Source organism: Ctenopharyngodon idella, chromosome 7 (genome assembly GCF_019924925.1).
Source record: "Ctenopharyngodon idella isolate HZGC_01 chromosome 7, HZGC01, whole genome shotgun sequence".
NCBI lineage: Eukaryota > Metazoa > Chordata > Actinopteri > Cypriniformes > Xenocyprididae > Ctenopharyngodon > Ctenopharyngodon idella.
In genome coordinates, this window is record NC_067226.1 from 25,609,504 (window position 1) to 25,897,861 (window position 288,358).

Sequence of the window (288,358 nt, forward strand, 5' to 3'; positions counted from 1 at the left end):
GTATATGACTTTCTTCTTTCCGATGAACACAATTGGAGTTATATTAATATCCTGACACATCTAAGCTTTATAATGGCAGTGAACGGGGGCAACGAGTTTGAAGCTCCAGAAAGTGCATCCATCCATCATAAACGTACTCCACATGACTCCGGGGGTTATTAAAGGCCTTCTAAAGCGAAGCGACGCTTTTGAGTAAGAAAAATAGCCATATTTAACAAGTTAAATATCTAGCTTCCACCAGACCGCCTTCTGTATTCAACTTACGAAGAAAGTGTAATGCCTTTTGTCCTACTCCTTTCTTCTCCTTCCGTATTCAACTTGCGAAAAAAACGTAAGTTGAATACGGAAGGCGGTCTGGTGGAAGCTAGATATTTTACTTTATAATTTGTTAAATATGGATAGTTTTCTTACACAAACACATCACTTTGCTTTAGACGGCCTTTATTTAGCTGTGTGGAGTATGTTTATAATGGATGGATGTGAATGGATGCACTTTCTTGAACTTCATACCCATTGGTCCCATTCACTGCCATTATAAAGCTTGGATGTGTCAGGATATTTATCAATATAACTCAGATTGTGTTCATCAGAAAGAAGAAAGTCATATACACCTAGGATGGCTTGAGGGTGAGTAAAGCTTGGGGTAATTTTCATTTTGAAGTGAGCTAATCTTTTAGCAAGCATGTTGATAGTCTTTGGTCTTTGTGTAGATTTGCCTAAAATGTACCCATTTGTGTGAACCCTTAAGATTCTCCACATTGAAGTATTACAGACAATGGTAAAATCTTTAAAAAAAAACATGATTTAACAGGCAAATCAGATTAATTCAGATTGGACTGAAGGTTGCATCTGAGATACAAATTCCTCCAAATATGTGACGGCTTATCGAATACATCTGCTTTCTTCATTTCTTTATCTCTCCATTTGTCACCCCATAACAATTTATTTCCTTTAGTATGGTTTGCTATTAAATTATTGCGACATTGGTAATATTGTTGACTCCTTTGATAAATTATTTTTCCTAATTTGTAAGTCACTTTGGATATAAGATATAATTTCAGGTTCCCCCTTCCGCTCTCTTCCACTCTCATTACCCACAACTGAGGTGCTCCTGAGCAAGGCACCTAACCCCCAATCACTCCCCGGGCGCCGCAGCAAAAATGACTGCCCACTGCTCCAGGTGTGTGTTCAATACTGCTGTTTCTGAGCACAAATTCTGAGTATGGGACACCATACTTGGCTACACGTCACATCACTTTGCTTGTTTGGATCCCCCTTTATGAATGTTTAGTTGCCTTTGGTGGGATTTTTCTCCGTTCTGGTTTATTAAAAAATGTTAGCTAGTTCACAGCTTTTCATCCAATATTGATGTTGTCTGTGTTCATTTAATCGCATGCGTGAACAACTAAAGTAGGCGTATGTAAATAACTATATTATTAATTATATGGTTTGATTGTAATGTAAATGATTATAATTTACAAGTTTTATTAGAATAGAAATTTAAAATCAATTTGAGCTATTTTAACACACAAAAAAATCACATAAATACTGAAATTAAAAATGTCATTAGAACTGCCAATCTATTACAAGTAAGAAATATGAAATAATCAAATAGAAAAACAATAAAAAAAAGACAACTAAAACATAGGCTATTGACTGAGTATGACTCGTGCCGTATGATACAAACATCAAGCACACACCTTCCCTCTGTAATGTGTGTTGGGAAACCCAACTGTTAGATCTGCCCTCTTGACGTCAGAGGGGGAGTTCTGTGACAGAACTTCCTCACACATTTGATTTTGCCCTACTATTGCCTTATAGTGTCTCATCACCGCGGAAGCTTGGGAGGAATGAGGTAAATATCAGTATCGTTTAATCGACGTGTAATTGTTTACATCATTCAGTTGTAAATGTCGGTTTCAGCGCGCAGCCTCACCAAAACTTTCCGTCTTATCTTCAAAGACCAACACAATCATAAAAAATATCAGATGGGGCTTTTGTTGTTGTTGCTGCTAGGATGAAGCATTGCAAAAATAAAATGATAGCTTTGTATTAAACCACTAAAATAATAATAATAAACTTAAATAAAACAAAATGTCAGATTCTGACATCTTCTTGGGGTCGCTGACCCAAAACGTAGTTCAGCGGAATGGAACTCAACGCACGGGACGCGTTGTAAAGCTTCTGTTTACGTAGAAACTTATACAAAATACGTTTTTTTTAAGATTGGTTGCGGTAATTACCAAAACAGATTACGTTATTTCGTGTGTTGATGTCACTCACGAATAAAAGTCGCGATCTTCTGAGGACGTAACCATAGCAACAGTGCATCGCTTGCGCGCGAATCATTGTCGCAATGACATTGACAAGTCCTGCAATTATTTATCACTTTATTATGGATTATTTATTTATGGATTATTTTCTACAGGAAAAACTCTGCACAAGAAAATGCATAGTTTTCAAAGGACTTCTTTTCATACTTGTAAATGTGATCTTTTGCAGGTTTAGCCTCAGTCTCACATACCTCTTTTCATACAACTTGCTTCAGTTCTGTGGGCACACATGGATTTTCGCGAACATGACAGCCAGATTTCTCTCTTTTGGGGAAGGTAAGCAACAGTTAGGAGCTAGCATTTGAAGCGTCTGCTCATGTAAATAATCTGGTATGTTAAACAAACATTTAGTTTATTTACATCTTTCCTGTTTGTACCCAGATGTTGTTAAAGATATAAAGTGGTTGTTAAAGATATAAAGTGGTTGTTAAGAGTTGTGGTACAACCAGGAAAGGGCTCGACTTCCACTCACATCAGCGCTAAATATATTACTTAACATTTTTAATGGATATAATCTACTGAAAATTGCTCAGTGATTGCTGTTTTATTGCATTAAATAATCTCAAACCGCTCCTGAAATCCTGTGTTCTGTTCTTAGATGCCCAGGCTGGCACCTTCTATTTTGTAGGTGTTATGATGGGGGTTTGTCAGCTTCTGTCTTTGTTAGAACTGTTTCACATAGCCGATGGTTTTGAGGAGTGCAGACTTTTCCCTCGCTTTATGCAGGTAAAACATAGTACATTGTTATATGTACTGCTATTGTAAAGTGTTACTAAAAGAGCTCATTTGCATACGTGTTTTTTTTTTTTTTTTGCCATCTCACTTTAAAATCTATTTCCTGTTTTTGTGTGTGTGTGATGTTTTTAAAATATTACTCAAACTGTTGCCACAAATCAAGATTTAAGGAAGTACCTTTTTCGAGAGAACAAAAATGTGTGTCTGTTTCAGAGCTATAGGGCTATTATTTTAAGCTGCATAATTTTTATTTACATGACATATATTATTCTTTAATGCCATTTTCCGTTTACAGGTGATGGAGAGAAATGTCCTTCTGTTTCTCCTCATCAGTCTGGAAGAGTTTCAGAGTAAACCAATCGTGTGTGTGCAGTTTTATCTGTGGAATATACTGGGCCTTCTAAGGTTTGTGTCTTTTATGTTTGCATACAGGCTTCTCTGAATAATTCTGAAGGTCATCTTTATTCAGATACTCTTTATAATAACATTCATAAACACTTAACGGTAAACTCGCTAAGTGTCTTGAAGGCCTAATGTAGGTTTTTGAGCAGCATATACACTCATAGAAGAAGGTCATCGTGATTTTGCCAAGTAAGACATGTTCCTGGATCAACATATTTTGTCATTTAGTCCTAACCCTATCCATAACTTATTCCTAAAATCATATGGACATCATAAGTGAATAACAACAGCCTAAACCTGATATAAACTGTTACAACTTCCTAATTTTGGTCTAGGGTTAGAAGGGGTAACATTGAGATTGTGACCATTGCGTGTGCTGGTGATGGTGGCAAAAGACAAAACGCTACGGAAACTGCCAATAAACGTAATTTATTTCACAATCAGAAAAAAAAGGCGTGAAATAATAATGATAATAATAGAAATAATGAGGAAGAAACGGAATAACAAAAGGAAAAATATATACAATATTTACATAAACAATAGAAAGAAAACAGAAGTAATAAACTAGGGAAAGGACAAAAGAGGCGCCAAAGAAAAGTAAAGAACAAAACAAAACCAATCTAACTCAAGTTCAAAATCTAACCTAACTAATGAAAAGAAAAATAAGAAAAGCAAGTCTTTGGCGTATTGTACACCATAACTTACCTACTCTTTCTAACCAAACAAAACATACAAAAGTGGTGCTCACTTCTAAACTGATGTGTCTGTACATTGAAGTCACTGGGTGTTGCAACATGTACGTCACGTGACATATTACCTGTCCATTTTCCCATAGGGCGAAGAGAATAACATAATCGAAGTAACAAATGAATAGAAAGCAAATAGCAAAAGGAAACAAAATGACAACTCAAAATCTGTACGACATAAGAGTGTCATTAAACAAAACAAAATTAACAAAAGGGCAGATTAAACAAACACAAAAGAACAGGAAAGCAAAGCTGTCTCCGCGTCCGTCATGACTCTCTTTTAACTCCTGGCGCCAGACAGGATTGGCAGCGGAAGACATGCCGTCACGCAAGCTAATGAAGATTGACGGCTTCCCAAAACAATGGCCGTCCCGTGTAGGCGTGCCTAAGAAGCTGACAGGAGGAGGGAGAGAAAGAGAGAGAAAACACACACAGAGGCACAAACTACCGGGACGTAACAACTGTAAACTTGTCCCTCAAATCTGATGGTTGATTGGAATGTTGTTCCAGGATCAGCAAAGATTGTTGACCAGGAACAGTTGCTTATTAGTTTGCATATTACTAGCATGTTGGCTGTTTATTAGTACTTTTAATGCACATATTAATGCCCATATTCTACATCCCTTAACCCTACCCCATACCTAAACATAACCACTACATCAACTACCTACTTACTATCAATAAGCAGTAATTAGGAGTTTATTGAGGGAAAACTCCTAGTTAGTAATGAATATGTGTTCCCTAATCTAAAGTGTTACCGAAGAAAAGGATCTATATTGAGCCTTAAAGGTGTCTGTCAGGTGCTTCATATATAGAACCTTTAGGGTTTCCATCATGGGAACATTTAATGGATTTAGTTTTAAGTAATTAATTTAGTTTTAATTGATTTTTCATTTTAATTACATTTGAATCCCTTCTGCCATGTCTGAGTTTTTCTCACATAACCTCAGTAAAAACTACCTACTGTTTTTTGGCAAACTCTGAGAAATGTAATCCCGTCCGAATGATAATGTCTCATTTCATTTCATTATGAAATTTTTCATTATCATTCATTTCATTCATTTTCATTATCCAGTGAAAAAATAAAATTAATAAATAGAGCCCAATAGCAGAAACTGCAAAGATATTTTTAATATCAGTGTCAGTTAAGATACTTGTCTAGTAGATGACTCTGCTCACTTTTTATTATAAACAGCCACTTCTATAAACTCATGTGAAGTTTATTTATTTAGGGTTTTAATAATAAATTTAAGTTATTCATTAAAAGACATATACATCATATGTGATGCATGCAAGCACAGATGAGCTTCTGTAACACCCACGTCTAGAAAACACACACTCCCACCTCTGTAATAAACACAGAGACTTTAGTCCCGTCCAGGGGTGGACTGGCCATCTGGAGTACTGGGAGTTTTCCCGGTGGGCCGCTGGACTATGTGGGCCGGCCCGTTGCAACATAAATATATATGAAGAATGAGTTATAGTAAATTTACATAGTCTATATCCTTCCGTCAGACCAGACGCATTGTTCGCGCGGGCGCGGCCCACTTGAAGCAAAAACTCTAATAATCCGTTTAGTGTGCTCAGTCTGTCTAAAAGCGCTTATCAATGTCAAAATGTTTGAGATATCCAATCAAACCGAAGGAGGCGGGATTTACTGTCCACAGAAACTGAGCAGCGCGGCACTTTTTAAAGGGTTAGTTCACCCAAAAATTAAAATAATGTAATTTATTACTCACCCTCATGTAGTTTTACACCTGTAAAGACCTTCATTCATCTTTGGAACACAAATTAAGATATTGTTGATGAAATCAAGTCAAGTCATCTTCATATATATAGTGCTTTTCACAACACATATTATTTGACAGTGACAATAGGAAAATTATTATCGAGTTAAAGTTGGTTTTTGATTGAATCACTTCTGTTGTAAAAATTGTTAATTATTACTTTAGGGGCCGCTTAAATTACAGCTTTCCTACTGAAAAAAAAAAAAACCTTTAATGCATTCTTGCCGTTCATTTACATGTTTAGTCTATAGGTTTGCATGTTTGAGTGTGTATGTGCGCAGAAGCTTGGTCTTTTTTTTTTTTTTTTTTTTTTTAAGTGATATTTGCCAAATTACTTGTCTGGTCCGCATAATACAGAAACTTTAGTTGTTTCCGCGGATCTATGCGAACTGGAATAATTTTGATGACGTTTTATCTGTACACAGGGAAAGGAAAGGGAAGGAGGCCTTCGCAGGGGATAGTTTAGTTAAAACGTCAGGGCTGCGTTAGCGTCATGTCTAGGCGCAGGTCCTTCAGCTCATCTGGATACGGCCTGGATCTGGCAGGCTGTGGCAAACCTTGGGATAAACAGAGAGAGACTAATATTAGCGTAGCCATTCTTCTTATGATGTAGCGAGTACATCAGATGTTATGGGAAATGTTCTGAGCCATCGGATTTCATCAAAAATATCTTATTTTGTTTTCCGAAGATGAATGAAGGTCTTAGGGGTGTAGAACGACATGAGGGTGAATATTAAATGACAGAATTTTCATTTTTGGGTGAACTAACCTTTTAATGCTTGAAGAATGCGAGCCGAGGTAAGATAAGCAGCTGAACATGACGAGACAATATACAGTAATATTTGCCTACTGTTTATAAAATGACAAACATTCATTTCCAGGGATGCACTTATGACCTTTTTGGATTTTTTATATTTTAATGCCATTTACGTCATTCGTCAGCATGTCGAATAAGAGTGAATGTTTGTATCCTATCTGTTGTCAGGATTTCTTTAGTAATTTCACAATCATTAGAAAATGATTCATAAAACTCAAAATATCATTTTCAAACTTACACTCTTGCATGGCAAAACCGGCAACTTTCATATTCAAGTAGCCTATGTCCCGTGTTAGGAAAGTGTCTGAAGTAAAATATAATTTGCTAATTAGTTCACATGCATTATTTTACACACTGACGATCAAAAGTTTGAATTAAGACTTCATGTTTTTAAAAGAGGAAGGTGGAATTAATTTGATCGAAAATACACTCAAATAGCTGTTTTCTATGTGAATTTATTGTAAAATGTAATTTATTCCTGTGATCAAAGCTGAATTTTCAGCATCATTACTCCAGTCCTCAGTCATGTGATCCTTCAGAAATCATTTTAATAGGCTGTATTTTTCATAAACAAACACTCTTTTCCACAATTGGACCTCTATTCCATAAAATGACAGTTGTCAAGCTCCTGAAAGGACAAATACTAGAAAGGCACCATAAATCAGTCCACATTCTGCACTACAAGTCTTATAGATCATACCAGAGCACTGTTATATATGGACTTCAATGGTGGGTATTGAACTTTAGTGATATTAAACTTCCCTGTATGGAAAAGAGATTTGAAATTTTTTTCGAAATTATTTACTATTTGCCATGACTGGTTGTGATCGACCGCTTTGTGCCAGAAAGTCCAGGGCCACTTTTTTGCCCCACTCTGCCCCTGGTCCCGTCCGAATCGATACATGAAATCACAGACGGCAGGTGATAAGAACTGTAACTCAAATATCGTTTAGAAAACTAGCCCCGTCTGAATAGTGCTTAAGAGTGTAGTAGATGCTGAAAAGTGGTAGTTCTGTTGGTCATATTTTGTTTTGTTTGTCCTACAGGTATCCACATGAATTATTTTGCCTTTCAGGCACGCCATATTTTAAAATGCTATGGATGCATCAAACTCTGTCAGTTCCAGTGTACTTGCTGTCTGCTGTCACAGAAGGTACAATATCATTATGATTACAATGATATTATTTTAGATACTGTGGCAAAAATGCCATCATTTCCCAATGTTGGATGAGGATCAGATAGCTTTGGAAATATAATTTGTCAAAGCAGAATATGATTTATATATATATATATATATAATTGATTGTTTCCAATAATTATTTTCAAAAATCCTTTGTTAGGGGCATTAGGATTGCATATGTTTTCACCTATCTATAGGACACTATAGATAAATAGGGGAAAAAATAGCAACAGTATTCCTATGAAATATAAAATAGTCAATGCTTTATTATTACAAAAATACATATAATATATAATACAATAATACATAAAAGTTTCTTTTTAGAAGTTGAAATTTTGCATTTGTAACATTTTTTTAAAGATAATGTTTAAAATGAAAATTGACCACAATCTGATTTATTTATTTATTTATTTTTAAATAAAACTTAAAATTTTTTTAGACTTGCCGTCATTTAAAACTTAAGTCGTGATGTCCTCTAGAAATAATTGATGATAATAATTGTAATATCTTAGGTTTCAATCAACATAATTTATGCTTTTTTGATATTCTTGCTCTGTACAAACCAAGTTTGCTGATATTTACATTGCTGTTACATCGTATACATCCCAAATTGTTGCTTAACACAGGAGCACAGTCGTGTCTGGGCCTGCACAAATCATCTTAAGAGCTTCATTTAGAACTGAAAGCTGATTTGAGCCAGCCGGAAATGAGTTAGCACACTTGTCTTAAGGAGAGTATGTTGATGTAGAAAGGCTTTATAGGGGGTTGTCAGGAAACGTGTTGAGTAAGCCTGATCCTGCTGCAGCATGTCCGACTGTGATAAAGAGGCACGGTGCACATCATTTAACAATACAGAAAAATGAACCTCATTAGTGTTAAATATTTTGTATAGCTTTCAATGACTAACCACATTCTCTTTTTGTTCTCTTTTTCTTTAGGAATAAGCATTGTACATATGTTGCCATACTGGTCTGAGTCTGAAGGAACGGATTCAGTTCAACTTAAAGTACCTTCATCACTGTACATTTGTTCCCCATTTATGCTTATGGGTTGGTTACTACTTCTTGTATTAGGTAAAATAATATGATGTGCCTTCTTTGCACAGTGGCCCAGAAAAATACAATTGAGCCACACTTAAAAATGTCTGAATTTCAATGCATATAAAACAAAAAATGTGGCATATCAAACTTTTTTGTAATATCAATTACTTTTACCAAAATGTATAACCACAGACATCCGTCTGTCACATTAACTATGAACTTGTTTAACAACTAGAAAATCCTAAGATTAGAAAGTGCCACATTTTGTCATATTTTGTTATCTAATGCAATGACATTCATACATTTTTAAATGTGGCTTGAGTATCTAAACCAGAGGTGTCCAAACTTGGTCCTAGAGGGCCATTGTCCTGCAGAGTTTAGCTCCATCTTGCCTCAACACACCTGTCTTGAAGTTTCTAGTATGCCTAATCGGCCTTGATTAGCTGGTTCTGGTGTGTTTAATTGGGGTTGGAGCTAAACTCTGCAGGACAGTGGCCCTCCCAGAGCAGGATTGGACACCTCTGATCTAAACACTTTCAGGGCCACTGTATATATATTTTAGATTTGCTCATTTAAATTAGCATGTAGCATAAGTGTGTCAGCTGATTGTCATCTCTGTGTTTTAAAGGATCCAGTTTAACAGTACTACTCTTGCTGAAGGAAAGGCAGGAGATTCTGGCCAGCTGGAATAATAATCTGAAGAAAGACTAACCAAGAGAAGAACAAAATATGAGTACAGGCCATCCCATTCATCAAAGCCAAATATTCTAACCTTAGGAGTATTATGTTGGTGGAGGAGTGCATTGCTGAACTGTGTAATGGCAAAATTTTAAATATTTAAACATGTTATCTGCAGCACAACATTTTTAACTGAAAAAAAAAATAAAATAAATCTCTTTAAGAACATGATACAGAACTGTGAGGAACATACACACAATGCCATTTTTTGATTAATAATATTCTTGTGGTTGAGATAAATCATGGTACTGAAAGACCCTAATAACTCCCCTGACTAGAAAGCATAATAATGCATTTGTATACGAGAATATCGTCACTGTCGGGTGGAAATTTAATCAATTAAAAGTATTAAAAAGAGCTTGTGACTAAACTTCTAACTCCATTGGATCCTCAAACTGTCAGTAAAATGTCATATTTCCGCCCACCTCTATCATAAATGAAGTGTCACATTTTGGACCATCTCTACTTGTTTGCAATGCAAGGGTAAATAAAGAACTAGCTTTTTGAATAAATACAGCGTTTTCTTTATTCAAGAAACATATATATATATATATATATATATATATATGGCGTTTTTTTATTTATTTGAGGAGCGAAGAAGAGTTTCATTAAAGAATTAGTTCACTTTAAAATGAAAATTACCCCAAGATTTACTCACCCTCAAGCCATCCTCAGTGTATATGACTTTCTTCTTTCTGATGAACACAATCAGAGTTATATTAATAAATATCCTGACGCATCTGAGCTTTATAATGGCAGTGAATGGGGGCAACGAGTATGAAGCTCAAGAAAGTGCATCCATCCATTATAAACGTACTCCACACGGCTCTGGCGGGGTTAATAAAGGCCGTCTGAAGCGAAGCGATGCTTTTGTGTAAGAAAAATATAAGTTATGAAGTAAAATATATAGGTTCTGCCAGACCGCCTTCTGTATTCAACTTAAGAAATGTTTTTTCTTTTTTTCGTAATTTGAATACGGAAGGCGTAGGATGTACTGTAAGCGTTTTGAACTGTGAGAATTTTACACTTTCTTCGTAAGTTGAATACAGAAGGCGGTCTGGCAGAAGCTAGATATAATATTATTAGGCATAAAGTTAAAAATATTGTCAATTTGTAAAAAAAAAAATTGAAAAAAAGAAAAAAAAATACAATTCACTGTTACAAAAACTAAATGGTGTCAGGACATCTTCAGTGTAAAATGAAATTTTTTGTCAGCTTTTGATTCAATTATTCTGAATGTCAATTTGTGTTTTGCATTATTCAAACATCTTATAAGTCCTTGATAGAATCCTACAAATTGAGGTGGGAATGTCACCAGACCAGTATTTGACGCACTAATAAAAGTTGCTACATTGTCTCTTACACAGTGAGACTATACCGTACCTCTAATGCTGTTAGCAATGAAAATAATTCCAAAATAAGTTAAATCAGCTATAAAATTGTATAATAATGAATATTAAATAAAATAGTTCAAACATTTATTCATTTATTTTTTACAAATCAGTTTTTGAGACTGTATATGCATTGGAAAAACTCTTACAGGAGTGTTGCTAAGGGATCTGGTACGCATTACACAGGTGAACATATTGGCATGTATTTTATATGAGCTACTGAGCTACTTTGTCTGTAAAACTGTTTCAGGAAAAGCTTATGTCATAGTCAAAGAGTTTGATTTCATCATGATGTTCAGCATTTACAAGCAAAGCAAAGAAAGTAAATGTTTCTGAATGAAGGAAATCCCCGTTCACAGTATCATATCTGCTAACCTTAAAAAAGATTAATAGTTTCCTCTATCGTATCCCTTGTCGACGCAGAGAAAGTTGAGTCTCCGCTCACAGTCTGTGGGTTTCCAAACGTTCTGTGTTCGATCATAAACTCCACAGCGCTGATTCATGGCAGGACACTGGAGCTCTCCATCTGCAGACCAGACCTTATAGTCGAGATCTTCTCCATTTACCCAGAACCAGTGACCAGCTAGAAAGCGCAGTCCGGTCCACACATCATCTGTATTGGCTGCTGTGCTATTAATCTGTGCTTCTTCCATAATGTCATCTGAGTTTATTATGGCCAGGTTGATGTGGTTTTGTCTGCAGTATTCCAAGGCCTCTTCCCATGTGCTTTCCTGCTGCACCAGGATCAGCTCAAAGACCGTCATGCAATAAAATCCTAGATGCTCAGAGCAGTCGCCGTCACACAATTTATATGTGTTTTTATTGACAGCGCCACATTTTTCATGATCATTATTTGGTTCTTTATCGTCCCAAAACGTAATCGTCGCCTCCCCGCCTTCGGACCACCTCCACTTGTTAACGTCTTGACTGTCTCTCTCAAGTCCAATCCAAAAATAATCCTCTTTAATCAGGGGATTGTTAGAGAGCTTCTGTAAATCTTTACTTTTGACAGTGGACAAGTCATAATAGTGCAGTCTGCAATGCGTCTGTGCGTCTTGCCAGGACATAATCTCATTCACGTAAAAGTGAAATCTGTAGACGCTGAGTTTCAGCCTAAAGAGACTCAAAAAGAGCAGCACAGTTACAGAAGCCTTCATGTCTCTATAGGTGATCTCCCAGTGCAGCAGTAGGATTCCTTATTAACATGGGGTTCCACATGTATGTCATTATATTGCTGACTTATTACCACACCTTTCACAAATTTCTGGCATGAACTGACCAATAAAAACCAGGACAGCTGTGACTTTAACAGTGACCTTCACTGCCTTAGGCCCTTCAGGCATTACATTAACAAATTTCTTTACTTAAAACGTGGAAACAGGCCCTTGTAAGGCAAATCAGATGACTCGAAAGGACAAACGCATTTATGCCCGGTTTCACAGACGAGGCTTAAGACTACAAGCAAATATAGTGAAAACACATTCAGATTAGCCACAAGGAACATTATGAACTTTTCTCACCACAAGTAATACAAAATGTAAATATATATATATATATATATATATATATATATATATATATATATATATATATATATATTATATAGGCCTATATATGTTATTTGTAGTGAAAACAGTTGATATTCAGGCACGTGTAATTATACTCACCAGTAGATGGCAGCAAACGAAAACCAAATGTCAAACAGCTCAGTCTCTTTAAATGCTGTCAGATTAAATATTGAATCACAGACTTCTAAATCTTACATCAAAATACTATATACTATCATTCATGTATTTGAAATATCTTACTACTTTTATATAATTTAAAAGTTGTCCTTTGATTTTGATTTGATTTTTATGTTTTTATAAAATTAATGAGTGTGAATCAAAAAGACATTCATATCAGCATGCATATACAGTTGTGGTCAGAATTATTGGCACCCTTGGTAAATATGACCAAAGGTGACGGTAAAAATAAATCTGCATTGTTTATCCTTTTGATCTTTAATTCATAAAATTAGCAAAAATCTAACCTTTCATTGAAGGAAAAGAATTGAAAGTGTGGGGAAAATCACATTATGAAATAAATGATTTTCTCCAAAACAAGTTGGCCACAATTATTGGCACCCCTAGAATTTTTTATGAGTAAAATATCTCTAAAGTATATTCCCATTCATATAAAAAAAAAAAAAATCACACCAGGGTGATCATGAACATGAAATTGTCCAGCCATGACTTCCTGTTCCACAGGAGTATAAACATGAGGAAACACAAAGGCCTTAATCATTCATCACAACGAGTAAAACCAAAGAATATAGTTCTGATGTGCAGCAAAAGATTGTTGAGCTTCACAAAATAGAAAGTGGATGTAAGAAAACAGCTAAAGCATTGAAAATCCCTATTTCCACCATCAGGGCAAAAATTAAGAAGTTCCAATCAACTAAAGATGTTACAAATCTGCGTGGAAGAGGACCTGTGTCTAAATCGTCCTAATGCGCGGTGAGGAGGAGAGTTTAAGTAGACAAAGACTCTCCAAGGATCACAGCTGGAGAACTGCAGAGATTAGTTGAGTCTTGAGTCTCAGAAAGCCTAAAAAATGATCAAACAGCACCTACATCCCCACAAGTTGTTCAGGAGGGTTTCAAGAAAAACATTCAGACATTCAGTTGTCAGACACGACTGGAACTTCAAACGGGACCGGCTTCTATGGTCAGATGAAACTAAAAAAAAAAAAAAAGCTTTTTGGCAGCAAACCCACCAGATGGGTTTGGTGCACACATGATTAAAAAGTAACCCATGCCCACGGTAAAATATACTGCTGGATCTTTAATGGTGTGGGCCTATTTTTCTGCTGGAGGACCTGGACATCTTGTTCAGATACATGGTATCATGGATTCTATCAAATACCAACAGACAAAAAATCAAAACCTGATCGCTTCTGCTAGAAATCCAATAATGGGCCGTGGTTGGATCTTCCATCAGGACAATGATCCAAAACAAACATCAAAACCAACACAAAAATGTGTCACTGAGCACAAAATGAAGCTTCTGCCATGGCCATCTCAGTCCCCTGACCTGAACCCTAAAGAAAGTGGAGTGAACTGAAGAGAAGAAGCATGGAGCTGGGAATCTGAAGGAGCTGTAGAGATTTTGCATGAAGGAATGGTCTCTGATCTCTTGTCAGCTGTTCTCCAAACTCATCAGGCATTACAGAAGAAGAGTCAGAGCTGTTATCTTGGCAAAAGGAGGTCGCAAAAAGTATTGAATAAAAGGGTGCCAATAATTGTGGCCAACGTGTTTTAGAGAAAAACATTTATTTCAAAATGTGGTTTTCCCCCCACTTTCAATTCTTTTCCTTCAATGAAAGGTTAGATTTTTGCTAATTTTATTAATTAAAGATCAAAGGGATAAACAATGCAGATTTATTTTTACAGTCATCTTTGATCATATTTACCTAGGGTGCCAATAATACTGACCATAACTGTATTTTAAAGTGTAATTTATTCCTGTGATGGCAAAGCTGAATTTTCAGCATCACAATTTCTTCAAAAATTATTCTAATATGCTGATTTGGTGATTAAGAAATATTTCTTACAAATATTACAAACAGCTGCTCAATATTTTTGTCGAAAACTGTGATACATTTTTTCAGAATTCTTTGATGAATAGAAAATTCAAAAGAACAGGATTTATTTTTAATACAAATCTTGTGTAATATTCTAAATGTCTTTACACTTTTGATCAATTTAATGCATCCTTGCAGAAGAAAAGTATTATTTTCTTTAAAGGTACACTATGTAATTATTATTTTTTTGGTTAAAAATTTATATAAAAGTTCAATAATGAGCCAATACATTATCAATCCAAATATGTACAAATATTTTAAAATATATATATATTTTTTTTAAACAAATATTTTATTGAATTGCCATATGTAGCTCTCTAACAGAGTTCATTGTAAAGCATTATCTATTGTGAAGGGTCATTTTATTATGGTTGTAGCGCTGTTCTGGAATTTATTTTCAAGGAAGTACCGAGTCTATTAATGGGTAAATCTACAGTAACATCTTCAGCTAGTCAGCTTGAGATCCTTTGGTTATATCTCTTAAGTCTAGTAGTGAATGTTTTATGAGCAGTAGGATAACAATATTCATCCGCACAGTCACGCAGAGCCGAAGAACCAAAACAATGTTCTTCTGCAAAATGCATGGAGTTTTGTTTTTAACCGCTAAACGGGCCAAACGTTACAAAGAGAAAACTCTACTAATTTGTGATATCCTGTATATTTTCTTGTAAACAATGTCCAGAGCCTGAGCCATAAATAATAATTAAAATAAATAATAATTCTACTATGTAGCATGTTAGTCTGTTTAGGGTATTTTAAATGTTGTTCGAGGTCTGTTCTTGTCTAAATGGGCAGTTCTTGGCTGGCTTAAGCTACAATATGGACCAGACTTCTATGCCGACCATCAGGCATCATTTATGCCGAATATTCAGCATCAGCGTGGCTGAAAGAAAGGAGAAAGCTTTCAGGTTAAAGGATGCAAGAGTTAAAAATCAGCTTGATCTGGATTTCAAGTTCTTAGTGAAAGGGAATTTATGCAAAAAGAGTGAGCTTCAATTGAACAGACAAAGATACTTGGAATGGCACAGATACATTTATTTTTATAATATCAATACATTTTACATGCAATGCATGAAAGTGGAAATAAACAAAAGTGGAAAATAATGATGCTTTCTGAGCCCATTTTTATGCACTTCTCTGTTCGTTTTTTTAACAGAAAAAAAAAAAAAAGGAATACTATGGTATTTCAGTCTGTTAAACATGTCAGCTTTCACTCTGGTTGGCAACAGACTGGGATTATCACTAGAGTTTGTGAAATGGTCAAACATGAGCTTTGTTATGTAGATGCTACTCCAAACAGCCAAGTAAACGAATCCCTTGGTGTGTCGGAGCTTTGATAGGATCACCAGCCATACGCTCTGGTCCACACGCCCTTCTTCTTGAACTCCGAGGTGGATCTCAGAGCCATTAATGCCGCTAAGACAAATAAGAGATACAAGTAAGTCAAATGAGAGACTGCACATATACTGTAAATCATATAACAACCTTTGCTTCTTTATATCATGCTATGTAATAAGTAAAACATTTTTAAAACCGATTAAAGAACAATAATTTAGTTTGATCAAAGCATCTCACCTCTGGCTGTAAGCACAGCAGTCTCTGAGAAACTTAGTTTAGGACCTTCAGTAATACTGAAGAGCCAGTCAATGAACTGATGGCATGAAGAAAACAATGGAGTCAGTCATTTTTTTTTCATTCAGCTAGGAAGCATTAAATCGATCAAACGTGACAGTTAAGATTATTTCAAAATATATTTCAAATAAATGCTGTTCTTTTGAACTTTCTATTCATCAGAGAATCCTGAAAAATTGTATCATATTCCACAACAATATTAAGCAGCACAACTGTTTTCAATATTGATAATAATAAGAAATGTTTCTTGAGCATCAAATCATCATATTAGAATGATTTCTGAAGGATCATGTGACACTGAAGACTGGAGTAATGATGCTGAAAATCCAGCTTTGCATCACAGGAATAAATTACATTTTAAACTGTTCATATAGAAAACAGTTATTTTAAACTAATATTTTTCCTAAATATGACTGATCAAATAAATGCAGCATTAGTGAGAAGAAGAGACTTCTATCAAAAACAAACATATAACCGATCCAAACTTTTGAACAGTAGAGTTCATACACAGGAAAATATTTGCTTTATTTTTAATTACTATTGATATTGCACATACTCAAGGTTGAGGACTGGAAGTATTACAATTTGGTGTTCTGTACCATTTGTGGAAATGAACATGAATGACATCTTAAACTGTGCAACTTTTACTTTACTAATCAACCCAAAACATTCACCAGAACTCCACATTTAAACTGTAAAACGAGAGAGAAAACATGCCATACCTTTTGTGACTGGGACTTCCACGGCTCTTTGGTGAGTAGCTGCTTTATGCAGTATGGGATTGCAGATTGGCATGACACGACCGACAGCTCAGTGGTAGCAGGGCTGACATAGAGGGCATGAGTCAGTTCTGTTTTCTGAGAGGACTGTTGCCAGGGAAACCACTGGGCCCTGATGCCAATGAGAAGCGGGGCACAATGGTCAGCCCAAGACGCCACTGCTGCAGCAAACACACCGAGGAGGAATTCTGTGCCCTGCAAAGTGATAGTGTTTATGATAGTGATTATGTTTAAAGTCAAAACGTACAATTCTTATTTTTTTTATATAAAATATTGCAGTATTATAAATGATTTATCCATGCACATCATTATTTTTTTAATTCACGTGCCCTCTTATTCTTTAATCAAAATAAATTCCCCTGCCTCTTGCAACGACATCTCTTTCTTCTCTGATGACACGTTTACTGGCATGAGGGAGGGACAACCTGTCGCTCACATGAGATCCACCAATAGCAAACCACAACCATCCAACGATTCAATCAATTCCCGATAGACAAAATCAAGTCCCGCCCTACATTTTTTCTTGTTCAAGAAACCATTTCACTCAGATATACGTCACAATAGAGCAGAAAAGACTAATCATTTCCATTAACTTCCATTTCATGCAGACTTAAAGGTACAATATGTAAGATTTTTGTATTAAATATCCAAAAACCACTAGAACAATGTTATGTATTTTGTTGACTTTTGTTCTTACATTATCTCAAATGTTTCCAACAATGTTTAAATCCAAAGAAATCAGTAATTTTAACCAATGTAACGGCCCGTGTAATTGTGTCGCCTGTCAATGACATCATATCCGCGTTACCCTTGATTTCCGGTTTTAATATATTGTGTTTTATTAGACAGGTGAGCAACTGTTTGCATACTTTTATTGACAGAAAACTAATCATTGTTATAGTCTTATTGTTTGAATCTCTCGTTTTCTTGATTTACCACAAGTAACACATTTGTTCCCAAAAAGTAGATCAACAACACTATTCAAGTCAAGTGGCTAACATGGCATAATCTGGAAGAGCTTTATTTGTAGTAACAGTAATACAACATTTTCTCCACCATACAATATATTTTAAAATTAAGTGCATGCCATTTAGCAACACAACTCATCCAGTTTTTCTTAATATGATATTCTAATATCGATCTAGTTAGTGTGCTACAAGTGTCTCTTACCAGCCACCGAGCGAACGCACAGAGTAACATTATTTACAACTTTCAACACACAAACGTATTTAGTATGATTATTTTGACAAAGCAAAACAGCGCTGCGTTACCCCACAATTTTAATTCGTCAGGTAAAGTGACCTGTGCAAGTAGTAATTCAGCACTTGCGGCTGTTTTAATAGAATTAAATAAAATAATGTGAATTTAAGTGATCAAATGTAACTGTAACAGTGTTTAAGTTCAGGGAAGGAGGCGGATGTTAAACGTAACTTTAATCGTAAAATAAACAAACATCAAAACAAAAGGAGCAGCACTAGCAGCCGACTGCAGCATATAAGCGTAACAAAAACAGCAATGTAGGCTCACCCTGCTTCATACTACAGTATCATTAATAAAACTTTAATACATTAGCTCGTTCATGAACACGAGTCCCGTCAGATTGCTTTCCAGAGGTGAAGATGACAACTCCCATGATTCGACACTCATTCACAGCATCACCAAGCTTCGGTTTTGTTATTGTTTTCAATACGCGACCTCAAGCAGTGAAACTTACATGCTTGCCTTTAAGTCAGCGAACAGGTAGTATCTTGCTTCCTGCAGCTGGTAATGTGTTTTATAGAGAAAAGAACTGTTTATATCATTAGGCCCACAGCAAGGCAACTGAAAACACTTTCCAGATGGCAGTGACTGCTCTTCTGAGAGACAAATCCACATACGATTGTAAAGCGACCTTAAAGAAACCAGTGCCCAATAAATTAAAGCAAAAATTTTTGCAGCGTAGTCATATTGCAAATACCTCTATAACGTTGACACATTTAGCAGAGGGAGATCCGTATGCAACGTTTCTGATGTGGCCCATTAACTCCAGCAGCCACTCCATTCGTTTAGGGACCCCTGAAAACAAACAAACATTTTAAACAACATAATGATTCAAGTTCATTAAAGAGTGGGTATTTGAAAAGTTTGGGGTCGGAAGGATTTTTTTAATATTTAGTTAAGTTATGCTCACCAAGGCTGCATTTATTTGATCAAAAAATAAAGTAAAAACAGTAATATGGTGAAATTTTATTAAAAAAAACAAAAAAACATTTTTAATCTTAATAAATTTTTAAGGTGTAATTTATTGCTTGAATTTTCAGCATCATTACTCCAGTCTTCAGCGTCACATGATCCTTCAGAAATCATTCTAATATGCTAATTTGCTTATTAGAATTCTTCAATTTTTCTTAATTCATATAAGTTCAAATGAACAGCATAAAACTTACTGATCCCAAACATTTAAACAGTAGTGTACCTTTTTACTTCAGCACTTTACTATTATATACATTAGTATTATTAACCCACCTGTATTGGGACTAGAAGCGAACCGTGATTGGTGGAGGCCCTGCAGAAGAAGCCAGCTTATTCGTTTTATATTCCCCACCTGGAGGATGGTACTGATGACATCATTGAGTCCGAGGAGAGGGACTCTGCCCTTAGATGTCAGGTAGGATAGGATGAAAGCTGTTTTTTCAACATTAGCCTGTAGAGGGAGCACACAAACAGGGGAAAACAGTGTGAGGTTGTACATATGTTGATTTAATGTCTCTAGCCACTGTCAGTGTACCTTTGAACAAGTCATTTAACTTGTAAATTGCATCTGGGATGGTTCTTATATGACATGATAAATTACAAAACAGCAGAAGCTGTCCTATGCACTTGCCATGAATTATGATTATCATTAATTATCATGAAAGAAGAGGAAAACCTTCCATGGATGAAAGCTTAACTATTCATCACTGCAAACATGTACTTTATTGCATGCATTATATCTGTGGAAAAACTCTTGCATAAAATGTGTCTCATTACTAAAATCAACAATAAATAATAAAAAAGGGTATCCTTTTAAGATATGTTGCCTGGAGGCAGCATTGTGCAATAATGGAAATGAATGAATCAAAGCTGATGCCAGAATACTGAAACTAACTGCTACATGGCAGACGCTAATAGAACTATTATATCCACTGCATGATGCATAACGGGGACACAACTTTCAGTCTTTAAAACAAAATATTATGTAAGCCAACAAATATATGTTGACAATAAATAATAACTATAACAGATAATACTGAGCTACTCGTAGTAATATTTATTTTTATTAATATTTATATAATCAAACATATTTATTTCCAAATAAAGGCATCTTCGTGAAGAATGAAGGCATTAAAATAAAATGATAATAAAAGGCAATGAAATGAAATACTGAATTTCTGCTGATATGTCAAGAAAATGTTTATAATAAAACCTAATAGAGTGCAACAATTCCTGCCCACTTCCGGAAGTATTTTCCATTCATTTCTCCCATAGAGATTTTTAAAAAGTCTTTGTTAAAGCGTTTTAAGCCATGAACCAAACCAATCAGCTACAATGTGAATCACAATACTACAAACTTTGATATGAAGCAAAAACGTTTTTAAAAATCAGACAAAAAGACAAAGTTACAATACATGAAGCACTGCGAACAGCAAAACAGAATTAACTATTTATATAAAATATAAAATATAAAACTACAATATATATGCAATATATTTTAAGTTTATATGCATGTACAGTCAAACCAAAAATTATTCAGACATTTTTGATATTTTTAATATTTTTTTACTAGTGGGTGCAGGACACTATAGTTCATTTATGTAAGTGAGGATAGCAAAATAAAGTAAACTGTGACATATTATACCCAAAAATTCTTCATACAGTGGACTACCAGTGAAACTGATAAAAATTTAGAACCAAAAATAATGCAGACACTTTGACCTGACCATGTTTTGCTTAAGTGTTATCTGACATAATTAAGATTAATTTTTTTCTAACCTCAGATCTTGTCACATTTTATTACCATTTTTTTAAACTATAGTGAATAGACTGTATTAATGAATGAAATGTTTAAGGTGTCTGAATAAATTTTGGTCTGACTATATTCAAATATTTAAATATTTTGCTGCATTTTGCTTGTCTCAACTTTGATTAGTGGAATTTTCAGTACAGCATCATAGGTAATGTAGTTTTTCGCCACAAATTCTGCTGAATTTTTCACACGATTACTTAAAAAAAAAAAAAAAATGAAAAAATGCGGGCTGACGGCTTCAACAGAAGCAAATACTATCGATTAACAACCTTGTAGGTTTATAAGTTATTGTTCAATATCAAATTTCCTATAGAGAAAATGAGTGTTTTTACTTCCAGAACCCGACTGTTGCTCTCTATAATTGCTGGCATTAGTTGTACATACTTAAAGTCACTATTTGCATGATAATGAAAAACCAGAGGCACACTTTTTGTGCAAAGACGCTTACAATGACCCTCATGATGTGGTGTGACCAAGAAAAAAGCATTTAATTTGGTTATTTAGTCATCTCTTCAGTCATTATTAAGCATTTTACGTCATTTTCTACGTATCTTGAGCTTGCAAAGTGAAGAAATGTGTTCATTACCCTGAGGCAAGATATTATGACTACATATCATGATGAAACATTTCAACAGAATCAGATTTATAAAGCTATAAATCACGAACATTACAGTTATATTATACCTCAGTGACTTTGATTATGCGGTCTATCTCAGGGTCGCTCAGTTCAGACAGACACGAACACGTCGCTTCATAGAGGTCCACCTCACCAGCCTACAGACCAACACAAAAAACAAAAAATATCACTGTTCAGCAGCAGAACTTGATAATTGTTTAAATGCTTAATCACCATGTTTTGAGTATAACACATCTTCCATTAAGGCCATGACACACCAAGCCAACATAAAAGAACTAGCAGCGACGACAGCTGACTGTGTTGTCACGTCGCGTCGGCTGCGTCTTGGCCAAAAAGCTGACCTTCGGCTTGGTTTGTCACAACCTTTAGATAACTGCCAGGACATACCGGTATATTATCAGGTAAGAGGTTATAGATCTTTTCAGTGGCAGAGCACAGGGCGGTCCAGCAGTTTTGGGGTGGGTTGGGGACTGCCATGGCTTTGGACAGGCCACGCAGGATGGATAGGCACAGGGGCAGGCGCTGAGCACGTGTGTCGGGTTCAAACTGCTGGACTGCCAGACTGTCCACGTACACCTGCAGCTTGTCTTCAGCCACATGCTTCATCCAGGAGCTCAGGCACTCGTACAGATAAGCCCTAGTGCGGAGCTGTGGAGGGTACAGATAGACAACAGACAGTGTGACATTTTGAAGCCAGATAACCATGATGAACTTCTTACAGATGACAACATTGAGAAAATTAGCTACTAATTATTACTTCACTTTTCAGCATCCTTACAAGTTATACTCAACATAACAGTTTATGAATATTACAAAAGGAAAAATGCTTATGCGATGTTCGAAAGAGCCATTCTGTACTGTATTGATAATGTGTCATGCAAAGAAAAGGGATTAATTTAAACTATATTCTCACATAGCCAGATCTATAGTCTATATAGTCTCAAATATACTTTATAATCAAACTATCATAGCAGTGTAACTGTAAGTACCTCATCTTTCGACATGATGCCGGTTAATTGCAGAGCTTGTGCAAACATATCCACATCACTATGATCGGATGCTTTCTTAACTGCTGTTTTCTCATCGTTGTCATTCTGTTTTATATTGTTATTGAGAGGAAAGCGCGCAGCACACGTTTACATATTCATCTAAACATCACTCTCAGCAGTGTGGATGGCGTCTAGATGTTCGTTAACAGTATATCGCTGCAAAGGTGTTTCCAGATTTATTTTTTTACTTCTAAGTGAAGAACGAATAAGAACTGTTGCAACAATAACGATAAGTAAAAGCAGCAGCAACAATAAGTCGCTGGCTGCAGTTCACTTAACGGCCACCGGTGTCACTAATAACAAGGGTTTCTGAATTCTAGCCCTTTTTACAAATGAGTAAAAAACTAAATGTACACATTTTCAAAAGAAAATATGAGCAGAAATATGCACATGTAAAACTCGTCGTCATGTAGGACAGCTTGTTTATGGCAAAAAACATTATTATTTTGCTCAATATTGAGATCACAATTATTTATTACCATTACTCTCAGTAGAAACAAAGCATTTAACAACTTTGGGTTTTTTTTTTAAACTGTATTTATTTATTTTTTAACAGATTTCCTTGAACTTTACATATAACTGAAAAATTGAAAAAAGATGTGATAAGTAATTAAATAATATATAAATATATATACATTTAAATAATATAAAAAAAACGAATGACTTCAAAACCTTTTTGCACATCTAAAACTAGGAGCCATGTAGGGCTTCTCGTTTATGTCAAAAACCATAATGACCATAAGCAACCAAGTTGCTTATTACAATTACTCATTAGAAACATCATGAATTTATTGATTTTATATATATATATATATATATATATATATATACAGTTTAAAAAACAAATTACTTCAAAATCATGTAGTGCACTTTCACAACCCACTGCAAACTACTAAAAATGTTTTCAATATTTAAAACAAGACAAGACAAAAAGCATTATTGCAACAAAGTAATTACTTTATCTTGATTATCTTGTTTTTATAACTGATTAATCACCCATTCTGTGTGGTCACTTCTTACTGGCCCAAGCTCAAATGCTGAAAATATCTTTTGGTGAAAAACCAGCATAATTACATCAAAAAATCAGCATGGAGACACCACAAACATCTATTACACACAGAAAGAAACAAATACTCACACTCAGGCTGTGCACCAGGGGAGGCACAAGCCAGATGCTGAGGAAAAGTGAGGCACTCTGGGAGGATTGGGCCTGACTGGCAGCCAACTCCAAACAGTGATGCTGCACCTCCTCACCTACGGCAGAACACTTCAAAATCATTTATCTTCAATGACACAATAAATACTTGCCACAAGGCCTTTTCTTATAGAACATTAATTAATGATGATGACGAAGAGGAAGCTGACCGAAGCCGAGTCTCATCAGCGGAGAGAGGACGGCACTCCAGTTGACTGGAGGATACTGGAAGCTTCCACCAACCGAGCCTAATGTTGCCAGCACCGTCTTCACTAGGTGTGGGGCAGTGAACTCAGGCCCTGCACAAAGTCAGAGCATTAGTGGGTAACAGAGACACTTTTTTGGTAGACAGCATTAGATAGAGTGTTACCTTTCCTTCCTGCTTCAGTGATGAAGTCTACACTCGCTCGGATCACACTTTTCTCTGGGAGATAACCAAAGTCCTGAGGAACTGTTAAAGGGGGGGATATGTTTTATTGGTCCACTTATACAGTATACATTTTTATGCTTTATTATTTTTTATTATTATTAATATTATTATTTATATTAGTGGTAGTAGTATCATAAAAAAAATAATATGCATATATTTCATGTTTATAAATTATTATTAGTACTACTATTGTTATTATTAACAACAACAATAATTATTATTTTACTATATTGTTTATATTTAAATTTTTATTATTATTTAATTATTAATATCATTATTAATAACAACAACAGTAATACTTTTATTATTTAATAATTTTTAATCCTATTATTTAATTAATAACAACAATATTCATTAAAATATATATTTTTTAATTTTTTGTATCAATATTGTTTTGTTTTTAATAAAAAGACAGAAGACTGAGCACTTTGAATTTTAGATATATTTTATTATTAATGGTAGTAGTAAAAATAAAAAATAATATTTACATATTTCATGTTTTACTACTACTATTGTTATTAGTATTAACAACAATAATTATTATTATTTCATTATATTGTGTATATTTTATATTTTAATTGTATTATTATTTAATTATTATTAATAACAATCATTTTTATTATTTAATCATATTTTTAAATTCTATTATGATATTTAAATATTAAACAACAATATTCATTTAAAAAAATACTTTTACATTTATTTTTTGTATCAATATTGTTTTGTTTTTAATAAAAAGAGAAGTTTGAACATTTTGAATTTTAGATGTTTTATTATTATTATTATTAACAATACATATAATGACATTATTAATAATTATTATTATTTTATATTATTTTTTAAAATATTATTATTATTAGTTAATTATTAATTATTACCATTAATTATTATTACTATAATCAACAACAACAACAACTGTAATAATAGTAATAATTTATAATAAAAAAACGGAAGACTGGGTATTGTGAATGACTGTAGTCTCACCTGCGGTTCGACTGTGGCTGCTGCACATGTGGGCCAGATGCAGGTGTCCCAGCAGACATGCTCCGTTAGACTGCAGACCTATGGTTCCTGAGAAGGTAATGATCTAGTGTGGAGGATGGCATGAGAGCAAGAAAAAATAAAATGACACAACTTCATTCAAACCATTGTTTTACTTCCAGTATATACATTTTCATGTATGTCAAATGCATGAATTATAACCTGTGTAATGGCTCGGATGACCTCGTTCAGTCTGCCCTGCTGTTGTGAGGACTCCTCTGTTTCACTCTTCAACTGATGGAGATAAAAACACACTCTCTGAAGGTCAAAGGCTTCTAGGACACAGTATAAGCCTATGTCACTAGGCCACTAGTCAGGAGTGGCGTTCTCCATCGGGGACCAGTGGCAACAAATAAAACAAAACAGGTCAGTTAAAAGTGTTTTAACATTAAAGCATTTTAACTACACTACTGTTCAAAAGTTTGGGGCCAGTAAGATTTTCTCAAGCACCAATGCACAAAATCAGCATATTTTTTAAGCACCATATCAGCATACAGAGTGCAACAGTGCCCATCCAATTTTTCAGAGGCGCTGCTGGTTCGGGAAGTAATTTTTCCATTCATTTCTCTCATAAGGATTTTTTTTTATTTATTTATTTTTATTTTTTTTAAAGTCTTTGTTAAAACATTATAGGCCTTGAACCAAGCTAAATCAGCTACAAGGTGAACAACATTACAAAGTTTGATTTGAAGCAAAGTAGTATTTAAAAAAATCGACAAAGGTACAAAAATACAAAGGTACAAGGCACCCACCCATATATATAGTTCTTTCCCCTCACTATATACTGTGTATATATATATATATATGTATGTATATATATATATATATATATATATATATATAGCAAAATATGCATATATACACAAATATTTAAATATTTTGAGAGCGTAGGGAGATCAAAACATATGTTTTGATTGTGGCGACTGATTGGTGGAATTTTCTGTACAGCATCATGGGTAATGTAGTTTTTCACCACTAATTCAGCTGTTAAAAACAAATCTATTAAGAAATAAAGTAGGGTCACGGCTTTAGCAGAAGCATATACAACAGATTAACAACCTCGTACCTCACAGTTGGTTTCTCTTTAAAAGTTTATAAGTTATCATTAAAAATCAATGTCCCTAATGAGAGAATTAATGGAGTTTTTACTTTAGGAACCCAACTGATGCACTCTATTAGCATGATTTCTGAAGGATCATTTGACACTGCAGTAATTGCTGCTTTACAATTAGGCTACAATTTTGTGTTTACATTAACGTTTAATGACTATAAAAATACATATTAGGCTGGAATTTAATAATTTCTTTTACTTCAAGTTATAAACCTACTGCTTTTGTTGTCACAAATAGAAACTGAAAGGATTCATGTGTTTTGACATTTAGCGTTCTCATTTTGGATTATTTTAACCCTACAGTGCCCTCATGTGGCCAACTACTGTTACTGCCATATTAGAGCCTACATACCTTTTTTTCATAAGTTTTTCATTCCGAGATCGATCAGCTTATATTTACGTGCACAAAGTTGAGTCGAATAAAAGCAATCAGTTAGTACCACTGGTTTGGGGAGGATTTAAACAAGTTGCGATCTGAAAGGAACAGTGACCAGTTAAACGAACTACATTCAAGATTTTATTCGAGAACGAGTCAACTGATGTGGGAGTTTGAATGCGCTGAAATGTACTTTAAAGTGTTTATTCAGTGACTTAAAGTCGCTTAAAGACACATTAACACAAATCTTTTCATCTGTGGGGCGGCGGAGTAATCCGAGACATTCACAAGGCTCCGATTCACACTGAGAGAAAATCCTTGCAGACCGCTGTCAAGTCCTATCGTTACTATGGCGACACTTCCTGGCTACCTTCCAAGTATGGTGGCATTTGCATTTAAAAAGGCGAGACAGCATTCGCTCTCTCTCTCTCTCTCTCTCTGTGTGTATGTATAAGTGTCTGGAAAGTGGGTGGGCACGGAGGAGTGTAATTTGCCACACAAAGACGAGCCTGGCACAGGTGTGGGTGAAAAAGGGCAGTGCCCAAACGAGACTGGCATTTAACTGGTGCCATTAATGGCACCTCAACATACGATAATGGACTCAATGTAGAGTAATATATGAGAAAGTGATGTCTTGTGATATTTAACATTCATGAGGAAGGAAAAAAGAACATTCAAGCTGTAAGTAGTAAGATTTATTACACTGTCTTGCACTGAAGGTAACAGTAACAGCACATGCCAACACATACATCTTAAACTGTAAGAGTCTCTAGCATCCAGAGCTCCTGCACTCAGATTCAATCAGCTAGGTTAGCTTGTTTGTGGTAATGGTGAAAGGAAAGATTTTTAGAACAGCAGCGAAAACTTAAAAGTAAGCAAAAATAAAAGTGACTGGACTGAAACATATCCGTTTATTGAAACTGCTGTGTGAAACATTTCACTGTGTCGTATCTATGTCCATATGATAATTTGCGCAGCTTTCAGAGAGCGAGACTGTTTGTTTTTAATAAAGAAACATGGATGAATGAGAAAGTAAAGATCGGGATGTGTCTGATATTAAAAAACAAATATTAAAAGCGCAATAAGCCACGAAAGAGAACTGAATGCTTTCTGTGTGCATGCTCCGAGCGAAGCATAGTAGCCTTTGAGTGCGTCTCAATCAGCTCCCTAGATCATTAGTCAGGGCACTGCTCAGGGGGTCGGCCATTTTAAGAACTGTCTCAATCGCAAAATCCTTCCCTACAAAGTCCCACAATGCACTGTGAAAACCAGGGAGCATCGATTGCTCACCACATTCCCTTAAAGGGTTAGTTAACCCAAAAATTAAATTTCTGTCATTTATTACTCACCCTCATGTTGTTCCAAACCCGTAAGACCTTTGTTCATCTTAGGAACACAAATTAAGATATTTTTGATGAAATCCAAGAGGTTTTTTTTTTTTTTATCCCCAGTAGAAAGCAACGTAATTACCACATTCAAGGTCCAGAAAAGTACATCAATGTGACTACAGTGGTTCAACCTTAATGTTATGAAGCGATGAGAATACTTTTTGTGCGCAAAAACAAAACAAAAAATATAGCTGCAGGCAGCGATGACGGGCCCAAACCCTGGTTGCACTGCCACCTTGGAGGCTTTAGGGAGAGTGTGCCACTGACAGCCAATGTGCATTTTAACTGGGTGAATGTAAAAGGATTATGCCAAGATATAAGACGTTTATATAAAAAAGATGTTTCCCTTTTTGTCATTATTTTTAGCCGCTCACCATGGGAGCACCGTTTGAGATATCCAATCTGTTCACAATTTAGCATTTTCAGTGTATTGTCATGCTGTTGACAAAGTTTGGTATGAATCGTATAAACCCCCTAGGAGTAGTAGTTTAAAATTCAGAGCCTGATTTTTCCAAAAATCTACATTCAAACCAAAATAGCTGACTTCCTGTTGGTCGGATTTAATGACTGTAAATTATAAAGTTGTCCGGTTCGATGAGAACAATATATGTACCGACTTTGGTGACTGTAGGTAAAACTAACCCCCCTACTTTTGTCAAAAGGTGGCGCTATACAGCCCCTCCTCCACACCCGTTTCTAAGGCTGTGCCCATGTCTACTGGCCGACAACTCTGATCTATGTGTCGAGTTCAATGCAATTTAAAACATGCTAAGAGCCTCAAAAAACATTCTTGTTATTTAAGATAACAAGAATCCATTTACAGGCCTACATCTGCTGTGTTTTGACATTATACTGACAAAGCAGATCGGGTAAAAATAAGAGGCCGATTTTAAAGCATTTGCATGCGTCGTGGTGTTCACGTGAATAGCTCGGCCAAGGTCTTACGGGTTTGGAATGACATGAGGGTGAGTACTTAATGACAGAAATTTCATTTTTGGGTGAACTAACCCTTTAACCCACTGAAGTGCCTTGAAACGCGCAGCATTATTCAATGTGTTGATGAAACTGGCCAATCAGAGCACTCTGGGCTTTTTGGAAGGAGGGGCTTTGTAGAAATCAGCACCTTTCAGACAGAGATACTGCAATAATGTACATTGTGTGAAAAATAATGTGTTTTTTTAAGATTAGAGCATGTTAACCTACTCTATTACACCCCATAAACAAAATAATGAAATTTAAAACAGCATCAGATGACCCCTTAAAATACCTGAATGAGAGCTGTCTCAGACCCCACTAATGCGATCAGTCCATTGAGGGCGGACAGCCTCTGCATTGTGGGACAACCCTAGAGAATGAAAAATAACAGTTTAGTTTTTCCCTCATGAAAGCTGAGATCTAGTGTTGAAGCCAGAACTTCCTAGACCAAAACTAAGATCTCAGGCAGACAAAGACTTGACCTTAAATTCTGGACTTGTGCCTTAGATCAGACCCTGATATATAGTTCATTTTCTACAGCACAACAACACTGTTTCTCACTAGTCAGGGAGACAAACTACATGTTTCTACACTGAATTTCTTAGTCGACCGTTTCTTTCCACTGACTTTTTTTTTTACCGAAGCAGCTTTGAAATGGATAATAAAGTGGTTGCACCACAAAACATTATAAACAGCAAGCCTTCATACATGCATAACGGCAAAATATGCATAACATGTGGCAATAATAATACATTTTGAGCCCAATATGATTCACTGAACAACAATACATCACCTCTGCCAGCAGTATCTTGGTCCAGGCGGCCAGCAGACGGGGTTGGATGTCCATAGCTTTACCATGACCAAAAGAAGACAGTCCAAACACTGTCAGTCCCAACGCCAAAGCAAAGCCTGGTGTCTTAAAAAAACACAGAATAAATGCCTTAAAGTGTGACTCTAGTTTTTGGTTTTTAATCACTTATGCACAAAAACACATCATAAATGTATTCTTCAATACAAACCCAAACTTTTTTTTATGATCAAAGAAGACAGACAATCCTAAACTGTAAAACAGTATTTTTTTTTTTTTTTTTTTTAAATAGATGTTAATTTAGTGTATGTTTATTCTAGTGCCTTACAAACAGACAATTTCAGTTCTCACCTGTTGGCTTTCCTCCGTCAGGGAACGAAGTGTGTTCATGCTTTCCTCGGCTTTACTGGCCTCAATAATGCCTGAGTTAAATGCTGAAACCCCAACACACGCCACAGAATAGGCCAAAACCTGAAAACGACAGTACAGAAAAAACACACAAGAAATGTTTGGTTGCACAGAACTCCTACTGAAAGTATTCAATGGAAAGTGGTAAAAAAAAAAAGTTTTTATTTGATAAAAGGAAAAATCCTGTCATCACCAACAATGTGTGGCAATTTGTAAACATCGTTCAGCTTAAGCAGCAATTAACAAACTTTCATGGTTCACTGATGTTGGTTAATGGTCACATGACATGCAGGTAAAGAAATATATGGGGTTTTTTTTTAGATGTTAAATAAGCGTTTGATTTTTTTATACAATTTACATTTTTTATACATTTATTATTATTATTATTTTTTTTTTTACAATTTATTTTATTTATATATAAATAATTATTAGCTTTTTTATCAACTCACAAACCCCCTCATCAACCCCAGGTGTTTGTGAACCTCAAAGGATTTTACCTCCTGCAACATGCGGCTCATACTGCTGCTGTCCTGCAGGGTCTGCAGGAGTCTGTCCAGCATCAGAGACACGTGCGCACGGTCCCGCTCAGACTGACTACTGCTACTGAGAGAACTCAGGACCAAACCAACACCTAACACACAACCAGCACTGAGAAAGACAGAGTGCAAACAAAAGTTTAAGAGTGCATTAGTGTACAGGGGGAATGAAGAATATAGATACAAGGACTGCAACGAAGAATGGGTAAATACTCCCCAGTCTAGGTGTGCAAAGCTATTACAGACATATCCAAAAAGATTAATGGCTGTAATTAAAGCAAAAGATGGCTCTACGAAGTATTAAATCAGGGGACTGATGACTTTTCCAAACCTGTTATTCTAGTTTTTCATTTTTTTAATAAATTTTCAGAACTGTTGCTTTTTCTTTCATTAGTTATATATATACAGTATAACACATAAAACCAAACTTTGTATTACAAGTCTAAAATCTATGCAAAACTTTGTTAACACTAAAAACATATTAGACTAACTTGTACTCCAGATTGGGATTGAAGCAACAAACTTCCAGTCGTTCCAGATGTTTCATCAGCAGCTCTGCAACTGACTGCCCAGATATATCACTGCAATAAACAAAGAAAACAAGTAAAAATGTCAGTAAGTATTCATCAAACACTACACGGCTATTAAAAATGTTAATTTATAACTGGGAGTGTCTGGTGAATAGCTCCATTTTTTTGGACATGACATGTTACGGTTTCAACGTGCACATACCTGACTCTCTCATCATGCAGCCATGCTAGAAACATGCCCAGAGCCAGGCCGCTGTGAAACTGAACTGCCTGAGATTCGTCTGCGGTGGGCGAGTCCGGCAGTCCCGCCGCTAGAGTGCCCAGTATAGCAGGAACGCTCTCTCTGCGTGAGGTCACCAACATGGGCACCAGCAACGCCAGACCCAGAGCAGCACAGGAGCGCGCGATCACACTCGCTGTGTTCTCACCGGAGTATGAGCGCTAAAAAGTGTGTGAATGTACAATATTATAGACTTTATAGCATATACTTTAATAAGACAAAATGTTTGATGTTTCAAATTAGGTGCAGTGTATAATTTCTGCACCACTACTGAAAAATAAATGACTTCTTGAACACTTCATCCGAGGGGTTACAACTCACATGAATGAACCATGGGAAGACTTGTCCTTTAGGGTTACTGCTACTGCTAACAATGCTGAGCAGTGTGTCAGTCACCATAGACATCCAGTGAACTGTGGGAAGGGTGTCTGGACCCACCTATAAATGGAAAAGTACAATTTATTTGGAAGTTTTTAAGATTTTTTATCTTTTTGCTACTGTTTTGAAAGGAGAAGCCAGGACTCTTAATAAAGCTGCATCTCACCTCAAATCCACTTTCAGACTGTGTAGGAAGGTTGCTCTCGTATCTGGTTAGGACGACAGCCAGCCCACTTAGTGCTAAAATAGAATTACCCTGAACGACTGGACTATCTCTGTCAATGGAAACCAAAAAACATTTTTAAAGATTTTTAACAGAACTACAGCAGCAATGCTGAATAGGTTCTATTATTGATGCTGAAAATAGGACTGAAAAATTTGGTTGTGAGCAATTATGAGCTTAAATTAAATCAATAAAGCACAGAAAAAAGTTTTTCTAAGAGACTGCAGTAAAGGCAAACTGCAGATTCTGAATATGAAGCACTCTGTTTAACAATAAAAGTCAACAGTTTAGACATTTGCTTGTAAAGTCAATTCACACCGCACAGAGAGACGCCAATAAACACCAACAAACACATTCGTTGGGTTTTGTCAGATCAGTGTGTTACCCGTCAGAGTCTGTCGGAGCTTGTTTTTACCGATTGAACATGCTGGATCGGATTTAGAATGTCTGAGAAGTGACGTGCTGTAATCTGGTGACTGTCGCCGTTGGTCTGCGTCTGTCGGTGCAGTGTGAATTGGCCTTAAAAGAGAAACAAAGAACAAAACAAAAAGAATATCGGCAGCTTTAGTAACTTACTTGGCGGCAGATTTGACCACATCAGTCAGTTGGTCTCTGACCCTGAGGAAAGACAGAATGAAAGAGAGAGATATGATTTAAAGTGCTCCACAGACAGACTGACAAGAAGAGCTTTCATCTCCTCAGGCAATGATTTAAGAGCGTAGGTACCACTCGCATGGCTACATCAGGTCCCAAAAGTCTGAGGCCACAGTGAAAATCTGGGATTCATCCAATTTAAACATGGAAATGCATGCAGATTCTGAAATATTTCAAGCTAAGATACTTTATGGCATAAAATGGATAAGAAATATTTAAGATTCTAGATCCAATTTAAAAAGGTCACATGTTCTTGCTTTCACTGAAGCATAAGATGCTCTTTGAATCCGTCTCAAATCATACAGGATCACATGATCATAAAGTTTTACACAAATTAATAGAGTTCATGAGTGCTCTCGAGTGCTGCTGTCATTAAAGCAAAAAGGACAGAGCAAATACTAAAGACATTTATTTTGAAATAGAAGCATTTTCACTAGTGGTAACCCACTGTAAATACTAAAAAATTTAAATTATGCTACCTACTAGAATAGGTTGTCATGCTTGACTGTTCAAAAAACAAATTATTTTTCACATATTTTCCATAGTTGCAGCACCTCTCTTCCCAGTCTGTCAGTACAGCTCTGTTTAGTTCCTGTCTCTATGAAGCAGCTCCTTCCAAAAAGTGCAAAGTGCTCTGATTGGTCAGCTGGATCTGTGTGCTGTGATTGGTCAACGACTTCAAGCGTGTTTCCCCTTACCATAACCGCAAGTTTAAACACACTACTATATCAACTCAACCAGGCCTTGCTCCTTTATTTCGCATATGCCTTGGGCGAGAATTATTTAAATGAGGAATATAGTGACGTATTCGTTCCTGGAAGAAAACTCAAGACTACAATGGAGGCGTTTCAGGGAGTTCAGAAACAGTGCGCACTGATATAGAGAATAACTCCCTTTAGAGTGACTATGTAAGTTTGCAGACCTTTTTTCATGCTTAAACAGCAACATTACACACTAAAGAAAGTATAAAAGCATAATAGGATCCTTTTAAACATTGATATAACATAAACTATGAGGAAAAATTTTATTAAATTAGAGAAATGCAAAATAGAAGCATTTTCACACTGGGTCTCAGATTTGGACCGCACTGTAAATACTAAAAGAATTAAACATACGCACACGTGACAAAATCAACACATTTACCTCATTTCCTCAAGCTTCAAACATCTTGACTTGACATCTGTCTCTGCGGGGCAAAAAACTGTAACCCTACAATCCCAGTGTTCTCAAACCATCCAACCCTCCCAGCATGCTTCAGGGCACGTGACCACATATGGACCGCCCTGAGCTCCCAGGAGGGGAATAACTATATTACACAAAGGCTGCGGAACTAACTGGAATTCGTGATGCCATGGGGAATGAAGCTTCTGGCTGCCATCTGAACATACTATCCCATCAATCACTCATCGGCTGACAGGCTGTCAAAATGGCGTCCTGGGGGCTAAGTTATGGTGTTCTGCCAGGTTATGCGATAGGGCATATTATGGCAAGAGACTGTGTGAACAATAAGAGCCCATACATGCCAAACGATTTACATTGGAAGATTACATGAATTTGAGTAATGCTGATGTGCATGCATTTGTATGTGACTTTGAAATGTCAGTCTCCATTCAAAGGCTTTTCAAAGCAGCTGAAAAGGCCAGAGCAATCACAATTCAACAGCTCTGGATGGTTTGACACAAACGAGATGTATAAAATAATACCTTCACATTCCTCCCTATGGTGCGAGCTCCAATTAGTTCACTCTTTAGAGGCTTTCATTATAGTGCTGCATTCATCTTGACAGTTTCTGAAAGTGCTAAGCTTTTTGTGCTGAAAACTATGAAATATAACTCACATGGTCATTACAAGAAGTTGTTTAGGGTCAACTTTGATGTTTGTACTTGCTAGGGGTACTATTTAGCGAGAATCTATGTATATACTGAGCTACATCTATAGCTTTATTAGCATCTATAGCTTTATTTTAAGATACATATACTACATATAATATAATGCTTATATGTGCAAAGTGCATTTTTGTTTGTTTGTTTGCAAGCTCCATTGGCTATTGCCATGGCAAAATGACTAAAAACGGCAACATAAGATGTTTAAGATTAACATTTTTAATAAAAACTTTAAAACTAAATCTAAGCTTACTGTGATAAAAACCTTTTCAAAAGTGTGCAAAGTTTGCACACAGTGCACCCTCTCCAAAAGTATTTGAACACTTAAGCCACAAATAAAAATGTATGCATTTATAACTGCATTCATACAATATCAATCAAATGGCATCTGCAAGCAAATCATACTAAAACTTCTCAAATCTATTCTGAGCCATTTTGTAATAAATTTTAACCATAAATGTGTTATGTATACATTGATTGTGAACTGCACTGAAAGAGTGAGCCTCTAGAAAACGTGAAACATGCAGCGCGAGCAATTAAATCATAGCCTTTTGAAATTTAATTACAGCTGTTTTGTGATTCCTGTTTTTCTGTCCCTAAGTTTAAGACCTCTTGAGATAATAATTGAAACTTTGCTTATACAATTTAAGATTTTTTAAGACTTTTGATGGCCTTAAATTTGATACACCTAAATTTAAGATATTTTAAGGCTTTTTATGGACCCAGGGACCCTCGACAGGCAAATGCATCGGGGTGAAAAAGATGACAAAGATGCAAGACATCCCATACTACCCCCCAACCCCATTTGGTACCCAAATAGTTGTTAATGTAAATCCTTGTTAATGTAAATAGTTCAAAGTACATGTTAATTTCAAACCCTGTCATTATGAAATTTCAGAGAACATCTTGTGTGTGTAAAAGCAAACTGTTTAATTACGTCGTGGTTATTACAGTATAATAGAGTTCACTGATCGCGTGACAAGAGTAAGTGACGAGATGACTGACAATTATTTTATTTATACTGTTTTTATTTCTATGTGGAAAGGAGTTTAGTTCAAAGTAGAACTGAAATGACATTCATTACAAGATGATTAGTTAAAACATTTCAAATGCACCTGCAGACTATTTTTCTAGTCATGTATTTCATTATTGAGGATTTCTTAAAAAATACTGTGTAAAAATCTCATCTCATCTCGTTCTCGTGAACTCAAAAGCGTGTCTCGTCTCGTGAGCTAAATGTCTCATCACACCCCTGAAGTATAATATAGTAGAGCTCAACTAAAGTTGTATTCTTTGGCAAAATTGTAATGTTAGTAGCATTATACAAGTTGTATTTGGAACAAAAAGTACATTCAATTCTGTGGAAATAACACTGACAACGTTAAATCAAAACAAGTCAGCCATGTCAGGCTAATTAACAGTCCCAGGCTTAACATATGGATACTTATGCCAATTAAATTAAGGTTATCATAAAGCTACTTTATGAAATTCTTACATTAAGGCATGCAGGCAGACCTAATGCAGATGGGTCTCTTTCTTTGTGTATTCACCCTTTCAGGAGCATTGTACATGCAAAGCCAGGAGGAGGTTTTTTTTTTAACAACTGAGAAGACTTGATTCTCATGATTTCATTTACTGTGCCCCTGACCAAAGAATGTCCTCTCAGACCCACAGATTTTTAAAGTGAATTTTCACTGAAAGGTGAGGAGTTTGCATCTATGCTGGAAGCTTGCATTTAGTCGGTCTGCCTCCATTCATTCAGCCGATGGATAAAACAAAGTCCCTACCCTACATCTTTTTCTTTTTCGATTACCTGTCTCACAATATGGAAGAAACGATCTGCCGCTACTTTTGTTTCATCACGACTTTAACACAAACTCCAGGACCAGGCCAGTCTGCACTGTAGATGTGTCTGGATGTGTGAGTCTTACCAGAGCCAGGCATAGTGTTGTCTGAACTGCAGTTCCTCTGGACTCTCTTTACCCTGTTTCTGTAGCATCTCCAGCTCTGCCTTTCGACCCTGGACAATAATTACATCTAATTTAATCTCATAAATTATGGTCTTAATTATAGATGCTAGTCTTATTCTCATACATCTGATTTGATGGTTTGAAAATGACAAGTTATACAGACACACAAAATTACCTGGAGAACTGCATGATAAGCCCGGCTCATGAAGCCCCGCCAGGCCTGAGGCAAAAGCAGAGAGCGATGCCACTCAGACGGCTGGATGTTCACCTGAGTGGAAAAAAAGAGCAAAAGATTGAATGTATGTGACCAAGATAAACTATTTAAATTGTATGTTTTTAAATGCTAATTATTTAAATGTTCCAAGTATTTATACATTATGGTACGATTTTTTTGCACTTCATTTCATTGCATTGATTTTTGTATTGTATTAACAAATAAATAAATATTTTTTCAAATAGATCAATATTTTACAAAACAAACAAAAATATTAAAATAATTTCTGAAATTAGAATTTAATACAAATCACCAATGGTTAAAAAAAAGAATCACAAACAAACTCAAAAATTAAACATTGGAACACATTATGATAATGAAAATAATAATATAATAAATAAAATAATAATATTATTATACATTATTAATACATATATTATTCTTTTTAAATATAACTTTTTAAATTAAAATATAATTCAGGTTCTTGAGTTTCATTCACCCAAGCAAGTCCATGCTGGAATGTACCTCATGAATAAGGGTGGCTAACATTTGTTGATAACTCCGCCCTCTGCTGACAAGGAAGCGGTTGATTGGACGTCCATCTTTGTCAGTCTGAACAGGAAGGTCATAACAGAGGAGAAGCCCAGCTGAAACCAACCAATCAAAACACAAATATGTTTATTGAATACATTTAACTACAAAAACAGAATTATGAATTGTGCAAAAAATGTTACTTCAATGTGACAAACATGCATTAGCTAGAAGAATTTTAAATGCTCTTTAATTACTCACAATACTGAATTAAACATATCTGTACCTGCTAAGCCAGGTTTAAGACCTGGCTGCTTATTCTTCTCATAGGTTTTCAGCATGAAAGAAGGAATTCCAGATACGGTTTTTCCCTGGTCAGAGCGCAAATTCCCCCTACTCAGTGCTGAATGGTACACACCGCGGGGCATTTGGTTCATCTCCTGCCTCACTAGAGATGTTAGGAAGGTCTCAAGGGCTGCATTAGAAGACAAAATTCATGAATTAAGAAGGTCCTTGATTATTATTTCACTTTTTTAACTTTAGTTAGTGTGTAATGTTGCTGTTTGAGCATAAACAACATCTGCAAAGTTATGACACTCAAAGTTAAATGCAAAGGGAGATATTTTCTTTTACAGAAATCACTGATTAAGGACTACAACAAATGGCTGGTAGAGACTACAATGAGCTTCATCCTGGGTTGGTGACATCACAAACCCCAAAATTTACATAAACCCTGCCCCCAGAAACACGCAACAAAGGGGGTGAGGCCATGTTGTGCTGCTTTAGAGAAGAGGAAGAGTTGTTGTAGTTGAGTGTTGTTACCATGCCGCCATTTTACACTAGACTGCTACACAAACGAGGGTCAGATCAATGCTAGTTTTGCACAAAAGATTAACATGACGGCACATGCTAGTAGTGGATGAGTTGAATCAACTCCACAGCAACTACATACATTTATCCGCTAACCATTCAGAAATGTCCAGTTGCATTCTAAAAGTTGTAACTTCTTCCTGAGTCTCTCCATCAGTGTCCGACTCCGGTTTGAACAATGTAAGGCTGAACACGTTACTGACAATCATCAACTAGATTCTCTAGCTTTGTTGTTGTTGAGCAACTGAAGCATGAGCTGTTAAAGCTCCACCCTCTTCTGGAAAGGGGGCCGGGAGCAGCAGCTTATTTGCATTTAAAGGGACACACACAAAAACGACCTATTTTTGCTCACACCCAAATAGGGGCAAATTTGACAAGCTATAATAAATGATCTGTGGGGTATTTTGAGCTGAAACTTCACAGACACATTCTGGGGACACCAGAGACTTATATTACATCTTGTAAAATGGGCATTATAGGTCCCCTTTAAACAATACATTTAGAACATTTACAGTATATAACAGCAGCAGTTTTTATAATAATAAGTCTGTAATATATAATGAACAAAGGGAAAAAATGACCAGTATGGGAATTCAAAAACTTTCACGGTATAGCGATCATTGCAATGACACAATGGGTGACGACGCTGACCTCCCGAAATATGGACGACAAAATGTTCTCAAACAGGAATCAAAACAACCATCTATTCAATGTGGGTTTTTAAGAAGCAAAAGAAAGGCTGACAAAACTAATATGTTTCTGTATGTAGCATACTGTACAAATAATGCACAAATTGAGTAAAAATGTGCTGCATTAACAAGGACCTATTATGCACTTTCACAAAGTCTTGATTTTGTTTTTGAGCTCTACTAGTATAGGTTTTTATGCTTGAATGTTCGAAAAACACCTTGTTTTTCATGTATTTGACATTGTTGCAGCACCTCTCTTACCAGTCTGTCAGTATCACTCTGTTTAGTTCCTGTCTCCATGAAGCCCCTCCTTTCAAAAAGTGCTCTGATTGATCGGCAGGACAAGTGTTGTGATTGGTCAACTGCTTCAAGTGTGTTTAGGGAATGCCACGGCCCCTACCATAACAGCGTCTCTTGAACATGGCGAAAACACACTACTAATGCAACTCAACCAGGCCTCGGTCCTGTATGTCTTGAGTGGAAATGATTTAAATGAGGAATATTGTGACGTGTTCATTCCTGGGAGAAAACATAAGACTACGATTGAGGCGTTTCAGGGAGTTCAGAAACAGTGCTTATTTAGAAGAACTCCCTTTGGAGTAACTTTGTGCTTTGAAACTTTGCAGAGCTTTTTCATGCTCAAAGAGCAACTTTACACACTAAAGAAGGTTGAAAATGTAAAAAAGCATAAAAGGTCTTCTTTAATTGTGTTACAAAGGCCTCACTTAGATTTTTGCTTCATCAACTGCATTGTGCTCAGAAGAATTGGTTAAAATGCAGGTTCAAACAATTGTAAATGCAAGTCGAACTACATAGTTTAACTACTAACAGTCACCATAATCTTATAATCATACCTGGTAAAACGGATTGTGGTGTGAGACAAACTAGTTTCACATATGATGCTCCTGGCACTGAAATATCTTCGTCCTTCTCGTTCTCATTTTCCTTTCCTTCATCCTCCTCATCAGGCTGCTTTGGTACGGGCCTGGCCTATTAGCAAGATCACGTTACTATGACAGATATACTGTATATATAAAAGGTAGACAGAAATAATGTGAGGACATTTTGTAAGCGTTCTCACCTGTTCTGGTAAGTGTAGGATGGTGTGAGATGGTTCAGGATACTCTGAGAGGGCTTTAAAACCTTGGCTTGCAACCTCTGGGTCCTGATGAAGCCAAAAAAGCTTTGAATATTACTGTTCACTCATCACTGGTACAATATAAAAGCAAATAAATAGTTGCTACATATAGATACATAAAATGGCATGACTTTTTTTATTAGAAACAGTTGTTGGATGACTAGTCAATCATCCTGCCCATCCCTACTGTTCATTACCATTTGAAAATGTCAGCGCTCACCTGACTGAGAGCGTAGCCCCATAAAACACTCACTGCCTCATTTCTGAATTTCTGTAAGGAAAGGACATAAAGCCTGAAGTAATTCATCCCACGAATGAAATGCAGACAGAATGAAATCATGCTTTGAACTATGAGTTCAGATGCTGCTCCAAAATACCACACATCTAGCAATCAGAAACAGTGTTTGGTGGTCTCGTGCCTCATATTCTTCTGTTTTGACATTTAAAGCAGGTACAAGTGCCAGAAGTTCAGCTGTGGCCTTCAGGACCAGGGGTCTGGTGTCACAGCACAGCTTAGGAGAGAGTGCCTTCCACGTGGAGCTGATATCAACTACCTGAACAGAAGACAGGTAAGAAGAATATTCAAATGCAGGGTAAGGGTGGCCATCTGGCCAGTGTAAGAGAATTTATATATTACATTATATGTTCAAAAGTTTGGGGTCTGTGCAATTTTTTTAAAAAGAAATAAAAATTAATTTTCATATGAGCCAGTGTGCACCTCTTCATTGGTACAGAAAGACTGACCTCAGCCCTACAGAGCTCCTGTAAGCCCTGCAGTGCCAGAGCAGCAGGAGTGGCCTGATCCTTCCTGGAGAACTGCAGCAGTGTGTCGCTGATGGCAGCCAGCATGTCTCCTCCATGCTGGTACGGCCTGGAACAATATGTACAACAGAGTGAATGAATGTGACCATACCAGTGCGGCAATGCTCAGGGAACCTGTGAAATGAAACCTTTAAAGGTAACCATTAGTGTTTGTCTGTAAGAGTCCAGTATATCAGGAGTCAGTACAGAGGTGGCTTAGTGTGGAATAAGCAGCACATCAAACTGCTATATGAACTCCAGTTTTCAGGGAATGAATGAAGCAGACCTCTCTTTGCAGATGTCCCTGATGCAAGCTGCTCTGGCCAATATCTGCTCCCACTGCGTATCTTTTCCCATGACCACTGAGGATTTTTCAAGCTGTGACATCAGTCTCTGCAGGTCCGGATACACACGGTCCTATACAAAAAGTCAAAAGTCTCAAAAATATATCCTGGAAATAATAGAACAATGATATACAGTATAGTGGTCCTACAAAGTATTTAGACACATCTGTATGCATGTCACTGCTTTAGATTAATGTCACTCATATCATACATACATTTTAATTATGGTCTAAGTGTCCACAATTATATATTATAGCAGATAATACAGATACAGATATTATAGTAGGACTGGGTATCAAAACAGATTTTGATAATGATTTATTTAAGAATATTTCATTTAAAATGTTCTTTAAAAAAAAAAAAAAAAAAAAAAAAAACTGAAATATTGATGCAAACTGTAACATTACTAATTGACATTACTAAAATAATAAAGCTTAATTAATATAATAATCATTATTATTTCATAAATTACAGGGGTAAAACAACGGAATTATGTGCATAATTTTATTTCACTTAATTTGAGTAAACTAAAATTTTGAATTTTAATTTTTCGTACTCAAATTAAACACTAATAATATATGAAAATATTAATTGTAATGAATTATTTTGTATTAAAACCATTAGACAAAAGAGAAGCCTCTCAGACTTAATAATATATAATTAAACATAATATTTCTTATTTTGTATTAAATTAGTAGAAGAAACAAATGTCTCTCAGACCTAAATACAACTATTTTTTAATAATATATAAATATATTTCAAAGCATAAACAAAATGGCAAGTTTTAAATATATATATTTTAAATAAATATGAAATAATAAAGCTAAATTTACACAAATTCTCTGTAAACTAATGATATAAACTGTAACATTACTAAAATAATAAAGTTTAATTAATATAATAATCATTTTTATTTCATTAATTACAGGGCTCAAACCATTCATTTATGTGCACAATTATATTCACAATTTTTATTCAGTGAAATAAAATTATGATTTTTAAAAATGCTTTCTCTCAAATTACACATGCTAATAATATTATATGAAATTATTAATTGTAATGAATTGTTTGTATTCAATTATTAGACAAAACAGAAGCATCTCAGACTTAAATATAATAAAATATAAATAAATATAATGATATTTTGGTATTTTGTAATAAATTAATAGACAAAACAGGAGTCTCCCAGACTTCAATAAATATAATATTTCATATTTTGTATTAAATTAGTAGACAAAATAGAAGTATCTCAGACCTAAATATATTATATATAATAATAAATATGATATTTCAAAGCATAAAACAAAATGCATACATTTTTTAATAAATATTAATTAATAAAGCTTAATTAATATAATAATGTATGCCTCATTAATAACAGGGCTCAAAACATTATGTTATAAGCATCATTTAATGAAAAATACATAATATTATATGAAAATGTTAACTACTAAAATTTTTAACATTAAATAAGTATGCTAAACATACTTATAAATAAAATATAACAAAATATAAAATATATAACAATATAATGTTATTTCAAAGGCTGATTTTCAACATAAGAATTGAACAGAATCAATGCCTCATGGTCTCAGACATCTGACACAACACACAAGGACAGATCTGAATGATTTTAGCATTAACTGCACCTGTTTTTTCCATAACAGAGCTAAGAGCCGCAGAGCCACAGGCCTCAGTCTGGATGAACTGCCCAGAGTCTGGAGAACATGAAGCACCTGCGGGATACAGAACTACAAGACAAGAGTGTTCAGTCAGGAAAAAACATACACGAGGCAGAGGACACACATCCACATAATGCCAAAACATAATGATGAACAGGACTGGATATATGCAAACTTACCTAATAGCTTAGTTTAGTTAATATATGCAACTTAAAATAGCTAATGCTTTTATGTTTTTAATGCTTTGGCTGTGACCTACAGGCCAGGTTGTGTTCTGCTGTGCTTTTAAAAATCTCACAGATTACAAAAAGCTAAAATTAAGGACTATATTAAAGGGCAAAACACTGCCACCCACATTCAAAGGCTGATAATAAAGTGCCTAAACATTTAAAATAAAGATGAATAACATCAGCAAAAACACCAAACATCTCCCCGCTCATTTATTCATATTTTATAGTAGTGTGCACACATTGTGCAAACTACAGAATGCGTTTTTGTTGATGCAGCATTTTACTAGCAAGCCAAATGTTACAGAAGTACACAGTTGGCATACAAGATTTATGAATATATGTATTGTTAGCAGAATCAAATGAATAACAATGGCACAGACAATGGTCATGTTAATGGCTGGAGTTGCCTACAGTGCAGGTGAGCTGTTGCCATAGCAACAGAGGAAGCAAACGTATCCCAAATACACGCAGACGGACAAGATTCATATTTCTGTAGAACTGAGCTATAATAACCTGCTAATGGTTGTTTATTCTTAATTTTGATTGCCATACATGTTAATGGATCTGTTTAATACAATTTAATAACAGTGAGTAATTAGCTTTCTGTACATTTAATTTAATTTCCAATTATTTTTCTTGATAAAACTTTTAAAATCAAGAAAACACATTTGCTGACCAATAATTATTGATTAAGTTTCAGGTTTAGTTTTCCTTCATCAGGTAAACAGTACATGCTGTGCATATTAATGACTGTACCTTGTGGGTTCCCAGTCTTGGCAGAGTATAGAGAACAGAGAGAGATAAATCCGGATCAGACACTCGGCCCAGTTTAAACATCAGGACAGGAAGTAGACATGGCACCTAGAGGTAAATTGAAAAACAATTAAGCAAACAATGAATAGATATTTGAAGAAGACCTATTATGTCATTTTACAAAGTCTTGATTTTGTTTTTGAGCTCTACTACAATAAGTTTTCATGCTTGAATGTTCAAAAACACCTTATTTTTCCAAATATTTTACATTTTTGCAGCACCTAATGTTCTGTTTAGTTCCTGTCTCTATGAAGCCCCTCCTTCCGAAAAGCGCAGTGTGCTCTGATTGGTCAGCTGGATCAGTGTTGTGATTGGTCAACCGCTTCAAGTAGGTTTCGGAAATATCACATGCCTTACCATAACTGCGAGTTTCAACCAAGCGGCAACCTCCCCCAGTTTTTCTTGAAGCCAATACGGAAGTGACTTAAACTGCGATTCATCGATTGGCCGCTAGGGACAGGCTCCAAAAGAGAGCAGAATCTCATTGAGTCCCATGTTAAAATGGCCAACTTTACAGCAGAAAAAAACATGTTTACTGCCTGGATCAAATTTTGGTTTTGGTCTATACATCCAATTTTGCCCTTCATGACAACTCTGAGGGGGGTGAATTTTTTTATAACTCATCCGTTTAAATTATATTAAGCCTTAAAGTTCTGCATAATTAAGGGCGTGGTCACTTGAGTGACAGGTAGATTGCTGCTGCTGTCTGTGAGACGTCACTTTACTTCAGCTAATTCCAGCCGCTGAATTTGGCATCTCTGCAGTGTTTGTGCTTTTTTTCGGGATTATTTTATACAATTATAAAATAATAATATGTACAGTTATAAAATATTATGGCTTGCTGCGTTAATGGTCGAGACTCGAGACAGATGTGTGTCTGTGTAGATGTGCACGCATGTGGAAGATAAACAGAACACACGTTGCTGGATTGTGGCATTGGCTAAACGTTTTGTTCCTGAGATTTACTACAATGACAATGACAGGAGGATATAAAACTCCGACAGCACTGCTTGGATATTATTTAACTGCTGCATTTTGAAAAATTATACTTTGGACGTGGGCTCATTTGTTTGTGAGATATATACGAACATATACAGTTTTACAACATAAATGCTGCTCAGGTTGCATTATTTCTTGAAGAACGATGATAGAGTGCAGATCATTCAGAAGAAATGTGATGCAAACAATGGATAATATATCAATATTTCATTGATTTAATGCTTTTGTGGACAAAAAGTACTGTTTTTTGTTTTTCAATAGACACACATGGACATTTTACCCAAGTGCAAAGGATTGGATTCATCTCGCGATCGCTATTTCATTATAAAGGTATGAAGTCCTGTTTGATTTTTCATGTTGTTATTTGCACACCCGACACAAATTACAATTACTGGTGCTGGAGCATCTATATTGTAAAAAATACACCGTATATTGACAGTAAACATTTAGAACTTTCAAATGACATAACTTGTTATCTTTATTAAAATTTTAGATAGTATCTAAGATAGATAGATAGCTCCTTAGCCTGATAACATGATCACGTCGAGCTAGGTGGGCGTGGTTTCAGTAACCAGGCGCCTCAGTCCCAACCACGTCCCGCCTCTTTGCCCATTTTCAGTTATCTGGGAGTGACGTGCGGTTACGCGCTGCTAAGATGGCAGCGGCCTCATTTTCGCTTCAAAAATGCTCGTCAGAAATCTACGGGTGACGTCACGGACACTACGTCCATATTTTTTTTTTTTTTTTTTTTACAGTCTTTGGTTTTAACACACTACTAACTCAACTCAACCAGGCCCCGCCCCTTTATTTTGGCCGTGAATGATTTAAATGACGAATATTGTGACGTGTTCATTCCCAGAAGAAAAATTAAGACTACAATGGAGGGGTTTCAATAAACCTTTTTCATGCTCAAAATGCAACCTTACACACTAAAGAAAGTTGAAAATGCAAAAAAAAAGCATTATGGGATCTTTAACTGAAAGAAAACAACTTACAAGAAAACTAACCTACTAAAAACACTTTGATGCACATCAGACAAAATGTAAAAGCAATGCAGTACAAACAGGCCTTTAATCAAGACTGAAAACTGCTTTTAAAATCCAGAGTCTAGTGGCCACACCTGAGAGAACCTGATCTCCCTCAGATCTTAAAAACAAGAGGGGAGCAGAAAGTAGTAATTGGTTTGATGACCTCAGGGAGCTGGAGGTAGGTGAGAGTGGAGGAGATTACTAATATACTGTGGAGCAAGTCCATGCAGGGCCTTAAAAACAAATAGCATTGTAAAATCAATTCAAAAACTTATTAGTAGCCAGTTCAACGAGGCCAGTACAAGAGTGATATGGTCTCTTAGTTGCAAGCAATTAATATCAAAGTTAAGCTGCCACATTTTGAACCGCTGGAGTTGGAAGAATGTGTCAGATATACACTACCGTTCAAAAGATTTTGATTTTTTTTAAAAACCTTTTTCAGCAAGGACACATTAACTTGATCAAAAATAACAGTAAAGACATTTATGTTATGAAATATTCAAATAAATACTGTTCTATTCATCAAAGAATCCTGAAAAATGTATCTCGGTTTCCACAAAAATATTAAGCTGTTTTCAGCATTGATAATAATAAGAAATGATGTTTGAGCAGCAAATCTGAATGATTTCTGAAGGATCATGTGACACTGAAGACGGAGCTGAAAATTCAGCTTTGTGTCAAAGGAATAAATTACATTTTAAAATATATTCAAATAGCAAACATTTTTTACAATATTATTATGAGCATAAGCGACGCCTTTCAAAAACATTTTAAAGGGCACCTATTATGCCCCTTTTTACAAGATGTAATATAAGTCTCTGGTGTATAACTTTAAGTTTCAGCTCAAAATACCCCACAGATCATTTATTATACCATGTTGTACTGTAAATGTCCATTTTTAAGTGGAAAGAAGACATGCTGTTTTCGTGCATGTATCTTTAAATGCAAATGAGCTGCTGCTCCCCACCTCGCTTTCCAGAAGAGGGCGGAGCCTGTACAGCTTCGGATACTCTGCCAAAAACTAAAACATCTGTTTGGTTTTGACTATCGTCTCTATCCTGGTCACACTCACGTGACATTGCAGTTCTTCATCATTATGAAAGCTTATTATCCGCATGCGTTTTAAAGCCAAATCAGTCTAAACTTTATATATATGGTTTTCTGAGCGCACACACCCAAAGCACGCACACAGAAAGCTGGCTGTCAGACAGCACATCCCTTGAGTATTAAACTAAGTTCTCTTTCATGTCTTATTGCGCTTACAAACTGTCAAACAAGGTTATGTAAAAAACACACAAAGTTCACATAAACACAGTCGGTTATGTCTGTGAATGTAAACAGCAGGGAAAGAAACTGCATGTATATTAGATCTGTCTATATTAGATCCGTGTATTAAAGTGAAAGCAGCGTAATGTACAGTAGCTACTGCTGTATAGACTGTTAATATGAATCATACAAAAGAAAAACAAAATCACTCACTGCTCTTGATTAAATAACTTCAGTAGCTTTAATAAGAATACATTTCTTACTTGAATGCTGCTGTTAAATGCTCTGACGAGGAGATAAACATGGAGGATTGTGTACAGTTCACTTAGGGCAGGGTCTATGCTGATAGGGCAGAGTACGTCAGCAGCCATGGGTGGGGCCTAAGTAATGTGACATCACATTGCTAGAGCCTGCAAAAGGCTTATTCTGAGACACTGCTTATGATTTATGGGGATTAAAAGAGGAGTGGGTGGATTTTTACTATTATAGGGTGGTTGTGTACACACTCTGCCAACAAACATTTATTTTCAAACACCACGTAAAAGTGAATTTTGCATAATAGGACCCCTTTAAAAATATACCAATTCCAAACTTTTGAGCAATAAACAGCTGCAAAAATCTAAAGTATAAGTAATGAATGCATGAACAACTGTCTCAAAATCCTTCTGTGAAAGAATAGCAGAAAGATCTGAGCTGAAAAAAAAGTCTCTCTTAATGTTAAAATTCAAAAATGGGGTCGAGACATTGCTGTAATGGGAACTATAGTTGATTATCAGCAGTAGAAGAGCCAAAAATAATCATCTCAGTTTTATTTTCATTAAGCTGACAGAAACTAAATGAATCATCATCAGTCGCTCACAGGGAATTCTAAACATCCCAACCCTTTCAAAAAGCTCTTCAAAGAATTTAATTAAAAATGAAAGCATGTAGAACAAATGCAATGGCAAGACCCTTGAAAACCACAATAGGAAAACGGCAAACAGCAAAAAAAGAGATAAAAGATAGAGAAAAAGGAATATGTCAACAATCAAGCAACACAGAAAATAAACAGAAGTAAAAAAAAAAAAAAAAAAAAAAAAAAAAGAGCAAAAGCAAGAAATTCTTTCATCATTTAAAGTAATCTCAATGACTTTCATTTCTTTAGCAGAACACAATAGAAGGCATTTTGAAGAATGTTTCAACAGTTTTTATTCATATGATAAAGCAAAATTGAACACCAGTGACTTTCACTGAGACATTCTTGAAAATAGATTCCTTCAAGTTCCACAAAAGAAATAAAGTCATACAGGTTTGGAACAACATGAGGGTAAGAAAATGATGACAGAATTTTCCTTTTTGGTTAAACTATGAATTTAAGATGTAGCAATATGAAGTTCATATGTTTAGCTTAAATAGCTTCATTAAGGATTGATCATTCTAATTAGTTGAGAAGGAAATCAAGGCAAGAAAAACAAGACAGAAAAATGAAAAAAGACAAGTCAGATCAGTGGCTTGATGAAGAGGTGTCCATGCACACAGAAGAACGGGCTTCTAAGTTCAGAAAATAAGGAGGCTAAAACAACAGATAATCAGTAAAATCACTCATGACTAGCTACCAAAGAAATGCCGGGGCTCATAACGTAACGAGACATGCTCATCACAGTGAGGGGCTGATGGAGGAGGGGTGGAAGGGCAAATTCTTATTCTTCTCACCCATCTCATTCGAGTTAAACCAAGCAAGACTGTCACAAGTTATCCATCTCATGCAGCGGGCAAAGAACGCCAGAGAGCCCTGGGCTTTGAAGTTCATTCCAACAGTTGCTGCGATCCCTTCCAACCGTCTGACTAACACCCTGTTTCTCTCTCTTTCTTTATTTTCTCAAGCTGTTTTCTGTAGCATAAACACTGCTCGAGAAGCTTCTATAATACTAAAAGACTGGCCCAAGGCCAGTGTTTCCCCAGCTCAAGCAAAATAAAAATGAAAGTTATGCTTGACTTCAGGAGAAACTGAGGGGCTACAGTGAGCAGTGACAAACCGTTGAAAACCTGTGGACCGTGTGAAGGACCAGAAAACGTTCTCTACCTGAATTGAGGATTATGTCCTCAAATCTGAGTACATACACAGGAGCTGCTTTACTAATGCATTTCATGTTTTTGGCATCAAACAAAATGCTTTGCGGTGACTGAAGGGGTGTGCTGGTTTATATCGCAGTCTTGTGCTTCTGGAAAACGCAGCTCACATTCCCATAAGGCCAATGTTATTCATAACGGATTAACCAACAAAACTGTGCCCAAACTCATCCAGGGCTTCTTTTGAAGGACAGCTTTTATTTGAGATCGATGATGATTTCTGGAGGTATCTGTATCAGAGTTGGACTCATGACCACATCCTCCAAGACCTAGACACTTATCAAGGTTAGACCTCCTGAGGGCCAGATCTAGCCTGAGACAAGACCCAGACCAATGCCTGTCGGTTCAAGACACTACACTGGAAAACCTAATTAAAATTGACTGAAAACACTATTTAATCCGAGAGGTTTATTTACCACTTTATTTACAAAATAATATTATCCAAAGCATGTTCACGCAACAATGTCAGCTCTCGCATGAACACAAAACGCATGCGACGTGATGCTCTCGTAAATGCGTGTTGCAGATCAATATTTTCATAAATAAAGTGGTAAATTATGTTTTTTTGCGCAAACAAAGCACTCGCGTCGCTTCATAAAATTGAGGTTAAACCTCAGGAGTCATATGGAGTACTTTAATGATGTTTGATGAAAGTGGTAGTTGCGTTGGATCTCTATGTAGGGACAGAAAGCTCTCAGATTTCATTAAAAAGATCTTGATTTGTGTTCCGAAGATGAACGAAGGTCTTATGGGTTTAAAACGACACGATGGTGAGTAATTAATGACAGAATTTTCAATTTTGTTTGAACTAACCCTTTTAGAGATATAACCAGTTGAGATGGAAAGGATCTCAAGCTGACTAGCTGAAGATGTTACTGTAGCTTTACCCATTAACAGACACAGTGCTTTCTTGAAAATAAGTTCCAGCACAGCTACAGCAACCATAATGAAATGATTCTTCACAATAGATAATGCTTTACATCGAACTCTCTTAGAGAGATACATATGGCAATTTATCTGTTCAATAAAATACCTTACTCAGCAGTTGAGTAATAAAAACATACCATCTCTGCGTTGCTTTTACAACATTTCAAATCCCTCATTTCTTTCCACCTCCGAAAAGCCAAGCCAATGTTGATTCTTGTTTTCTTACAAGCTCTGTCCAGTTCTCTTTTTGCCAGCCTCCTCTGATCTGTGTTCTTTTAAAATGGCTGATTCAAGATATAGCAGCTCCATGTCAACCTTTCTCACTCAATGTGACAACTAACCACAACATACACGCATCAAAGTAGCCAGAGCAACTTCCCTCTATTTACAGATGACGAGACACGCAGGGGCGAGTGACTTATGCATGCAATTTCCCACGAAAGCCATCCCGTCAGGTCTAAAAAATAACACCTATAATAGGCCATAGTGAATCAGGGTAAGACAAAACATGTTTTGGAAGAAGGATTGATGATGTATTGACTCTATTTTAATTTTAATAATTTTGAACCAAAAAAAAAATTACATAGTGTAACTTTAACATCTACTTCTACTATGCAAAAGCTATTTAAACAGTCAACATTTGCTAAAAATATATAAACCAGCAATAAAATGTAAAGCACCCAAAATTCAAAATCACAAAAAATGTAAATAAATTAATTAAAATAAAGGAATAAAATATTGTGAGATATAATGATTCTGAAAAATTAAGTTCACCAGTGGTCTTCACAATGATTAAAAATTTCAGTAAAGTAATTAAAAGCAGGGTTATTATTGTTAACTAAAACTAAAGCCATAAAAAACATTTTCATTACTAGAAATAAAATAAACATGGACTGATATAAAATTAAATAAAAAATATTTTTAGCTATTTGCCAAGGCAACATTTCTCATTTTAGTTTAGTTTAATTTGAAGTCCTGAAATAACTAAAACTAAAAAGACAAAGACACACAAAAAGATCAGGACAAACAAAATGAAAAAAAAAAAAAAAAAAAAAAAAAAAAAAAATGAAAACAAAATATAAAAATAAAAATTCATTCAAAATATACAAACAAACACTGTAATAGAATCTTTCAATAATACCAAAATAACAAGTAGAATTAACTTCAGATATGCAATTAAAATATTATTAAACCACAAATGAACCTCAAAAGTTCAGGCTAAATGTAAAGACAATCACTGTATAAACTTTATTTGGCACAATAGTTCTCAATTTATTAAAAAGTGCACAAAATATAAAGTCACTTGAGAAGAAAGCTGAAGCTAAAATGAACAGGGTACAAGAACACCAATCTTAAACCAAGCAATTACTCACTAACTAAACAACATTAACTAAATATACAGAACAACAAACCTTACTGATTCTAAATAACAACTATTTACACATCTCCATAAGTCTCCATGCTTTTACACGATTTAAAAGCAAAGGCTTATTGATATTCCCCCGAGCTGCAATGCTCAACCGGAGATGTGCAATACGCGTTCAATAGTGCTAAGCCCTAATAGCCTTAATAAGGTTTGATCATGCAATAATTCTCTTGTTGCCAGACAACTGCTATGTTAGTGTGGCCAATGGATCAAAGCATTGCATAAAGGCTTCAAATAAAGTGTTTCTAAGAAGGCTAATAAATGTGAAAAGAGGGAATTTTAAATACATCACGTAAAATATACTCTCTCTCCTAATTTATCTTTAGGATAATTCCCCAGACAAGCCACTCCCTAACAGACCCCCACTAACCGGGAATAGCGGATCTTTTCTTCCCTTGAGAAGATTTTTAACCCTTAGAGAAGGGACACCATGGCAGTTGTTCTAACCTCTAATTGGAGATTAACCCCTCAGCATCCCTTCCCTGAAAGCTGAGAGGGGAGACACCGCCCTCTGAAACCAGCACAACTTCTGACCCCCAGAACAAGCCAATTAACAGGCTTAATGAGTGGAGATAGAAGAAAGAGTGGAAAACTGAGATTGCACAGAGACTGTGTCTGAAGGAGAGAGTAGGACAGTAATAAAAGTTTTTTTTATATTTAATATATTTTTTATATTTTTGAAAGAAGTCTTTTATACTCACCAAGGCTGCATTTATTTTATTAATTAATTTATTTTTTCAAAAATACAGCACAAAAAGCAATATTGTGAAATATTACAGTTTATTTAAAATAACTTTTCTAATTGAATATATTTTAAAATGTAATTCATTCCTGTGATGTTAAAGCTGTATTTTCAGCATCATTACTCCAGTCTTCAGTGTCACATGATCCTTCAGAAATCATTCTATGCTGATCTGATGCTCAAGAAACATTTATTATTATTATCAATGTTGAAAACAGTTATGCTGCTTAATAATTTTGTGGATTTTTTTTTTTTTTTTTAGTTTTTTAGGATGACCAGAAAAAATAAAAGAACAGCATTTCGTTCAAATAGAAATTTTGTAACATGATAAATGTCTTTTCAGTCACGTTTGAACATTTGACAATTTAATCCATACTTGCTGAATAAAAAAATTATTTAAAAAACCTGTATACTGTATATATTATATATATATATATATATATATATAGAAGTCTCTTATGCTCATCAAGCCTGCATTTATTTGATCAAAAATACATTAAAAAAAAAATATATATATATTATTACAATTTAAAAATAATGGTTTTCTGATTTAATATACTTTAAGATATAATTTATTTCTGTGATGCAAAGTCATCAGCCATTACTTCAATCTTTAGTGTCACATAATGAAATCATTGTTTCTTTTGACTTGTACTGTATATATAAATTATTAATAAAAGAAGTACAATTCCAACAAATCTACTTAAAATATTCAAGGTATATTTTCCACAATTTTTACAGAATTATTATTTCTATTTATATGCACAAATATACAACCATAAATAATATTCTATTTTAGTAAAATATTTTGATATATGAAACGTCACATGGGGATTTCATGGACATTTTTGAGTGATGACACAATGAATCAGTTTATTAAAATGGCCAGTTTGAACTGATTGAAATGAATTTCATTCACTGTTTGTTACTGAAATTTAAATAAGAGATACTGTTAAAACATCTGTCTTAACCCTCTCATACTTGCATGTTATGGGACAAGAGAAGGTCGCAAAACTAGTCTAATTCTAATTGTAATCATTTCTATCACCAGCAGAATCACCGTACTGTGAGCATTCAATAAATCCCCAGCCCTAATCGGAAAGCAGTAGAGAGCGAATCTCAGCATCCAGCCAAGGCCTCTAATAAGGGCATATAGCGAGTGACAGATGATGCATATTCCTCTGTGTAGCAGCCTCCTGGAATATCTTCCTGTTAGTGTGATTACAACAGACCTGCAGGGCTGCACATCCTCCCTCAGGTCACATGCTTTCCACTGTCGTGTGGTTACCAGTCTTTCAGGTCTCAATGACTTTGTGTCCATGAGAGCCCTAAGGCGTTCTGTAATGAATGTAAGTGTGGAGTACAGGTCTACTGTACCATGATATACCTTCATTTAGCATTTAGCTAAAGTAATTACTGCTCCAGTTTCTAAGGCTGCGCATGTTGCCTAGTAACACTGACATCTGGATAATGGATAGAAATGAAAGCGCAAGATGAGTGGAAAATTGTTTTTCCAATTGTGTTCTTTTTTTTTTTTTAAAAAAGGAACAATGTGGTGCTCTTAACGTGTAAAGGGAACACATCTGAGGACTGTGGTTTTCATCATTTCAAATAGAGAACTGTTATACAGCCTCTATATGTTTTGTGAAAATCCTTTATGGTCTTAAATGACAAATAGAAGCCAATCAATTGCATTTTAAAAAAGATGAACAGAACAGTTCTGTACAATAGTTTCTGAAGAATCTCTGTAGAGTACAGCTATTTTGTCTAATTTGTTTCCCCATAACTCACGCACTGTTGTTGTAAGTTACACTGGCAATCATCCTGGAGCAAACTATGGTTAAAGGAAAAGAAAATTGTCGTCAATGATGCCCTGATTTCATTCCAAACTCATATGACTTTTTTTCTTCCATGAAGGAAAATCTTCTCCTCCACTGCAACTCTAAAATTTAATACCCAAAAATGAAAATTAACCCATGATTTACTAACCTTCAAGCCATCGTAAGTGTAACCCCTGACTAGAGGTCTGCGCGGGACTGTTTTTTTTGTCCTGCTCCCGCCCGCTCCCGCAAGGTTCTGTTCTGCACGCACCGGCTCCCGCCTAAAATTCACTCTGTGCTCACCCGCTATCCGCATCTTCCCGACCCGACGGGTCCCGCTAAATTTAGATAGTTTCCAGAATCTCGTGTTTAAACTTCCCCTAAACAAAGAGACTGATTGGGGATAACAAATATAAAATGTTGCATAGCATATACAAGATTTTTATGTGTTATTTGTCTTATGATGCTGTCAACACCCTAAAAATATCAGAGAAAAAAATGTCCAAAGAATAATAGGCTAAATATCACAGAGAAAAATAGGCTAAATTAAATAGCCTACAACGCGTCCCTCAAAACTACAGGCTAAGCCAAAAATGCATAAACGAAAACTGAAATATTTTTTAACATCCACGCAAGAAAAGAATGACGCTGACTGATGACCGTTTCAGAACGTCTCTCCTCTAAAATCCGATCACAAAAGTTGAACGTTCTCTGAAGGTGCACTCGCGCAGACCTCTAATGCAAAGAACATATCTTGCCAGTTTTTCCAGGACAGGGAACTGGGGACAGTGTGAACGCCACCACTGCAGAAAGTTTTGTTCACTTCAAGTTCAAGCACAGATGCGCTGATGTAAAAGCATCTCGGGAGTGACCGGGTTATTGTCAGACCGCCCGTTCCCGCCTAATGTACACGATAGTTACCGACCGCAATCCGCTTTTCATTCAAAATTTAATCCCGCGCAGCAAGAAATCTTATCGGGTCCCACGGTTCCCGCAGGGGAAAGCCGCGGGAATGCAGACCTCTACCCCTGACCAGACGCATGATGCAATGATGAACGCGGAAGCGCAGAGGATAAAGCAAAACAAAACTCAGGTCACGAGTTAGAAGTCTAAAACAAGAATTTTTAAAGAGAAATGTCGGAGGATTTCGATATAAGAGAAGAGGAGCTTGAGTTTGTTGCCCAGCCCTAGTTTAAACCGCAAGAGGCGTCTAAGCTTACGCTACTCCAACATCCTGCGTCATACATCGTGTCAGTTGTTACTCTTGAAGCAAAAGTCGACTTGCGCAGTATGCGTACGGTCGTCTGCCGGAAGCTAGTTATTTTAGTTTCTAAAGTTTAAAATATGGATATTTTTCTTACAAAAAAAGCATTGCTTCACTTCAGAAGGCCTTTATTAACCCCCTGGAGCCGAATGGATTATTTTTATGATGGATGGATGCCTTTTTTGGGCTTCAAAATTGCACCGCCCATTTAAAGCTTGGTAGAGTCAGGATATTTTTAAATATATCTCAGATTATGTTCGTCTGAAAGAAGATAGTCATACACACCTAGGATGGCTTGAGGGTGAGTAAATCATGGGCTAATTTTCATTTTTGGGTGAACTATTGCTTTAATCTAAGCCCTGTCTGTGAAACCAGGTCTTAGTGTTTTATTTTTAATTTAATCTATTAAACAGAATAGAATTTATCTATTTAATGGTTATCAGCCTTTATCATTATAATTATTAGATATAATTATTATAATTATTAGATGCAATCCTATTTGATGTCAATGTCAGCATGAACATTTGTCAAAATTTGTCAAGAGAAATAAGAAAGACACAGGTTTAAAACAAACAGGATGAGAATTTTCACTTTTGGGTGAACTATTCCTCTAAGTTGCAGGGACAGAAAAAAATTTGTTAAATGCTTTGCTCATGAACACAATGGTGAGTAAATATGAACCCCTCAACCTTTTGGTTACTAGCCTGGAGATTTAACTACTAGGACCTAGTGTTGTCAAAAATACCGGTACTTCGGTACCAAGTCGTTATTGAAATTTTGAAAATGTGACGATACCAGCATTTCTGTAGTACAGAGTATCCGGGTATATTCGGTACCCACTGATAGGGCTGTGCCAGTATTTACTTGAATATGAGACGAGTGAAGCACAAAGCTTTGTTTACAAAAGAAATAATAGGTTAGCAATTAAATGTGACATCGCACCCATGGAAACATTTTGGTTCATGCCGAATGAGAGAGGTACGTGAGTCCATAAATTTAAGCTTTGTATTCTGTTTTGCGAATCACGATCTGGTCACCTGATTAACAGGGAATTTAACAGTATTCCATTAGTTATTCCACTGAACATGGAATCTCTGTTTCTTTTCCCAAATCTTCACTCACGCAGGGGATTATAAACGTTTCTTCTTTTGGATCGCTTTTAATTAGGCCTGTTATATTCGCATTCTTTACTGTGGTAAAGTAGAAAAAACACTGTAGGACAGAAACCTTTTTGCTTGCACGTCAATTTCTATTTAACGCAGTTTGTGCTTGTTATTAGACTTTATAAGGCGCGTCAAGTTTATTTGTATAGCGCGTTTCACATATGCCGGTGATTTTTAGTTTTGCTTTCTCTGGCAGCGCAAAATCAAACACAGCCTGAATGTCTGAAGATAAAACTCGCTCTTCAGACCTTTTACAACAAGTGTCAGTTCCTTGTAACATCAGGAGATAACATGAAGATATTTTTAAAGAGAAATGGTCTCTTTCCTGCTCGTGTCCCACATCCCTCTCAAAGCGCAGAGCGGCTATATGACGCATCTTCGTGTGGAAATAAAAACGATTGTTTTTTAGAATAATACTTAACTTTCTTATTATTTAGGTTACCATTATTTACTGATATTTATTTCATAGTTTTACAGGCTGTAGTGTGCCGTTTCACTGAAGGAATAGCTAAAATAAACACGCACGTCTGTTTCAAAATGGATGTTTGAGAATTTGTTTATTTTATTTTTTTATATTTCAAAATTTACTTCATTGAGGTATATATACACACAAACATACACACACACGCTCCAAATACTTATATGTATGATTACCATCATATTTAATATGTTTTTAAAAATAGGCTAGTTAAATAAAATAGTAAAATAGTTCCAACAGATTTTCCTGTGGTACCGAAATCGGTACAGAGAACCGTAAAATTTTACTGGTATTGGTACGACTACTGGAATTTTGGTACCGTGACAACACTACTAGGACCTCATACTAAATAATACAGAACTGCAATACAGCAGAATCACACAACTAAACATTGAGATGAAAACTTTACCTTAGAAGGATCGGCCTCGGCAATGGCAGCAGCTGTTTCCAACGCTAACCTGCAGAGATCCCCTTGACTGCTGACGATAACATGGGAGACCAGAAGACAAACAGTATCTGGGACGTGTTCACAGACAGGGAGAGATGACTGCAGGGAGTAAAGCCATTCCACAGAAGACATGGAGTCTAGAGAAATTCGCTGTAGGACGCTGGTGGCCACTTGAAGCTCGATGTACCAAGTGCTGAGAGGAAAACTCAGCTGTGTGGAGTCCTGTAGAGGCAAGCGCAAAGTCCAATATCACACAATACTTTGAAAACTCTCTTCTAAATGGGTGCACAATAATTTGCGCTACCTCTTTCTGATCGGAGGATTCTCTTTGAACCATTTGCAACAGTGAATTGGCCAGTTTTAGGTTCTTCATGTGTGTTTGCGTGTCTGTAAGGGCTTCCATGAGGCTGGAGCAGGACAGCACCTGTAACAAGGGCATAACCAGCAAAGATGCACCCCAGGGAGGTGGCACCTCAGGTGGGACAATCTTCACAGCTAGCAGAGAGAAAAAAGAAGTTATAATTACCAACTCTAACTTAGTGAATACAATAACTCATTTTAAAACAGATTTTTACATTTTGTGAGTGAATGTGACTGGTGCTTGGATGTGTGTAAGCAAGGCCTAAAATTAACACTCGCTAAGGGACAAATGCAAGTGGAAATTGCCATTGGCGAGTATATGAAACTGTGTCATTTACCAGTTGGCCGGTAACATTTTTATGAATTCTAACAATGCAGGAACGTGAACAAACGTGAACGATGCTTGGGACAGTTGACGGCCCAGTGCTGCATCATCATGAAAGTTTAAGCCTTGATAATTTAAATATGCAAGTGCAAGAAAACGCGAAAGGAAGCTCATTTTGTTACTCCCGTGCTGTGTATAAAGTTTTGTGCGTACACAACAGAAGCGCACGTCCGGAAAGTCGCAACATAAAGACAGCTTGCAAATACTAAACTGAGCTCTCTTTCACGTCTTCTTGCACTTGAGCGGGAAAAATCACACAAAATTATGTCAAAAAATAGTGAGTGAACGTAAACAGTAAAATAACGTAAATGCATATGTACAGTATCAGTATATTAGATCTGTGCATTCGCTCTTAAAGTGACAGCAGCCTAATATTCCTGCTACTGTCTGTGTTAACATTTAACAACAAAGAACAGAAAAAAAATCACTCACTGATCGTGACTGAATAACTTTTGTCAGACCTACCTAAAAAGCACTGTTTATTTAATTTATATCTTTGTGATATTGTATTTATTTGTGCTTTTTCTTGTAATTTGATTATTTGTTCTACTACTGACTGTTTACTTGTCTTTAATTTTAAATTTATATGAGTTAAGCTAGTAGTTTTAGCTGTGGTAGCGAAATTGGAATAGAGAATTGTAAATTTTCACTGGTATCTAACATTTTGGTGTCATAACTTGATAACTTGTTTCGTGGCTGGTAAAAAAAAATATTTATGGCCGGTACATATTCTTAAGTCACTGGCCTTTGGCAGTTGTAGCAAAAAGTTAGTTTTAGGCCCTGCATGTAAGCCTTTTGTAGAAGACAATGTTAGGAACCTTTAAAATAGCATAATAGGGGCACTTTAAATGCCTTAGCCCAAGTATGAACCTTAAAAACCACCGCTAAAATTTATTCTGAAATAACAGCTTTTTAGTGAGTCTAAAGCTTCATAATTTTTCTTTCTTGCCGTTTTATTTGTACATGTTGCAATTAACATGAAACTCAGCAAGACAAAGTAACAATGCAATGATTTTTTGCCTGTTGCTGACATCTTCTATGGAAATTAAGCTAGCCGTGTCAATATGATGCGTTCAGATATTGAGAGGGCCTTTACCGAGCTCTAGGAGGGCAGTTTGCTGAGAAGTGGAGGCGCTTAGCAGTAGCAGGGAGATTCCCATGATCACTTGCTCAGACGGGAGTCCCTACAGTTAGATAGAGCACAATCAGACAAACGGTTTGACACAGATGGAGCCTCTGAGGGAAAGCTGAATGCAAATTGTTTCGCTGTGTAAACAAAACCATTATAAAGATGAGAGGAAATTTGTTGAGATCACACTGAGAGTGCAACTGTAGCAACAAAAAATAATAATTTTGCCCATTTCTCCTTTAAAATAATGCATTTTTGAATCTGCATCTGTAAATGAAAGCAATTAGATTTATACAAATTTAAAGAGAGATTACTGTTTCTAATACATCCATAAAAGTAGTATGGCTTGTACAACTTCACTACATCACCAATACAGAATGCATGAAATATGCCAGAAAATATCATAGTAATGTGTGCATTCACCTCTGCATGTGCAGGTATTATCTGGTGGAGTGTGTGAAGGAGAGACATCAGTTCTCCCTTCAGATGAACACTGAGCTGACAGGCACACAGGAGCTGGAGAGCCAGCTGGGTCAGTTCCTTCCTCCAGAAGCCTGGATCAGTGAGCAGAGCCGATGTCAGAGATTCAGCAAATGAGCTGAACTCCACCACTGCTGTTATACTGTCCACCTGATGGGTCACATGATGACGACACTGACTGCATATCGGGTTTAATGTGTAAACTAAGTGTAAAAATGTTTAAAAGGATATTTATACATTTCTTTGATGTATAAAAAGTAAATATTTTGTAGCATTATAATGTTTTTACTCTCACCTTTGATCAGTTTAATGCATCCTTGCTGAATAAAAGTATTTTTTTATCTTATTGACCTGAAAGTTTTGAACAGTAGGCACCCTTAAAGGCACAGTTAGCGATTTCTGAGAAACGCTGTTAAGGTTAAAGTATACTTCACATTTTACGCATACGCGAGGGTCAGCATAAAGTGCTTGTGATGCAGATTTCGTCATCAGAATAGTACGTGCGTACTGAATGCGCACCACCGAATTTTTGTAAAGCAGAAAGTATAGTTCGGTTTTTTATGCGTATGCTAGTGTGCATGCACGGTTGAACGCACAGCCTTGCAAAGTATACTTCATTAGTACGCACACAGGCATTCGACGTGTGCTCAGTTTTGAGCAATCTCTCACCATGAGTTATAACCCATGTAAACATCTTTGTATTCTGTCATGCTAGCGTTGTACAAATGAGGATACTTTCTAACCTCTTCGCACAATCTCTCGTTTATGTAGGCCTCCATTGTCGCTGTAGCTTGCATGCGTTCTGGTCTTGTTCTGTTTATGCACTTTTTCTTCGACTACCTTGTGAATCGACGCCCCAAGGGCACGGTTGCCACTTTGTGGATAAACTAATTACTGTAAAAAGTGAAGTATACTTGGGCCTTAACTGCCTGAACTTTGTACGCGCAGGTTGCAAATGCGCATTTAATTATTTTTGCAGTAATTACTTTATCCACAAGGTGGCCACCGTGGCCTGGAGGCATCGATTCACAAGGTAGTCGAAGAAAAACTGCATAAACAGAACAAGACCGGAACGCATGCAAGCTACAGAGACAATGGAGTCCTACACAGACGAGAGATTGTGTGAAGAGTTTAGAAAGTATCCTCATTTGTACAACTCTAGCATGACAGAATACAAAGATGTTTATATGGGTTGTAACTAACCCTAAAATTTACATAAACCCTGCCCCTGAGAACACGCAACAAAGGGGGTGAGGCCATTTTATTGCAATACAGTACGTAACACAAATGCAATAGCATGTCATAAAAGCAAGATGACAACATGACAAATAACCGTAATTAAACTAAACTATACCTGTTCTAGCTTCATGCAGCATATATTCTCTGGCTCTGTAGGCATCTTACAACAGCTCCCACGCAAACAATTTATAGATTATCATGACAGAATATGCTAATCAATGACTTTAAGATATCCCACATCAGCTACATAAATTAAGCAACTAACCATTCAGAAACTTCCTGTTGCATTCTTATCATTCATGTTAAACATCGTATAGATTTTAAAATCTTGCTAATTACTTACAAAGCACTAAATGGTTTAGCTCCCCAGTACCTAAGCAAGCTCTTAACTCATAATAGTCCTTCACGTCTATTGCGATCTCAGAATTCAGGCCAGCTGATAATACCTAGAATATCAAAATCAACTGCAGGCGGTAGATCCTTCTCCTATTTGGCACCTAAACTCTGGAACAATCTTCCTAGCATTGTTCGGGAAGCAGACACACTCTGTCAGTTTAAATCTAGACTAAAAACGCATCTCTTTAACCTGGCATACACATAACACATTATCAATTTATTTTTTCAAATCCGTTAAAGGATTATTAGGCTGCATAAATTAGGTCAGCCGGAACCGGGAACACTTCCTATAACACCAGATGTACTCGTTACATCAGAAGAAGAATGGCATCTACGCTAATATTAGTCTTTCTGTTTATCCCGAGGTTTACCGTAGTCAACCGGATCCAGGCCGTATCCAGGTGAGATTGAGGACCTACGCCTTGACACGACCACAACGCACCCCTGAAGTGTCAGCAGAGATTGAGTCAACTAGATCATCCATTGTGAAGGCCTCATCGACATGACAGCCAGTGGCACAGCTCCTCAACAAACCGTCCATACCGGCGTGATGAATACGATGGATTGAACTGGAATAAATACTTTGAATGTTGCGATCCTATTGGGCTTATGATAGCTACCTGAATCGTAACAAAGCACTGTTTGCCAGAGGAGAACTGGCCCCCCGACTAAGCCTGGTTTCTCCCAAGGTTTTTTTCTCCATTTTAACACCTATTTGCCACCTGTTTGCCACCTGATGTCACCTGTTGGAGTTTGGGTTCCTTGCCGCTGTCGCCTTTGGCTTGCTTAGTTGGGGACACTTGACATTAGATATTCAACAGTGCTTTGCATCTGCATACATTGACAGCATTTTGTTTAAGAGCTGCTGTGCAGCCAAAATTATATACCATTTATCACTGTAAAGCTGCTTTGACACAATCTGCATTGTAAAAAGCGCTATATAAATAAAGGTGACTTGACTTGACTTGACATTCTACATGTTGTCACTTCTCTCCATCATCGTCCAACTTCGGTTTGAACATAAAAGGCTGAGCAGTTTCTGACATTTTCAGTGAGTCTTCATAAGGTAATCGGCAATGCTAACACTATGTGCCAACACTATGTGCTAACACAAGCTCTTGAAACCCCTTCCTCTGCTTAGGAGCAGCAGCTCATTTGCATTTAAAGGGACAAAAACGGAGTGTTTTTGCTCACCCTCAAAAAGTGACAAATTTAACATGCTATAAAAAATTATCTGTGGGGTATTTTGAGCTGAAACTTCACATACACACTCTGGAGACATCAGAGACTTATTTTACATCTGGTAAAAATAGCATAATACCACCCCTTTAATATTTGCAATCGACACCCAAACAAACACACCCTTCTTTTCATTGCTCCACCCCAAAAATAACAAACATGCTATGCAACACATGCAATGACTAACAGCTGAACTAAAAGCTGAACCAATTTTACTCACATATCGAGCAGAACAAACCAACCTCTGCATCCGTTTTCAGGCCTTCCCCATCTCTAATGTCTCTCCAACACTGGAAATCTTTTCCAATATTTACACGTGTCCTAAAGCTCTTGCCTGAACGTAACCCTTCTTGCAATTATATTCATCTGATCTTTTCCTCTTTGGCATTATCTCAGCCATCTCTCTTTCTACAGTCTTTCTACAAATTTCCGCTTGCTCACTCTCTCTCTTTTCCCTTTTTTTCAGCACACACAGAACAGACATCTAGCAAATATTGCATGTTGATTTAAATTTTCAACAACGTTTCTAAGAAATCGCTTACTGCATCTTTAAGGCTTTTGTTAAATCATAAATTAGAGCTAGGCACCATGTGAAATTCACAAAGATGGGTAATGTAAACCTTCTGTTGAAACATTTCATGGATCTAAGCCACATAGTGCTGTGGAGTTACTTCAGCTCAGCACATCAGAAATCATCCTCCAGCTTACCAGCATGTACGGAAGCAGGTCAAAGAGACTGCGGATCAGCTCCCGGACCACCCTAGTGCCGGACGCCCCCTTTTCCTGCAGGCTGTCAGGCTCAGGAGCACCTCGTGGCAGGAGCAGGACCCTGAGGAGGCTGTGTCTGAGCAGAGCATTTTCTGGCAACCTCTGGGGCTCGCAGTACAGGTAACGAAGGAACGGTACCAGCATTTCCACATATACAGGCTCATCTCTGAAGAAAAACACACCATAAATACACTTGCAACTGTTTAAAAAATAAATCTGTCATGTTATTACAGACTTTAGGCAACATGAAGAAGAACAACAAGTGAAAACAACAAGAGATTGCACATGGTCTACTTCACTGACATTTTATACGGTACTTGGTTGAGTTCTATGGTGGTTGATAATGGACTTGAATCTCATTTCATACTTTCTTTAACACATTTGAGTGTTTTTGCTTTTTCACAGAACAAACGGAACAACAACAATGAAAAAAATGACAAAACAATAGAACATTTGAGGAACAAACGTATACAAAGACAGGATATAATTAAAGGGGTCATGACATGTATTTTTTATTATTTTAATGTTCCTTGGGGTTCGCTTATAATGTAAATAAATGTTAATAAATGTTTTTTTGCACACCCACACACACACAAAAAATATTCTGACACTGTCTGAAATTATCCATCTTAAGGGGCGGCTCCTTTAAGGCTTGTCAGTGAACGGCAACTGTTATGATTGGCTAACGTCACTGCATAGGAAACAATATCAACACCCACTCGCTATTGCACGTGAGTTTGTGTTTTGAAAACATTATCCATATAAAACCTCATTTACGAAAACATAATGCTCCAAACAAACATATAATTCTGCGAAGCGATCTGGGACGCCATTAAAATAAACCATCCACTTGCTTCGCCTTCTGAAGTCTGTACAGAGACACAAATGAGCTGTTTAAATGGGACGCGTCAAAGCGAAAGTTCTTTTACTCTTCCATTTGTCTTGTTGTCGACAGACTCAAGTGCGTGGAGTATGTCAGAAACTGAATGAGCATCTGTATACTGTATCCAGTGTAGACAGCGTCAGTGATTATAATGGGTTCTATTTGCTTTTGATGACAGTGTAGGCAAATGTCAGCCGTTAAGCGAATGAACGTCAGTGGGCGGGGCCTATGGTGCGCTGATGTCAAACTATTTGTCGATGTCTTACACTGGAGGCAGTCATTTGCAAATGCATTTGCCTGTAATACATCAAAATCCCACAATATCCAAACGAACAGTTTTTAGACCTTGATTAAACAAATGCTTTGTTTATAATGAGGAGGATGCTTTAAGTTCTGAAACTTGCAGGATGTTTTAATTGTACAAAGACCTCTTATTTGTCAAAATATCAAGGCAAATTTGATTTCTCATGTCAGGACCCCTTTAGGATGTTCTAAAATTTTCCCCAGATTTCATCAAATACTCCAGATTTGACATTGTTAGCTGTTTTCATACTTGTCCGTAGCCAGCTGAAGAAAGTCATCAATTTCCTGGAGCAGAGCGGGCCAGCAGTCGGGACGGTTTTCCAGCACTGTGATGTAGGGGTGAGGAAAGCTCCTAAGATCAAACACATATTTAAACGTCAAAACGTTTAAAAAAATAAATAAAATAAAAAAATAAAAAAACTTTTAATAACTTTTTTTTTTACTTTTAATAAGGCAATACATACAAAACATCTGCAAATCATCCTCTATCGTTAAAGCATCAGTCACCCTTTGCAATTCTTGGATGTCTACGCTATGCTGGTGATTAATGTCTACCCTTAATGCTAACACACAAATAAAGGCACTTATATTAACAAACACGCATGCTCTTTTATCCTAAGATTAATGAACTCATCCAATTGCCTGATCATGTTGTTTGTGTGTGCCTTTGGCACTGGGTCAGGCAGGAACATAGTATTTTATTAAGTTACCTTGAAAATCATCTACATGGTAAATAGTCTCTCAGCACTTGAATTTATGGTCTGGGTCACCTCCAGACAGATGTTAGGGCTGCACCAAAGCTCTCCTCTCCCTCCACAGACATCCAACAGTTCAAACATTTGCTCATCTATCTCTTGTTGTTCCCTGGCCAACTGGTGCGGCCATCACATTATCAGGGTTCATCCATCAGGGGCGGTTTTCGGCAGACAGCCACAACATTAACTGCCAGACAAAGGCTGGCTGACACATTGACCTCCATCGCACTTATTTGAAATGAAAGTTTAGAGCGAGACTGCTTAACCAGAAGAGACGTTTAAAACTTTAGCAGTAGAGGAGAATTTAGAGGTTGGAGCCTGCAGAAGTTGGACTGAATATACAGCACTCATAGTGATTGAAATGCATTTTATTTTATTTACTATATTTCCCAAGTTGTGAGTTTGCAAATAAATGCTGTTTTATTGATCAAAGAATCCTGAAAAAAATGTATCACAGTTTCCAAAAAATATTATGCACTTATTATATTATGCATTAACTGTTCTTAACATTGATAATAATAATAGATGTTTATTGAGAACCAAATTAACATATTGGAATGATTTCTGAAGGGTCATTTGACACTGAAGACTGGAGTAATGATGCTGAAAATTCAGCTTTGCCATCACAGGAATAAATTACATTTTAAAATATATTGAAATAAAAAACAGTTATTTTAAACTATAATAATATTTCATAACAATGTTTTTACTGTTCTTCTGATCAAATAAATACAGCCTCGGTGAGCATAAGAGACATATGTTCCAAAACAGCATAGTTTTGTTTAGTATGCAGTTAAGATAAATAAATAAGATTAACAGTTTGAACTTTTAATCTGTCTTTTTTCTGTGGAAAGAGTTGATTTATTCTTCTACAATCCCAACACAACCCCACCTTAACCCTCTCTGCTTCTGTTGGATATCTACAGTAAGTGGCTTTGTGACCCCAGAGCAGATTGCAGAGGATCCACCGAGCAGACGGACACAATGAGCACCAGTGGGCATCTTCCATTAATCCTCAAGCCCACCCTCTGTGCCCACCCGTGCTAAAGGCCAAGCACCAATCCCAGGCCAGCACAGAGCCCTCGACCCATTCATCTTCTCACCGGGGAGAAACTCGACAGAGGAGGAGAAATACACGGTCATTTGATTCATTATTAAATAACTTATTATAAGAGGTCATATAGTCCAGTTCACTTAAATAACCAAACAAACAAAAAACATGCTTGATGAAAGTTGATATTTGAGCTGTAGAGGGCCATGACACACCAAGCCGACGGTTGGCCATCGGTGAGCGTCTGTTTGGTTAGTTTTTGTGGTGTGTTCCACATGTCAGCTGTAGTCGGGCTCACGTTGTCGGCAGATCGCCCGATTCAGCATGTTGAATCAGTGTTGGGACCGTGAGTGAGAGAGATCGATCTGACTGGCTGTTTAGTTCAGCGAACATGTCAGCGCATGATGAAAGTCAAGACGGCACAGACAGAAAGCTGCTCTAATTTTACATCATCTTACCTGAGCATTAGGTAGGATCATCAGGATCTTACCCAAAATTTTGAATGGTATTTCGACATAAGAAGTCTTTATTTTGTTGCAGTTGAAAGTGGATTGGACCGAGCACCACAACACACTTGTAGCCAATCAGGAGACCAATCAGGGGAGACAGTGAACAGGATGGAGATTTGAAGGAAGCCTAATTTGTGCGCATCAGGGAGCTCGCGTTTTACTTTCTCTTTCGAACTTGCAATCGCACATACTCTGTGTATAGGGAGCAGCAGCGCTGACTGCACATTCTACAAGATAAGACATTTATCAGATGCTTAGGCTCTGTCACGCAACAAATTCTCCGCCATGGTCTTGTCAGTCATCTCACCTTACTCTCGTCACGTGATCAGTGAACTATGATTCCTGCTGCACTGTGTGCGACTCTGCAGCTTGTGCTGGATGAGCAGAGCAGACATTTACAATAGTTTACAATTGAAGCGACCGTTATCCAACTGAATTAAATGGTTTTTATTTCTGTAAAAAAAGAAAAATGACAATAGATGCGGTGCCGAGGTGGGCACCAAAATGTAATGTAAACGTAGCTGCGGCATACTCTATGCTAATTTCTCCGTCATGGCGATATCACGAGATAGCTTTTAACTCAACAGGAAATCTTGTCACATTTTAACATCGCAAGATCTCGTCACACAAAAGGTCAGAGGAATATCACTAGAAAAAGAAGGGTTATGATCAGGCAAGAGCTTTAGGACCCGTGTTAATATTAAAAAAATGTTTTCCACCACTGAGATCTAAGTGGGAAGACCTGAAAACGGACGCAGAGGTTGTGTTATTTCTGCTCCATAACACTGGTTTTACTATGTTTCACAGAACCAAGATATGCTGTTGTTGTAATGTTAGCTATAGTAACAGGACAGTTTGAGTGTCAATAGGCCTCATTCATGAAACTTTCGTAAATATATGAGTAAAAACGTGTGTATGTTAATGAATTCCAATCATTCGTAAATAGGGCGCGCGTCTACGTTCATTCACAATTAGCATAATCCCCGCCCATGAATTACAACTACATAAATTAAGTGTCCAGGAACGCTGTGGAATCTTCTGGACCACATTCTCATGATTGGCTCCAGTATATTGCATAAATGCAAAAGAGACTAATAGGCCATATGACAAACAATAAAAATGCAGTTAACGTGTGACCACCAAAGCATTTTTAGCCAGCTGAAAAAATGCCTGGTGCTCTTCTGAAAACGGCCAGATGGTGACGCTTGAGAGCGCTTTGGAGGCGCAGCATTTTTTTTCAGCTGAGATGCTATGATTGGGAATATCCATGGCAGTAACATGTTACTAGTATCTCATTTTGAAGAATATTACTGAATATAAAAATGCAGTCACCAGCAATATGAACTTCTCTATTGCTGTTCAGTCGTTGTACAATTAGGAGGATTGGTCGGTGTAGTATTTGTCCCGCCCCTCCTCCACTCTGATTGGACGGTTGGGTAAAACGTGACAGTGACAAGCGCTCTGTTTTACCCAAAATGTACTTCTTTTGTACCAACTAATATTTTGAAAATACAAACATTTTCATGAAATGGCTTTACGAAAGATTTACACAAAAATTAGTTCTGCACATGTTTCATGAATGAGACCCATTGTTTGTCTGGCAACTAATAACGAACTCTTACTTCTATATGCTCTTGTGTACTGTATGTTGATTTTTTTGTTATTGTCATTCATTTGTCATCTTCACTTTATTTTTATGAAGCATTACTTGCATGTTTAAAATCTTCTGGGCAGAGTAAAAAAAAAAAAAAAAAAAAAAAACTAAATTGTGACTTTGCTGGGTTTAGAACAAGTGGCAGCAGCTGTTGCTCTTGGAAAAGGCACTCACCTAATTGAATATGGACAGGTGAAGCTTGCTCCGTTATCCCGCTGACTTGCCTGGATCTGCAGCAGCCTCCCAACCACTTTGATCAGCCCTTGAACATTCCTGCCCAGGCAAGAAACAAAACAGTCAACATCAGCAGATACTATCCAAGAAAAACCATGGACCCATAATCCATCTGTGAAGCCCGTATCATTTGTGAAAACCAAATAAAGCTGCTCAATTTTGAAACACAAACAATAATTGCAAATATGCAACCTAAACAAAGTAAGTAAAATCCAGTTTAACAAATGTATTCATTTTCATATAGCATGACATCTAATTAAAGAAAGACAGAAGTAGAAGGGCTGTTCTTGAGTATGTGGTATGATGTACTACTGAATACTGTGCAGTGAAAGAGAGCATATATACATGATCCAAACAGTAGTATGCAACATTGTTTTTGCTTGAGGGCATGTAACCAGTTACTTCGCATTTTAACCCAATATTGCATAAAAATCTTATATCTTGGCAATCTAAACAAATAACAAAGAATGTTAAAGTTACTTTTTGATATTACTTCCAGTTTTCTTATCAAACTGGAAACATACATACTACAGAGAACTATGGTAGTGTACTATTCCGAATGTAGCCAATGACATATTGGGATGCAAGATACAAAGCTCCCTTTCCTTAACGAGAATACAGGGGGAGTGTTTCTCATACATTATAAATCATCTCTGCGTGACAACATGTGCCATGTTTTCTTTCATCCCTCCTTCTCGACTCTCTCAAGTCTGACTGTACATTTCTCGGTTCCTATGGGTTTGATTACTGTATATTTTACCAGGAGGGAAAACATAACTCCACAGTGAAAGGAAATTCATCTTACCGGCTTTCATCTAGGCTCTTTCGTAAGTCTGGTGTGCACTGTGCATAGCAAAGCCATAACATGCCCAGTTTTCAGCGTTTCAATCAGCATATGTACCAAATATCTGCTTAATGCTGAATTTTTTGGGACTATGTGCATGCAAAAATAAATGTACTATTTAGCACTTAATAAGTTCCAAATAAAGTCTACAAAATGTTGAAATTAGTGCTGTCAAATCGATTAATCACATCTAACATAAAAGTTTGTGATTACATTATATATATGTGTGTGTGTGTGTGCGCGTATTTTTGTGATTTATGAGGACACAAATTTGTATAATGACATGGGTATTACACTGGTATTACGACATAAACATGAAATATGAGGACATTTCACGAGTCCTCATATTTAAAATAGCTTTAAAAACATACTAAACAATGTTTTATTAAAAATGTAAAAATGCAGAATGTTTTCTGTGATGGGTAGGTTTAGGAGTAGGGGTAGTGTAGGAGGATAGAATCAGTGTTGCCAAGTCCACGGTTTTCCCGTGGAATTGGGCTACTTTTACACTGTTGACGTGGGTTGTTTTTCATGTCCGTGGGTTGAAGCGACCCCAAATAACACAATATTTAGCCCCTTGAATGTGAATTTTACCAGAGGAACCCTGCCAAAAATGTGGATTTTACCCCCCGGAACGCGATTTTTACCGTAGTACCCCCCAGGAAACGCAATTGGGCTAGTTTTGGGCTAGTTTTGAGTAGTAATTGGGCGGGTTTTGTTACGAAAACCTGGCAACCCTGAATAGAATGTACAGTTTGTACAGTATAAAAACCATTACACCTATGGAATGTCCTTGCTAAGATAGCAAAACAAACCTGTGTGTGTGTGGGTGTATATATATATATATATATATATACATACATACATATGTTTGTGTATGTATATGTACACTGCGTTTTAAATTATGCTGCAAGTGACGTATCAGTGGGATTTTAGTACAATAAACATTCAGATTTTAGTTTTTCAAAGAAAGTGTTTGTTTTATTTCTCTGTATCTTTTTAGATAAATGGTATCAATCTCAGACAGCTTTGTTAAATAGTTTGCCAGGTTTACTTAGGTAAATGGAAACCCTACTTAAAGAGGTTGTTCCACATTATTAAGCAAGTCACAGTTCTCATGCAATATGGGGAGGAAGAAAGATCTTTCTGAAGATGAAAAGCACGAAATGGTGCAATGTTGTGCAAAAGGCATGAAAACTAATACTGCGTGAAAAGTGAATGGAGATTATGGAACTATCATAAGATTTGTGAGTGATTTAGAGCACAGCAGAACTCTGTCAGACAAAGGCTTAAAGTTTCTGTCAAACAAGTTAATTGTATTAAAAGGACAGCTGTAAAGAAAAGCCACTGTTGAGCAGCAGGTATTCAACTGGTGTCTTTGGAGTCTCAAGAACCTCTCCATACAGGCTGACAGTTATGTGTAAAATTGCATTTCAGCCACCCCTAACCAAACCTCACAAAGAGAAACATTTACAGTGGGTGTAAATGTTTCAAATGTTGTAAATACATTGTCAAACAGTTTTATTGCTGTGGTGTTTTTTGCAGCATGGGATAGTGCATAGTGCACTGTATTTCAGAAGGCACTATCCTTCTTTTTATACCAAAGCTGAAAATGGCCAGTTATAAACTCCACATATCTTGCAGAAGTCACCCTCAGAGACCCTAAAGGGACCTTCCATCTCACTTCCCAATATTCCAGCCCAAATCATCACCCGCCAGCTCCCTGCTGACGTTGCAGTCTTGCTGGAACGTGGTGGCCACTCACCAACCATCCAGAAATCCATCCATCCAGACCATCCATTGTAGTACGGCATTCGTCAGTGAATAAAACTATTTAAAAATGAGTCTTCATTTATTTCTACACCCACTGTAAATGTTTCTCTTTGTGAGGTTTGGTTAGAGGTGGCTGAAATGCAACTTTATGCACAACTGCCATCCAGCATGGAGAGCTTCTCGAGACTCCAGAGACACCAGCAGCTTCAAATACCTGTTTGCTGCTCAACACTGGCTTTTTTTTTTTTTTTTTTTACAGCTGCCCTTTAAATACAACAATTTTTTTTGACAGAACTTTCCTTAAAAGTTCTGCTGTGCTCTAAGTCACTCACAAATCTTATGATAGTTTGATAATTTACATACTTTTCACACAATATTAGTTGTTTTCATGCCTTTTACGTAACATTGCACCATTTCGTGCTTTTCATCTTCAGTAAGATCTTTCTTCCTCCCCATATTGCATGAGAACTGTGACTTGCTTAATAATGTGGAACAACCTCTAAGTAGGGTTTCCATTTACCTAAGTAGACCTGGCAAACTATTTTGTCTGAGATTGATAACAGTTATCTAAAAAGATATGGAGAAGTAAAACAAACAAACAATTTGTTTGAAAAACTAAAATCTGAATGTTTATTCTAGTGAAATTCTCCGGATATGTCACTTGCATAACAATTTGGAACACAGTGTATATATATATATATACACACACACACATATATATATATATATATATATATATATATATATATATATATATATATATATATAGTAAAATAACAATATATATACACACATATATTATGTAAACAAAAACTTTTACGTTAGATTCGATTAATTGATTTGACAGCCCTAGTTGAAATAACAAAAGTTATTGTCAAAGCTGCCAGTTCTCAGAATATTTCATGTCTTTTTTATACTCTCCTAAATCAGCAAAAAATAATAAAAAAAATGCTGAGATTATTGACATAAGAAGCCCTTAATTGGTCCCTTTTGTAGTATTGGTAAAAATGTAGTAAAAGGTAAAAATGACCATAAACACCATAAACATGGCTTTAACAGCACAAAGAAAGTCTCCATACCTAAATAAATAAATAAATCAATAAGTAAATAAATAAAAGTATATAAAACATACCCTCTCATTTTTCATGTGCTTAACTTTAAAGAAAGTTTACCCAAAAATGAAAATTCTGTCATTATTTACTCAATCTCATGTTGTTATTTTTTCCGTGGAACACAAAAGAAGTTATTTTAATCGTTACACAACCTCTGCCATACAGCAGCATTTCATAGTGATGAATTGCTGGCAATCTTCAAAAAGCACCAAAAAAGCAGCACAGAAGTTGTCCATAAGACATATAGCGCATGGCTTCAGAAGATCTTGTATAGTCATATTGACTATTTTTATGCTGCTTTATGGTGTGTTTTTTCTTGACAGTCTCTGGTCACTATGAACTGCTGTCGTAAGGCATAGCAATTTATCAAAAATATCTGCTTCTGTGTTCAGCATACAGAAAACAGCAAAACAGCATACAGGTTTGGAATGACATGGGGGTGGGTAAATAATGACAGAATGTTTATTTTTGGGTGAACTATTCCTTTAAAATTCAGGGATGTATGATGAAAGGGTACATTGTGTGGGTAGCTGCTCCATGTGATGGTGATGACAGCAGCAACCGTGAGGGTGTGCAGTGTGTGTGTGTGTGTGTTGGAGACACATGAGCTGACTGATGGAGTAGGCTGCATTTTTTCTGAATATGCAGATGTGCACCCTCAGTCTGCTGCTTATCTTCATCCGAGAGTCCAACTCAAATGGAAAAGGAAGCATGTGGGCAGATAACTGAGGTAATCCTCTAAAAACGCAATACACTAACCCCATTACAGCAGCAATAAGATCATCTGTTTGTTTGTGCTTTAGGGTTAGAGTTAAATTTATCATGATTTACAAGCATCAGATGGATGTGGTCTGTTAGATCAAAAAAAAGTTATAATTAATCAATTAATAAGCCAATCTAACAAAGCAACTTATTCCTAGAGCCATTTGATTGACTCAGAAGGTAAAGTAATCATTTATGTTTCACATGGATGAATTCGGGGAATTTGGCTGTTAAAAATATAACATATAATGCCACTAAATGACTTATATATATATATATATATGGATTACATAATCAGATTCCAAAAATTAGATTACGTTACGCTTTAAAATACTCGCAATCAGACTACAATTTATTGATTACATGATTACATGTTATTCTCAAAATGGAAGTAAATTATTTACAAATCATTGATTCTCCCTACTACTTTTTTATCTTTTAATTTTTCCTTTCTATAAAAGTCTACTGCTTATATACGTTCAGAAGGTCTCCCAGACTTGTGGAATTGCACACACAGACCAGCCACTAGTCATCAGCTCCTGAAGAACACATTAATTATTATTTGAATTATCACTCAGTGAGTCATTCAACCATGTATTAGTGTCTTTAGAAGGCTTTTGTCTTTCAAACACTTTAAAATATACAAATACACGTCATTTCATATTAACATGCAATGCAGGGATTGCCCAACTTTTTTGTCTGCTGCACACAGGCGGGTACCTGCGGGTGAACCGCTAATATTTGATGTAAAGGGTGGAATAATATTTACATTGTCATTTGCAGTGCGGGTCGGGAATCAATAGGCACAAGTTGAAAACAATGTGTACGATATTTTTTTCAGGATTCTTTGATGAATAGAAAGTTCAAAGAACAGCATTTATCTAAAATGGAAAGCTTTTGTAACATTATACACTACCATCCAAAGGTTTGGGGTCGATAAGAATTTTTTTTTTAAAGAAATTAATACTTTTATTCAGCAAGGCTGCATTAAATTAATCAAAGGTGACAGTAAAGACATTCATAATGTTTCTTTTGAACTTTCTATTCATCAAAGAATCCTGAAAAAAATTGTACATGGCTGTTTTCAACATTAATCTTGACTATAATGTTTATTTTTAAAAATGGTAATTTGCATCACATCTACAAAACCAATGGAGTCGATAATTTGCCCACCTCCATGTGATCAGCACAATAATCACCTACCATTAAGCACTTTTAGGACTGTAAGTACATGTCAGTGTGATGTTGGAAAACCTCATGGTAATGATAGCAAAATTACAGAATTTTCAAGAGCTTGAATGCATAAACACTTTAAAACAGTAAAACCAAAAATATGCTAATTTTCCAGCATGATAACTATTATTTTTATCAAAAAGACATGGACAAACGCACTGCGTGAGTGTGCAGTCAGATCTCATATATATTTAACTATTATTTTTATGCCTGTGCTGTTCTTGTTTTAGTAAATAAATTAATAAAGATTGTTGTTTCCACATTTGCTAGTTAGTTTTACAGTAGTTATAAATACAGATCTCGGTACCACTTCAATTTAGGGTCCAATTCTCACTATGAGCTAGTTTCTTATTAGCATGCATATTACTAGGATACTAATATCCTTATAAAGATACTTATAAAGCACATATCTTATTCTGCATGACCATATTCTACATCCCTTAATCCTACCCAATACCTTAACCTAACAACTACCTTACTAACTATTAATAAGAAGTAATTAGGAGTTTATTGAGGGAAATGTCGTAGTTAATAGTTACTAATCTAAAGTGTGACCAGATCTCTAACCTATAAATGTACTGCTTTAATGTACAGAGCCGCAGGGTTAAAAGTCTATAAATACATTATAAAATTATAATTATAAAAAAAAAAAACATTATACAACATATAGTTGTATTTGCTTACTGAACTGGGTGAAAATAGAGTATTTTAACATCAAAATTACTCATGACTTTTAATCTGATGCTCTGATGTGTAATTGGTCTCTGTTTAAATGTATAAAAATCTTTCAAAGACTAATTCCAGAGTTAAGAGAAGGGAGAGGTCAATGCCTGAGGATGAAGATCCCCTCTGGGCTTGACAGGGTGGGGAGGATGAACCATTTACAATTGCATCTGGAGCCACCTTTGACACTAAAATATGGGCTTAAAAATGTGTCAAAGGTCCTGTTTACACCTAGTACAAACATGCATTTGGTCGATCGGATCACAGGTAGATGGCTGACACACATTCCTGTTCACACATGGTGTTTTAATCCGTCTCTTTTGTCCACTTTCAACCACTTCTGTCCTGATTTCTTTCTTCGATCTAATGGATGAAATAAACTCACACAATTTACATATGAACGCGAAAGGAGGCCCTGGTAGGTTTTTCGTCTTCAAACCAAACTTAGGTCTTCAGCCGACAAATTTAAATCCCGTCTGGCTAGTGCACTTCCTATAATGTTTACCCATCAGGTCAGTAGGCGGAGAGAAGGTGGTCTTTTGTAGTTGTTCAGACGCATTCGACTACATTAGCGTTTACACTGGGAAAGCAATTCGGTCAAATGCGTTTTCAACTACCTCTGGAAGTGGTCGAAAGTGGACAAGCTCAAAACATTTTAGAACCCATTTACACCTGTATTTAACGTCGTCTACTTGTGATCAGATCGATGAAAACGTTTCTTAATACCAGGTGGAAACAAGGTCAAAGAAACTGCATTAAGTCAGTATATCAGCCTATGTAGTTCACATGGAGCTTTTTTAAATTGTGGATGCCAAGGGATGACAATCTGCATTAGTTTGTGAAAGCAAGATGCATGTCTAACAGCAGTGGACATTTGCATACCGTGCCGAGGGCAGGAGGTTAAGGGTGGTGTTGAGCACATATGGCAGATCTGCATGTCCCTGTTCCACGAGTAGCACCAAAGCATTACAACAGGCCGAGCGGACGACAGTGCTATCACTGCTGCACTGCTCCCACAGAGACTCCAGCGCTGGCCCCTGTTGGTATGGAAAACAAGTTCAACATGCAAACCATTCTACACAAACACAAAATATAAGAGAGTATGTTAGTGATGTTATCATAAACTGTCCGGAAAAACTAGAAGGCAGATATTTCCTTTAAATGGGTCATTTCATGACAAAGATGGCCGACAGTGAAAATGATTGCTTTTATCAGCCAATACCAATTATTGACCGATACATCGGTGTAAAACTACTATAATTGTAGTACAATTATAGCATAAAATGAGTAGAATCATAATTATATCAGTAAAAAGATTATATAAAACTGCCTAATATACAATTTAAATGTTTATATGCAGCTCATTATTTATTAGACTGTTGATTATTAAATTAATGTGATGATAAATGGTTAGATTATTAAGCATGGCGTTATTGCTCCTTGGCAGCCTGTCTAAAAGCACTATCCTTAAGAAGCATCTACATACACAAACCACCTGTTTAGTCATTGAGTGACTGGACAAAGCACTATTACTCATTGTACATGTCAAGAGGGCATTGACATAGAAGTCTTAAAGGTGCAGCAGCAAAAATATTGAACAATGTGTTTAATTTGAACAACGTGTCCTAAGAATGATGTGATATGACCCCTAAAGTACATGCAAGAATAATTACTTACTTTAGTGGATGTCTGACAAATCCTTTCATTTTGGCCTTTCTCTTTCAACACTGCAGTGACCAGTGTCCTCACAGCCTAGAATTAAAAAGCCAAAAGGAAATAAATCTGGTTCTTCACATGCCTTGGATTTCTACAGGCCAGACATGTTTGGCAGGACAGATAAGCATTTTAGTGAAATTACTGTGGAACGTGAACCTCTAAATACTTATATCATCTGTCTTTTTTGAGTGCTTTACCTGAGCTTGAATGAGGGAGCTGGGGAACTCAAACCTTGTCTTCAAAGTTTCAGTCATCTCCAGAAATCATGAATGATGCCCCATACTAAAAACAAACATCATATGGAAAATGCAATTTAGTCACCATAAAAAAGCATTCATAGCCCATTTTACCTGCAAAATGAGACATTTTTGAGTGAAACAGGACATTCAATGACAAAAAAATATATCTAATTGGATTTGATTGGCTAGTGGAACAATTGTCTGATGGCAGGTGAATGGAGAGGAGGTGTTGAAAAAGTAAAAGGGACCAAAGTTGAAAAGAAAGCAAATTATCACATTAATAAAAAATTAGGAAGCGAAACATTTCTTCACAATAATCATTTCATTTCTGATGAATGGTGCACAAGTTCAGCAATGTGCATTGACATTATAACACAACACAAAATTTTGGGGTTGGTAAGACTTTTTTAATGTTTTTGAAAGACATTTCGGTAACACTTTATAATAAGGTCTCATTTGTTAACATTAATGTATTAACTAACATGAACTAACAATGAGCAATACATTTGTTACAGTATTTATTAATCTTTGTTAATAAAAATCCAGCTGTTTAAAGGGTTAGTTCACCCAAAAATGAAATTTCTGTCATTAATTACTCACCCTCATGTCATTCCACACCCGTAAGACCTTTGTTTGTCTTCAGAACACAAATTGAGATATTTTGAATGAAATCCGAGGGTATATGATCCACACATAGGCAGCCACGACACTGCACCGCTTGAGGTCCAGAAAGATACTAAAAGACCGTCGACGTGACTACAGTGGTTCAACCTTAATATTAGGAAGGGACGAGAATACTTTTTGTGTGCAAAAATAAAACAAAAATAACGACTTTACGTTCGAACGGCAGCTCAGTATTGGCCAGCTCTGGTCACGTGAGCAGCACAACGTATGCGTGAGCCTGCTTTCAGACATAAACACTGAAGCTCTGGCAACGAAAAAAGTGTAGCAGTAAGACAGGGGATAGATGAATTTGTTGAATAACGTCATTATTTTTGTTTTGTTTTTGCGCACAAAAGGTATTCTCGTCGCTTCATAATATTAAGGTTGAACCACTGTAGTAGTTTAGTACCTTTCTCAAAAGGTGCAACGTTGTTGCTGCCTATGTGTGGATCAGACAGCCACGGACTTCATCAAAAATATCTTAATTTGTGTTCCGAAGACATACAAAAGTCTTACAGGTTTGGGACGACATGAGGGTGAGTAATAAATGACAGAAATTTCATTTTTGGGTGAACTAACCCTTTAATATTTGTTCAAGTAAGCTCACAGTGCATTAGCTAATGTTAACAAATACAACATTTGATTTTAATAATGTATTAGTAAATGTTGAAATTAACATTAACTAAGATTAATAAGTGCTATAGAAGTATTAATTCTTAGTTCATGTTAACTAATCTTAACTAATAAAACCTTATTGTAAAGTGTTACCGAAATTTCTTATGCTCAACAGCTCAACAAATAAAGTAAAACAGTAATATTGTGAAATATTGCTACAATTTAAAAATAACGGTTTTCTATTTTTATATATTCTAAAATGCAATTTATTCCAGTGATGCAAAGCTGAATTTTCAGCATCATTACTCCAGTCTTCAGTGTCACATGATCCTTCAGAAATCATTCTAATATGCTGATTTGATGCTTAAGGAACATTTCTTATTAATGTCAATGTTGAAAACAGTTGTGCTGCTTAATATTTTTGTGGAAACCATGGTACATTTTTTTCATGATTCTTTGATGAATAGAAAGTTCAAAAGAACAGAAATCTTTTTTAACATTATAAATGTATTTACTGTAAATTTGGACAAATTAATGCATTCTTTCTGAATAATAATATTCATTTCTTTCCAAATAAAAATAATCTTAATGACCCCAAACCTTTGAATGGTAACTTCTTATTGAATTTCAGATTCTAAATTAGAAGGAACAGAATTTCTTAAATGTGTATGCCGCAAATCAAGTCATAAGATGAGAAAATTAAGTCATAAAAACTTACATATTCACATATTTAGGATCAATCCTCATTTCCTGAAATGAAGAAAATGACATACAAACTGACATAATCTAAAAAAAAAAAAAAAAAAAGAACAGCTGTGCATCCACTTCATCTTAACACCTTATCACTCAGATCACAGGTGTCAAGAGATCAACCACGCCAAACAGGTGCAATGGGACAAAAACCGCCTTCAGGGCGATACTATTAGACTGAAGTTAGAATAACCCTACACCACTTCAAACTAATGTAATCTAAGGTGAAATTAAATAAAGGCCTGAGACATATAGTCTGCTTGCATCTAAACTCAGAAGATACAACCATCTGACAGATGGCACTGGCAACCACATCAATGGGATGCATTATTCACAAGTGACTTCTGCCAAAGCTTCAATGTCCGTCCAGTTGCGGACCGCCGACTTTGGCGTCTCATATGTTGTCTCATATGGACTCCCGGCGTAGGGTAATGGGATTACCAGCCGTTCGTTTGACTGACACTGGCTGATGGCCACTGGAGATTCAGGTTTATAGCATGGCACATGGGAGAAAGACAGACAATGCAAGCCCTAAAATGCTGCCCCTCCCCTCATGGGACTGATATCTGACAAGCGCTGCGTGTGCGTGATGAAATACCTGCTGTGTTTCCATACAGCGTGACAGTTTTACTACAGCAGCTCTACTGACAGCAAAGAGTGGCTTGGGCAAATCAGGTAAGATTCGAAATTCATTGACTTGCGTCCATTTAGTATACAAGTTCAAGTGCTACTTTATTACTATAAATGTGGATTTTATGTTGTTGTAGATTGTAACTGGGTGATAATTTGGAGACAAAATCAAAATATCTTCAGAACAAACCAATAATGATTAGTTTAAGCTTCTTAGTTTGAGAATGTTTGGCATTCAGTAATGGCAGATGATAAAAAATGCATTGAGAAAATGAAAAAAGATGTTATAAAACAATGTTTAGTCATGTTTGACTCTTAAAATTGTCATCCTTTTTATAGGTAGAGGTTGTCGACAAACTAGTTGTTTGTTTTATCATATCATTATTTCACACAAGCTTTTGTCAGCAAAGCAGAGAATTAAAAATATTCCAGGGATTTCCAGCCTGTGGTTACTTGTCCAATTGCACAAAAGCTTCAGCTCTGGACTGCTTGCTCTGCACTGCTTGTGTGTCCACAATAATGCGTCATTGTTTAAGTGATGCTGTGTTTAAGTCACTGACTAGACTACAATATGTCAGTTTTCAAATGATACCATGGTACTACCACAATGGACATGTATCACGGTAATACCACCACGTATTTTTCGAACAGCCTTGTAAACACCATTTTACATGAATAAAGCAATCATTCAATACCATGGTATTACCATCTAACACCATAGTACCACCACAAGGTTAGCTAGCTGCAGATATTAATTTAGCTGCAAATTTGTGAGATGGAATATTGTTATTCAATTCCAAATATGTATTTAGCAATAGAAGAAACGTTGCTGTTTGTATATTGCTGTAATACAGGAAAGCCGCTAACGAGCAGCTGTCAGTTTCACTGAATCATACTATAACTAAGTTAATAATGCTGGCGTCACATAAACATGCAGGCTGATGTGACATACATGATATTCTTACCCAGAGAACTCCTATATTCCTCTGAGGTTAAGATGCACTTTGCTAACTTTTTCGTGAAACCCTCCAAGCAGCAACATGCTTCTACGGTGCGCGTGGAGGACCAAACATCGAAAAAGCGTTACGTTAATGTCACTGTAATTATTTCTTAACATGTAACTGCAAAATCATGACATTTAGTTTAGTTACATTATGGCACTCACAGTTTTACCTTTAGAAGTACTAATACTTAATTGTTAATTGAGGTCTTTCTTTAAAATACAAAAATAAAAACAAAAATAAATCAGATTTATCAAATGCCAGTGAATTTTGTACATTACATCTCTTACATGCAGGTGTTAATGCATACTGACTAAATGTGGCTGTATTATTTACTATATTATGTTATTAATTAAATTAATTTATTTTTTAACAACTATATACATTTTCTCCCTACATTACAACAATTTTTTTTTACTAAAAATCATTTTAACCATAGGCTTTTTTAACCGTAAAACTACGTATGTCTTTTAATTTATAATATAATTTTGACTGAATGTTGTGAAATGACAGTTAATAAATGAAAAGGTGTTTAAGTAGCATTTTTTTTAAATGCACACAGTGTGAAACAAGAACATTGTAAACCAACAGGAATTATATTATATTATATTAGTTTATATATAGTCAGTGACTCACATTTTATTGAAAAATTAACTGGGTATTAGTAGTTAAACAGTCGAAGAGCATAATATATGAGCATAACCTGCTACGCAATATAGAAAATATAGGCTACGCAAACAGGAGATAAATCTAACATGTTTAGTACAGTGCAAGTAATAAATAACTGTGTTGTTGAGCACTGAAAGCGCGGTTTTACACGGGTTAATAGTGGCACTTCACTCGCTCGCGCTGCCATTGGCTCGTCTCGTGCAGCGCACCGACTGCGACTCGAGTGCACGCGCTGACACTCACGCGCATGCGTCTCACTTTACTCCTCAGCCTTTGAAAACTCAGAGAGCTCAATTAAAAGACCATGTCCGCCATCGGGCGTCTACAGTCCTCGGTGTCCTTATTTAAACCAAATTCTCCATGAAATAGCATTATCCCGTGGCCTCAACAATGGCCAGTTCGGTGAGTAGGGCTTTACCTGTTATATCGGTGCGATGTTTTGGATCTCCAGTGCCTCTGTTCGTTTTCGTCTGGTTTGGAAAGACGCATATAGGCTTTTCCAGCCATATTTCCATCGGAATACTGGAGTACAGAAGAACTAGTGGAGTCGTGCGTTTCCAGTGTATTAGTGCATGTCTGCAAAAGTGATGCGCTTGAAAGATTTCAAACAAAAGGAGGGCATTCAATAACAAATATTCAGAAATCTGACAGAATGCTCTGTTTCTGTCATTTATTCTGGTATGTTAAGGTTAAATAACATACCAGAAACTTATGATTCGACATTAATAATTATTTTGCTTTACATTTGTGCGGCTATAGATTGGTTTTAACACGCACACACTCAGATCACACTGTTTTTTTATACTTAATAATTGGCGACATCATCATAAAGTGAACATTTGGGTGTTTTAGGGTGCCGTTCAGGTGAAGCTGGAACTCGGTCATCGTGCCCAGGTCCGAAAGAAACCCACCGTGGAAGGTTTTACGCACGACTGGATGGTGTTTGTCCGCGGACCGGAGCACAGCAACATTCAGCATTTTGTGGAGAAAGTCGTGTTTCATCTACACGAAAGTTTCCCGAGACCAAAAAGAGGTATGTGAAGCGATTTATTATAATTGTGGATTCTTTTGATTATAAAAGCTGGGATGATGTGTGATCCAGACTGAATGCACCTTGATGCTTGCAGACCTTGTCTGATGGTCTACTGTAGCGCTGCAGGGACAAAAAGTGCTAGATGTCAGCGATGCATAAATAAGTATTTTAGCAATAAATATTTTGCATTCACGTGTGTTTACTTGAATAAATGTGGATAACTTGTTTGTCTCTTTCTGTTACCATTGACAACGCGCGGTAATGAGCGCGCGACAACTTATAAAAAGTTTCCAGAATAATGCGCTAGAATAATAACTCAGTTTTATCCTTTGGTTAGTGGACTTGTATATTGTGTTCTTATGGAAATTTAAGGATTTTCTAATCTCTGACAGTGTATGTATCATGGTTGAACATGTGAGTTCAAATGAAACTGAATAAAACGCTTTATTGTCGCGTCGTAATGAAAATGAGACCGGAGTTTTAAAAACATATATTTTTATTTACATTTTTTGCGTTGTTTGTCTCATAATTTGAAATAATACTCACATTTTTATTCCCTAGTTCTCAATTAAAACGGTATACAGGTAATAGGCTACGTAAAAATGTATCCCTATACACTCTCCCATATTGTGCTGTTTTTGTGGGTCCAGTAAGTACATGGAAAGTGTTACAACCCTCCCCGTCTGGTTAGACATGGTATTTATTTCTTGATTTTCAAACATGTAGATCTGTGGCTGTTATATGTCAAACATGAGAACCTACTGATTCAGATAATACCAGTTATGTCATTTAAGTTTATTAAACAGTTACCTCCAAATTGTTTTCTGTTTTTACAGTCTTCTACAATCACCTCAGAAGGTTGTTGGTCATGTATGAAAGTGATTTCAACCCCTGTAACTCATTCTCATGGTGTTACAATGTTTCCCCTAGTTATTATAGTTCACATATACTATTATTAGACAACACCAACAACAGGACAGTGTGTGTGTGTGTGTGTGTGTGTGTGTGTGTGTGTGAGAGAGAGAGAGCGAGGGAATGAAAGCGTCTGGTGGTCTGAAAAGAGGAATGTAGGAGTAGCGGTTGATGAAAGCCTTGGAAGGAATTAATTAAAATATTTGCTGGTTTCCTCCCCTCGCCTGAAGTGTTTAAGCTAAGTTTGCTGTGACGTGCAGGGCGAAATGCTGGAGAAAGTCACTGTCATTACACACCATTTGAAGCGAGCATTTGCACTTTATTGAGAACAGTTGTTAGATCTTCTTTGTTCCAGCCAACTATTGCATGGGGTGTTTTTAGCGCAAATTGTGCATATACGTCACGAAGATAAGTGGATTTTTAATCATGCAAGTCACAGAAATGTACAGTCGCATACATCCTCGCATGACAGAACTGTACTGTAGCTAAATTGTTTTGATTTAACATTTTGAAGCTTTCTAAGACTGTGTTTTATTGCTGCGGTGAGAAGTCAAGCCACACAGATTGGAAAACTGCACAGAGGGACTTAAGTTTATTTTGCTTCTGTGGACAGCTCAAGATGCATGGCTTCAAACGTATGCTAATATTTCCCTCATTCCTTTGCGTTATAGGGTTCGTACTATGTCCGCCGCCGCAGGTTTGATTTATGCCACAGAGTCGTTATGTTTACGTAAGATCTGAAAGGGATGTGTGCTTCAGATCAGCTCTCAGGCTGTATGCGTGTGGTGGTGACAGTGTGGTGAAAATCTCCCCTGCTATATTTATTTTCTCAAAACATTAAAACAGGCTGTAAATCTAGGGCCGGACCTAATTTGGAAAACACTCGAAACATGCTCCTGAAGCTCTTCGATGACAAGACGCACACTAAATGTGGGTTTGCTTGAACTTCGAGCCCCTCTCCCCTTTTCTTTGGAAAATGTCTTCCAGGGGCTGCTGAAAAAAAAAAATGCAAAAGCAGCAGGGGGATACTTAACCTCTAATAAATCCTGCCTTATGACACCAGCTTTTAGAGATCCTACCAAACACCGCCTTCGAAGTATATATACCTAAAATGTTTTTGCGTTTTGACGAATTAGTAGTCTAAGTACTTGCTGAGGTCTGCAGCTTTGTTTATAATGGATCCAAAGTGTTTGCTTCAGAATGAACTCAGGGAAGAGGGTTTAAATCACTTAAGTTAATGTAGATAGATGTACATACTTTATGTTAATGACACCTGGAACAGGATTTCCCTTGAAATTTGTACGTCAAATGACTACTTTTGTGAAATTTCAGTCCTCATTAGATCCAGAATAAGTCAAAACGGTGATGAATAAACACTTTGAATATTTACATGTTCTTGAATGCCGTGAAAAATAGACGTCAGTATCAAACACCCCATGTGGCCTTCTGCGTACTCAGAAGATAATTCACAACAGGACTCTCCGTGGAGGGGATGGATACAGAAACCTGCTTTCTTAGACTTAGAATTTATGGTGCGCTTGTAAGGTAAACAGTCAGGCTTATTATTTGGGGTCTCGGGAGGCTACGCCACCCCCCCTCTCCCCCACCTCTCCCTCCTCAGGGCTTTGATCAGTGTTAGCCGGTGTCGAGACGAGCCGAGGGGAAGTTAGAGGGAAACCTTGCGCACAGACGGGCTTGTGTTTGACAGTTTAATACCAACAGTCTCACCATACTGCCTTGAAAGGAACAGCTGCTCACACACTCACTGAGTTCTCCAAAACTCTTTACTCTAGTAGGGTGTGTTCTGTGGCAGCAAGTCCCTTTTCTCTCTCTCCTTGTTTTGTGTTTGAAGCCTTGGTAGTATTCGATGTTACCCCTTTCACAGCTGTTGTAGATTACACATGTTGCCTCCCTGTCTCTCACAGGGTTATGTGCTTCCTTGTGCCTTTCTCACAGTAATGCAGAATGTAATTTAAAAAAAAAAAAAGTATCCACCTTCCTAGATGTTGCTGGACAAAAAGCCTTATCTTAGTTCACCAAAAAAAATTGTCATCATTTAATCACCTTGTCTTTCCAAACCGTTCTTTATTCTATAAAACACACAAAAAAGATAATTTGAAAGGCGAACAACATTGGACGTAACTGACTTTCTTTCTTCACACAAAAGAAGATACAATGAAAGTCTTACTGGTTTGGAGTGACTTGAGGGTGAGTAAGTGATGACAGAATTAAAATTTTTGGGTCAACCGTCTTTTGATTGGTGCTTTTGTGGATGTTTCCCAATTTCAGTAATCATAGCTACCTGGACATTTAAACAAAGGTGAAAAGTGTTTTTTTTTTTTTTTTTTTTTTTTTTGGGCTAGGATAAAGGGAGCGAACAGCCATGATTAGCAGGCATGCTGTGTAGCCTTGGAAACCTGATATTTTGTGCTAGTGCAGGAATAGGGGGGCAACAAACCCAAATAAATGGAGTGGAACATGGACGTTCATTTCACCTGCACTCATCTATGCCAGTTATACCCTCAAAAACATGGTTCGTGACAAGTCGCCATCTTCTACTTTGCTGTGGAAAACGTTGGTGTTTCTAGTCTTTCAGCCAGGGACACAAACATTTGGCTGACAATCTTGCGTCAATTAGGCATCCCATTCAGATACTAAGGTAAACAGCTGCCCACACTAGGTGATGAGGGTGTGCAGAATGTGTGTGATGTATTTTTGTATTTACTGAATTTATCTAGCCTTTTTATTGGTGAGGGTATAAAGAGGAAATGATAAAACAAGATTGTATCATCATTACATCAGTGGACCATGTCAGTATGTCTCTGAATTTGCTAGATTTGACAGTACACTTGAGCCCAATTGCTGGAAGAGCTTAAAATAACATCATCCTTCTTCTGTTTTTACTGCAGCTTCATCTATGCTCTCTGGTGTTATATGGAGAAAGCAGTCCTTTTAGTCTCTGTAATATAAACTCTGAGGTGGCATTCTTGCGGGAACATTCATTGTTGTAAAGGATGCTCCTATATGTTAATTGAGATATATTAGAAACAAACAAGTGAGTAGTGCTTTCTTGTGGAAAAACTAGCTGCTGTGAGTCAAGGGTTGGACTGAAATCCTTCCCAGTATTTGTCTTCATCTATTGCTAAGGTGTTTTTTCACGGTGTTGCTAGGGTGTTACCTACTGGTAGGAGACTGCAAAACAGAGACAGTCCACTCATAACAGAGACAGTCCACTCATAAATATATGAATGAGAGAAATGTAACACTCAACAGTTCTGGTCTTCTTTTTCAGCTGCCTTGTAGGATGACCACCTGTGTCCCATTTTGCAGGACAGTCCCGAAATAGGGAGCTTTTTGTAATAGTTAAAAATGCGTTTGGTGTTTAAAAATCCATTTGCGCAGCTGTCATGTTCTAGCTAGAGTGGGAAAATGATGAACCAATGCTTTCGTAGAGAGGGTTTTTTCTCTGCTGATGACAGCTACGTGGACTGTCAAAGGAACCAGTGTGGACCTCATCAAAGTCGTTAAATACAGCTACACCAGCCAGGACTTCTTCTAGACACGTACTGGATAACCGCCTGATTAAACCTGCCAGATCCAACTTACCACTTTTATCAGGATAAGCTTGTGCTTGCTACTAAGCTTGTGTATATTTCTGTTAAAGCTGTTAAGTTATCAAGCAATATCTCATGCAAGTTTTTCCTTTGTGTTTTATATAATGACCAATAGGAGGTGCTCTAGGCATGTTGCTTTGACTGGTTTTCCCATAGACCCTAAAAAAAGATGGACAGCGCATCTCTGCTTCCTTCCACTGTAGAAAAATGAACTAAAACCAAACTTATTCGGAAAACAAACACTTGAACATAGCTCTGCGTGAAGAGTTAAACTACCTAACTACCTAAAATGACAGAAACCATCTTTGGAAAAAAATTATTTGAAATGTAATTGGATTTTTTAGTTTGGCTCACGTCCCATTTGATTACATGGAGAGGGTGGGGTTTAAGACCTATACTGCAGCCAGCCACCAGGGGGCAATCGAAATGCTTTGGCTTCACTTTTCAGGACTTGTGCGGCACACTTGGGTTTTCCCTGAAGAGATAGACATTGCTGTTAAAAACAAAAGTTTAAGAGTGATGCATGTTTTTACCTTGAAATGAGAGTTCTGTATCTTCATTAAAATCAACAAATACAAGTTAAAGATGCACTGAATCCGGTAAAACTCATTTATTGTTTGCACAATCTAATAATAAAGAAAAATAAACTAGCTACTTAAAGGGTTAGTTCACCCAAAAATGAAAAATTATATCATTAATTACTCATCCTCATGTCGTTCCACACCTGTAAGACCTTCGAAGCTTTACGAATCATAGGTTTTGAATCAGTGATTCGGAGCGTGTATCAAACTGCCAAAGTCACGTGAACTATTGCAGTTTAAAAACACTTATGACGTAATGAAGCCTCATTTACTGAAATCATGTGATTTGTGGCGCTCTGAACCACTGATTCGAAACAATTGATTCGTAAAGATTCGAAGCTTCCTGAAGCAGTGTTTTGAAATCGCCCTTCGCTGGATATTGTGGAATAAAGTTGCTATTTTGTTATTTTTGGTGCACAAAAAGTATTCTCGTCACTTTATAATATTAAGATTGAAACTGTAGTGACAAACTGTTTAATATATTTTTAGTAGCTTTCTGGGCATTGAAAAAGAGAGTGTTATTGCTGTCTATGGAGGCCTCACTGAACCATTGGATTTGATCAAAAATATCTTAATTTGTGTCCTGGGTGAACTAACCCTTTAAGGAAATTTATTTTAGTGTAAATTTTTTTTTTTTTTTTAAACCTACTAGCCTGTTATTCAGTTCATTATGTTTTAGTAGCCTGAATATGTCCCATAGAGTAGCCTAAATTACATTGTATCACTCGAACCTGGGCAAATTGAGTGATAGTCACAGAGCCAGTCACAATTAACAAAGCTTATTTGGCGATTTAAAACATTAACATGACGTCATGGCAAATAGGCTTTCCAACTAATGTAAAAAAATCACACACATGTCCCACATTGTCCCACAAATATACTGTCTTGCAACAGAGCAATAACCTGCTCTGTTCACCTTTGCTGCCTTAGTTTCCCAAAGTATTTTTCCCAGTCTTTTTTCCCATTGGGATTTTTAAAAAGGTCTAAAGAGTTATAAGCCATGAACCAAACCAACCAGCTATGAGATGAATCACAACATTATAATCTTGATTTGAAGCAAAACAGTATTAGAACATTGGACAGAAAGAGAAAAGCGAAATGAGGGACAATGGGGAAAGAACTACAGTCCTAAAGCATTGCAAATGACTTTCGAAATAAAAACAATGTGTGTGTGTGTGTGTGTGTGTGTGTATATAAACTATTTATTTAAAGATATTAATTAGAGAGAAAGAAACAATATATTTTAAAGTTATTGCAAAATATGCATATCTATATATATATATATATATATATATATATATATATATATATATATATATATATAATTATATATATATATAATATATATATATAAATATATATAAATATACAATTTTTTAAATAGTGTGAGGTAAGGAAACATTCCCAGTGCTTCATAGGATTGAGTAGCCGCTAAAGAGTTTTTCTGGCATGATTTGCTTGTTTCTGTTCTCTGGTGAAGATTTCTTTACAGGTTCATGGGTAACATTTTTCACATTGAATTCCGCATTGAATTTAAAAATAAGTTGAAATACTGCAGATTGACGACTTAAACAAAAGCATATATCATTGATTAACAACCTTGAATGGGGTTTTTACTTCCAGAACCCAACTGTTTAAAAACTGTCCTGCCTTTCAGTTAAAAGAGCCAATCACCGGCTTGTTTACTTTATTTTCAGATTTTATTCCTGATTTGAAATATGTTATTGTCCATGTCAAAATTAAAATTCCATAGTTGACTCAACCTTTTGTCATTCCAAACCTGTATCACTGACTTCCATGAGAACACAAAACAACAATGTACTGGTTGTTTATTTCCACGCAGTTACAGAGATTGATGACTGGAGGCTTCATAAAGGACTCACAAAGTACTATAGAATATCCTTCATGTGAGGAACAACATCTAAAAAATGTAAGTCATTATTCACTGAAAATCTTCATGTCAAAGGGCTTTTTACAACTGCAATTTGAGATCCAGATTTGATTTTTAAACGATTTTGCGACATTGGCTCTGTCAACCAGATTAATGATCAAAAAGAACGATTCATTCACAAATTGGGCATTGTTAGTTCTCTCATTAACATGCCAAGGTAAGCTAGAGCAGATGTCAACATTTTCAGGGATTGAGTCGTACAGACCACTTTTATGATGCTTTGTTTCCTTTTTAAACCCCGGATGCTCTAGTGCCTATTTATTGTAAGTACATGAAAAAAAAAAAAAAAAAATCAGCCAGTTCGTGCATTTCTCCTGTGTTTCGTGAAAGGCAAAGTCACATGGGTTTTGAATAACCAGAATGAGGGTGAGTAAAAGATGAGATAAATTTAAATTTTGAGTGAAGTACTACTATAAATGACCAAAAATGGAATGAAATCATCCTTTAGACGCATTACAAACATCATTGACAATATTTAGTGCTATTCGATCTCTTTAATGTTTTTGACGCTAATAGGTCATTCATCAGTGCCACTCAGCTCTCCCTTCTTGTGGTCCCATAATGATCAGGTCAACATGTTTGCCTGTAGGCCTCTTTTCCTGAGACTTCTGTAAGCCTTTTAACTTTGCGTCCGAGCAGGAGTTGGGGTTGTGTTAGTGTCTTATCTTGCATATGCACAGAAAACCACAGAGTTTAAGCCCTCCTCAGGCAAGGTATGGCTTAGATGTCAGTGGGGGCTGCCTTCCTTTCCGCCCCTATTCTTCTGTGCGCTTGCCAGACCTCTTTCCCCTTGACGGGAAGCGATCCATCCTTGGGATGGATATGAACTGACTCCCTGCAGAGTAGAATTGAGGAGCGTAGGAATTTTATTCTGACAGAAAGTATGATTTATGAAATTGTAGACGTGGGGGCAAAATTGGTGCCTTTTTGTTTTGGAGAGCCAGAGCGCTACTGTCCCTAAAGTCTATACGTTTAACTTGTGAAATGCTCGATGATTTGCGATATATGTGTTGGTGATTAACTTGTGACAGCAAAATTAATAAAGCAACTTGTATACACATGGATAAGTATTTCTGATTGGTGGGTTCTGTCCCAAAGCATCGTCTTTTTATCTTGAAGTTAATTGCTGAAATTATGAAACTGTCCATTTTGTTTCTCAGCGAATTGCTTGGCTGTCTGCTTCAATTTGTTGGATAAAAATGTAAGTTTTGGAAGCACTACTGCCTCTTTGTGCACTACATTTTTAACAGGTTTCCAACAAGCCTTTCTGAGTATCTCTCCGTGCATGGTTGCACTCTTATAATGTAATCTTTTGAAATGATTGTACATTTTATGAGCAGTCATTAACTATGATTTCATTACTGGCATAGTGAGCTGTGAGCATCTTGCAATCGTGTCATTTTCTTGTTCGACAGCGCACATACACACACACACACACACCGAGCTAAAATAATTGGGTCTCTTTCTGGCTGTATTGCATGATATGTCTCCCCCTACATGTGGAATAAATTCTGCCAATTGGGAGTGTGAGTGTCACACATTTCTATTTCCCATCATGCCTGACTGTCAAATCTCTTCCCAGCGAAGGAACTCGCAGTGATCTTTTAACCATGCACATATCATTAAACTGTGAAGGCATGGCTGCTGCCAGCTCACACTTTGACCCGTTTAACATGTCACATGTTTGTGGCTTGTAAAAATTCACCTTTTTGAATATCTTGCATGCACAGTATGGCACATTTTGAATGTGTTGGACCTTATTTATAATAGCGTTAACCTCCAGTTATTGCACTGCGATCAGGATTTTGTGTGTGTGTGTGTGTGTGTGTGTGTGTGTGTGTGTGTGTGTGTGTGTGTAGCCTAAAGCTACCTCAAAATTGAATTTGAAGTTATTGCACCGAATAACTTGAACCGAATGTATTATTTCCTATTTCATTGAGTTTTTTCCGGTTTATTACTGTAAAGCAGCTTTAACAATATCTGTAACTTTATATTATATTATATAATATAATATTGTATTGTATTATATTATACAGTATTATATTAATAATAGTATTATATTATTATTATTATATGTATATATATTATTATTATAAATAATATACAGTCAAACCAAAAATTATTCAGACACTATATATATTTTTTTATTTTTTACTAGTGGGTGCAGGACACTATAGTTCATTTATGTAAGTGAGGATAGCAAAATAAAGTAAACTGTGACATATTATACCCAAAAATTCTTCATACAGTAGACTACCAGTAAAATTGATAAAAATTTGGGACCAAAAATTATTCAGACACTTTGACCTGACCATGTTTTGCTTAAGTGTTATTTGACATAATTAAGATTAATTTTTTTTCTCACACAGTTTAACTCTGAGATCTTGTCATATTTTATTACCATTTTTTAAAACTGTAATAATGAATGAAATGTTCAAGGTGTCTGAATACATTTTGGTTTGACTGTGTGTGTGTGTGTGTATATATAATATATATATATATATATATAATATATATATATATATATATATATATATAATATTGGAATTGTATTGGAACTTTTTTTACATTTAGATTTCACCAAATACTCACTAAAAGTTAATTTTTACTAATTGTAATGATTGACTAACAGTATTAAATGTAATCTTTAGCAAATCTTAAAATGAATATCCATTTTTTCGAACAGTACATTAAAATATTGTGATCCCTGTTCACCTGTAACATTTAAAACTATTGATTTTAGTTGTCACAATTTATATTGGGTGCGTCTCAATCAGCTCCCAGTCCCTAGTTCATTAGTCAGGGCACTGATCAGGGAGTCAGCCATTTTAAGGGCTGTCTCAATTGCAGAATCCTTCCAGGGCACTGAAACTTTCCCTAAAAAGTCCCACAATGCATAGTGAAAACCAGGGAGCATCGATGCTCACTATGCTCCCTTAATGGAACTTCTGAAGTGCGAAACTTAAATCACTTGAGCCAACTCCCTACACCTAACGGAGATGTTTTTTTTTGTTTTTTTTTAAAATACAAACCATTATTTTATTATATTTCAGCATAAACATACATCGCTAGATAGGTAATGAACATAATCCAGCTAACATTTATAATTTATTTACAGCTGAAATGTTGCACGTATATGTAACAAGCAAAGTATTTACCATAATGTACTTTGAATAACATTACAAGTAATGTCAGAATGATATCAGCTCTGCTTTTTTATTCATAAAAACCAGTAGTGATGTTGTACAATGAGGACGTTGTCACGTCACCGGAAATGGAGTCATAAGTGTCCCAATGTGTAGTGAGTCAGCGTCCGTTACTATCCTTACCAGTGCCCAAATTTGTGTACACGATATACTGATTCACGAGCTAGGGAGCTGATTGAGACGCACCCTTTGACAAAATTTAATATTGGCCATTTCTCTATTATGATCCAGGGATGCGTTTCCAAAAAGCATCGTTAGCCAACTATGGTCGCAAGTTCCGTGGAATTGTGTAGGGAACGACACAACTTGTGACCATAGTTGGCTTCGGGAAACACACCCCAGAACTGTAATATTGCTGCATCCATACTAGTGTTGCCAAAAGTACAGACTTTGGTACCAAGTCGGTACTGAAATTTAAAAAATGTGACGATACCAGCATTTCCTCCTAGCATTTTGAGCGCTGTTGAGCGGATTCTTAAACACCACTGATTGGCCATTGTGTTCACATGCTCATCAGATATGTCTGTGATCGGCTACAATGATCAACGCTTCAAAAACACGTTGTAAATAGACATCAATGACATTGATGGATACACGGATACACACGGGAACCTTTGAAAGCAGGCATTAGAAGCCTGCTTTCAAATGTTCCCGCTTTCAAACACTTCCGTGCGCTGATCATTGTAGCCAATCTCCGACATATCTGTTTAGTGCGTGAACACAATGGCTAATCAGAGGTGTTTACTATAATCATCTGTGTACTTGTAAGAATCATTTATAGATTCGTGTATTCAGTGAATCAGTGCAAAGGGGAAAATGTAGTTCCAATCATAGTGTGTGTGCCATATAATGGATAGCCTTCCCAATTATTCCTTAAAATACGACCTTTGACAACAGCAGTGCTTTCAGTACAGTTTTAAAACACTCATTCAAGAAACACAAGGCAGACGGTAGTTTGTAACTAGCATGAACGGCCCTGTAATTGTTTTACGACTCTGCAGAAATTATACCACCTTGTATAGGTGATGCACAAAGGGCTCTGTAGCCATGAAACTCCAGACTGCCTCCTATGCTGGCATGAAAGGAGCGGAAGAGGGAGGGAGAGACAGAATGAAGGGAGAGGGAGGGGGGGAGGCTTGTGAGCAGCAGTCCAAAACAGGAACTGGGCCATAAATGCTGATTTTCCCCCGGTTTGGTGAGTCAAAGGGGGTGAGGGGGAGACGGGGAGGAGGAAGTGGTTTATTGAAGCATGGTTTATAAGGGCTGTCTGTTGGCAATTCTTTCACTCCTTTGCTTTGTATGTGTGCATGCCATAAAGCATTTGGCTCTGTCTTTTCTTTTTTCTTTTCAATCCTGGAAGCTGGAGTTTACGTTTGCATTTATGTTTCTGGCAGAATGCAAACAAGAAAGCACACGTAATGCATTAGTCATGTTTGCCTAATCAGGTGTCATAAGGATGCAAGTCATTTGGCAGAACCTGATGTGCCAATAAGAACACTAATGCAATCGCAAACAGGGCTAATAGTGTTTCAAATGACAAGCAAAATTGAAAATGATTGAAATCACGAATGAACCAGGTCGGAATGAATCTTCTGTGCTGGTATTGAAGATTTATTTATTCAAAATGACTCCATGAACATTTGGCAAGGCTAGTTTTGATTTATTCACTGTGGCTGATTTGCATGCGAACATATAAACATGGCTGAATAAAAAGATTGATTTTCACTTTCCATTCTGCCATCATCTCCACAATCGCTATGATTTACGCAAATTCTTTGTGTGCCTTAAATATCAATTGTTGTACAGCATTTTATAGGCACAGTTAGGAAGCACAAAAATGTTTTGTCAGTTTTTCAAGCACAAGGAGACTTTAATTTGTAACAGTGTTGCTGGCAGGGATGTGAGACTGAAATCTGACCCACAATTCTGTGCTCTCACTGAGGGGGAATCCTGCTGTGGTCATTGTCCACATGGCAGAACGCAAGAAGTGTAAGCTGACCCAAAAACATGGCTGGGAAAACCGTACACTGCCTGAATTGTCATAAATTCCACAGTTTAGCATAACAAAAATCTCTACACTCGATCACTGTAGTTTTCATAGGATGAGTTCCATTATAATTTTAAGGCTCGACTACCTACATTTTTTCATGCTTTTTTCAGTCAATAAGAAGATCCTGTAGTGCATCTGCATGCTGAGTTGCATTATCTTTGAATTGTTGAAAAAATCTGTGGTCTTAAAAATATAGTAAAATTTGATAAATGGAGCTAAGAGTGTCGCTTATGGCCATCTTTAAGCATAATACAAATGGCCGTAATATTTAATAAACAAGCACACATGGTGCTGGCAATGTGTAATACATGTTGCAATTCTGTGGAAATATTTAGAGTTCCATGAACCTGACTATCAGGCTCATTTTTCATTTTTAACTCTTTCCCCACCAGGTGTTTATTATTATTATTTATTTATTTATTTATTTATTTTTTATAGAGTTGCCAGCCAGCGCCAGCATTTGATAATTTTCACAACTTTCATGGCCCACTGAACATTTTGTTTTATGAATATCTGAACATGCAATATCAAAAGAAAGACCAGAGCCTCTGCTTTTACGCAACAAAATATCTATTTTATTTCTAGCTTCATGCATTCTTTTTTTTTTTTTTTTATCGACACTTGAATGTGGGTAAGTTTCATAAAAAAGCTAGCCTACATTTTGAACAAAAGGCTGTCAAAGACTTCTTCAGAACGATGATCATAACAGATTGAGTCCATCAGCACCCCCAAAGCTTGCACAGTCCTGTACCTCTTCATGGCTCGACATTTCATTTGGTAATGTCAGGCAGTTTTGATTTATATGCTGTTTAATGTTTATAATCGTGTAAGCAATACTTCTGTCGCATGTTTCTGCTTCTTCTTCGCCTGTGTTTTGATCCAGAGATTCTGTACTCTTTCAGAGGATGTGTAATAGCGCCCCCTACCGTATAACAGTGAAAATGTGGATTGCCGAAAAATTGTTAATGGCGGGGAAAGAGTTACGTAAATCCAGAGTAACATCCAAGCTTCTTCCCTTTTTTTTTTAATCATTATACTTTTCCCTCAAGAAAACATCAAAACGTTTTTTTTTTTTTTCTCAAATCATTAGTACCCCTCTCCTTTTTTGTTAAGCCTCTATGTTGGTTGCTGAAGCAAAACCAGTTGAGAACCACTGTATTAAACCTCCAGTCTGTTCTTTATCATCATTAGATGACCAATGCCTTTTCTAACTGGGAATGTTGCATGTGCACTAAAATCAATGTAGGGTAAGCGGGCTGAATGATTTCATCATCTATCTGTGCCCACCCTCCTTTGCAGTCATGCCTTAGGGGAGAACCTTTGATCCACAAAGAGAAACTTAAAACAATCTAAGAGAGTATCAAGCATACTCTGTCTCAAAGGATCCGCTGCACAAAAGTGGAACTTGCGTTTGCTGCTGAGAGTCTACTGAGGTACAAAGTAACACTATCCCCATTTATCTCAGTGAAGTGTAATTTATTCTTCCACCTGAAAAGACTTGAACTGCTGAAGGGAATTGATCTTTCATTTAGACGAACGCAAGAACAGTCTGAATGGTGTCCACATCTTTCCCTATCTGTCTCTCTTAAAGTCCGAACAAAAGTGAAAAAGCTTTAATGGCATGACTGGAACAGATTACAATTTTACCAATCATGTAGAATAGTGGCAATGCGTAGAAACGGCCAATAAGTAAGACAAGGTAGAGTGAAAAAAGGAAACAGTACAAAATAGGGTTTGGAATGACGAGTGTGTGTTTTTTTTATATATTATTTTTATTTATTTATTTATTTAAAGTTCTGTGACATTTTAAATTTGCCTTTTCAGCAGTTTTAGTAATACCCCCCCTTCCTATATCTCTTCCTTTCTTTCTCATTCTATTCACCCACCTTCTCCTTCATCTAGTCTTGGATGTATATGGGGATAATGTATATTTTGCAGGCTAAGTGAGGTTAAATGAATGTCTGTCTGTATTAGCTATGCAAAATGCGTGGGCCTTTCATAGTTGCCCACAGTGAATCAACAATGTTGATGGTGGATGGTGATGATTCACTGCTTTATTATTATTCATTGGTGAAATGAAACTGTATCGATTTCTCCATAATGAATTTTAAGTTATAGGTAAGACCACTGGCTAGAATGTTAATTCTCAGTAAAAAAAAAGATGTAGGCTGACTGACAATGGTAAAGTTTGTAGGCTAGGCCACCAGAATTAATCTTTTTACATGAGAGAAAAGCAATAAGGAGGAGCATAAAGGCAAAATAATGAGAAAACTATAAACAGAGGGTAGATTTGGCCATAATGGTTCCAGTATTTCACCTTTACTTGCTATTTTAACGTTATGACATCACTGTTTGTGGGCGGAGCCTTTTCTCATGTGGTGCAGTAAGATTTTTCTTCTGTTCGGTGTCTCTGAAACCGTTTTATTTGTAAGCGACTGTCTACTCATAGAAATTCCTGTGTCTGGGATCTATTTTCCTTAATTTAAACAGGATCCCTATATGCATTTGTTCAGATTACTAAGTGATTTTTGAGACTAGAAAGCTAAAGGAACATAATATCAAGAAAAAGAGCCCTTTCTTGCTGATGACGGGTTGACGACAGCTCAGCTGGTGGTCTAAAATATAGTCTACCTTTGGGAAACTAAACCTTGACAAGCTGCATAGCTTTCTGCGGTGAGGTGAAAAAAGCATCTTGCCGGAAATAGAATTGTCAGAGCTTTTTCACATGGCATTTTAATGTACCGTAGTATGGTGCCTATTAACGGAAGTGAACACACTAGTTTGGTTCTTGTTAATGCTGCCCAGTTAATGCCTTCAGGGCTACTAGAAATGGTTAAAAAAAGGGGGTAGGTGTTGCTATTTCGCAACCCCTAATGGTCAATTACTGGGATTTAGACCTTGATTCCAAGGTTTGGCTGTGGTTGTATAGTTAAAGTCAAACGGGAATGCTGTGTCCTTTAGTCAAGGGTAGAAATGTTTTATTGTTATTTACTCTGTCTGGCTGCTAAGGTTTTATTGTCATGGTGGAATACTACTCATACCACAATGCATTTTATTGACTCATTATGTCTGCAAGTAAAATTATACCCTGAACACACATTATAGATAGAGCAGGAAATTGCATTTGTTAAGGGTTTGTGAATTTCTGTGAGGGCTAGTTTCAATTTTGATGCATTCACATTTTGCAGATATAGGGTTTGGGTGCCTTAGAGTCTGTGCATATTTAGTTTTATCCCCAGTCTTTGTGCTTCAAGGAGTATTATGTAGCCATTTAGTTTGGAAAGATGCCTTTTAATGCTTGTTCTCTCAGGGTTTTTCCTGGGTCAAAAAGGTCTTCGGTGGTGGCGGATGAACACGGCCAACCACACACACAGTACAAAATTCCCTATCCATGTGAACTGGGAGCCCATTATTACTGACAATAAATCCAAAATAAATGCAGAGAAACAGTTTGTAATATTAACTTATCCTATGTATTCATGAAATAATTAAGCACTGTCTGCACGGATCATAAGTCAAAGTACAATTTTATATTTAAAAATCTGTAAATTTATATGTAAAAAGTCACTGATTTGAAAGGTTAATAATAAAATTAACAACAAAGTAACACATTACACAGAAAAAGTTTTTTAAATTTAAATACGGTTGTAAATCCAGAAACTTTGCTAAGTATAGTTGGCAGCATGAAAAAATATTACATACAGAAAGCGAGCAAAGATCGCTGCTATAACCATTGAAGCTGTCAAATACAACGCAAGGTACACAAAGCTGCACTTTTGCAAAAACACCTGCTATAATCAATGAAGCTGTGTAATGAATCTCTTGTGTTTATACTTTGTTGGTTTTAATTAAAGGATTCACAAGCAGGCAGAACTCGCGCTAAACAAAAACTGTCATTTTGTGCAGTGTTGAGCGGATTCTTAGTAACTTGTTTAGTAACTTAAACAACTCTGATTGGCCAATGCATTCACACACTCAACAGTTCAAAAGCTCAAAACTGCAAAAACTGCATAAATAGAAACCTTTGAGGCTCTTCACAGAGCGCAAACACGAACACTCTTGGAAGCAGTTTAAAGTGGCCCTCTATGCAGGTACCGGTACTGCAGCATGGAACATATCGTCACATTTAAATGATCAAATAAATATTTAGTGGGACAAAGATACATTTTGGTGGCCGCCAAAATATTTTCAATGCAGGAAAAACCATGACTCTGTTGTTGTAAATTCTGCACTGCTGCTTGGTGAGTCCCATTCAAATCTTGCAATGTAAGTTGATTTCAGCATGCAGGTTTGTCTTATTGTCACTGCTTTCTTCCATTTATTTGATGACTTGCTTGTTTTGTAATCATCCTGTGAAGCTGATAACCACAATCAATGCAATGCTATTTAGAGTCTTGGAATTAATTTAGATGCTGCTGAAGTCAACCTAAAGACATTAAAAACCTTCCTGCTTCACAAACAGTGTTGACTCATATGTGGTCTCAGCACTTAACTTTTGTCTGTACTTTAACACTTTAGCTTGTTTTCTTTCTCATTAAGAAAATAGTTTTATGTTTTTCTTTATGCAGTTTTTTTTTTCTAGTAGGAGTAGTGAAACCCAAATCTTTTAGTCATGCAAGCACCCAAGATAGAATGCATGTTAAGTATACTGCACACTTGCAGTGCATTGTCAAAGCATTCATGTTTTTGTTTGTGTACTTGGATAGAGTATGTTTGTGACCATTGTATCAAATGTATTTTTTGTTTGTTTTTTATTTGATTTCGGTGTCAGTAGCACTTTACAATAAAGTTTGTGAACATACAGTAAAATGTGTGAACACTGGTTATTGCATCAGGTATCATGAACTAACAATGATAAACATTTTTAAAGCATTTAGTAGGGGTGTAACGGTACACAACTCACTGTTCGGTACGTACCTCGGTTTTGAAGTCACGGTTCGGTACGGTTTTCGGTACGGCAGGTGGGGAGAAAACTAAACATTAAATTGCTATTTTTTTTATTAAACAGTGGTTTACTGGACAAATTGTGTTTTTGTCTTTAAATATATTAAATTAAATTATAACTAAAAGTTTAAGGATAAAAAAAAAGATCTTTGCTAATGCTATAAACTATGTAGGGAGCCCTTACTTGAACATTATGCTACTATAATATTAAAGGTTAACAACTGAGCCTAAACTATTAGCCTAAATTCAACTGCTTTTTATTTTTAGATAAAATAATCAACACTCAAATAACAAATTGTATGCAAACATGTAAGATTTATATAAACATACATTAGATAATAAAGACATCACTAAAAGGTTAAGTAAAATATAATGAATATATAGGCTAATACAGTGCATATATTAAGCGAAAGAGTTCATTTCTCTAGCGAACTAACAAGCTGTGGAGGACACTGAATGGCTTCTCTGAGGTAAATGCTATATTGTTTACAAGCCGTTTTATTGATGTCTTTCCGCCGTTGAAACTGATTGAGTGATTACAAGAGATATGACCGTTTCAGTAAGTTGTACTGTATCTTTTAACATACCTTCAGATGTTCTTTCATGTTTTTTCTGTAACTAGCATTAAAGAGGAAGAGATGATCGCGTTCGCGCTGCCGGCTGAACTGAGGCGCCTGTACAGTGATCTGTCACGCCACATCAAAGAGCGTCAAAACAGCATTTTCTGTTTGAATTTCGTGATTTCGTGGACAGAATTTGAAGGATGACACAATAAACTTTCTTATTGAAAGTAACAAAACGCAGAGCTTATTGCGATTATTGGTGATTAGGCTATGTTGCAATGTAATGCTTCGGTACACACGTGCACAATACCGAAAGCCCTGTACCGAAACGGTTTGGTACGAATACGTGTACCGTTACACCCCTAGCATTTAGTAATGTTTTAGTAGTAATGTTCAACATTGATAATAAGAAGAAATGTTTCTTGAGCATCAAATCAGCATATTAGAATGATTTCTGAGGGATCATGTGACAATTCAGCTTTGCCATCACGGGAATAAATTATATTTTAAAATATATTTACATAGAAAACAGTTATTTTAAATTGTAATAATATTTCACAATATTACTGTTTTTACTGTATTTTTTTGATGATAAAAAAATGCAGTATTGGTGGTCATAAGAGACTTACTGACCACAAATGTTTGAACAGTGTAGTGTTTTTTTTTTTTTTTTTTTTTTTAAATGTTAAATATCTAATGTAGAAGTTGATGCTGTTGTTCATTGATAGATCTTTATAACGAACTTATTTGCAATACTGTTTAATTAATTTGCTTTAGTTGAGTTCTACCTTTTTGTGTCTGCTTGTCTAAATAGAAGTGTCCTTTTTCCCGGATATTCAGTCATTAACATAAAATTGTCACAACATATAGTTATTGATGGTGGCTGTTGACTAGTTTCTCATCACGTTTCTCATCACTTCACCCATTCGTCTGCAGTGAATGTTGAACAGACCCGCACACAGAACTAAGTACAAACGGCACTAGTGTCAAGGCTCACACTCAAGTGAGGGCCTCAAGCAGCTGTAATTGCAAGCAGAGCTGCTCTTGACTATGTACCAGGACGATTTTCACTGAGCGGGACGTGGCTCGTTGGAATTCAACAGAGTGGACAGTTTGTTGAAAAGCGCCGATGAGAGGGTCATCGCTCGTTGTTTCAAGTTGGCATCTGGGGAATTTTTACCGAAGCCCCCTAAGCTGGACTTTTTCTGTGACCCATATTGCCTTGGCACTGCTGAAATGCATTTGAAAACATGCCTTGAAAGTGAGCAAAGATCCAGGGTCAGTTTTTCCCCCTGTTTTGAATTGCGAGTTTGAGAAAGCACAGCTGGGAAATGGCAGGCTGAAGTGTTGCTCCATGGGGGCAGGGTACTTGAGAAGCAGATGTTAATGCGCTGGTTTTGGATGATGGGGGTCTGAAGAGAGCTTTTCTTGATGCTGAATCTCTTGTTTTTGCAGGATGACATGTTCAGGAAAACAGGCTACAGTGTATTTTAGCATGTGCTGTGAAAATGATGAATGAGAGTGAACCACCATGTCCAAAACAACCTGAGAACTTGGTGGTTCTTTGACATTCAGTGGTTCCCATGCAGTAGGTGTCAATTTACACCTTTGTGTGTGAACACAGTGGTCCCATATGGCAAGCTCTGCGACGGTACCACCTTTTTTCATGTCTAACCTTTTCTATTAATCTTTTACTTTAGTTTAAATAATTTAAATATGTAATTTATTTAGGGATGAAAAATATATTGGTACTATTTCAGTTATTGGCTGATATTAAAGATTTTAAATTTATCTACATTGGCCGATTTATGATATTTAATTGTGATGCTCATTTCTGCTATTTTTACATCTAGATTACTGGTGCCATTACTTAACATTCACCTAAAGTTAATATTTAATAAAAACATAATTTAATAACACTGTTAAATGTAACAAATCTCAAAATCAATATCCATTTTTCATACTGAACATTATATTGTTGTAATGCCTAAATTTACTTGTAGCTTTGATTTTAGTTTTTAATTTATTTATTTAGACAAAATTTGTTTAGAATTTTAATATCTGCCATTTATCAGTTATTGACCATAACATGAAAATAATTATTGGCTTATTGGCCAGAATTTTAATATGCACTGTAAAAAATAATTTTCCTGATTTATCACATTTTTATTTTTGTCAAATTTAATGTAGCTCAGATAACATAATATTTTGAGTTTCTGTTGATAATACAATAAAGGCTATTGGTTTTAACTCAAATTTTTAATTTCAATGAACTGGCAACCAGGTAACTTACTTTTTTAAGTTAAACCAGCAATTCTTTTTTACAGTGTGGGTACATCCCAAAGTCTGCAGTGCCTTTTGACAGTGTATTTGTCAGTATAACCTCCTTCCTCAGTGGCTATGTTTCCATTTAAAGTTGCAAATTTAACACACAAAATTAGAATATCGCATAAAACAATGAAGCAGCCTTTCCATCCCATGTGTTTAAAAGAATAAAATGGTCACTTCTTGGGAAATTGGCACAAAATATCTGTAATAAAAATTGAAGTTGCTGCAATTGGGGAAGAAACTGTGGCTCTTTTTTTCCTACATAAATGACTCGTTTCTCAGAGCGTGCAGACGAAACACAATAAACACTGTCATGTTATCTTGCGTTCAGACGCTGGTGTTTGTGAACGCAATCATGTGAGACGCTTCTGGGAGGAAATCAAACCAAATCATTCTGATGACATGAATGATTTCAGAATGTTTAAAGCAACATTTGAGATGCTGTGCGATTGTGGTTGGTCCACTGGTTAGTCCAGTTATCCAATCACATTCACTGTTGAGTCACATGAATTTTTTTGCTGCGAATCAAGGATTTAATTCAGCAAATGTGTTTCCATCATAGTTTATCCGCATATCTAAAACATGTATCTGCCTCAATTGAGCACATACGTTTTTTTTTTTTGTTGTTGTTGTTTTTTAATGCGCATTTTTAGAATTTATGTGCATGTTGGGGTTTCAATCCAGGTTTTTTTTTTTTTGTAATATCCCAAAATGTGCATAAAAATGGATAATGAGGAAACATAGCTAATGACAGCAGGACAGGCATCACTTATACAGCTTCAGTTGCATTTTTTTAGGTTTACTCACAACCTATTTGTCTTTTTTTTTTTTAAATATTTCAGTGCTATTGTTTTGTCTCAAGATGCACACCAGTAATGTTTGTTCCTAAGGCAAGTTTATAAAAGCTATTTAAATGTCTTAACTTAAATAAGGCCTAATCCTGGCTTAATCTAAACCCTGTCTGTGAAACCGTGAAAGCTCTGTGTTGAACTGCTAAAGACTCACCACCTCAAATGCTTTTGTTGTTTCATTCATTGCACTAATTCTCTAGTTTCCAAACGTTCTTAATGAGGTTTAACCTCCCTTTTAAACCAGCCGTGCCCTGCCAAATCTTTTTCAGTCCCCCATTCTCATGGCACCTGCTAAAACCTAATATATTTGATTGGACAAAGCCTCTAACAATACTCAAATGCTGGCTAATGATATTAGAGATTTCCTGTAGAAATAAAGAGGCAAGGTTTCCACTCAAGCCCTGGCAGTCACTGTGGGTCACCATTACTTTAAGAGTAGTGGTAGGGTCTTACCAAGAGTTTGGCTGCTGTCAATATGGTGCTTGAGTCTGGGACCAATTATGGACCAACCTATTGCACATCACAAATGATTTGTTATTCCAGGTCAGCCAGCACTCAAATGAAAATGAATGGGAGGGTTTTATGAGTCTTGAGTCACAGCAAGGGCACTGCAATTGCAATCTACCATCTACTCTTTAATGAGGCTGCGGCCACCTCAATGGTTCTAGTCTTTCTTGTTGGGCAATTTATACAGAAATACAACCGTTAGCTGTTGTGACAACTTAATGCTACATTAGTTGTACTTAAGCTACTGGGTTGATTAGCTCTGAATGCAGCAACAGCTTCCTCAATAGTCCAGCAATCTATGAAGCATGGTGACCTTCTGACATAGGCAGGTGATTATCTAAACTGTGGAACATATTTTGCAGGTCCTCATTAAGCTTGCCCTCATGTTTTTTTGTTTTTTAACCATTGGTTTGCTGTCTGCAAACCAATAGTAATACATTACTTGGACACAGTCGCCTCTGATAACAGATCACTCTAATTGTAATGTCGACACATGCATTTTCTGTAAAGCTGCTTTGAAACTATATGTATTGTTAAAGCGCTATACAAATAAATGTGAATGTTGAATTGAATTTGGAATTTTTCTTCATGGAAGCATAATTTTAAAATATTTTTCTAAAATATTATTTGTGCTACAGCTGTTGGACATTGCTCTCTACATGTGGCTCTATGTAAGACACCGCAGATGTGTTCTGGGTAATGCATTCAGTGCATGCATTAGTAACACAACTTCTTTTGTGTCTGGCTGCATTGATTTGATTTTCAACAGTAAATCCCTGTTAATAATTTCTGGGTTACGTTTATATTTTATCAGCATGAAAGGGGATTTATGGCTTGAGCACTGTGGTTTTGGCCTTGGTTGAACCCTGTGCAGGTGGTCCTCTGTAAAGCGGGATTGTTTATGCTGCAGGTATATCGTTCTGTGGAATCTTCTGGTCAGATATAAGATTGTAATCTGAAACAAAGTGAAATTCTCCTCTCACAAACCCTTAGTGTTACTATGCCTGGATATTGTGGAGAAATGTACTACGAATCAGTAGCATTTGATTGTATGCATTAAAGGAGTAGTTCAACCAAAAATGCAAAAAAATGTCATTAATTACTCTCTCTCATGTCATTCCAAACCCGTAAGACTTTCGTTCATCTTCAAAACACAAAGGAAGATATTTTAAATAAAATCTAAGAGATTTCTGTCCCTCCATTGACTGTCCACGCAACTACCACTCTGACAAGAGATCATAAAACTAATGCAAATTAATTGAGTGGTTTAGTGGTTTTCCAGAGAGACTTGATCACTTTATATGATGAACATATAAACACAGTAAAGCCTGTGTTTATGCTATTAAGGAAATGTAATTTAGCCAAAGAAGACTTTTATTTTGAATAAATGTTAATTTATAAGCAGCCTACTTCAGTGTGATATGTTACCATATCATCATGGTTAACTGAGAATTTGAATAATTGTAATGTGATCATCAGGTGCAGATATCTAAATCAGAGAATATCAGCGGGCGGTTGGCGGGTGGATGATTTATTTTTAACAGTGGATTCAGGTGCAAGTTTTACGATCACTTGTCAAAGTGGTAGTTGCGTTGACTGTCAATGGATGGACAGAAATCTCTCAGATTTCATTAAAATTTCTTCAATTGTGTTTCGAAGATGAACAAAAGTCTTATGGGTTTGGAACAACATGAGGGTGAGTAAATGATGACAATTTCATTTTTGGGTGAACTATCCCTTTAAGGATTCTTAAAGCAAGGTTAAATACAGATTAAATCTGTTAGTTTAGGCAGACTAAATATGCTGTGGTTTGGAGTGTCTGTTGTTTGTTGTTGTTGTTGTTGTTGCAAGATTCTTCTTCTTTTTTTTTTTTTTTTCTTATAATTTGGCTCAGTGTCTTCCGGCTGGCCCTCGTTATGACCCAGTCTCAGGGAAAGGGCAAATGCATTCTGACTGGCATTGTTTTATAATTGGCATGCTGTGTGTGTGTGTGTGTGTGTGTGTGTGTGTGTGTGTGTGTGTGTGTGTGTGTGTGTGTGTGTGTGTGTGTGTGCGCAAAGGGGGAGGGGAAAAAAAACTCTTCTTGGCCTTTTTCAATAAAAGTGTGCAGTTCATTCTCTGTTCTGGTTCTGCTGTAGCTGTTGGCAGAGTTCCTCTTGGAGGTCAATGAGTGTATTGTGCACTTCACTCGTACAGTCTGTCTACACCCCCCCCCAGCCCGTGTAAAATGACCTTTTCATCTTAAGCAAAAGATCTAGAGCTGAGATAACAACCAGACAGTTTTCAAGTTCAGTTCTGTTTTCTCTTCAGTTAAGGTGGATCTACTTTAACCTACATAATCGCTTATTTTTTTCTAACCTATCCTAACCTTTTTCTATCTTGCAAGTTATTCGGCAGGTAGTGTGTGAAGTTTCCTAAGGGTAAGATAAGGGGTTTCCATGAGATTTGAAGTTTTACTGATTTCCAGATTGGAAAAAGTGGGAAGTTGACACACAACATGTCCATAGATTTATTTTTATCAACATCAAGATTTTAGCTTAGATTTTTTATGAATGGAAAACGTAAAGCGTATATCTTGGGTCCTGTCTCGATTTGGAACTAGTCACGATTTTCTTTAGCTTAAGTTTTTCAGCAACCCTGCCGTGTAATGTAACACTGATTGAACTGGTAATACTTTATAAGCTTAATTTTGTCAACTTTTGTCAAATTTGTTAATTTTGGATTGTTTAATGCATTAGGTATCATGAACTAACAATTTTTTTTATTTTATTTTTTGTATACAGCATTTATTAATCTAGATTAATTTAATTATATATTATATATATCAAAAAGATTTCCATTTCAAATAAATGCTGTTCTATTCACTAAAGTCATAAAGAATTCCGAAAAAATACATCTCAGTTGTTCTTTGTGGTAATATTTCACAATATCACTGTATTTTTGATACAAATAAATGCAGCCTTGGCGAGCATATGCATATATATATATTTTTTTTATATAATATATATAATAAATATATATATTTTTTTTTTTTTTTTAATTATATATAAAAAAATCTTAATGACCCCAAACTTTTGAACAGTAGTGTTTATATATAAATATTTATTTTAAATATATTTATTTTATATATTCTTATACTGAAATCTATAGAACGGTTTCTCTAGTGATGCTCAATCTTATCAAGTCAAGATGAATCTAGTCACTGTAGCAGGAAACACACTTGACTCCTATAATGTTGCTTGAATGATGCTTGATTTGAGTATGTAACCTCCCACTGCTTGATAAAGAAATGAAACTAAAGTAATGATAAAGTGTCTGTTAGCTACTGCTTATCTAATTAAAATACTTAAAGGAAAAAATATTGGCGATCAAGTAAAACTCATTATAATATCCAAGCTCTAAAAATACTCTAAAAATGTTGTTCATTGTTATTCATGATACCTAATGCATTGAAATATTTACAAAAAGTTCAGTTTGTTAATATTAAAGTTGTTTTTTTTGTTTGTTTTTTGTTTTTTAAACAACAAATATGTAGATTTGTCATAAAAGCTTGTTATGCTACAGGCATAATGATTATAAATGAATTAGTAAAACTTTCCACAGGAAGACAGCAAATTGTATAAAACCATAAAATGTTCCTGGGTAATTTACATTCAGTTTATTGTGGAGTTCATAGTTAGCATCTCTGTGTTATGCCTGAGTAAGAGCGTCTGGCTGTGTGCATGTGATTTAGCCCATGACATGCAGTTTTGCACTAAATTTTTTTTCCTGAAATTTTTGAGCCAATCACCTTAATCCCATGTGGCATGCCAAACTCACGCCATTGGTTGAGCCAGAAGTTGATTGCAGGGATGACGTGTTTTTGTAAGCCACCCCAGAGTTAGCATCACCCTTGTTCCCTCAACAAAAACCCATTAGGATTTTTCAATTGGCTATAGGATTATTGCAGAAAATAAGGTCTGTGACTAACAAAAGCTTATGTTTTGTTCATCGTAATAATCTTAAGAAATAAACACAACTTTATGAATTTGATTAAAGCATAAAAACAATCGGCAGAAGACAAAAGCGAAACGGCTATAAACAAACTACACCACGATCACATGACTTCAGTGTCACCATCACTAAGCTTCCAACAGCTATTTCAGAATTTATTTAAAAACATATTCCCTGAAAGTTCGAGTTATAGTAGTTTGCAAGAGCGCAGTGCTGTAAAAGCGAACTGGTAGGTAGACGAGTTTACCTGTTCAGCTGATGTTTAATGTCCTCGACAACCTCTGAAGTCCCATTTAGCCGCTTGTTAGCAACCACCTTTTTCAAGACAAGTTAAAGCTTTAAAAAAATACACACAAGGGTATTACTGATGTATTTTATATCATAGATTTTCTAAAAAATGTGAAATTATCGTAAGCTTGTGTTCACCACAGACCTTATTTCAAGCATTTAATCAAAAACCCATTAAAAAAACCATTGATTTCAGGTTCATGGAACCAGAAATGCTAAAATGCAAACTCATTCTGTGTTTTGACCTACAAAAATACTCAGAGGCAGTGTTTGGAAAGCACAACATGGCCACAGTGTATTTTTGCATTGACTTTCAGAGGTGACACTAAATGAATACGAAATGGTTCACTTGTTCTAAGTAAGAGTTACATGCTAAATCTCCAAAATACAGTAACTGTGACTGCACCAAGTAAAAAACAGAAGCCTCCAGCAAGAGCAAAAACCACTTGGGTTTGGAGAGTTATGCTTGTTAAAGTGTTAAAAAATCACACACAGGAGTGAAAGCATCTTACTAGTAGAACATCCCATAATAGTTTTCTCACTCTTCTCACTGCCAGTGGCTTCATGGGACTGAATGAATGCACCATACTAAAGAGATCCTTTCAAGGGACGGTAACTAATCGTGACCCGGCACGGCAATCAATCTCTGTAATATTTGTTTAGCGGATGCTGTTTTGGGATCCGGCGACCTTAGGCTCGAGGTCAGTCATCGTCTAGCCATTAAAGTCGTCACATAGCCTGAGGGGGGGAAGGGGCTCGGTTGCTATGTAACCTTAGCATGCCGATTGTTATTGAGCATTGTCAGTAGGGCCGTGTTTCCATCGAGAGCAACGCAAAGAAATTAACAAGAGCATCTTGAGTTTGAGTTCCATGTTGGTTCATCGAAAAAGGCTATCTATGTGTACTACCACTCAACATTTTTGACATCTTTTGAACTTTCCATTAAAAATGTATCGGTGCTGCCTAAAATGTTTGTGAAAACTGTTTTCATCATTTTTTTGAGAACCAAATCATCAACATATTTGAGAGTTTGAGGTTAATTGTCAAACAGAAATGTATTTTTGGGGCAGTTTATTGTAATAATGGCTTAATTTGACATAATAATGAGTGCATTTCATTATACTAGGGAAGAACTAGTTCCTCTTTTTATTTCACGTTATCTGCAGGTGTCCTTGTATCCATTAACGCTCAACAGTACATGTTGACTAATTGGTGATGCTGTTAAGAAGCTCTTTTGGGATTTGGAGAGTGAGACAAACAAGTGTTCCCATGGGGCGTCACCTGACCTAAACTACTGGGTGTTTATCCTGAAATGTCTAATTGGGGACCAAGCCTGATGTTTTGTCTTTTGTACCTTGAAGAGTGTGTGTGTGTGTGTGTGTGTGTGTGTGTGTGTGTGTGTGTGGAAGAGAGAGATAAAAAGGCTGAGATGTGTTTGTGGATGAATAGCAAGGCATCGCTGTAAAACAAAAGTGTCGACGCAGATACTTTATTCACTGTGGAGGTTTAGTGTTTTGAGAGATGATGATGAATGATTTGTGTAAGCAAAACTAAATGTGCTTTGGAGCAGTTTGTTTTTATAAGTAGCGTCTCTTGATGAAGGCCATAAATTAAAATAACAAGATTAAAGCGCATTGCTTTTATGTTGCACAAAGGATTTGGCCATAAAGACATATAAATAATGCAGTTAATCAGGGAAGATGTCACACGTTCCAGGTCATTTAGACTGCAAGAATTAAACTGCATTTAAACTGCAAACACTAATAAGTTCCCATGAGAGGCTATGAACCTTTTTAGAAGAGCCTCCCTGAGACATGGTGGAGATGTGAGGTTCATTGCAACTTTTCACCATGTATTTTTACTTGCAATGAAGGTTCTTGTTCAAAAAGGATTCATTTGTATGACGACAATTGGTTTAAATTTGCTTTATGTATTTTTATTTCTGAAGGATTGTGTCACATTGAAGACTGGATTAATGGCAGCTCAAAATTTAGCAACAATATTACTGTTTTTTTTTTTACTGTATTTTAGATATAATAAATGCAGCCTTGATGAGCTTGAGACTTCTGTAAAAATGTTTGTGTATACCTGTAATACGCTATCACCTCACCAGGTCATGATGAATATAATCCCATTTTGCTCTAGCAGGAAACACATGCCTAATATGCATATTTGATTCCTATAATATTGCTTGAATAATAATGATGCTTGATTTGAGTACACAAACCTTCAACATACTCATTATACAGACAAATGAATGTTAAAATTTGAGTGGAGAAAATAAAACAACAGAGATGGGGGCACCTTGATGCATTTCAAAAATATAACCCTATGACAACAAACTCACAAAAATCTTATTAGAGACTACTTACAACTATCATGAACAAATCTAATACGTTTTGGTAAATTATTCTTAGAAATATCAACAAATCAGCATCTCGTCTATATGAAAATTGAGGATGAACATTTAAAATACCTAATAATATTTTCATTACGTCGTACGTACCGTTGTACATCGTCCATTATTCTTTGAATTTTCGGTCTACATCATTGTCTTGTGTATCAGAATAATTTGTCATTGTGCTCATGATCAGACTTATCATGGATTATATATTATATATTTAATTTGAAGAAGACATGATGAATTAAAGCTGCAAGCAGCGATGAAAGGGCCCTCGCACCCGGGGCCACTGCCACCTGGAGGCCTTAGGAAAACAGTGAACAGTGGGCGACATGCATTTAAGCATGTAAATATGGGGAAAATATGGCAAAGTCATTTTGACCTTCTATACTTCCTGCTGCCAGCAGGTGGTGCTTTGACTATAACTGAATATTGCCATGTTGTAATTGCAATTTAACATCGCTAAGGCCTTAAGATTGGACTGACCAAATATGATATTGATCTGGTTAAATCTCTACAAGGAGTTAATCACAGAGTAAAACATGTCATTTCCTGTTGCCCACAGGTGGCGCTATGATTGTAATTGAATATTGCCATGTAGATGTCTTGAGGCCAAGACTCTAATAAAACGTCATGTTTGGGGCAGATCGGACATTGTATGCCCCTATTTTCATGGCGAAACATTGAATTTTGTCAGGCCGTCACGGACACGCCCTTCAGCGAAAACTCTAGATCTTCGCAATTTAACGCCGCAAAGGCCTTCAGATTAGACTGACCAAATATGATGTTGATCTGATTAAAGCTCTAGGAGGAGTTCGTTAAAGTACAATGACTGGAAATGGCAAAAACTGCAAAAAGTTTGCAGAGAAAATTCAAAATATCTCACTTCCCGTTGGGTTTTCAGATTTTGCACCCAGGGACTTTTTTGTAGGTATTGAGCTGTTAAATGTGTGTACCGATTTTCATACTTGTCTGTGAAACATAGCGCGAAGGGCGCTTAAATTAAATTTTGTAGGTGGCGCTATTGATCCATTTTGCCACACCTAATTCTGAAACCCATATCAGATGAAAATTTTCACCACTTCTAATGCGTGTAAAAAGTTTCATGAGTTTTCGAGCATGTTTAGGCCCTCAAAAATGTGATTCATTCTAGAGAAGAAGAATAATTGACCGAGCAATTCCAATAGGGTCCTCACACCATCGGTGCTTTGGCCCTAAATATGTGCGCATACACGTTGCTGGTTCATGTTTGGAGCAGGAGATTATATGAAATATGTCCATAAAAACTTGAAACACGCTTGCTCCGATCCGGATATGAACTGTGGTCCGCACTGCGAGTATTGTTAAACTCATTGCGCCGTTCCGTGCAGAAACCAGTCGTGTGCTCCACGTGTTGTTACGTTATAGAAAATATGACTGTAACAATATTTAATTTGCTAGTCAAACTCCAGCTCTGACTGCATTGTGGGGAAAATGCAAACAACACTTTTGCGTTACTGTGCTGAGGAAACATACACTTAAGATATGTGTCTGATGGACAACAACGCAAACCTGAACAGGTAGAGGTGAATGAACAGCGCTGAAAGTCTTGTGATATTCAAAATTTCCGCTGTAATGAGATGCATAATACAGCGCAGTGATTGGATTTATTCTCATGAATAATGCAGAGAAAATCTCATAAACTGATGATGTAGCACGTACACTTCAGGCACGGCAGCCAATCACCACTCCGAATTAATGCATATACCTCACTTTTCTTGACGTTCGTTCAAACTTGCTTTTTAAACCAGGAGAATGAAATGGCACAATGTACATTTATGTAATACCCACTTTACCAAAGGCACTATATTGTGAGTCAAGTTGAGTCTAGCGGTGTTGCATGTTGTACCAAATACCCTATACACACCTATTTGTCCCTTATTGCTTAAAGTACTGGTGATTTTTCATGCTAAAATTAAACTAACAGTCTCTCTCTCTCTTGCAGTGTGCAAGGATCCACCATATAAAGTTGAAGAGTCTGGATACGCTGGATTTATCTTGCCTATTGAAGTTTACTTTAAAAATAAGGTACTGTCTTTTGTGCAAACCTGTAATTGTTATTATCCGTGTAAACAAGTGTCTTTGATCTGTTACATAAAATTAAACCAATCCAAACAGCATTGTGACTGTGTACATTGGGTAAATGTAATGTTCTTGTCACTTTTCACCAGGAAGAACCAAAAAAAGTGCGCTTTGACTACGATTTGTTCCTGCACTTGGAGGGCCACCCACCTGTCAATCATCTCCGCTGTGAAAAGCTCACATTCAATAACCCTACTGAAGAGTTCCGCAGGAAGCTGCTCAAGGCTGGAGGGGTACGTGGCTAACCTCTGGGAACAAGATGGACGGGCCATTTATTTTTTTTGTATGATTGGAGGCATGTGACTTCCATTGAGCTAATGTACATCTTTGTTAAAGACAGTTTAGAAAATATTTGTATTTTGTAACCACTCGCTATTAGCCTCATTAGTTGGAGTCTTTTAAATCTCAAAGGTGTTCATGCAGGGGAAATGACTAGTTAGCCCCATGTGGTTTTAAAATACGTGCACTCTGTTCACAAGTGAAAAATGCAAGGATATACCTTGCTGCTTGTCTGTGCTAGTCCTAGCAAACAGTCTTCCAGAGATGAAGGCCAATGTCAGGCAATTGGTCCTAATGGAATTACTGTTCTCATCAACCAAGACAATAAGTAACTTTACTAGATTTGATTGGGCTAGTCTTGACACGACCATCTATCACCACAGGAAACTTGAGTTGTCTTTGGTCCGTTCCAAAGGGATCCACATGCTTTTTATGGATCAACTGGCTTATATTTATTCATTTTGTTGATCTTGGACACATTTTGAAGTTCCACCAGCACTTGAAAACAAGTTAGCATGGATCAGCCATGAACTGGGACGCTTTTACCCTTAAGGCATATTTAAAGAAATGATTCTTGAGAGGGCCCTCTTTGTAGTTTTAGTTCACCCTTTCTTGCCTCATTCCAGTAATTCAAATGTTTTACTGCTGGGGGTATGACAACATCTCCGCTGGTGCTTGTCTGGCTTACAGATGAGGCATGGCAAGAATCGAAACAGTTTATTGGCAAACGGCAGTTGCGCGGGAAGTTGTTTTAATTAAGAGAGCAATATCAATTTAGCGAGGTGGTGACTGAGAAAGGTCCTTTGCAATTTACCTGATTGTTTTGGCTGTTGAAAGGCATTTCGTCATTATATCAGGCTAGGAGTAAGCAGAGTGCTTTTTGCCAAAATGTGTGTTAGAGTGTGGTGGTGGTTTGTGTTGATTCATAGACCTTTTTTTTTTTTTTTTTTTTTTACTGTAAATATTTGTACTTTGTCCTTTACAGCAACGGGATCCTAACAAAAGATCTTCAGAGGACTCTAAAGTAAGGACAAACTCCATTTTCAATGTGTTTAACATAGGGCTGCGCGATATGGACAAAAAAAAAAAAAAAAATTATATCTCTCTATTTTTTGACTGAATGGCGATATCCGATATACATCTCGGTATTTTCTACTTTTTTCTGTTTGGATAAGAAAAAAGCCCTATTTCCAAAATTTAAAAAAAAAAAAAAAAAAAAATTCACTTTCTGCCCAATGTTGTCCTACAAACTGCGTTCCAATTCACCTACTTATACTATGCCCTAAAAGTATTTACTGTTTTTGTGAAAAAAGTGCGTACTTTTGAGTGTGTAGGCAAGCTTTCGGACATACTACTTCATCATAATTGCGTCTTTAACGGAAAGCTCTGTCGCTTAGTTACGTACATCCTATCTCCGTTTTAAACTGCCCTGTCAATCATCTTGTCACAGTTAAAATCAATTTAATTTAATTCAATTTCCTTCCATTTCAGAGAGAAATGTAGTAGCATGTTGATCTGCCAGTCATGGGTCTCTCATGCAGAAAACTCTCCTCATGTGTTTACAATTTGCATAATGATACATTTAAAAGTTAATGATCAATCGTATCATTACAAAAATTCACAGTGCTGTCGCAGATGAAATATAATGTGGATAACATTGAATAAATATCATTTCGTCAGGTTAGACACTGATTATTAATTTCTCAAACCCTTTTATCTAAACCGCTCTACTTAACCGTCGGACTCACACGTCCGCCATGTTTGTGGGGTTTTTTAACACTTCTTATACATGTTTGTAGTAGATTAGATAGTTGTATTAGAGTGTGCACGGATCTGCACTTCGGATTCTAAAAGGAAAAAGTAGACCATCCGGGTGTCTTTGGAATACTCAACATACGATTTGGGACAGACTCATTCTAATTTCGAATACTATTTAGGAGGGATAGTATGCAAATTGGGACGCAGTGAATGTTCATATTGAAGGATATGAAAACAAATATAGTGAATATAACCAAGACTATGTGCTATGTTAAATGTTGTTAAACTATGTTAAAGCAGAATTAAAAACTACATATGGCACATTTAATGTCCAACAGCAAACATTTTAGCAAAATGTACATTTTAGTCAGAATTATTGCGCTCCTGTATTCTATTGCACTCCATCTTTAAATATAACTGCAATAACTACTTTTTTATATATATTTTAAATTTTTAGCATCATTACTCTGGTCTTCAGTGTCACATGATCCTTCAGAAATCATTCTAACATGCTGATTTGATGCTTAAGAAACATTTTTTATTATCATCAATGTTAAACAGTTGTGCTGCTTAATATTTTTGTGGAAATCGTGATCCATTATTTTCTTGAGTAGAAAGTTCAAAAGAACAGCATTTATTTGAAATAGAAATCTTGTGTAGAAATCTATTAAATTAGTCCTCTTTTACTGTCACTTTTGATCAATTTAATTGATCCTTGCTGAATAAAAGTATTAATTTCTTTCATTGTTTTTCATCTCTTAGGTAATGGTAATGCAGGAAGGCTCCACTTCTCTGTTCGGGCAGCATCTAAAGCTGCCCACATTACCCAGCAGCTCATTAACATTGACCTTCTCTGATGTGAAAAAGAGCAAGTCTTTCCCAGGGTCAAAGGTGAGTGTGGATCTCAAAGTTTAAGAGTCTGGACTTCGCATGACTTTGATTGGCATTTGAAAAATTCCATGTTCCTCCAAGGAATCCTGCCTAATCCTGCATATTTGGCAAGTTGAAAGACGTTAGGGGCTATTTAACTCCAAGGATTTTAGAGATGTGAAACTTGGCTTAGATCGAGCATTTCTTGGCTGCTTTGAAAGCACATGCTAACGTTCCGATGACGTAAATAAACTCACCAGGTGTCCCTTTACAATGGCGTTCTGCATGTGCGAAAGTGTTCTTAGATAACGCTTTATTTTACAGTGTCCTTGTTACACGTTACACATGCAAGTAATAACTATAAATTATGCATAATTACATGCAACTAACGCCAAGCTAAACCTAATGCTACCCTAACCCTATAGTAAGTACATGTAGTTAATTAATATTATTCAGCATTACACTGTAACAAGGACACCCTAAAATACAGTGTAACCGATTCTCATCTACACAAAACACGTTTAGTTATCGACACATTCTTATTAATCAGTCTGAAATGGCATTTTAATTAAGGAAAACAGTCTCTTTTTTTTTTTTTTTTTTTTTAGAAACTAATAGAAAACCTTAGACGCTGCAGCTTTTTATCTGCGCATCTATTAAACCACATTAGCCGTAATGCTAGTAAATCTTGCTTGACTACACACTGCCACGTTTCTTTGATTTAGGTTTATTTTTAGTCTCCAGTGCAATATCACTTAGCCGCTAAGCAGCTTGTATTGTACGCTAGCTCTTACAGTGAAGTTACGAGAGTCCCTATTGCACATGGAAACAGTTTCCAATCCAAACAGGTCCTTGCGTGTGATGGATTACTGACAGATCAGGGGTCGTTCGCAGCCAACCTCCCCTGCACTACTACACCGGTTGCATTAGCAAAAACAAAAATGACAATCTGTGCTTTGTTGTCCTTCTCCACTTCCTCCACTTAATTTGATGTTATGGTTGAAGATTTTTTTGCAGGTTGATTGATCGCCAACCATAATGGTTGCCTGGAAAGTCTGTTTTGACATTGAGAAATGCAAAACTAGAGTTGTCTTGGAGAAGTATTTTAAGTGTTTTGGCTCTAAGCTCTAATAGCACTTAGCATTATGATCGTGGCAGTTCAGATATTAAATTTAAAGAACAGAGGTTTCTACTCATTTGTTTGCTGCCAAAATGTACTGTAGCATGTCCATTGTAACTGATTGAAGTCTAAATACATTTGACATTAACTTTGCTGTCTTCAAGACCATTTAAAAGGACTTTTAAAGCCAATTAAATCAGTTTTAATGTGTTTACAACACCGTTTCAAATAGGGGGAAATGTTTTGGCCATTTCTTTTAAAAGCTATAGCAGATATAACAAAATAAAAGATGTTTTAAAGGTAGCCTAGGCAGGTTAGACCTTTTCTGTCTACACTGCTTTACGACTTAACTGCATCAATGACTTATTGACAGGAGCTAGTTAGCTTGACCTGAAGATAGGATAACCCTGTCATTAAAGTCATCGAAAGGCTTGTTGCTTCATCTCCAGGTTGTCTCACAGATAGCTCTGAGTTTGCCCTTCCCCCAGTGGTATTATTTTCCAGATCATTCTGAAAAATTGTTTATGGAAATGTTTCACATATGGGTTTGGTTGTTTGCTTGAGCACACATTATTTGTCGATTTTAATGGTTGGAAACTTCAATATTTGAATGTCTATAGCAGATGTTAATGTATTGTTCTTCATTTCACTAACAAAAAGTACATTGATTTTTTTTTTTTTTTTTTTTTTTCAAACCATGTGAATACCATGGCACATTAATAAGGGATTATTTTATACACTACTGTTCAAAATTTGTGGTTTTTAATGCTTTTGAAAGAAGTCTCTCATGCTCACCAAGGCTGCATTTATTCGACAAAAATACAGTAAAAACAATACTATTGTGAAATATTATTACAATTTAAAATACTTTCTATTTGAATTATTTTTTTTAAAAATGTAATCTATTCCTGTGGTGCAGCTGAATTTTCAGCATCATTACTGATTTGCTGCTGAAGAAACATTGCTTATTATTATCAATGTTGAAAACAGTTGTGCTGATTAATATTTTTGTGAAACCATGATCATTTTTTTGAGGATTTGTTAATAAATAGAAAGTCAAGTCACCTTTATTTACAGAATTTAGCGCTTTTACAATAGAGATTGTTTCAAAGCTGCTTTACAGAGATGAACAGGAAAATAATGAATCGATACAAACAGAATCATTTTCAAAAGAACAGCTTTTGTTTGAAATAGTAAAGACGTTTTTTAATCTTGCAAAAGATTTCTGTCATTTTTGACCAATTTAATGTGTACTTGCTTAATAAAAGTTGTAAAAAATCATACTGACCCCAAACTTCTGAATGGTAGTGCATATTAAAGGATTAGTTCACTTTGAAATGAAAATTAGCCCAAGCTTTACTCACCCTCAAGCCGTCCTGGGTGTATATGACTTTCTTCTTTCTGATGAACACAGTCACAGCAATATTAATAAATATCCTGATGCATCCGACCTTTATAATGGCAGTGATAGGGATCAATAAGTATGAGCTGAAGAAAGTACTGGCGGAAGCTACGTATTTTACTTCATAACTTGTTTAAATATGGATATTTTCTTTCACAAATGCATCGCTTTGCTTCAGAAGGCCTTTATTAACCCCCCGGAGCCGTGTGGAGCACATGTTCATGATGGATGGAAGCACTTTCTTCAGCTCATACTCACTGATCCCTATCACTGTCATTATAAAACTAGGCTGCGTCAGGATATTTATTAATATTTCTGCGATTATGTTCATCAGAAAGAAGAAAGTCATATACACCTAGGATGGCTTGAGGGTGAGTAAAGCTTGGGCTAATTTTCATTTCAAAGTGAACTAATCCTTTAAAATACTATTATACCATCACTGTAAAATGGTACCACCATAGTAGTTTTAGTAGTTTTTTTGTTATGGTTGTCCTTTTGGACACAATGCTAAACTAATTAATTCATATTAGACTTCTAATAATATTGTCATATTCTCATTATAGGACGGGTCCAAAAGCACCAGTGCTCTTACAACCACAAACAATATTAGCAGCAGCTCCCTCAAGCTCCACAAACCGTCTAAGGACCATAAGGACCATAAAGACAAGCCTTCCAAAGACTCAAAGGAGTCCAAAAGTGCCTTCAGAGATTTCAGCAAGGACTCTGGAAAACTCTCTAAAGATTCCAAAAAACCCAAAGAGAATCAACCAATTCAGGAAGATCGCACCGTTCCTCAAATGGGATTTAAGGAGCCCAAGACCACGTCGAAGGAGCAGCGAACATCTGAGATTAGCTTCTCAAGCTTGGGACAAAGTAAACGGCGGCCTGTTTTGGACAGTGAAGGCCATGTTACCAAAAAACGAAAAAGCAGTCTTTCGGAGAGCTCGCAAAAGCAGCAAGCGTGTCCTACCTTGCTACAGCACCACCATTCGGATAAAAAAGTTTTGAAAGACAAGCCGCAAATCCGGCATAGTAGGTTACAAAACAGTGAACTTTCAGAGAAGAGAAAACCGCCAGCGTTACCGCCCTTCCAGGATGTGTTGGACCCGAACGACTCGGACATGGACGACAATATGTTCACAAGATCAGACGTAAGTGAATTTCCAATTATAATACTTGAACTTAACAATATGAAAATTAGTCCCTCATTTTCCCTAGTTGGTTAGCTGTTAGTCAAATGGGTTTTGTAGTGTCTGTATGCATTTGGTGAGCTTTATAATGACCTTTACGGAAATACAGTTTGCTAAAAACAAAATAACCAAATTGAGGGCTTCATAACAATTGTTAAATGTAGGCATATTCAATGTATTGGTATCATTTACGCGAGTAATATTGGCTATTTATTGAAAATAATTATTACATTCCGCATCTATAGCTCAATGCACATGACCATTTACAGAAATTTATCATGCCAATCATATGGGAAAGTGTAATAAATTTCAGAGCCTAGTCTTTGGTATGAGTTTTAGTGTTCCAACAGTGTAGTTGACTATTAGTAGAGACCTTTTCTGGGATGTGGGGTTCTCTGTAAACATCAAACAAAGAGGTTGAGACAGGCTCTTAGCGGGCTGTGATAATGGAGGTCTGGTGCGAGAGGGGATCTAATAAACTTGGTGGGTGTCCAGGAGCTGAGGGACCATTTGTCTGGTTGGGTGCAGGAAATCAGTGCCGTCCATTGCTAGACCTCTCAGCTTTTCAGGACAGGAAATCTGGTAGTTGTTCAAAGGATACTTATTTAGGTTGTTAGGGTTTTGTTCAAAACAAAATGGCTGATGTAGTACCAATTTAATTTTGTCATATTAAGGATATTACGTTTCAGATTGAATCGCTACCAGACATAAGGAGGGGCAGGATGCAAAATTGTGCTGGCAATTTCCTAGTCAGTGAATTTAGTCTTGATTTCATTCGTCACTTTTCCTGGACCGGAAAAATGTAGTAGTTCATATAGATCTATGTTAGAATGTTTTAAGCTTCGGCAGTGTCACCAGTGGCAAGGTTCATTTACCTTCAGCAAGAGAGCAGCTCATAAAACGGGGGCTGTTTTATTGGCTAAAAGGCAAGTGCTGAGATGAGATTTATGGTTTTATGACACCCGAGGAGAATGGGGAAAGGACACCATGAATAGCTAAGAGTTTTCCATTAAACTCGCTCCTTAAAAAGAGGGAAGGAAAGAAACTTCAGTGTTTATGACAACTGACGAATACCAGGTGCTGCTTTCTTTGGGTCACCAGGTCTGTAAGGCCCTGGTGGCCCTGTTCTGATCTACGTTACCACTAACGTTCACACAGTATATTTCTGTCTTTAGAATGGCAGTAAAGCCAGTGATTTGCAAGAGGAAGTTGTAATTGCCTTTTGATTTTTTTTTTTTTTTTTTTTTTTTTTTGAGACCCTTTTCTAGCCCTGAACTGTAACAAGCATTAGTTGAATAATGATCAAGAAACTGATTTGCTAAATGGACAGTTTGGTGGATAATTTACCTCATTTTTGCTGTCAGTGCGTCTCATTAGTTCTATATCATTTTACCTACTAAGTTTCCCATTTAGCATCTAATCCTAAAAATACCTGATTTTCCTATTTTCATAAAATCCTTATCAAACTTTATCATGAGTTTTTTCCCCCAGAGTTAAATAGTATAGTAAATATGGTAGTTTTTCATAAATGTTAGAGGAAGTGAGGGAATATACTTCACTTATACTATACAAATGCCATTTAGTTGTTATAGTAGTTAGAGTAACAATGGTAATAATTCATCTGTGGTTTTAACCGCTTTTAGACCCTAACTAACAAGCGTTAGTGGATAATGACCATTAGGATGTTAACTCTAAAGCATCTACTTTTTTATTTTAGGATTAGGTTGATTAAATGGACAGGTGATGAATAATACACTTAATGTTGCTGTTAGTTTTCTAATGTGCATGTAAACGTACTGACTAATGGTTACCTCATGTATGTTTATCTCATAACATTTCAAACTATTTTTTCCCTCCTTTTGTACCTGACTATCAAAACTACTTAACTAGTGTTTTTATTGCTGTACTACTAAAATTGTTGTGTGTGTATAATAGGTAGGTCCTTTACATACAACCTGCAAGCAATCACATCATTACTGTATTGCATTGCACAAGCTGATTGGCCTCTGCTGATCCTGCAGCCAATGAGATTACTTGCACGACATTTAAATAGTTTGGTTCATTGTTTGCTGCAGCGTCCTAGTCCTGCAGAGTTTCTCTGAAACCCTCCACCTCGCCCAGCTCCACCTGCCTAGATCTGCTGCAGCAGCAGCGTAGACCAAATACAATTAACGCTGCTGTATTCAATAACATTCTGAAGCCCCGTTTACACTAGTGCATTTTTGTTTTAAAATGCATAAGTTTTGCTACAATTACGCCTGTCGTTTACACTACGCCGGCGTTTTCAATCCTCGAAAATGGAGACTTTCGAAAACACTGCAGAGCCTGTTTCAGTTTGAAAACGCCGGAGTTGCATTTCAGTGTAAATGTACCAAAACAGAGACTTTTGAAAACGATGGCGTGGCTGCCCACGTTCGCTCTGCGTATCCTTGACGGCCGTGTAAACATTAACATGGAGACTGAACTGCAATCTTTGCTGGCTTTGTTGTCATTTTTAGCAGCCATTGTGCAGTTAAACTCAGCGTATTTTTTAATACTGCAGCTGCCTACATGCGCAAGAGGCAACTGTTTACACTTGTACACGCATGCCCAGTGTGCTTGAACAGTCATGTGACATGCGTTTTTCGGCCGTGTAGTGTAGACGGAGATCGTTTCTGAAACGCCATTTTAAAATGCCGTTTTAAAACAAAAACGCACTGGTGTAAACGGGGCTTAAAACTGTTCTGAGTAGGGGTGTAACGGTACACAGAAGTCACTGTTCAGTATGTACCTCAGTTTTGGGGTCACGGTTCGATACGAGTTCAGTACAACAGGAAAAAGCAACAAATCCCCAATGCTAGGTTTCTTTTCATTTATTTTGAACAGACTAGCAAGCTCTTGCTTGCCATCTGAACTCTTGTTTTGGGTTTGTGCATAGATCATCTCTTCTACTTCTGCTCTTTTTCCTGTTGTGGCGGTTAGCAAACAGCGTTGCATTACCGTGCGCCCCCTTCTGGATTGGAGTGTGGATCGCCTGTGACTGACTGTATTCGTCGTCTGACTGCATGTACCGAACCCTAATTGTTCGGGACAAATACATGTACCGTTACACCCTTAATTCTGAGAGTTGCCATGTTTGAAATACTTATAAGTTGAAAAACATAATCTTAAAAAACCTATCTAACTGAAATAAATAAATTAAAGCTAAATTGAAATGTTGAAAACTAATATTTCTTAACACAAGAAAAATTTAAGTACAGGTTAAAGGAAATTAAGTGTCGCCGCCATTGGCCAAATCACATTGTTGTCATGTAGCGGCAATACCGAAGCTACTCGAGTAAAAGACTGATGGGGGTGGCTGAAACCCAATCCTAAAATCTGTTTATATGACGTCCTCCATAAGTGAAGAGCTTCACAAGTTTGAAGGGAATGGGACAATAGTCTTAAAGCAGAGCAGTTGCCAGTTTCAGAGCCACTGCTAGATTTATGGCACCATAGCAGAGGCGATGGTCGTAAAGCCACAGACCAGCTGTGTGGTGCTGCTATGACCACCTGCTTTGTGTGCTAAACTCGTGAAGCTTGTGTGTCTTTCGTTTTTTTTGTTTATTGCCAAGTGTTCGAGTGTAAATACAGACTTATGAAGAATTATGAGTCGTTATGAGCATCTTGACATTTATTTAACTGGTTAAAAAGGAGATTATTTTGACGATCATAATTCAGGAAAATGTTTGACGACAACTATATATCATGTGCTGAGTCTGACATGTGTCTGTTAACGGCATGTCGCTTAAGCAGCACATTTGGTCTTGTAGCAGCAATTTAACAGACATTTCCTTGTTTAATAATTTAGTTGTGTGTGTTTGGAGCTTGACTGGTTTAGTGCATCGGTTTAGTTTGGTGGTCTGCATGTCACCGCAAACTGCAAACCGCGTCCATGTTGATGGAAGTTGCTTTTTCATTAGCTCTGAAAAAAAGTAATGTAGCATTTTACTGCATAGCCACAGCTCTGCCGTTACTCAAGTTTGGGTGACAGCAAGGCTGTCTCTTTCTCTCCATGTTCTCGGGAGTCTGAACCTAAACACTCCAGATGATCTTCATACTTAAAGATCTACAAACCTTTCCTCAATGAGTGATGACATCAGTTTTATTGTCTGAGGGGTGCAGGGCTTCTTCGTGGAGCTTTTACAAGCGTCTAGTTTGGGAAAAGGGGTGCGGCCCGTAGGATAAAGGCAGCTTGATTTACAGCGCAGGACCCTGACCATGCGTTTGATGTCAGCTAGGCTCCCAGACGGACAAACAGGCAGTAAAATGCAGACTGAAGAAAAAAGAAAGAAGGGAAAAACAGTGAGAACGTAGGGAAAGGAACTTCAAAGAAACAACTTTGCTCTTCTACAGACTCGGCGAGGGGTAGAAGTTAAGTGTCTTTACCACCCTGATTGCAGGACTTTTGGCAGCCCCTATTGTCAACTTGCTTCACGGGAGATTTTTAGCACCTGCCCCCTGCCAGCAACTCTCACTAGCACCACTGTCACCCCCAGTCGAGTGAGTGAGCCATAACAGTTTTAAAGCGTGCAGTTATATCCAACCTTTGATTCGTTGCAGCGTTTTTGTAGGTTTAAGGCACCGCGAGTATGCCCGTGGTGAATAGATTTAGCTGAGTGCCGTGTGAGAAGATGGTGGATGCGGGTTTGAATTGGGTATTTGGAAAGGGCAGGATGGAAATTAGAGATTGTAAATTAGAATAGATATTGAGCAGTAACTGTATTTGTGAATTAAGGCCATAGTGAACAGGTAAAACCATAGATAGTCCTCTTTTTTTTTCTAAAGATGTGTGTGTTGTTTGTCCATACAGATTTCACTGCCATGATGCTAAGGTGTTGTGAGTGGTTGCTTGGGAGTTATAGGTATTTTTGCATCTCTAGATATGGCTCACATCTCCTATTGCATTGTCTGTGGGATTTTAAAAACACATTATCATTCAAAAGTTTGGGGTCTGTAAGATTTTTGTTAATATTGTTGCTTACCAGGGCTGCATTTTTTTGATCAAAAGTGCAGTAAAAACAGTGATATTGTAAAATATTATTTTATTTTAAAATAACAGTTTATTATATTTTAAAATGTAAATTTATTTCTATGATGCAAAGCTGATTTTCATGCTGATATTATTATCAATGTTGTAAACAGTTGTGCTGCTGTTGTGTAATACATTTTTTAAGGATTCTTTGATGAAGTGGTCAAAAGACAACTTAAAGGGATAGTTCACCCAAAAAGGAAAATTATCCCATGATGTTCTTACCCTCAAGCCATCCTAGGTGTATGACTATCTTCTTTCAGACGAACACATTAAAAAATATCCCGCCTCTTCCAAGCTTGACAATGGTAGTGAATGGGGGGCTGTATTTTGAAGCACAAGAAAGTGCATCCATCCATCATAAAAGTAATCCATACGGCTCCAGGGGGTTAATAAAGGCCTTCTGAAGCGAAGCAATGGGTTTTTATAAGAAAAATATCCATATTTAACTTCCAGCAAACGGCCATACGCATCGATTTACAGTGAAAGAGTAAACCCTGACCTGATGCATGATGTATTGACGAACCTACAGGTCATGAATTAGAAGTCTAAAATGATAATTTTTAAAAAGAAATGTCTGAGGATTTCGATATAAGAGAAGAGGAGCTTGAGTTTGTTGCCCAGCCCTATTTGTTTGAACCACAAGAGGCGTCTAAGCTTACGCTCCTACATCCTATGTCGCATCAGAGGTTACTCTTTTGGCGTAAATCAAAGCGTATGGCCGTCTGCCGGAAGCTAGTTATTATAGTTTATAAAGTTTTAAATATGGATTTTTTTATTAACCCCCTGGAGCCGTATGGATTACTTTTATGATGGATGGATGCACTTTTTTGGGCTTCAAAATACAGACCCTATTCACTACCACTATAAATCTCGGAAGTGCCAGGATATATTTTAATATAACTGCGATTGTGTTTGTCTGAAAGAAGATAGTCATATACGGTACACCAAGGATGGCTGGAGGGTGAGTAAATCATGGGAAATTTTCATTTTTGGGTGAACTATTCCTTTAATATATACACTCAAAGTCCATTAACCTTCTGAGATGAGCACACACATGAGGGTTGACTGTTGTTCCTCTTCTCTGAGACCTTTCCACTTGTTTTGCCTCTATGCTTGTTGCATCATTCTTGGCTCCAGTAAGTGTTGTCATTCCAACAAAACATCTGCACAGAAATACAAGCAGAAGCTTTAGAATAATGTTCAGAATTTAATGAAACTAGCTCAATAAAATAAAAGTATTAATGAAGTAGTGTTAACATACAATATACGCATTTAAATTTACCAGAAATTAAACTAAGTAACATTTTTCGCAAATAAAATTATTCAAGTCAAGCATGTTACCTTTGAAAAAAATTCAAGTGTGCGAAAGATGCCTGCTCCCGGGACACCAGACTGAAGTTGTAATAAGACTGCAAATCCAGCCACAAAGTTGAGGTATGAATTCACAGTCACCTGACCCTTGAATAGTCAATATCCACTGGGTTCACCTGAAATAAATAAAAATAAGCAATAATGTAACCTACAATAGAACAGTAAATGAATTACAGTTGACATGGAAATATACTGTTAACAACTGTAAAACATTATTTGACCCATAATTCATTGCGAACTGCAGCTACATCTTGTAAAATGTTTAAACAGTAATATTCTGTAAAATATTGCTGTAAAAACTACAGCAGTTTGTTACAGTGCATTGATTCTGTTCTTTTCTGGTTAATTACTGTAAAGCTCCTTTGAAACAATCTGTATTTTATATCACACTATATAATTAAATGTGACTTGACTAGTATAGTAAAGATTGCAAGGAAGAAGAGTCTCATCTAATTTGCATTCTCCCGATCCGTTTTGACTGAATAGACAACAGTAGCCAACGTTTCCCAGGAGTATTCTAAAACCTTTCTTACCCATTAGCCATAATCACCGTGCTTGCCCTATTATAAATCCCACACTCACTTCTTCCATTCGCTGAGGAGTTGAATGGCTTCTGCTTGTACATTTTGTTCAAGACACCCGATTCAGTTTCACCAAGTGCTCATCAGAGAAGAATGTAAACAAATTAATTCAGATTAACTTTAATAGCTTCTTTAGATTTCCTCTTGGGCTGTTCTCCAAGAGGAATTAGGTTAATAGTTTCGCATTGAACTTCCTTGCTGGTTTCTCTACCTCATGCAATTTCGGAAAGCTTGTAAAATGCATATCCAGCTAGAGCACAAATTTGAAACTTAACGTGAGTACAGCGTAGAAAAACAGCGGACTTTAATGTAACTTTAAACCTCAAAACTTCAGCCAAGTGGAGAGTCAGGAAGGCAATTGTAACAGAGCGCCTTTCTTACTCTTTTATCCTCAGCCCCATTTGCCACAATAAGCCTGATTTGTATTATACCTCCATTTGGTCGGGAAGTCTTTGTGGATTGCAGTTAATCAGTCCAATTCGCTCCACTTACAGCTCACATCTCTGTTGTACTGAATGTAATTTTAAAAGAACATCATTACATTCATTTTGCTTTTGTTAGAACAGGCCGTTTTCAGAACAGCCTCTCTATGGAAGAGTTTTCTTAGCAAGGACCACGTTAAGTCTCTTTTGTTGATGCTACATGAATAATTTTTCTTTTTTGTTTTTAAATTGGGAAGCCACATGGATGTGCATTTGGATGTGTTCTCGTCATAGTTACAGATGAACACCTTTAATTGCAGACATTAACAACTATGTTGAGAAGTATACATAACAGACTGTCTCATTAGCTATGTTTCCATCCTAAGCTGCAATTAACTTATGCACAAAATTGGACACATAAAACATTTGCAAATAAAGCAGCATTTCCATCCCGTGTTCAAGAGAACAAAATCGTCACTTCTTGGGAAATTTGTGCAGAATATCTGTAATAAAAATGGAAGTTGCTGCAATCGGGGAAGATTGCAGCAACTTCTCTTTTTTTTTCCTTCTCTTTTTTTTTTTCCTTTTTTCCTACATCATAAATGACTTGCGTCTCAGAGAACGCAGACGAAACACAATAAATGCTGTCATGTTATCTTGCGTTCTGATGCTGGTGTTTGTGAACACAATTATGTGAGACGCTTCTGGGAGGGAATTAAACCAAAACATTCTGATGACAGACTTTGGCTCAGGCATTTCAGAATGATCAAACCAATATTTGAGATGCGATTGTTCCACTGGTTAGTCCAGTTATCCAGTCACATCCACCGTTGAGGCAAAGTCCCACAAGTTTTTTGTTGCGCATCAAGGGATTTATTCAATAAATGTGTTTCCAATGTAGTTTATGCACATGTCATCTTAACAGATATAAAATTTATCCACCTCAATTGAGTGCATATGTTTTTAATGCACATTATTAGAATTTATGCTCATCTTTCCATCCAGCATTTTTATGCAATATCCCAAAATGCACATAAAAATAGGTGGATAGAAACATAGCTATTGTGAGAAGATGGGTCTCAAAAGTATATAGTTACTGTTGAAAAGACTTTAAATATGCAGAAGATGCTAGAAAACCAAAGTGTGGAACTTGGAGAACAGTGTTCAGGACAAACAAGGGACTCATGAACAACTGTCACAAAACCCCAAAACAGTTGTTGATCATCCAGGTAACTATTTGCGATATTAAAGGGATAGTTCACCCAAAAATGAAAATTGTCATAATTTACGAGTTGTTCCAAACCTGTATACATTTCTTGTTTTCTGCTGTACACAAAGGAAGATATTTGGAAGAATGTTTGTAACCAAGCAGATCTCGTCCCCCATTGACTTCCATAGTAGGGAAAAAAAAATACTATGGCAGTCAATGGGGGGCGAGATCTGCTTGGTAAACTTTTGAACTGGTTCATTTGTGTAAATTCCTTTACTATTTTGTCTTATTGACTATATGTAAAACAGCTTATTCAGGACTAAATAAAAAATAACATGCAATTTTTTTTTTTATTAATTGTTAATATTATTAACATCTTGCATATTCTGCAAGGGATGTGTAAACTTATGAACTGTACTTCCTGAAAATCCTGTTTTGCTCTTAAAAAAATATTATGAAGCTAATTACTTGCAAATTCAATTTTCATTTAATTCAATTAAATGAAAAATGTCAGTCTAAAATAATTACATTAATGCATCACATTTAGTATTAAATGTAGTTTAATGCAACATTAATTTTGTGATTCAGCATAAATGAGTACACCCCCTTTGAAAAGTAACATTTTAAACAATATCTCAATGAACACAAAAACAATTTCCAAAATATTGACAAGACTAAGTTTAATATAACATATGTTTAACTTATAACATGAAAGTAAGGATAATAATATAACTTAGATTACACGTTTTTCAGTTTTACTCGAATTAGGGTGATGCAAAAATGAGTACACCCCACAACAAAAACTACTACATCTAGTACTTTGTATGGCCTCCATGATTTTTAATGACAGCAAGTGTTCTAGGCATGGAATGAACAAGTTGGCGACATTTTGCAACATCTATCTTTTTCCATTCTTCAAGAATGACCTCTTTTAGAGACTGGATGCTGGATGGAGAGTGATGCTCAACTTGTCTCTTCAGAATTCCCCATAGGTGTTCGATTGGGTTCAGATCAGGAGCCACTGAATCACTTTCACCTTGTTCTTCTTCAGAAATCCAACAGTGGCCTTAGATGTGCATTTAGGATCATTGTCATGTTGGAAAAGTACACGACGACCAATGGACCGATGGTAGCATCTTCTCTTTCAGTATAGAGCAGTACATCTGTGATATACAGTTTTGAAGCCATCAGTTCCAAAAACATTTATCTTGGTCTCATCACTCCAGAGTATAGAGTCCCAGTAGTCTTCATCATTGTCAACATGGGCCGTGGCAAACTCTAGGCAGGCTTTTTTGTGCCTGGGCTTTAGGAGAGGCTTCTTTCGTGGACGGCACCCATGCATGCCATTCCTATGCAGTGTACGCCGTATTGTGTCACAGGTTGGCTTTCTACTTCTTTAGATAACTGCAGTGAAATTGAATGCTGATTGTCTTCAACTCTTCTCATCAGAAGACGCTCCTGTCGAGGTGTTAACTTCCGTGGACGAACTGGACGTCTCTGTGAGATGGTTGCAGTTCCATCTTTTTTTAAATTTTTGTACCACTTTTGCTACAGTATTCTGGCTTTGCTGATCTTCTCGTAGCCTTCACCTTTCTGGTGTAAAGAAATTATTTTCTTTCTCAGGTCTTGTGACATTTCTCTTCCATGTGGTGCCATTGCTGACAGCATGAAATGGGAAGGGGTTTTAACACCCTTTTATAGTCAACTGTCTGCTGGACACCTGTGTAATGAATAATTAGACTCACCTGTGGTTGAATTCTTGTTAAATTAGACATTTGTAGTCTAAAATTTAGCTTTGCTCCAGAGACTTTCAGTGGGGTGTACTCATTTTTGCATCACCCTAATTTGAGTAAAACTGAAAATTTTGTTCTCCAAGTTATATTATTAACCTTACTTTCATGTTATAAGTTAAACAGATGTTATATAAAACTTAGTCTTGTCAACATTTTGGAAATTGTTTTTGTGTTCATTGAGATATGGTTTAAAATGTTACTTTTCAAAGGGGGTGTACTCATTTACGCTGAGCACTGTATATCCGAGTGAAATGTCTTCTGGAATAGGGAAAAAAATGTAGGGCGGGACTTGATTTCGTCTTTTGGGAATTGATTGGATTGTAGGAAGTTGAGCATTGCTAATTGAATGGAGACAGATCTGAATGTCAGTTGTGGAGGATATTTAGTCCCACCTTCCACCAAGACACGTCATGAAGAGAACAGATGTCGTTTGGAGGGGAGGTTAATGTTCTTGATTTAAAGATTACAAGGGCACATGAATTTAAAAAAATAAATAAATAATGATGTGCACAGATAAATTATTTTTACTAAGTACTGCAACATTCTTTAGAAATATAAGAATTGATGATTTCTATTTCTTGGTAACTTTAAACAAATGTCTTTTAACAGGGATTACAGCACAAGATGTGCTTGGTTACATTTGAATGGTATTTTCAGTAAACATGGCACATGTGTTTCTAAAAGCAAATAGGAGCTCTTTAACAATACGTCTGCTCTTTTACCGCCAAAGGATCCAATCAATCACAGTCCCATTGTTCTGAGAGGCTTCGGTCTGTAGTGAGATATTGCCCCGCGAGTTCAAAGGTGCCTCATAAATTGTGGGATTCTCAACAATTAATCTACACATGCAACGGTTCAAAGAGACCTCCACTAAATCTAGTTTAACTTCAGCCTGATGCACTTACTCTCTAAATAAGTGTCTCATTCCCTTTCACGGCAAAGATCTTTTTTTTCAGATAGCTAAAATCTTTGTTTTGGGGTTCTTGTAGTACAATTTGAGCAACATTATTTGGATTGATAATGGCTTTTGTGTAAGTATTTAACTTTTATATAGCTGTTCCTGCCCTCAGAGTGAAGAGGCATGTGCGAGTAGGAAGTTTTAGTGTGAATGTTGCCCCAAAGGGATCTGTGTGATCATAAATCAGCCTTCATTAGGTCGGGTGAAGGGGGAACCCACTGATTTACAGTGAAGAAGTGATACTAAGCCCCATCAAAGCCTCTAGTGTGGAACAGAACATGGTGGAAATGGCCTCACTAGTTCGTACATTTGATTCTTTTTCAGTGTCAGGTTTACTGACAGTGTTAGTAGGTGTCATGCTGTATTTGAGTAACTAAAAGTAATGTTACGTGAAGCGTCTGTGTGACAGCTGTATTCAAAAAAGTGTTTTTCTCAGGAACAAGCTGTCTTCTACAGTATGTCATATCATACAGTATGTAGCATCTGAAAGTCCATAATGATGTGTTCCATCCATCCATCCATCCATCCATCCGCAAACCCAATTTTGTGTCATGAGAAAAAGCAATACTGTGCAAGCCAAGGCTTAGTCTTTTCGATGTTGTTATTGTGATGTGATTCAAATAAGGACAGAGTCTGTAAGATATCAAAAAGCAGAAAGTCTTGTTTTGCTGATTTCCCACATAATCTCACGGTCAAACTTCTTGAGCACACAAATTCCAAAATGCTTTGATATTGGTATTATTATAAGTATTGAGTTGGTACTTTTTCTCTCCTAGTCGGATCAGCCCAGCCCGGCCAGCTCCAGCTCCAGTTCCAGTTCCGGCTTTGGACGTGCACACAAGCGACAAGGTAATCTTTCAAATATTGGTCAAATCCTGTTGATTGGTGAAAGTCTGGACCTTGTGAAGCCTCTTTTGTTACCCACAGAGTACATTTTACTACCAATATATTAGTTTATTTTACTAATATTAATGAAATATGAATGAGGATGTGTATGCGATGGATCTTTTGACATTAGACTAAAGAAAGAAAAGCTTCTATAGACATTTGCCTTCCTTATTCACCTGTAGTGCTGGGTCCTTTGAGGTCGGTGATCCCAGATTTGCACTCAGATGAAAACGAAGAGGATTCTGAAGAGGAGGATGATAATGACATGGACTCAGACTTAGAGCGACCGTTACACACGCAAATGACACATCGTCATCGCAGGTAAATATCTATGGAAAAATTACCACGTAACCCTGGATGCAGACAAAAAAAAAAAATCTACTTTATATATTATGTCCATTTCTGCATATCATGCTGTGTAGCTGACATGAGGATACTCAGAGGGGGATAATGAATGGTGAATATCTGTCACGTATTTCGCAGGGTGAGTTTAAGTGACGGCAGTGACAGTGAAAATAGCTCTGCCTCTTCACCACTGCCCCATAATGACCCCCCACCTCTACTGAAATCTACCAATAACCAGGTGAGCTGGAATCACTTCCTCTGGCATTCTATTCCTGTAGCTGTGATTTGACTTGTCCATATCAACTCTTGTGCTTATCAAGAGCAATGAGGTAAAAAATGATATGTGGAGGAAAAGGAAGTTGAGCTGTCAATAGACTATAGAACTGCTTGAGTGAGTGTGCTGTATGTTGTTAAAACTGGAAATTCCTTCCATGTACATCTTGTTTTCTATGTACATGTGGTATGTTATAATAAAAATATTTATAATATATATTTACACTATCATGCAAAAGTTTGGGGTCAGTAAGTATGCTTTTATTTAGCAAGGGTGCATTAAATTGATTAAAAGTGACAGTAAAGACATTTATAATGTCTATTTAAGAGCAATGCTGTTCATCTGAACTTTCTATTCAACAAAGAATGTATAAGTTTTATTCAGCAAGGATTAAAATTAGTAAAAAAAAAAAATATTAAGTGACTTTTACATTGTTACAAATGGAGATAAATGTTGTGATGTTATTTCCATCAAGAGGTGCATCAATTTTTGGTCAAGATCTTGTATTGACAATGCAAGAGGTGAGCACTCTGTAAAGTCTTCTCCAGCACATCCCAAAAACTTTGGATGAGGTTAAGGTCTGGACTCAGAGGTGCCAATTCATGTGTGAAAATAATTCTTCATTGTCTCTGAACCATTCTTTCACAATTTTAACCCTGATGAATCTTGACATTGTCATACTGGAATATGGCTATGATGCGTCTTCCAATATGGTTGTTTAAGGGATGAAAATCGACCCCAAACTTTTTGAATGGTAATGTGTATATATATTATAATATTAATTTCTGATCAATTTTTCAGATACTCGAAGTGAAGAGTCCTATGAAACAAGCAAAGATGGACAAAAATAAAAACATTGACTGTGACAAGGTAGGCAGCCATTTTTTAATGCATTTGTGCTACATTTCATTAAAAAAGTTGGTAACACTTTACAAAAAGGTTCATTAGTTAACATGAGTTAATAATGTACTGCACTTACACAGCGTTTATTAATCTTGGTTAATGTTAATTTCAACATTTACTAATACATTATTATAATCTTGTTAACATTAGTTAATGCACTGTGAACTAACATGATCAAACAATGAGCAACTGTATTTTTATTAACTAATGTTAATGAAGATTAGTAAATACAGTAACAAATGTACAAACCCGATTCCAAAAAAGTTGGGACACTGTACAAATTGTGAATAAAAAAGGAATGCAATGATGTGGAAGTTTCAAATTTCAATATTTTATTCAGAATACAACATTGATGACATATCAAACGTTTAAACTGAGAAAATGTATAATTTTAAGGGAAAAATAAGTTGATTTTAAATTTCATGGCATCAACACATCTCAAAAAAGTTGGGACAAGGCCATGTTTACCACTGTGTGGCATCCCCTCTTCTTTTTATAACAGTCTGCAAACGTCTGGGGACTGAGGAGATAAGTTGCTCAAGTTTAGGAATAGGAATGTTGTCCCATTCTTGTCTAATACAGGCTTCTAGTTGCTCAACTGTCTTAGGTCTTCTTTGTCGCATCTTCCTCTTTACGATGCGCCAAATGTTTTCTATGGGTGAAAGATCTGGACTGCAGGCTGGCCATTTCAGTACCCGGATCCTTCTTCTACGCAGCCATGATGTTGTAATTGATGCAGTATGTGGTCTGGCATTGTCATGTTGGAAAATGCAAGGTCTTCCCTGAAAGAGACGACGTCTGGATGGGAGCATATGTTGTTCTAGAACTTGGATATACCTTTCAGCATTGATGGTGCCTTCCCAGATGTGTAAGCTGCCCATGCCACACGCACTCATGCAACCCCATACCATCAGAGATGCAGGCTTCTGAACTGAGCGCTGATAACAACTTGGGTTGTCCTTGTCCTCTTGAGTCCGGATGTCATGGCGTCCCAGTTTTCCAAAAAGAACTTCAAATTTTGATTCGTCTGACCACAGAACAGTTTTCCACTTTGCCACAGTCCATTTTAAATGAGCCTTGGCCCAGAGAAAACGCCTGCGCTTCTGGATCATGTTTAGATATGGCTTCTTTTTTGACCTATAGAGTTTTAGCCGGCAACGGCGAATGGCACGGTGGATTGTGTTCACCGACAATGTTTTCTGGAAGTATTCCTGAGACCATGTTGTGATTTCCATTACAGTAGCATTCCTGTATGTGATGCAGTGCCGTCTAAGGGCCCGAAGATCACGGGCATCCAGTATGGTTTTCCGGCCTTGACCCTTACGCACAGAGATTGTTCCAGATTCTCTGAATCTTTGGATGATATTATTCACTGTAGATGATGATAACTTCAAACTCTTTGCAATTTTTCTCTGAGAAACTCCTTTCTGATATTGCTCCACTATTTTTCGCCGCAGCATTGGGGGAATTGGTGATCCGCTGCCCATCTTGACTTCTGAGAGACACTGCCACTCTGAGAGGCTCTTTTTATACCCAATCATGTTGCCAATTGACCTAATAAGTTGCAAATTGGTCCTCCAGCTGTTCCTTATATGTACATTTAACTTTTCCGGCCTCTTATTGCTACCTGTCCCAACTTTTTTGGAATGTGTAGCTCTCATAAAATCCAAAATGAGCCAATATTTGGCATGACATTTCAAAATGTCTCACTTTCAACATTTAATGTTATCTATATTCTATTGTGAATAAAATATAAGTTTGAGATTTGTAAATTATTGCATTCCTTTTTTATTCACAATTTGTACAGTGTCCCAACTTTTTTGGAATCGGGTTTGTATTTCTCATGGTTAGTTCATGTTAGTTAATATATTAACTAATGTTTAACTAATAAACCTTATTGTTACCAAAAAGTCATATAGCATATATTTGGCCCGTCGTTGTAATATTAATACACTGTTTTTTATAAGTTTTTAATTGTAGGAACGTTTTTGTGTGCAGCTGTGTGCTAAACAGTTTTGATACTGTTTTAGTTTGCCACTTGATGTCCAAAAAAGCAATAACAGTGAAAAGCCACTGTAGTTCAGGGCACCACAGCACATGCCACATTTTAGACATGTCATATTTGTTAAAGGCGTGATTGATCAATCTGAAACGTATCTCCTTTTTTATTGATTAATCTAACATCTCGTTCCGCAGGCGTACTTGGATGAGCTGGTTGAGCTTCACAGAAGACTAATGGCACTAAGGGAAAGGCACATATTACAGCAGGTAATAAATGTGGAGCATGTACTGTCAGAAGTCAGCCTTCCTAAATCACTCACTCCTGCACAGAGCGTTGCACCTGAAACACAGTGCTATATTCCTTTAGCGTGGAATGACCTTTATGAGGGAACATGAGAAGGGACACTTAAAAATTCCCTCTCAGTGTTCAAGGATCACTGAGATCTTTACCTGAAAGTTTAGAAACCTGTAAAGTTTAAAGTTATTACCCTCAGCATTAACATGTCAATGAATATCTGGCTGTAATAAATCATACTGGTAACAGTAGGTTTTCTCTTCCTTCAAGTGCTTGCCAAGTAAACTCTTTGTGGACCATAATTCCTGTTCTTTGAGGCCTATTTGCTTTGACACAATAGAGAGTAATACTCCTCTCTTTCCAAGGATTTGCTGTGCCCTTCTGTTGCAAAGCCTGTGGTGGTTTAAGTCTGGAAGACGTCCCAAATGAGGTCCAAACGGTGCAAACATACATCTTAATCAAGCTAATCCTGCAGAGTTTTGTGAAATAATCATCCTCCTCCGCAACAAGATATGGCATTGATTAAGTTCCATGATTATCCCTTAACGAAAACTGGAAAATTCGTTGATGTCATTGGCAAGCTTTATTCTTTGTTATCCTGCCACTTTATATATACATGTGTATGTATATATATTTTTAAAAAATATTTTACACATCCATTAAAATATATAAATGTATACATTTATTTTAAATTTTATGTTTTATACTTTTTTTTGTAAAAAATATTTTACACATATTAAAATATATGTATTTTAAATACATATGTGTGTGTATATATTTTTTAAATATTTTATATATTTTATACATTATATTTTTTGTAAAAAATATTTTACATTTATTAAAATATATAAATTTATAAATGTATTTTATATTTTATATATTTTATACATTATATTTTTTGTAAAAAATATTTTATACATATATTAAAATGTATGTATTTTAAATACATACGTGTGTATATATTTTTTAAATATTTTACAAATTTATTAAAAAAAAATGGATAAATTTATTTTACATTTTATAAATTATTTAAATAAAAAATATATTTTACACATATATAAGTTTATAAATTTATTGTGTATATATATATTAAATATTTTACACATTTATTATAAATTATATATAGCAGCACATCTACGGTTCTTTTGTCCAAGCTACGGGCGTACGAACAGCTGACTTCTATCTTCAGTGTCATAACAGGCCTCTAGGTCTCTGTGCTCCTGGCCCGCGTTCAGGAGAAATGGAAGAAATTCCTTCCATATGCGGCTTTTGCTTTGTAGTGTGAAACGGATCAGGTTTGGGTCCCATTAGGGCCCAGTTTAATCCATGTGGCCACTCTGCAGCCCCCCCTCTCTTTGTAATCACCAATTCAATCCCCCTTCTGAACCAGCGAGGACTGGAACCAATAACAGGCTGGTTTGATAAAGCATCTTCTTCATTACAGTCAGACACAAGACATTATGCAAAGGGAGGCTCCTCGATGTCAATGGAGCTTTGTATAAGATTCAAAGAACAGGGACGGCCACGTATTATTGAGAAATGCAGCTTCTGAATCACTCATTTTGGTGCTAATTCTGCAAAGCAACAACATTAAACTAGATTTTTGTGTTTTCTAAAGAAAATGTGAGTGGTGTTTGCCTGTATCAAACTAAATATGAGCAATAGTGATGCTTTGTACAGTTTTATATTTGATGCTTAGCCCTCTGGTAATCTGTTTTTCTCTCTTTTTCTTGCAGATTGTAAACCTCATTGAAGAAACGGGGCACTTTCACATCACAAACACAACCTTTGACTTTGACCTCTGCTCTCTGGACAAAACCACAGTTCGGAAGCTGCAAAGCTACCTGGAGACTTCCGGATCGTCTTGAAGACTTGTGCAGCTGGCTGCCATGAGGAGAAAAATCACACCTCCCTTTTTGTCCTACTTTTGTTTTTCCCTCCTAAATAGGAACTTGTAAGGCAATGGAAAGGATCCGCTTTCATTTCAGAGCTCGTCTCTCGAAACGCCTCAGAAATTGACAACATTATTACATGAGTCTGGAGATTCTTACAGTCTTCACCCAAAAAGCCTTGATAATCTGACATTGCCAAAAAAAAAAAAAAATGTTCTTGCTCCAAAACGAAATACATTTGTGTATATTGTTACTTGCGTATGAATGTTTGATAGGTTCTTTGTGACGAATGCATGTTTCAACACTGCCTTACCACATTGTCTATTTATTGAGTATGAGTTTCAAGTGTGTGTGTGTGTAAGTGCAAATGATATTAAACTTGTGCAAGCACTTGGGAACATCATCATCTCATTGGCAATGAAACATTTCTTAACGCTAAACATGAAAAGGATTTTCGTTCACTGTTTTTATGGATTATAAGCATTGTTTTTCATGCTGTACATCATGTAAAACTCAGATTATGCTGGATGGAGAAGACTTTTAGCCCTAATATTCAATGAATTCCACATTGTCTGCAAATTATTGCTGAACAGTAAAATGTTGCCCTGGTAAATAGTTAATAATATTATAATGTTTTTCAATGTTTCATTTGAAAGAAGGCAGGATCCAGTGACCTCTATCCAAAATATTTCTTAATGTTGTTTCAGGAGGAAAGTGTATTGTTAAATCTTCTAATGTTATTTATTGTTTTTGGGGAGCACAGTTCCCAAGGCTGTTCATTGGTTGTCCCAGTGCTTTGTTAAACTGAGGAAATCAAGAAGTAATCAAAGTTTACTTTTCAGTTCCATTGTATGACTTCTTTTCTTTTTTTTTTAGTTTCAAATTAGATTATTTGATAGAGCCAGCCATAAATATAGATAATTTGGGAGACATGTTGGGGGTTGAGAAGGTTCAGACTGAATAATTGGCACTGTGTGAAGTGTATGAATTTATCAGAGGAATTTTTTTTTTTTTTTTTTTTTTTTGATTGTTTTTGCTGAATGAAAATCATGCCTTGTACACTTTGTTTCCCAGATTCATTTTCTCAGCCCAAAGACCTTTTAGTTTAGTTATCATTATATAATGTTTATATGTGTATATAAACTTTATATGTGATAAAAAGTGATTATCTTTCCTTTCTTGGAAGGCACTGACCTGCTTCCAGTTGAAAGTTCTTGATCATAATATAAATTCAAAACAGAGCCGTTGTGGATGTGTAGTTACTGACCAGGGAACATTTTATCAGTAATGTTAAAATGACAAGTTTTTTTAAGCTGGTGAATACAGCTACTATCATCTGAATTTACTTGAAATATTAGTCCAGTGGTTCGCAAACTTCCACCTACAATCACCCACATAAAGATGCTCTCAGACATAACCTTGCTTGCAAAATTCTATAGGATTTATTTGAAACATTGTAATTAATACAGTACTACAACTTCTCAACTTCAACAGACTTCTCTTTGTGTTCATGATGTGCAGACTCTTAAGTGGCATCTTGTTCGGCTTCATACTGTTAGTCTATAAAAAAAAGGGTCCTTTTTGGCATTAAAATTAAATGGAAGAGCAGTGAGTTTCTCCCCACTTATTTTGATGTGTGTATCCAGACCCAGAGATCCTGGTCCGTCCATCAGGGAAAACCAAAGAGGGCAGTGAGACATTTGACTGTCCACAAACACTTCTACCACCATGGTCCCATATCATTTGTACCACTTCTGGGGCCAGCTGTTCAAAAAGTTTAATCTGGATCAGAATGATCTGGATTTGGAAATCTCATGTTTTGATATCCAGGATCAGGCAATCTATCTTACTTTTGTGCTGGTTTTTCAGAGCAAAATTGGATTGAATCACCCTGATCCAGATATACAATTTTTCAGATTATTAAATCTGGATAACTAGTGCTCTATGGAGACCATTTTTCAATGTTTTTTCGTTGTCTCAGAAGTTTTGCATAGCGTTCACCCAAGAAACTTTGCGTTCGCTCGCAAAAAACTTTTGACTGGTTCATCTCTTATGATTGTGCCAATATAGTTTACAAACAGTGATTAAAAAAAACAGTTTGAATGAAATATATTTTTGTTTGATATATTTGTTTGATAATAGAGCTGTTTTGGGATTCTTTTATAGAACCAAAATCTCTTTTTTTACTTTACTGTAGGCCACTGAAAGGCTCAATATTTAGCCTGGGGCCAGTTGTTCAAAAAGTTTAAGGGGGAATATTTCAATGCTTTTGTATTTTTTTTTCTTCGATATTTACTGTTTGGGGATTATTTTATGATGCCAAAATCTCTTTTTTACTTTACTGTAGGCTACCAAAAGGCTTAATAGGTATAATGTCCACTTTTAATTTATTACTTTAACAGTTAAAACTAATCAAGAGTGAAATAAAAAAAATGTGTGTGTATATTATGATACAAATGTTGTAATTTTTTTTTACCATTTTTAAAGTTTTATTACATTTTTGCTCCTGAAATACACCCTTCTGCTGGGATCAGTACAATCCTAATTTTTTGGATAAAAAATTTTATTAAAAAGTTTTGAACAACACAAACTGATGATTTGATCCATATCAAAACCAAGATTGGATTTTGTGATCTAATCTGATTTCAAAATCCTTTTTTTCTTTTGAACAACCCATTTTCAAGATTTGATCCAACCCGATCAGAATACTTTTGAACAACTGGCCCCTGATGATTAATATAAAAAACATGGTCACCCTGTTGCCTGTGTACCAAAACATGTTTTCCCCTGAGAACAGTTTGGAAATGAGGAAGGGTAAGAAACACCGCTGTCAACTCTAGGACATTGATGTGCGCAGAGCCCCTCCCCAAGTGCCTTTCACTCCCCTTTCAGCCAGACCCCCAGGGTGGAGGTCCCAATGGTACTCCTCTGAGAAACTCCTGTGACCAATGCGAGCCCTAGGCTTGCAACAATGTGTGACTCTGATTTTTGTGCATCGGTCTCATATTGGATACAAACATTTTTGAATGAGCCATCATTGGAATGGTCTGAGCCACAACAGTCCCAGTGGCACTACTGTTGATCCTGCTGTGAGCTTCCCCAAGAGTCTCAGGAGAGCAAAGTGGTGCTGAGTGTGGCCAACCTGAAAATGCCTTACAGCCCTTAGAATTGACCTTATTCTCTCTGGAGTTGGAACAGCCAACATTGTGACAGAGCAAGACCTATGAAATTGGTCAACTGCATTGGGACAAGCTTGCATTTGTCCCAATTCACAGTAATTCCTAAATCCACAATATGGTCCAACAGATGACACACTTGATCCACTGCTTGCTGAGGTGATGCTGCACAGACAAGCCAGTCGTCCAGGTATGGCAACACTTTCATGCCAGACCTTTGAAGTGGCTCCAACACTGCCTGGACAAACTTAGAAAAAACTCTTGAAAACATTACTGATGTGCATCTTGAGACAAAACAATGGCACTGACATACACTATATTGCCAAAAGTTTTGGGACACCTGCCTTTATGTGCACATGAACTTTAATGACATGCCATTCTTAATCTGTAGGGTTTTATATGGAGTTGGCCCACCCTTTGCAGCTATAACAGCCTCAACTCTTCTGGGAAGGCTTTCCACAAGGTTTAGGAGTGTGTTTATGGGAATTTTTGACCATTCTTCTAGAGGCGCATTCGTGAGGTCAGGCAGTGATGTTGGCGAGAAGGCCTGGCTCACAGTCTCCGCTAATTCATTCCAAAGGTATTCTATCGGGTTGAGGTCAGGACTCTGTGCAGGCCAGTCAAGTTCCTCCACACCAAACTCGCTCATCCATGTCTTTATGGACCTTGCTTTGTGCACTGGTGCGCAGTCATGTTGGAACAGGAAGGGGCCATCCCCAAACTGTTCCCACAAAGTTGGGAGCATGAAATTGTCCAAAATGTCTTGGTATGCTGAAGCATTAAGAGTTCCTTTCAGTGGAACTAAGGGGCCAAGCCAAACCCCTGAAAAACAACCCCACACCATAATCCCCCCTCCACCAAACTTTACACTTGGCACAGTGCAGTCAGGCAAGTGCCGTTCTCCTGGCAACCACCAAACCCAGATTCGTCCATCAGATTGCCAGACAGAGAAGCGTGATTCGTCACTCCAGAGAACACGTCTCCACTGCTCTAGAGTCCAGTGGCAGCGTGCTTTACACCACTGCATTCAACGCTTTGCATTGCACTTGTTGATGTAATGCTTGGATGCATGAATGGATTCCATGAAGCTCCCTATGCACTGTTCCTGAGATAATCTTAAGGCCACATGAAGTTTGGAGGTCTGTAGCTATTGACTCTGCAGAAAGTTGGCGACTTCTGCGCACTGTGCGCCTCAGCATGCGCTGACCCCGCTCTGTGATTTTACGTGGCCTACCACTTCGTGGTTGAGTTGCTGTTGTTCCCAATTGCTTCCACTTTGTTATGATACCACTAACAGTTGACCGTGGAATATTTAGTAGTGAGGAAATTTCACGAATGGACTTATTGCACAGGTGGCAACCTATCACGGTACCACACTTGAATTCACTGAGCTCCTGAGAGCGACCCATTCTTTCACAAATGTTTGTAGAAGCAGTCTGCATGCCTAGGTGCTTGATTTTATACACCTGTGGTCATGGAAGTGATTGGAACACCTGAATTCAATGATTTGGAGGGGTGTCCCAATACTTTTGACGACATAGTGTATCTTAAGATATGTCAGTGCAAGTTTCCTCAGTTAAAACAGCTCAAACATACATTTAGCGTAGGACTAGGCTTAAACATTGTCTGTGAAACCAGGGGTAAGACTTATTTGAGGAGTTCAGGCGCTCCAGTGTATGATTATTCAGGAGGAAGTGATTGGAGCTAATCGTAATTGCTTCAAATGACTGTACTGCTAAACTCGGCTGTTTGGTTTCAGACTCGGGCTCTACAAAGCCTCTGTTGTTCACTGATTCACAGAGGCTGAGGGACGGGAAGTGTGAGCACATCTCTAACGGGCTTACGGCTAAGCCACTTCACTTAACACCATTCCACACAATTCATGGGAGAGCAGCTGGCTCTGGATCCAACATCCTGCAGTGAATGCCAACCAAACTACAGTTGTTCCAAAAGCTTATTGGTTTGAGATGTGAGCAAATGTCTAATGTTTATCTTGTCGTATTCTAAGTAATGAATGAATGTTGTTTGGACGTTTTTAGAGTACAAGTCATCTCAATTGTGTGGTCAGTTTTTGTTGTGAGCACATGCGGTCTCTCCAATATAGGACATGTGTGGAAAGTATGCAGTTCTCAACTGAAGAACATGATTCACACCAGTAATAGAGTAATTCACCAAGGAGCATGTAAGCATGTAGGCACATAGCTTGGTGTAAGAAATTTAACATTTTTGGTGGCATCATTTATTTTATTCCATAGTTTTGAGATTGGGCTAATATAGTGCAAGCAATATTTTTAAATTATTCTTTTTATTCTTTAATATAATTTAATCTAATCTGATATCTTTGATGCATTCAACATAATTTTAGTGGTTATTCTGTATTTTAATGGCCCAGAATTACCTGTAAAACCTGGTTCTGAATCTGTGAAAAGTATAAATGACATTAGAATTCAATACAATACCCTGATGTTGCATGACAAATTGGATTATTTGTTGGATCTACAAATATAGAGTGGGAAACTGCCCATGAGAACTACAGAAGAATTAAAGACGTGTGTGAGAGAGATCGGGTGGGGGGTTTTTATAATCCATGTCATGCTGTCCCTCCCACCCAACACCTGTTCATTACTTCATAAATCTGAGGCATGAGCCAATTAAAAGAACCACAGCAAGTTAGATACCAGAGCTTTGATGGGTTTGGGCACAAAAAGTATGAGGGGAAAAAAATGTCCCAAGCGACATTTTGAGACAGACAGCTTTTCTTTTGGCACCATCTGTTAACACACAGCAAAGTTATTCACTCTTTGAAAGCCTTTTTAGGTCAAAATCATTTTCCTGTTGAATAAAATTAGTTCACCTAATTCTATTATAATTTATGTACATTACATTATGATCTCAGATAGTTTTCATTTGATATAAGTTTTTTTGTTTGTTTTTTTTCAACGGGCATCATCAAGTCCACCTCATCAAACGCTGGACATAAACACTGTTCACATTTACGAAGGACACACTTGGAGATAGTCTCACACAGCAGGTAGTCTGTCTGTGTTTGAGACACACCAGAAGGAAATCATTGTGTCCCCCTCTTCTTTTCCTGAAGCCTTCTAAATGATGAAGAACAAGGGAGTGGAAAAAAAAAAACTGCACTACTTTCAGGATCTTGGATTAACTTAAGCCATTTCACAGTGTTGGGTGGGGGTTCACAGTCAGGACGAGCAGCGGGACATCCTGTTTGAGCTTCTAAATACCATTTCCTCCTATAAAAAAAAAGAAAAAAAAGAGGAGAGACCTTAGAAACCAGCTCCCACAGAAGACAGAGAAGTACATTTGTCATCTTCCTGGCACAAGGCCGAGGACCAGAGAAAAGATGCAGCAGAGCTTTTGAAGGGCAGTTAAAACAGCATAAACTATGTCATTAAAGGGAAGGTTGGTGAGAAGTCCTAAAAATCAGGATTTTCTACAAAAGTCAGATATTGAATCAAGCACCAGTGTTGCTATTCACATTTGAATTCCTCAACTTAATAGGAATTTGAATTACAGTAGCAAACATTTGGTGCTTTATTCAATTTCTGTTACTTTGCATATATATATATATATATATATATATATATATATATATATATATATATTAATCGCGATTAATCGCATCTAACAAAAGTTTATAATATATGTGGGTGTGGGTGTGTTTATGTATATACACACAGACATGCACACACACACACGCACACATACATACATATAATATATATAAATATAATAATATACACATGCATATTATGTAAACCCAAACTTATGTTAGATGCGATTATTCGCGATTAATCGATTTGACAGCACTAATATATATAAAGTAACAAACAAAATCCAATCCAGAATATGTTCAATTTGAATTAAAAAAAATTATAATTATGGACCATGGAGGGTCTTAACTTTATTCATTTCAATTTAATTTCCATATATTTTTTTGAAAAAAAAAAAAAAAAAATGAAAACACTTTAGAGAAATATGTACAAAAAAAAATCTTTTCAGGGCATAAATATTCAAAATTTGTGATTATGTCCTGACTAAAGAAATTTCTTCTTTTGTGTTTCTCTGAAATGCAATTCAGTAAATTCCCATTCTTATCATTCAAATTCCAATGGAATAGACTGATTCAAATTACAATACATGAATTAAAAGTGAGACAATTGTTAAATTCTGAATTTAGCATTAAAATGTTGTTGTTTATCTCTCTGCTTTGGAGAAACTCCCTGTGAAATTTTTAACTGAAGCCACATTCAAGCTTCACAATTACACTGGAACGAAACCAGAGCAAATATTTGTCTGTCTGTGTAATCTGTCTGCTTGCTCTACATGGTCGTCATGTTTGGGAGTAAGTGGTTTAGGTGGGAAAATAATCAAGAGAGAAAACCAAAAAAAGCCCCACCCCCAACTTCCTATTCTCTGAGTGATTTTGTCCGGCAAGCCTCTAATCCTCCATTGTGCGCAAATGTGCACACAGAGACAATAATTCAAAGTTCTCTTATCATATGTTTTAGCTTAGTCATACCTGGGCCTCTTTTTCAGACGTCTGTTTGATTTGACCTCTCTGCCACCTCCTTGTGAAGAATTCTGGGTGGCAGCTATGTCACTGGAAAGGCATACAAATTAGCTTTTTCAAAAAAAATCAGATCGAGTTATGTAAAGAACAAAAGCAAGCAGACTTCAAAGTGACGGAGAAAAAGGGACTGATGTGAGAAGGGGGTGTATCTTCAGGCTTCATGAGAGGAACTGATTATGGGCACGTTGAGCGTTCCCACATGACCAGGTTTCCAGACGGCTGAGGATCTGATTATTATTTGATTATTTATTTCTTTACGTATTTCAGCCCCTGGTAAGCCCCCGATGTGGGCCGGGACCCTTGGACTTGAGCCCAGTCCCAACCTGCTCTTTCATTGGACCGGTGGAGGCTTTGTTCTCCTTGATGGAAGTTGGGCGGGCCAGTGACCCGTGACCCTCAGCCGGCCCACCCGGCTGTGAGAGTGCGCAGACACTCTCCCTCGCACACTCACAAAGCTGCGCTTGCTAAATCCTCCTCGAGGGAGGGGACGGGGGCCCTGAGAGAATGACCAAAAAAGCACTTGTTCATAGACACAATCTGGTTAAGTCTGGAAGTAGACAGCTTTCTTCAAAAACACTTCACGGATCTTGCGCATGTCTGCAGTCTTATTTGCTTTGCTTTACACGGCCACAACAAATACCGACATAAAAACGTTCTTTGACACTAACTGTGAACTGAAAGCAATTCAATGTTACTCCACCAGTTCTGGGCATTTAGAACTAAATTTAGAATGCTTTTCTAATTACATTTCAAATCCTGAACTTGAACTGAGGTGGCATTCATCTATCCATCATATAAATCTGGCTTGGTGTGATACGCTGTCATTCTGTTCATCAAAACTGTCTTTTTACACTTGCTTCTTGTTTATAATCCCATAATATTGATCACATTTAATAAATTCAAAGAACCAATAGTTCTTTCCCATGCAGTTCAGTGACTTTGTATAGGCATAATGTGATTTGGAAGTAATTAAGCTCAAACCTGCACCACAGATGTTGCATATTGGCAGAATGTTAGTGTATTACAGCAGAGTAATTTCATTATTCATTTGGAGCCCCAATCAAATGCAGAAAAGTGTTAATTGCTCAATTTGCTTCTTTGCAATATTCAGGAAGCAGAAAAAGCAAGGTTCCTTTTTCATTCCAGGGATCCAGAAGGAACAATCTCTTCTTCCTGGATCCCATTCAAAGCTTTTCCCAGCAAGCTGACAAACGGGAGATCTCAAGCTCGCTCTCTCATCTTATCCCCTCCTGCACAGAACAACAGATTTGACAGGAAAATGCCAACCACTGCCAGTTACTCTATTGGGCGGACTCGCTTCCTAATGAATTGAGGACATCTGTGCTTCTAGCCAGCGATGCATCAGATGAAAGTAGGAGGCTTGCCACCAAATGGAAGCAATCATTTCTACTGGAATCCGCTGGAAGGTAGAATAATGTAGATGTGATGCACTCTGTCTGTTGTAGGAGTCATATTTCCAAAGCATGAAAGGCTGACTAGGGCAAAACTGACGGAGGATGTTTCAGTTAAGCCGGTTTGACGCGCGCCATCAATCACTACAAGCACAACCGTGGCCTCGCCCTCGCTGGTGTAAACGTCTAGTTCAGTCTTATCTTCACCCCAACTGTGCTGATATATTTCATTACAAAGTCAAGCTAGAGCAAAGATTAAAGGAGGAATACGGTGGGATTCAATCATGCCAGAGGTTGCAACCTCTTTCTTGTCCTATCAGATCCACACGGCTACTAGAGTTAAAATGGTTTGCCTTTAAATCAACAGTAAACTAGTGCAATCATGATATCATTTCAAGAAGATTTTATCTTGAGTACATAAAGCAAGCATCTGTAAAGTCCCTTTACATAAAACAAGTAAATATTCAAATGAAATGAGAAAATGAAATTGTTGTTGTCAGTAAATGTCCATTTGAGAGAATGAGTTCGGGGATTTGCATAGCCTATTATGCATCCCGTCCTTCGGATGAGACGTTAAAGGGGTAGTTCACCCAAAAATGAAAATTCTGTCATTAATTACTCACCCTCATGTCGTTCCACACCCGTAAGACCTTTGTTCATCTTAGGAACACAAATTAAGATCTTTTTGATGAAATCCAAGAGCTCTCCGACTCCTCCATAGACAGCAATTTAACCACCACTGTCAAGGCCCAGAAAGGTACTAAAGACATTGTTAAAATAGTCCACACGACTACAGTGATTCAACCTTAATTTTATGAAGCGACGAGAATACTTTTTGTGCAGAAAAAAAAAAAAAAAAAAAGCGACTTTATTCAACAATTTCTTCTCTCCAATGTCAGTCTCCTATGCAGTTGACGTAGTGAACGCAGTGCAGCGCTTCCATGTTACGCTCCTGCGTCAGCATCACACACATGCATCATGCTGCTGAGAGTTCTCAGATTTCATTGTCTCAGATTTCATTCTCTCATTGTCCATCTTAAGTAAATTCAGTATTGATTCATTCGGTTGTAAGAATCAATAGTTATTAATGTAGTTAATTTATCTATATCAGCACTGGAGTGAACAGTGATGTCATCATCCAGCTCAGTTCAGTTCGCATACAATGGTGTCAATGCAGGCAGATTGGACGGTTTGTTGAGGAGCTGTGCCACTGGCTGTCGTGTCGATGAGGCCTTCACAGTGGATGATCTAGTTGACTCAATCTCTGCCGACACTTCAGGGCTGCGTTGTGGTCGTGTCAAGGCGCAGGTCCTCGATCTCACCTGGATACGGCCCGGATCCGGCTGACTACGGTAAACCTCGGGATAAACAGAGAGACTAGCGTAGATGCCATTCTTCTTCTGATGTAACGAGTACATCTGGTGTTATAGGAAGTGTTCCTGGTTCCGGCTGACCTAATTTATGCAGCCTAACAATCCTTTAATGGATTTGAAAATATAAATTGGTAATGTGTTATGTGTATGCCAGGTTAAAGAGATGCGTTTTTAGTCTAGATTTAAACTGACAGAGTGTGTCTGCTTCCCGAACAATGCTAGGAAGATTGTTCCAGAGTTTAGGTGCCAAATAGGAGAAGGATCTACCACCTGCAGTTGATTTTGATATTCTAGGTATTATCAACTGGCCTGAATTTTGAGATCGCAATAGACGTGAAGGACTATTATGAGTTAAGAGCTCGCTCAGGTACTGGGAAGCTAAACCATTTAGTGCTTTGTAAGTAATTAGCAAGATTTTAAAATCTATACGATGTTTAACAGGAAGCCAATGCAGTGTTGACAGAACTGGGCTAATATGGTCATACTTTCTAGTTCTAGTAAGAACTTTAGCTGATGCATTTTGGACCAGCTGGAGTTTATTTATCAAGTGAGCAGGGCAACGACCCAGGAGAGCGTTACAGTAATCTAGCCTTGAGGTCATGAACGCATGAACTAACTGTTCTGCATTTGTCATTGAGAGCATATGTCGTAGTTTAGAGATATTTATAAGATGGAAGAACGCGGTTTTACAGATGCTAGAAACGTGGCTTTCAAATGAAAGATTGGTTTCAAAGAGCACACCCAGGTTCCTAACTGACGACGAAGACTTAACAGAGCAGCCATCAAGTGTTAGACAGTATTCTAGGTTATTACGTGAAGAAGTTTTTGGTCCAAAAATTAGAATCTCTGTTTTTTCTGAATTTAGTATTAGGAAATTACTGGTCGTCCAATTTTTTATATCAGCTATGCATTCCATTAATTTTGTGAATTGGTAAGTTTCGTCAGGGCGTGAAGAAATATAGAGCTGAGTATCATCAGCGTAAGTCTACACCTGTTATGTTAATTCTTATTTTATATCTCTAATTTCAGTCTGTGTCTTTGACTGTGAGGTTGTCCTAAGCCGATATGCTGAGTTCCACCACATCCTAAAGCTGGCCATTTGAGTATAGTGAACTCATTGTCATGTTCAAGAAACCAGTTTGAGATGCTTTGAGCTTTGTGACATGGTGCGTTATCCATTTGGAGGAAGCCATCAGAAGATGGGTATAGGTACTACATTTGGTTTGAAACTTACTTTGTGACTGCTAAAAAAGTATGTTCTATATAGTATGAATGAAATTCGGACAGCCTACGTGAAAATTGTTGCTGACACATCGTTCCCTTTATGACCCAGTATGCGATTTCGGACATAGCGCATGTCTACATGCCTAAATTTATTAAGTTGCTGCCATGTGATTGGCTGATTAGATATTTGCATCAATGAGCAGTTGAACAGGTGTACTTAATAAGGTGGCCCGTGAGTGGGTGTATATAAAGTGAATTCAGGGTGACTGGGACACTTTCTGCCATTGTATATAGTCATCTCAAAAGGCTGAATTCAGTATTACTTCCATATGCTGGGGACTTTTTGCAGCATTATGCTCTCACAATCAATAAGCTGACCGTCAAAATATATATTTATTAGTCAGCATATTGATTGTGAGAGTATAATGCTGCTAAAGTTCCCCAGCATATGGAAGTAATGCTGAGCTGGACAGATATTTTGAGCGCTGTGACTTGGCAAAAAATTATATTGATCTATTGTGTCTCAAGACTGTGTCCTAAAATAAACGTTGTCCCCAACTGTCCAGTCACCTCCTGCTGTCTCTCTGAAAAGCCACGATCTAATCAATAAGAATTGTTTTAAGTTTGTCCAGCTATAAGTTCCCAATCACACACGTCTGTTTTGATATACACATATTTGTCTTTTTTTTTTTTTTTTTTGAGAACAAGAACAAGAGAATTACAGCTGTAATTTACCTGATTGAGATGGAGTATTGATTTATAATTGTTATATTATTTTATGAGGCAACTAAATAACAATAATCAATGTGTGTAAGAGCAGATAATTAGTCTTGATCTCAGGCTCCTTGGGTCTTAATCTGTGTTCTTCTTAGAAAAGTGCTGAGTCATAGAAGAGATGTCACTTTACTCTAGCTTAGGTTAGCAGTTTACAGGGAGAGAGGAGGAAGCATATTCGTATTTCATCCATCATTTGCTGAATAGCTTAGGAGGATTGGCGTCAAAAATTACTGAAAAAACTGTGGTTTCTGTACCTCACTTCTGGGGTTTTAAATAAAAATAAACCAATAAAATTTGAAAAACAATACCTCTATGCTACAAATAACCAATGAAGAATGTTTACAGTGCATGAAAAAAGTGTTTAGACACTCAAGACGTGCAGTCAAACCAAAAATTATTCAGACATTTTTGATATTTTTGATTTATTTTTACTAGTGGGTGCAGGACACTATAGATAATTTAGGTAAGTGAGGATACCAAAATAAAGTAAACTGTGACATACAGTGATGGTCAGAATTATTAGCACCCTTGGTAAATATGATCAAAGATGACTATAAAAATAAATCTGCATTGTTTATCCTTTTGATCTTTAATTCATAAAATTAGCAAAAAATCTAACCTTTCATTGAAGGAAAAGAATTGAAAGTGCTTCAGAAAACAGACATTTAAGAGTCTGGTAATCAAATGAATGTCAGTGAATGGTTATTGGGCAAGGAAGTATGTTCTCAATCAAGTTTAGCTAAAGTCTAATTGGGTCCAGTAGATGAGTCTGAGAGCTCTGTGCCACCAGGGCTTTTTTAAACCTGTTTGTTTGCTTATTTATTTAAAATTAGTTTTGGACTATTAGATTATCTAATAGCACCTTAAAACTTGTTTTTATAAAAGGTGTCCGATCTAATCTATAAATGCAGGCTTTTACAGTAATGTTAAATGTTAATACCTCGCTGTAGCTTGCTAACTTGCACTATGCCACATTACATTTCTCCAACAAATGTTTTGACACGAATGACTTTTGTCTTCTCTAAAGGAGTTATGGCTATTTCTATTTGCTGAGATAATGTAAAGCAAACAGTCAATTGTTTATTCTCTCAACGTCTGTGACAAGGGATTTGTGGGGGCAACTGCAAGCCCCCAAATAAGATCTGCAAACACTTTTGACCTTAAACAATTTAATTCCTTTATAATGACAGTCTCCCACAAAACAAATGTTCTAGACAAAGAAGACTGGAAGAGGAAAGTCAGAAGTCCTCAAGCTGTAGCCTCTATCCTCCACACCTGCACTACAATCTCATTCCTAATGCAGCCCAACCTGCACTGAGCCAATGTCCTTTCACAGGAAAAGAGCCAATGTGCCCAACGACTGCAGAACTTTCTGTCCTGCTGAGTGAGTTACATAAAGTCTTGTTGCTGACTGTGGCAAATTCAGTATAAGCACCTCTGAAAAAAGAGATCATAGACTGCGGTAATAAAGTGACGTGTTAGTTGGAGAAATTATGCAAATTTCTGCATAGCTATGCTCAGTATATGCTGTATATATACACTCAACGGCTACTGTTCAACTGCCAAAAGGATTACTAACATGCTTAAATCAGACACCCTTCATAAAAACAATGACCCCCTACATATATATCATATATATTATATATATATATATACACACACACACACACACACACACACACACACAGAGGTTGAATTGTAAAAAAAATTCAAGGGGGATTGTGTGGTCATCAGTGAGGGGGTGGGGTTGGGGCTACTGTACCTTAAACATTTTTATTTATTGGTTTAAAGAGTAGTAAAATAGGCATTATTCATTAAATTATTTATATCATTGTAGTATTGGAGTGACCTACAGACTCATTCTCTCTCTCTCACACACACACACACACACACACACACACACACACACACACACACAATCTATCCCTTTACATAGGCTACCTAAAATGGTGTCTTTGGAGGGCACTGAAGTGTTTAATCATTATCAACATATATTTTTAATAAAAATAACTCTATAAATGAGTTCCAAATGACACTTCCCATATAGCAACTTTGTGCCGGCCCAAATCCGGCCCACATCTGCCACACGTGGTATGATGATCTGGGCCACATGTGGCATGGAATGATGGCATTTGGGTGGACTGCTCCTGTTTGCCAGATCTGAGCCACAAGCAGGCCATAGCAATGCCACATGTCAGCCAAGAGCAAAGAAATAAACCAGAACTGGATCTTATCTGAGTCACAAAATCTTTATATATTATTTATAGAATCATCTTGGCATTAACAAGTCTGTTAACAAGCAGACTCACTGAAGGAAAGGAGAGAACAGAATAAAGAGACAAACAAAGACACAAGAGCTACAACTGACTTCAGCCACAGCCTTAGATGAAATCAACTGAAGATAAAAGAAGAAATCTCTCCAGATCTCAGCAGAGGAGGATTAAACAACTCCACAAACAGCATTACAGCTTCACATATTACTAACCAGATTGACTATATTTTTGTCATTCATCTACAAAAGTTCTTATTGAGAATTAACAGAAGTTTAACACTAATGTTTGTTTCATTTGAAGTCGTGCTTCTATAGCTGAAACTTGGCATCCACAAACATGCCACGAAAGTGGAGTATTGAGAAAGAAGATTACTCATATTCCTTTTTTTTCTATTATTGTGTTTTTCACTGTTAAGCAGAACGTGTGACATGAGAGCCTGCTGACAATGTTGACTGTCCTCCATTTGTTTTTCTTCTCAAGTCACGTTTGATCTCGTGAGTCTCCGTGAGATCTCGTCACTGTGAAAACATGTTTGATATTTACGATTTGAGATCGGGGACGCTCCGTCTCGATTGGGAGCAGTTAAATAATCGTAATGACACCACATAATAAAGGATTTTTTGGACATAAAATAATTTGCGATAAAGCCTCGAATCGGGCCACAACTCACCCTACTGATCATGTTGATGTAATGCAGTTAATTTCAACTTAATAATAGTCTGTCATAGAATGCATTGCAGCATGAAGCATGTCAACATTGTTGAGATTTATATTTCTATGTAAGAGGGTCTATGGTTAGAAAGGTGCTTGAGAAGCCCTGCAGCGGTCAATCTGAAGCTTTCACCTGCACACCCACTGAAGCTAAGCAGGTTTGAGCCCAGCATATATCTGAATGGGATACCACTGGGTAGCTGTGGGAAGAGGTTTTGGAGAGGGGGTCTGATCAACCTGTGGCCTGAGTGGGTCCTAACGCCTCGGTACAGTTGCCATAAACTGTATTGAATAAAGTAATAATAAACTATATAAAGTAAAATAAACCCCAGAAAATAAGGGGTGTAACCCTGGGGCAAAAATAATCCCTAAATTACATTGGTTACTAACAGTTAGTTAGTTTCACATCACAAATTATAAAATACTTCATTTAGTTCTTACAACTTACCTGGAAGCACTCTATTTTTTTTTCCATTACTATTTTTAATGTTTTTGAAAGAAGTCTCATATGCTCATCAAGCCTGCATTTATTTGATCAAAAATACAGAAAAACAGTAATATTCTGAAATATTATTACAGTTTAAAATAATGGTTTTCTGTTTTAATATACTTTAAAATATTATGTATTTCTGTGAAGCAAAGCTGAATTTTAATCAGCCATTACTCCAGTCTTCTGTGTCACATGATCCTTCAGAAATCATTCTAATATGCTGATTTATTATCAGTGTTGGAAACAGTTGTGCTGCTTAATACTTTTTGGAACCTGTGTTATTTTTTTCAGGATTCATTGATAAGAATTCATTGACATATCACTTACTATCACTTCTAATCAGTTTAGCACATCCTTACTGAATAAAATGATTAATTTTGCTTTCAAAAAAGAAAGAAAAAAATGATTGACCCCAAACTTTTGAACAGTAGTGTATATTCTTACAAAATGTTTCTACTTTGGAAAGATTATATATTGTTACAAAATATTTCTAACTGCAGAAAGATTTCAATACACACCATGTTTTAAATGTATGTCTGTAACCTGTGCAGTCTGAACTGCTCCAAGTGGGACTCGAACCCAGGTCGCTGGCATGGGAGGCAGGCCCACTAACAAGAACACCAAAGACAACAGATTCGAGTGCAATTTTACCTGCACAGTTCTCACTAGCTGGTCTCAGTTACAAGTTCACCAACTAACTCTACAGTTTTATTAATTTGTCGGAAAAAACATCACATTGAGCATTATGACTGGTCAGATCGCCTGTCAATCCAACTGCCAGCAAAGGGTGAATTGTCCGTATCAACCGTAACTGAGATCTCACAACTGAACAAAACCGACCGTCATTGAGATCTTGCAATTGAACAGAACCAACCATCATTGAAACAAAACAAATGACAGACAAACAAAACTGTCAGCCACTGAGATCCCGTAAAGGAATAAAACTTACTTTCATTGAGATATAGTAAAGGACCAAAATCAACCATCATTGAAATTTCGTAAAGAAAAGCTATTGAGATCTCCTAAAGGAACAAAGTGACCGTCATTGAAATCTTGTAGCAAAATGAAACCGATTGAGATCTCACAACTAAGCAAAACTGACAGTCACTGAAATGTTAATTGGGGTACAGAACAGTAAAACGGGGATTGTAATGCAAATGTATGGCACAACACAATTATTGCATTCAAATTACATCAGTAATTCATGCTATTTCACAATGATTATAAAATCATCATCTTTTTATTTATTTGTTACCACAAACGTGTTTGACAAACACACTGTCAAAGCATTCGGAGAAGACAAACATATTATAAGAGTTAAGAGCCCAACTAATGGAAACACCAATCACCATTACAGTGACTTCAAATAAAACAAACATTAGTGTTAAACTTCTGTTAATTCTCAATAAGAACTTCTGTAGATGAATGACAAAAATAAAGTCAATCTGGTTAGTAATATGTGAAGCTGTAATGCTGTTTGTGGAGTTGTTTAATCCTCCTCTGCTGAGATCTGGAGAGATTTAATGTCTTCTTTTATCTTCAGTTGATTTCATCTAAGGCTGTGGCTGAAGTCAGTTGTAGCTCTTGTGTCTTTTTTTTTATGTTCTCTTCTTTCCTTCAGTGATTCTGCTTGTTAACAGACTAATGTGCTAAGATGCTAAGATGCTTATAAATAATATATAAAGATTTTGTGGCTCAGATAAGGTCCAGTTCTAGGTTTATTTCTTTGCTCATCTTGGCTGACATGTGGCATTGCTATGGCCTGCTTGTGGCTCAGATCTGGCAAACAGGAGCAGTCCGCCCAAGTGCCATCATTCCACGCCACATGTGGCCCAGATCATCATACCACGCGTGGCAGATGTAAGCCGAATTTGGCCTGGCGCAAAGTTGCTTTCTAGGGTTATTTTTCAGCCCCACACAGAGTTATTTCTGAATTAAATGCAACTCTTGAGTTCTTATATCGAACAATTACTTGTACATTCTTTGTTATCTGTGTCTTGAATGGATGGTTCATGCAGTTTTAAACAGTGGAGCATGAACAGAGCCCATTGTTTTTATTAAATAAAATAAATAAACACACGTACGTGTAGCTAACATAGCCTATATGCATGTGTGCATTATCACCTCGGTGATGACATTCACTGTCAATAATTCACCTTGACAACGATCCCTTACGGCATCAATGCACTTTAGCTATGTTCGTTATTCGTTCTAATGTGTCAGGGAAATGTGCTTAAAACACTAATCAAAGTAATATCATACCTTCTGTTCTCCTCTTTTAAAAGAACCGTTCTCCTGATCCTTTTGAACAAGCGCGAAAAATGGTGAAAGCTTGCTTGAATCAGAGCTCTAGCGTGACTGCGCAGCGCGTTACAATACTGAGTTCTGGTTGGTCAATCGCTGTTATTTATAGATTGTTAGTTGTCGTACAGAGAATGTATATTTTTTATATATATACCCATCGAGGCATGGACTCCACTAGACCCCTGAAGGTGTGCTGTGGTATCTGGCACCAAGATGTTAGCAGCAGATCCTTTAAGTCCTGTAAGTTGCGAGGTGGGGCCTCCATGGATCGGGCTTGTTTGTTCAGCACATCCCACAGATGCTCGATTGGATTGAGATCTGGGGAATTTGGAGGCCAAGCAAACACCTCAAACTCATTGTTGTGCTCCTCAAACCATTCCTGAACCATTTTTGCTTTGTGGCAGGGCATTATCCTGCTGAAAGAGGCCACAGCCACTAGGGAATACCGTTTCCATGAAAGGGTGTACATAGTCTACAACAATGCTTAGGTAGGTGGTACGTCTCAAACTATCATCCACATGGATGGTAGGACCCAAGGTTTCCCAGCAGAACATTGCCCAAAGCATCACACTGCCTCCGCCGGCTTGCCTTCTTCCCATAGTGCATCCTGGTGCCATGTGTTCCCCAGGTAAGCGACGCACATGCACCCAGCCATCCACGTGATGTAAAAGAAAACATGATTCATTAGACCAGGCCACCTTCTTCCATTGCTCCGTGGTCCAGTTCTGATGCTCATGTGCCCACTGTTAGCGCTTTCAGCAGTGGACAGGGGTCAGCAGCCCCATACGCAACAAACTGTGATGCTCTGTGTATTCTGACACCTTTCTATCAGAACCAGCATTAACTTCTTGAGAAATTTGAGCTACAGTAGCTCGTCTGTTGGATCGGACCACACAGGCCAGCCTTCGCTCCCCATGTGCATCAGTGAGCCTTGGCCGCCCATGACCCTGTCGCCGGTTCACCACTGTTCCTTCCTTGGACCAGTTTTGATAGATACTGACCACTGCAGACCGGGAACACCCCACAAGAGCTGCAGTTTTGGAGTTGCTCTGACCTAGTCATTTAGCCATCACAATAATTTGGCCCTTGTCAAACTCGCTCAAATCCTTACGCTTGCCCATTTTTCCTGCTTCTAACACGTCAACTTTGAGGACAAAATGTTCACTTGCTGCCTAATATATCCCACCCACTAACAGGTGCCGTGATGAAGAGATAATCAGTGTTATTCACTTCACCTGTCAGTCGTCATAATATATATATATATATATATATATATATATATAGACACACACACACACACACACAAATAGTGAGTTCTTAATTCATTGTCACTGTAATTAAAACAATTATTATTGTTTAATCAGGTCATGGTAAAGGAATTGTTAATTATTTATTAGGAGTAAATAGCTTACTTAATACTAATGCAATTAATGTCTAATAAAGGTTGGTTTAAAGCACTTAATTAATGACATTTTCCATTACCTAATCTAAAACTATTTACAGTTAATAAGTTGTTAACAAAGCATAAAAAAACAACATCTAACTCTTTACATATAAGCTAATATAGCCTAACAATATAGACTACAATATATTAACAAAGAATTAACTATGAACTAATAGTTTGCTAAGAAATTTGCAAGTACTTTATTACTGTACACTTATTATAAAGTTTCAATATTGAAAACAGCTGTGCTGCCTAATATGTTAATAATTTTACTTGAATAATTTTATTTAGCAAAGATTCATAATGTTAAAGCTGAAAACAGTTATTTTAGTTTTTACAGTATTTTTGATCAAGCTCAAATTTGAGCCTTGGTGAGCATATGAAAATTATTTAAAAAAAAAAAACATTAAAAAAAATTCTAAACTTTTGACTACACAGTGCACAGCATAAATGAGAACAGCCCCTCTGACATGGAGTGTACAAGGCATGGAGTGTACAAGTTCATGACAAATTGTCACATCTGTCTTGTTTAACTCCTGGATGATGAGCTCCTTAAATGCCCTGATCTTTAATGGAGAGTGTTGCTCAACTCGTCTCTACAGAATCTCCCACAGGTGCTCAAGAGTGTTAAGACTGAGTGCAATACATGTCCACAGAAGGTTTTTCACCTTGGGAGAATGCATATCCTTACTGTCATATTGAAAAAATGCCCAAAAATGCAGTGAATGAGGAAAGGGTAACATCTTCTGTTTCAAGTTTGTGTATTAAATTACACAGTGGTGTGGGAATTCATGACAGCATTGATAAAGCACAACTCCCTCACACCTTCAGCACTCATACATCCCTATATAAGAGCTTTACTACCACTGAACTTTACTGTGGGAACCGAGGCACTTCTCACTGTACTCCTCCTCTAGCAACACCAGAACATTTTTCTATATATCCTAATTATTGTTAATATGTAATTGATTATTTCCAGGAGCTCATTGCTTCTACCTTCAATTAAACTGCTAACAGTGATTGTAAATTAAATTGCCTAAATTATTACATTATTAGCTAACTGCATTCTCTAAATTGTAATGTTGACATGCATTCTCTGTAAAGCTGCTTTGAAACAATATGTATCATGAAAAGCGCTATACAAATAAATGTGAATTGAATTGAATTGAACATTTTGGATGCTGTTAGATCCAAAATGATTGATTTGGTCTCATGAGACCAGAGTATTGATTCCTAGAATCTATATTTTGTAAATATGGGCTTTGGAAATGGCTAACTGACTTTATTGTGCTTTGGCTACAGTATGTAGTTCCAGTGAGAACAACAACCATGCATGCCATTTCTGCAGGCTGCATCTTACTCTGTGAGATAAACAGTCACTCTTTTCATCAGCTTTTGCTGGCTCTGAGACACTCGCTTGGTATTTCTCCTGCTCTTTGTCTAGCAAAAAAAATCCCTCATTACTAAAAGAAAGCTTAAAATGAAGGCCTGATTATTTCAGGGGCCTTGTCACAAGTCCATTGTTTTTGAATTTCTCTGTTACTTTTGCTATATTTTCACACTTAAAACAATGATTTGGTAATCCTCTTATACCACTGTCCTCTTTTGTGCTAAGAAACGAGTCTCCTGACAGTTCTCTCCCAAGTGGTTCCATTGTTGTCAGCATTAAGTCTGAGAATGATTCAGTGGGCTATGTAACACTTTTAATTGTCAAGAAATTACTTCTCTTTAAATGTTTTGGTTCAACATACTTACCTGTTGATCCAACACTGCCTTAAACTTTTACCAGAAAATTTTTATTTTGTTTTATTTAGTAACTTTTAGGAGGGCGTACTCATTTTTGCTACACAACATTTTATCACCTTGATAAGGAAATCTTATTTTCCTGAATAATTTTGACATGCTTCTTTGGTAGTTGATTAAGCAGACTTGCTGGAACATTATATCTCTAAAGAACCCTAACATGTCTTCTAAGTAATTGAGTAATTGCTGACTTTCAGAGGTTTCAGAGGGGGTGTACTCATTTATGCTGTGCGCTGTATATAAGTGATTGCTATTTATCAAAAGTGACTTACAGGGTGCTGATGGCAGGATCCATCCAATGAGAACAACCTGGGGTTAAATGTCATGCTGAAGGCCACAAAACAATAAATAAATAAAATAAAAAGTACATTCCAGCATTTTATGATTCACAATTTAAAGATATTCATAAACTGACAGTGTTTATAATATTCAGAATATTTGCAGCAGTATATTACAGTAATACACAATTTTTTGGGGAAAATTGATGACCAAGGTACACCAATATTGCAGTCATTCAGTACCATAACTTTACAGTTGTAAACTACAGGGAAACAATCAAGGCATTTTAAGGAATGTAAAATCCTTAACACTGACTGCCCTCTAGTGGTAAAGTGGGTACGCTACTGGTAACGTCTGTCCACTGATAATGTCCACAAATGTTGCCTGTTTAAAACTAACAGACTGCTAACAAATGTAAACAGTAAATGCATATGTGTTTGATATAATCTTATCATTTGATCAAGTTGCTATAGATATTGTGCGTGCAGCTTTAATGAATAGTGTTACATTAATTAAAAATATGATTTAAGTAACTAAATGTGCAGCTCGCAAAATATGGTATTCATTCATATTATTTATATGACTAAGAGCCCAGCCATATAACATACTGATTTAAATGAATAAAAAAGAAGCAGATATGTAACAAAAGAATACAATTTTGCCAATATTTTTAATGCTAAATAAATAAATAAAAAGGCCATAAACTATTGTAATGATGCCATATGCAGTCAGTTGAAAGATTTAATTAGGACTAATAAAATAACTTTTAATTATTAACAGAATTCAGCAGATTGATTAAGATTAATTGACTGATCTAGACTAGTTAAAGTTACCCATGAATGATTCTAACATTTCAGTCTGACATGCCTCCAGATTGTTCCTTAAAGGGGCTATAAAAATTGTCATGTATTAATCTTTTTTTTTTTATTTCCAATGTGTGGACAGCTTAAAACGAAACTTGGACAACCCATGAACATGGGGAAGGTCTTATGAAAGCATGTGAATGACTTGGGACGTTTTTGCCGGGAAAATCAAAGCATCACGTGACGTTTACGCTTGTTCACAACCTATCTTCCGTTCAATGACACACGAAACAAATGCTTACGTTCATGATAATACCGAAAGATCTATTTTGTACTGTAATGTTGTATCATGAAGAGCAAAAGGATTAAATCAAACTATCATCTCACACAATGCCAGATCTATAGTCTCAAATATATAGGCCTAATCAAACAATCATAACAGTGTAATTTTAAGCAGGCTACCCAATCTGTCGATATGATGCAGTTAAATTGCTGAGCTTGTGCAAACATATCCACATCACTATGAATTGATGCTTTCTTACCTTCTGTTTTCTCGCCGCTTTCATTTTTGTCGTCTTTATCTTGTTGTTATTGAGGAAAGCGCGCAGCATTCGAAATGTCACTCTCAGCAGCGTGGGCGGCGTCGGGATGTTCGTTAAAATATATGCCTGCAAACTTGGTATATTTTCAACTTCTTTTTACTTCTAAGCAAAGAACGAAAAAGAACTTCGCTGTGAGTATATCGGCACATTAATCTCGTTCAGTCTCTTGTACATTAGCAAATAAATTGCTGGCTGCAGTTCAGTTTAACGGCCACCGGTGTCGCTAATAACAAGGGTTTCTGAATTCTAGGCCTATAAACCCTTTAATGCACTGTAAAACCCAAGGTAATTGAAACAATTTAAAGGGATAGTTCACCTAAAAATGAAAATTCTGTCATCACTTACTCTCCCTCAAGTTGTTCCAAACCTGTATGAATTTCTTTCTTCTGCTGAACACAAAAGAAAATACTTGGGTAACCAAACAGTTGATGGGTCCTATATTGAATTCAATAGTATGGAAAAACAATTACTATGGAAGTCATTAGGACCCCATCAACAGCAACATATACCCCATACCCCATTCCATTTTAGTCCACTTTTTATGCCCTTCCCTCAGATGTACGTCATTGCTTACGTGGCACAAGTTTCCACTACTGGCAGAACCCTTGCAATGTATTTAAATGGAAGGCCCAAGCCAGGGGTGTCCAAACTCGGTCCTGGTGGTCCACTGTCCTGTAGAGTTTAGCTCCAACTTACCACAACACACCTGCCTGGAAGTTTCCTGTATGCCTAAAAACCTTGATTAGCTGGTTCAGGTGTGTTTAATTGGGGTTGGAGCTAAACTCTGCAGGACAGTGGCCCTCCAGAAACAGGATTGGACACCCCTGCCCTAAGCCCTTGATCACCTGTAGGTAAATTAAGTTTGAGCACTGTGAGTTGCTGTTGTGTCATCACAATCGTGTTGCATTGTGGTCTATGGACCTGCCTGAAGTGTACAGCCCTGTACCAAATGGTACCCTTAGCCCTCGAATCACCACTTTCGTGACATCAAACTTAAAATGTCAAATGAGACACTATACGGTCTTGTGGACCTAACAGATATGCGCACGTGGTGGTCTATGTAAGTCCGCAAGTGCACATGAAGTGTGCAATTTGGGACAGGGCCTACATATGAGTAGACTTGCTCCCTCTGTCAAAATTGAGGGATTGAGGTTCTGTCCAAATAAACTTCGCTTGTCCACTTGATGAAGGTAAACGTGAATTTGTGAGCATGTGTCAGAATAAACACGAAATACCTGATCATTGTTTTGTTGTTTTCGACAAATGTTTGACAAACTTTCTAACCTGAATGCATTGCATTTGTCAAACACTGTTCAGTATGTGCAAAACTATATTAAAGGGTTAGTTCACCCAAAAATGAAATTTCTGTCATTAATTACTCACCCCCATGTCGTTCCAAACTCGTAAGACCTTCGTTCATCTTCAGAACACAAATTAAGATATTTTGTCGTCCTTGGTGTGAAGGGTAAGTACATCCTTGTGTAAGTGTGGTCATTTTGCCAACATTTTGGGGACCACAAGGATAAAACACAAATTCACATACATTTTGGGACAAGCCCGCAAGGAAAACAACTTATTAAACATACTAAATAATGTCTTAATGAAAATGTCGAAAGGTTTATGTGAGGGTCAGTGTATGCGTGTGTGTGAATAATCTGAGAATCAGAGCTGAAGCATTCCTGCCATCACGTTGTGTTTTGATGACAGCTCACTGTATCTTTCCGTCTCTCTGTAAGAACACCCACAGGTCTAGCGTGCCTAAACAGAACAGACACTCAGCAACGTCATATCTATTTTCGTTTTGAAGAAGATTATCATCAATGTGCTTTTTAATGCTACAGATTTAAAAGGCTAATGCTTAAGGCAACAACAATTGACACTGTAAAAGTGCTAGCTGTTTATGTAGGAGCTAAAAGTGCCTTCCAGGCATTTATATGACACCTGATTTATGCATTTGATCTAAAGGCTGAAAGATTAGACTGACACTTTTTGATTGATCATTATCCAGTTAACCCTATAAATTTGTTTTAAAGACCTCCAGATATTCATACAGTGGACGCCCTGTCTCGCAGCTACTAAAAAGTTGTGAAATGTGACACTGAAAACTAGACCAGTCTGACTTTACAATCGCAGACACATTCAGTGGCAGAAAGCATTCGCTCTATATGGATACTCATAGAATAGAGTTTCTGTGCAAACAAAGTCTCGGTTGCAAGCCGGACTTAATATAGTTCTCCAGACAACCACTGCATTCTGGCAGGAAGGCTAATGTGCCATGAGTCGACTGCTTAAAACTTGCATAGTTATGAAGGGGTCCACTGACAGACGGGGCAATAGGGTGGGACAAATTTAAACTGAGTCGTTAGGGTGACTGCTGACCACTGCTAATAAATCGAATAATTTGGCAGTCAACTGCAAACATTAGATACTTTGGTTTCTATGGAAAAACAAAATACTGTTTGTTTGTTTATTAATTGATTGATTGCAAGTTATATTTTGCAAAATAATAGGTAACAGATTATTTTCCGATGGTCCACTACTATAAGAAACTTTGCAACTACATGTCAATTAGTAGTCATTAGAGTATTAGTAGACTGTCTGCTTAATTTTTGCTAACACTTTATTTTAATGATCCCATAACAGACATTCTACTGACTAAAAGTAACTTTGCAAGTAACTACATGTCAATTTATTCTACTAACCCCAACCTTAACATCTAACCCTAAGTCTACTAACAGTCTGCTACAGTCTACTAATACTTTAATGAGAGTTAGCTGACATGTATTTGCAAAGTTACTTATAGTCATTACAAAGTCTAAAGTGGACGATTGAAATAAAGTGTAACCAAATAATATAATCTTTAAAAAAGTGTTACTTCATAGTCACTTCAAATTCAGCCAAACAGCTCTTTAGGGGGGCATGGCAGTTTCATTACTCTTCTTATACTCTGCCCGGCTAAAAAAAAAAAAAAAAAAAAAAAGAGTTACTGTTTGGATTTAAATAGGCAAATCCTTAAGAGTCTATTGGATCATTATTACTGTGATTATTATGATTCTAGCTTGTTATATGTTTGGGAACAGCTTTTTTAACCCTAACTGATGGAATGTGTAGATTTCATTTCTTAAACAACCATGTAGGAAGACACATCATGGCCATATTCCAGGATGACAATGTCAAGATTCATCAGGGTTAAAATTGTGGAAGAATGGTTCAGAGAGCATGAAGAATCATTTTCACACATGAATTTGCACCTCTGAGTCCAGACCTTAAATTCATTGAAAGTCTTTGGGATGTGCTGGAGAAGACTTTACAGAGTGCTCACCTCTTGCATTGTCAATACAAGATCTTGACCAAAAATTGATGCACCTCTTGATGGAAATAACATCACAACATTTATAAGAGATAAAGAGATAAAGATAATTAAATATCACTACATTATTTACCAAACATTCACATCATTTGCAATACACATTTACTGTAAAAAGTGGATATGGTTAGTTAAGATATTTCTAACTGATCTGATTTTTTAAAGTTCATTTCATTCAGTCAACAAAATTTAGTCAGGTTAATTTAGTAATGTTATATATATATATCAGGGGCGTTTCCTCCGAGGAGGCAAAAAAAGAGGATGAGAAAATAATCCATATTACATATAAAACAACACAAATATTACAAATTATGACATTAAAAATAGCACAAGTCACTCGTATTTCTAAAGGAACACTGCCCAACAGCGACACCCACAGGTAAAGTTACAGCAGGAGTCATGCCTCCCTTTCCACTCATAGAAAACCATCAGACCCCCTATAGCGTGCGGTGGGTTTTGTGGGGGGTAATTGAGAATGAATGGGGGAAAGTCACGTGAGAGGAGGCAATGTCTCCATCGCGCTATGATTGGATGTAATTGGTTATGATTGGATATGATTGGTTTGTGTGATAAATCCTCCCTCTTTTTGACGTGCACGTTCCGCACGTCAGTTTGAATGAACAAAAGTAAACAGATCACCCAGTTAGATATCACCGCTTTGTCACGTCAAAATGAACTTGAAATAGACTGAAAGCATGATGACTGCGGGGGCTTTTTAGTGCAATCAGCTTGGTGAAATTAAAAATACATCTTCGTGTCTGTGACAGACGGTGTTTACGGAGCATGACTGATGATCCAAAATAGCCTAAGTTGACAGTTAAAAAGAAAAACATCAATACACAAATAAAATATATTGTTTAAATTATTATTGCCTTTAGTTATTATTTTGGAATGAATGTAGAAATGCTTAAAACACTAACTTGATGAGATTGACTTGGTTTTGATAAATAGAACATTTGTTACAATACATTGTTAATGTAAAATTACAAAATAGAATTGTATTTGGTTTCTTTTTTTCTTTTTTGATGTAATGTAAAGTAATGTTCATTTAACAAGGAAGATGTCAACATTAAGAGTAATGCACATGAATTTACATTGATTCATAAATAAATAAAAAATGTGCCTCCTTATTTCAGAACACCGCTGCACTGACATATATATAAAATATAATATAGATATCACTAATTTAACTCAGTGTGTTTATGCTTATTTAGTAATGTTAAATAAATAAAATATTATAATATAAATCATTAATTTTTCTTCAGTGTATTCAGGTTGATTTATTCATGTTATATATAAACAGTATATAAAATATTATAATATAAATATCATTAATTTAACTCAGTGTATTTAAGCTGTGTATTTTAATAATGTTAAATAAATAAAATATTTTAAATATAATTAATTTAACTCAATATATTCAGGATGATTGAGTAATCATAAATATATTTAAAAATATAATATAAATATCATTTAATTTAACTCCGTGTATTCAGGCCAACTGAATAATTTTTAATATATAAAATATTATAAATATCAAACTAGTCAGGTTCATTTAGTAATGATAAAATAAATATCATTAATTTAACTCAATGTATTCAAGCTGATTTAGTAATGTAAAAAAAATAAAAATATATAAATATCATTAGTTTAACTCAGTGTATTTAAGCTGTGTATTTTAATAATGTTAAATAAATAAAATATTTTAAATATAATTAATTTAACTCAGTGTATTCAAGCTGATTTAGTCATGTAAAATATATTTTAAAAATATAATATAAATATCATTTAACTCCGTGTATTCAGGCCAATTGAATAATTTTAAATATATAAAATATTATAAATATCAAACTAGTCAGGTTCATTTAGTAATGATAAATAAATAAAATATTATTATATGAAAGTCAAGCTGAATTTGTTTGAATGAATGAATGAATGACTTTTTTTACAGTATAAATTTGTGGCGATCCTAACAAGGGCTGCAAGAAAGGCTAATGATATTCATGTCAGTTGCATTGACTAAAGTTCATCTGACCCGCAGAGAAGCCCTGACTCACCTTAAACACTATTTCTCACAATCATTGACATCAATTTACAGGACAAGCTGGAAAGCCCCTGCTCTGACCAAGACTTCGGGTGAATGATGAATGACTTTGTGCAGATGGTCAAACACTCAGGATGAGTTTCAGAGTTATCAGTGAGATACTGTATCTAAGATCACGGGGTGCTGAACTCTGCTCACTCCACCTGATAAATCCTTAACACTGCTGCTGTGACTGGATGGTGTAAACAAGATGTTTTAAGGATTTATAGGCAATTGTGGCCTAATGGTTAGAGAGGCAGGCTTGTAACCTGAAGGTTGCAGGTTCGATTCTCAATACTGGCAGGAAAATGTAGGTGGAGGGAGTGAATGAACAGTGCTTTTTTCCACCCTCAATACCCATGACTGAGGAGCAAGACACCTATCCTCCAATCGCTCCCCAGGCACCGCAGTGATTAGCTGCCCACTGCTTCAGGTGTGTGTGTCCACGGTTTGCAGTGTGTGTGTTCACTACTCACAACTCCTAATGTGTGTGCACTAACTTGGATGGGTTAAAGGCAGAGGACAAATTACGAGTATGGGTTACCATACTTGGTCTTGATGTCACTTCATTTCACTTCGCTTATATTGTATGTTTACAGAAACGCTGAAAAGGAGTGTCAGGAACGACCATGAAGAAGCTCTCTGACTACTTTTGATTAAGACACAGCAATCCAATCATGAGAACTTACAGCGCACTTATATTAATCAAGAAAAATTGGCTGCGAATATAAGCTGTATATTCGGGTGTGTGTAACTAATCAGCTCTAAACTGTGTGAACTGCCATTTGATGATTAATAGATGACATGATTTAACACCTGGTGGATTAATATGGCCACTGAATGTAACTGTATCTGAACACACTTGAGCAGACAGGAGCCATTTAAATAGCGCACTAAAATTACCCTGTTTGTGGCAGCCTGGTGTACACATGTATGCATTTGTGTGTGTGTGCGTGCATTTATTCTCATGTAACAAAAAAAAAAATCACAACATGGAAAATGGTAGATAGAATGTGTAACATATATAATATCAATAACTCAAATATTCCTTCATAACACCATACTAAATAAAATATCACATCTTGGCGGCTGGTGTTGAATTGGTAATGAAGGGTCTTTAGTACTTTAAACTAGGTCAGATCTCAGACTAACACTGTCTTTATGGTGGTCTTCTCATTCAGCCTACAGTTGCTGAAGGAATGCAACATGATATATCAGTCTAAAACATTTGCCAGTCTTTACGGGTCTCCTGCAGGCCTTGTTCTACTGCATGTACTGCATAAACAGCAAAAAATCCTTACAATGGTTGGTTCAACCGTTAAAATAGAGCAACATGCGTTTGGAGAAGATATAAAAGGTTTATATTAAGTATTATTTGTTTTGAGGTGCAGCTTTTAAGGTTATAGTATCAAATATTAAAAAAAAAAAAAAAAATACAGTACTGTGCAAAAGTCTTAGGCATGTTATAGTATTGTCATACACACACACACACACACACACACACAAATGGTTTTAAGCCAGTTATTTATATCTTTTGCTGTAGTGTGTCAGTTGGAATATCAGTTTACATTTCCAAACATTCCTTTTGCCATTATTTTCAAGACGCTTAAAGAAACCTACCTGCAAAGCTACAGTACTGTGAAAAGTTTCAAGTGTAAAGTGAGGATGCTTTCAAAAATAATGTCACAAATAGATATTATTTATCAATTAACTTTTATTAATGGGGACCTATAATTACATCTTTCACAAGATGTAATAGAAGTCTCTGGTGTCCCCAGAATGTGTCTGTGAAGTTTCAGCTCAAAATACCCCACAGATCATTTATTATAGCTTGTCAAATTTGCCCCTATTTGGGTGTGAGCAAAAACACGCCGTTTTTGTGTGTCCCTTTAAATGCAAATGAGCTGCTGCTCCCGGGCCCCTTTCCAGAAGAGGGCGGAGCTTTAACAGCTCGCGCTTCGGTTGCTCAACAACAACAAAGCTGGAGAATCTCACGCAGCCAACATGACAATTGTCAGTAAGTAACGGTGTTCAGCCTTGCATTGTTCAAACCGGTGTCGGACACTGATGGAGAGACTCAGAAAGAAGTTACAACTTATAGAATTAATCTGGACATTTCTGAATGGTTAGCGGATACATTTATGTAGCTGCTGTGGAGTTGATTAAACTCATTGACTAGCATGTGCCGTCATGTTAATCTTTTGTGCAAAACTAGCATTGATCTGACCCTCGTTTGTGTAGCAGTCTAGTGTAAAATGGCGGCATGGTAACAACACTCAACTACAACAACTCTTCCTCTTCTCTAAAGCAGCCCAACATGGCCTCACCCCCTTTGTTGCATGTTCCCGGGGGCAGGGTTTCTGTAAATTTTAAGGTTAGTGATGTCACTAGTTCCTACCAGCTGTTGCATTCCATACATTAAAGAAAAGAGCTCCCTTTGCATTGAACTTTGAGCGTTGTAACTTTGCAGATTATGCTCAAACAGCAACATTACACACTAACTAAAGTTAAAAAAGTGAAATCATAATCAAGGACCCCTTTAACTAAATCAAATCAATATGTGGTGTGACCACCCTTTGCGTTTAAAACAGCTTTTGTCCAGGTACACTTGCACATAGTTTTTCAAGTAGTTTTGCAGAAAGGTTCTGTCTTGAAGACGTTGCTGCAGTTCTTCTGGATTTAGTCTGTCTCAGATTTTTCACAGATAGACTTGATGATGGTGAGATCAGACCTCTGTGTGGAGCATACCGGCTGTTGTTTGTGCATACAAAACTGTCACTGGATTATTAGAAATAATGGTAAAAGGAATGTTTGGAAATGTAAACTGATATTTCTGACACACAACAGCAATATTTATTTATTTATTTTTTTTGGTGTGACAATACAATGTGCCTAAGACTTTTGCACAGTACTGTATATATTATATATTTAATTTAAAATTAACTTTACAATAAATATTTACATTTTAATCTGTCATAAGCAATAGTGAATTGTAAAACAAATGTTATTGTCTTTAGAATAGTTTGCAGCACATACAGTATCTATAAATATTATATATAGCCTATAAATATGTAAATATTCAAGATATGCTTCTGTTGTAAAACCTTTGCTCAGATACTAGATTAAGTAAATATGTTTATATATGGATTTTTGGCTATTTGTGTGAAAGATCAATGCGAATAAGGTTCTTAGAGAGAAGAAACACTGACTTTGTTTTTTTTTTTTTTTTTTTTTTTACACAAAACAGCATATGTCACGCTAAACCCTTTTAGCCTTTAACCACTATAATAACAACTACAGTAGCTACCTTCCTTATTCCTTCCTTATTCGTTTCCCAGGCCTACTTAAATAAATATGCATGTAAGACCACGCCCCCTCAGACGCAATGGGCGGATAGGTAACTTTATTTAATCGACAAAAGTTTGTTCAAACAGAGAGAAGAAATGATTTAAACAGCACGTTATTTGGTGAAATAAAAAATTAAAAACGTACATTTTACATTAATAACTAATTCGTTTTAGAGTGCATCCTACTTCTGAGGAATGAACAAATGACGTATTGTCTAATGCAAAGGAGCTGTCCACCGCTGTGGTGCTGACCTCGCTCCAAAAAGTGTGTTTTAAGCATTAAAATGAGACATTCCTGGGAATGATGATGGAAAAATGAAATTGTTTTATAAGAAGTTAGGCGACTGTAACTAAACTATATTTAGCCTATACATAAACTACGCAGCACTTCATCAATTCTTCCACTATTTATGTTGGCAGCGCACTATATATTCAACTGCATTCATCATAGCTTCATCACTGACTGTGAATCCTTCTCATATTCGTCATGATGTAACTCCATCATGAGCGTCAACCTTTCCATCACATGACTGAGAGTGATTATATGGCAGTGACATATTTCTTTTGTTGGGTTAAGGCATTGACACGTCAAAAGCGCGCATTGTCGAGCGAGAAGCTTAAGGAGGATTCATTTTTAGCGCAAATGTTGTGTCGGGGGAGTCAGCCTTGTCTGCAGTATGTAACAAAACACGCTGAACATAACATCCTCGCTCTAAAATAGCCGTTTTCGCATTTCGTCATCTGCTCTAAATTTGCAGTCAACTGCATTTTAAGTGACAGCGCGCAACACAACAGGCTGTGTCATGAAAGTAGGGCTCTGTTTGTCGCCTCCCATCGCATATTTACGTGAATATTCATGACATATTCTAGGAGAAAGTACAGTAGGGCTAGAGTAGTGTCGTTTCCCTCACTGAAAGGAGGTCGCGTGAACGTCTGGCGCGCGTGTGAAATGACGTTCTCGAGTGCCGCTCTCACAACTGTGGGTGAGGAAGGCAGCTCAGAGCCACAACTACACTAGGATTGGACAACGGGCAGTGCAGTGGGGATTCCTGGGGACTGGTGTCTCTCCTAAAAGACAACTACGGCTTCATCACCAACAAAGCCAATGGCAGCATCGGAGAAAACGCTCATTTACCGCGAAGACACCGATTCGTTTAAGAACTTGCTTTCCAAACGGGACATGCGCCTGATAGCAGCACAAGAAGAGTCAAACTATGTGGATCTGAACGACCTGCTGGAACTGAAATTGGATGATACAAAAACAGTGAAAGTAACATTTACTGGAGACTCGAGTCAACTGGCAATTATTAAAAGTATTAGTGGCATGAGCGATTCAGAAGGACAGCATAAACCTTCCACTGGAAAAATAAACGAATCTACTAAAAATAAATGCGCGGAAAAGTCGAGCTCTTTTGAAACAGCAACTTCGGAAATACCTCAAGCCGATAAAACGAACTGTACCGAGAAGAAAAGCCCCAAATCCCCAAATTTGGAGACACAAAGCCTAGGAAACGATAACAGTGAAGAATACAATGAAGTTTATCTGAGCAGCAAAAGTGAATCGGACGATGAGGTGACTCTGGTGCTTTCGGATCACGACACGCCCGAAGACCGCGAAGATGAGTCCCACTATATCACAACCCACGAAATCCAGCTTTTGGAGTTGGACCATGATGTGGATTACGACTTTGAGACCGGATCGAGCTGGGATCTCGAGGACGATCTCCAGGTCTACTCTTTTGTCGATTATGCCTCTTTTGACAGTGATGAAACGATGGGGGCAAAAGAGGCGAGTATGAAAAGCAACCAGGTTAATACGAGCGGAGCAGTGGTCAGCAGTAAGCCTGAAAGCAATCTCTGTGACACAGACAAATGTGCCAGCTCAGATGAGGGCCTGTCAAAAAAGCAAAATACAACCGGGCAGATTCACCTGTCAATCAAAGCCACTTCCCGCGCTGTGAATGAGCCAAACAACATCCAAGACCACGAAAAAGACACAAGTCGCTATGTTTTGAGAGGAGTGGATGCAAAGGGAGACAAAGTGTGTGACAACGCAAAGTGTTTCATAGCTGTGCCAGGGCGCTTGCACTTCGGCAGCAAACGAGTAAATGAGTATTCCAGCGGTGCGTCCAGCGCGGTGAGCGAGCTGGATGACGCCGATAAGGAAGTGCGTAATCTCACTGCCAGGGCTTTCAAAAGTTTGGCGTATCCATATTTCGATGCCATCAACTTTAGTACTTCTAGTGAGTCTTCTGCTTCGGAGCATGGGCTGGGAATCAACAGGTGGTCGACGTTTGTTGACCTAAAGTATGGCAAGGGGCGAGATAAAAACTTAGTAGCACATAAAGGCTCCACACCCAATTTCCATTTCGCCAAAAAGAGGGACGGTAAGGGGATAACAGGCTTGACGTTGACCAGCATGCGAGCGCCACCCGTTGAGATATTCGCTCTGAACGGCAATTTAGCTGGCCACAAAAACGCATCGTCCACCACAAAAAAGATTGAGCTCATGGGGAAGTTCTCACAGGGGCAAAGTGGCCTCATAAGACTGACCGAAACGCTCAATTTTCGATGCAATGTCAAATCCGGGCAGCCTGTAAACGAAAGCGCTGAAGGATCACGTTCCACAGATGAAGTTACACACACCTTGCCAAGCGCTCAAGGGAGTGAGGCCAGCAAGAGACCCTGCAATGCAGGTGAAACCATGGACGACACACACAAGAAAGCCATATTCGCTTCGAGTCTCCTCAAAAATGTTATTTCTAAGAAAATGCAGTTCGAGCAAGAGCGCAAAATGGAGAGGGGCGAGATATGCGAGGCGCACCACGCGCCCTCTCCGTGCTTCACGACGCAAGAAGCACAGAGAGAGAAAGCGGCCAAGAAAAATTCCAAAGGGCTGCAAAGGCAAAGCTCAAAATTCTCAGAAGCCGACTCCGACTTCACTATCGTCTGCGTGGACGATCTGGGCGACATAGTAGACGGTAATTCAAGCGATTCCAAAGACGACGCGCGCAAAGAAGAGACTTTGACGAGTGCATCAGAAACTAATTTAGAGTCGGCGAATGATACTAAAAAAGGAGCATTCGAAGCCTCCAAAAGCACGCTGCTTCGAAGCCAAAATAGCGCGTTCAGATCGTGGAGGGACGGAGAGCTAGAGTTTCAAAAGGAACATAAAAACGACAAAACTCCTGAAGGGAAGCCGCTGCGCGAGTGTCCAGAGGAAACCAACGATTCAGCAAGCGGCAAGCACACTAAAATGTCGCATTTATTTGTGCCAAGCATACAGCTTCCGTCCTCGGAGAGGGACCTCAGGAAACCCCCGCCGAATGTGAATTATTCCACGCGCGATCAAGGAGAAAGCGGAGCTTTAAAGTGGCGCTCGAACACACTTTATGTGTCAGACGCCACGCGCAGCGCTGTGACATCGAAGTCCCCCGAAATCAAAATAAGCCTGCGGAGCGTACGGGACAACAAAAGCGACCCGTTCAATATCGCGAAGCTGCTGACTCCCAATTTAGGCTGCAAGACAGCTGAGGACACCAGATGCCAAGCGCTCGCCGCGGCTTTCAAGGGTGAGTCCTCTGACAAAGTGCCTCACTTTATAGTCAGAGACATTAGAGATAGTAAGGGCAAGCTACAGACCCCCATTCACCAGGTTAGAGACGTGCGTAAATTGGTTAAGAGCTCGTATCACTTTGTGTCTTTAGATAACAACGACAACAAATCTAGTGATGGTGAGCAGAAGACATTAAAGCAGAGTCCTTATCTGAACTCAGCCTCTCTTTCACCCATAGTGATTAAATGCCAGTCTGTGAATACAAATAGCAATGTGAAGCAATCCGGAAATTTAATAGACCCCCCCAAGAGACGATTTCCAGAGGATATAGTTGAGACTGACAGGTCCTCTCCTCAGGTTGCCGTAGCTAACAGGCTGCCAAAGCAAGAGGTTCCAACTGGATTAAGAATCGAGACGAGCGCAAAAAAACAAGATAAAACAAGCGACGCCAGTGAGAAAAAAACCGAACCCAAGATGGCCAACCAAGCCGCTTTGGAAAAACTGCAAGCCGCTGTCAAAACAATGGAGCAACTGTATGTTTTTGACAAGAATGAGTGGAAGAGAAAAACAGAACCGCGGCCGATAACGGACAGCCACGTGCTCTCGCTCATCTCCAGCGAGAAGCACACTGTGGAGGAACAGGAAAGCAGTGCTCCTACGGATAGTTTGCTGAGACGAGATTCAAACTCAAACCTGATGGAGACGCCCCCTAAAAAAGACGACAAGTCATCAGCCACTCCGATTACGCGGGAAGTGCGAAACGGCCCTAAAGCGCTCATGCATTTCACAGGAACGCCATGCAAGAATATAACCAAGAAGCCAGTAGCCACAAAGACACCGCAAACGCACGTTGCATCACCAGCATCCCTGAGCACGAAGGCCGTGACACCCAAATCTCCGAAACTACCCATTTCCTTCAAGATATCTCAGCCAAAGCGTGTGCTAGAAGAGCGGGAGAGGCCGAACGGCAGTGAGACTGAGTTTGCCCCTCTGCAGTTCACTTCCACAGCTGATTCGGAGAACTACCTAACCATACCCGTGAAGCCTCACGCCACGTCCGCCAAAAAGCCGACCGCAGCCGGTCTGGGCAAAACGGCTGTTTATACAGTCCCACCCGGAGGAGGTAAAACCCAAACGGCCAGTCCGCCTTCTTACCTGACTCACAGTGACAACAGAAGCCATCCGTCACCAAAACGTTCATCGTTTGTCATGGAGACACGGTCCCCGGATACCCCTACCGCCACTATTTACCACACACCCCTGCCTGTCACAATGCAAGCTGCTCAGCCTCAAGTTATCTGCTTCTCCCCTTCAGTTCAACCCTCCCCCATCCCGACAGAGCACTTCCAGACAACCCAAAGGAAGATGCTGCTGGATCCCACCACAGGAAGCTACTACTTGGTGGACACTCCGGTGCAGCCAGCCACCAGACGTCTGTTCGACCCAGAAACCGGACAGTATGTGGACGTCCCCATGCCGCAGCAGCCTCCCATGACCCCCGTCCCACTTCCGATATCCCCTCTCGCTCTCGGCCCGGGAGCTTATGGCCACACCTACATGTTTTACCCAGGATACATGCCAACCACGATGATTCCCACACGCACTATTCAGTCCCAGCTCTCTATGCAGTCAGAAGCAGATGATGGGGAGAAATCCCATTCGCACATGGGACAGCAGGAGGATGGGGCTTATATGGAGAGCCCTTACTATATGCCATCTGGGAAGTCGTCGCAAACAACCTCTGTGGCTCAACATGTTACCACCAGCAGGCTGGCCAACAGCAAGCAGCCTGTCATCAGCATCACCTCCCAGCAAGGGCCAAGGATCATCGCTCCCCCCTCCTTTGACGGCACCACCATGAGCTTTGTGGTGGAGCATAGGTAAAGTCCCGCCCACCTGCAGCGTAAGTGCAAATTTTTTGTTTCTTCATCATATTTGCATGCATTGAATGTTTTTCATAATGTTAAGGGCTTTTAAAAATGATTGACTATATTTGAACTAAAAAAAAAACATTTTTAAAGGATTAGTTCACTTTAAAATGAAAGTTTAACCCATGATTTACTCACCCTCAAGCCTTCCTAGGTGTATATGACTTTCTTCTTTCAGACTAATACAATCGGAGTTATATTAATAATCACCCTGATGCTCCAAAGCTTTATAGCACACAGAAAAAACCTTTTTGAAGCTTGAAAAAAAGTGCATCCATCCATCATAAATCTACTCCACACGGCTCCAGGGTTTAATAAAGTCCTTCTGAAGCGAAGCGATGCGTTTGTGTAAGAAAAGTATCCATATCCAAAAATATCCATATTTAACATGTTTTAAAATAAAATAACTAGCTTCCGCCGACCGCCTTCCATATTCTTAAAGTGAACTAATCCTTTAAGATTTTGCTTGAACTGAAAATGCTAAATAATCATACAACAATACAAAATACAAGAATGGCAATGTATTTATCTTCTAGCTACACAACATGTCTTTTTCCAAGATCTTTAAGACATTTTCAGTTTGATTACTTAATGTCATCTCACATACCTGTTTAAAACATTGTTTTGTTACAGTTCAGGTGCACAGACATTGTTTGATTTTGTTTTTTAGTATTGTGGAATACTATTTTGTAAGTTAATACTTAGATATTCAAAGGGTTAGTTCACCCAAAAATGAAAATTCGGTCATTAATTACTCACCCTCATGTTGTTCTACACCCGTAAGACCTTCGTTCATCTTCGGAACACAAATTAAGATATTTTTGATAAAATCTGAGAGGTATCTGACTCCTCAATAGACAGCAATTTAATCACCACTTTCAAGTTCCAGAAAGGTACTAAAGACATCGTTAAAACCGTCGATGTGACGGTACAGTGGTTCAACCAACCTTAAAGGGGGGGTATCACACACAGTTTCTTCCAATCTCATGTTAATCTTGAGTACCTATAGAGTAGTAATGCATCCTTCATATGTCCAAAAAGTCTTTAGTTTTATCATATTTATAAAAGATAGATAAGCTGTACCAAGTCTTTCCGAAAACAGCCGAGCGCCTGGAGGCGTGCCGTGTGAGCGGAGCTAAAGAGTGACGAGCACGCGCAGCTTTTGCGTAGCGATCATCTGCAAGCTATCAATGGTCAGCTAAACAACTGTATTTAAACACACACAATACACCATCGCATTATCCCTGGATAACTTTTGAATCACTATAATGAATATAGCGTATAGTGAATGATGAATAATGAATTTATGAATTCACTACATTCGTGTTGTTTACATTATATGCACTTAGTTTGCTGAGATGAGATTCCAACAAAACAGACATTTGAAGCAGTTTTACTCACCACCTGTAGTTCCGACTCATGATCATCATCATTACCGCTGTGACCACTCAAACGGTCTGTAAATCCAGCGTAGAACTGGGCTTTGTTTATGAAACCATGAGCGCCGATCCCGATGGCTCAAGCAGCCACGGAAAAACACGGGATATTCTGCATTCATTTTAACCAATAAAAAAGTGATTGCAACTATCAGTTTCTATGGTTATTTTAATAACAAATATCAAGGGCGCATCAATGTAATGCGCGAGCACAAAACTCTCAGCTCCACTTAACGCTGGGTTCTTTGGGAAGCAAGGTTATCTTTCCCTCACAACCAAAAACACACTTCTTTGGTGACATTGTTGATTTCGTGAAGTCCTGTGACCTGTGCAGCACTGCCGACGATTTCCGTAAAGCCAAATGTGCGTTGATGGGCGTGCTCTTGCTCTTTCACTCTGGTCGACGTGTGCGCGCGTGCTCTTCTGGGAGAAGTGCCCGTACAAGGAATTCCGACCTTTCTGATGTCACACAGGCACATACTCGAAAAAAGACCGCGAAATTTATGAGGATTTGGAATTTTGGATTTTTGGCACAGAAATACTCTGTCATACGTCCAACTCGTGTTTTGAAACTTTGGCCATGTTTAGCATGAGAATCCAACTCTTTAACAGTGTAAATAAGTCAGAATACATGAAATAGCATTATACCCCCCCTTTAATGTTATGAAGCGACGAGAATACTTTTTGTGCGCAAAAACAAAACCAAAATAACGACTTTATTCAACAATATCTTCTCTTCTGTGTCATTCTTTTATGCTTTTTACGTTCAGCGCTTCCAGGTTCTATGTCAGAACGCCGGCTCAGTATTAGCAGAAGCTGTTCACATGAGCAGCACGAGGCACGTGTGTGACGCTGACACAGGAGCCGGCCAATAATGAGCCGGCGTTCTGACGTTCTGAAGATGAACGAAGGTCTTACGGGTTTGGAACGACATAAGGGTGAGTATTCATGACAGAATTTTCATTTTTGGGTGAACTAACCCTTTAAGATTTACAGTACATACTCAGTATAGTATAAACTCAGGAAGTATTATATTGTATAGATTAACACAACAATGTAAACAACAACAAAAAAGATTCAATACATTTGATACAATTTTTCAGATTTAGCTTGAACTGAAAATGCCAAATAGCTTTTCAAACCTTTAATAGCTCTTGAGCATCATTTTAGATAAATAATGTCTAAAGACTGCTTGAATTATTTAAGTATATACTGTAAATCAGTGATGGTGATTATATACTATCATTTTAAGGGACTGTTCACCCAAAAATGAAAATGTATCTTTCATTATTTATTCATGTTGTTTGAAACCTGTATGAAAAGAAAAAAAATTACCTTAAAAAAAATTGCTTACAGCTGTTTTGTAAGCTGTACAATGTTGTAAGCTTACAATTGCTTACAACATTGGGCCCCATTGACTTAATATACAGAAAAACATGGACTTTTTTTGAAATATCTTCTTTTGTGTTTTGCAGAAGAAAAAAAGAGTCATACAACTTTGGAATGACATAACGGTGAGTAAATGATGACAGAACTGTAATTTTTGGGTGAACAATCATTTTAGATTCTCATAAGCTAAAGAATTATAAATCTGATATTTCCTCTAAATAAAAGTAAGGTTTGAATCAGACCTGTAGACATATTTGTGAAGTGAAGTGAAGGCCAAGTACCATAAACCAAACTCGGAATTTGTCTCTGCATTTAACCATCCAAGTTATTGCACAAACATTAGGAACAGTGAGTACTGAACACACACTGCAAACCATGACACACACACCTGGAGCAATGGGCAGCCATTTTCTGCTGAACACGCAACCTTCGGGTTACCAGTCTGACTCTCTAACCATTCGGCCACAACTGCCCCTTAAAGGCAATGCGTTGGCTGGGAATATATCATTGCCATTATATTGATTAATTTGAATTACTTAAAAGAAATTGAAAGAAATTGAGGCTTTGATTATAAAGAAAATTTGTCTTTTTTGGTTGTTTATGGGTTATTTATACTTGTTGGAAGTTGAAAGTCACCTGTTTTTTTAGAGTGTTGTGTTTGCATTTACATTTTGCAGACGCTTCTATCCAAACTAACAGTAAAAGTTTACAGACTTACAGTGCATCCAGGATATAAATATCTTATCAGTTTGTGTGTTAGAATCGAACCCTCAACATTGGTATTGCAGATGCCATGCTCTGTCGTTAACACTACAGGGTTTAGAGTCTTGCAAAATGATTCACAACACTTTACACTCTTAGAAGAAAAGCTTCTATACAGAACCTTAAAGAGTTAAGGGTTCCCATCATGGGATCATTTTGTGGATTTAGTTTTAATTAATTTATTTTGTTTTAATTCATTTTTATTTTGATTAAATTATGAATTAAACAACTCGTAAACACACTTTTTCACTAGAAACATTGAAATAATCTGTTAAACATGAAAGTATTATGCAATCATTTAAGACATTTCTCCTTATATAGAACCTTTTATCATAAAGGCTTCTTTACAATTGATTCAAGAACCCTAGGCTTCTATATAGAACATTTTTTCTAAGACTGTACAGTGTATAGAATTTGGATCCACATTGCTGCAATATTATGTCACTTTTTCACTTTTTGCCCTATTTCACAATATTATTCCACTATTTTGTCAATTTTTTCTGTTTATGAATAAAAATGTTTGATGCCATTTGTATCTCATTAATTCAGTGATGGACAAAGTACACAAATCAAGTATTTGAGTAAAAGTACAGATACTGTACTGTTTATTTGTATACTTTATATGTACTTTTACTGTACTTAAAATATTACAATAATAATAAATAATACACGGACAATGGACATACGTAATCAAATTTTATGACAAGAGTCCGATCTACCATGACACATAAGGAAATATATGTGACGCAGATATTATAAAACCATTCAAACACAACACAAATTCTTTATTTATTATATCAGTAGTTAAGGGTAAAAGACTTTTTAAAATATTAACGAGTCTTTTGTGTCGAGTCGAGTCAAGTCTGAAGTCATTTCAGGTTGAGTCCGAGTCTAATAAAGTCTATTAAAATGCGACTCAAGTGCGACTCGAGTCCGAGTCACTAAGTCGAGTACCCATCTCTGGACTGTACACTATTTTGTTTATATGAGTATAAATAAAAATTATTTTATCTTAACACCTCCTGCTCAAGTCATAAAACAGTACCACCAAAATACATGACTACTGTTCTATTTCCTCAAAAGCTACTGTATGGCTATGGTATGGATGGTAAAAAGATAAGACCTATAAAGAGCTTGTTTGGCGTGGCGTCTGCTCTGCCCACGGGCAGAAGGGAAGAGGCGTGGCATTGTTGGCATAGCAGTGGGAGGAGAGAAAGGTCAGCCAGTTTGAGGCATGTGTTTGTGCTGATACAGTGTTGTGCCAGCTGCTGCTGGATATCAAGACTCATCGTCCTGAGATGCTTGGGGCGCGGGCAGGTCACCTTTTTATAGGACAGCCTTATGTTAAAGGGAAAGACCCAGAGGCGGGCCAGAAGATTTTGCTGAGGGATATTATACAAACAAATCAGCCAGCGTGCGTTCAGGCGGCGCAGGGGAGTAATGTAAGACGCCTGCTATTAATCCAGCTATTAGCAAGCAGTGGATGGTTTTAGAGACACTTGAAGATCATGCTCGATTTTAAATACGGCTTAAATAACTAACCTGTTAACTGATAACTTTGTTCGCATTGCTGACTGAAAAACCACGTTGTGAAATTCAGTTTTTAATATAATTCTTGTTTTGTTTCACACAGGAGCCCCGTGACATCACCTTTTCTCTGAGTTGATGTCTCTTCCATTTTTTGCTGAATTTATTCACTGTATTTTGGAATCTCCTTCATCATGAAATCGCCCCACTCTTCTCCCTTTATTATTTGTGGCCTGCTTGTTTATCCTGATCATCCCACTTGCTTCATTCTGTGTTATAACATTTTTTCTATCTGCTTCTCTAATCTTTATGAAAGTGGATGGATTTTTCTGCATTGGATTTTTTTTAATGGGTAGTTGAATTCATGTGCATTTACTGTATAGGTTATTATAAAATATCACTTTAAGCACCTTCGGAATGATGTCAGTTAAATAAGTTAAAGAGAACTTGGTTACACTTTACTTACAGCCTTTATATATATATATATATATATATATATATATATTGCATTATAAAAGTATTTTTTTTGCAATGTAGTGTTGTCAAAACTGAAATACATCTAAAATGCTTCCAATACTCATTTTCCACAGAAAAGATGTACACGATACCAGCCGCGCTTTCTCGCTCTCGCTCTCATCTCTCATCTCTCTGACAGCGAGTTGACACACACACCCGCCTCCCCTCACTCACTTGTTTCATTTGCTCTGGATGAATATTGTTGCTGTTACAGGGCTTGAATTTCTGCATTCGATTGCACATATTTCACATAATTTTACTCATTCTCATTTGCTCAAACCGTCAAATGGCACAAAATAATGTCAAAATGCCAGTCTTATTCACATAAACACACAGTCAGTTATGTTTTAAGTGAATGTAAACAGTTGAGAAAGAAAACACATGTGTAACAGTATAATGGATCCGTGTGTCAGGTCTTAAAGTGACAGTAGCCTAATATACCTGCTGCCAAATTATAAGATAATATTAAAAATATCTATATGGCAGTTTTTCCCCTTGGTATCAATGTCTAAATTGTGGCCAGTGAAAATGCTGAGTGGCTAGCAACTTTGGAAAACCACTAGCCACAGTGGCTGGTGAGCAAAAAAGTTTATGTCAAGCCCTGCTCATGAATAATTGTAACCATAGTTATAATACATTATGATACTTATCTATTCATTGTTACACTTTTAGAAAGTATAATGCTTTAAAACACATGACAAACAAACAATTTCAGATGTAACAAAGAATCTGCCAATATTATAATGCATTTTAACTTTGGTTACAATGGTAACACTTTACAATAATTTTACATTAGATAATGTTAGTTAATGCATTAACTAATATTAACTAACAATGAGCAATATATTAACAGATACAACCTTTGATGCATTAGTATGTTGATATTAATAAATGTTGATATCAGATTAATAAATGCAGTAGAAGTATTGCTTATTCTTAGTTCAAGTTATGTTCATGTTAAAGTGTTACCGTTACAATTATTTATGAAAAGATATCATTAATTATAACGTACATTATGAATACCATTATAATGCATTATACATAAAGGCTTTAAGTAAAGTGTTACCGAGAACTTTTTAAATGTTGACTGCTAAGGAAGCACTGATATTAAAATTCTGACAATAATTATTTTCATGTTATGGCTGCTAACCAATAAGTAGCCAATATTAGAACTCTACTATACTATTTTTGTCTAAATAATTTAAAAATAAAACACTGAAAAATAAAACCTATTATTTTAAATGCTACGAATTTTGGCATCATAATGTAACAGTATGAAATATCGACATTCATGTTGAGACAGTATTCAGTATTAATAAATTATTAGTGTTTTTCAAGACTAACTATGACCATTAGAAGGCAACCTAATTGTAAAAATAGGCCAATATTTGTGCACAATTATATATCCAGTATTGACTGATTAATGAAAATGAAGCACTTAAATTCACACTGTTGATAAGGCTGTTAACAGGTTCTCTATATAAAACACACAAAATTTCTCCTGATTTCCATCATTCCTTGACTGAAGTTCTTCTCCTGACCTTGATTCTCAACACTCTTCCTTGAGAGGTGTTCTGTGAGCTTAACGAATTACAATTTTATATTGTATATTTTTGTGTTGTTTTTTCTGCTGGTATTGAATAGACCACCACATTGAACACACACAAATGTGTGGTGATGTGGTGAATGGAGTGTTTTAGGGGATGGTATTTCCTCTATTATCTCACAGTACCAGTATAGTATGAGTGTTTGAGTGAATGTGTTTACCAAGTCATTTTGATTTGGTATTGCAGTTTCATCACTTTTGGCTGCAGTGATAATGGATCAAGGTCAGGTGAATTGATTTCAGGTGAAGAAATGAAAGATATTAGAAGGGATTTCTTGTATTTTGAATGCAGAAACTGTTATACAAAACACAGTTTACAAGATGTAGCTTTACACCGTGTCTACACCGGACGCGACAGTTGTCAACAGCTTGAGTCTGTCTACACTGGACGTGACAAAGCGACCGTTGCAAATCCATTTGTTCCCCGTATCAGAAGTAGGCTAGTGCGAGTGCTTGAAGTGCATCAGAAATAGAACGGAGCATCAGTTTACTGTCAGAGATTTGTTGTGTCGCACCACATCCAGTGTAGACAGCATCGCTCATTATAACGGGTTCTATATAGTGCATCAGTGCCCGCCTACTTTTTAAAATTTTTTCAATAAAGTCATTGTTAAAGCGTTATAAGCCATAAACAAAATGAACCCGCTACAAGGTGAATCATAGCACTACAAACATTGATTTGAAGCAAAAAAAGTATTTGAAAATTGGACAAAAATACAAAGGTACAAACCTGTATACTTAATGGCTTTAGTGAGGGAAGGAACTACAATCCCATGAAGCATTGCGAACAGCGTAATCAAATTAAAAATGATGGAAAAATATAAAACTACTCATTTAAAGAGGTTGAGAATATATATATATATATATATATCATTGGAGTGGGTGGGGCTTACTAAATATTTTGCCGTTTTGCTTGTTTCAACTCTGATTGGTGGAATTTTCTGGGTAATGTATGGGTAATGTAGTTTTTCACCACAAATTCTGCTGTTAAACACGATTATTTTAAAACTAAGCTGAAATAAAGTGGGCTGAAGGCTTTAACAGAAGCAAATACCATCAATTAGCAACCTCGTAGCTCACAGTAAGGCTGTCTGTAAAGTTTTATAAGTTATCGTCAAAAATCAATTTCCCTATGAGAGTTTTTACTTCTTGAACCCGGCTGTTGCACTCTATTGTCTTTTGTCGCATCACGCCGCTCGCGTCAGGTGTAGAAACGCTATTAGACAACATTTAGCATCATTACAAATCATCAGAGGTTTTCCATGGGAAATCTGACTGAACCTCAAATTCAAAAGAGTAGCCTGATCTATACATGCTGAAGAGTATTGTAAACTGTTTGAACAGTTTGTTTATTTTTCTTGTTTATTTTCAAGATTTTGCCATTTTTCTTTCACTGTGTCTACATCGACCATGCCACAACAGCCAGAAGCTGTCAACACTGGAATGCGACAAAGCGACAGTTGCCAATCCATTTATCCTTCGTATCAAAAGTAAAGCGAGCGCTTTAAGTACGTCAGAAATAGAACGGTGGATCAGTTTACTGCTTGGAATCTGTCATGACTAGCCACATCCAGTGTAGACAGCATCGCTTATTATAATGGGTTTTATTATTTTTTTCACGTCTTTATAACTGACATTATTTTGAACATTTTAATAACAGAGGCCATACATTTGGATCTTCTGTTATATCTGTTTTTTTGTTTTGTTTTTGTTTTTTTGATGCACATAGCTAATTTTTAATAACTCATGTTATAGTATTGTGAATTCATTCATTATTTCAGCTGTTGGAGCTGCTGGCCAGTCCGTTAAGCTGTCTTTGACAAAGTTTGGTGTGGCGCTGTCATCAAAATAATAATAATATCATTTCAGAGTGTTTAAATTCAGTGACAAAATTAAGTTTACTTAAAGATATTTTTTAAAAGAATAAATATGTGAATTACATAAATGCGTAAATATGTAAAAATGTTTCTGTTTGGTATGTGCAATATGTTGGTTTTGTTTGTAATCAGAAGTCACCTGATGTCATAAGACGACATTGAATGTTCCTGTAATGGCCATTGTTTAATTATAAGCAATCACTGTTTTAAGAGCTACACTTGATAAATGATATTTGAATGAGACTGACATGATGACAAAGTTATGTTACAATGGTTAGAAGTATGTGCGAAGATGGATGGGCGACGTATTGGATGAGAATACGCATTATAGCGTCTTAGAAAGAATAAAGACTGAGATTCAAAACAAAGGGATGCAAAAAGGGAGAAATGCTCTCTGATTTGAAGTTACAGGAAAAATAAAAATTGTACTTGATACCATCATTTTGTTGTTTTTTCCTTTTCTCTGTTTCCTTCTTCTTTGAAAATGCTACTTGTCCAATAAACATGTACTTTTCCAAAGACTGCACCAATAAATTAAAGTAGTAGTAAGTAATTTGCTAATGTTCCAATGAGTGCTTCAGATGGGCGTTGTTTACTAGAGCCCATATCAGTTATTGTTACTAAGCACAATGGCATTGAAAGAATGACTCCAGCAAACCTCTCCTGACTGTTTGCCAACAACTATCTGTCAGCTGTACAAAGTATTTTTACCATCTCAGAAGCATATTAAGAGCTCATTGACAGCAATCTATCTGAAAGTCTATGTAAAGTGCCTATGATCAGGAGCATGAATATATGGGAAGCAACAAATCCATATGCTAATATGTGTTGCAAAGCGCTAATGTGAAAGGTGATAGTCTAGTAGTTAAAAGGCTGTCACACATTCCTATACAGCAATAGGAATGTAAACTTCCATATTAGCTGTAACTCTACTCAGGTGACATGCCCTCGCAGCAGTGCTCTGAATTAAGACTAACATCTGTTTTATCATTTTAATTCAGTGAACTTATAATATTAGTTTCTATCAATGCAATTTCATGAATTATAAATAAAAATATAAAAATATATAAATAATGTTTTTGTGCTAACGTTTTGAGAACATTATTAAAGACCAGTTATGAACAAAACATTTGATTAATGTTACTGGAAGAACGTTTGTTCATAACTTTGAGAGAACCTTGCCAGAACATTTGCCAATGTTCTAAGAATATATGCAAAGTTCATGGTCAGTTTCGTTGTAGATGTGCATCTTTTTTCTGTCAGTGCTACATTAAAAGCACAGTTACCATGTAGCAATGTGTATGCTATGAGGATGGCAGAATATTTCAGTTGACCACCTGTGCATGAAACATAATATGGTGTGACATTATATGTTGGGAGGGTATTTTGCAAGCCATGCTGTCAGACATACCATATCATATAGAGTGTGTTTAAATAACAGAATAGAAAACAATATTTGCTTTACTAATAATTATCGTTACCTTATAAATTATGGTTTCAACACCAACCCTTTTTTGTAATAACTCATTATCCTTAGAATTGTAAAGGGTTGTTTTTAGGCCTATAAAGCATTTGCCTTTGAAAATGTATAGGTTTAGTTTAACAATATACAGTGCATATCTCATGGTTAAAGTTAAGTTTAAGTGTACATTTATATAGAATATATATGATATATGACGATTCACACCATATGGCAGGTTCATACAAATCCAGAAAAACATGAAAAGGATTACAGAGATTTTTTTTCTTTTTTTTTTTAATAAGCATATACAAGTAAATACACATGTAAACTCACAACAATTGTTATCAATGTTATCAAAAACACCAAATATATATATATATATATATATATATAAAAAGAAAAAAAACATTGAGACTGGGGTAATAGATAATTTATAACAAAAAAAGACTCATCTACCACTCCACAAAAGGCGCAGTGAATCCTTTTTTATTATTATTTAATATAATTTAATATTAATTTAATATAAAGATTGACAGGGTAAAATCGATGTAGAAATTTAAAAGATAGCATACCTCTTTTAACCTTATTAGTGATTAGATATTTCTGGGTTAAATGTCCTTACTTGCCCTCACCAACATGGCGAACTGTGGACGTTCTTACGCTGAACGAGTCGCTTTTAAATGACGCAGCATATTATAGCACATGAGATGACAGACCTACTGCAAAGGCAGCAGTTTAGAGGTAGTTTTCTCTTTCATATTTGTAATTCTGCTCTTTTTGAAGTAAATTATGACTCTTTTATGGGCCGTTTTATAACATACGTCGGTATGCTCGTTTATGGTGTTTTGCATATTTTGATAGTCAGACTCTGAATCCAGCTGTTGTTTGTGAACTTATTAAGACGTAGATATCGTAAGTTAACCTGTATTGCATGTTAAATAATATGGAAGTAATACCTTTATACAATAAAATAACTGTCAGAGCTAATGATACCACAGGCAAAAATGACATAAAGGTTGTTAGTTGCCATCTTTGGTAGAAAGCTATTCTAGCCATCATAGTCGCGGTTAAACGCTCATACGGTAACCACAAATTGTGTCTAAATTTTAACGGGTTTTGTTACATCGGTTGTGTAGGTGTTATTTAAATTGTACGAGTTCTTCTCTGGATGGCGATTCATCTCAGTGACTCGAATCTTTTGAATCAGTTCACTTAAAAGATTCGCCCACGGTTTCGACCAGTGGCCCTATATAAATAAGTAATTTGACTATTCACTTAAGCAGTTCTTTAATTGTTTATTACAATATGTATACATAAGGCTCCAGAAAGGTTTTACGCAACATGTCATTTTAACGTTTATCAATTGTTGAGCATCCTTTTTCAAGCCCAAATAAATTATGAATTTCAAACACATTGTTGTATAATTTTAACTGAATGTTCTGTCATTTTTACACAACAGTAGTGGAGATATCCAAATCTGTTGAGTTAAAAACTGTCTCTCAATATTATTTGCTACTCCAGGATCTTCAGATTAAATGGCCACAGATATGGCCAGTGCACCTGCAGTGCAGGAGAGAAGCCATGAATGTGCAAACAATGAAAATGAGTCTGCAAAGGATGAAAATGAGTCTGCAAAGGATGAAAATGAGACCGTACAGACTGGAGAAACTGAAACACTGTCTAAAAGACAAAGGAAGAGACTTCTTAAGAATCAACAATGGGAAGAACAGAGAGAACTTCGCAAGTAAGCTGTGTTGTTTTTGTATTATTTATACATATACATATTATAGACACTTATTAGTATTAGTATTATTAGTATTATATAGGTTTTTCATCTAATACTTAAATTTTATTTCAGTTATTGATTTGTAATAGTTTTAGTTAATCAAAAAGAACAACACTACAAGTAACCATTCAAAATGTTTGCTCTAATAATACATGGTTAAGTGGCTCATGCTGATATTATTTTTATATGAAGAGTCATTCTATAATTTAGGGTACATTTCACATCAGCAAAAAGAGAAAAAACAGTATGCTTTCTAAATAAAACAATAACAGTAACATAGTTGACGCATGTAACATAGTAAGTTGACAGGTAACATAGTTGACAATTTCACCAATTTGCTTCATAATTTCAATGGCAGGCCTTTTCTGGCCAACCAAATGTTATTTTCTCGATATGGTTAACCTCACATTTGAATATCTATTTGAATTAAAATCATAAAAACATTGCAAACCATAACAATGTGCCCAACGTAGTTGATGAGCAGTTAATATACTCCTTGACAATAGGTCATTGGAAATAAAGAAAAAAATAATATGATATATACCATAATGTATTCAAAATATCTGCCGCAGAAGAAAATGACATCACATGATGCTGGTCACATGGTTTTGGGATAAACCATTTTTTTAGTTTTCAGAGGGTGTTTGGTTAGTAACATAATTGACAGACATAAATAAAATGAAATATTTTCTTATTGGAAAGGAAATTAAATTTAAACCCAATCTATGTTTCTAAGGTATTTATAAATTTAATATAGATAATCTTGACTTTAACATTTTTTATTCATTATTATTTTGAACTCAAAACTAACTTAAAAAAGTCGACATTGAAAAAACTGTAATTTTAGGGACATAAAGGCAATTTCAAGCAAACTGAAAAACGGGGTGCATAAAATATTGGTGTGAGATTATAATGATATTTTTGAAGAAAATGGTTAGAAATATAATTATCATCAATGGACATGAAATTTACCCTAAATTATAGAGTGTCCCTTGTCATAGTGCTGTTGGGGTTTAATGTATTTTTTCCCCCTGGATGTACAGACAGAAGCGGAAAGAGAGAAAACAGCAGAGGAAACTGGAGAGACAAGCGCAGGCTGACGACGGAGTGGAGTGGACAGGAAAGAAGCGTTTGCGCAGGTCGGCAGAGCCCAGCTCTCTCAGACTGGTCATAGACTGCAGCTTTGATAACCTCATGGTGCTCAAGGTGAGCTCTGCCCCTTCACAACATCTGTAGTAGCAACAACTTCAGTAAAAGGCTTCTTACAACTCTCTTTGCTCACTTTCATAATGCAATCTAGCTGTTGCACTGAAAAATCTTGTTGAAAGGTATTTTAAAGAACTAAATGTAATAAAGCTTGCATATTTATTTCTTATTGAGTAGGATGTAAAGAAACTTCACAAGCAGATTCAGAGGTGTTATGCTGAGAACAGACGCACCCTACATCCTGTACAGGCAAATGTTTCCTTCATATACATATATATATTTATTGAAAATGTGATTTTTAAAATCAAACATAAAGCCTTAACAGCCTTTTCATATTTACAGTTTTACCTCACAAATCATGGCGGTCAGTTAAAGCAAATCATGGATGAAATTAACAAAGGCTGGGTCAACTGGAAGGTAAGATGTGAAATGACACTACTAATAATAAATATTACAAATATTTATTTTGTTCACACTTTTGTAAAGTCATCTGACAGTAAATGTCAATTGCTGTCGCAAAACTGTTGTTTGCTGCAGACATCTTAGCAACACAAAAATGTGAAAACTAGTTCCGCCTGAATAAGGGTTTTTTCAATGCTCAAAACTGTTTTGTGGTCTTGTTAATAATCTTTTGTATATTTTTAAACCAACTGTCACCCACACAAGAAGAAAACGCATTAATTCTGCACAAATCATGATTCTTAATGCAAATTTTACCTGAATTGGGTTGAGCTATATGAGAACATTTGATGTATGAAAGTTGGATAATGGAAAGCGATGCCTTTAACACATGTCATTTCAATGTGGTGTAGGATGTCCATGTCAAGCCTGAAGCGTTTCATGAAATCATGAACAAGGACGACCTCGTCTACCTCACGTCTGATTCACCCAATGTGCTGCAAGAGCTGGATGAAGCCAAAGCCTATGTGATTGGAGGTCTGGTGGACCACAACCACCATAAGGTGAGTGGCTTGTTGCAGGAAGGAAATTTACCATAAGTCAGTGTAATTTACCTGAAAGTCACATAAAGTAATTTCACTGGCCCTGCTTGCAAGGAGATTTTATTCTGAGCTGAATATAGGGTGGCACTTGTCATAAGTTTTTATTTTTACACTGAAGTCATTACAAGCTCTTGGTTTTGGTGAATTCAAATGCTTTATTACAGGGAATCACATTTGGTCGAGCCCAAGAGCTTGGCATTGCTCATGCTCAGCTTCCTCTGGGCAGCTTCGTCAAGATGAATAGTCGCAAGGTGCTGGCTGTCAATCATGGTGAGATGCCCTTTTTTTACATTCTCTCTAAGCCCCGTTTACACCTGGTATTATGTGTTTTGGTTGATCGGATCACAAGTGGACGAGGGAGACACATTCCCGTTTACACCTGGTGTTTTAATCTGTCTCTTTTTTCCACTTTCAACCACTTCTGTCCTGATTTCTTAGGGGGGAGGGCCTATAGATGGGTAAATGTATGAGCTTTTTTTTTTTTTTTTTTTTTTAAGATCTTTCGATCTACTGGACGAAATAAGCATATGCTTATATTATTTACATATTACACATTTATAGCATACCAAATGGGTCTTCAGCCAACAAAGTTTAAATTCCATCTAGCTAGCGTGCTTCCCATAATGTTTACGCATTAGGTCGGTAGGCAGAGAGTAGGTGGTCTTTTGTGGCTGTTCGTATGCATTTGACAACATGAGTGTCTACACTACAAAAGCAGTCCAGTCAAAACGTTTTTGACCACCTCTGGAACTGGTCGAAAGTGGATGAGCTCAAAACATTTTAGACCTGTATTTTAGACCCCCCTTTTACACCTGTATTTAGTGTCATCCACTTGATGAAATCGCTTCTTAATGTCAGGTGTAAACAGATATCCATTCAAATGACACTTCTTCTGTACTGTATGGAGGTTTCTACCATGGAATGAAAAATAAAAAGTGGTAATTGTCTTTATATCTCACAATTCTGAGAAAAAAATATAAACTTGGATATAAACTTGCAATTCTGACTTTTTTTTTCTCTCAGAATTGTGAGATATAAACTTAAAAATTGCAAGTTATAAAGTCAGAATTGTGAGCTGACTTTTTTTCTTAGGACTTAACCATTTATATCCCAATTCTAATTGTGAGACATAAACTCACAATTGTGAGGGGGAAAAAAAAGTCAGAATTGTGAGATAAATAAGTCACCATTTTTTTTAGTTAAATTTAGTTAAATAGTTCCATTTTTTTTATTCTATGGTGGAAACAAGTTTCCATAGTAATATACTACTTTTAAGTTTCCCGCTAGAAATTAACAAATCATTTTCTGTCCTGCTGCAGTTTTTGAGATCATCCTAGCATTCCTGGAGAAACGAGACTGGCAGGAAGCTTTCTTTACGGTTCTGCCACAGAGGAAGGGAGCTGTGCCAGTGGGCCAAGAGAACAAGCTTGGAGAGGAAGACTCTGATGAAGACTCAGACACAGAACTTCCAACCTCAGAAAAGGGAACGGACTCAAAGAACCAGTCAGATAGCAAACAAGAAGAGCACAAACCTTTACTAAACCAATCAGATTCCAGCGAGCGAAACACAGCATAGAGAGACGTAACAAAGAGATGTAACAACTTTATGCCGTTTCATCTTTTTTTGAAAATTTTTAATTGGTTGTTTTCTGATATTTTTCCTTTTAGTTTAATAATATCTCAGTATGAATTTTGAGATGGTTTATGCAAAAGCTTGGACTTGAAGGTGTTTTTGTTTAAATATTTTATGAGAAAAACTAAAAAATTGAGAAATTACCTTTTTTTTTTTTTTTTTTTTTTTTCAACCTTTTCCATTAAAAACCAATAAAGTGTAAATCTTGTGAAAAGAAAATAAATGAACAATTCCAGTATTAATTGTTTTAGAACAATGAGGCTTTTGTTCATTGTAAACATTTGATGACTTTGACCAGCTGATGTAGAGAATATTTTTATCCTATAAATTCATACTGTTGACTAACGTGTAGATTTGTTATGTTGTCTTAAATCGCATTCCTGTAATTGAAAGGATAAAAATGAAACCAAACTGAAACAGAATCTGCATATTTGTTTTTGCTGTTCTGCCACAGTGAGATTTCTACATGTGGGCCAAGAGAACAAGCTCGGACACGGCAAGACTCAGATGTAAGCCACCCAATCTCAGAAAAGAAAAAAAGACCAATCAGACAGCAAAAGATGGTACACAAAACTCTGTTAAAACAGTCCGATTCCAGTAAAAGGAATATAACAAGTGGGGTGAAACTTGATATTCAGTCTTTTTTTCGTTTTGCAATTGTTTTTCTTTCATATGTTTGTTCAGTTTAAGTTTAATGAAATCTCGCATGCATTTGAGATGCTTATGCATTTGGATGTTTTTGTTGAAGCAAATTTGATACAGAATGTTGCTTTTTCAGTCTCAGACATTTAAAAGGAAATTGTTTAGTTTAATTCTTAATACATATAAATATAGTATTACATTACATATTATAGTATTGCATACATACTACAGTATATTCTATATGTTGTGAGTTGGGGAAAGTTACTTTTGAAAGTAATGAGTTACTTTTTAGGGAGTAACCCAATATTGTAACTAATTGTGTTAGTTACTTTTCATGGAAAGTAATCTGTTACATTTGTGTTACTTTTCTCACATGGACTAGGCTTGTTTGTTTTTTAATAACACAAAATTGGCAAATATAATGGCCCTTTCACACCAAAAGGGAAATAAATAAGCCTCAGGCTGGAAGAAATGCAAATTCACGTCTGTACAGTAGAGGGCGCAGCTCAAACAAACCTTTTTTAGTTGTGCTGCCATTCTGGATTGCAGAACTGATTCATTGAAGAAATTGGTTAATAAAATGAGATTAAATACATAAAGTAGGTCCATATTTGTAATATTTAACATATATAATTATTTGCAGGTTTTCTTAATATTCTGAGTTTGCATTTCATTGTTTTTATTTATTTTGAGGAACACTGAATCTGTCTTTGTGCAAATGAGATGAGAAAATGCATGTTCACATTTAGTCTAGAACTACAATAACCATTTTCTGCACCTCACTCCTAATTTCTGTCAACATATGGGGACAGGAGAGGTGTCTGTCAATAAGACTTGCATAATATGTTACTCTACTAGTTACTTGAAAAAGTAATCTGATCACGTAACTCACATTACTTGTAATGCGTTACTTCCAAAACTGCAGCTAATAGATCTAAATGTAGTTGAATGATAAAAATATTTATTATTGTGGATCACTCTATAGTGCATAACTGTGCAGACATGCTTGTGTTGTTGAAGCAATAAGTTTTGCATTATATTTGAAAACTACTCTAATTGTCCCCTAGATGTCACTATATACCTATACTTGATTTCATCAAATAAACTTGAATTATTAGTTTGATTCAAACGATTCCCCCCCCCCCCCCCCCCCCCCCCCCCTTGATATTTTTGTTTTTCATAGTTCTTAATTGGTATGACTGTTTCACAATATTGCCAGAGCATCACAGATAGCAATTTTTTTTTCTTCTGTTAATATTAATGTGTCCGTCCCATTTTAATTAATTAAAATTAAATTAAAGAGACAACATAAATGACATTTGTGGACATTTAGAGAACATAAACGTATATATTCGTATACATATATGATGTATTTCTTTTATGAGGGCTTTCTTTATCGTGAATAACTGTCTTTTTCAGCTCAAACCCTCATTTGGAACACTATTCCGTTGAACAGAGTAAAACTGCCCGGGGCTTTAACTGTTTTCAGGAGGAGGAACAGGTTTATAGTTTTGGTGCTCCCTTTCCACTAGGGCAGGAATGCAACCAGATACATGACAGTTCAGGTTAGATTCAAGATAAATAGCCATTTAGCCACTTGCAAAAATTAATCAGATATGTTGTCTAGTAGTTGGATCTTATTTGATGCATAAAACCTTATTGGATACTAGGAATCATTAGAATAATGATTTGCTGCTGAACAGATAAATCGGCAGATAAATTCATTTTAAGGTAAAACTATAAATTATATGTTCTGAAAGATCTTGCACCCATAAAACCATTTTCATTGGGATCATTATTTGTTACCTAAGTCCCTGGTCTTTTTCAGACTAAACTTGTTTTTCACAAAACATTATGGCAATAATCTCCAGATTTTTCAGATGAGCTCGACCATTAAAGATCTCAAACGATTAAGCAATTACAAAATTTTAAACCAGTAGCTAGATTGAATCATTCGATTGGAAGAAACACCCGGATTAAAAACTGGAAAGTTGAGTTCAGCAGTGCGCGTAAGAACATGTGCACGACTGCGCAATGCAGAACTGCCTTTTCCAACAGGTGCCTTTGAGAGATTCCTCTCTCAGAGCTATTTAACGCATTCTCAAACCGAACGTCAGAAGAATGATGGAAATACTTTTTCTCAACATGTCATAGATCATAAAATAATACGAAAACACCTTAAACTGGAGTAAAACTTTTGTGCGCTCCCCTGAGGATTTACGCATGGAGAAACGTTCACTTTTTTGGATATAATCCATACACATTCTATTAACTGATATCGTTTCCTTTTTTTTTTTTTTTTGTAGGCTACTTCAAATGAATTAATCGATACTGATTCTAAACAGAGTGATTTTGTTTTCCTGCACTGGATCTCCCCAACGTGATCTTACCTCCTCTTCTCCAACATCTGTGATCGATTGGATTGATTGGGAATACAACTAGCTCTTGACAGGGACACTGTTTTGCTCTATTAATAATGACCATCACATTGAGTTCGCCAAACTGATAACTTGGGCTCAGGTGAAAGTCTGAACTGGAGGACGATGAAGACAGTTTCATATATTCTTGCTGCGTTGATCTTCTGGAACTCAGGTGAGCCATTTCATATAGCCTAGGCTATAATAAATACATTGCTGGTGCAATTTTAAAACGTGTTGCAGGATTTTGAGTTAAAAGTTTTGGAAAAGAACTTAACAACACGTTACGGTTGCCTGATATTACTGGAAGAACTGGTTTTTATGACAAACTGAGTGTGATTCAGTGTGACAGACAGGCGCTCCCTGCTCGCGCGCACGCACAAACACACATACTGTGTGTTATACGCAGAGTCTTAAGGAGTGTTTCTGGGTTGATGAAGTTGTGAGAATAAGGGTGTGATGAATCTGAGGGTGTTGTCAACGTAACTTACATTTTTGAGTGTTTTCCCGGTGTAGGAGCTATTCACAGCTGTACGTGTGTTGATTCAGGGTCATGGGTCTAAGCATGTGATACAACCAGATTAATAGATTTAACACCGTGTCAACACCAGACGCGAAAGGCGTGACAAAAGCAGATAGAACCCATTAAAATAAAGCTGTGGGTGCTGCATGACTCGACGCGACACATTTCCGATAGTGAACTGATGCCAGGTTCTATTTCTGACGTACTCCAAGCGCGAGCGCTACTTCTTGTATGGAGGACAAATGAATTTGCAATGGTCGCGTCCAGTGTGGACATTCCCACATCACCATCCTTTGCTGGTCCAAGAACAACATTCCTACAGTCATGAGTTAGGCCTATTGCCTTCTGATGTTAGAGTTTAGGGTCAGAACCTTGAACAACATTCCAGTCAACCAATTATTTTGAGATTTGAGACCAATATTGTTTTTTATGATAATTTTGGTCATTATTTTCTGATATTCAGAACTAGGCAGAATCCGTTTTTAATTATTGTAAGGTGCTTAACAATCGGTTTCTCCTGGCAGACAGTCCTATTAAAGGGTTAGTTCACCCAAAAATGAAAATTATGTCCTTAATTACTCACCCTCGTGCCGTTTTACACCCGTAAGATCTTCGTTGATCTTCGGAACACAAATTAAGATATTTTTGTTTAAATCCGATGGCTCCGTGAGGCCTACATAGGGAGCTATGACATTTCCTCTCTCAAGATCCATAAAGGTACTAAAAACATATTTAAATCAGTTCATGTGAGTACAGTGGTTCAATATTAATATTATAAAGCGACGAGAATATTTTTGGTGCGCCAAAAAAAACCAAAATAACGACTTATTTAGTGATGGCCGATTTCAAAACACTGCTTCAGGAAGATTCGGAGCGTAATGAATCAGCGTGTCGAATCATGATTCGGATCGCATGTCAAACCGCCAAACTGCTGAAATCATGTGACTTTGGCGCTCCGAACTGCGGATTCGACACGCTGATTCATTACGCTTCGAATCTTCCTGAAGCAGTGTTTTGATATCGGCCATCACTATATAAGTCGTTATTTTGTTTTTTTGGCGCACCAAAAATATTCTCGTCGCTTTATAATATTAATATTGAACCACTGTACTCACATGAACTGATTTAAATATGTTTTTAGTACCTTTATGGATCTTGAGAGAGGAAATGTCATTGCTCCCTATGTAGGCCTCACGGAGCCATCGGATTTAAACAAAAATATCTCAATTTGCGTTCCGAAGATTAACTAAGGTCTTACGGGTCTGGAACGGCATGAGGGTGAGTAATAAATGACAGAATTTTCATTTTTGGGTGAACTAACCCTTTAAAGTTAAGAGATTATGACTCATTTCTCAACGCTTGGTAGATATTGAATTGTAAATAACAATAGGCTAAACATAATATATTTCTTATTCATACATAGACTAAAATTATTTTATGATCATTTTGGTCATTATTGTCTGACATTCACAACCAGACAGAATCAGTTTTTAATTATTATTAATTATTTCTGCTTTTTTGATACAATAAATGATCATTATAGCCTTCAACAATACAAAAAAAAAAGGGTGTTGTTGTTGTTAATGCCATTATACTGTACATATGTAGTATGCTAAATTATTTTGTCATCTAGATGATTGCTAGAGAATAATTGGCTGTTAATAAAATAATAATAATACAAAAATACATTACCAGTGAATACCATTTTTATTTGTTATTCTTCAGAAATCCATCAGATGAATATATCAGTTGACCTAATATTTAATAACCGATTACAGACTAATGAAGTTCTTGTATTAGTAAAAATATCTGTAACACTTTAGATAAGTGAACACATATTCACTATTAAGTAGTTGCTTATTAGCATGCATATTACTAACATATTGGCTGTTTATTAGTATTTATAAAGCACATATTAACGCCTTATTCAGCATGACCATATTCTACATCCCTTAACCCTACCCCATACCTAAACATAAACAATACAACAACTACTTACTTACTATCAATAAGCAGTAATCAGGAGTTTATTGAGGGAAAACTCCTAGTTAATAATGAATATGTGTTCTAAACTGTTACTAATATCAGTCAAATTAATTAGATCTATCTCTGTAATTAATGTCCCCTTATTTATGGCTAGTATTAGGCAACAAATGACAACCACTATAAGGATGTTGACTCAGGAACATGTCATACTGGGGTAAATCATGCTGTGTGACAGAGGATCTATGTCAACAAGGATATGTCTGGGAGGCTTGTCATTACTCTTCATTGATGTAATGCTCTAGTTTTCGCAAACTGGACAACTGACAGTTGTGACCTCATGGTCAAGGATCTGGGCTACTGACACAAAGTTCAATCCAGAGTTAGAGTGACTCAGAAACTAATTAAAGGGATTACAGCCAAATCACTGCCCTGAACTGAGAAGCTATTAGAGTTAATAGATTATTACCATTTTTTTTTTAACCCTGAGTAGATATTGAACTGCAAATAACAGTAAACAATGCATTTTTTTTTATTCATACATGGGGCCCAGTCAACATGATGTACGCATGACATCCTTGTTTGTACTATATATTTATTTTATTTTTAATATATTATTTGAATGGTTTTGTATTTAAATGCAAAACAAGCTTGTAAGTTCAGCTTATTCACTCAGCTTTGGATATGTGTTGAATTGAGTGTTTGCTTATGCTTGTCTGCCACCCAAAATTAATTAGCCCTGAGACACATAACAAGTTGAGCAGCATATCTACCTCTCCTTCACATACGCTTTTCCAGACATCTGTTTGTCTCTCACCCCTCTTCCTTTTTCTTATTTTGTTATCCAAATCTATGCCCATGTCTGCTTCACCTCTCTGTTCTCTGTGCCAGTTCAATAGAGTGTTAAACGGTTCATGTTACCACCGTATTGAAGGTAACAGATGACCTCAGCCCATGTGGCCCAACTTTCCTTTTACTGCAGGTATATTTCATGCAGGTATATATCTCTTAAAGGTGTTACTTCTATTCTTTTTAAAGCCCTGCTTGAATCACCTTAAGCTTTATGATATGTGGCATAGTATTTTTTTGGTCTGGTCCTTTAACTTGTGGTCTCATCTTGCTGTTCAGTGCTACAAGGAACTTGCTGTGGTGGATTTTTCTTAACATTGAGAGCAAAACATTGTAAAATACAATATGCAATAACATAAAAAGTCATTTAAATACATAGTTTTACAGCTGAACGTCTAATTCAGGGATGTTGTCTTACAAAACTACCAGGGGGAGGAACTAAACTTCAAAAAGTATAATATTCAACAGATTCAACAAGGTGCTGGAAACATTCCTTAGAGATTTTGGTCCATACTGACTTGATAGCATCATGCTCTTGCTGCAGATTTGTCGGCTACACATCCATGATGTGAATCTCCCGTTCCACCACATCCCAAAGGTGCTCTATTGGATTGAGATCTGGTGACTGCAGAGGCCATTTGAGTATAGTGAACTCAATGTCATGTTCAAGAATCCAGTTTGAGATGATTTGAGCCTTGTGACAGTATATTATCCTGCTGGAAGATTCTATCAAGATGGGTACATTGTAGTCATAAAGGGAAGGACATGGTCAGCAACAATACTCAGGAAGTGGTGTTTAAACAATGCTCAATTGGTACTAAGGGGCCCAAAGTGTGCCAAAAAATATCCCACACACCATTACACCACCAGCAGCCTGAACTGTTGATACAAGGCAGGATGGATCCATGCTTTCATGTTGAATGTTGCAGCAGAAATCGAGACTCATAAGACCAGGCAACATTTTTCCAATCTGTATTGTCCGATTTTGGTGAGACTGGTGAATTGCTCTTAGCTGACAGGAGTGGCAATGGTGTGATCTTCTGCTGCTGTAGTTCATCTGCTTCAAGATTTGACATGTTGTGTGTTCAGAGATGCTCTTTGCAGACCTCGGTTGTAACAAGTGGTTATTTGAGTTACTGTTGCCTTTCTGTTAGCTGGAAAAAGTCTGGCCATTCTCTTCTGACCTCTGGCATCAACAAGGCATTTTCCCCCCACAGAACTGTCACTCACTGGATATTTTCTCTTTTTCGGACCATTCCCTGTAAACCCTAGAGATGGTTGTGTGTGAAAATCCCAGTAGATCAGCAGTTTCTGAAATACTCAGACCAGCTCGTTTGGCACCAACAACCATGTCACGTTCAAAGTCACTTAAATCACCTTTCTTCCCAGTTCTGTCATGAAACTCTAGATGGTGCAGACTGATGGTTCTAATGCAAGCTGATGATAATTACAGCGTTAACTACGTGGCACAAGCTGATTGGTTCATGTTGCATCTTCAGCCAATGAGCTTGTTGCTCAACACCTTTAAATGGCTGGTTACATTCACTAATAGCAGTCTGCAGCACACTTCAGAGTTCCTCTAAAACCCTTCATCTTCCCCAGCTCCACCTGTATAGATCTGCTATGGGGTTATTGATATATGCTATTAGTGCTGCAGCAGCATAGCAGATCTATTCCACCAAGACCAAATACATTAGCATGTTCATATCTCTTACCATCAGGGCTTGACATTAACTTTTTTGCTCACCAGCTAGTGGTTTTCCAAAGTTAGCCACTCAGCATTTTCACTGGCCACAATTTTGCTGTTGAGAAATTACATTTTATATGATTAAAGTTGACTTTGGCATGCTTAAATTACTTGATTTTGAGTCATTTTACTTGATTTCAAATGCAGATTGACCACCCAAATCAAGACTACATTTTATATCAGCTGGTATGTACAGGTGGGCAAGGGGTGGGCAATATGAGCATTGGCTAATATGATAAATTTTATAAGTTATTTTTGTTAGGCTATATAAAAGAACAAAGAAGAACAAAAGAGAACAAAGAACAAAGGAGAACAAAATCAATAGCAAATTAAAAAAAAAAAGTTTTTTCAGATACAGTAGGTTTATTTAACATGTATACATTTATTTAACATTTTTTGTTGTTTGATTAACATTAATGACAGACAGGTATTTAATTGGGCTGCTGAATGCATGGACGTAATATACTGACATATCCAGTTATTACCCACCTGTTTACGTCCACTTAAGCCATAACCGACTGTATTCACGCGAGATACTCCACACGACGGGCATTTTAACATCTGTGTGTGCGTGTATTTGACTATTCAGGCGCAAGGAGAACTGATTGCGCGTGCGACAGAGAGACAGAGAGAGAGCGCTTCTGTTGTGTGTCATTCAGCGCGATTTCGCCTATCCCTCCTTTACTAACAGCAAGTTAATCGATAAAGAATTGTAATTGAATTGTAATTTTGTGATACGACGATCTTCAACGATCATTTGGCTCTAAGCTGAAATTAAATTCAACCCGCCAAAGTGGCTAGTGGGAGTGGCTGTCTTACCCGCCACAGCTGAAATCTACCCGCATTTGCCGGGTTGGCGGGTGTTAAAGTCAAGCCCTGCTTACCATGCTAAAAAAACTTCATGCTAATTATATATATATAATCACTGCTCTTCCACCAATTCTTCCACTGTTTATGGTTACAACATTAATTCAAATGATGTGCTTTCCAACCAAAGTATAATTATAATATGTTTATCAAACAACTTCCAGCATGGATCATTTAATTGAATTTGTTTCTTTTATTAAATTGCTGTTGCCAGAATGTTGTTAAAGCATCTGCTACTTTGTCTTTCTCTCTTTTAGCAGCCTGTGTAAGTGGAGAACAAGAACCATTTCTAGAGCCCTCTAAGTCCCCCTGGGATCTGCAGTCTTTGGCAGAGGAGGAAACGCGTTTACCCTGTCGATTCAATGTATCAAACCATGAGATTAAGGTGGTGCAGGTGTTGTGGGTTCGAGAGAACTCAAATGGAGATGAAGAACAGATTATCACCGCTCATTTCAGTGAAGGACAGACAGGTAAAACAAACTCTTTTTTGTCTTTTATATCACAGATGTCAAAACTTAAATTGTTGCACATTTTTGTATCATAAATAATACACTTTTTTTTTTTTTACCGATATCGTTATCTCCAAAGAAAAAAACCCTTTGGAAACTTTTACAAGTGTAACTATAACAGTCTCCTCTCTTTGCTAGATAGTATTACAGTTTTATCTCAGGATTTTTATCAGCTCTGCTCTGGTTAATCTGATTGTTGGCTCATCCTTGAATCTAGTAATATAACTATACCTGTACTGTACAATTCAGTTCAGTTCCTACTTTCATTTCTGTACTCATCTTGCATTCATTTACATTGAATCATTAAGAATATGTTTTTTCCAAAGTGACTTCCAATTCACTTTTGTAAAGAAACATGCAATTTTGTGTGTGCAAATTTTTTTTGTCATATGTGTCACAAAACTGAAACATACAAAAAAAATACTGTCATATGGTGGATGTAACAAACACATTTTATTCTCTTTCTATTTCTCTCTCACAGAAAGCCCAGCATATTCAGGGCGTGTGCGATTCCAGACCAGTGACCCAATAGCAGACTCTGCTCTGATTATTATGCACACAAGTTCTGCAGATGAGGGCAAATACATCTGCAAAGTCGCCACCTTCCCCTCTGGAAACTTTGAGGCAGAGATTTCGCTCACAGTGTGGAGTAAGTACATTTAATCAGTGCTATGGGCAAACAAAAGACAACAAACTTTTGTCATACAAAACTCTTACTTTTCATATTTAATATACTGGTAAGTGTTGGGAAAGTTACTCTAAAAAACATCTTTGTTGATCCTGGAACAACATTCCAATCAACCACTCAAATTTGAGAGACAAGTTTACAGTTTATGTCAAATTTAGGCTCACAACCAGGGTTAGGTGCTTCTACATTAGTGTTATTCACCTGTCATTTCCCTCTGATTTTTTATGGGTAGGGTTGGGTTTAGAAATGTTGTTCCAGGATCAACAAAATATGTTGATCCAGGAACATGTCTTTCTTGGCAAAATCACAGCGACCTACAATATTTAAGAAGTAACTGTAATTAGATTACAGGGGGGGAAAAATCACAGTAATCCCTTAGTTTACTTTTTTAAGGGAAAAGTAATTAAATTATAAATTACTTAGTAATGCATTACACCCAAAACTGATACTGGTACGTTGGAAGATTACTTTAACCCAACGTTTGATTTTCTGCATATACTCTGGTCCACATTGTATCTTTTCTGGTCAAGAACCGCCCACTTAGACAGGAAAAGTTTGTCTGACTAAAATAAACCAGTGTGACACCATCAATCTCTCACAGCGTCTTCTTCAAGAAATTAATAATAAAGCTTTTCATTTCATTTAGATTAGATTTGATCAAGGGTGTCCAGACTCGATCCTGGAGGGCCACTGTCCTGCAGAGTTTAGCTCCATCTTACCTCAACACACCTGACTGGAAGTTTCTAGAATGTCTAGTAAGACACTGATTTCAAGTGTGTTTAATTGGGGTTGAGCTGAACTCTTCAGGACAGTGGCCCTGCAGGAGCAGGATTGGACACCCCTGAATTAGATTTAGATTTAGATTTGAGTCTTATGTATATGCAACAACCCTGCAGCAGTTAGCGATTAAAGATTTAGCCCCCAGGACAAGGAATGAGTAAACCTTTGATTTTTTTTAACATAACTCATGTAATTTCATTCCCTTTCATATACCTAGACAACCCGTTAACCGCAAGGCTAGCGCTGCTTTGATGAATACATTGTTCTCAGAATAACACACTAGTCAAAGGGAGTGATGATGGAGGTGTCAACATGACAATGTTCGTTGTTGCTGCGATTGTATGATCGTACAATAGCTGCTGCTTTCTCCTTCGGAGGTATTGTTTATGATTGTGTTCAAGTACACTGTTAGAAACAGGTAAGCAAACAGGGATATTTTATAGTTTTTAAAAATCATGGTGAAATATCTGCTATAATATATATCAGGGATAGGCAATGTCGGTCCTGCAGAGTTTAGCTCTAACCCTAATCAAACACACCTGAACAAGCTAATGTCAATCAATCAATCAATCAATCAATCAGTCAGTCAGTCAGTCAGTCAGTCTGTCAGGACTAAATAATTCATTTGAACTGGATCATGCTAACTATATTTAAACATTTACCCCTTGGGCATGACAAACCAGGATGAATGCTGAAGATATAGACAGTATTTTCTGAATTTGCTATTAAGCTAATTTGTTCTGTGAGTACTTAATTGTATAGTTTAAATTGTATTTATCATGTTTTTTATTTGTAATTTCTTATTTATTTGTCATTTCATTTCACAGCTAAACCCATAACCTCCTTGAATCCATTCATCCTGATTGAGGGCCAGTCATACCGTCCGGCTGCTACATGTCGTTCGGTGGCTAAGCCAATGGCAGCCCTCTCCTGGGACACAGAGCTTGCGGGTCAGAGTCAGAACCGGAGCTTGGATGATATGGTGGCCTCAATTCAGTTTTCCCTCCACCCTCTCCGTAGCATGAACGGACAGAAGCTGGACTGTCTGGTCTGGCATCCATCTCAAAACGGCCCCCAGAGGATCTCCAATAAACTTGTAGTACACTGTGAGTCTTAATCTCTTACATTTTTATGAAAATGTTTACTAGTGTAAATACAGAAACTACTGTATATTGGGTAAATCTCTCAAAGAAATGCTTAGGTCAAAATTATGTCCCAGAATCAAAAATGCATAAAGAATGCAAAAGAAAAATGCTTAAAAATGTCATAGCATGTACATTGTAGCCTATTTAAATGGCATTCTTTCCCCCTTGAATTCTTATTACTGTAATAAAAAACATCTTATTCTCATTCCTGTAAGACAATAATGAAAATCATACTGTACAAAAACAATACATTTAATTAAAATCAGCATAAATTAAATGAATTCAGTACTAACTACCATGTATACTTAATAGTACTTTACAAATGTATGTTTATAAATTTACTTTTATACTCAATTTTAGAATATTTTAATATCAATTTTAATTTAAATAATTTCCCCCCATAATAGTAATAGGAATGTTTAAATTTACCTTTTTTTCTACTAAGAATTGGTATCACTTATTACTTTATTTAAAATAAAATTTCTTATTTCTTACCCCCAGTTTCACAGACAAGTCTTAAAGGGTTAGTTTACCCAAAAATGAAAATTCAGTCATTAATTACTCACCCTCATGTCGTTCCACACCTGTAAGACCTTCGTACATCTTCAGAACACAAATTAAGATATTTTTGATAAAATCTGATGGCTCAGTGAGGCCTCTATTGCCAACAAGACAATTAACACATTCAAAAGCCCAGAAAGGTACTAAAAACATATTTAAAACAGTTCATGTGACTACAGTGGTTCAACTTTAATATTATAAAGCGACGAGAATACTTTTTGTGCGCCAAAAAAAACAAAATAACGACTTTTCAACAATTTCTAGTGATGGGTGATTTCAAAACACTGCTTCATGAAGCTTCGAAACTTTACAAATTTTTTGTTTCGAATCAGTGGTTCGGAGCATGTATCAAACTGCTAAAGTCATGTGAACTATTGAAATTTCGAAACACTTATGATGTAACGAAGCCTTGTTTACTGAAATCACGTGACTTTGTTGTTCCGAACCACTGATTCGAAACAAAAGATTCGTAAAGTTTCGAAGCTTCATGAAGCAGTGTTTTGATATCGCCCATCACTAGATATTGTTGAATAAATTCATTATTTTGGTTTTTTGGTGCACAAAAGGAATTCTTGTCACTTTATAATATTAAAGTTGAACCACTGTAGTCACATAAACTGTTTTAAATATGTCTTTAGTGGCTTTCTGGGCATCTGAAAGTGTTAATTATCTTGCTGGCAATAGAGGCCTCACTGAGCCATCGGATTTCATCAAAAATATCTTAATTTGTGTTACGAAGATGCATGAAGGTCTTACGGGTGTGGAACAACATGAGGATGAGTAATAAATGACATAATTTTCATTTTTGGGTAAACTAACCCTTTAAGCTAGTCCCAGACTAAAATGCATGTTTGAGCTGTTTGAACTGAAAGCAACTTGTACTGACAGATCTGAAAATATGTTAGAGCCATTGTTTTGTCTCAAAATGCACACTAGTAATGTTTTTTTCTAGGGTACTTTTATAAAAGATACTTAAATGCCCTAATTGAACTAAGGCTTAATCCTGGCTTAGTCTAAGCCCTGTCTGTGAAACCAGGCCTTAGTGTCCTAATTTAACTTTTTACCTGCCAGTGCAAACCACTCGTCAGGTTATACACATAAGCTGCCAAAGAACATTCACTTCAAAATAATTGTAATGTTGTCCTTACTGCAGTATGATTGATATACTGTTGCGCCACAAGTCTTATTAGAGCCACATCAAAATGTATTACATCGCTGTCTGTGTATGACTCAGAAGGATTGTGAATTTTAAAATGTAAACCTAAAACTCTTTTCCTGTTTACTGCTCTTGTGAAATTTAAATATGATGAAACATCATTTCACCTCTTTATGTCTACGTATGTAGCTTCCTTCATATGTGTTTTGACCTGTGGACATCTGTTTATTGTCTTAATCGATACTATGACTACATTGTTATTCTCTGATTCATCACGACTTGAGCTACAGTCATAAAAACATTTTTGCTTTGGGAAAACTTAGTAGCAATAGTTCACTCAGAATGAAAATTCTGCAATCATTTACTCACCTTCATGTCTTTAGAAACCCCTTTGTTGTTCTTACTTCTGCGGAACTAAAAAGGAGAAATTCTTAAGAATATCCTGGTTGTTGGTTTGTTTGTTTTCTTTTCCACTTCAGTTATAATGAATAGGAATTGATTCTGAACTTTTCAATGAATCTATCATTCAGTTCACAAAACCAATCTGAATGATTCATTCACAAATTGGACTGATGCAGTTCTCGATTCAACTTACTGACTCAATGATCTGGTTACATCTCACTAGAATAGAAGATTATAAGTTAAATTTGTCTGGACCTCCCCTAAAGATTTCATCTGACTTATATATAATTTAATGTGCACCATTTTATGATATTTTATTGGTGCTTTTACATCCTTTTTAAAGTCGGCATAAAATGGAAGTCGCAGTTGTCTTTTCTTCCCTATTGTTACGTTTACTGCTTCTTGAATGAGGAAAAAACTTTAGGGCGGGACTTGATTATGTCCATGAGGAATTGATTGGATGGTAGTGGTTTGCTATTGGTCGATCTCACGTGACTGACAGGTTGTCCCGCCCTCGCGCCAGTAAACATTTCATTAGTGAAGAGATGTCGCTACAAGAGGGAGGGGAAGTTACTCTAATTAAAGATTACGAGGGCACATTAATTAAAAAAAAAAAGTGATGTGCATGGATAAATCATTTATAATAAGCTTGAAAGCTGCAGTCCTCATTCTTTAATTGTATAATTGCCTGGAGAAAAACAACCAGTACATCAAAATGTCTCCTGTTGTGTTCCACAGAAGTAATATGTCATGTGGGTTTAGAACCCATTGCTTTAATTTAATTGCACAAAATTGTGATAATTCAAACATATGCATGTTTCATAACATCAGTATTAGAGTTTGTACTGTGTCAACAACAGAAAGAGTCAGGCGAACTTATTGGTCAAACAGGAAGTTCATCACAAGTTCAAACAAGAGGCTGAAAAGTGAATTAGACACACCTAATTGGGAGATCTTTTTAAAATGCATTGTTTTGTATATGTGTTTATGTGTGCGTACAGACCCTCCGAATGCACTGATATCTGGCTACGAGGACAGCTGGCATGCTGGAATGCAAGATGCCATGCTACAGTGCAATGGCGAAGGAAATCCAAAACCTCACCGATTCAACTGGACGAGGTAAACCTACATGTTTTTCACCTGTATCTATCAATCTGTTTGTTTGTCTTCCTGACAGCCTGTCTTGTCAGTTTAGTTGTGTTTCGGTTGGCTTCTCTATCAGCATGCCAGAGTAATCTGTAGGTGTGGACGAGTAGGTTGTGGCCTAAATTCATGAGCGAATCTATAATCTAGTTGATCAAATCTAGTTGAGATTGTTAGGAAGTAACACTGACACTGAGAGGTCATTGAAATACACAGCAGTTGTTTTCGCATTCATGAACAAGTCTGAGGTAATTAGTCACAATCACACACCTATTTTCTGGCATTTTTCGGGACGAGTGACTAAGGGGGTGTAGACACGGACGTATAGATGATCACGCAATTCCTGAGACAAACATTCTCTGGTTTTCTCCTCCTCTCCACCTCTCAAGTGGGGAAACCTGTTTTCTGGCTGCTCGGTGTGAATGCAAAGTAAATGAAGTAACTGTGGCCTGGTGTCGTGTTGCAACTTGCGCAGCAAACAGACATAGTGAATTTTCACACGGAGAGAAAGAGCGAGGGGTGAGAAAAGGCTGATGAGTTGGAGAATGACGATGGTGTCAGGAAAATTTGCCTGTGTGTCATGGGATGAGTATCACTACTGTCCTCATGCAAAACACACTGTGCTATAAAAAACATACTGTAACATATAGTTCCTGGTATAAACTCTGGACAAAGTTCTCATTGTCTACAGAAACACTGTGTGGGTCTATTTGTGATTACAGCAAAATAAAGGCTTATCAACTTATAAAAAGGTGGAAAAATGTGTCCCATATATCAAACTAATAAAGCGGATACCAACATGCTTGACAAGCTACACTGAAAAAACTGATGTAGAATACATTTTTTACTTTGCTAATTGCTAATACATTTCAAAAATAATTACAAAGAAATGGCAAGTAAGATTTAATTTAACATGAAATTTTGAGAAAGACTAACACTTTATTTCGATGGTCCACTTTAGACATTCTGCTAGCTATAAGTAACTTTGCAACTACATGTCAACTAGCAGTCTTTAGAGTATTAGTAGACTGTCTGCTTAATATCTGCTAACTCTTTATTTTGATGTTTCTCCAACAGACTATGAGTAACTTTGCAAGTACATGTCAACCACTAACCCGAACCCTAACCTAACAGTCTACTAATACTCTAATGAGAGTTAGTTGACATATACTGTAGCTGCAAATGAATGAGAGTTAATTGACATGTAGTTGCAAAGTTACTTATACTTAGTAGGATGTCTAAAGTGGACTATTGAAATAAAGTGTATTCTTAGTATGTTCTTGTAAAACATACTCCAAAAATCGTGGTTTTATTTACAACTTCGAAAAACTTTTTACAGTGTATTTTGAAAACATCATCAACAACAACAACAACAAAAAAAACCCAGACTACATTAAATTCAGAGTTTCGCATCTTGTCACGCCATCACTTAAAGGGATAGTTCACCCAAAAATTAAAATTCTGTCATTTATTACTCACCCTCATGTCATTCCTCACCCGTAAGACCTTCGTTCATCTTCAGAACACAAATTAAGATATTTTTGATTAAATCCGAGAGCTCTCTGACTCCTCAATAGACAGCAATTTAACCACCAATTTCAAGGTCCAGAAAGGTACTAAAGACATCCTTAAAATAGTCGACGTGACTGCAGTGTTTCAACCTTTATGTTATGAAGCGATGACAATGCTTTCTGTATGCAAAAACTAAACAAAAATAACGACTTTACTCAACAATATCTTCTCTTCTGTGTCATTCTCTTACGCTGTTTATGTCCAGCGCTTCCAGGTTCTGTGTCAGAACACTGAATCATTATTGGCCGGCTCCTGCGTCAGCATCACACGCATGTGTCGTGCTGCTCATGTGAACAGCGTCGGCCAATAATGAGCCGGCATTCTGACGTAGAACCTGGAAGTGCTGAACGTAAACAGCGTATGATGACACAGAAGAGAAGATATTGTTGAATAAAGTCGTAATTTTTGTTTCGTTTTTGCGCACAAAAAGTATTCTCGTCGCTTCATAAATTTAAAATTGAATCTCTGCAGTCACATCGACTATTTTAAGGATGTCTTTAGTATCTTTCTGGAACTTGAAAATGGTGGTTAAATTGCTGTCTATTGAGGAGTCAGAGAGCTCTCGGATTTAATCAAAAAGATCTTAGTTTGTGTTCTGAAGATGAACGAAGGTCGTACAGGTGTGGAACGACATGAAGGTCAGTAATTAATGACATTATTTTCATTTTTGGGCGAACTAACCCTTTAATGTCCAATGTAAAAAAACTGGATCCTGAAGAAAAACCAGTTGTAATCACTGCGTGCCTAACACATTTGTTGTTGTGTTTGTGTTTAACTGAATACATGATGTTAACTAACCACATGACACATATTACAGCTGTATATTACTTTCAAATCAACATGATATTAACACTCATCTCTGACTGATAACAGAATTCTTCCTTATCGTATATTAAAACAAGCATTTTCTGTAAAGCTGCTTTGAAACAATATATATTGTGAAAAGCGCTATATAAAAATTTTAATTGACAAATTTAAATCTAATTAAACTACTGCTTTATAGCACTATATGAATTAATTTGATTTTTTTTTTAGTCACCATGAAATCAAATTTGACAATTCTTATTTTTTTATAGAATATTAACCTATGCTATTCAAAGACAATATGATTTTCAGTGACAATATGATGGACAAACATTTTACAGAAAAAAATTGCTGATGAGCTGAAAGTGATACAAGGACATTTTAAGTTAATTCATGAAATAATTAAGCATTAATCATTTGTTATGCACTGAATCCTTCAGTTTAGGTGACCAAAGCATTCTGTTGTTTTCAAAGTGTTTTTTTATTTGGGGGTTGAATTGTATTTCTTTGTTTATACAGGAAAGGTGAAGCTCTACCAGAGGGTGTGACGGTGGACGGCGGCACTCTGCGCTTTTCTAGGCCCCTCCTCTTGACAGATCAAGGAGATTACGTCTGCACTACCACCAATCTGGTGGGATCTGGAAGAGCTGAGATTTCAATAAGTATATCAGGTGTGTATCCCACTGAAAACCCTTCGCTCATGTTGAAGTGAACCCTCACTCATTGCTGTCATCTAGTGAAAATATTATGCAACTGCGTGTCTCATAACCTATAAAATTAAAGCAATATAGTTAAGCTGAGCTCATAAAATAAAAGTCATGCTCTGTAAGGACAAATAAATAAATAAAGGCACCATAAAGAAGCCTGATGCATACACTAAATTGAATACAATTGTAATTGAATGTACTGTCCAAAAAGTATAAGTAGCTTTTGTTGCATATTTCTTCCAGAGTCGCTTCATGAGCACACAACAGTGAACTACATGCTGATTATTATTATTGCCGGTGTTGCTGCAGTGGTTGTTCTCACTCTTATCATAGTAATAATTTCAGTAAACCGCCACTATAAACGAAAGAATCAACAACTGGCCATAGAGCTGAATGAAAAAAAGTAAGAAGTTTTGTCTTTCTTTCTGAACACAGAATAATTTACATGACTGGTCTGAATCCCTGTACTTCAATCTGACTGTGTCTCACTCTCTTTTTAAGGGAGGAAATCAGCACTCTGTCAAGACAAGCCTCAATTAGGAGAGTCAACTCAGGCAGCACAGACAACAGATACTCGGTAAAAAATCCATATACACACACTTTAAAACATGTTTATTGATGATTTGATTTGGGATAAGATTTCTTATGTTCACCAAGGCTGCATTTATTTGACAAAAAATCCAGTAAAAACAGCAATATTGTGAAATATAATTAGCTGTTTCTATTTTAATATATTTTAAAATGTAATTAATGTAATGTATCATTACTCCAGTCTTCAGTGTGTATTTTTATGTGAATATATATATACTGTTTTATCATTTCAAACTTGCCATAATCTATAAAATATTTTAATATGAACTGGAACTACTTATACTCTCTTGCTTTAAAATAAATGCCTCCTTATTTGCCTTTTTTTTTTTTGGCTTAAGTATCTAATTACCTTTTGGGTCAAATGTATATATGTAAACAAGGATGTATATTATTGTCTATTATTTCTCCCTCCCTCTCATTTCGCTGTCTCTGTCTTCTTTTAAAAAGGACGACAATCATCCTTTAAGAGTCGAAGGGACGATACGCACAAGTCTCTCCTCACTGGTTCGTCTCTCTTGTCATGTTTTCATGCATTGACCAGTCACACTCTGCAATTGTTTTATGTTAATAAAAGAATAATCCAGTTTTAATTGTCTTCACAAGTATATTGCTTGTGTTTTGTTTTCCTCTCACAAAACACATAAAAACCTTAAACGTTTACTTTCACAGGATCGTCCTCGCTCTAGGGATAGTCGTTCCACACTAGGAGGGGTGGACTCACTCGGTCGCCCTGCAATTTATAACACATCCAGAAGAGGTCGAGACAAACTGACAGAGAGATCTGATAGAGACTCCACTCGAATGATGATGATGGAGTCTTATGAACAGGACAGTAACATGTCACAGGTATGAATGAGATACATTTCATGAGTCTGCATGTGTGGTTGACAGTAGCGGCCTTTGCTGTGTTTCACCCATTTCACTTGAAACGGGCCTCGTAACAGAAAGGACCTCCGCTTGTGCTCAAAAAAGACCCCCGCCATCATGCTGTGCTCTATAGGGTGGAAATTAACGGGCTTGGGGCAAAAATGCAGCCAAAAATTTATAAAAATGCCCCCAAAATCTATGGTGCAAAAAATGTCTCTGTATAAGTTAAAATAGATCATAGTATATTATAAAGTAGAAAAGGGTCATTTTAAATTGTAATAATAATTTACAATATTATTGTATTTTTTATCAAATACATGCAGCCTGCCAGTTTGTTTCTTCTGTTGCACATAAAAGAAGATATTTTGAAGGATGTTGGTAACCAGACAGTTGACGGTAGCCATTAGTCTCACGTAGCCTAGTCTCAGCCTCAGACATCACGCCCACAGACCGGTGGCTGAACGTCTGATACATATGGCACACTTAACTGGAAACACTTCAGGAGTTTCGAAGTCGTCATCTGGTTGGTTGAATTCTACAGGATGTCTGGGAGACGTGTGTGTCACGCTCTTTAATGGTCCACCTGGAAACAAATGCCGTGACGCTAAACGTTCTAAGTGTTTCCAGTTAAGTGTGCCAGATGGATCAGACGTTCAGCCAACGGTCCGTGGGCGTGAACAGAAGAAAGAAACTCATACAGGTTTGGAACAACTTGAGGTTGAGTAAATGATGACAATTTTCATTTTGGGTGAACTATCCATTTAATGCTTTAGTATTTCCGAACTGTTTAGTAATACTAACACAGTGAACATATGTTTATCAAATAAATGTGCATGAAAAGCTGCACATAATCACCATTTACAATTTTGCTATACAGGAAACCCAACTTCTTCCTCCTCTCCACCCCTCTTCTTATACAATGGACCAGCCCGTTGAAATTGGTCGATCTCGGAACGGCAATGCCATTCTCCCAGCAGAGGGGAGGCCGCAATCAGGAGGAAGTAGCAGAGGGGGCAGCAGAGGGCATCACTCACCTTTAGTGCCTACATACCCGACTCTCACAGACGAAGAGGAAGAAGATTCTGTTAGCCCTACGGATTCAGGAGTCCACAGAGGTTTAATGGAGCCTGATGGTTTTGAAAACGGCGGCAGCGAGACGACGAGTTCTCAGATATCTGAGGCGCTATCCAATCACTTTGAGCGCACTAATGGCACGCTACGGCCCAAGTCGAAACCCAACAACATCCTGCTCCCGGCCAACGCAACACATTTCCTCCCACAGCATAGCCCAACTATCCACAAAGCTCAGATCGTTTAGTGTTTGTTTGGAAACGTCTTGCATTAGAAGAGTCTTAAATTTATCGCCATTTAAACTCAGTTGATATTACAGGAGAAGGATTTGCTCTTCTGTAAATTCACTCTTCCAAGTGCTGTCTTGACAATAACTTACCTAAAAATGGATCTATTATATAAACTTTTATATGAGTACATTCCCAAGATGGCAAAAACATGAACAGAACTATCAGGCCATCATCTAACCAAACTCAAACCTGAAAAACAATACCAGCATTACTCAAATAGTCCCTCAAATAGTTGCATAATCCAGTATGTATTCTGGAACTGGGACGCTTGAGCATTATGGAGCACAACATGTGTTTCAGGTACAGATTAACCAGACCACCAAAGCTGAGCTCCTCTGTGTGACCTGGGAATGGAATTTAAGATCTTTTTTTTATTATTATTGCAACATAAGGCTTCACTTGAATTGCCATTGAGGGAGAAAACACTACATGAACAGTTTTCTGGTCAGTTAATCCTTCACTGTGACTTTATGACCTTAATGTCTATAATCCAAAAAGATGTAAAATGGTGTTTTGAAATGTTTTTTTTTTATGTGTCTTTTCTGTGTTTTTACTGGAAACTACCCAGTGCATGAATAGTATTATGAAGTATTGCATTACCATATTTTGAGAATGACTCCTGCATGTTCACAAAATGTCATTGCAGGAGTGACATTGTCTTTGTTTACAACATTTAAACTTCATTATGTACTAAAGCTTTAAATGTATCTAGTTTTAATAAGCAGGTAGTGTTACTGCAAGCTTCTGAGATACTCCTGTGACCTTTCTATCTAACAAAATATAAAGCCTTAAATGGGTCCTGATGGTAAGTAATTTTGGTGTTTTCAGTTCACTACATTGTATGGGGGTGGCGTTAATGACCAGTTATTAAATCAACACTAATTATACTGCATGTATCCATGTTAGATTAATTTCAGAAAACACAATGTTGAATCAGGACATCATTGTTTGGTACTTTTCAGCCTAAATCTTAACGGCACAATCTGAGGTGTGGTGATTCACCTAGAAATGTGCGCCATATTAACTATAATTTCCACCAAAATAATACATTAAAACAGTGCATACTTCGGGATTAGACACCACCATTTTATAAAATGAGAAAAAAAAGAATGGAACCTAATAAAAATTTAGTATATTTCCCAATATTAACAATAACAATTGTATCAAGTATGCAGGGCTACCAACTTTTGAGTTCAGCTTGGAGTGGGAATTGAGGGGAAGAGGGGTGGTATTGTCACAAATTTCAAAATGTTCCTCTATATACTACATTTTCTCGTTAACTATACAGTTTATGGACATTGAATGGCTTTTCTGAAGTAAATGTAACATTATGTTCAGGGGTGCACATAACTTTTTTGGACTGGTTCACAAGGGAGCATCTGGAGATGGTACTCAAACTTTACGCAACACTCTTTAAGCCCCGTTCACAGCGACAAAGCAACAGGATCCCATTAATTTCAATGGAGCGCTGGCTACTTCAGGTGACACGAGTGACAGTGGCCGTTGGCGACAGAACATAGGCGTGTCAAGCGACGGGAGACACGTGACAAAAGTTCCGAAATGTCAACTTTATGCAAATTTGAAGCGAATTTTGCGAGCGACAACCAATAGGAGTGAAGGCTCTCTGGAGCTCACGTCTCCGTCTCGAGTGCAGGCAAGACAGACAGGACATAGTTCCGGAGCGATTTCGCTGTTTTATATGATTTGACTGTAACCACATACATATAATAAAATGATGCGTGGAAAAGAAGCGGTTGGCAGTCTTGTGAGTTTGATTCATACATTGATAGTTTGTGTTGTTAATTATATGATGCTGTGAGCAGATTAGCACTGCTGTAGTTTATATTACAGTTTCCCCATGCATTTTGTTGGATTATTAGGGACAAGAAAATTGATTACTTGTCAAATTCGAATGACGTTTTAGTAATTTTTGAGTGAGTTTAATTAGTTGAATGATCGACAGTTAATCTAGTTAATGATTTAATGCGCTGAGCACTACAGTCACAACACTCTACAACAGCAGAATGTTACTTTTAATTCTTTTAAGCCTAATTTCTCCTAGTCAAATTAGAAGGATTTCTTAGTTTTATATATCATTTGTGATTGAATTTTCTATAGATATGGCCAGACGTGCAGTCTACCAATTACATTACAGTGACATCACAAGGAACGCCCACAAGCGACTTCACAGTACAGAGACTAGCGACAAGCAGCGAAAAAGTCACTGGCGGTGTGAACGGGGCTTTATCCTACAAGTTGTCATGATCACTTTCCTCCTGACTGCTCTCCACACTATCTTCTTTGCTCTCGAACATGGTAGATGATGATGATGATGTTTTTTTTTTGTTTTGTTTTTTTAACACTAATGACACAGACAACAGGAGGAATATTAGGCTGCTGTCACTTTAAGACCGAATATCCGCTTGTTAAGTCGTGACGTAAGCGACACCGTTTCCGGGTCCAAGCCTCGACTCGTTTCACTTGAGAATGCCATCTCGATGGCCGTTTATGAGCGCTATTTATTCATATTAAACATTTAACATTTTAAAAAGTTAAACATTTAAAATACTTAGTCTAATATTTTAATGATTTATAAAAGATGAATCACTGTCTGGCCATCTGGGATTTTGGTATGGAGATAAAGGTTATGATTATAATTTTTGGTAGTATTACACCACATCGTGTGTGTATATGAGCACCGTTTGTTGTTTTGGGTATGAACGTGACGTCACCGTCGACCGTTATGACTGCGGTGGCAAAAGACTGAGTGGCAGCATTGGTTTTCAGCGTGAATGCCACGAAAAACACACAAAACACATCCAAAATGGGAAAGAGCTTTGCGACTGACTGTACAAATAGCTTTGACACAAAATCTGAGGTATATTTTTACAGACTGCTGAAAGCTACAGAAAAAAGAAGCAAATAGGTTGCTGCAATTAACAGAAACAGCTGGACTCCAGGCAGAGAAACATGTTTTTCAGTTATCATTTTGTGTCAAAATGTTGGATTCTGGGGTAAAATCATACCCTATATATTGTATTGTTATATATTGTGTTGACAACTCATCAATTAAATGTTTACCATCTTATATTCTGCATAATTGGGTGTTTTTAAATAAACACGACAAAAACTATACAAGTTTTAGGGCTGGACGATATGACGAAATATATAACATTTATATAAGTGATCACTCCGATTTAGACCTACCTATATTGTATTTATATAAAGCGTTCACAGGCCGATTTGCTTTATGTATTTCCCCGGCGTCGAAATCAGGCACATATAAATGTCAGGAAACACGATTCCTGGCTGCATGTAAATATCCATGGATTAGGTTTCTTTGACATGTCATAAGGAACACTTTCGAGCCCAACATTTAGTGTAATCGTTTTACTCGCGTTTTCGCAGTTTCCCCTATTAAATCAAGTCATGCAGCAGGTTCTTTTGCCACTCAGTCCAGCTGAGGGAGCGCGTTCCGGCGGGAAAGTGACGTCTATTACTCTCTATACTGACACACATCCGGTTTCTTTCTCAACCATTCATTATGGCATAACCAAGAGAATGCTTGCCGAGACGGGTATTTTGACAAAATGTGTGTATGTGTCCGTTCAAGCGCAAGTAAACGTGAAAGAATAATTAATTTGGTGGGCTGTCTGAAAGCCTCTCTCTCTGCGTGCGCGCGAATCCCGATTTTCGACTCTTCTTCCGCGTTTAAAATCGTTTGAATGTGTAAATTGGCAAGACAAAACACGTCCAAATGATAAACTTTAACATTATGATGGTTAAACTTAGCAGTTAATCCGCGAATCACATGCATGCCGAACCGCGGGGCCTGGTCCGTATACGATCACGGATCAACTGCGATCCGTTGCACACCTAATAATTAATGAACACAATTATCATTATGATTGCTATCTTACCAGAGATGGAAAAAAATCCTACTCCTGTAAGTAAACGTGTCCCTGTCCCCAAAAATGTTGGTACTTAAAGCGCTTCCCTCCACGTTTTCTAATACGCATCATTTATTTTTACCACGCATGCGCACCTGCGCACCAATTATGTGCACCCTTGGTTATGTTACATATACTAAGTTGTTTTATCCACGGTTGAAACACTATTGATTGAGCGATTACATTAAACGTTTCAGTAAGCTGTACTGTACCCCAGCAGCCAACCATTGAACAAGTGTATATGATTTTCACCTGATCTCTGATCTGTTTTATACATCTGTAGATATTTTAATGATACAGTTAGTATAATTAAAAGGAATAACAGTAGCTAATAGCCTCTTATTGGCTTGTTTAGCTGAGCCATCCATGGAACAAACAAAACAAGCCCTGAAAATTGATAAAAGAACACATATTATACATACACTTGATATTTAATCTCATTAGATGATTAGTTAATTGCATTTCATAGATTTTACTTTCAATAAAACATTTACAATGGGTTTGTAAAAGGTGTTTTTATGCAAGTTTTTATCCCCACCCCATTAGACGTCCAGAGAGGTGGAGCTGGACTTTTGACATTTGACTCTGCAGTGAGTACCACTTGCCTGAGTATGGTATTTTCCATCACGATGCTTGGCTGTTAGTGCATGAAACTTAGGACTTTTATTTTGAATTTAGATCTGACTTTCAATCACATGGTATTAAAATTCATTTTACGCCACTGTCATTCTGCATAGCACTACATTGCAATTTAAGTGATCCCTCATATTTACCAAAACTTCCTTTAAAAGTGGAAGAAGATGGAATAAAAAGTTTACGCCTTGGAAATGATTTATTTAATTAGTATGAATATACTTTTTTGCCTACAGTTTCCCGTCACACACACAAAAAAAATAGTGTTTATGAAGTGGAGAACATATAGACATAGGCATTGATTAACCCTATTCTAGTGCGTTGTTCATTAGGTTATCTTAAATGGTCACAAAGCGCTCAGAAGGGGACTTTTATTTCGTCAAAAAGGCGTATCAACGTCCATTTTGTTGACTGCTCACCATGGCGAGTTTCACACATCGTTGCTTTTAATTCTAGGCACATTCGCTAAGGAATTTACCACCCATCATCTTTTCTCCTTCACCGGTGTCGACGTTCTTCCTGATTTATATTAACTTCCTGAACTGTACAGTATTCTTTTCAGCTTTGTTTATATTTTGAAAACATATAGTTGTGCATTTATTTTCCCTAATAATATGGATTAATTTGTCGATGCCTTCAAAAATTGACTGGGTATATTTGTTCCACCTGATCATGCAGAATATCCCGGCGATAACAACACACTCAAAGGATTAGTGTAGTTTATATAGAGCACTGCATTTATATAGATAATATTTTTCTACCCGGAATAGCTTTAATAATTTTGGCAGGGTTTTTTTTTTTTTTTTTTATAAGAAAGGGAAAAGGGAAGAACATAAAGAAGAAGGAAACCCCCAAACAGAGGTACGAATGAATGCAACCAGCTCATATGTCATTAGCCCATTTTTGTGGTTACATTTGTGTGTTTTGTCACCCGCATTTGTGCGTTCACGGCCCCTTGATTTAATGTAACAGCCCCATAACACATCTCCTGGGCAAAAAAAAAAAAAGGCCAAGCCAAAAATGGCAAAATATTTGGTGGTCTTTCAATGGTCTTTTACTGTACATAAAGTAACTTATCAAGAAATAGCCTTCCCCTTTGTTTTTTTGTAAATGTTTAAGCCTTGTGGGTAAACTTGCAGACCGCTTTTAACAGGAAGAAGTTTTCCACTCAATATTAATGGCTTCAAACAGTTCATGAGGTGTTGAAAGATGTCTCCCAGTTCGTTAACGTGAAACCAAGTATTCTTTTTTTTTTTCTTCTTCTTCCTGATGGACTTGTTCTCAAGCCACTGCAATATCCTATACTCCAAAACATTAAATGACTTTTCACAGACCATTTTAACATTCCTGCATTAATAATAATAATAAGAATAAGAATAATAAAAATTTAAAACAATAGCTTATTTATTTAAAGACATAATAAAGATTATGTGAAACTACTTATACAACTTTAATGAGACTTTTGAATATTGGGAAAAGATGCACAGGAATGTCCCATGAAAACTCATTCCTGGAAAGCAACCTTTAGACCACAGTTCACATGTCAGAGCTTTAGGATTTACAAAGTTGTAAGCCATTTATAGTGAGATGTTTACGGGTAGTTTTACTTTTTGGCATGTCTCAATTGATTCTATTTTTTCACAGTAAAGGCAAAAAGTGTTTCAGGAGGGTTAATTTGTCCAAATATTTAGTCAATATATCTCATTAGAATGTGAATGTGTAATGTAAGGTAACCGAACATCAGACCTTAAATGTTGATAGTTTGTGGTTTGTGACTTGAGCTGTGTCATTTTCATCCCCACACAGTCACAGACACGTGAGAGCTGCAGGCTTCTAGAGTTGCATTGGACAGGAGGAGCTCTCACTTTTACCTCAATACTTAAGCGTATCTGACCTAATAACCTAAAGGTCAACAGAACTGAAAAAGTAGATATCACATTTTATGTGATAGATTATATTAATTGGTAACAATTTTGAGATTATGTCCAAATACAGACCAGGGTATTTATATATATATATATATATCTATATCCAAATCCAAACCAAAATTGTGGTTGGTATTACGGTGTTATCTTCTTTGCTGTTACATGGATTTTTCATCATATTTTTACTACTTAAATTTTGTTTAAAATCCTATAAGGCTAGTTTGCGAACATATGTTCGATGAACATCTTTTTTTTGTCAGACAATAATTATGTAATTTTCAATAGCTTTTTTTTTTTTTTTTTTTTTGTAAAAACTTTGAAGTATGTTCCTAAACTGGAATTTCTGAACTATACAGAAACAGAACAACAAATGTGAATATAAAGTGTGACCATTAGTCCCAGTCTCCTTACATATCAGCATTATATCCCATTAGCCTCTCTGGTCTTTAGACATCAGTTTCAGCATAGAAAAAATGGTATTATATTGTTTTTTTTAATGAATTAATTCAGTGCTAACCCTATATTGCACATGAGTTTGTGTTTTGAAAACATTATCCGTATAAAACCGGCATTTACAGACCAGCATTGTCAGATCTAATACAGCTGACTGCTTCATCTTTCGGCATTAAAATAAACCATGCATGTTTCTGATGCTGGGATCCTTCTGAAGTCTGTACAGACAAACGAGCTGTGTAAACAAGCGAATGTTCTTTCACTCTTCCATTTGTCCTGTTGTCAAGTGAGTGGAGTATGTCAAAAACTGAATACACATCTGTATACTATCAAGTGTAGACAGCGTCAGTAATTATAATGGATTATAGTTGCTTTTGTCGCGACGCAACGCTCACATCCAGAGAAAGCAAATGTTAGCCGTTAAGCGATTGAACGCCAATGGGCGGGGCCTGTGGTGCGCTGTTGTAGAACTATTTGTCAATGTCTTACTCTGGAGGAAGGCATATGCAAATGTATTTGCCTGTGTGACGTCACAGTTCCCGCAGTATCAAAACAATCCGTTTTTGGCGCTTGATTGAATAAATGATTTGTTTTTAATGAGGAGGATGTTTTAATCTCTGAAACTTGCAAGATGTTTTAATGGTACCAAGACCTCTTATATGTCAAAAGATCAAGGCAAATTTGATTCCCCTTTAAGATTAAAGTTTACTTAATCGACTTATTGATGTCATTCCAGTATTATTTGCATATTGAAATGTGATCGGTCTTTTTCCTGCATTTAATTGCAGTGGTTCGTTTGCTTTCCATTATGTTAATTTTTACTTATGTTATGATTTGTTAACAATTTATTTGTGCTTCATGTAATGTTCATATAAAACTATTCCATGATTGGTTTATTCAATTAATGATATCTACTAACTGTGTTTTCCACTATTCTGCCCACAGTCATGTCCTTCAGGAGAGGTGTTGTCAGGCAGAGTAAGTTCAGGCATGTGTTCGCCCAGGCTTGGAAGGCTGAGCATTGCCTTGATGATGTCAGAGTATCACGCGTGACATGGGACGGTCCGCTGTGTGCTGCCAATCCGAAGTTCATTGCTGTTGTCATTGAGGCTGGAGGAGGCGGAGCCTTTCTTGTGTTTCCGCTCGCCAAGGTTGGCATGCACTGTCTCTGCGATATGCAAATTAATGCCTTTAATGTGCCTTGAGGATTTACAGCTGGCTATTTCTCTTACCACTAGAGTGGTAGAGTGGACCAGAACACCCCGACTGTGTGCGGACACGCCGCTCCAGTGCTGGATGTGCAGTGGTGCCCACATGATGACAACGTTATTGCCAGTGCCTCAGAGGACTGCACTGTCAAGGTTTGCTTTATTCCCTTCAACAAAACCTACACCTCATTTATGAATGGTGAATAAGGTGTCTTATGAATATTCATTGCATGAAGACATGAAGATAACATCCCTGGGGCTTCACATACACATACGTAAATATTGTCATTTTGTTGAATAAAAAGTGTTGGGTATGTTTTTCAATATTTATTTAATTATATTTCAGCCTTTTCTATATAACTTGAAATGGTGTTTTTGAACCAAACAGTTATTAATATATGTATATTACCAATCAAAAGTTTGGAATAATTCATTTTTTTATGTATTGTGTCCCCAGAATGTGTCTGTGAAGTTTCAGCTCAAAATACCCCACAGATCATTTATTATAGCTTGTCAAAATTGCCCCTATGTGGTTGTGAGCAAAAACACACCATTTTTGTGTGTGTCCCTTTAAATTCAAATGAGCTGCTGCTCCCGGCCCCCTTTCCTGAAGAGGGTGGAGCTTTAACAGCTCATGATTTGGATACTTAACAACAACAAAACTGGAGAATCTCACACAGCCAAAATGACGATGGTCAGTAGCAGTGTTCAGCCTTACATTGTTCAAACCGGAGTTGGACACTGATGGAGAGACTCAGGAAGAAGTTACAACTTTTAGAATGCAACTGGACATTTCTGAATAGTTAGTGGATAAATGTATGTAGTTGTTGTAGTTAAGTGGATTCAACTCATTGACTAGCATGAACAGTCAGGTTAATCTTTTGTCCAAATCCAGCGTTGAACTGACCCTCGTTTGTGAAGCCATCCTGCATAAAATGATTTGAGCAAATATATAACACTTTACTGACTTCCTTCGGCACATTTACTTCATAAATGAAGTTCAATCACGGTTTCCTCAGTGGCTCAGATGCCGGCAGTCTACAGAAACTCTTATATTCTTTGGTACATGCAATAACAGAACATTTGTAATGTTTTTTGGTGCAGACATTGTCATCTCCAGCTGCTACAGTGAAGAAATGAAATGGCAGACTGCTGCGGCTCTCTCAGGGCGCTATCTATGCTTATAGGGCAGATCATCAACAGTCATGGGCGAGGCTTTCCCTACTCTTATGTAAATCTAGAACCACGCGTTTGAAAAGACTGTTTATGATTTATTTTATTTTATTTTTTTTACCATTATAGGCTGGTTGTTTACACACACTGTGGACACACATCTGTGTTCAAACACCTTCTTAAAGTGAATTTTGCACAATAGGTCCCTTTAAAATGTAATTTATTCCTGTAATGTTAAAGCTGAATTTTCAGCATCATTACTACAGTCTTTAGTGTCACATGAGCCTTCAGAAAGCCTAACTCCAAAATGGTTCTTATTATTATCAATGTTGGAAATGTTTTTGCTGCTTAATATTTTTAAGAAATCGTGATACATTTTTTTCAGGATTCTTTAATTTAATTGATTTGAGTATTTTTAATGCAATATAATATAGTATATTTATTTATAATATATTTATATTATATTATTATTTCTTTTTATTTTATTCCTGTGATGCAAAACTGATTTTTCAGCAGCCATTATTCCAGTCTTGAGGGTCACATGATGCTTCAGAAATCATTCTAATATGCTTATTTGGATTTTAATTAAAATTTTATTTAATAATAAAAAGTTTAAAAGAACAGCACATATTTAAAATAGAAATCTTTCTTAACAATATTAGTGTCTTTTTGATCAATTTAATATGCCATTGCTGAATAAATGTATTATTTTCTCTTCTTTTAGTCTTAATTACCCCAAAATTTGGAATGGTAGTGTATCACAGTTTCCACAAAAATATTAAGCAGCACATCTGTTTTCAACATTGATAATAATAAGAAATGTTTCTTGAGCAGCAAATCAGCATATTAGAATGACTTCTGAAGGATTATGTGACACTGAAGATTAACTTGTGTATCTAAAAAGAGATGCACTGTGTTTTTGCATAACAGATTTGGCAAATTCCTGACGGAGGTCTTACATCTCCCTTGTCTGAAGCTGTTGTGACTCTCGAGGGCCACAGTAAAAGAGTGGGCATCCTAGCTTGGCACCCTTCTGCTCTCAATATCCTGTTGACTGCAGGTAAGCTCTTCCTTTGTCTATATATACTTTGCAGCTCACAGTGCTTGGATTAAGTCTGTTCTGGCACACTCTATTTCTGACATGTGCTCTAATTCTGGTGTCTTAAACCTGCATCATATCTTTCATCATGCCCTAATTTTGGATGTTGGAGTTGTTTGATGGTTTTGTGCACCTTCAAAGTATTGAAAAGACAATAGAGCTGTCAATCGATTAAAAATGAATTGCATGATAGGCTGATTCTGTAAATAAATCTTAATTTATTGCATATGTAAATATTTGTTGAGAAAAGCCACCAAATGAAGATAATAGAAGACATTACACTATTGAGGCAGATAAATGAATAGGGATTGCAAAAAGTGGTTTTAGAAGTCAATATATTGTTTTTAAGAAATAACTGATATACAGTATGTATACACATCTACACTTGTACAAGTAACATAAATAAATCTCTGATTTAAAACTGAACTGCTTCATGCACAGATTGATTTAAAGACTTGACAAAGGAAGGCGCTTTGATTTGCATTAACATGTAAATATCTGAGATGCAAAGCTTAGCTTTTAAACTGGTAAGATGTTTTTTTTGCTGACCTTCTGGCCATCTTTGATTGGTAACACTTTATTTTGGTGGTCCATTTTAGACAGTCTACTAACTATAAGTAACTTTGCAACTACATGTCAACTACCAGTTGGAGTATTAGTAGACTGTCTGCTTAATATCTCCTACCATTTTATCTTGATGATCCCATAACAGACATTATATTATCTTTAAGTAACTTTGCAACTACATGTCTGCTAACCTGAACCCTAACACCTAAACCTAACCAGTCTACTACAGTCTACTAATACTCTGATGAGAGTTAGTTGACATGTCTCAGTACCAATTTCCATACCAGAGCAAAAACTGTTGAATTAAGTACTTTAAAAAATGTTGTCCTGTTTTGTCTCGTCCGTTGTTTATCACTGTCAGTCATCACAGTTTCCTATTCAACGACTCATTTAATATTGTTGCCAATCCAGGAACTTTGCAGTGTACTGAGCAGCATGAAAAACTAAACTTTTATTCAGATTCTCACGAAAACTCCCATTATAATAAAAAAAAAAGCTTTCTTGATTGTACAGTGAATCTCTTATTTACATTGTATTCACACTTTGTTGGTTATACTGAAAAGATTCGCGAGCATACGGCTCGCATTGAACTAAACAAACCTCATGCATTTTCAGCTGTGTTATATGGAATCTACTGATTAGCACCTCTGATTGGCCACTGCGTTCACGCGCTCAACAGATATGATTGTGATTTGCTGCAATGCTCAATGCTTGTAAAAACACGCTGCAAATAGAAACCTTTGATGCTCAGAGTGCTCAAGCAAACACAAACAAGAGCGAAAGCAGCTTCTATTAGTGGGTACCGAATATACCTGCCGGTACTCTGTACTACCGGTATTGCAGAAATGCTGGTACTATCCACTTTTTTTTTTTTTTTTAGCGGTACTGGTACGTTTGACAACCCTAGTGAGTCGAATGTCTAAAGTGGACCATTGAATTAAAGTGTAACCCTTTGATCTTGTTTGTCCATGTTCTAGGATGTGATAATGTCATCTGTGTGTGGGATGTGGGCACCGGGGAGCTGATTTACCAGCTGAGTGATGCCCATCCAGACCTGATATACAGCGTGAGCTGGAACCGAGAGGGCAACATCCTGTGCACCACCTGTAAAGACAAAGCCTTACGAGTCATTGATCCCCGGCGTGGAACTGTCCTTAAGGTCAGTCCGTTTGTTCCTGCATCCTCAAATTCCTGCATCAGGGTTTCCCAACCGGGATTTTGTTAAGGAATGTGGCACAGATAGATTCAAAAGTTTGGGGTCGGTAAGATTGTTTGGAAAGAAGTCTCGTCTGCTCACCAAGGCTGCATTTATTTGATCAAAAATACAATAACAACATTAATGTAGTGAAATATTATTACAATTTAATATAACTGTTTTCTATTGTAATATATTTTAAAATGCAAAGCTGATATTTTAGCAGTTTCCAGTGATCCTTCAGAATTATTCTCATATACTGATTTGCTGCTCAAGGAACATTTTTTATTATTATCAATGTTGTGCTGATTAATATTTTTGTGGAAATCTTTTTTAACATTATAAATGTGTTTACTGTCACCTTTGATCAATTTTAATGCATCCTTGCTGAATAATTTATTTCAAAAACAATGTTACTGACCCCAAAACTTTTGAACGGTAGTGAAGATACAGGTGATTTCAATGTGATAGAATATAGAGTGGCGCAGGTATGATGCATTTTTGTAGGCCAAAACGTGGAAACAAGTTAGCATTTTAACACTTCCGGTTCCATCGTCCCAGAGTCAATGGGTTTTTATCTTGATTGACAAAACGTGTAAGTATCATAAACTTTTGTTGATCACAGAGCTTATTTTTTTGTGATAATCCAAAAGCCAATGGGGTTTTTGTCGAAGGAACCAGTGTGATGCTAACTGCCGGTTGGCCTACAAAGTGACGTCATACCTGCACCACTCAATTCCTATTAGGTCAGGTGTACATTGTAAACATGGACATTAAGTGCACCTGAGGACTAATAGGATTATTCTAAGAATGTTTATTGAGCAGCTGCTCTTTATTCTGGATGTTTCTGCTGTTAGCGATCTCAGGCGTCTACATGAGGGCAGCAGCTGTTGTGTGCTGGATGGGACATGTCCACGATGATCTTTTAGAACGTGTGATGTTCCTGTGGATGTACAGTGATTCAGCTGATGTGAAATCTAATAAAATAGAACATTTGCATGATCTTTTTAATTAATTGTTTTAATAATGTGAAAACAACATTCATATTCATTGGAAGATTAGCATTACATAACCACTGGTCTGTCACTGCAGTTCTGAGATATGACAGACTTGTTAGTGATGTTGAATTATGTATGAATAGAATATTAATGAATTAACATTTTAAAAAGTCAATAAAAAGAGAAGAAGAAGAAAAACAGTTTTGTGGCTGCCTCTAAACTTGAAAGTTAGCTTAGGCTTTGCCCTGAAGCTGTCCTTGTATTCTGCATCAGGTCACTTAGGAATGTGTCAGTGTTTTCATTTCAGTGTTTTTGCACAGATATGTGATTTTTGTTGTCATTTTACGATGTCACAGGTGCGGGAGAAGGCTCACGAGGGCACTAGGCCAATGAGGGCTGTCTTTCTGGCTGATGGGAAAATCCTGACAACCGGCTTCAGTCGCATGAGTGAGAGACAGCTTGCCCTCTGGGACACAGTAAGAGCATTTTGTAGTGGAAAAACATTGGCTCATTGGTCAGCAAGAACCATCTGTTGTATCCTTCATTGCCTGGGAACTGAAGGACGCATTTCAAGGCTGCATTTAAAGGAGTCTTCAAATTGGGACAGCCTTTGCCGTGCCGCTGTGATGCAGTAGGCCTTCGAATGCGCCCTTCGAAAGATGCGGCCTCTGAATTGGGATGCAGCTACAGCCTTAAAGGCACAATATGTAATTTTCGCCACTAGAGGTCGCTTATTCAAAACGTAGCTTGATGACGCCTTGATTTCACGGAATCATGGGAGGTGTTGTCTTCACGTCTACAGCTGGTGGAGAAGAATCTGACAGGGCTCGGGCAGAAATCATATTAATGGATGAGCTAATGTATAAAAGATTTATTAACATTACTGTAGTATGAAGCAGGATGCGGCTGAAAGCCTTTGAAGCAGATCGAGGCCGCTGGAGTGATTAGTAATGAGAGACAAGTACACACAGCTTGAGAGCAGTGGAGCTTTTATTATGCCACAGACGACCGCTTCCGCTTCTTCCGGTCAAGCGTATGTGGGGTAACACAGCGCTGTTTTATCATATTAGATACGTTTGTGTGTTGAAAGTTGTTATAATGCTACTCTGTGCATTCACTCGGCGGCTACTATGAGACACTTGTTGCACACTGCAGTAAGCTAGATCGATATTAGGCATGGTAAAACATGGTACTCGCGGTAAATCAATAAAATGAGATTTAAACAATAAGACTTACTGTGTTGAGCTAAATCCAAACAGTTGCTCACCTGTCTAATAAAACACATAATATATTAAAGTGTAAATAAAATCGAGGTTAACGTGGGTACGATGTCATTGATAGGCGACGCATGGACACGGCCTGTGTCCTGGTTAAAATTGCTTATTTCTCTGGATTTCTCTTGGAAACATTTGGGATAATGTAAGTACACAAGTCAACAAAATATATAATATTGTCCTAGTGGTTTATGGATATTTTAATCTAAATATCTTACATATTGTGCCTTTAACTTAGCAGCTATGTTTATGCATCTGGCTCCAGGACACATGCATCAATAATAAATAATCTTGAGACATGACATCATCTATATAGAGAATCAATCAGATTGATCGTTCTAATATTTCTGTCTTAGTTCAGATGTTGCCTGTTTGGTTCAATTATTGATATGTTTTGATAACCTGTTCTGTCTGTCTGTGCATTACAGAAAGATCTCTCTGAGCCAATGGTTACACAGGAAATGGACACCAGTAACGGAGTTCTGCTTCCATTCTATGACCCGGACACCAACATGGTTTACTTGTGCGGCAAGGTAGGATTACGCAGCTTTACCCTATCAACTTTAACTGCTGCATAACAGGTTTCACTAGCTGCTTTAACATAGATATATGCTGTGCTGTTTACAGAAAATGTGTCCAATCACTGCCTGGGGTATTTTTCTTTACATACAGTAAACATATATAATATGCTACCATTCAAAAGTTTGGAGTCTAAGGTTTTTGAAAGAAATCCCTAATGCTCCCAGAGGCTTATTTGATCAAAGAATACAGAAAAACAGTAATACTGTGAAATATTATTACAATTTCAAATAACTGTTTCCTATTTGAATGTATTTTAAAGTGTAATTTATTCCTGTGTTGTCAAAGCTGAATTTTCAGCATCATTACTCCAGCCTTCAGTGTCTTCATAAATCATTCTAACATGCTGATTTGCTGAAACCGTGATACATTTTTTTTCATGATTCTTTGATAAATAGAATTTGTCACACTGTAAATCTTCACTGGCACTTCTGATAAATTTGAATGCACAAAAGTATTTATTTCTTTCAGAAAAAACAAAACAAAAAACAAATCTTACTAACACCAAACTTTTGAACGGTAGTTCATTCTGTAAGCAAAGGTGGTGGTAAATGGTACAGTGATGGTATCAGATGTTAAAGGGTTAGTTCACCCAAAAATGAAAATAATGTCATTTATTACTCGCCCTCATGCCGTTCCACACCCGTAAGACCTTCGTTCATCTTCGGAACACAAATTAAGATATTTTTCTTGAAATCCGATGGCTCAGTGAGGCCTGCATAGCCAGCAAAGCCAGACATTTCCTCTCTCAAGATCCATAAAGGTACTAAATATTTAAATACTACATATTTAAATCAGTTCATGTGAGTACAGTGGTTCAATATTAATATTATAAAGCGACGAGAATATTTTTGGTGCGCCAAAAAAAACTAAATAACGACTTATATAGTGATGGCCAATTTAAAAAAACTGCTTCATGAAGCTTCGGAGCGTTATGAATCAGCGTATTGAATCATGATTCGGATCGCGTGTCAAACCGCCAAACTGCTGAAATCACATGACTTTGGCGCTCCGAACCGCTGATTCAACACGCTGATTCAACACGCTGATTCAACACGCTGATTCGACACGCTGATTCGACACGCTGATTTGACACGCTGATTTGACACGCTGATTCATTATGCTCCAAAGCTTCCTGAAACAGTGTTTTGAAATTGGCCATCACTATATACTATATATAAGTCGTTATTTTGTTTTTTTGGCACACCAAAAATATTCTCGTCGCTTTATAATAATAATATTGAACCACTGTACTCACATGAACTGATTTAAATATGTTTTTAGTACATTAATGGATCTTGAGAGAGGAAATGTCATTGCTGGCTATGGAGGCCTCACTGAGCCATCGGATTTCAACAAAAATATCTTAATTTGCGTTCCGAAGATGAACGAAGGTCTTACGGGTGTAGAACGGCATGAGGGTGAGTAATAAATGACATTATTTTCATTTTTGGGTGAACTAACCCTTTAATACTTTGGTACTTTGATGCATACCATGGTACATGAGACCCATGTAATAAAAGTAGAACTGGTAATTGACCACTGCCAAATTTTCTATATATTGTGATCATCATGATCACAACTTGTAATAAATGCTTCAATGAGATCATTGTTTCTGCCTAAATGAATACATGATATTTGTATTATCTTAGAACTGTACATGTGACATATGGACATTATGTGGACACAGTCACCTCTGATCACAGATTACTCTAAACTGTAATGTAGAAACATGGATTTTCTGTAAAGCTGATTTGAAATGATATGTATTGTGAAAACCACTATACAAATAAATGTGAATTGAATTGAAATCCAATGTAGTCAATAAGCTCTAGTTCAGCTGTCTATGACTGTCTCTCTCTCACAGGGCGACTGTACCATTCGTTACTTTGAGGTGACAGATGAGTCACCCTTTGTTCATTTCCTGAGTCTGTACAGCAGTAAGGAGCCACAGAGAGGTGCTGGTTTCCTAAGCAAACGAGGAGTAGATGTCAACAAGTGTGAAATAGCAAGGTATGAACTGAACTACTGTGTGACTTTAAGACACTGTCATTCTTCGATTTTCTGGTTCTTTCAATTTAATCCCATTTGGGTATGTATTTGATTGCATTTCATTTGCCTTAATGAATCTCTGAAAACATTTGAGTGGCAACTCCAACTCCAACTTTAGTGTTTTGCCAAAGCTGTTTGACTGGTTATTTGTCTGGGGTGTTTGACCAAGAAGTATAAAACTGAGCAAATGGGAATCAAAAGAATGAAAATGAAAATGATTTTTCACGCTCATGTGATTCCATTCTTTCTTCCAAGGAACACGGAAAGAAATTTGAATAATATTTACGCTGCAACATACACTGGAACTAAAAAAATTGGGGTTGATAAGTTTATAAAAATATATTTGAGTCTCTTGTGCTCACCAAGACTGCATTTAATTGATTAAAAATACAGTAAAAACATTAATATTGTGAAATCGTTACAATTTAAAATAAGTTTTAATGTAATATATGCTGTATATATTTTCAAATGTAATTTATTCCTGTGATGCAAAGCTGAATTTTCAGCATCATTATTCCAGTCTTCAGTGTCACATGATCCTTCAGAAGTCATTCTAATATGCTCATTTGCTGCTCAAGAAAAATGTATTATTATTATCAATATTGAAAACAGTTGTGCTGCTTAATGTTTTTGAGGAAACCATGATACATATTTTTTTCAGGATTCTTTAATGAATAGAAAATTCAAAAGAACAGCATTTATTTGAAATCTTTTTCTTCTTAAAATATAAATGTCTTTACTGTCACTTTTATAATAAATTAATGTGCCCTTACTGAATAGAAGTATTCTTTCCAAAAAACAAACAAACAAAAAAAAACCTCATACTCACCCCAAACTTAAGAACGGTAGTGTATACTTCATGCAAATATTGTCTTCCATATAACATAAGTATAGTGATAAGTGGCTTTCAAGCTTCAAAAATGACAAAAAGAACCATAAGAGAATTTTAACACTCATGCAATATAATTCTAAATGTTTTGAAACTGTACAGTAACTTTGTGTGAGTAACAAACTGTAAAAATTTAGTATTTGCTAAAAATCTTTCTCTTTCATTTTCATTTGACTGAGAAGCACTGATCAGTTCACACCTGCACCGATTCTGATACAGCATCTCTCTCAGGTGCTTGCATTTATCTCCATTTTCTTCATCTTATTCCAACAGGTTCTATAAACTTCATGAGAGAAAGGTTGAGCCCATATCTATGACTGTGCCACGGAAGGTAGGTTCAGTCTGCATGTTAAGAGTGACCACGCGTTCAGTTTTGAATCTGTGTTTACAGCGAGACGGAAAGGAAAGTTACTAAGTAACTTCTGACCACTATTTGCTAGTTATTCCATTTTGTCGTCTACAAGAGCTTTGAGTAGAACTTTGTTCTGATAGAAGTGTTGAATTTCTGTTTGAAATGCTTTGAAAGCTTGGAAAGTTTAGAGTGTGACAGGAAGTTCTCTGAAAAATACAATTTTGTAAATACTCTCTTGCCTTGTGTGTAGGTGAATAACTGCACAGTGATGCTTGGGTTTCTCCTCATTGTAAGGCAGCTATCAGCCATATTGACTGCAATTTGTTACAAAAAAACAAAGTATGTTTAAATGATAATGATATGCTCATTTAGACTTATATTGAGGCAAAATACTCTGTTTTAAAGCAAAGCACCAGGCAGACCCAAATATGCTGGCTGGTGTTTAAAAAATGTATTTTTTTTAAGTAATACAGTTTTTTTTCCCTTCAGTTACACCATTACTTCAAACACTAATCTATCATAATACTTCAGAGTAGAAATCTCATTTGATTTTTTTTTTTTTTTTTTTTTAAATTACAAATTTTGACAAAACTGAACAAAGTAAATGTGTAAAATATGTGTAATATTTATTTGTGTCACTCATTAATAAAAATAGACATTAGACAATTTAGAGCTTAATAATTATTTAAAGGGTTTTTATGGGTACTAAGGAAATTTACAAATGCTGTCAGTTACTGCAGAAAATGAATTTGCTCAGTTTGTAAAAATAAACAAGTGTCACACTTCCCATACTTTACTGTATTTTAAGAGATACTTCACCCAAAAATAAAAATTATATCATAATTTTCTCAACCTCATGTCATTCAATACCTGTTTGACTTACTTTATTATTTGGAACATAAAAGGAGAAATTTTGAGAAATGACTCATTAGCTGCATCTCATTTCGGAGGCTGCTTCCTCCGGAGGTCGCATTTGAAGGTAGGTACTTTATTGAATTTATTGTAGGCTGCATACATCATTAAGGATGTCTTATTTAAGAAAAGTAATTGTAATAAAATTGACTGTTATTCCTCGTGAGGTGTAAAATACTTAATTTCTTAAAAACATTTAGTAAAATACTTGTGATTTCTTTCTTACTTTGCAATGTAACGGTTACTTTTCTTAAATGAGACCTCCGGAGGATGCAGCCTCTGAAATAAGACGCAGCTAATATGTTTTTTTGTTTGTTTTTTTTGTCAACAATGAGTTACCAGTTACAACCCGAATTCTGGAAATGTTGGGATTTTTTTTTTAAATTTGAATAAAATGAAAACTAAAAGACTTTCAAATCACATGAGCCAATATTTTATTCACAATAGAACATAGATAACATAACAAATGTTTAAACTGAGAAATGTAAAAATTTTATGCATAAAATTAGCTTGTTTCAAATTTGAAGCCTGAGAGGGGTCTCAAAATAGTTGGGACGGGGGCATGTTTACCATGGTGTAGCATCTCCTCTTCTTTTCAAAACAGTGTGAAGATGTCTGGGCATCGAGGTTATGAGTTTCTGGAGTTTTGGTGTTGGAATTTGATCCCATTCTTGCCTGATATAGGTTTCCAGCTGCTGAAGAGTTTGTGGTCATCTTTGTCATATTTTTCATTTAATTATGCGCCAAAAGTTCTCTATAGGTGAAAGATCTGGACTGCAGGCAGGCCAGTTCAGCACCCAGACTCTTCTACGATGAACCCATGCTGTTGTAATAGCTGCAGTATGTGGTTTTGCATTGTCCTGCTGAAATACACAAAATAGATGTCGTCCAAAACATGCCATCTGCCCATACCGTATGCACTTATGCACCCCCATATCATCAGAGATGCTGGCTTTTGAACTGAACGCTGATGACACGCTGGAAGGTCTCCCTCCTCTTTAGCCCGGAGGACATGGCGTCCGTGATTTCCAACAAGAATGTCAAATTTGGACTCATCTGACCATAGAACACTTTTCTACTTTGAAACAGTCAATTTTAAATGAGCCTTGGCCCACAGGACACGACGGTGCTTCTGGACCATGTTCACATATGGCTTCCTTTTTGCATGATAGAGCTTTAGTTGGCATCTGCAGATGGCACGGCGGATTGTGTTTACCGACAGTGGTTTCTGGAAGTATTCCTGGGCCCATTTAGTAATGTCATGAACACAATCATGCCGATGAGTGATGCAGTGTCGTCTGAGGGCCCGAAGACCACGGGCATCCAATAAAGGTCTTCGGCCTTGTCCCTTGCGCACAGAGATTTCTCCAGTTTCTATGAATCTTTTGATGATGTTATGCACTGTAGATGACGAGATTGGCAAAGCCTTTGCAATTTGACGTTGAGGAACATTGTTTTTAAAGTCTTACACAATCTTTTTATGTACTCTTTCACAGATTGGAGAGAGTCTGTCCATCTTTACCTCTGAGAGACTCTGCCTTTCTAAGACATCCCTTTTATAGCTAACCATGTTACAGACCTGATATCAATTAACTTAATTAGTTGCTAGATGTTCTCCCAGCTGAATCTTTTCAAAATTTCTTGCTTTTTCAGCCATTTGTTGCCCCCGTGCCAACTTTTTTGAGACCTGTAGCAGGCATCAAATTTGAAATGAGCTCATTTAGTGGGTAAAAGTGTAAAATTTCTCTGTTTGTTATGTTATCTGTTCTATTGTGAATAAAATATTGGCTCATGTGATTTGAAAGACTTTCAGTTTTCATTTTATTCAAATTTAAAAAACATCCCAACATTTCTGGGAATTCGTGTCGTAACTGAAAGTTAACCAAAAAATTTTGGTTCCCAACATTCTTCAAAATATTCTCTTTTGTGTTCTTCAGAAGAAAGAACAACAAGAGGGTGAATAAATTTACCATTATTAGCATTTTGTGGTATTTTATAAATTCTTGGTAATGCCCCACTGCTGTATTTTTGGAGTCTTTGTGTCTCTGTGAAAGAGGAAGTAAGAAAAAACATTTTAACTGCCCATTTGCAAACTATTCATTTGACATATTTCTCAAACTGCATCTCTCTAAATTAAACTCCTTTTTTTCCCCCACCCACAATCAGTCTGACCTGTTTCAAGGGGATCTGTACCCAGATACAGCGGGATTAGAACCTGCTCTATTGGCGGAAGATTGGATAGCAGGACAAGATGCCCCTCCAATCCTTGTTTCTCTCAGCGGAGGCTACACGGCCCCTCCATCCAAATGCGGCACACTGCGGGGTCGACCCAAACTGCTCTCTCAGACCAACACTAGTCCCACCAGCACTACTGCGCCTGCAAACCCTATGGCGGTTGAGATGGAAAGTGAGGGGTTGGGCCACGGACGAGGAGGAAGGGATGTAGATGGGATAGAGAGAGTAAAGAAAGAGGTGATTGACAGTTTGACATTTTATAATACACACACACACATATATATATATATATATATATATATATATATATATATTACGTATATATATATGTATATGTGTGTGTGTGTGTGTGTAAGGAATAATCCATGGCTAGATGTGTATTACACAATTTTAAAGGGGTTCTATTATGCTCTTACATTTTCAACTTTACTGTGTAATGTTGCTGTTTGAGCATGAAAAAAGTTACCAAGCACAAAGTCACTCCAAAGGGAGTTACTCTCTATGTCTGTGCGCACTGTTTCTGAACTCCCTGAAATGCCTCCATTGTAGTCTTGAGTTTTTTTTCTGGAAACGAACAAGTCACAATACTCATTTAAATCATTCCCGCCCAAGGCATGTGCAAACTAAAGGGGACAAGGCCTGCTTGAGTTGAGTTAGTAGTGTGTTAAAACTCGCGGTTATGGTAAGGAGTATGACATTTCCAAACACACTCAAAGCGGTTGACCAATCGCAACACACTAGACCAGCTGACCAGTCAGAGCACATTGCACCATTGGAAGGAGGATCTTCATCAGTGTTGCCAAGTCCGTGGTTTTCCCACGGAATTGGGCTACTTTTTTTTTTTTTTTTTTGCCGTGGGTAAACATTTTTTTCTGCGGGTTGATTTCCCCCCCCGTACCTACAATTTCAGTGCTCCAACACCCCCACAACACCCCCGAGACGTACAAATTCAGTGGAGAATTTGCCCACCCGAAAATCGCATTGGGCTATTTTTGGCCTACTTTTGAATGGCCATTGGGCTACTTTCGTTGCACAGACCTGGCAACCCTGATCTTCATAGAGACAGAGACTAAACAGAGTGATACTGACAGACTGGGAAGAGAGGTGCTGCAACAATGTCAAATATTTGAACAATTATGTGTTTTTTTAACATTCAAGCATGAAAACCTATTCTAGTAGACCCCAAAGGGACATAAAGGCAAAAAAATGCCGAACTCAGGGCAGCAGAGAGAATGGCGCAAATCAAATGATTTCGCTGACCTCAGTATGTATCGGCCTTTGCTCTCCTCGTTCTCAGCCAAGGATCACTTTCTGCCAAAACTTCCTTTTTCCACAGTAAGATCAACAGCGCTTCAGACACACGCAAACTCTTAAACATTCAATTCTCTTCTGCCCCCCTCCACCACCTCTTTAACAGCTGACGATTTTGCTAATTACTTCACAAACAAAACAACTACTATGTCAGCAGTTAGTTCTCAGTTTCACACATCCAGGAACTCATAACAAACAGACACAGAGGAAGAAGTCTCTAAACTTCTTCTCTCCGGCCACCCTACCCCTGCCCTCTCGACCCCATCCAGTGATTAAACTGACTGGAACTACCTGTGCATTACACGATTTGAACGCACACCATCCAGCCAATCAGAATCAAGTTCTAAGATTTACACCATGGTCTGTCAGAATACTCGATTGTGATTTCTTCATCTTCAAATAGTGATTGCATCATTGTTTTTGAAGTACCGGTAATTAAACTCAGAGCTTCATTGTTAGTAGAGAGATACGCTACATAGATACAGTCATCCACACACACATCTCTCTCTCTCTTTCTCTCTCTTTCAATCTCAATAATTCAGCCAGATAAATGTAATCTTACCACACTACTCTGTGCCTGATTTAAGGCATTCAGTTCCAACTTACCAGTTTGTTAAAGTGCCCCTGTTGTGCTGAATTTCGACCCTCTGCCAAATTATTACCCCCCTCATTGAAGTCGCTACCTGATTGCTTAACTGTGTGTTCAGACCGCTACCAGCAAGAGCGTCAAAGTAACCGGAAGTCATTCATTTTCAATGGGAGTCTGTGGCGCGTCTTGGACGGTGTGGGCATTGAGGAAAGTTGAAGTCAGGTCAACTTTATGGAAATGAGCTATGACGCGGTTCGGCGGCAACCAATAGAGTACCTCAGGGATGACATGTTTTTGTAGGCAAAACCCAGAAGCGAGTTAGTATTTTAGGACTTCCGGTTCCATCGCCCCAAAGTCAATGGGTTTTTTGAATGGGTTTTTGCTAAATCGCCTGAAATAAGGTCTGTGGTTAACAAAGCCTCTAAATATTTTCACGTTTTGATCTATGACATCAACCACACCGGTTAAAACCCGCTTGTGAACTTTATTGTGTCTTAAAAACGGCGGTTGCTAACAAATTGCTAAAAGGGACTACTTCCTTTGGCGGGGACTTTAGATGTCATCATGAGACAGGACATTTGGACAGCATTTCTCATGAAAAAGTGGATAAGTATTCATACACAGCGCAGATCATAATCAGCGAGCATGTTTTTAAATAAAGTTGTTTTCTAAATAAAGTTTGAGGAAGCTTGGTGGTGGTGACGTTGATCCACGACCATGGTGTGCTGTAGTCCGTTTACTGTTAGCTTTTTATATCTAACAACTTTATTTAGGCTTCAAAATGTATAAATGTTGTGGTAACTTGTAAAGATTATCTTGATAGACAAAACGTGTAAGTGTCATAACTTATTTTGAGCTTATTTTTTGTGATTTTCCAAAAGTTTATGGGAAAAATGCATTGGCTTTTGATCGAGGGAACCCGTGTGCCGCTAACTTCCGGGTTGGCCTACAAAAACACGTCATCCCTGAGGTACTCTATTGGAATGTATAGGTCCCCCGCTTGAGAGGATTCCAGAGAACGCAGTCGTGTAAACTTTGGTTCCGACCAAACAAAATGGTGGACAGATTGATAATTGCTGTGGCGGGTTTCCCAATAATATTCAATGTGTCCCTGTTTGCGTACAGGGGCATAAATAAGAGCAACACAAATGGCTTTTAAAAATTCAGCACAACACCCCTATTACACTGTTTTAAAGGTTCCTAATTTGGTTTGGAGCTCTTCTACAATATTTTTAGTGTCTGAAATGGTTTCAATCAAGGATTCAGTCTCTCTTCAGTTACTCTGCTCTGATTTGGTCAGATGGTCCAATGTGTTGTGATTGGTGTACCACTTATAGCGCCTGTCAGAAACGAAACGGCCATTACCATATCTGAATTTCAGCTCCAGATCTTCCTCAGCGCTTGATACACAGTGATATGTACAATAACGATGGCGTCGGTTTTGCCATATCAATTCGAGCCCTAGTCCTCATCCTTTTGAAGTCCATGCAAAGTGGATTTGCTTTCTAGCACAGAAAACAGACATGTCAACAACACGAACCAAACTCTTCCAGGCTTCAGCTACAACTACAGCGTTTGAGGGTCAAAGTAGACGTTGTTCCCATTTTTGTTTTTTTGTTTTTCTTGCACAGGAGGACCAACTTTCTGATATTCTGACGGAGGTGCGGGCTTTGCGTGCTCTGGTGCTGGCTCAGGGTCACAGGATCGATGTACTGGAAAGACAACTCGCCCGAATTGAGGATGGAGAAGTGTAAAGGAAACTACAAACATATCACAACACATAGCCTTACCCACATTAAAAAAGCTTCACTGAAGGGTTATGGGAAATGTAGTTCCATTACTGTGACATAGTGATACAAAGAATTAATTGAGCTTGAGCTTTATTGGTACACTTTGGTTATTGATGCACTGATATATAATATCCTAAATGCTGCTCATGTTCTGCTTTTAATAGGGCTGTTACATCAGGTACTTACTGCTAACTACAGACTTTGAAGTCAGAATTTGGTTGGGTCAATATTTGCATAAACATGCAAACTTTAAATGAAAAGCAGACTTGATAATCTCTTGTAGCATGCATTAAGACAGCTTTTATGAATGCTTCTACTTTTTGAAGCATGAAACATGTAATAATCCAACATGCTGAATTAATTCCTTTCTTCCGCTAAACTTTGATGGTGCTTATACTTTGACCAGCACTGTTCTTGAGTTTCTTTCTTCCATTATATGTCTTAACACTTGTAGCATTGATTTTGGACGTTGTTAGAGTTTCATGTGTGTAGCTTGTGATAGAAACTGTACTTGGTGTTGAAGGAATTTGTAAGCTATCAGTATAATGAAGAAACATTTGCTTGTAGAACAAAAGTTTCAGACATGAAAATACAGATGCAGATCTTCTAGGATGAAAGTTGTCCTGGTCACATTTCACCCCCAAATCAAAAGCATAATAAGAAATTATTTTTTGATGTTTTCAACATTTATTTTTTAAGCACATGTTCTGCATATTGTAATTTTACAACTGATTTTCATTATATTCCCATTACTGTAACACAGTAATCATTTTACCATATTACACTAAAAACATGCTGTGAAACTTTTTTTTTTTTTTTTTAACATTTAAATCAGAATAAATTTAAGACACTACATCAAATACTACTTTTTTTTTTTTTTTTTTTTGCATTATTATAATGCAAAATGTGCTTAATTGTCATGAAAATTATTTATAAACATTTAAAAAAATTGATTTGATTTGGAGTGACCTGGACAAGTTCTTGGCAGGATTGTTAAGATTCATCCTGCACCTCTTGAGGAATAATTGTGCTTCATTCCTGTTTGATTGAATATGAAAAATAATAGTAGAATGTGACATTGATTTAGAGGTTTAGATGGTGGTGTTTTTGTATGTTTTATTTTTAGTTTGTAATCATTGGCACTACAATCAGGGATGACTCAAACCGAGGGTCGACTCATCCTCCTCTGTGAATGATTTAATGTCTAGCTTTATCTGTTGTATATGTTGTACATGATCTAAGTACCCATTTACTTAAAACTTAAGTGCTAACTTAATCTGTTCTTTTTAATAAATTACATTCAGCCATATCTACTGTGTATCATTTGGTTTTTATTTTTCATCGCATTACAATCACTTACAGATTGTACCAGCTGGCATGTGATTGAGGTTAAAACAAACTTTTTGGTGCTAATTTTAGATATGAAAGTGACTAGCTTAGCAGTGCCAGACAGTGATTCTTTTCTGTATAAGAGCGCACATATCCTGACTATTTTGGAAATTAGGAAGTAGTCAAGGCTAATAAAAATTGAATTGAAACTGAAAAGGCATGTGCAGTGACATAAAAAAAAGCTGATTTAAGGAATATTTGACCAGCTATACTTGAGGAAAATGTCTTGTGTATTTGATCTAGATTTTGACTGTGGCCCTTCTTAATTGTAAGAACTGAGAACGTTCATATTTATTTTTTTAAATGTGATCGTTACACAGATTTTGTGATGTTGTATAAAGATCACACTGACATAATAGGCATCAAGCCTTTTGCTACATTCTCTGCACTGCACAAGAGGTGAAGCGTTCGTGTTTTCACGGTTCATAGCATCTTAAAGCTCGACATTTACAACAGGATGTGGTCTGAGAGAGAGAGACTTGTGCTTCATCTCACAATCTCTAGCTAAAGGAAACTGTGTTCCACACTGAGCTCTTCCTGTGCCGACTCCTTATACAAGTTAGTTTTGCACATGCTTTCTTTTGCATTTTTTTCCCATACTATAAAATGCGCATATTTTCAACTTACCAAGGTATCAGGAGCAAAAAAGAGGGAAAAAAGCCACATTTATTATTTTTGAATTATTATGCATATTTCTTTATTACGTTTACCTCAACATTGCCCACTAATAACAATGTGCATCCCATAAATAAATATGTAAATAAATTAAAAACAAACATCAAAACCAAGACTCTCATCATGACCTTACTGTCAAAATGACACCCTTTTTAATCATGTGTGACAGTGCGCTCGCTCTCTCTCTCTCTCCTCCTCCTCTCCCCGCCCCTCTTTCCTGCCTATATGACCAAGACAAATTTGAATGTTCTATTTTATGCGTGGCTATGGGTTTAAGGACAGTTGAATAAAGGTGAGTTATTTTAATTTAGCGGATTTTTGATGTTTTTTATTTTTTATTTTTGTTGGCATGTGCTGAATTTGATTTGTTTTGACAATACGAACAGCACTTATGTTATATCCAAAAATGTATTTTTACACTATATATTATTTATATACTAGTAATACTATATATATAGACATGCTCAAATTACAATCTGACAGTTATGAATTCATATTATGTATTCTTATGCGATCTGTATTGTAAGAAATAACATATTATGCTTGAGATTTAGAAAACATGTAATGTAGGTTGTTTCATACACAACAATTGGCATTTGATCTAATTTGGCACACAGACACATTAAACATTTGGCCGTGTAAGAAAATTGCTGTCATCCACTGGGGCCGTGTTTGAGAGCAGCACAGCTGCATTCGTAAAACTTGTGAATTGCTGTTAAGTGCTATTAAGTGGTTGAAACTCATTTATTTAGACATGGGAATTAATAATCATTGTTAGGGTGTGTAAGGGTGTCACAGAGGAGTACGTTTTCATTTGCAGAGCAGTGACGAAAAGCTAAAGTGATTTCCTGCCAATTTTTCAAAAATAATGCAAGCATGCTTACTTCCGTGCACTTCAGAGGTTTTAATATGAAACTGTGCATGGCGGGAGAATGGTGTCTGTGTGGGCAAAAAAGCCACAGCTTGTCATGGTCTCTATAAAACATGTTGCAAGTTGCTGAATAACCAGCTAAAGCTTTTTAAAAAAAATAATAATAATTATTTGAATAAATAATAGGTTATTTGGAATTTTATGAAAGTATAATTTACACTTTCAGTCACAATCATTTTAATTTCTTTGAAAGAAATCTCTTATATGCTCACCAAGGCTGCATTTATTTGATGAAAAATACACTAAAAACAGTAAGATTGTGGAAATATCATTGCCATTTAAAATGACTGTTTTAATACATTTTATGTATGTCATTTATTCATGTGATGGAAATGCTGAATTTTTTGCAGCCTTTACTCCAGTCTTCAGTGTCAAATGATCCACTAGGAATTATTCTAATATATGCTAATTTTGTGTTAAATTATTATCAATTATTAGTGGTGCTCGGTTACTAATACTGCTTCTTATTATTATCAATGTTGTAAACAGTTTTACAACATGACTGCTTAATATATTTGTGAAAATCATGATAAATTCAGGAATAGAAAGTTGAAAAGAACAGCATTTATTTGAAATATAAATTGTTTGATACATTATAAATGTCTTTACTGTCACTTTTTGATCAATTTAATGCATTCTTGCTGATTTTTTTTGTTTTTTCTTAGAAAATCGTACTTAGCCCAAACTTCAGGACTGGAGTTATGGTGCTGAAAATTCAGCTTTTCCATCACAGGAATAAATTGCATTTGAAAATATATTCAAATATAAAGCAGTTCTTTTAAATTGTAATAATATTTCACAATATTACTGATTTTACTGTATTTTTCATCAAATAAATGCAGCCTTGGTGAGTATTTCACCATTAAAAACATTAAAACTCTTTATTATTTCAAACTTTTGACCTGCAGTGTAATTAAATGATACATTTGATTGATTTATTTCATTATTTCTCCCTGTTTTTTCTCCACTCTTTTTAGTCATGACACAAGCAGATAATATGAGTGGCAGCACTTCAACTGTCCTTGTCCTCCTCTTCTTATTAATCATACTTGCTCTGGCTCTGGTGTATTTTTATAAAAAGCTTAATGCGGACACAAATGGACAGTACACCGTCCAGCGCATAGTCTTCGCCCCCGGCGGCCTACGGGATCGATTGAGACAAGGAGTTGGGGTTGTGGAAAACAGATTTGGTGTCCACATTTGGCCTCAACCCCGTGATGACGAGGAGAACATAGGAGGTAATGATGAAGGGGACGAAGAGGGCAAAGGTCATGACAAACAAAATGACAGTTACGCAGAGGAGGGAGAACAGCAGGAAAATGTTAACAGCGGGGACGATTCTTCGAGTGACTATTCCAGCGTTGACCTGAGGGAGAGGGCAAGGATGCAGAGGGAGGAAAAGAAAAGTGACAAGGACGAAGCTGCGGAAGAGAAGGAGAAACAGGAGGAGCAGGAGGGAGGAGCAGCAGCAGGAGAGGAGGAGAAAAGTGAAGAAGTGAAGAACGAAGAGAAAGTGGGATTACTCGTAGATCTAACGCCATTTAGAGGTAGCGCAATTTGGTCTGAGGAGGACAAAGATGGAAATGAGGAAAATGACTTGACTGCTTTATGAAAAGCACAGACACATGGCTTTCGAATTTAATAGGCGGGGAATCAGGTGTTGTGGCCCAGTGGGCAGCACAAAACATTTTTTTATATATGTAATTAAGAGTCAGTTGAACCCTGTAAAGCCTGACATAAAAATCTAAAAAAGTTTATTGAACCTTAAGACAAAATGTTTAAAACAAATCGATTTTGTGGAGCATCATGTTTGATACTCATATTTTAACATGATTTTTGTAAAGCAGTTATGTTTGGATAAGTAAACCTAAATTGCTTCAGAATCTTGAAATTTTACCTGAAGGGAAACTTTTTTAGAATTATATTAAAAGGCCTTTTACTTGGGGAAAAAAAGAGGAAAAAATGTATAAAGCATCATTTCGACAAAGGAAGGCATATTTGAATGTATACTACCGGTTTTTCAAGTTTTGATCATGTTGATAAATTAGAGGGCTTATAAGTTTCTGTAGGCTATCAAATATACAGTAGGTTTTAACTTTAAAAGTCAGTAAAACAGTTCCACACCCTTTCTGTAAACTGTTCTATCCACTTCCTGTTGTTTTTCTGCCAATGCTGATTGTGTGCAAAAATACATTGTCAAACTTGTTAACATTTTTATTAGATGTATATATTTTTTCATTACAGAATATTTTTCATGACAATAAAGTGATTTTCAGAATTGTCTAGTATTTTAATATGATCTCACTGTTGCCACTAAAGTGAAAATCTCACAAAACCTGTCAAGAACGTGTTTAGAATATATTTAACCTCAAAATATTGGCATGAAACAAACTTGCCATAGTCATAGTCTATATCCAAATGAGATTAGGGTGGGACTTGATTTTGTCCAAGGGGAATTGATTGGATTGTTGTGGATTGCTATTGGTCGATCTCATGTGAGTGACAGGTTGTCCCGCCCTCGCGCTAGTAAACACATCATCAGAGATGTCGCTGCAAGAGGGAGGGAAGGTAATTTTAATTCAAGATTACATGGGCGCATTCAGTTTTTTTTTTTTTTTTTTAAATGTTGTGCACATATTAAACATTTATAATAAACACTGCAATATTCCATAAAAATAATAATTCTCTAATCTGATTTCATAGTGACTTTATGTGCATTATGACAATTGTGGACTGGACAAAACATTCGTCCTGATGTAGCATAATAGAGCGTCAAACCACCAACCATTTTGGGGCTGCAACCATGAAAACCACATCTCTCTTATCGTAGTCGGTCATTTTGAGCAAGGTTTATGGCTTGAGGCAAGATGATGATAAGGAATGTGTGCTAATATTGTAAATAAGACAATGAATTTTTAAAGTTAAAATAAATATAGATACTGAATTGTTCCATTTAACTAAAATACAATCACAGGCCCGCAGTCCTGGAATATAACATTATAATTACTAATTAATATAATAATAATAAATTAGTATAATGCACTTAATTTCCTATAGGCTACATTAGAGATGCTCGATGTTGCGTCCAGCAAAGTTTAGTTTCATGTCCAAACAGACAGGCCTGAAGCAGATAGTCAACATTTTTCGGTTTAAATTGCTAGAACCGGGTTAGAACAAAACCACAGAAACATAAAGAATTCGTTTATTTGAACAATTATTTGAAAAAATATCAGTAGGTAAGTTCAGTTTTACAACTATAGCCTCGATTTCAAGGTGGCTGATACAGACGGGGATGTAGCTCAGTGGTAGAGCGCATGCTTCGCATGTATGAGGTCCCGGGTTCAATCCCCGGCATCTCCACTTCTTTTTTTTTTCTTTCAAGAAAACAATAGTGGACACGTGAAGTACTAATACAAAATTACTTTAACTTAAGTCTATGCGACGACAGTCACTGAATTTACTGATTTTATATCTGTAGAAAAACATCGAATGCACGTACGTTTGTGAAGATTTGAGGAGGAGACACTTGAGTCGGAAGTTGCACTCCTGCGCAAACCATTGGCGGGTTAAACGTCAGTGGGCGTCGTAATCGCCACGCCATTGGTCAGTTTAGCCTACAGTGGGCGTGGTCACAGGCAGACGCACGCAAACAATCGAAGAATCCTGCACATTCCTTACTAGAATAAGAATAACATTTAAATGTCTTTACATGGCAGTAGGTAAAATGAGCCATGTCGTTTAAGAGACCTTTAACTGCGTTTTGCGTCGACTGTGTATTTTAAATCAAAATAATACAATAATTCTATTTGCCTTTTTCTCTGTGAAAAAAAAAAAATCTGGGACTATTGTTATATCGCATGGATACTTTTTCCTCAAGTTAAGATGGATTCGCCCAAGGAATATTACCTCCTTCTTCAATGATTTGAATGCAAACGAGTGAACACGAACGATCTCTTATTGGTGAGTGTTTGCATGCTTTAATTCGTCGCATTTGGGAGAAAACGGGCCTTTTGCTTTCCCGTGTGCTTGCACATTCAGTTAGAAAATCGGGGTTGTGAACATGTTGTAATTGACAGATAAAACAAGTAACTGAGCCACCATGACAAAATGAACCGCTACCATTTTATATTTAAAGAGAATTAATATTACGATGACAAACAGAATTAAACACCTGCCTTGCAGGTTTATTTCTCGGAGAATGGACATTTTAAGGATGCAATGGAAGAAATGCGTTACTAAAATGTCTTGCATGTAACACAACATGTGTGGCAAGCGGTTTTAACATTTATTGTCTATAACATTTACATGGTCTATTTTATGTTACTGATACTTGATTTTTATTACTAGTAAGTAGCTACTTCAGTCTTCTGTTTGTGCTTCAGTTATTTTTATTCAGTATCACTAGTACTGTTATAGTAGGCTACCATTTGATGTTGGTCGCTTTCCTTAAAGTGACAAGTCATTGTTTAATAGTAACACATTTCAGATTTTTGCTATTAACTTCATAGTATATATGATTCAGATATTAATAATTTACAGTTTACTGACTAATTCTTGTACAGTTGTTGCTTGGATCTATTACATATTTTCTTGTTCAGTTCAAATATAATAACCTAGTTATTAGACACTAAATTATGTGTATAACAATTGTTACTAATAACATTATAAACTTAATAGTAAGATATACATATGACCATTAAAAGCAATTGTGACTACTGAGATGGAAATATATTTCTATTTTCAGTTGAGATAGATAAAACAGTCACTTAAATGGGTACCAGTGTTGAATAAATGCATGCAAGTAATGCTGGAATGATTACTAGTAATGATACTGACAAGTAGCCGATAAGTAAGGAGTATACATATTATTAGTGAAATTGAAAGAGGTACTAGTCACTTTTAGGTTACTCACAAGTAACGTGCACTAGAAAGTAGATACTAGTTATAAATGCTAAAATGGCTTGCCACAGCATGCTGCATAACATTCCCTTTGTGGTCAAATGCATCGCTTGCTTATAAACGCACCTGTGCTGTGCACGGGAATTAATCGCTGCAAAATAATGAACTAAGTCAAGACACTATCATATATCATTATTGTGGACGTGACTTTATTTTTCTTCGCGTAGGTATGAGATGTTGTTAGCCTCGGCCGTGGTCGTCTGGGAATGGCTGAACGAGCACGGGCGCTGGCGACCCTACAGCCCGGCGGTGTCCCATCATATCGAGGCGGTGATCCGCAGCGACCCTCGCGGCGCCGGGAGCGTGGTGCTGGGCCAGGTCGACTCGCGTCTATCGCCGTACATCATTGACCTGCAGTCTATGCACCAGTTTCGGCAAGATACCGGTGAGAGAGAACGACATCCTACATGATTTTATCATGCAGCTTCTTGCTCATCTATTGTATTTTATTAATATGATGCCTTAGCTCTTAGATCAATCAAATGCGCTAATGATCTCAGCTCTGTATTGTGATGACTTAAAGGCAAACGTCTGCAGATGTTTTGAAAGATCACTGTGGGATGAAAAAGGTTGGGCAGGGCCTCAAAACCTTCATTTCAGCAACAACCTCTTCATTTTTCTCAAGTCAGATCACTGATAGAGTTTTAAGCTTCATGTTTGTAATTCACACTTGTATGTCTCATGCAATGTGGAGTTCAAGTGGCTCTGCCATGAACTCTTAATGATTTTTGTAAATGCACATGAGTGCTTTGCTGGCGAGAATGAAGGAATGATTTGAACCTATAACAAGGGGCAACGTGAAGCCGAAACAAAGGGGTGGATTGTTGGCTGTCAGAATTTTGGGAGTCTCTATCACCCATGCTGACAAAGGCCATTGTGCAAGGCTGACTAGACTTCATGGGAAGATGGAGGAATGGAGAGAATAGGGTCGGCGAAGGGTAGCGGCCCATCGCTCCAAAAACAAGAGGGAGGAGGAGATGGAAAAATGAATGGTAGTAGAGTGAGGTCATGAAAGGGGGTCGGATGGATAACCTTTGTGTTATAGTTTATGGACTGTCAAATTCCTGAGACTAATTGTACTGTAGTACTAACGCATAGTTTTGCTGCAAACTGAAAATGAAGTAATTACATTTGGGTAGTTGGTTAATTGGATAAATTAAACCAGTCGTAGTAAAGTTTTTCGGCAACCAGACACCACAAATTTTACATATTGCTTCTCTAGCATTGTTTTTTTCAAGCATAAACACTACTGATATTTACCTGTTGTAGCTTTTCCTCATTGTGTGCACAAAATAGACACTGAAGCAGTCAAAACACATAATTGGAGAAGCACTAATTAAACGTCATAAACTATTTTGTCTGATTTTTTTTCTTGCTCTTTTGATTGAATATTTTCAGTTGCTGAAATTTCAGTGCATCCCAGGTGGATCAATTAATATGGATGACTCATCTTTTACACGTGTATACAATTTATTTTGTCCAATAATACGCTCTTATAATTGAGAAAGCCCCTTTCCCTTTAAATTATAAATAACATGTACCTCTAGAAGACCGTAAAAACAATCATGAGTCATCAGTGTATGATGTGCTATATTTGTGTTATTTTTTATGTACTACATAAACTAATTGTAATTCAGTAATATAATAATTTAAATATTTTAAATAATGATGTAATTATTAATTAATAAAATTATTATAACTTTAATAACATTTTAATAATGGGCCATTGGCTAAATAAAAGTATAATTATTTAAAAATAAAAATTCTGTCATCATGTTATCACCTTTATGTCATTGCAAAGCTTTAAATCTTCAGAACACAAACAAAGATATTTTTGATATTCAATTTTTATTATTTGTCCATTAATAAAATTATTTTATAATTTATCTATTTTTGTCTAGCCATCGTAAATCCACACAACCAAAAAAGACAAAAAGACATCGTAAAAGTAATGAATCAAGCGGTTTAGTAGCTTTATATTATGAACAGATTTAATTCTGGCTATTTATATATAAACACCGATCGACGCACATACATGGAGCTCATAATTAAAATATAAAAATGTAATTATCCTATTAGCTCATAATAAAATATCTTCATTTGTGTTCTGAAGATGAACAATAGTCTTATGGGTTCCTGTTTCTTCCCATTCAAATCAACAAACACATCAACACATGACTGAAAACTGTGCTTGTCAAACATTTTTAAAGTAGTTTTGCTAAACTATCCCCTCTGCTCTTCCTTACAGGGACACTAAGACCCGTGCGGCGAAGTTTCTATGACCCGCGGTCGGCTCCGGGGCAGGGTTGGGTGTGGGAATGGGAGAATGACTCGGGCTCATGGACGGCGTACGACACAGAGGTCAGCATCGCCATCCAGGCGGCTCGGGACCGGCAGCAGCCCTGGCTGGACTTAACGCCATTGGGCTTCTGCTACCTTATAGACCTGCAGAGTATGACGCAGATCAATGGACAGACGCAACGGCGCCGGCGCATCCAGAGGCGCTCAGACCTGGCCTACCCGCTCGTCTCTGGCCCACTACCTAAGCCACACGCGTGGTCGTCCGCCGGAAGTGGTGGACTCTTGGGGGTGGGAGTTTCAGGGGTTAGTGGAGGGAATGGCAGTGCCTATCCCAGTGGAGCTCTCCCAGCTTCTGCTATTACTTCACTGGGTCAACCATGTTCCTGCCAGCAGTGTATGCTAGTCTTGGGCGTCAAGACCCCTAGCATGGCACAAACTCTCGGGCGGAAACCACCACCAATACCCAAGCCGCCGAGCCCAAAGGCGCCATCAAGGGGACACTCTTACTCTCTTACCCTGCCTCACCCTCCTTCCCTTTCCAGAGTCCTCTCGCCACATAGGAACTCCACCTCGGGTGCTAGCGGAGGCTTTGGACACTCCCTCTCTCTGCTGGGTTCAGCCACTGCCGCCCTGTCGATATCCTCTAACCGTCCTCCTCCACCTGCTGTACCGCCACCCCCGCCTCCTTCTACCATACCCCACACGACCTCTGTGTCCAACCCTACAGCACCTACACCCTCCAACGCCCTTATATCTACAGCGACCACCTGCGCTCCCACGCCCTCTGCTCGTGTTCTGGGTCCTGTGTCCACGGCATCAGCAGCTTGTGCTGCCCCGGTGCCACCTCGCAGTAGTCTGGCAGGCCTTAGCCGCCCCGCCCTGCAGAGAATCGCCATGGCACAGTCACGGGCACTCATTGCATCAGGGTAAGTTGTCACAACTGGAGCCACCTGTGATTGTAAATTAAAGTCTCCCTGTGGTGAAAATCAAGTTTTTAATGTTGTTTATATGTCTGTGTGGTGTTTTTAATATGCTTTAAGACAAACCATGTGCAAATTTATAAGTCAACACCATTGCAGAGTATTTTCTCCTTAAAACTGCAGTGAACCAAAGACGCGGTTTGAAATCGCTGGCTTTTCTCATGTCACAAACTCAAATTACCTTGTAACCAATCACATCAACGTGTGATAGTCAATTAGTGGATCTCTGAACTGGTGTGAGTGAGTGGAGGTGGGGCTAATTTGCATATTCATAGAATCGCATATACTAAATGAGGCAAGGGAGATGTAAAGCTATTTTAAGGCACGAAGAAATTTTTTTTCAAGGATAAAATATTTAAATATGTCATTTTGGTGATCAAAGATGAGTTTTAAGGGATAACGGGGACTTTAAGTGAAAATAACGGTTCTAAAAGGGGGTTTTCACAGCAGTGCCATAAAAGAACAATTTTTTTGGGTTTTCCAAATAACCTTTCACTAAACAGTTCTTAAAAGAATTATGTTTTCCTTTGTGTTAAGGATTTTTTTTAATAATCTAAAGAACCCTTTTCTACTATAAAGAAACATTTGTACATTTGTAAAGTTTCATGGATATTAAATGTTCCATATGGAACCATAAATGCAAAAACCTTTATTTTAAAGAGTGTAGCATTCAAAAGTCTGCGGTCAGTAAGTTTTTGCTGTTTTGAATTCATCAAAGAGACCTGAAAAAAAAAAATCACGGTTTCCACAAAAATATTAAAGAGTTAGTTCACCCCAAAATAAAAATTCTGTCATTAATTACTCACCCTCATGTCATTTCAAACCAATAAGACTTTCGTTCATCTTTGGAACAAATTAAGATTTGATGAAATCTGAGAGATTTGTCCCTCTATTGACTGCCTTTGCAACTTGATCATGGTTCAAAAAGAGATTGGAAAGCTAATCCATATGAATCGAGCGGTTTATTCCAAACTTTCTGAAAGAGACTTGATTGCTTTTTATGATGAACAGATTAAATTTAGGCTTTTATTCACATATAAACATTGATCAGCGAACACAAACAGAAGCTCAACCGAAACGGCTTGACGCGTGAGAACAAACATCTTGCGGAAGCTCAAACGTGGTGTGTAACACGAGAATGAACCTCATTGGTTCCTGCAGAAGCTCAAATGTGCTGCGTAACATGAGAATGAACCTCATTGGTTCTTGCATGTCAAGCAAACATGTTTGAGCTTCCATTTACACAACTGATGTGTGAGTTGATTAATGTTTATATGTGAATAAAAGCCTAAATTCAATCTGTTCATCATATAAAGCGATCGAGTCTCTTCAGAAAATTTGGACTAAACCACTAAATTCATATGGATTAGTTTTACGATCTCTTTATGAACTTTTCGAGGCGTCAAATTGTCAGTTGCGTAGCTGTCTATAGAGGGCCAGAAATCTCTCAGTTTTCATCAAAAAGAACTTCATTTGTGTTCCGAAGATGAACGAAAGTCTTACGGGTTTGGAACAACATGAGGGTGAGTAATTAATGACAGAATTTAATTTTTGGGTGAACTATCCCTTTAAAATGTTTAAAAACATATTAACATTGAAAACAGTTATTTAAAATTGTAATATATTTCATAATACTACTGTTTTTACTATAATTTTCATCAAATAAACGCAGCCTTGGTGAGCGTAAGAAAATTATAAAAAACATTAAAATCTTAGCTAAACTTTTAAATAACAGTGTATGAGAACCAAGTTAGTTGGCTACTGAATACAGCTGACTAAAGGTGGAGTCACATTTACTGTTGCACTGTGAAATTTCATGGGTGAAATCCAGTCATTTTAATAGAAATCCATGTGATCTGGAGTTTTGGGTGAGGTCGAAAAAGTTACCCATGCAGATTTTGCTTGTGTTCTCTTTAGTCACGTAAATTCCCAGCATTGAGCAACAGAAAGCTGCTTGGTTTGAAAGTGATTTCTAAAGTGTGCTTCATGCATTTACTTGCTACACTATTGACAATGGACCTTTGGACCTTTTTTTGCTTTTTTGCTTTAATGAAATTTGGCCCAAATTTCACTAATGTGACCACACCTTAACTTTCAAAATGCTTGCAAAGACCAAATTTTGTACTTGCATCTCTATGTGTATAAAGTATGAGATTGTTAAATGATTTAGCTTGAATTCAATCTCTGCTGCCTCAAATGTCAAAACCTTGACTATTTACAGAAAGTCTGTCACTCTGGGATGTGTACACAGAGATAGTTAGCTCAGATTTATTGCTGTTTTCAGAACGCATTTCACTTTTGGGAACCGACTAAAATACTGTAATATAAACATGACAATTTACAGAACTTAAATCCAATACATCAACTTTCTTGTTATAAAGGGTTACATTACTAGTTCATTTGTTATGTTTGTGTGTAGGCTTGTGCTGTGATGTGAAACGGTTTCACTTCTGTAATAGTTTATTTTTGAAGAAAAGAAACTTGTGTTTTAAGAATACTTGAAAGATTGACACATTTAGGCCTGTTAAAAGTAAGAAAGTTTTATTTAGCACTGCTGGCCTGTAGTGTTTTTAACGCTTGGTCCAAACCTGAATTTCATTCTATCCTGCTTCTACTCTCGTTTCACATTTTACTTTTGGATCCGGACCTCAGTAATCAGTACACCAGAATTCTCTCACTACCTACTTGAAGATAATCACTGGAACAGCAACTGGGGTCGAACATAAAACCTTGAACATCAGAATGGATCGATCCCATCAACCTCAACTTTTTTCGTCATTTGACATTTTCCAAGAAGGTGACGTTTAAAGCAGTGTTTTATTGGTTATTTTCAAGTGGAACTGGGAGAATTTGGTGTTACGGGTTGTATCATGAGAAAGTAGCATGAGTGGCACTTTGTGGTCAGAGATGGAAAATTTAAAGTTGAGTATTTGTAGCACGTGTCAAATAATAGCACTTGTTACTAATATTTACCATAAGCTACATCCGACAGTGTTAATTTTCTCAGCTGTTTTTTTAAATTAGTCAAATGTACTTTTTAGTTTTTTATCATATTTAGTCAACCTTATCCTGTTTTTGTTTAGGTCAAGTTTTAGTGGACTAAACATCTGTGTATTTTAGTCTAGTTTTAGACTAATTTATATTAATTTCAAAAATTGCAAATTTTTTAACGTTTTTCTATTATTGCAAAAAAAGATTTTGCATTGTCACACAGAAGTTGCTTAAGTGCGTTTATTCAGCAACCACAATTGCAAACAATACAGTCGAGATCCATGTTTGGATTTATTACAGTTCATCACTGAGAAGGTTTGATCGCAGATTTAGTTGCAGCAAACAGCGCAAATGGCTCGTGAAGGAACACAGACTGAATGACACTTTCATTTGAGCACAATATCTCAGTGGAGATTGCTAAACTCCAGCTTACTTGTTTGTCGGTGTTTTCAGATCATCCACGCTTCTTCTGTGTTGTAGAGAGAGCTTGGTTGCCAGATTGCAAAGATTAAGTAAAACACTGGACAGAAAATGTATCCTTTTAAGAGAAAAGCTCTGATTGGGGGATTTAAACTCTTGACATCTGGCAACCGCAAGCATGAAAGCTTTCAATTTTGTCGTCTCCTTTTTTTCCAGACAAAAATAAAAATATATTTTGGTAAAGTTTTTATTTAAAGGGTTAGTTCACCCAAAAAATTAAAATTATCTCATGATTTACTCACCCTCAAGCCATCCTAGGTGTATATGATTATCTTCTTAGATATACAGTATTTAAAAAAATTTCCTTGTTCTCCAAGCTTTATAATGGTTGTGAGTGGGGGGCCACATTTTGAAAAAAAAAAAAAAATGCATCCATCCATCATAAAAGTAATCCATACGCTCCAGGGGGTTAATGAAGGCTTTCTAAAGCAAAGCGATGGGTTTTTGTAAGAAAAATATCCATATTTAAGACTTTATTAACTATAATAACTAGCTTTCGGCAGATGGCCATACGCATTGATTTGCAGCGGAGGAAGAGTAAGATGACCCGACACACGACGTAATGACGAACGCGGAAGTGCAGAGAATAGAGCAAACACCAGTCAGGAATTAGAAATCTAAAATGAGAATTTATAAAGAGAATTGTCGGAGGATTTCAATATAAGAGAAGAGGAGCTTGAGTTTGTTGCACAGCCCTATTTGTTTGAAGCGTCTAAGCTTACGATACTCCGACATCCTGCGTCATAGGGGTTACTCATTTGGCGCAAGTCGACTTGCGCAGTATGTGTATGGTCGTCCGCCGGAAGCTAGATATTTGAATTTATAAAGTTTTAAATATGGATACTTTTCTTACAGAAAAGCCTTTATTAACCCTGGAGCCATATGGATTACCGTTTCATTATGGATGGATGCATTTTTTTTTTGGCTTCCAAATTAGGCCCCCCCCTTCACAATCATTATAGAGTTTGGAGGACTAAGGATATTTTTTAAATATATTCCCGATTGTGTTCGAAATAAGATAGTCATACACCTAGGATGGCTTGAGGGTGAGTAAATCATGGGATACTTTTCATTTTTGGGTGAACTAACCCTTTAACTACATAGTCTTGTCTTTTTTCGTCAATGATATTGCATGTTAATTATGGTTTAATGGTAGCACAGGTACGTCTCTAAGATGTCTGCTAAAGAGCACTTAGTCTGGAAAGCATCTGTTGTGTACAAACATCTCATAAACATCTTAGCAGTTTTACATACATTCTAAACCATAAACATCTTAAAGATGTTTTCTAAATGTCTATTTAACTGACAGGAAACGTCTTAGAGACCTGTTGCAGATGAGCAAACACTTTAAAAATACATCTGGCAGATGTAAATGCAGACATCAAATAGACGTCTACGTGACACGTGTTATCAGGGTTGGTGTTGTCTCGTCTTAGTCATGAAAAAAGGTCGTCTACGTACATAAATGAACATTGTTAATGAAATTAACTCTACTCCGACCGACGTCTGGAACAGAACATAGGTTTCGAGGATCATGCTTAGGTTATACTAGACTTTAGGATCAAGACGTGTGAGTCTCTGAAAGTAAAAGCCATATTATATTATATTCCACTTGTGCTACTAAAAGTTTTTGGAAGAAGTCTCTTATGTTCACCAAGGCTGCATTTATTTGATTAAAACTACAGTAAAAACAGAAATATTGTGAAATGTGATTATAATTTAAAATTGCCTGTTTTCTGTTTAAAATTTAAATTCAAACATTTGAACAGTAGTGTATATCTCATTATACCATCACTTGGAAAAACTGTGTGGCCTGTGGGTTCCATGTGAGAAGGCAGAAGAATAGTTAATGAAAGGAAGCTTTCTAGACGTAGCTAGTCGATGGGAGTCCACCATGAGTGTCAACAGGTCAGTCTCGTTCATTAGACTCCCACCTCCTTCTTTCGGTCTTGTTCTCCCTGTTCCCCGTTCCCAGGCTCCATTCATTCCTGGGGGCCCCTTTAGCTCTATTGTGTGAGTGTTTTCGAGAGCGTGTGTGTGCGCCGAGTGCGTATCCAAGGCAACCTTTGTTGGCAGTCGGCAGCTTGGGTTTTATATTTGCAACACAATGCAGTTAAAGGGGGGGATGTCAGTGGAAAGACAGAGGAGGGGGAAGAGATTTGGTAGTCTGTGTGAAGGAGGTTTGGGAATAGTTGCTTGATTGAGCAAGTGTTTGTTTTGAGTGTGTGTGTGCTTGTGCAAGACTCAGACGCTGTCCTGTAGACACAAACGTCTGTCTCAGACACTGGAGGAACGCAGATGAAGGTTTATGCGTAGTGGCATATGACTGGGATGAGGAGTGAGCCATGAAAAGTGAAGTGAGCCAACGAACAACATATTTAGGCGTGCTCTGGCATACTGATAAGTATCAGGATGTGGTTTAGATTTTTACAAGCATGCACACACAAAGAAACATCTTATAAGGCAATCATGAATGCTCAGTATCATCTAATAGTTCTGTGGTTTTGTGAATAATAAATACAGTAGCCTATATATATCTTTTGTATATACACTACTGTTCAAAAGTCAGAAAGATTTTATTTTACTTTCTAAAGAAATACAGTATTCAGCAAGGATGCATTAAAATGGATCAAAAGTGACATTAAAGACACAAAAAATAATTTCAAATACATCTTTTTGAACTTAATATTCATCAAAGAATCCTGAAAAAAATGCAGATGTTTTCAACATTGATAATAATAATGTTTCTTGAGCAGCAAATCAGCATATTAGATGTCATGTGACACTGAAGACTGGAGAAATGATGCTGAAAATTCAGCTTTGACATCACAGGAATAAAGTACATTTTAAAAATATGTTACAAGAGACGTATGAAATATGTCATTTTAACTATATAATATCTCGTTAAAACATCCTTTTTATGACATATGTCGTTATTACGAGAAAATATATTGTTTAAATGACATAACATCATTATTATGACATAATTGAGTGGAAAATATATTTATGTGGCAGCAATGCGTCACTGTAACATTATTTTTTTAAAATTTTATCTGCAAAATAGAAACATTTCCACCTGTGTTATGAGAACTTTGGACCCCAGTGTGTATATTTACATTATCATATAATTTGTTAATGAGTTCTAATAGACAGGATTACTTATTTCTTGTGCTGATATGTTCCAGGTTAAATACAAGTCGAGGTCCTAAATAGCATCCGTGCTGCTTTTTATTACCACCGAAAATGATTTCACCTTCCACCTCAGTTTGTGCAAACAGACAAAAATCATCTTTACAGTAATGAACCTAAGACACTGCACAAGAATAAATACAAAAGATACATAAAACTTAAACAATAGTGAAACTAGTGTGATAAAATAACTTCCTTAAAATGAATGGGAATGCTAATGGCTTACAGACCTTCTTGTCCTAAACTCTCCTAAAAGTATTTCCCCATAGATATGCAAGTGCATACTGTACCTATGTTTTTATGAGTTGTTACAAAATAAACGATGAGCTGAGTGTTTTTTATTTTTTAGTAATTAGCAGAGTGCTGCAGATGCAGAACCCTGAACATTCCTTAACAGGTCTCAAGTATTTATATTTAAACCACTAGAGGGAGCTAGAAATAAAATTCTCTCTGTATGTCTAGAGAGTCTGAGAAATGTCTGGATTATACCGTACTTCTAGACCTTAAAATTCAGACAAAAGTGTAACATTTTATTTCACTTTATTTTAGATTGTATATATGTTTTTCATTTTATCACCAAGTCAATATTAAAAAGCTTAGATGCCCGAGTAAAGGAATGAAAATGTTTATTCATTTGTTACTACAGTCAGGATTGGTCTCACAAACTCTTGGCCCAGTCAGCAAGCAAGTAAAAAAAAAATGTGTAAAAAAATGTTCGGTTTAGAGGTACAACAGCTTGTCACTTTGGCAGTACACTGAAGTTGTACCTTTTTTACCTCTAAAAGGTGCATATTAGTACCTTAGATTAGCAATACATACCTTAAGGTACTACTATGAACCTTTAAGGGGTAGATAAGGAAAATAGATGTACTTTTAAGGTTACTGCCCCAGTGACAAGCTGTGGTACAGTTTTTGCACATTTTTTTCTGAGTTTCAGCCAGTCGGTTTTTGCGGGTGTTTAGTTGATGGTGACAATGATTAGTTGTTTGTCACAATGATTGCATGTTTGTTTGTTCTTTATTTTTATTCACTTTCAGTTGTGTTTCTGCCACCACTAGAAATTGGTATGTATGTCACAAGTTAGCGGCACCACGTTTATCCCCTTGAAAGTGTTTTCAATTCTTCTTTGAGTCATGCTTAGTTTTTTAAGGTGGGTTTCTATCTGTAGCAGGCATTGGGTGAAAGCAGGGCTCCCATATGGCACCTATAGCTGGACGGTAATTGAGCCTGACGTCACTGATGAGAAATCTCTCTCTCGCTCTAACATGAACCTTCACCTGTAAACCTCCTTGATCTTTTCCAGGTACACTTGCAATGGACGTAAGACAATTGTTGATTGATTGTACATTAATTCTATTTTCTTTTAGCACATTAGTTGTACAGTTAAGCACTACTGTCATGATACTGTCATGCTTAAATTATACTTACATAATACACACAAAATGCACAAAACATGCCTTTTTCGACAGATAATTACTGTTTTGATTTTAGTTGTTTTTTTGGCCAATATGCATCATGATTTTGCTGACGCAGTAAATCATGTGAGGCTTTTTTTTTTAACTCAGTTAAAAATATTAATATAGATTTACAAGTTTCACTTTCCCTTTTTTTGTTAATATTGTGTTTTTGGACATATACCATGGTATTCTTTGATGTACCATGTAAATAAGTAAAACATGTAAATTTATAAAATGGTTACCACACAATACAAATATTAAAGCCAAAAATATGTATCAGTGCAACTTTCATGAAGTGAACTTTCACTAAAAGCCTTCCTTCTGCGGAAAAAATAGTCCCTGACCGTGAGCAGCAACAGAACTAACATTATTACGCCACTAGATGGCAGCAAAGACTGTCTTTATGAGTGTGTCAGTCAGTAATGAAGACTTTTACATTGAAAAGACTGAATTGTTGTGAACACGGAACAAGACACAACTGACAAATGCTTTGACTAGTGCTGTCAGTCACGGGAAAACCCCTTAACTGTTAAAAGGACAAGATAATACATCGGACATTTAAACAGATTTTTTATTATGAACATAGGACTGATCTGAAGGAAAATGCTAAATCTAAACGCAGGTAAACTCGCTCACTCAATCTCTTTCTCACAACACTCTTCTACATAATACAGTAAGCTTCAATGAACAATATCAATTGAGAACATACAGTTGACGTTGCTAAGAGTGGTTGCTAAGGGTGTTGTGTAGTGATACACAGAACCGTTGGGTGAAGCGGTCATAGCTGTGTTTTATCATGAATAAATGAAGCTATTGACCAATCAGAATCAAGGACAGGAACTAACCGTTTTATGTGCTATACGCTACTATTCAAAATGTTTCTTGAGCAGCAAATCAGCATATTAGAATGATTTCTGAAGGATCATGTGACACTGAAGACTGGAGTAATGATGCTGAAAATTCAGTTTTACCATCACAGGAATAAATTACATTTAAAAATATATTAAAATAGAAAACTGTTATTGAAAATCACAATAATATTCCTGTGAAATATTATATATTATTGTAATATTATATATAACAATATTACTGTGAAATATTTTTGATCAAATACATGCAGCCCTGGTGAGCATTAGACTTCTTTCAAAAACATTTAAAAAGCTTAGAGACCTCAAACCTTTCATTGTAGTCTATCTGAACTGTGTATCATTCAGCACTGTGGTTTATATGAAAACACTATGGTACTACCATCTAATGCCAGAGTATTTTAATGAAACATAAACGAATAATCACAGAAATAAATCACAATCTGACTATAACACAAACAAAAGGGCTGGCAAATGGGATTAAGTCGACATTCTTAAAACAAGCTAAAAAGTAAAAAGGATTGTGACCGGATCAAGGTCGAAAGTCTTGTCAGTGAGTTTTTTTCATCAAGCTAAGCAAAACCCCTTGACGTTAGAGATTCCCCTCCTCCTGCCCTCTCCACCTGTTCCCTGTTTCCCTTCCATGTTTCATTGCTCTCTTCATGTTTGTCAGTAAGTGGCTACATCTGGCTGTGGTTTGATTAGGCGAGTTGTGCTTACGCCTGCAGCCATATGGGTTCTGTGCTAATACCGCTAGATTAGCCAGCAGCAAACGTGACTGAAGATTTGCCGGTCGCCTCCTTTCACCCCCACCCAGCACATGCACACCAACTCCCTGCTCTCCCTCCTCTACTCATTTTTCATCTTGGTGGTGGCACCATGTACCTTCACACCTTGCTGTGAACGCATTAGCTGATGTTGGCACACTGATCTGTGTTTTGAGGTTTCGGTGTGACCAGGGCTGTCTCCAGTGGGGCAAAAGGTGGTGACGATTCAAGCGATTTCACCCCCACCTTGTAACGTGATTCCGTCCGAGAGGGATTAAACATTCCGTAATCACTATCATAAAGATAAAGTTTATCAGAGTGATAAAGATTTTAACTGATCACTTCTGCTTTCCAAACATCCCGTACCATGATTGGACAGTTACACATGGTCTTTGGGTTTATATATTGTCCAAGTGAATCTTGCAAAAACATGTCCAGGTCACATTTCAAAATAAAAATAAGCCAAGTTTTGTGACAGTTAAGATTTTTATCATTGTGACATTATTTTCATGGCAGTTAAGCACATTTTCTCCCAAGATTTTCATTATTGTAATGCATACAGATGTTTTACACAAATATTTTATATATATATATATATATATTTTAGAGAGAGAGAGAGAGAGAGAGATATTGATTATTCTCTTTCTTTTCAATGGTTATTCTACTATTAATTTAAGAGTACTTTTTAATCATTGTTTTATAATTTAAAAAACTGAAGGAGAAACAAGTTTTGGTTATTTTATTTTATTTTTTTATAATTTTTTTTTTTTTTTTTGGTTTTGTTATGATGTAAAACTTTTTGATTTGTAATCAGAAACTTTTACTACCATGATGTATAAAATGTGTAATGTGTAAAATTAATATCATGTACTTAAAAAATAAGCATTATATATATATATATATATATATATATATATTAGTGTGTGTGTGTATGTATATATATATATATATATATATATATATGTGAATACACACATATTTAACAAAAATATATTTATATATTAAATATATTAATTAATATATTAATATTTATATTAAATATTTCTTAAATATATACATGTATGTTTGTGTATATAGATATACATAATAAATATACACAGTACACACATATATTATTATGTAAACACAAAATTTTATTTTGGATCCGATTAATCATTTGACAGCATATATATAGCATATGTATATACTGTATATATATATATATATATATATACAGTCAAACAAAAAATTATTCAGACCTTTTTGATTTTTTTGATATATTTGATAAAACTTTGACCTGACCATGTTTTGCTTAAGTGTTATCTGACATTAATGAATGAGGTGTCTGAATAAATTTTGGTTGTACTGTATATATGACAATGTATTATATTATTTTTTTAAGTACATTATATTAATTTTTATATAATATAATTTATGATTTTTTTCTTTTAAATTTGTGGTGAGATCCCCGGCATGTTCTTGACAGACTTTGTGAGATTCATCCATATATATCCTTGTGTCTATGTCAATATAGTCACTGACTGTGCATGCCCATATACGACCAAAATGTTTGAACTCGTGCAGGACACACACATGGTATGGATGTGTGCGTGTGTGTGTATGAACAACTATCTTGCACTATGTGCCAGTGTGATGGAACCTTATGGCGGTGTGTCAGTGTGTGACGTTGAGAGGTAATCCTGGTCTCTGTGACGTGGATCACCTCTTTCCTAGCTGCTTGTCAACAGATGGAAACTCGAGGATTAGCACTATAAGAGCGACGGCTGACAGAGTGAGGCAAGACAACCTCATCCAGAAGAAGAACAACTCAGAGAAAGAGACAGGGGATATATGTGAACAAAACTGCATTGATTCCAGGCTCTCAAGAGGGGGAAAACAAATCAATCTTACTGAGTACAGAGACTGCGAAACATTTGAAGAAGTTTGAGAGCAGAACGCAAGGAAGATTCCAAACATTACTCTTGCTTTTCCCTTTTTGACTCAAATTTTTCTTTGGAGATAATCGGAATAGTTGAGACATGACTGTTATCAAGGTCAAACAGTGAGTATCTTTGAACACGTTGCTCTAGTTGTTTTGTTTGTTCAATAGTTGGTAAGCTAATAGTCCTCTATTGGTTTTTAACAACTAACCCTCAATTATAAAGTGCAGAAAAGTAGTCTATTGTAAAATTTTCTAGGGAAAAAAACCCCAAATACATTGTCATTTATCAATGATTATTGCCTTTTGGTTTGGTTTTTAAGTTTAACATAAGAACAACTTTACATTAGTTGCCTTATTGGTAGTTATATGCCAACATCTTTGTTAAACAGTAGTTTTTGTTTGTTCAAAATCTCCCTATTGGTTAAGATTTGTAGTTTTACTCATATGTTCTGTAATGTTGAGTTGAGATGCCATAATTGTTTGACCAAGTACAACACTGGCAATCTAAATATCTCCACATATGGGCAACAGGTTGTCAGGTCATGTGAGGGTTTGATGTGCAGTACACACTGCTGTTGTCTGCTGATTCAGTGCCAGTTTAGTTTGACAGAAGGTGTGACCTGGTTTACATACTGCAGCATGACTCGGCATGTCTGCGGGTCTGGATGGGTGTGATACGCAAGCAGGTGTAGCTGTGACAACAACATGGTTATTTCTGTTCGGATCCAGATTATGATTATCGATAAGACCATTGTGGTGCGTGTCTGTGTTTCTGATTGGTGAGTGGTTGCTTGCGTAGTGGAAGCATGTGTCATGTCTTATTTCTTTTGTTATGTCTTTATAGAGTCCCCACCGTCCCAGTGAAGAACTTAAATGGATCCAGTCCTGTCCATCCAGCTTTGGCAGGTAAGAAACTTTATGCAAATAAGTTATAAATAGTGACTGATGAGGATTAAATATAGTAACATATTTGGGATCATTTAGCAACAAAAGACAATCAACCTAAAAATAGATGGATACAAAACAGATGGAATTCTCTCTTCTCTTTGGTTAGGTATCACTGGGATTCTAATGAGTGCCGCTGGACTCCCAGTCTGCTTGACCCGCCCACCCAAACTTGTGCTCCACCCCCCACCTGTCAGCAAGAGTGACATCAAACCTGTGCCAGGCCTCGGCCACTGCTGCCGGAAAACCACAAAGAAGCAGGCCCGCAAAGGTTAGGTTATGCCAATTATGATATATATATATATATATATATATATATATATATAATACAATTATTTATATAATATATTTAAAATAATAATATTACAAATTTAATTATTAAAAATTAATAATTTTATTAACTTTTGACCAGTAGTCTGTGTATATGGGTCATTGACGAATAAGGTTTTTAAAAGTGTAAAATAACATAATGGAGATATAATTAATTTTGAAGTTTTATTTAGTGTTAACAATGAGATTATGTGGTTTTTATAATCAGTTAACACTGATTTTATAATTTTTTAAAAGATGGACAACATTTGTCACCAAAAAAGTCATTCGGTTTAACCAAAATTTCGGTTTTACCAAATGACACTTTTGGTTATACCAAATGACAATATTTTCAAACAATGCTAACAGGCTGATATCTAGCTAGTTAGCTTGCTAGCTAGCTAGCAAAAGGACAATCAAACATTTTATATTTAGTACAAGTTTTTAAAATATTACAACATTTTCCATGTTTTATAGCGGTTGTACCGAATGACCTGATGTTTCGGGACGTGCGTATGAGCAAGAGAAAACATGAATTTTTCAAATAGTTAAGAGAGAGTTAGTTACTTTACTTCACGACCACGTGGTCCTTTGCAGGTGTCTGAATGATGTCACATCCTGTCACATGATATTGACTGCATGACTTGATCCAAAATGGTCCCTTTATATTGGTTACTCCAAATGACATCAATGAAATTCATTTTTCCAGACATTCTTTCTCACGGCAAAGCAACGACTTCTACATATAATTTTAATACCATTTTGCACTATGTTGATATGATGTCATCAAATCATACCACAATAAAAAAATATATACATTTATTGCATTTTAAGATATTTTAATCACAAATGAAATGACGGTATTGGCCTTTGGGCGGTTAAACCGAATGACCTTTTGACACTTAAAAAACTTTAAAATACCTTTATATGTAGCAAAATATATTTAAAACCTTTTGGATTCAATAAAAGAGATCTAGTTGTACTACCTTATATACTTTGGATGTCATATCTTTGTTTTTTAATATTTAGGGGTCTTTGGACAAAAAAAATGACCCGTCACGTCAGTGACCCATATATAAACAATATATACCACATAATAATAAAATATGTGACAGATTATTTCCTAAATCTTTATTTGTTTTAGCTTATTTTTTCTTTCATTTGAGCAGGTAGAACTTCAGAAGAAGTTGTTAGAAGATATCTCCAGAAAGTCCGCAACCCACCCGAGGAGGTGAACATACATGATTGATATTTTTTAAAATATTTTTAATTATAATTGAAATATAACAATTATAAATATTTTAATTAAAAAAATAATTATATCTTTCATTAGATTAACTAAACTCAATTAAACTAATTGTTTTCTTTTTTTCTATCAATTTGAATCTTTCTTAGGATTGCACTATCTGTATGGAGTCTCTCTGTGGGCCATCTGGCTATAAAGGCCCAGGTGTCGGTGGCATTTCTCGGGCAGAGTCGGTCGGTCGACTGTCTCAGTGTGGACATCAGTACCACCTGCAGTGCCTGGTGGCCATGTACAACAACGGCAACAAAGACGGCAGCCTTCAGTGTCCCACCTGCAAGACCATCTACGGTGTTAAAACCGGCAACCAGCCACCAGGCAAGATGGAATACCATGTCATTCCTCACTCCCTTCCTGGACACCCTGACTGCAAAACCATCCGGATTATCTACAACATACCCCCTGGCATTCAGGTAAGAGTCATTCACTTAAAATAGAGCTTGTTAAAAACCAGAGCATCCATTCATATTGGCGTGTGCCACCTACATCGTATATTGCACTGCTGCAGTGTTATATAACTGCATGCATATGTTATATAACTACAATGTAGGTCTAAACAGCTCTGTTTATGATTGTTTTAGGGTCCAGAGCATCCCAACCCTGGGAAGCCCTTCACAGCACGTGGATTTCCAAGACACTGCTACCTCCCTGACAGTGAGAAAGGCCGTCTGGTGAGTGTCCAGACGTTCACAGTCTCATTTATCTGCCTACTGCTCTTAATAAAGAGAACCTGTTATGCTTTTTTCACATTTTCAACTGTGGGCATGAAAAAGGTCTGCAAATTCACTCCAAAGGGAGTTATTCTCTATATCAGTGCGCACTGTTTCTGAACTCCCTGAAACGCCTCCATTGTAGTCTTGAGTTTTCTTCCAGGAACAAACACAGTATTCCTCATTTAGAGCGTGTTATTTCCAAACACACTCAAAGCGGTTGACCAATCACAACACACTGGTTCAACCGACCAATCAGAGCACATTGCGCTTTTTGAAAGGTTGGGCTTCATAGAGACAGGAACTAAATAGAGCGTTACCAAAGTCCCTTTAGGACAATTCATTTCACTCGGCAGCCATCTTTGAAATGCCTCTTGGGCATGCAAGTGCAGCTCCTATCTCTTTGAATGGGGAAACATCTGTTTGCCAAGCTTTCGATTAAATTTCCTATTTGAAATCACCAATGAAATCTGACAACTGTCTCATAAATTTTGTTTCTAAATGCTCGAATCATGACAAAAAACGGTATTTTTCAGGCTGGATCAAGCTAATGCACATGCACAGTCAGAAAGTGCACGTCTCTTGTGTCTCATTTCGGAAACGCGCGTCTGTTTCTATAGGAACCGGAGCTTCTAACGGCCGCTGCAGTGACGCGATGACTTTACCAATCGCCGATTGGCTCTTATTTAGAAGGCGGGACTTCCGCCATATTGCACGTTGCACTTTCTCCCATTCAAAATAATATGAGTGATGCGTCTTGTGTTATTCTATAGTCTTTGGGAATACTGACAGACTGGGAAGAGAGGTGCTGCAACAAATATGTGAAAAATAAGGTGTTTTTTTGAACAAACCTATTAGTAGACTCCAAAATTAAAATCAAGAAGGGCATAATAGGTCCTCTTTAATGTACATTTTCCATTTTTTTAGCTTTTATTCTAAACAATCCCTGCTCTAATAGGTGTTGAAGCTGCTGCTGGTTGCTTGGGACCGCCGGCTCATCTTCTCGGTGGGCACATCCAGCACTACAGGCGAGACGGATACGGTCATTTGGAACGAGGTGCATCACAAGACCGAGTTCGGCTCCAACCTGACCGGCCACGGTTACCCAGACTCCGGCCACCTTGACAACGTCCTGGAAGAGCTGAGGGCGCAAGGCATCACTGAGGAAGAGTGTCTGAGGGACTGAAAATTCAAGTCGGACGACAAAGACTGGATGTTTTTTTGTGTTAGTGTTGCCAAATCTGAATTCAATTCCCAGCTCTTGTTTCTCAGAATGCCTGAGACACTTTCGAAATCAAAAAAACAAAACAATGAAGGGACTCTGAATGGTTTGTAAGTCATCATCGCTCAGTTTTTTCAGTGATATTAGCCCTCCTAGTGCTAAAGAAACTGTACGAGCCTGTTAGAAGTGGGACAGCCAGCTGCAAGAACTTTAACAAACAACATTGCACTGTGCGCGCTATTGTGGTGGAGCCGTTATCTTTTTGAAAATTCAAAGGACCCGTTAACGTCCTCCCCACAAAAACTAGATTTGTACAGTGCAATTTTGTCGCTAGTGGGCTGCAGACATAGATGCCGGTGTCTGCTCAACCATTTAATGTATTGTAGTTCTGTGAAGGATACGCAAAACAAAGGTACTTCTGTGCATGTAGTTGTATCATTCGGCGCAGAGGCGATTACGTCCTTGGTGTAACCGAGGCCGCCACTTGTTGCCAACTTTGAAGCTCCAGTTGCAGTTTTAGATGCCGGAACGTGAATGTTTACTGCCCCATAGTGGCACTTGTTAACATATACATTCCAGTAATAACCATGGTATTTATTTGACAACATAGTTTTCGAGATGTTTGCAGTATTTACATTAACCACTTATATTTGTACTTATTTTATTGTATCTTACATTATTTTATATTGTCGAAACGAGAAACCTGTATTGTCATTCATTTCGGGATGGGAACCAATCTCTTTCCAGACACACAGAGAGAGAGCGAGAGAGAGACATTCAACTGAAACTGCTTCGTTAATCAGTATTAAAGAAACGTTGAGACTGGCGGCCAATGGACGGACAACGCACAAATTTAATGAAAAATATTAACTCATTTCTTTGTGATTGGATTTGCTGTCGGAGACCGAAGAATTACGAACAGGGCCTGTGTGCGAAACTGAGCCAAGCTCAATTAATGGTGTTTTATTGTGACATCATCAATTTAGGAACCAATAAGGTTTAGATTCTCTAAAGATGAAGGTGTTGGCCTTTTAAATGGTTACAAAAAGCAACTAAGCTACCCTGTTAAGTCTGTTGAAGTTCTATCCTGTGGACAAACTGTCTCCGGTTGCCTTTCTGGTCGGTACTCTGTAGGTCTATGGTGGACCTGTTTACAAAGCTGTTGACGAAACGTCTGCATGTATGTACATGCAAATGTGTAAGCTTACATTTATAGTTGATGTGCTGTATGTATGTGTTTTATGTACACAATTCTTTCCCCCTGCATCCAAAAGCATGTTGTGGAAGTAAATGAGTATTTCTTTTTCTTGTATCATTTTTTTTTTATAATATACTTTAACTTTCTTCTTATAAGCTATTAGGTTTTTTCCACTGTGAATTTTTTTTAATTTCTTTTATTGCACTTGTATGATTTGATTTATTGTCCAGCCAAGTTCCTCATGATAGTTGCTATGGAGAGAACAGTGAAAATGGCATCGCTGCCAGGACGAAAACTGTGAAGACAGAGAATGGAGCTAGGAGAACTAATGTTGCTGTATAATATAAAATGTACAAAACAACTCTTGCATATTAAATAGCTGCTGGAATACTGAATAAATATTAAAGGTACTCAAGAAAAGCAAATGCTGGTTTGGGTTGTCTGGCTGCAGTTTTTAACTTTTTTTCCTCAACCAAAATGTGGCCCTTTTTGCATGGTTTACCAATGTCAGTCAGGCACTAAATATCATACTCAGCAGGGGGCGATGTTTAGCAAAAAATATTATAAACCAAAATCAAAAGAAGTCATGATCCACACTCGTGGTGTAATATCTTGTGGCTTATGACCGATCCAGTACCAATATATGTAACTCGGTTTAATATGCACAATATAAATATTAAACAATTATTTTGCATAATTCTTGAAATGTCCAAAAACACGCAATATTATTACTTGATAAAGCTATTGGTGGACAGCCATTTTACTTCAGTTTTCTCAATATAAGCTCTAGACGGAACCCATTAATATGGCAAAAGGGCTGCTCTCTATCTGAATTAAAATTTAACATCACACGAAATTAACAGACCATCTGGTCCCCCCTAAGACCAGGGCATTTCCTCTACAGGCAGATGATCCATCCTGTTAATTAATGCTCTTTATGTTCTACGTTACATAACCCTGGATCAGTATCAGAACAAATTCTCTTTTGTTCTGTTGATCTATCTATCTATCTATCTATCTATCTATCTATCTATCTCTTTTGTTGTTTATCTGCCTGTCTGTCTATATCTATATTTCTCTTTTGTTGTTTATCTATGTATCTATCTATCTGTCTGTCTTGTTCTTATCTATCTCGTTTGTTCTGTTTATGTCTATCTTTCTGTCTTTTGTTCTATCTATCTATCTATCTATCTATCTATCTATCTATCTATCTCTGTCTGTTGTTTGATATAAATCTGACTCCAGCAGCATATATACAAATGTTCAAATATATCAACATTATATCGTCCACTCCGCTTTTTAGTTACATGTACAGTAGAGTACATAATCTGTGCTCATCTTGCTCAGGAATGTCTCCAATTGTCTCCTAACAGAGTGAAGTTGAATGTGAAGGTGATGTGTCTAGACAGATGGGTGAAGCACGTAATGCGGTTAACACTTAAAAAAGCCATAAAAAAAAAAAAAGCCCATGCACCATGTGTCATCTCAGCTGGTAATCTGTCAAAGAGAGCACAAGATAACCCCACATCCCCATCCCCCTAAAGCACTACCCCCAATGTCCTGTCCGAGACCCCTGTAGTTTGTGTGGAAGATGTAATCTGAAACAGTTTGAAGGCAAATGTACTGTGTCAAAAAAGGCATGGGGCCAGAGGGGTAATTACTTTAACCTAAACTAGTTTCATGCAGTAACAAGCATGCAATATTTATGTGTGCTTCCAAAACCTTTTTAGAGCCCTGTGATTGAGTTCAAAGCCTAATCAGTCTGATCGCTTGCTTTCATGTCTGACACCTAAACAACATAATTTTTGTCTTTATACATCTATTACCCTGTAGTTTTAAATGCATTATATTAGGTGCAAATGCACTTTCTCTGCAACATTAGTCTGGCACCTTCTCTATTAAAAGCTTTTAAGCTCATAAACGCTCAGACTAAGTGGTATAGATAGAGAACGGTTGCCTAGGCAACAGCACACTCTGCCGCTTTTAGTCCCCAGAGGAGTCGTATTTCACATGCAGATTTTCTGCCTGCCCGACCCACTTTGTTGGCTTTCAGCTAAAAGCTTTTTGCTGCAGACTGACAGAGACAAAAGAGTAGAGGAGAAGGGGAAGGGTTTGGCTAGAAGAGGAGGGCCTTAGCAGGCTGTTGCCAGGGTAACTTGACATCATGCTGACGAACTTCCCTCTTTAAAAGCTTTTAAAGCGATTGCTCCAGCCCTCGAGGTTCCATTTTGAGGCCTCTTAACTAAGCATGGGGGGAAGGGCAGCAGAGGCCTGTCTCTAGCACACACAAGCACATGCTTGAGAAAGCAAAGTAAGGCCTGGAAAACAGACTGCACTGAGAAAGAACCAAGCTTAAATCATAAACCCGAACGAAAGATACCTAATCTGTTCATAAAATGGCCTCCGAGGACCTCTGCTTTAGTTACACTGTGCCGGGCTCGAACGAGAAGCACAGGAGGGCTCGTAACTGGACGGATTCTGAGATGAAAGCTCTTGTGTACATTTGGGAAGAGTATGTGACAGAGCTAAAGAAGGCTAAGCGCAATGCTAAGATCTACGAGACAATGGCTAAGCAACTTTACGAATTAACTGGGGAACAGCGACACAGGGAGGAGATTAAGATGAAGATTACCAACATGACTTTCCAATTCAGGCAAGTAACACATCTGTCTGTCTGTCTGTCTGTCTATTATTTGAAGGCCAAAGACTTGAAAATAAGAATTTTCAATTATCTGTTTAACGCTACACAAGTGTACTCCTACAACTTAGTAAGCTGTAGACATTAAAAAATTAACCATAAGATAAATGTCTACGTAAACTTCTCCATTTCGCTCAGTCTACCCTAGTCTTTCAACTAGCATGGTTGCACGCGTTTGACGCATGCGCACTACCGTGCGTTCAATCACTCGCAAGTCTGCGCGGACGAAAAAAATCAGGCTACAGCGGACAGAAGAGGACTGCTCTGATGACGAAAATTACGTCACACACAGAGCCTGCCACAAATAAAGTATACAGTACTTTCGGTTTTAGAAACCATTGGGAAAGCAATTAGAGGACAGCAATGGCAGACAAAACCAAAACAGCGCACCAGTTTGATCATGTCACGATCTACATTTTGAATTCAAATAGCAACCATGAACGCATATAGAACCAAACACTCATCCGAGACAATTAAAAAGCAACGCGAATCAAACCAAAATCACTTTGTCACATCACATCCCACAATATGTAGTGGTGAGTAAATGTTTTGCGTGCAGTTGTGCACTGTCAGATATTTGGTCAAACCTACAATATTTTGTACACAAGTACATACTATCCAAAAGAGTGACAGTGAGATTATACACATATTTTCTTTGTGTTGCAGGCTGCATGAGAGATGTAATATATGAAGCTGTTAAATTATATTTTATTCAGTTTATTTAGGGTTAGGAATAGTAATGACTTTTGACTGCTGTGTGAGCTTCATTACTGGCCATTTTATACAGATTTCAACTATTGTAGTACACTAAACAACTATGTGTACATGTTTAAAACTGCAGAATACAGCTTTTAAAATGGTTAGGTTTAACTAATAGTCTCTCAAATGTCTTAAATTATCACAGTAAATACAAAAGATAACTATCTTTATCCAAACATCCAAGTTTAGTCCAGAATAGTGTAGTAATAACTGACTTCTACCATTTCTTATTTATTCTCTTAAGCTAATACACTTCTTAAGACAGCATAAAGTAGCTGAAAGTCACCATGAGACCAAAATAGACAATTCTTTTTCTTTTTTTGCGTTATTTATTATAATGAATTATTATAACATCTTTTCTCTTCTCTGATGGCGTTTACTAGTGAGAGGCCAGGACAGCCTGCCATTCACATGTGATCAAAGCAATAGCAAACCACGACCTTCCAACGATCAAATAAATTCCTGATGGACAAAATTAAGTTCTGTCATACATTTTTTCTTGGTCAAGAAGCTGTTTCACTCGGATATCGTAACTTCCGTTTCATGCCGACTTTAAGTACACTGTGCAAAAAACTGTTTAACAGCATCCTTTTCTAACAGGAAGCTGAAGTACACAGCAAATGGTGGGAATGCTATACCTGATTGGCCGTACTACAAATCTATTGAGAGGATCTTGTCAAAGGTTCCAGAGCAAGCCCATATGAGCCCACCGAACCTCTCGACGTCTGGCCCCTCCACCTCTCAACTTGAGTCTTCTGTGCCCCAGTCAGCTCCGCCAAGTGGGTTTCTACCTGAGTACACTGGTTCCTCAGAGGAGAGAGACATCAACGATGAGGAAGAAGGCCTAACAGAGAACTCAGGAAGTTCTTTTGAAACAAGGTAACATGCTTGATCAGATCACAAATCCATTTCAGAATCATAATCATGTAACTATAACTGCATGGCTGTCCATCTGTAGGTCACAACCACGTAAGAGGCGGAGGCTGTCACATGTGTCACTACGCCGAAAGAAGCTGCGTATCCTGGATGCAATGCTGCAGGAACAACGCAGGGTAAGCCATGCCGTTGAGGAGGCATGTCATGAAGTTCGTCGTGTTATGCATCAGCAAAACTTCCTGCAGGTGCAGAGCCTCCAGCTTCAGGAGCGAATGATGAACCTCTTGGAGAAGATGATTCCTGCTCAGCCTGCTCCTTCTTGGCCCAACCCACCACCCTCAAAGAGTTTAGGAACACCTACGCCTGAGTGACAGGACCTCAGATACGGGACCTTTTTTGTCTTTGCAGAGGAAGCGTTGCTATGCTAAGTATAAAAGCTATAACCAACTAGATAGCGGTACATTTTAGACCTGTTTGAGCACTGTTAAGACTTCTACTATGAATATGTTATTCAAAAATGTTGACAGATGTAACCTACACAAGCAAATTTGTGAAGAAATGATAGTTTATCTTGTTGAAACTATCTGACTCAAAATGTATTTCTTTATGCCTCAAAAGTTTAAAGTTGATTGTTATGTGACAAAATGTGTTGTTTATGAAATCTGGTTTATTTGATTTCTAAATTGCTGTGTAGTTGTTGAGAGTCTCAGATATCAGGCTTCTAACTCAACCAGAAATGACATGACTGACAGACATCTAAAGGATTTCAGATCTCTTTTAAAGGGATAGTTCACCCTAAATTGGGGAGCCACGGCTACATGACATGCATGTTCGTGTGACTCTATTAGCACTGCAGTTCACCCTGTGTCACCCAGAAAAAGCACACCAATGGCCAAGGTCAGGATTGTCTGTAAATAATACATTACAGTTCATATCGTATACCCCCAGAACACTTGGAATATACGACACATGTGGCATTGGACCATTCTGTGACACTTTTGTCTTTTTTAAAAAGCTTGATGCTGGTCGCTATTCACACATATGGACAATCGCGAGTGGGACATTTTTAAAAAACTCTCCTTTTGTGGTCCATAAAAGAAAGAAGGGCATATGGCATTAGAACAACACCAGGGTGAGTAAATGATGACTTACTTTCCATTTTAGGGTGAACTATCCCTTTAAGGCATTCTATAAGAGGACAAACTACACACCCCTACTAATTACGTCCCCTACCTCAGGTTATGCCAGGTTACATCAGTACTGCTCTTTTTCTACTTCACTGTCCTGGCTTTTTAAGCTTCACTATCGCCACCTAGTGATAAGGAATACAAATCGTATAACAGATAACCAGACGCCGTAGTTATCCTGTTTGTTTTCATTAATTTTTAAAGTATTTTAATTATGAAACTTTGAGGAAAATTTTAAGTGTGTGGGGGGTGGGTAGGTTTTTAGCTATAATTACAATGAGTCTGTATTAATTTGATAGTATAATTTATGTTATGTTTTACTACTAGCTGTTATTTCATAATAAGATTCGAAAGCAATATAAGCTCATCTTACAATCATTTCATACATAAAACATAACATAATTTACTTCAAAAGATTGTTTTAGTCAATGACATCCAAGCTTGTTTCTTCACGGGAGGCGTAACTTCTTGTAGTAGGCGTAATTTGCAGGGGCGTGGTTTACTGCAGAATGCAGACAGAAAACTCCAAATGGTTGGTGGAAGTTTAGTTAGTACCATTACAGATCAATGTTACCAGTACACTTTTACAGCTTAGCACAATTTAGCAAAATGTAACATCATGTTAGTAAATGTTACAGAATGCATTTGTTTTAGTAGCAGTTTATATGCTTATGTGTCAAGAACATACAACTCATATAGCTTAGATCAGTTAAAATTTACAAAAATTAAAAAAATTCAATTCACATAAAATGACCTAAATACAAACCTTTTATGATTTTTTTGTGAGATGTCAGAAATGTCTAAGTGGTCCAACCATTCTAAGATTGTGAAAAAGAAAAATTTTCATTAAAAAGCTGAAATTCTTGAAAAAAAAAAAAAGAATGAATGTTGGCATAAGCAGTTTGGAATAATCTTTCATTATAATTTTTTTAAAGGTGAATCAATATTTATCTGACAAATTAAAGTCTGAGCTCAGAACAGCATACCATACTACTCCTTCAAAAAAGTTAGATTTTATTTCCATCATTTACACTTTCAAAATAACAGAAAACAAAAAAATGGCGTCTGCAAAAGTTTGGGCACCCTGCGGAGTTAATACCTTGTACTGCCCCCTTTGGCAAGTATCACAGCTTGTAAACGCTTTTTGTAGCCAGCCAAGAGTCTTTCAGTTCTTGTTTGAGGTATCTTCGCCCATTCTTCCTTACAAAAGTCTTCCAGTTCTTTGAGATTTCTGGGCTGTCTGTCACGCACTGCTCTTTTAAGGTCTATTCATAGATTTTTAATTATGTTGAGGTCAGGAGATTGTGAAGGCCATGGCAAAACCTTCAGTTTACGCCTCTTGATGTAAGGTGTGTTTAGATTTTGAGGTGTGTTTAGGATCATTGTCCATTTGTAGAAGCCATCAACTTCAGCTTTTTCACAGATGGCATCAAGTTAGCGTCCAAAATTTGCTGAAATTTTATTGAATCCATTTTTCCTTCTACTCGTGAAATGTTCCCTGTGCCACTGGCTGCAATACAACCCCAAAGCATGATTGATTGATTGATTGATTGTTTTTCTTCTGATGACTCTTCCATGAAGACCATATTTGTACAAGTATCTCTTTATAGTGGAATAGTGTACCACAACTCCAGTGTCTGACAGATCTTTCTGGAGGGATCGTGCAGTCAAACGTGGGTTTTGACTTGCTTTTCTCACAATCCTGCGAGCTGTTCTGTCTGATATTTTTTTTGGTCTTCCAGATCTTGCTTTAACTTCCTCTGTTCCTGATGACTGCCATTTCTTAATTACATTCTGAACAGAGGATATTGGCATCTGAAAACGCTTTGCTATCTTCTTATAGCCTTCTCCTGCTTTGTGAGCGTCAACTATTTTCAGTTTCAGTTTTCTAGACAACTGCTTAGAAGAACCCATGGTGCTGATGGTTGGGGCAAGGTCAGATGAGTCTGGGCATTTAAAACCTTTGAGATTGACATCACCTGGTCTTTCCAGACGATGATTGAGAACAATCCATGACACTGTCAGGTCTCAGCTTTCCAAAGGGGGCGGTGCATGCTATAAACTCTGCAGGGTGCCCAAACTTTTGCAGAAGCCATTTTTTTATTTTCTGTTATTTTGAAAGTGTAAATGATGGAAATAAAATCTAACTTTTTTTTGACATATTATAAGAATGTCTAATCTGTAATTTGATGCCTTTTGGAGATTTTTCCATCTTTTCATGGCTTCTTTATGCACATTAATAAAAATTTTTACCTGGGGTGCCCAAACTTTCAATCCCCACTGTAAAGGGATAGTTCACCCAAAAATGAAAATTACCCCATGATTTACTCACCCTCAAGCCATCCTAGGTGTATATGACATTCTTCTTTCAGACAAATATAATCAGAGTTATATTAAATAATGTCCAGTCTAATCCATGCTTTATAATGGGAGTGGATAGTGCCCCAAATTCTAAAGACAGAAAAAATGCACTCATCCATTATTAAAGAAGTCCACACGGCTCTGGGGGGTTAATAAAGGCCTTCTGAAGCGAAGCAATGCGTTTGTGTAAGAAAAATATCCATATTTCAAACTTTATAAACTGTAATCTCTAGCTTCTGCTAACTGTCATACGCGCGTTCATGAGAGAGTGGCGTCCCAGCTTATGACGTAGGACACATGCGCAGTGTGAGCTCCGGTGACGAACACGGAAGTGCAGAGGAGAGGCCGAATCAAAATACCGGTCACAAATTAAAAGTACAAAACTAGGATTTCTTAAGAAAAATGTAGGAGGATTTCGATATAAGCCAAGAGAAGACTTTGTTTTTTGCCCAGCCATATTTGTTTGAACCGGAGTATACCGACCAGGAAATCCAAGAGATGGAGGAGGCTGCAGCAGCAAAACAAACTGAAAAACTGTTGGCCGAGGCATGTTTATATTGTCGGAGTAAATGCCAATCACTAACAAAAACCACGTTAGCCAAGTCACATCACCAAAAACAGCAGGCTAAGAGGGAGACAACACACCCAGATAGCAAGCAGTAAACAAACCGCGCAACTGATAGAGAAAGCGGTAACTCTCCCATCTGATGAACCGAAAGTGGTGAAAGACGCAACAGGGTAGAGAGCTTACAGCAGTCCAATGGCAAAACTTGCAGGCAGTAAAAATTGCAGTCAACATTCAAGTCCAAAGCACCAACAGTTAGGATTGGAGTAACCCGAAAAGCACAGTAATCCGATGGTGATATAGAAATACAAATAAAGCAGTAATCCGATCAGTGCAGCAAAACATACAAACAAACAATCCAGGTTTGAAGCGGCAGCCAGTCACACACAGCGCTCTGCAACTCCATTTGATATCGGCGCACGTAATCTCAAGACTTTAGCTTTGTTGAAGCAACCCAGATATTCACAAGAAATCAGCATTTTAACACTAATAAACTGTAGAGTATAGCTCAAATAATTCGCTTCTTCATGTGGATTTCCTTTGCTGTACACAACTTGGTTCTCGCGAGACTAGCATATTCTCACCGAAGCTCACGCTGTGCATGCGTCTTACGTCACAAGCTGGAACGCCACTCTCTCGTGGACGCGCGTACGACAGCTAGCGGAAGTTAGAGATTACAGTTTATAAAGTTTTAAATATGGATATTTTTCTTACACAAACGCATCGCTTCACTTCAGAAGGCCTTTATTAACCCCCCAGAGCCGTGTGGACTTCTTTAATAATGGATGAGTGCATTTTTTCTGTCTTTAGAATTTGGGGCACCATCCACTCCCATTATAAAGCATGGATTACCCTGGACATTATTTAATATAACTCTGATTATATTCGTCTGAAAGAAAAATGTCATATACACCTAGGGTGGCTTGAGGGTGAGTAAATCATGGGGTAATTTTCATTTTTGGGTGAACTATCCCTTTAACCCACTCCTAAGTTGCCAGATAGATAGAACCCATAGACTGATAGAACCTGACTGGCACCCAAACATTATAATGATTAATGCACCACCACATGCTCTTTAATTCTTCCTAATGTGAGGACAAGATATATAATCCTTTCTGCATGTATGCAAACGGAGTACAAATATGAATTTCAGCACCTCTCCATTCTTCTTCGTCTGTGATGAATTGACCTGTCAGTTGTCAGGCGTTCATGAAAGGTCCCTGTTGATAAGAAGAAAGGCGTTAGTGCTCAGTGACCTGGGTGTGGTGCCATACCCATGAATAGAAACCAACATTTTAAAAAATGCACTGCTGCTAAAACCTTTTATTTTACGAGTCTATATCTCAAATGACTATATATCAGTAAGATTACACCGCCTGAATGCAACTTTGAGATCGCTGTTTGTAATCTTGTTATAGTTTACATGAAATACTGCTGTTTTTAGTACTTAATATGCCAATTAATGCTATTGAATACATGTACGTTAATTCCTACCGTCAAAATAATCGTATTAAGTGCACTCAGTCACAAGCACCAGTATAAGTATATTAGCTAGCAGATCGCAAAAACTACACTAAGCAAAACCTGAATGGTTTTTCCAACTGCCAATGAGAGAGCCGTATATATTTGAATATCGAACATGATTGACACGTCTGTTGACCAATGAGAGGGCTGATATCAGTTTGCAAACGTTACGGTGCCATAGCGACAAGAGAATGACGCTTTGTATTCCCAACAATAGTGAATGGCAGTGGTTTAAGTCCGTCGCGCGAACGGAGTTCAGAAATAAACGAAGAAAAACATTGGAATTAAAAAAAGGTAAGCGCCAGTCAGTGAATACGTTTGTTGTTAATAGATATGTGAAAGTTAAGTTAAAGAAGCGCAAGTTTGTTTACATGTAACATATCGGAGTGAATGAAAAGTGTTCGGCATGTTACATCTGAGAGCTGTTTAGACACATTTGTATGTGTCTTTTCTTTTATCAAAGGGTCATTCACGTTTACCATTATCATTTTGTCAAATATTTGAAAACATACGATTTAAGCAATTTAATAGTTCATAATATATCACGTCATAATTTTAATAACGTTTAAGAGGTTTTTTTTTTTAGTTTACTGATGTAGTCCTGCGTTGTGACATATACATTTTTAAAAATACGAAATTTAATTTGTACATTTATAAAATATTGTTAAATATTAAATATATATTTATATAATACTACATAATATTAAAAAAAATATATTATAAATGAAAAACATATAGGTACACATTATACATGCAGTCTCAATTTATGAGTTGATAAATCAAAATCAAAATGGAACAGTTAATTGTCTCGTAGATAATTGTTTAAAATAATTTATTATATATTATTCATTTTATATGGTATGACAGAATGATCAAAGGTTTTTCACCTTTCCTTAACTCTTTACAGTTTACAAATAATAGAAATACAAGGAGACAGATGTGGTGTTAAAAATAGTCTACCTCTAGGGTGTCTCTGCTGTATTCTTGTTGTACATGCATATTGTGTTTCTAATAACTCTTCATTGACAAGTCTCATATATGTTCTAACCTTAGTCACTTTACTCCCCTCAGGTCTGACCCTTAGCAGTGCAGCAAGATGATTTTTCAGGGTTGGAACTGTATCTGAACGAAACTGCATTACCTGTACAAAGTACTAATATTGTGAATTCCAGCACCGAAATGAGAGTTCTGAAGCCAGCTGAGTCAACAATGAGACATTTGGACCGTCCCGCCAGCCCGGCGGTTCGCAGGGTGGAAATGGAGCGTGGCAGAGCTGGCTACGGTTTTACCATTGCCGGTCAAGCACCTTGTATTCTGCAAGGAATAATAAAAGGGAGTCCGGCATACAGTGTCGGACTGCGGCCTGGGGACCATGTCTTGCGTGTGAATGATACAGATGTGTCTGAGGCATCACATGAAGTTGTGGTCAAGCTAATCGGTACGTCGTCACGGTCACTGTGTTTGCTGGTCACATCTGTTGACAGGCCGCCCATGGCCTCCTGCTCCAGCGACGAGGAACTGGGTTGTCAGAGTAAGAGTAAACTGCCATGGCTCAATCCTGGAAAAAAGGACCCCTTCCCTGCTAAACTCAACAGCATGGAGCCAATGCTTCAGTCGGTTGGAAGTTTTGATACTGTCTTTGAGATTTCCGATCAGGGCACTATGACCGCCAATCAAGAGAAGCAGAAAAAACAAAGACCTTTATCTGAACCAGATATGTCTTATTGGTTGCAGCAGCGTAGTAGATCCAAAAGCCACACTGATAGTCTCTCACAGTGTGACACATCTCGAGTCGTGAGTGAGGATTCTGTGTTTTCAGACCTTCAGAGTCAGAATGACTTTGTATCTGACTCCAGCATCCTAAATGTTGCAATGATTGTGGGATACATCAACTCCATGGAATTGGAGCTAGTAACGTCACAATCTGAGGATGAGGCATTGCAAGCCATTCGTGAATGCATCAGTCAGATTGGTATTAAGCAGAAAACCCATTCATTGGTCATGATGAGGGTCAAATGCAACTGCATTCAGCTTTGTGATGACCGAGACATCGTCCTGGCATCTTACCCAGCGGAGAACCTGGCGCTTTGCGTCATTTGCACGGAGGACAGCAGGTTTTTTGGCCTTGTCTCGGTCGATTCGACCAAAAATATTGATGTTGGGACACAGTCAAGCACCCTTAAGACATTATGCCATGTCTTTTTCATAGATCCAGAGCTTTACGACCACAAGGAGCACCAAAGTATCATGAGGCACTTTGGGATTCCCTGCACTCCTGATCCAGACACTCAAGGCTGTTTGGATTTTCCTCAAACTCCGCACTCGATTTCACAATTCGTGTCTGTCCTCTATACTGACATGGGAGACTATATTGAAAAACTAAGACTGAAACTCGACAGCGAAAATCCTGACGAAGGACAACAAAATGCACGGAACAGCGGCAGTGGCAGCGACAGCGGCATCGGAAATGCTTCGCCAGAGGATAGAGACAGTCTCATTGGCCAGTGGAGCGTCACATCTCCAAACATTACCAATCCACCACCGTATTATTCCCAGCATAGGATCAGCGCACTCCTTAAACCAGAGTGCAGGTGCCTTTTATCTGAACCGCTAACAGGAGCTGCTCAACCTGCGACTCAGTCAGGTGTCTCAGCCAGGGTGGATGCTTCAGCTTTTACTCCACTTCCTCTTAGTATGCAATCTAACTTGACACCTAAACAGAGAACCAGTCAACGTAGACCTTCCATTGGCTTAAAAGCTCGCTGGCAGAAGTCTCGTCCTAACAGCATTGAATGCTTGGTGGAGAGGGACAGCGATGACCCCAAAAGTAAAAGTAGCATCCTGCCGCCTGCTATGGAACAAATTCCGACTCTCAGATACAAACCACTAGAAGATTTCAAACATCCTCAGAGAATAAACTTTACCCCACAGCTTGAGCTGACGACCAGGTTCTTCAGTAGTGCAGCCAAGCATAAGGACGGGGAAAACAAGGTCAGAAAAAAATATATATAACTTGATCTTTGAATTTTTTTTATTATGCACTATATATGAAAACTAAAGGTTGTTCTTGTAGGTGATTTGCTGGAATGTTCTAGGTGGTTCCTTAAACCTTAAAGGATTAGTTCACTTCAGAATTAAAATTTCCTGGTAATTTACTCACCCCCATGTCATCCAATGTTTATGTCTTTCTTTCTTCAGTCGAAAAGAAATTAAGGTTTTTGAGGAAAACATTCCAGGATTTTTCTCCATATAGTGGACTTCACAGGGGTACAACGGGTTGAAGGTCCAAATAGGTTGTTTGCAATCACGTGGTTCTGTTGACGCGTGATTTTCTACTGAACTGAAAGACTTGTCTGACATCGAGGAGGTAGATATAGAGAATGTGAAGCTGCCGTCACGAGTTGTAGTCTGGTTTGTTTATATCGCGCTGCCATTCTGCTAGTGACGTTAAGGGCAGTATTTTTGATTTTCTGTCGTGATTGTGAAAAATGTAACCATTGTAGGTAATTTATGCTGAATCGAGAATTGCAACAGGAGCTCACATCATCATTCAGGGAAAAAACGGAGGTAATACAATTTTCGCCTCTTCTACATGTAAAAACACACTAAGGGAAGCAGGTTGAGGAGGTGACGGAGGTGACACTGTATAGAAAATCTAATAATGTCACTGATTGAACCCACTGCCTATCACTCAATAAAATAATCACATAGGTGAGTGTTTTTGAAAGTGTTGTATTTTGTTTGGTTTAATAATTAACATTTGCGAGTATGACTTACTCGGCTTGTGAATGAACTTGCACGCAGCCACTTCAAAACTGTTCACAACACCAAATTATCATTCAATGGGATAAAATAAAATAGCTTCTCTTCCCTGCAAACGACACCATGAAGAATGTGAATATTTAACCAAGTCAAAAACAAAAAAGGTAAGCAGGTATCCATATTCATTTCCGTATCAGCAGACGCAAATCGCTATAAAAGGTGACAACATTTAAAGATAAAAAATGATATAAGTTACGTAAACGATAAAAGCTCATTGTGGTTTTTCGGTTTGATAGATTTGAGCAACCATAAACGACGCAAAACATAGGAATTTTGAGTTTGTGATAAGATTCCTATATAGAAAAATCACTCCTTGCCCTCCAGCTGCATTTCGCATGCAGCAATGACGTCATGTGCAAACAACCTATTGCAGTTTCAGTGCAGCTTCAAAGGGCTCTACACGATCCCAGCCGAGGAAAAAGTGTCTTGTCTAGAGAAATTATCAGTCGTTTTCTAAAAAAATAAATAAAAATGATATACTTTTTAACCACAAACTTGCACTGCTCTGCGATGTGCAACGCATTACGTAATCACGTTAGAAAGGTCGCGCTTGACGTAGGCGGAAGTAACGATCCAGTGTCTACAAAGCGAGCATGCAAAGAATAAGCCAAACGCCCATTACAAAAAAAAGGTAAAAGAACGATCTCAGACAATTTTGATGTTGGAGGAGAAAATTATATGGATTTTTTCGCCCTACCATAGTACTTCCGCCAACGTCACACATGACCTTTCCAACATGATTAGGTAATGTGTGGCGCATCACAGAGCTAGTGCAAGACGAGCATTTGTGGTTAAAAAGTATATACATTTTTATTTATTTTTTTTAGAAAATGACCGAATGTTTCGCTAGACAAGACCCTTATTACTTGGCGGGGATCATGTAGAGCCCTTTGAAGCTGCGCTGAAACTGCAATTTGGACCTTCAACCCATTGAACCTCAGTGAAGTCCACTATATGGAGAAAAATCCTGGAATGATTTCCTCAAACTTAATTTCTTTTTGACTGAAGAAAGAAAAATATAAACATCTTGGATGACATGGGGGTAAGTAAATTATCAGGGAATTTTAATTCTGAAGTGAACTAATCCTTTAAGTATAAGTAAATCTTAAAAAATATCTTAAAAACAGCATTAACCTTAAGTATGAGTAACAGTGATGCTTGTAAGCATTAAATAACTTTACAACACAATACAACAATGTAATGATCTTTTTACTGATTGCCCAATATTGTTTTTTAATTTTCTATCAGTTTTTCTTCTCTCAAGTAGATCCTAGCTCTTTAAGGTGAATCAAACTAGACAATCTTTGCTTTGTCTTTGCTGTCTGCCCAGCAGTCGGTCTTTTGGAAGGTTTATTGCCACCATGCCCATTGTATTAAGGGCTTAATACAATGAGTCAAGGAACAGATGGTGCTGCAAGTATCAGGCACAGCAGATGGAGCTATTGGGTTGATTAGTGCACTTCAATATGATTACGCCGGATGGATCAGCTTTAGCTTTATTAACAATGTCGGGAGTCACCTAGCAACAATTTGTCAACCACATAAAGGAACAGAGGAAAATTATATCCTTCCTTTCACTGAGATGATTTATTGCTGGGTCATCTGTCTCTCTCTGACATGTTTAGTCCCTCAGATTTAATTTTAAAGCCTAAATTTTAGATGGAAATTTTTAGATGGAACTCAGAGTATTAATATATAAATTAAGTTAAACATTTTATTTAATAATTTACATAAGAACTTTTTTTTTTTATTATTATTATTTTTACCAATTTTATTGTCAGTAGTGTTGCAGTAATATTTAAAAATATATGTGTTACTTTTATTTTATAAGAATTTTGGTATGGGCTGTTTTGATTTTTCAGTCCTGTTATGTTGTTTACGATCAATACGTTTTTTTAAAAAAAAAATTCTGATTAAACTACAAATTAGTTTCAAGTAACACGACTGATAGAGTGTAACAAACTGTAAAATAAATAAATATGCCACTATATTGTAAAACATACAATAATGTTATTCACGTTTGCTGTGGCATTCACTTTTATGAAATTGTAAAGGATTGTATATCAAACTCTGGTCAATGTTTGTCCTCTCAGGGATCTTTATTTTGGGCACTCACAAGGGGACGCTCCTCTGTTCGAAGACCATCAGGTCCAGCTAAACGACTCAGTCTGGCTCATTCGCTTAATGACCTTGAGGTAAGATGTAGCAGTTTTTGCCTTGCCTCCAACTAAAGCACCCATATCATACTGTTAAATCATAGTTTTTTTTTTTTTTGCTGCAGTGCTGATACATGAAAACAGATATGGGTGTGTCTAATTGTTTTGTTATCAGTACATAGGAAGGTCAGTCAGTCTGTATTATGCTCCAATCCTGTTTTTAATTCCTGCTTCTTTTTTTATTTCTTTTCTCTCTAAATACACAGAGTAGCCTTTGTGATGCTCCATCATTCTCAAGCACAATCATGTTTTTTTCTGTTTTCAATAGACAAGGATAACCATGAAACTATTATCAACACTTGGTACTCTGAATGACAGTGATGGTACCATTAGTATCCTCTCCCAAATGTAAATAACCGTTTATGTGGCTGGGCAGACTAAAAACACACATTACTTTTAGCTTCAACCGTCACTTTATTTTTATTAAATTTATTATTATTAACAAAATAAAGATTCTGAAGTCATGCGACAGCTTTGTGTGATGAACAATCTTAGCTTTAATTCTTATTCACTGAAAATCCCCAATTCCCATCTGTCACCAACTTAATTTCAACCATATTTAATTTAAAGGCAGTGGAAAGCAACAACTGAGGAGTAACAAAATTTCAGTCTGTTTGTCAAATAAAGCTATCATGTAGCCTTAGAAGTTTAGGAAGCAATACAGTGAAGAATAATACACTACTGTTCAAAATTTGGTGTCAGTAAGATTTTTTTTTCATGTCTTTGAAAGAAATAAATGCTCATCAATGCTGCATTTACTTGAAAAAGAATACAGTAAAATGGTAATATTGTGAAATATTATTGCATTTTAAAATGTTATTACAATTTAAAATAACTGTTTTCTATCTTAATATGTTTTAAAATGTTATTTATCCCTGTAATTTAACTGAATTTTCAGCATCATTACTCCAGTCTTCAGTCGCATGATCCTTCAGAAATCATTCTTATATGCTGATTTGCTGCTCAACGAACAATTTTTATTATTATTAATGTTGAAACCTGCTTAATATTTTTGTGTAAACTGCAAACTAGCAAACTATTTTTTCAGAATTCAGACAGTTCAAAAGAACAGCATTTATTTTAAATAATTTTTTGAAACATTATAAAATATCTTTACTGTCACTTTTGATCAATTTTATTCTTCCTAGTTGAATAAAAGCATTCATTTCTTTAAAAAGAAAGAATCTTACTGACCCCAAAGTTTTGAACGGTAGCATCACATAAGTCAAATGGACTACTTCTGTGGTGCCTTTTTGGTGTTTTTTGTCTTTTGTTTGTAAAAATAACAACATACCAGTTTGGAATGCCAAGAGGGTGAGCAAATGATGGCCATTTTCATTTTTGGGGGAACTGTTGCTTGGTTGAGTACTTTTCTCAACAAACTGAGACTGATGAGTACATTTCAAACCTTTAAATATTATTCTGTGCACACTAATGGAGTCATGTGAATTTTAACCAGCAAATTTCTTGAGGTTTGAAGCTGGAAAGGGTTTGTCACCTCTCCAAGTGTGGAATCTGAGAGGAGTAGGATTTCCCTTTGGCTTTTCCTGGAACTTGAAGCAGTCTTTTTCATGGACCTAATGCCCCTCTGGTGGTCAGGCAGACTGGAAAGTGTGGTTATGAGAACATCAGTCACGCTGGTGCTCACCAGGAGAACAAGAGCGAGAGGGAGGGGATGTGAAATGGAGAGACTTGTTTGCTTGGAAAATGCTTGGTCTAAGCATGTTTTTTTTTGTTGCCAGATAACATCTAAATGAAAGGCCATTCAGCTCATTTCAGTAATGTACTCAGCAGTTTTGTGCTGAACTAAAGAAGCTGCAACAAACTACACCTCTGTTTTTTTTTTTTAATGTCAGAAAATGTAGCTTTTAGATAGTAGAAATATCATAACATTGACAGTGACCATATGATTGCTGTTTTCTTTATTCTCTTGTTCAATCTGATTTCACTCATTGATGGATTGTAAATCTCTTCTGTATACTAATAGAATGCAAATTCAGTGTTTGACGCAACTCGGTCAGATCAGTATGACCTGATATCATCATAAAAAGGAGGAAGTACACCACAGTACACTTTAGAAAACCATGGAAGTCTTTTTTTTAATAAAGTAACAGTTTTACAAAGTAAATGAGAGGCATCCTTCATGATGGCAGAGAGTTTGGACAGCTTCCACCCCTCAGACAGCACTTCTCTTAGCACTAAGACTGAGCCAGGCGTCTTGATTAAGCTGTAGAGTGTTTTGGCAGCTCTAGTCTTGATGCTGCTTCCAGCACACGCTACTGCCACTACTGACTGATAAAGTATGTTGTAGAGTCCTGCACACACAAAGCGTTTGTGTTTGCAGCCCAGTATGTGGAACTCTATTGCACACTTTTTAGTATATAGCAGCAGTGAAGGCCTGTATGCTGCTGAGGATGGACAAGGATATGGTCCCAGTTTGGACTTTATCATCAAAACTATATTATAAAATGCTAATGAACACAATTGTATGTTGTTGCCGTTGATAGTTTTATAGCACATGGTAGATTTATTTCCCAAGCAATTGGGATTTACAGCCGATTTACAACAGCTGTAGGTTTGTATCATATCAATGATGAAAATCCATCCAGTATTGATTTCTAGCAATTTCTGGTCCAAAAAGCTGTTAACAGACAAATAACTTTGTAATAAGTTATTATAATATAGTTCTTATGAGTGACCCTTAAAGGGAGAGTTCACCCAAAAATAAAAATTATTCCACTCACCCTCAAGCCATCCTAGGTGTATATGATATATATATATAGGTGTATATATATCTTCTTTCAGAAGAACACAATGCGGATATTATATTATATATTTAAAAATATCCTTAATCCTCCAAGGTTTAAAATGGTTTTGAATGGCTGCCCAAATTCTGAAGGTTAAAAAAATGCATCCATCCATAAAAAAATAAATCCATACGACTCCAGGGGGTTAATAAAGGCCTTCTGAAGTGAATCGATGCGTTTGTGTAAGACAAGTATCCTTATTTAAAACTTTATAAAGTAAAATAACGAGCTTCCGGCACGACAGCCATACGCATTCGACATATGTCCAAAAAGTGTTAACTTCCGCCACGTAGTAAACAATGCCATGACGTTCTACACTACGCCATGACGTACAGCGCGTAGTACGTTATGTCATTGAGTTTCTTCTTTCTGATGAACACAATCGGAGTTATATTAATAAATATCCTGACGCATCAAAGCTTTATAATGGCAGTGAATGGAACCAACAAGCTCAAGAAAATGCATCCATCCATCATAAACATACTCCACATGGCTCCAGGGGGTTAATAAAGGCCTTATGAAGCGAATCGATGTGTTTGTGTAAGAAAAATATCCATATTTAACAAATTATAATGTAAAATATCTAGCTTCCGCCAGACCAACTTGAATATGGAAGGTGTAGGACGTAGTGTAAGCGGTTTGAACTGCGAGAGGCATTACACTTTTTTCGTAAGTTGATTACGGAAGGTGGTCTGAAAGCTAGATATTTTACTTTACAACTTGTTAAATATAGATATTTTTCTTATGCAAATGCATCGCTTCACTTCAAAAGGCCTTTGTTAACCCCCTGGAGCCTGTGCGTCAAATAAACTGTGCATTCACTGAGATGAACTGAAATAGTACGCTTTACAGATCACTTGACAGAGAGCGAAACTCTCAAGCGCTCAATCAGAGTGTTCGGCTAGTGAAAATATATCTGTGTGTACTAGTTTCAGATTGTAGACGTAGCTCCTCTTTTAGTGATAAACTCCTCCTCAGCTTCCTGTCCGCCTTCCGCCATAGTTGTTTTCGTTCTGCACGTGAGCTGCGAATGGCTTGCAAACAGAAACATGCCATCAACTAGGCAATTGTTATTATTGCAGGAAGACTAAGCTTACCGTGGAGAGAATTTTTACCGGTATATCGCAAATGATAAGATATCGCCCATCCCTAATTGCTAGCTAGTACAATCTAAAATATGCTGGGTTGTTTCAACCCTTGTTTGGGTCAAATATGGGCAAACCCAACCATTTTTAGAGTGAATATAAGAGTTGAGTCTATGTGGTAATTTTATGTTCAGAAAACATTTTTCTTGATTGGTCGCTAACGCAACACTCTAAACTTTTCTACACTATTCAAAAGTTAGTTTTTTTTTTTTTTTTTGCAAGGAAATTTATTTTAGCATATTGCATGCCATTTTTAATAATCCAGTCATTTAAATAAGTATCCATACAATTAGGAATTTCACATGAGGGTGAAAGATTTCCCCATGCAGATTTCAATATAGGTTCACGCTGATTTGCCACGTTGACCAACAGATAGCTGCTTGGTTTAAAAGTGACTTCTGTGTGAGCTGTGCTTCATACATCGCTTTAATATTGACGATAGAGGATATAAAAACACCCTTTATTGAATGTTTAGTGATCCACTGATTAAAAATTGCAAAGGTTTGTGAAAATGATGCTCCATAATGTGACAAAAAGTTGAGAAAGTTCAAATTCAGAAACTTTTTCTGCAGCCCACTATTAACTAATGAGAATCTCAGAGAGGAGTGTCCAGTTCTACTTTTAGTAATTCAATTTGCTGTATTCCTGCTTGATTTCAAACTGACCTGACTCTTTTCAAACCCACACAACTCACCTTAAACATCCCTGTCTGTCAAACGCTCTATCAGAGCTTTTCCTAGGTCATAAGAACTCGTAAGAAAACATTATGCAAGTGAGAGAGTAAAGATGCCTCAAATCATAAACTTAAACTTTTTGAGTTTCCTCTCAAGTCAACATGACATCACAGCTTTTTTCGGTAGGTCTGAGGGAGTGAGGATTTATTGCTAGCAGAGTTAGTGGGAGGAGGAATCTGTCTGAAGCACAGAGTGAAAGGAGATGGGAGGAGGGAAAAGGGACGGAGCGCAGAAGGGAAAGTCAGACAGTCTGAACGCAGGGACAGAAGATAGACACATTCACTTCAGCTTCATCCTGTGAACTCACAGAGCGTGCAGCTGAATGGACATGCTTATTTACATTGGGTGTCTACAGGAGCCCTGAGGACTAATAATACTTACGAATGGAGCCAACATTAACTCTTCACTCTACTGTAAGTTCCCTCCTGAGGTCACTGCATCTGTTTTGGATAAAACTCTGTGCGTGAGGCTTGTTCTTCATATATTTAGAATAGATATTTTGTTGAAATTCATTCTCCAAAGTGTTTAATTTGTACATGTGTGGTCCCGCATTGGAATGTTTTGGTCAGTGTGGAGTAACTCCCTGAAATGTTTTGGTGAAACCTTTATACTTACTAAACTTTAAGTAAACCATACTTGAAACGGATGACATCAATGCAG

At 36.9% G+C, this 288,358-nt stretch overlaps 12 protein-coding genes, 2 long non-coding RNA genes and 1 other non-coding gene across 26 annotated transcripts in view; 11 read left to right on the forward strand and 4 right to left on the reverse strand.

The window, feature by feature from the left end:
* Positions 1-1,733: 1,733 nt before the first annotated feature.
* On the forward strand, positions 1,734-10,290 carry hacd4 (3-hydroxyacyl-CoA dehydratase 4). 2 transcript variants are annotated; one of them, XM_051901394.1, is made up of 7 exons: positions 1,734-1,855; positions 2,503-2,609; positions 2,932-3,059; positions 3,364-3,473; positions 7,867-7,973; positions 8,939-9,049; positions 9,669-10,290. In XM_051901394.1, the coding sequence occupies exons 1-7, from the start codon at positions 1,851-1,853 to the stop codon at positions 9,749-9,751; spliced, it is 651 nt and encodes a 216-aa protein (XP_051757354.1). In that variant the 5' UTR covers positions 1,734-1,850; the 3' UTR covers positions 9,752-10,290. The 2 variants fall into 2 exon arrangements, with proteins under 2 accessions (XP_051757354.1, XP_051757353.1); XM_051901393.1 differs by having other exon boundaries at positions 1,736-1,855; positions 8,939-9,073.
* Positions 10,291-11,247: 957 nt separating this feature from the next.
* On the reverse strand, positions 11,248-12,676 carry zgc:194252 (CLECT domain-containing protein). Its single transcript, XM_051901390.1, has one exon. The coding sequence runs from the start codon at positions 12,324-12,326 to the stop codon at positions 11,556-11,558; it is 771 nt and encodes a 256-aa protein (XP_051757350.1). The 5' UTR covers positions 12,327-12,676; the 3' UTR covers positions 11,248-11,555.
* Positions 12,677-15,813: 3,137 nt separating this feature from the next.
* On the reverse strand, positions 15,814-81,619 carry focad (focadhesin). 3 transcript variants are annotated; one of them, XM_051901382.1, is made up of 44 exons: positions 81,514-81,619; positions 77,849-77,933; positions 77,613-77,687; positions 76,818-76,972; positions 69,429-69,527; positions 65,536-65,637; positions 64,040-64,265; positions 60,401-60,607; positions 59,945-60,032; positions 58,408-58,598; positions 58,065-58,325; positions 44,377-44,481; positions 43,358-43,459; positions 41,651-41,781; positions 41,308-41,434; positions 40,983-41,117; positions 40,784-40,834; positions 40,507-40,590; positions 40,280-40,415; positions 38,153-38,341; positions 37,861-37,982; positions 37,297-37,389; positions 37,083-37,171; positions 33,191-33,232; positions 32,558-32,666; positions 32,335-32,451; positions 31,936-32,174; positions 31,695-31,784; positions 31,165-31,315; positions 30,611-30,730; positions 30,245-30,367; positions 29,744-29,821; positions 25,764-25,835; positions 25,545-25,647; positions 24,501-24,581; positions 24,301-24,429; positions 24,074-24,189; positions 22,274-22,534; positions 21,934-22,023; positions 19,710-19,887; positions 19,162-19,259; positions 17,148-17,399; positions 16,369-16,444; positions 15,814-16,209 (listed from the first exon to the last, which is right to left on the reverse strand). In XM_051901382.1, exons 2-44 carry the CDS (start codon positions 77,903-77,905, stop codon positions 16,136-16,138), a joined length of 5,424 nt encoding a protein of 1,807 aa, XP_051757342.1. In that variant the 5' UTR covers positions 77,906-77,933; positions 81,514-81,619; the 3' UTR covers positions 15,814-16,135. The 3 variants fall into 3 exon arrangements, with proteins under 3 accessions (XP_051757342.1, XP_051757344.1, XP_051757345.1); XM_051901384.1 differs by having other exon boundaries at positions 81,501-81,606; XM_051901385.1 differs by lacking the exon at positions 81,514-81,619 and adding an exon at positions 79,887-79,918.
* An 832-nt stretch (positions 81,620-82,451) lies between these two features.
* Positions 82,452-139,407, forward strand: mllt3 (MLLT3 super elongation complex subunit). Of its 2 annotated transcripts, none has more exons than XM_051901386.1 (13): positions 82,452-82,620; positions 83,071-83,251; positions 113,425-113,507; positions 113,651-113,794; positions 114,826-114,864; positions 116,361-116,489; positions 119,554-120,141; positions 132,345-132,417; positions 132,639-132,777; positions 132,940-133,039; positions 133,877-133,945; positions 136,175-136,246; positions 138,011-139,407. In XM_051901386.1, exons 1-13 carry the CDS (start codon positions 82,609-82,611, stop codon positions 138,140-138,142), a joined length of 1,761 nt encoding a protein of 586 aa, XP_051757346.1. In that variant the 5' UTR covers positions 82,452-82,608; the 3' UTR covers positions 138,143-139,407. The 2 variants fall into 2 exon arrangements, with proteins under 2 accessions (XP_051757346.1, XP_051757347.1); XM_051901387.1 differs by lacking the exon at positions 138,011-139,407 and adding an exon at positions 136,640-136,927.
* A 700-nt stretch (positions 139,408-140,107) lies between these two features.
* Positions 140,108-161,622, reverse strand: LOC127516618 (uncharacterized). Its single transcript, XR_007931038.1, has 3 exons — positions 161,372-161,622; positions 145,886-145,966; positions 140,108-144,596 (listed from the first exon to the last, which is right to left on the reverse strand). It is a non-coding gene; the product is annotated as an uncharacterized LOC127516618 (long non-coding RNA).
* A 9,171-nt stretch (positions 161,623-170,793) lies between these two features.
* c7h4orf54 (chromosome 7 C4orf54 homolog) lies at positions 170,794-175,687 on the forward strand. Its single transcript, XM_051901498.1, has one exon. It carries the CDS (start codon positions 171,334-171,336, stop codon positions 175,666-175,668), a length of 4,335 nt encoding a protein of 1,444 aa, XP_051757458.1. The 5' UTR covers positions 170,794-171,333; the 3' UTR covers positions 175,669-175,687.
* Positions 175,688-186,937: 11,250 nt separating this feature from the next.
* trmt10a (tRNA methyltransferase 10A) lies at positions 186,938-192,335 on the forward strand. The gene is made up of 8 exons (XM_051901376.1): positions 186,938-187,028; positions 187,809-188,031; positions 189,117-189,279; positions 189,457-189,528; positions 189,622-189,696; positions 190,092-190,241; positions 190,445-190,550; positions 191,600-192,335. The coding sequence occupies exons 2-8, from the start codon at positions 187,823-187,825 to the stop codon at positions 191,854-191,856; spliced, it is 1,032 nt and encodes a 343-aa protein (XP_051757336.1). The 5' UTR covers positions 186,938-187,028; positions 187,809-187,822; the 3' UTR covers positions 191,857-192,335.
* A 2,247-nt stretch (positions 192,336-194,582) lies between these two features.
* nectin4a (nectin cell adhesion molecule 4a) lies at positions 194,583-215,954 on the forward strand. Of its 2 annotated transcripts, none has more exons than XM_051901529.1 (11): positions 194,583-195,147; positions 201,202-201,411; positions 201,932-202,099; positions 203,746-204,024; positions 207,184-207,301; positions 210,221-210,372; positions 210,652-210,811; positions 210,910-210,985; positions 211,447-211,503; positions 211,669-211,845; positions 212,744-215,954. In XM_051901529.1, exons 1-11 carry the CDS (start codon positions 195,099-195,101, stop codon positions 213,182-213,184), a joined length of 1,887 nt encoding a protein of 628 aa, XP_051757489.1. In that variant the 5' UTR covers positions 194,583-195,098; the 3' UTR covers positions 213,185-215,954. The 2 variants fall into 2 exon arrangements, with proteins under 2 accessions (XP_051757489.1, XP_051757488.1); XM_051901528.1 differs by having other exon boundaries at positions 194,584-195,147; positions 201,199-201,411.
* Positions 215,955-218,215: 2,261 nt separating this feature from the next.
* Positions 218,216-239,720, forward strand: coro1b (coronin, actin binding protein, 1B). Of its 2 annotated transcripts, XM_051899903.1 has the most exons (12): positions 218,256-218,354; positions 218,624-218,671; positions 221,134-221,339; positions 221,427-221,549; positions 223,500-223,629; positions 225,213-225,394; positions 226,785-226,904; positions 228,131-228,235; positions 230,149-230,294; positions 231,496-231,553; positions 234,653-234,958; positions 238,253-239,720. In XM_051899903.1, the coding sequence occupies exons 3-12, from the start codon at positions 221,136-221,138 to the stop codon at positions 238,373-238,375; spliced, it is 1,497 nt and encodes a 498-aa protein (XP_051755863.1). In that variant the 5' UTR covers positions 218,256-218,354; positions 218,624-218,671; positions 221,134-221,135; the 3' UTR covers positions 238,376-239,720. The 2 variants fall into 2 exon arrangements, with proteins under 2 accessions (XP_051755862.1, XP_051755863.1); XM_051899902.1 differs by having other exon boundaries at positions 218,216-218,671.
* Positions 239,721-240,625: 905 nt separating this feature from the next.
* On the forward strand, positions 240,626-243,684 carry si:ch211-119e14.1 (cilia- and flagella-associated protein 251). 2 transcript variants are annotated; one of them, XM_051899904.1, is made up of 2 exons: positions 240,626-240,767; positions 242,384-243,684. In XM_051899904.1, the coding sequence occupies exon 2, from the start codon at positions 242,386-242,388 to the stop codon at positions 243,016-243,018; it is 633 nt and encodes a 210-aa protein (XP_051755864.1). In that variant the 5' UTR covers positions 240,626-240,767; positions 242,384-242,385; the 3' UTR covers positions 243,019-243,684. The 2 variants fall into 2 exon arrangements, with proteins under 2 accessions (XP_051755864.1, XP_051755865.1); XM_051899905.1 differs by lacking the exon at positions 240,626-240,767 and adding an exon at positions 242,072-242,253.
* A 1,010-nt stretch (positions 243,685-244,694) lies between these two features.
* Positions 244,695-244,766, forward strand: trnaa-cgc (transfer RNA alanine (anticodon CGC)). Its single transcript has one exon. It is a non-coding gene; the product is annotated as a tRNA-Ala (tRNA).
* A 256-nt stretch (positions 244,767-245,022) lies between these two features.
* On the forward strand, positions 245,023-267,429 carry dtx4a (deltex 4, E3 ubiquitin ligase a). 3 transcript variants are annotated; one of them, XM_051899873.1, is made up of 9 exons: positions 245,023-245,366; positions 246,533-246,750; positions 248,614-249,592; positions 262,162-262,223; positions 262,372-262,533; positions 263,741-263,802; positions 263,967-264,287; positions 264,456-264,545; positions 265,543-267,429. In XM_051899873.1, exons 2-9 carry the CDS (start codon positions 246,540-246,542, stop codon positions 265,768-265,770), a joined length of 2,115 nt encoding a protein of 704 aa, XP_051755833.1. In that variant the 5' UTR covers positions 245,023-245,366; positions 246,533-246,539; the 3' UTR covers positions 265,771-267,429. The 3 variants fall into 3 exon arrangements, with proteins under 3 accessions (XP_051755833.1, XP_051755834.1, XP_051755835.1); XM_051899874.1 differs by lacking the exon at positions 245,023-245,366 and having other exon boundaries at positions 246,383-246,750; XM_051899875.1 differs by lacking the exons at positions 245,023-245,366; positions 246,533-246,750; positions 248,614-249,592 and adding an exon at positions 260,782-261,437.
* Positions 267,430-269,141: 1,712 nt separating this feature from the next.
* msantd1 (Myb/SANT-like DNA-binding domain containing 1) lies at positions 269,142-274,631 on the forward strand. The gene is made up of 3 exons (XM_051899876.1): positions 269,142-269,661; positions 271,066-271,340; positions 271,420-274,631. Exons 1-3 carry the CDS (start codon positions 269,401-269,403, stop codon positions 271,706-271,708), a joined length of 825 nt encoding a protein of 274 aa, XP_051755836.1. The 5' UTR covers positions 269,142-269,400; the 3' UTR covers positions 271,709-274,631.
* Positions 273,206-278,232, reverse strand: LOC127515810 (uncharacterized). The gene is made up of 3 exons (XR_007930866.1): positions 278,116-278,232; positions 276,607-276,670; positions 273,206-273,342 (listed from the first exon to the last, which is right to left on the reverse strand). It is a non-coding gene; the product is annotated as an uncharacterized LOC127515810 (long non-coding RNA).
* Positions 277,156-288,358, forward strand: part of rgs12a (regulator of G protein signaling 12a) — a 38,959-nt gene continuing 27,756 nt past the window's right edge. For 2 of the 3 annotated variants that reach the window (XM_051899869.1, XM_051899870.1), the window contains exons 1-3: positions 277,156-277,268; positions 278,046-279,965; positions 282,890-282,991. In XM_051899869.1, coding sequence (XP_051755829.1) covers positions 278,154-279,965; positions 282,890-282,991 — 1,914 coding nt within the window. In that variant the 5' untranslated portion in view covers positions 277,156-277,268; positions 278,046-278,153. Of the gene's footprint in view, positions 277,269-278,045; positions 279,966-282,889; positions 282,992-287,916; positions 288,112-288,358 lie in introns of those variants that run through there. The other variant, XM_051899872.1, reaches the window with a different exon arrangement.

Bases quoted from the DNA above. Each gene is read 5' to 3' on its own strand.
- hacd4 (XM_051901393.1), top strand. The intron at 2,610-2,931 runs GTAAGCAACAGT...TTCTGTTCTTAG, and splicing joins ATTTCTCTCTTTTGGGGAAG to ATGCCCAGGCTGGCACCTTC. The intron at 3,060-3,363 runs GTAAAACATAGT...TTCCGTTTACAG, and splicing joins TTTTCCCTCGCTTTATGCAG to GTGATGGAGAGAAATGTCCT.
- zgc:194252 (XM_051901390.1), bottom strand. From the start codon at position 12,326: ATGAAGGCTTCTGTAACTGTGCTGCTCTTTTTGAGTCTCTTTAGGCTG.
- focad (XM_051901382.1), bottom strand. From the start codon at position 77,905: ATGACTGAAACTTTGAAGACAAGGTTTGAGTTCCCCAGCTCCCTCATT. The intron at 32,667-33,190 runs GTAAGTTACTAA...TTCCATTGACAG, and splicing joins GTGGTCAAATCTGCCGCCAA to AGATAGTCCAGTCGTTCAGG. The intron at 19,888-21,933 runs GTATAATATAAC...CTCCCTCTACAG, and splicing joins GCATAATCAAAGTCACTGAG to GCTAATGTTGAAAAAACAGC.
- mllt3 (XM_051901386.1), top strand. The intron at 116,490-119,553 runs GTGAGTGTGGAT...TTCTCATTATAG, and splicing joins AGTCTTTCCCAGGGTCAAAG to GACGGGTCCAAAAGCACCAG. The intron at 133,946-136,174 runs GTAGGCAGCCAT...CTCGTTCCGCAG, and splicing joins AAAACATTGACTGTGACAAG to GCGTACTTGGATGAGCTGGT.
- c7h4orf54 (XM_051901498.1), top strand. From the start codon at position 171,334: ATGGCAGCATCGGAGAAAACGCTCATTTACCGCGAAGACACCGATTCG.
- trmt10a (XM_051901376.1), top strand. From the start codon at position 187,823: ATGGCCACAGATATGGCCAGTGCACCTGCAGTGCAGGAGAGAAGCCAT. The intron at 189,280-189,456 runs GTGAGCTCTGCC...CTTATTGAGTAG, and splicing joins ATAACCTCATGGTGCTCAAG to GATGTAAAGAAACTTCACAA. The intron at 190,551-191,599 runs GTGAGATGCCCT...GTCCTGCTGCAG, and splicing joins GGTGCTGGCTGTCAATCATG to TTTTTGAGATCATCCTAGCA.
- nectin4a (XM_051901528.1), top strand. From the start codon at position 195,099: ATGAAGACAGTTTCATATATTCTTGCTGCGTTGATCTTCTGGAACTCA. The intron at 195,148-201,198 runs GTGAGCCATTTC...TCTCTCTTTTAG, and splicing joins GTTGATCTTCTGGAACTCAG to CAGCCTGTGTAAGTGGAGAA. The intron at 207,302-210,220 runs GTAAACCTACAT...TTGTTTATACAG, and splicing joins CACCGATTCAACTGGACGAG to GAAAGGTGAAGCTCTACCAG.
- coro1b (XM_051899902.1), top strand. From the start codon at position 221,136: ATGTCCTTCAGGAGAGGTGTTGTCAGGCAGAGTAAGTTCAGGCATGTG. The intron at 221,340-221,426 runs GTTGGCATGCAC...TCTTACCACTAG, and splicing joins TTGTGTTTCCGCTCGCCAAG to AGTGGTAGAGTGGACCAGAA. The intron at 223,630-225,212 runs GTAAGCTCTTCC...TCCATGTTCTAG, and splicing joins CAATATCCTGTTGACTGCAG to GATGTGATAATGTCATCTGT.
- si:ch211-119e14.1 (XM_051899904.1), top strand. From the start codon at position 242,386: ATGACACAAGCAGATAATATGAGTGGCAGCACTTCAACTGTCCTTGTC.
- dtx4a (XM_051899873.1), top strand. From the start codon at position 246,540: ATGTTGTTAGCCTCGGCCGTGGTCGTCTGGGAATGGCTGAACGAGCAC. The intron at 246,751-248,613 runs GTGAGAGAGAAC...TCTTCCTTACAG, and splicing joins CCAGTTTCGGCAAGATACCG to GGACACTAAGACCCGTGCGG. The intron at 262,224-262,371 runs GTAAGAAACTTT...CTCTTTGGTTAG, and splicing joins TGTCCATCCAGCTTTGGCAG to GTATCACTGGGATTCTAATG.
- msantd1 (XM_051899876.1), top strand. From the start codon at position 269,401: ATGGCCTCCGAGGACCTCTGCTTTAGTTACACTGTGCCGGGCTCGAAC. The intron at 269,662-271,065 runs GTAACACATCTG...TCTAACAGGAAG, and splicing joins TGACTTTCCAATTCAGGCAA to CTGAAGTACACAGCAAATGG. The intron at 271,341-271,419 runs GTAACATGCTTG...GTCCATCTGTAG, and splicing joins GGAAGTTCTTTTGAAACAAG to GTCACAACCACGTAAGAGGC.